The 210,091-nt window shown below is 39.0% G+C and overlaps 2 protein-coding genes, 1 long non-coding RNA gene and 1 pseudogene across 8 annotated transcripts; all 4 read right to left on the reverse strand.

Annotated features, from left to right (window-relative positions):
• Nucleotides 1-20,676: 20,676 nt before the first annotated feature.
• LOC128623003 (NLR family CARD domain-containing protein 3) lies at nucleotides 20,677-93,969 on the reverse strand. Of its 3 annotated transcripts, XM_053649831.1 has the most exons (12): nucleotides 93,566-93,969; nucleotides 83,543-83,677; nucleotides 82,324-82,440; nucleotides 42,707-42,823; nucleotides 36,272-36,325; nucleotides 34,341-36,125; nucleotides 31,531-31,725; nucleotides 30,739-30,912; nucleotides 27,553-27,726; nucleotides 25,887-26,060; nucleotides 25,295-25,468; nucleotides 20,677-24,398 (listed from the first exon to the last, which is right to left on the reverse strand). In XM_053649831.1, exons 2-12 carry the CDS (start codon nucleotides 83,593-83,595, stop codon nucleotides 24,392-24,394), a joined length of 3,024 nt encoding a protein of 1,007 aa, XP_053505806.1. In that variant the 5' UTR covers nucleotides 83,596-83,677; nucleotides 93,566-93,969; the 3' UTR covers nucleotides 20,677-24,391. The 3 variants fall into 3 exon arrangements, with proteins under 3 accessions (XP_053505806.1, XP_053505808.1, XP_053505807.1); XM_053649833.1 differs by lacking the exons at nucleotides 82,324-82,440; nucleotides 83,543-83,677 and adding an exon at nucleotides 43,958-44,092; XM_053649832.1 differs by lacking the exons at nucleotides 82,324-82,440; nucleotides 83,543-83,677; nucleotides 93,566-93,969 and adding exons at nucleotides 43,958-44,092; nucleotides 48,528-49,638.
• On the reverse strand, nucleotides 58,705-131,527 carry LOC128623010 (NLR family CARD domain-containing protein 3-like). 4 transcript variants are annotated; one of them, XM_053649847.1, is made up of 10 exons: nucleotides 130,443-131,527; nucleotides 125,883-126,020; nucleotides 124,636-124,752; nucleotides 81,624-81,677; nucleotides 79,696-81,477; nucleotides 77,610-77,804; nucleotides 75,435-75,608; nucleotides 73,106-73,279; nucleotides 72,428-72,601; nucleotides 62,539-67,439 (listed from the first exon to the last, which is right to left on the reverse strand). In XM_053649847.1, exons 2-10 carry the CDS (start codon nucleotides 125,936-125,938, stop codon nucleotides 67,433-67,435), a joined length of 2,733 nt encoding a protein of 910 aa, XP_053505822.1. In that variant the 5' UTR covers nucleotides 125,939-126,020; nucleotides 130,443-131,527; the 3' UTR covers nucleotides 62,539-67,432. The 4 variants fall into 4 exon arrangements, with proteins under 4 accessions (XP_053505824.1, XP_053505822.1, XP_053505823.1 ...); XM_053649846.1 differs by lacking the exon at nucleotides 62,539-67,439 and adding an exon at nucleotides 71,919-72,199; XM_053649848.1 differs by lacking the exons at nucleotides 72,428-72,601; nucleotides 73,106-73,279; nucleotides 75,435-75,608; ... (3 more) ...; nucleotides 125,883-126,020; nucleotides 130,443-131,527 and adding exons at nucleotides 67,927-68,100; nucleotides 113,715-113,888; nucleotides 116,093-116,266; nucleotides 119,689-119,883; nucleotides 121,741-123,707 and having other exon boundaries at nucleotides 62,541-67,439; nucleotides 124,636-125,077.
• LOC128623017 (uncharacterized) lies at nucleotides 96,964-110,360 on the reverse strand. Its single transcript, XR_008388492.1, has 3 exons — nucleotides 110,330-110,360; nucleotides 99,333-99,347; nucleotides 96,964-99,076 (listed from the first exon to the last, which is right to left on the reverse strand). It is a non-coding gene; the product is annotated as an uncharacterized LOC128623017 (long non-coding RNA).
• LOC128622998 (NACHT, LRR and PYD domains-containing protein 12-like) lies at nucleotides 111,272-199,569 on the reverse strand (annotated as a pseudogene).
• Nucleotides 199,570-210,091: the final 10,522 nt, after the last annotated feature.

The following is a 210,091-nucleotide window of genomic DNA, read 5'->3' on the forward strand; positions in this document are numbered from 1 at the left end:
GGCGTGTGCGGTGTGGAGCAGGCCCAGGGGGGTCAAGTGGTACGATAACACGGGTCTTTCCATCAAGCCGGACAGGGGCGCAGCACCCTTGCCATTCAGTAGGTAGCATTTGGCGGGCCCGGTCCCCACCACAATACCAAAACACATCTGCCACTGCCCTGGTGCCATACACCAAGTCCGGAACAGAGATGTCTTCATAGGCCGGCGCTGTACTAGAGTTGTCCAGCGTGGAGTTATACGACAGAAGCACAGGGATACGCAAGTCTTCTGAGGGGAGCGTAAGGTTGCATCGGGCCGACAGGTTACCAACGTCATAGGTACCAAATGGGGAACATATGCACAGGGGAAAGAAGGGGGGTAATTCCTGGTGGACCGACACCACAGCAGTATCCTGAGTCTGCAGTGGCTTAAAAAGACATGAAGAGCTGGCGTTCCGCATCCAGTCAGGGCCATAGTCTATAGACAGGGATCCCAACAGACAGACTGTGGGGCACAGGAACTGCTCCATGTATGGGGTGGAGAGGCATTCAGCGAGGTCACCCAGGGGGAACATGAAATGAGGCGTGGATACACGGTCGTGACAAACCAGCGACTGATTGAATTGGCACCACCAACTGGCCGGGGCCCCTGTAATCTGGAGGTGGCCTATGGTGAGGTACAGGGAATCTTGTCCGGCCTCATAGAGGGCTACATGCGGGCTACCGCGAAGTAAGGCCGCCTGATAGGCGAGGGTGATCAAAGACAGAGCACAAAACATTTCTCGGGAGTGGACAGTCGATAGGGAGGCTACATACAAGAGAGGGGTCTCCACCACAGGTGGACGGGGACTGCCCGGCCGACCTGCCCCGTCAGGTCGGCCCCCACGGCGACGCGTCCCGAGACTGTCCATCTTGTGGCCAAACGCAGAGGATGAGAACACTTTTTCCTTTAGGCGGTTTGCCAGGCGGTCCGCCAGGTCATCATCACCGTTGAGGAAGCCTAGTGAGAAACGAGCGCCTAGCATGTCTCTCTTACGTCGCCGGGGCGGCCTGAGTGAGTCAGAAGGGGAAATGGGGGTTGTCACAGGTATCTCGGTTCCAGGTGACATGGCATTTGTCAGGGCACAATCATGTGTGGGGGTAGAAACATGGGTGTCATCAGGCTTTTTTGGAAAGGGTGCATACACTAATAAAAGAGCCATAGTCAGTCCAGCCACCAGAACCACGGCCCACAACACAATGATGGCCTTATCATTACTCATGAGTCTATATGGAGGAGCAGCCCCCCTGGAGTTCGGCATCGTTTCGGACAGGGGAAGATTCCACTGCGTCTTCCGGAAGTACGGCAGGGGGGCTCAATCCGCCTAAATCCGCTAACTCTATAGTCTCGTACGGTATATGGGACTGAACAGGTGGGTCATCCAGGCCATGCACTATAGAGGCCAAATCGGCTGAGATGAAATTGAGGTCTTCGACCTCCGTGGGGAGGGGCGCCAGCAGTTCCCAGCTCCACGAAGCAATGGTCCCTTGCCAAAGCCTCCCCAGCTGCAGTGGTTCAGATGATACCAATGGGGTCGTCCCGCTACTTTTACTGCTGTCGGTGTGGCAGCCACCACCTCAAACGGTCCTTCCCTTCGTGGTTCTAGAGAGTTCTTTCTCTTGAAGACTCAGATCCACACGTGATCTCCCGGATCAACTTGCCTCACCCGGGGCACCTCCTTGCCGTGGACCGCCTCTTGGACCTGTGAATACAAATGTCTGTGGATCTGTGTGAGGGTGCGTATATAGGTTTTCATTTCACCCTCCAACTGTTCTAATGAGGGGCCGGTATATGGGGCACGTGTGAATGCCATAGGCATTGGGCACCCTGTCAACATCTCATGGGGCATGAGGTGTGTCACGCGGCTGGTCTGGGAGCGCATTTTTAGCAGGGCCAGGGGTAAGGCCTGTACCCAGGTCAGTCGTGAGCTGTCACAAATTTTTGCCAACTTACTTTTTAATATGCCGTTAGCCCGTTCCACCATACCTTGGGACTAGGGATGATACACACAACCCAATTTGTGTTCAATCCCCAGTGCCTTGGTTATCAATTCAATGGTCTGATTAACGAAATGCGCTCCGTTGTCAGAGCTCAGATAGTCCGGGATACCAAATCGGGGAATGACTTCACGGCAGAGAAACTTGGCAGCGGATTTAGCGTCTTCTCTAGAGGTGGCCGTGGCTTCTACCCATCTACTAAACCGGTCCTCCACCACAAATATGTAGCGCTTTGATTCCTTCCTATTCTCGGCCCCCATGTCGACATAGTCCATCATTAGATGCCTGAACGGGCCCGTTGGTGGCGGAATGTGCCCCAGGGGTGCGGTAAAACTCTTTCACACATTGTTTCTTATGCATGTCTCACAGTTATTGAGCGCCTGGTCCACCACGCTTGCCAAATACGGTGACCACCACTCCTGTCTTATTTTCTGAATTGTCTCCGCCCTGTTAGTAGGGTCATGGCCATCGATGCTACGCCAAAGGCCAGTCCCTCTATCCTTTTTTGCCCCCCGTTTTATCCATGTAGAAAGTTCTGCTTCACCGGCTGTGTTCTGTACTTCCACTATCTGCGCTACGTTGTCCTCCATTGGGTGACGGACCGAGACTTCTTCTGGTTGCATGAGCGCCATCATCTGGGCTGGTCCCACCGCGGCTTTCTTGGCGGCTTCGTCTGCTGCTGCGTTCCCTTTGGTGATAAAAGAGCCGTCCGTTTTGTGTGCTTTACATTTAATAATAGCTACTGCTGATGGCAAGGTCATCGCATACAATAAGTCAGAGATCGCTTCTCCATGTGTCACAGTAGACCCTTCAGCTCGTTGGAATCCCCTTTGTGCCCATATCGGACCGAAAACATGGCATACCCTATGAGCATAAGCGGAGTCTGTGTATACATTACAACGTCGGCCGCTGCCCAGTTTACAAGCAGCTGTCAAGGCCTTTATTTCCGCCAGCTGGGCCGAACACGGTTGTGGAAGGGGAACACTCAACACTACCCTAAAATCCAAAGGAGCTTTGTGCGCCTCTATCACGGCATACCCTGCCCGATTTCCGTCATTGGTACGGAAGCAGGATCTGTCCACGAAGAAGGTGCGTTCTGCATCCTGTAAGGCATCATTTTCTAAGTCGGGTCGTGCCTTCAGGAATTTTTCTGACTCACTGACGCACTCATGCGGTTCTCCATCCAGGGTGTCATCATCTTCTCAGCCGGATTAACCGTAGTACACCTTTCAATAGTTAATTCCGGGGTGGAGAGTATGGAGTCATACCCTGTACGTCGCAAATTAGTTATCACAAAATTCTGACTGGTTAAAAGGGCATGAAGAGCATGAGTTGTGTACAGGGTGACTGAATGCCCCATCGTAATTGAAGATGCTTTCTGGTAGACGAATGCTGCCACCGCTAACGACCGATAACATGGTGGCTTGCCTCTTTCCACATTGTCAAGGGCCATACTGTAGTAGGCTATAGCCTGTTTCCCCTTCCCTTGTTGTTGCTGAGTCAGTACGGCGGTCGCATACCCCTTTCTTTCTGAAACGTACACATGAAACGGTTTTCTGTAATCTGGATTGGCTAGGGCCGGTGCCGTAGCCAATGCTGCTTTTATATCTATAAAAGCTGCGTCTCCTTCAGGTGTCCATTCTAACTTGGCATTTGGTTGTGCATGGTTTGCTGCTTTAATCATGTCCCGTAGGGGTTGGACCCTCAGAGCAAACTCACATATCCACGGTCGACTAAATCCTGCCATACCCAAAAAGGCCAACATCTGCCTTACCGTTTGTGGCCTGGGGGCCCTGCTGATGGATTCCACATGCCTGGGAGCTATTGTACGGCTTTCTCCTTCTAATACCCGACCCAGATACTCCACTTTGGTTTTGCAAAACTGCAGTTTCTCCCGACTGACTTTGTGGCCGTTGTCTGCCAGCAACCATAATACTTTTAGTGAATCCCGTTGACAGTCCTCCTGCGAAGGACTGCATATCAAGAGATCATCAACATATTGCAGGACCGTGCTTCGGCAGTCCAGCGTGGCTAAATCCTGGGCCAGCACCTGATCGAATATTGACGGGCTTTCACAATATTCTTGTGGTAGCCTTGTATAGGTGTACTGTTTCCCCTCATACGTAAAGGCAAACAGGTGCCGCGAATCAGGGTGCAAGGGTACACTGAAAATAGCTGAACATAAATCTATGACCGTGTACCACTTTGTCCCCTCTGGGATATTTGTCAGCAACGTGTGGGGATCCGGCACTATTGGCGTCTCTGGTGATCTGGTGATCTGATTGACGGCGCGTAGGTCGTGAACCAGTCTCCATTTGTCCGTGCCTGGCTTTTTGACCGGAAAAATGGGTGTATTACAGGGGCTGTAGGTGGGAATGAGGACCCCGGCTTCCAGTAGTCCCTGTATGGTTGGCCTTATCCCCTCCCTGGCTTGCTCCGAGAGTGGATATTGTCGCTGATAGGGTAACTTTGCATCTTCCCTGGTTTTTATCCTTGCCAGCCCCGCTGATTTTACTAATCCTACGTCCGTTGCGTGCTTGGTCCATAATTGTTCCGGGATGTCCTGTAACAGCTCCTGTGCAGTGTCTTTGCCTGACTCCATTACAGTCATCTGCTTATTTTGTCCCTTCGTCTTGTGGTGTATTTCCATACTTCCTGCAACTACCGTGTCAATGGCTGCTATTGAGATGCGGGTGTATTCCCCATTTGGTGAAGTATGTAGATATCGGTTCTGGGTAGGTTTCCATTCCTGTACCTCCTTTGCTTGTTTCACCATGGGCCCGAGGCCTTTTGGCTCAAAACAGTGTGCCACCATAAGGGTGACATGGGGAGCAGCTTCTTTTTCCTGATACCAATTCATTATTCTGTCTGGGAGTTTAATCACTGCCGCCACCCCTTGGGGCCCACAGACCACATCCAGCGTTTTAATGTCCATCTTCTGTCCTTGTTCCATTTCTTCCCACAGTTGTGCGTAGTCCTGATCTTGCCCACCTTTGTCGTATTTAATGGTGTAGCGGGGTGTTCGCTTCCCGGTACTCTGGTCGCATATATTGGACCCATGGCTGCCATTCTTGATACTTTTTCCATAATTCGGACCGATGTAAGTCTGGGATTTCCAACCAGTACACCTTGTCTACTTCTTGTGTTACAGTCTCTCCCTCAGGCACAATGAGGCATTGCATAGCTCCAGTTTTTGGAAACGTTATCCATATTCCAGTCGCTTCACACCGTATTCACACCGTGTGCCCCTAATTTACACAAAGTGTCTCTTCCCAACAGGTTGACAGGTGCGTCCGGGGCATACAGAAGTGGGGCCTGAATTGTTACCCCATCCAATGTCAGTTCCTGAGGCTCTGTGAATCGTAAGGTTTGTGTTTTCCCTGAGAAGCCCATCGTTTGTATTGCCTTACGTGAAAGGGGGAGCTTGGAGCCTTCTTTCCCGATACTCGAATAGGTGGCCCCTGTACCGATCATGAAAGATGTGCTAAACATATTTCCTATTTTTACCGTTATTGTGGGTTCCTGTTCGGGGTGCAGTGTGGTGGCATACTGCATCAGTTCCCCCATTGACTTCTCTGGGCATCTTCAACTTTGGTGTGGTCCCTGACCTCCACTGAGACCGTACATGTGACCTCCCGGAGGTGCTGGAGCCTGGGGTTGCCAGGGTGGCTGTGTTCTATCAACTTCAGGCATAGGCTGGGGAGCCCTAGGTCCCAACACCTGTCCTCGCCTTTCAGCCCTGTCCACCCTTTCCCCCCATGTTGGTCTGTGGAGATGTGGGCAATTTCGTCGCAGATGGCTAGGGTCCCCACACTCCCAGCATCCTTCAGTCTGGTTGCTTCCTCGGGGCATGAACCTACCCGTGCCGTATCCCCTCCCCTTATTCCAATATGGCTGTCCGAAATACATGGGGGGACCCATTTGATACGTCTGGTCATAGGGGGTTGGGTGCATCATCACAGGCCCTTGCGTCACTTGTGCTTGGGGATACCCCTGGGTGTCTACCCCCTTTGCTTCTACTGCTGTTCCAGCAAGGCCTGAGGGCGGTGCAGGCACCATCATAGCCGCTTGCTTAGCACTCTCTTTTCTTTTTTCTTTCTCCTCCTGTTTGGTCCTGGCTATTTCTCCAAGTTGTGCCTTGTATAATTGAGTCAGCAGGGTTTCTGCAGCATCCTTAGCCTCCTTTTTCATTTTTCTATGCTGTTCTACGTGGTGCATTATATGTGCCATGAATGTGTTCCATTCCATTGAACTTAACCCTACTACTTCTTCCAGCTTCTTCTGCACCTCATCTGGCAGGGCTTTCTTTAACAGCATCTTGAACAGCCCTACGCTCACTACCGAGGAATCCCATTTTGCCCCCGTCTCATCTCTCCATTTGTCCTGGAAACTCTGGACAAAGGCTAAAACGTTTTCGTCTTCTTTTAGCTTAATCACTTCTAGTCTCCCCGGGTCCATTTTGGCCGGATATATTGCTCGAATAGCGTCCCAGATCTTTGTCCGCAATCCGCCGAAAGGTACAGGATCTATTGCTGGGTCATCCAGGGAGTCGTCTATACCGGCTGTTTTCAGGATTTCTTCTGTGCGTCCTTTCCCCACTATTTGACACAGAATAGCTTTAATGTCCCCCACAGCCAGGTGTTGCCCAGCTGTTTTTTCCTCAAACTATGTGATCCATTTCTGACCTCCTTCACACATGCTGGGTAACCTCTGTATTAGTCCAGTCAGATCCATGAAGTTCCATGGAGTATACTGTAAGGTTTTTCCTTTAACCATCAAGGGATATTGCGTTATTGATGTCTCCCCTGGTCTGTTGCTCATGTATTCCCCTTCGGTAGGATACCTGTGGTATTTGAGTGGAGGTTTCAGGCTTTTTCGGTCTCTCAGTTGCCTCCCTTTTTTATCCTCCTCTTCCTCTGATGTTTCTCCCTGGGTCCCTTCATACTCGTCTTCATCTCTCTTGCTGTCTTTTGCCATACTTTCTCGTACAACATTCCTCCTGTTTTCCACATCCAATTCTGCCACTGGCTGAAATCGGTCCCTTCCTTCACTTCCCCCCACCGTCACCTCCAGGCTTTCCTTTTGCTGGGCCATAGATCGGCTCAGCACCTGCTCTATTTCCTGTAACTTCTTGAATTCTTCTTCCTGCTGGGCCCTTAGCCCTGCGACCACCTCCGCCACTTGCTTAGACTGGTTGGCCAGTTCTTCCATTCTTGTTTCTTCATCATATAAGATTACTTCTTCCATTCTGCTCATTCGATCTTCCATTTCCTCGTCATCTGATCCCATGTAGGGATTTATCATAACATCTCCCTCCAGCCTCACCTTTCTTCCTTTTCCTTTCATCCATCTTTTCTCTATCGCTCTGTCCCATGCTCCATCCACAAAGTCCTGTCGCCCCTCACATCTTCTGACTACTTTTCCTCCTTTATCCTCTTGTCCTTCTTGTCCCTTTTCCCCTCTTTTATCCTGACCACTAAGCTTCGGAGTGCTAGTGGGCCCTCCTCCATAGCTCGTTCCTGGCCTAGGGGTATCCTCATTTTTTACTTCTTTCAGGTACCATTCCACCTTTTTCTTTTGTGCTTGTTCGTGTTGCTTCGCCTCCCGTAAATACTGCTCACACCTGTCCTTTTGTTCTTGTTCCCTTGCCTTCCTTGTTGGCTCTTGACGTAATCTTCCACCATTTTCTGCCTCTCTCTATCCTCAAAGTCTGGTATGCTAAGGTCCATCCTCCACTCCTCTACACAAGTGGCTCCGTGTATGTTTCTTTTGCTTTCTACCTTTTCAGCCACCACTCGTTCTCCTTGGGTTGACGTAGTTCTCTTTTGTAATCCTTTGAAAATTCCCTGCATTTCTACTTCTGCTTCTTCCCATTCCCCTCTTCCCGTAATCCTGTTTCCAACAGTGGGTATATTCTCGTTGGCGGGTTCTTTTTCCTAGGTTTTATCTAAGGTTTGAATTGTGGGTTGTATGGGGGCGGGGGTCCTCGCTCTCCCTGTTTTTCGGCTTGGGGTACCACATCCCCTTTTTTGCTTTCTTCTTCCTTTTTAATTTTGGATCTTTCTTTTTCCATCGTCTCCTGCACCTTCCTTGCTATTCTTTGTCCATTCTTTCTCTTCTCTTCTTTACATCCGCCTTCCTCTTTCTCCTTCCATGCCTTTTCTCGTCCCTCCTTTCTCTTCCTTCTCGGTAAAACCAGTCTGCTATCTTTTCCTGTTTGACTTGCTTCTCTTTCGCTTTTTTGTCCCTTCTTTTGTTCTCCCCAAATGACAAGTCAGTCCTTCATCTTTTGACACTCTTTCTCTTCAAACGTACCTGTCTTAGGCCATCTCCAAAGTCCACATGTCTTCTCATTCCATTTTTTGCAATAAATGTCTAATGTCTTTTTTCATCTGCCTTATGTTTTTCCACAATAATATCCAGCGCTGTCCTTCCCTTTCCTGTTTCAGCAGCCATGCTTGGCAACCAAAATGTGTTTTCCCTTATCTGGTTGCTCCCGTTCCACCCTCCTTTTTTATGCGTCCTTTTTCCCCTTTTCCCCCTTCCTCTTCGTCTTTTCGGCCCAGCTTTTTGTTTTCTCTTGACTATATACTACAATTGGCTCACACATTATACATTTTATACATAACACATTTCACCTTTCACCGTTTACACTATCACGTAAGGCTTCTACCTTCTTAAGGCTGGGTTTTAGCTTCTCCTTTGGTCAGTCTATCTAGCACCTGATCCAGTAGGTCAAAGTGCTCTTCCTCAGTTTGAGTATATTAACAGGACGTCATCTATGTACACTGTTACTGGCAATCCTGCCAGTATTTCTAACATACATCCCTGGAACACATTCGGTGAGTTACAAAATCCTTTAGGAAAGTACTGTGTACTCATATTGACTTTGTTTGTGAGTGAAAGCTGTCTTCCCCTGACTTTCTTTATCTAGCGGTATTGACCAAACCCATTCGCTAGGTCTATTTTCGTCAGATATTTCGCCCTTTTGAGTGCTATCAATCGCAATCTGAGGCATTTATCAGATATCTAGTACTTGGTTTGTGACCTTATTTAGAGCTTTATAATTCGTGACTAACCTCAACGTTCCATCTGGTTTGCTACTGCTTGTATTGGGGGTTAGTAGGTGCTACGACTCATTTCTGTCGAGCCTTCTTAGGATTCCTAATTCTGTTAGTTCATCTATAGTTTGATCAATCTCTTCTGCGGCCTGGGGTTTAAAGGGATATTGTCTCTGTGGACGATGAGTCCCTCCTTCAATTTTATGATTAAATTTTGGATCTACTTTTCCACAGTCATTTTTGAATCCTGCATATGAAGTTTTTGTATTTCCTCAAAATTTCTTCTAATTTTCCTTTATTCTTTCCTGTAGATTCTCTTAATATGCTCTGTATTTCAGCTCCTGATCTTCCTCTTTGTTCCAGCATACTTTTCTGACATCTTTCCTACTAACAAGATTTCTGTGCCTTATTATACATTCTAACTCTCCCTTTTCATGTAACTGTTTAGTAGTCATGATTCCATCATATCCTTGGACTATTAACCTTTTTTCTCTAAGGGATTTCCAGCTCGCTTGGTTTAACTACTGTAATGTCCGCCCCGTGTCTACTTTGAAATTTGTCCCTTCATATTCTACATATAAGTTATTCTCCTTTTCTCTGATTTTTTCTGAGGTCAGCAGGTTTTTCAGCGAGGCCGCAGATTCCTATTGTTGATATACATAGTCTGGTTTTCTCCTGTTATTTTCAGGTGGGACTGATCGTATTGGAGTTCTGGGTATGTGGCTGCGATGGTTAGCTGGGGTTTCTTGCTTAACCATTCCTACTCTTTTGAATCTGACTATTTTGAGGTTTTCCACTGCCTTTCTTTCCGTTGCATTCTTTGCTCGGGTGTAAGCTTTTCCCCACTCTTCTTTGGAAATCCAGTTGGAGGGCTTACTTTGGGGTTGTTTTCTGCCCTGTCCTCCTCCTGTCTGTTTAGGTGTTGTTAGCGTTTGTTGTGATTGTTGTTGATATTATAGGTCTTTTTGAATCCCTTTACACCATCTATCTTCTGGTTTCCCTTTACGCCTTTGGTTAAAGGACCTATGACCCTTCTCTTCCCAACCCTGGGCATGGTTATTGTTGGCCTTCCACTGGTTTTATATATTTATGTTGTGCAGCTGCCCTTTGTTGGGGCCTTCCTTTCCTTTGTTGGGGAGGTGTTGGGCTTGATCACCACTTCTGTTTTGCCTTTTCTTTTAATAAATCAGTATTCTTGTCGTACCACATGCAATGATCTGATAAAACCTTATCATGACATTCTTTTCCTAACAGGAGAAATTCCCTTCCTCCAGGTATGTATCCCTGTCTAACAGCCTTTTTGCAGCGGCTTTTAAGAATACCCCAGGTATTTTCCCCTTTCTCTGCTATCCATTTGGCTGTCATGAAACATTCCTAGGGTTTTTACCGAGTGACTAACTCTTTCTGCTCTTTTTCTTCCTCAGCTTCAGGTATTATGGCTTTATGGATCTCTAACATGTCCCTGGGTGAATCTGCAGTTTATTCTAATTGGATAAACTGTTCTATTACTATTCTGGGATTTTTGCATGTTTTCCATCTTTGAATATTTTTCTAGCCTGCCTCTAAGAGAGAGTGCTTTCGGATCAAACTTAGCTGTTTCATTCCTTCATCAGCTCTAGATCCTCGGTCATCAATTTCCACCAGGCCTCTAGCTCCTTCCGTCTTCTGCTATATCCACTCCCTGGACTCTCCCTGCATCCTTATTGCCTGGTCTCGCGACTGTCTGCCTAGCGCTTTATTGGAGTTGGTTTTGGACTTTTTAGTGCTGAACTCTCAGTCCTACCTGCCTGTTCTTAGCTGCCTGATCTATAACCTCATCTGTATCAGGTGTGTGGCATAGATGAGATCCCTGTCATATATATTCTTCCCTCCTCATCAAAATCTGGTTGTGGTATGGGAGTGTGAGGCTAGAAGCATTCTTGGGGGCCTTTGGGCAAATCTGGGATCTCTCCAAGTTCCTGTCTTGGGTTCGGCCCTGGGCCCATTATCACCAATCTGCTCTAGCATTTGGTTCATTATAGTCATACTTGATAGTGGTCTGGTGCACCACCTGCTGGGCCAATGTGGCTACAAGCATTTTGTCAGCTTTGGCTGCCTCATCCTATATTGTACGTTACCGATCTCAGCCATAGGATAAATCAGGGTAGCTTATATGTAGGGAAGGGCTTTTGTGGCTGAATTATATTCTCCCCTTTCTCATTATTTGTTTCTGTTTGGGCCAATTTATCATTCCTGGCTCTTCCAGTTGCCATGGTTTGAATGTTACCTGAGGTACTTTGGGGTATGGATTTTTATGGGTATGGCAGTCTAAGGCATAGGGCCATAGGGTCCCTTCTCTAAGGAACATAGCACTTCCTTTCCGGTAAGTGCTCTTATTAACTCTGGCCATGGCCATTGTCTGCCCTCTACATTTATTTGCCAGTGATTTCACCTAGGTATTGTAATCTGCCATTTATCTGCCTCTACTCTATCAGGGTAGGGCCATGTAATGCCTACATGGATTACTTTGTGAGTATAGTCTTGCCCTGTTTCAGGCATACTCTTGCAGGTTTTTTAATACTGGGATTATCAGGTCTTATTTAGATCTTCTCTGAGTCTAAGCGCCCATGCCTGTCCCGTTATTGGTGTAATAGCTATGGAAATACCCGTTATGTCCGAGGTGTGTTTCTTCTATATTCTGGCTCGTATTGTAATTTAATCCCTTTGTCTGTGTTCTTTACTTTACTCGAGCCCCACGTTGGAGCGCCATGTAGTTTTTTCCCTGGAATTCCTTATCCCAGTGTTCTGTGTTTTACCCGCTACTCTTATCATGCAACTGATAGAGCTTATAGAGTTACTTCGTCTTACCTCCTTAGGAAGTGAAGCTTTCGTGCATCTGGGCTCGAGAACCTTTTGAAGTCCTTTCTCTTCTCTGAAGACTTTGATAACAAAAGAAGTCGTACTCTTGCAGTGAGATATACAAATCATCCTTTATATGGACTTCGGTTTATTAAAGAAGAAAAGGATTACAATTATCTTTAACTCAGAATACAAAGAAAGAAACAAAGAAAAAACTAAAAAAAACCTTAGACCACGCAGGATCTGAGTAGTGGTTTTCTTTTACAAGAGCTTAAAATGACAAGACCTTCCCCCGAGAAGTGGCAACTCTATGCTGGCTTCTTCAAATTATTTATACTTTTTTCTATTGCGGTTTCAGGCTCTAGGGTCTAAGCTGATGGTCAAAATATCATGCTGCTACGTGTGCCAGCTCACTTTCTTAGAGATTACAGAATGTGGTTTAATGTGCTAGCTCGCTTGCTGAAGAGAAAAATAGAATATAGCAGTCATTCACAGAAAACATACAGATCAGATTATTATTACAGAGCACTGGTTTCAAAGCTGTGTGTGTGTGTTGAAAGAAACAGGATGCATGTTTTTTTTTTCATGTTTCACTGGCGTGTTTTAGTTTTATATCGATTTGTTTTATCAATCTTTCCAATGTATCCAGCTGTGTGGTAAAAGCAGAGGGTTTTGGCTTCTCAACACGGATATGTGCTTCTTTTTTTCATTTTCTCAGTGTATTTTTGCCCATATCTCGGATTTAGTCGCCTAATGTTTTCAGCATGTCTATATTTAGCTCGATCTCTTAACTCTGCAGCTTCAGCCCCCTTTTGATTCAAGACACACAGCATACTATCACATTTTTTCACTAAATGATTACTTTCCAATATTAGTTCTTCAGTTCTCTTCACATCCAGCGTGTCGAGTTGTAAATCTCGCAGGTCTCGCTGGAGGAGTACAACATCAGGATCAGCTTTCTTAGAGAAAGATTTTCCAATTCGTCTTCCTCCATATCGCTGGGTACCTCAGGGCTGGCTTGTTCCCTTTTTTCTTCTTGGACCTCTTTTTCTCCTGACACGATTGTATTTCCCCGAGCTGTCAAGGTTGAGGGTCTTTACATAGTTTAGTCATAACACATATTTCAATGCAGTTATAACATAAAGTATTAACTTGACATATTATATCAGCTTGTATTAAGCAAGAAATAAGACACAATAACTGCAGGGCTGAGACTACAAATTTCTGAGATCCAAATCTCCTAGAACAACAGTGATTTTAGAACAGCCAAGGGGCATTGTTAGGCACTACATGGAGCGCCTAAAACCCCATACTTTCTAGTATCACTGTAAATCATGGCCTATTGAGGCTTATTGCGTTTATAAGGCTGTTACTACATATACCAGGCAAGGTTTCATAAAGTAAACACACAGCAACAAAATGCACTAATTTATTGATAACAAATAATCATTCTCCTCCCAAGCAATGTAGTTCTTCAGCAACATTTAGCATAATGGATGCCAAGCAGCACACAGACGCAGCAACACACTTGCTGTGTCTGAAACCACTCCCTATCTCCTATATAGTGCACTATATCAGGTGTTGGACATTTTGTAGTGGTGTCCAAATTCTGAGTGAACGACTTCATTCCCTACATTCGTTCACTTGTTTATACCCACAGTGCACTCGCCATCGCACTATTTCCCATACTCCAATGTGAGATGGCTATAAAACGCAAAAGAAAAATAAACATGCGCACAGCAACTTTCACAAATTTATGTGTAACTTTTTATTAATTAATAAAAAAAATAATCTGTATCAATATATTTCTAAATGAAATGATACAGATTACTGATTGATTGGCACCGTATTTATTTTTAGCCACTTACTATTTTGCAATGTAACTTTTGAATGATCTGATATGAAAAATATCATATAAATAATTAAATAAATGATAATTTGGTGGATTGTACACATATATTAGTTAACACATGTATGTACAGTATTGACATACATATTAGAAAATAATGTATTGATGATTTTTAAATTAATTTAGGGATAGATGGGGGGAATATTAGTTACTTTTAGTTGCATTTTTGTTTCTTACAGGAGTTGGAAGGATCAAGTCTTCAGTTATTTAGTTAACAGCTGGATGTGTTTTGTCTAATGTTTTCTTCCTGATAGATGGCATCTTTGAGCTAACAAAGCATGCCTTAAAGTTGTTACTCTTTCTGAAATACACCTTTTTTTCTTCTCCTCAGGAAAAAGAAGTTTCGGCAAAACCAAAACTAGCAAGACCGAGTACATTTTACACCAGGTTTACCTCAGGAGTCAGCTTGAGGACACTGACAAGAAACCCTGTGAAAATTAAACCCCACAAAAATTAAACCCTGTGAAAATATTTTTTTTTCTACTTTAATAAAATAAACAAATAAAATAAATGTGACAGACAGTACTGTTTTATTGTATATTTTTTAAATACAGTAAATTTATTCATAGTAAGTATAGTAAATTTTATTCCTCTTAGAGGAGGAGCTGTAGTGGTCCACCCTGATTGGAAAACCATGCGAAGAATGTGGAAACAAGCGTTAAAAAAAAATGTCAGAAAATGTCAGAGAGCGCGAGTCATAAAACCAAGGAATTTGTGTGCGATTTAGAGAACTTTGAATTCATGTTTCAGTTTTGTGCAATATAATTGTAAATGCATTTTTACATTTTTGATTCACACTTACTATTTTTCGATCCATGACCACGTTGTTTGCTATTCTGATAGCTTTGCATTTATTTTTCAAGTTTTGTACAATATACTCTTACATGTGTTTTTAAATGTTTGAGTCACACTTATTATTTTTGATCCATGACCGCAATACTTTTGATGGAAAATTAATCCCATACTCGGGTTCTATAGTTAATTTTCTTGAAAAGCAAACCAAAAAATATACAACAGTTATTGTGAGTGGGCTGTTGAGAAGTTTTGTTAAATTGATTGTTATGTAATATAATATTTACATAATGGGGAGGAGCACGTTTACAATTCACGTCACGAAATCTCAACACTATTTTTTTTTTTGCCAAGAATGCCAACATATCTTCTAGAATCTCTGAGAGTGCATTTTGGATTTTAACTTGATATCGAGACTGATCAACGCATCTTGAAACAAGTTTTGACAAATGTATTTTTCTGTTTTAGCAACCTATCAATGTTATTGCTGTACCTCCAAGCCAAAAATAACACTATTCTCACTCATGATTAGTGTATATTAAATGTAAAACTGTGATGTGATGTGAGACCATTTGGCAATGAGTCGAATCTTTGAACCAAATCTTTTGGTGAACGTTGGGAGCTGACTTGCAAATCTATAGCAGTGATCAGCAGCAATGTGCTCTATGTTTGTAGGTCCAGGGGTGCATCATGGTGCAAGGGCCCTCCTCTTTTTGACCACAGGATGATGCACAAAGATGGTGCGAATAACATCTGGTCTCAGCCTAATCTTAACCTTTTTGTTCCTGACAAACTGGTCTGCCTCAAAATGTGCCTGCAGAGTGACTTGAGTTTATTTCCCACACACAAGATCAGCCGAGATGCAAATTTGCTTATACTATACTCTGTATGTGCAATACACATTTTCCAGGTCTTAACTGGAATCATGTTTTTTGTACAGTCCATATTCAAATAAACTTATAAATAAAATAGAAACAACTAAGAACATGAGACAACGGCAGGAGTCTCGGCTTGCTGTTCCTTTTTTAAATAAACCTAACACTTTCCCATGGCGTGGTCTTTGTGAAAAAGTGCAAGTATATTTAAGTATTATTAACTCACAAATGTTTTGGTGTTGTAATGTTTTGTTATATTTCGATTGCTCCTGCTGATTTGAGCCAACTGTTTTTTCTCCTCTCCGTGTCAGTGGGGAAACCATAATTCATACTACTTTCTCTGAGCAATTGGAGCATCCCCATGTAGCACAGCAAACCATGATGGACACTTTACAAGGACAACATGCAGGAAAGGACAGACAAAATGCTTGACATGCTTTTCAGTTTATTAGAAATGTGTTTATAAATCCATTGCTGTAAATAAGTGCATAGCAAAAGTCAAAATTCATCAAATATATATGATTGTGTAGGAAAATGTGTTTTAAGTTGTTTTTAATGTTTAAAGTTTTTTTAATTTTTTTAATGGATAAGTGCCAGGGTGCATAAGAATTGTAAACATTAAGATTAATATAATTTCACTTAATTAAATTTTACATTTCTATTATTTGCAATGGATTTTCTAAGACAACCCCATGCTTCTGCTGCTGCCAGTCCATTAACCCATTGTGCAGTGAGTTGATAGTCTCCTGTCTCTTGTCCTATCTGAATGTCATAAAGATGGCATTAGTGATTGCCCTTGACTAACTTACAAGTTTAAGAACATAAAAATATTCATTAAAAACAACAGCAACACGGTATTTAACCCTTAAAGACCAAGACTGATTTTTTGGAAATCTGACTCTCCTGTATTTTGTTTTTCTAACCTATTCTAGCAGTCAGAATTGAGCGCCAAATCATTTTAAACTGGAGCACATTAATTTTCAATCTACCTCATTTAAAGTCCCAATTTTATTTTTTTGTCTGAGAATGGATGATTTATCCAAAATTTTTAGAAACACTCCAGGAACAATTTGGTGTTTTTTACTGTGAACTCAAACAAAACTCTTTAGAAAGTTATACCTGGATGTTTTAGACTACCAAATGAAATTTTTTCTTCATCTAACATTCCCTTAGCAAGTTATAGTAATTTATTACAATATTATTCTAGGAGTTTTTCAATGAAAATTCAATTCTGCAGAAAATTATAGCATAACCATGACATATCTGCATTCACTAATGAGCATCCGAGCAGCCAACTGAGACAAATGTGATATCCAGATGCATAATAATATTAGGTGTGCATGTGGTTTTATTGTTATGGCTGATTTCAAAAAGTAAATAAACTTTATTGAAACAATAAAGTGAGACAGTCTGCAGAAAGTCTAAAAAATGCAAATACACACAGCCCTTTTTATACCTTTCTCCACAGCGTACTCATCTTAGGCGTGGTTTTGCCTTTTATCATTAAAAACAGATGAATCTTCTTTGCCACAATTAAATATTCATGTCTATATGTTATGTTAAATTTGTGGAGTATGTGCAGTTAGTTGTTTTTCTTGAAAAGGTTTTATGAGGACAATATTTATTATTTTTTAAAAAAGCTTTCACTCAGACAGAGTCCTTGTTTTGTTTCGTTTTTTCCCTGACCTTGATCAACACTCACTTTTAATGTCTCATTGACCGTCTGTCTGTTTCTATCTGCTGTCCTAGCTGATATCTACCTCCCTTCCTGAGGCCCTCTCCTAACTCCTTTATTGGTATCTGGCCTCAAGGTTATTTACTTACAAAAGCGAATATCTAATGTGAATTTATTGCTCTGCAGAAAGGTGCCAGCTGATACAGATGAACAATTATTGTACAGTAAGACACAGAATTAATCTAACTCAATACACACTTAGAATATACCTTGATCAAAAAGTGTTCTATGGATTTAGATTATGCCACTGAATATTGATTGTACATATAGATTATACTTAAGTAATAAATCTAAATGTTCATCATACATATTGATTGCACTTTATTAGCATATCCAAAAGTTAGTTACACATATTGATTACACTTCATAGATATTTTGCTATATAATTTCCCCCTCTGGGAGTTACTAAATCCCACCGAGCTCGAGAGAGTAATCTCACAATCCAGTCCCTTCATTTACACTAACTACTGATCAATGCAAGATCACGTCAGCCATCTATCAATGACCCAAATCCTGAAACCACTCTCCCGTAGAGAACAGAAACAAACATCTCCTCTCCATTTGGCTAGAAAAGAGTCTCCCTTTCAATAACCACAAAAATCAAGACACATTTAAATTTTGTTCACTTTCTGTAAATATATCTAGTTAGGAGTAATGCATATGTGTATTTAACTTAGTCTAACATAAAATTTATCATCTATGAGCTTTGTTTCAATTTAACACAAATTCGTTTCCTTTGGTGAGCGCCATTTGTGAAAGGCATAAAAATTTCCCCTTATAAATGTATCCATTTCATTTAAACTGTATTTGATCATTAGTTGGTGTTAAGTCTACTCATGTCACAAACTACATTTCCCATCCTGCACTGTGGCCTACAAACATGGCCGCCATAGACTGCAATTCCTAGATCATGCACACCTGCATCCAATTCACAACACAATCACAGCTACAGTATGAAGGGACTTTCAATTGCTTCACAAATTGCACAGTATTCCTCGTGTTTGTGACCATTGCACTATCATTTAAATATTGCGACTTGTGTTCCGTATACATTTTATTACATATCCATAGCACACGGTATATAATATATATTTGTATATTCACACAACTACTTTATTCTATTCTATTCAACAGTCCACAGTTCAGAAAAGAAACAAGACACTCAAACTACACTGTTGCAAAGAGAGTGTAATTGAACTAAACTAACAAACGTCACTGTAATGAGAACCACATCAGCACAACATGTCACATCAACAGTAAAAGAAACCACCATGTGACATGCAACGCTGCCCGATCCAGACACATGTACTCCACGCAAAATCCTAATTCAATATTAACTATTCACCATCTTATTATAATGTGAAGGACTCAGATAACACATCTGTAATAGAAATAAAATACTTTACAAAACGTTTGAAAATTAGTGCAGACTAATATTACCATCAAATCTTGCTAATTATTCATCATTGGAAATAGGCAGTGTTTAAAAAGAAATATGTAGCAAATTATTCATCATTCAGCCAACTTTAGCAATATTTAGACCTGTGATTAGTACATGTGTACATATGTCACTTAAATTGTTCAGTATAGGCTAATTATACTAACCTTTAATTGTACAAAATTTTGAATTATGTTTAGCATAAAAACCTTAAATAATGTAAAAAAATCAAACATTATTACCCATGTGTGTTGAACATTTTATTTAGCTTGATCTATCCAAAACTCAAACCATTACAAGCAAATCCCACTCACTGCACTGCTGAACTACAGGTCTAATATGGCTGTGAAGATTGTCAGTACACTCTAAAAACAAATGTTCAACAAAACATTAACACAGCAGTTTGCATCAATCATTCTGAGTTATGACAACTTCTAATGAAATTATTTTCAACCAACGAACTACACCAAGTTAGAGATATTACCTTTTCCATCCATCTTCTATACCGCTTATCCTTCTTCAGGGTCACAGGGAATCTGGAGCCTATTCCAGGGAGCATCGGGCACAAGGTGGGGTACACCCTGGACAGGGTAATGACCTTTTCCTCTATAATCAAATGTATTTTCAATTAAAACTTAATTAATAATTTGTATAATAAACACAAGTTTTTAAGTTGATTACTCTTAAAAATTAAGTTGTTCCAACTAGTTTTTTCCACATTATTTAAAAGGAATGTAAGTGTTATTTACTTAATTACCATAATTATGAACACAAGTTGCTAAGTTGACAATCATTTTAAAAATTAAGTTGCTCCAATTAGATTTTCTCCAGTAGAACGCAGCCTTTTAAACCAGGAAAAATTACTAACTTTAAGTTGTATAACAGTAGTAACTAAAATCCAGTGTAATTTACAATACAAATCTCATACCTAACATCTCTGCAGGTTTTATAGACATAAAAGCACTGAATGAAGTGAGCAATATAGACAAAAACGAAACACTCTGCGTCTACTACTTTTATCCCTCTCATAGAACTATCCACAGTCCAAAGGCTGCTAATTTTGGTCAAACAGCAAACTGACCACAATGGCTGACCAGAAGGCTATATGTGTGAATGAGAAGAGATTTTTTTTTAAAAAATGTGTCAATACATGAAATTAGTTTACACAGTGTAGTTGATGTTTACATAAAAAAGTACAAATTTAATCATGCTTTTTTTTCCTATATCACAAATGAAAAGTCCTCTCTAGATGAGCAGATTTGTCAAAAGAAACTTTATCATTCTTATCCACTGCCATGGTAAACAAAGAGTAGATATTCAAATTACACTGCTAAATATGACTAGCATTAGCTATGGGTAGTAGTACAAAATAGTCCATCAACTGTATTAGCAGGTGTAGCCTAACCTATACACGAGTCCACTGTTGGTCATATCACAATTGAGAATATGTCCCAAATTCATTGCTTTAGTAGAATTTATTTGCAAGTGAATGATACTCACATTGAAATGTCCTTTGTATAGTATTTGTCCAGTCTACAGCTCCTCTAACACAGTCTTAACTGTCTGAATTTGTCCAGGCATGTTAAATGTGTAGGGGAGGGGAAATTAGTGACTTGAAGTTATCAAGCCAATTTCATTAAGTTACTACAACTTACATTTTGTTTTAAATCAATTAAGGCAGAAATTTCAGTTTAAATTACACAGAATATTAAGTTGATATAATTATCAACATTATTATGTCAACACAACTCATCAAAATAATGTTTACAACTTTAAATATTTAATTAAATCAAAAAATTTGTTTTTTTATCTTGCAACCACACTTTTAATTAAGTTGTGGTAATAGTTCCCCTGAATAACTTTTAAGAGTGTAGAGCCTGCTCCATATGATATTTTTTACCTTACAGATTCTACATTTTGCCTTTATTTTTTTCTGTTATTAAAATATATGTATTAAATGTATTAAAATTGAGAATCTTATCACACGTGATTTGTCACACGCACATATACTTCAACACAACATTCAGTTAGTGCACAAAGTGCACGTGACCGTGAAGTGTGGCTAAAAGATCATCCTATTATTCTGTCTTGTATTAATTCACAAAAATAACTAACACGAGAGAGGACTCATAGAGCTGACTCATTCACAAACGACACATCACTAACACAAACTGGCCATGTATTCTATAATCTGGGCTAAGACCTCCTTGTAGGACTATAGAAAAATATTAATCAGAGATGTTAACTTGAGTTGATCTAGGTTTTTGTTTCTTTTTATCTCTCTGCTTACGAAGCATAAAAGGAGAAACCCTTTATTATCACTTAATTTATGGGATATAAATGAAAGGTCCAAATGGACTCTCTCCTCCACATTCTGAGCGTCTGACTCATTCATTTCTCAACAAAGGCTTATATGAGATGATCCCAATAAGAATTCTGTAACAGATTGTACAATAACATGTCCTTTATGTCAGATTAAATGAAGATAATTACTATGTTCTGCGATACGGGCTCAGTGACGCAGCACAGGTTTGTAGCTCTTCAACTGGAAAACTTCACATCGTGCTTCACATCATCCTACTGGTAAACTATATGATCATCGTTTATGTTCTATAAATTTCTATATAAATATTCTATATGTCTATATGAATATCGTTTGTGTGCTAATTAGCTATCTACTCACCTGTAAACTGTCATTAATCCTCTATTTCTTTCCAGGTCATGTCACTTTTTGTCCTGTTATGATATAAGTATGATGAGACATGTTATAGAGACACGCTGTCTGTTGCCACAATTCAACAAACTGCTTTTCTTTTAAACCTAATATCTTTTGTTTACGTTTCGCCATTTGTACTACCATGTTTGTATCTGTCCCTGAGTTTTGTATAATCATATGCCATCCTCCGCTCAGTGGCTTAGTGGTTAGCACGTTCACCTCACACCTCCAGGGTCGGGGGTTTGATTCCCACCGTGGCCCTGTGTGTGTGGAGTTTGCATGTTCTCCCGTGTTGCGAAGGTTTCCTCCAGGTACTCCAGTTTCCTCCCCCAGTCCAAAGACATGCATGGTAGGCTGATTGGCATGTCCAAGGTGTCCATAGTGTATGAATGGGTGTGTTAGTGTGTATGTGATTGTGCCCTGCAATGGATTGGCACCCTGTCCAGGGTGTACCCCGCCTTGTGCCTGTTGCTTCCTGGGGTAGGCTCCAGGATTCCCTGTGACACTGAAAAGGATTAAGCGGTATAGAAGATGGATTGATGGATGCATGGATATACCATCCTCCTATGGGTAGATATTAGACTAATGTGGACGCCAGTGACTGTCACATTATAGGTTCTAAGACCACCGATCTAAACACATGACCAAATGTTATCCTTCCTGATGTATGTTTGTGTCTGCAACAGCAAAATTGGGCTGAATATCATCCAGTGTAAAACCAGCAATAAACCAGTTAACAGTGTTATTAACAGCGTTAAACCAGTTGTGCACAACAAATCTGCTCAGTTCTACAATGTCTGCTCTGTAGAGCAAAATATTTAAAATGATGGATTGGAACATAAGGAGCTCCATAGCAGCGCCCGAGGTCTCGGTTTAGACAGAATTAGAGGTCGGCTAAAATGCCCAAACTCTACAGCCTCATGTGTTAAGTGACTTTAATTTATTGCAATACATTTATCTTAAAGCATTTCATATTGCTTATTATTTAGTTGATCCAAAAACGTTAAAATTGAACAGACAAGTAAAATATCATGTACAGGTGCATCTAAAAAATATTTTAATATTCTGGAAAAGTTTGTTTTTTTAGAACTTTCATATATTCATATATTCTAGATTCATTATACATAAAGTGATATATTTCAAGCCTTTTTTTTTGTTTGTTTTAATGCTGATGATTATGGCTTACAACTCAAAGGAAAAAAAAAAATCCAGTATCTCAAAATATTAGAATAGCAAATGATTGTATCCCACTCAGCACATAAAATAAGGTAACACGTGCAGAGTAACACAGGCTGTACTGTATATTCGCACCGAGCTGAAACAAGCTGTACATAAGATACCAGCTGACTAGTAATGAGTAATGTTCACTAACTAGAAAGAGAACATACAATCCATCTTCATGGGAATGTCTAAAACACAAAATATTGCATCAGGGAAATAATATTTTAGTTCATCTAAAGTGAAAGTACAAACAAATCTGTCAGAAGTTCCAAAAACTGCCTCACAGTAACAGCTGATGGGGAGAAAGAGAGAAGTGTGCTATGGAGTATTGTCCAGACCAGAATAGGTAATATGATAATATCACAATGACCACTGAGTGTCTAGTTAGTGAAAAAAAAGAATATTAATTGAATGTAAAAGGTGAAAAGGTTAGGATGGAGGAGGCATTTTATTTAAGTACGCTCTCAATTAGTCAAAAGCCAGTCTACAATGTACACACGAAAAAAGATTCCACTACTGACCTGCCAAATAGATGAGAGAGGGAAACATGTAAAAAAAAAATAATAATAAAAAATAAAAAAAACAGATTGATACACAACAGAAAGGTGTTTGTGCTCATATACACTCATTCTCAGTTGAGTCTCCTCAAAAAGGTGCACTCTAAAATTGCTGAGTTAAACAGAACCCAGAAACAGAAATTTATTTTTGAAGAACTGTTGAAAAATTATTTTGCTACAAAATTCCTGTTAAATTCTGAAGTTAATTTTAAACAACAAAAATAATAGCATTGTACAGTTATGTATTTTATTTCTCAAAATGTATTTGATTCATACAATTAGGCAATACATTTGAAGTGTTTAATACAATATAATTTTAATTATGTATCCAGCTTTACTATGAATGTGTAAAGATATTAAAACATATTACAATATTAAACAAATATTAATCACATAAACACAGAAGAATCCCATAAACCATTAAAACTATATAATGAAAAATTAAATTATTATGATTTTTATTTATTTAATTAAACATTCACGTAAAATCACATTAAAAATATATTATACAACAGTTAGTTCTGGTCCATTAATTATAATGTACAAGCAGCTTTCCAAGAGTGCTGATATTTAGTACAACAGCACTGCTACATTAATTAACCAAAGGACAAAGTGAGAAATGTGATTATAGTGAGTCTCCTAGAGGCTTCCTCACATAAACTCCTCAGATAAACTCCACAGATAAACTCCACAGATAAACTCCACAGATAAACTCCACAGATAAACTCCACAGATAAACTCCTCAGATAAACTCCTCAGATAAACTCCTCAGATAAACTCCTCAGATAAACTCCTCAGATAAACTCCTCAGATAAACTCCTCAGATAAACTCCTCAGATAAACTCCTCAGATAAACTGCTCACATGCCAATCCTGTCAGGTCAGAATTCCACCAATGTCTTGAAACTGTTCCTGTCCATTTTAACTCTCTCTTCCACTGTCTGGGTTCAGCTTGTGTTCGTGTGCTTTTTCACCTGCTGTTCCTAATAATCCCTCAGGTGTTTTATGAGATTGAGGTCTGAGGAATTTTATCCAGGGGTCAGAGGTCGTTATACAATCAGTGTAGAATCGTGTGCAGGCTGATTCACTGTGCATGATGAACACACACTTCTCACGTCTCTGAGTCTGTTTAATGTGCTATAATTAAATGAGTGATGTGTTTATAAATGTGTTCTCTATTCCCCAACAGTGAAATGCAGGAACACCAGAGTCTTCATCACACACACAGATGTTCATCACACCCTGAATATAAAAGAAAAACACGTGAATTAATAACCACAAACTGGACTGTGGTACTTCATGATCAACATGTAATCATCTCTGCTCCAAGAGAAACATCATCATCTCCTGTTTATAATTAATCATTCTACATTTCTTCATTCTTACTAACATCTGTGTTATAACATTTAGCGAGAACAAATGAGAACTTCCACAAGTTCTAACAGGAAAATGAGCAGATATTTACCCATCACATCACTGCTCTTATCCAATCACAGGCTTTGGAGTTTTTTAAATAATGAACACTACTGTGTCATTTAGCTCTTGTTCTACGTTTATATTTAAGTGCAGACTTTAAGAAGAAGCCGAGGTGAATGTTACAGGAAAGACAGAAGACACGGTGTGGAGGTAGGGTGCTGGAAGAAGTGTCAGAGGGAGTAAAGTGGCTGCTTAAATAAAATATTTGTGGCATAAAAGATGACCATTTTAATTAGCTTTAATGAGAGTTGAGAAGAAAGTGTGCTGCTTATCAGAAACAGGGAAAAGCAGAGATCATCTTGTTCAGACAAAAGCAGCAGTATGAAGTCAGAGATAGCAGACTGTCACAAGGAGACCAGGTGTTCATTTACAATCACTCTCATGCACTCATTTGTGATATTTTGTAGACTCTGTCTGACTCCCTGTCTTCTACCTTCACATGAATTTTAAATCAACACACTTTACTGAACACAAAACAGCATTAAAGACAATTGTTAGAAAAAAATCTGATTAAATAGAATATAGTGAAATTTTGTAAAACTGGTTTTATTTCCTAACCTGGTAATCTGATATTTATTGGAACTAAAGAGAAATGTGCAAACTAATGATAATCAGGTCTTTTATTTTTCCCTAACATTTACCTAAAAAAGGTCATTACTCACTTCAGTGTCTGTAGTTTATAATGTTCATCATCCTTAAGAGCAGAGAGCAGCTTCACTCCTGAGTCTCTTACATTATTAAGGGACAGATCCAGATCTCTCAGGTGTGAGGGGTTTGATCTCAGAGCAGAAGTCAGAGCAGCACAGCCTTCATCTGATACACCACAATCACACAACCTGTACAGAGACACAATGACACTCTTCACTCTCTCGATCTCAGGCAGAGGAACAACAGCACTGACTTTCCTCTGGTTGTAGACAGTTTCTCTCATTGTGGACTGAGTAACACACGCTAGATCTTTAGAAATGTTTTTTTCTAACTTTTTCCCGGCTTTACACATCTCAACATAATCTCTTTTTTAATCAGCGTTCACATGAACAGGTTTTCTTGAGAAGATCAGACTGTCTGTAATCAGACCTAAAACAGGTTCAGACTCTAAAAAACTTTTGGAGAAGTTGTTAGCTCACTGGTTCATGAACTTTTTTAAAGCCAGACTGTGAATGTGTAAATAGTTTATTCAGCATTGTCTATTATTATGACTTGGATGAAGATTACAACATGTTTTATTATTAATGATTTAAAATATTTACTTACCACAGTATTTCCAGTTTACAGTGAGGATTCTCCAGTACAGCAGAGAGACTCTTCACTCCTGAGTCTATTACATTATTATAGGACAGATTCAGTTCTCTCAGGTGTGAGGGGTTCGATCTCAGAGCTGAAGTCAGAGCAGCACAGCCTTCATCTGAGACACCACACTTACACAACCTGTAGAGAGACACAATGACACACTCTTCATCAACAGATTTTTATCTTGGTTTAAGAATTACTTTAAAGATGATGTGTTTGTAAAAAGATTTTATTATTCAGAATGACATGAGGATTTAATATAGGATTTAATATCTCTCTCTATATTTATATTACTAAAGAAGGAAGGAAGTAAAAGTCTGAATCATCATGAAAAACAAACACTGTCATGAATTAAAATATATAATGTATATAAAGTATAAATATATAATGTATATAAAATATAAAGTATTCATTTTAAAGAAAATTAACATTCATGTTTTCTCTAAAGCAGATTACTGCTGATAATTTGTTAAATAAAATATTACTGGATTATAAAGCTAATGCAGAGTAAAAATGTCTGCACATTGGATTCATCAGGTTCTACGGGTTTAGGATGTGAAATTCACAGTAAATGAAATTTCTACAGAAGAATAACATGAAGACAGAGGGACAGATGTACTGAGATTTTTGTGCATTTGAGGAAAAATCACAAAAAAAAGTGTAGAAACGTTGGAAGTGTAGCTGTTACATATTCTGCTCAATTTAATAAAGATTGTGAGATTAGCAGTCGTCAGTTTTACACGTTATTTTGTCCTCCTCTTGAAACCTGGTGTAAAAAAACCATGTGTGTTGTTGGAGCGGTTGCCAGGTCCCCAGTTTTAATGAGGAATTGAGCTACTTTTGACTGACCAGCGTGGATTGATTTCTTTGGCTGTGGATTGGAGTTTGGACATTTTTACGTACATTATTTTAATGATATCTGTATATTAAAACATACAGTAGTGAGCATGCACTGTGATCTCCTCTCATACACACACCTATTGATCCTGTTCTCAACTTCAGCTCTGTGTTACTATATGAATGTATTTGAGTCAGTGGGTTTCATCATATAAACTGTTTATTTATTATAAAATGTGGAATAATACGAGACCATTGTGGGACCTTAATGAAGAAACAATTGAGTAAAACTGCATGGTTTTAATACTGCTAATGTCACTGTTGCTCTACTTCTTTTGTTGTTTTCCTGGTTTTTTTTTAACATCTATTTTTATTTATTTTATTTTTTTTCCTTCATCAGTCCTATGGCATTAACTTCTAATTTTAATATCCAAACACTATTTTTTGAGATAATTACCATTTAACTGCTGCTTTTAAACTCTGCAGTTCACACACAGTGCATTTAGTTTGTGTCCCAGGTGCAGTTTGTGTGATTAGTTACAATGTTTTAATAAATTTCACAGTAATTTTAGACACATTGCAGTCGCATCAAGTCACGTTTTGTGCAGCAGTTTCTCACATATGTACATCTGACCCAAAGACTCTGTGACAAATCATCAGTGTGCAGTGAAAATAAACAATCTTCCTCCTGAGGACATTGATGATGAACCTAAAACTTCTGCTTCAGTCTCACTATTAGAGAATGTGTCTTACTGAGGAGCAGGTCATGTGACTCTCAGAGAGTTAATCTTACCTCAGGCTCTCCAGTTTACAGAGAGGATTCTCCAGTACAGCAGAGAGACTCTTCACTCCTGAGTCTCCTACATTATTACAGGACAGAGTCAGGTCTCTCAGGTGTGAGGGGTTTGATCTCAGAGCTGAAGTCAGAGCAGCACAGCCTTCATCTGAGACACCACAACCATGCAACCTGTAGAGAGACACAATGATACACTCTTCATCAACAGATTTTTATCTTGGTTTACTTGCTATGATGATGATGTGTCTTTCATTTTGGACTTTCTGCTCTCTCTTGACCAATCACAAGATATAATTATCACTGACCAAAACATTATCACTGTTCAGTGGCTCCCTTAAAAAACTCTACAGGAATCCTGCAGGATTTTCATTTTTCTGCAGGATGTTTGCTGGAATCCTGGAATGATGAAATCCTGCAGCACACATTGACAAACTGTGCAGGATTTTCCTATAGGGTTTAGGATGGAGCAGTACAACACTCTTAGTAGATATGTAGGAACGCTCATTTTAGTATAATAAGATGTGTTTTAACAAATCAGTTGAGTAAATGATTCAATGAGTCACAACACACAGAAAGACACTCATTTTTCACACGTACTGGTGTAATGATGTACTTTACAGAAAGTGCCAGTAAATGAACATTTTTTGAGAAAAGATGTGATTCACTGAGATGACGTCACTCTTTGGCACCGCATTCACACTGGTATTCAAATTCACAAATTCATTGTCACCAACCGTCGTGTGTCTGTAGAGGTATAGTCCCACTTTTATCAAATAATTTATTTACAGTTTTTTACGAGTGCTATGACAATTTTGTCAATACTTTTAACAATTTTTCTGAACTCTTAACGCACCAACACACACAACTGGCAAAACGGCTAATTTCATGCTCAAAATGACACATTGTAAACTAAACAAAATAGTGTTGCACTGCCTTTCAACATTTTAACATTAGTCTACATAGACTACAACAGGTGAGGAAATGTGCAGATTCACCCTATGAAGTGTCGAAGTTACATAAGCAGACACAGACCAAGAGGTTTAAGGTGTTTAACTGGTAACATTTACAGGTCTAACAGTTCAAACATTTTTTTATTCGAACAAAAAAGTTCAAACTTACCAATTTTTATTCAAACATAACTTTTCTTATAGACTATAAATCATGAACATCTAACCAATGATATTAGGACAAAATATTGTTTCAGAAGAAAACAATAAATCACACGAACTGTTTCAGCTAAGATTTCTTTTAAATCTATTAGGAGAACCATTATAACTGTCGGATTATTATTTGGTTGTGGTGATATTTAAAATCATTTTATTCAACTGATGATTTTAACAGAAGAAATAGTCAGAATAGACCACTGCCCCATCAGATTTTTATTAAATAAATTCATTCAGAAAGTCTTCAGATTTTGAGTGAAAAAAGGAAACCAGGCCTACTCTAATTCCTGTGATTAAAGATGACGTGTACAGACACAGACATCATTTTGTTTTTATCACAGTTAAAATGACTTTGTTTTGGCGTTGCCCCATGCACTCCTCAACCAACTGCAGTTCTGTTCTTCATCTCTCAGATGAGTCCAATCTCCACTCTGACAGCGCGCTCCAGTGTTAACACAAACTGAAACACATTTCATCTTATTATATCCTCTGATTACAGTGTACGAGAGTCAGGGGGAAAAGACACGGTGTGGAGTCTGTTTCAGAGAAGGTAAACTCTTTATTGAACTAGTCTGTTACACGGATACACACCACGCAGAAATGTTACTGAGCAACGTCACTCAATGCAGCTTCTTAAAGCAGCAGCTCCTAGAGAGTGAGAACTGATTTCAAAAAACATTCATTCTGAGGAGAATTAACACTCATGTCTTCTCTAAACAAGATTACTGCTGACAATTTATTGTTAAATAAAATATTCCTGGATTATAAAGCTAATGCAGAGTAATAATGTCTGCACATTGGGTTCATCAGGTTCTACGGGTTTAGGATGTGAAATTCACAGTGAATAAAATTTCTACAGAAGAAAAACATGAAGCCAGAGGGACAGATGTGCTGAGATTTTTGTGCATTTGAGGAAAAATCACAAAAAAAAGTGTAGAAATATTGGGTGTAACAGATTAGCAGTCGTCAGTTTTACACGTTATTTTGTCCTCCTCTTGAAACCTGGTGTAAATTAGCACCATGTGTGTTGTTGGAGTGGTTGCCAGGTCCCCGGTTCTAATGAGGAATTGAGCTACTTTTGACTCACCAGCGTGGATTGATTTCTTTGGCTGTGGATTGGAGTTTGAACATTTTGTCGTACATTATTTTAATGATATCTGTATATTAAAACATACAGTAGTGAGCATGCACTGTGATCTCCTCTCATACACACACCTATTGATCCTGTTCTCAACTTCAGCTCTGTGTTACTATATGAATGTATTTGAGTCAGTGGGTTTAGTCCTAGACATTCTTTTTTTATCATAAAATGTGGAATAATACGAGACCATTGTAGGATCTTAGTGAAAGAACAAGTGAGGAAAACTGCATGGTTTTAATACTGCTTGTCTATTGAGCTGCTTCTGTAACACAGATCTGGCAACCCTGTTCATAGCAGCTAGACAGAGACATACTGAACGAACATTCACTGACAGAATAAACACTATTTCAGCTTTAAGAACAATAATTTTTTTTTTTAAATCAACAAAAGGATTGTTGCTGTAGCTTGAAATTTTTATAAGTGCCTTTACCTCACTTTTTTGTTTTTATTTAAAAATCTAATTTGATTTATTTAACTGTTCACCCTTTCAGTCCTATGGCATTAACTTCTGATTTTAGTTTCCAAACACTATTTTTGTGAATTTCCATTCCACTGCTGCTTTTAAACCCTGCAGCTCACACAGTGGATTTAGTTTGTATCCCAGGTGCAGTTTGTGTGATTAGTTACAATGTTTTAGTAAATTTCTCAGTAATTTCAGACACATTGCAGTCGCATCAAGTCACATTTTGTGCTGTAGCTTCTCACATACGTACATCTGACCCAAAGACTCTGTGACAAATCATCAGTGTGCAGTGAAATTAAACAATCTTCCTCCTCAGGACATTGATGATGAACCTAAAACTTCTGCTTCAGTCTCACTATTAGAGAATGTGTCTTACTGAGGAGCAGGTCATGTGACTCTCAGAGAGATGATCTTACCTCAGTATCTCCAGTTTACAGTGAGGATTCTCCAGTACAGCAGAGAGACTCTTCACTCCTGAGTCTCCTACATTATTATAGGACAGATTCAGTTCTCTCAGGTGTGAGGGGTTTGATTTCAGAGCTGAAGTCAGAGCAGCACAGCCTTCATCTGAGACACCACAATTATACAACCTGTAGAGAGACACAATGACACACTCTTCATCAACAGATTGTTATCTTGGTTTACTTGATATGATGATGACGTGTCTTTCAGGTTGGACTTTCTGCCCTCTCTTGACCAATCACAACACAGAAAACACAGAGACTGGCAGACAAATCTGTATCATGAGACAATAGCGTGGTCAAAATAACAGGCAAAGGGTCAGGCGATTGGCAAAAACTAGGCATAAACTAGGCAAGAATCATCAACGAGGAACAAGAAACAAGATCAATGAACATAAAACAAAAAGAGGAAAGGGTCCCCAAAAAAGTCTCTTATAGTGTGGAGTGAGTGTGAGATTGACAACAGGTGTGTGTGATTAGAATTCTGGAGAATGTGTGTGTGTGTGTGTGTGTGTGTGTGTGTGTGTGTGTGTGTGTGTGTGGGAAGTGTAGTCCATGGCAGCCATGTTTGTAGGCTGCAGTGCAGGATGGGAAATGTAGTCACTGCATTCACACAGGTATTCAAATTCACAAATTCAACTGTCACCAACCATCGTGTGTCTGTAGAGGTATAGTCCCACTTTTATAACACTGTATACAACTGCTGCTTTTAGTGAGTTATTGTGACTCTCAGAGAGATGATCTTACCTCAGTGTCTCCACTTTACAGTGAGGATTCTCCAGTACAGCACAGAGACTCTTCACTCCTGAGTCTCCTAGTTCATTCCCAGTCAGATTCAGTGTTTTCACAGTCAGATGCAGTTCTCTCAGATTGGAGGTTTCTGAGCTGAGTGCTGAGACCAGAGCTGACCAACTTCTCACTCCAAGTGAATCACACCTGATACTGAAGGAAATAAAATAATACGTAATGAACTAACACCAGTGCAAATTATCAAACAAGTCCTCAAAGCTCTCACTGAACCTTCTCATTTTCATAAATGCTAAAAGTACAAACAGCAGTTAGACAATATGCTTAAAGGGAAACTCCAGCCAACATCTAAAGACTCCGGTGTTTCGTTGCCTGGTGGTCGCGGTGTTCATTGTGTAACGTTATCCTTTTTCAGGTAAAGTTAACCGAAGTCGGTAAATTAGCCTTCACAAGAATAGTATTTACAAAAGAAAAAGGCTAAAATGTGCCAATAAATAAAGTATAAGTTAGTGCGTGAGTAAAAAGACAAATAAAAGTATATAAAATATAAAAAAGGTTAACAACTAAGAAAGGGGAGAAGTAGCTGCTGTGTCGTGTTGCCACTCTCTGCGGCGCAGGAAGCGGAAGCTTGGATGCACTGTGGGAAGAAAGCAAGCAGGTGAAGGCAGTGTGATACTCTGGGCAATGTTCTCCTGAAAAACCTTGGGTCCCGGCATTCATGTGGATGTTATTTTGACACGTACAACCTACCTAAACATTGTTGTGAGAAAGCAATTCGTCCAGGGTCTGAAATTAACTTTGTCGTCCATCTGACGGAGTGGCTGGTAATTCTCACCAGTGTGTAATTAGTCAAAGTCTCTTTGTGTTTTCAGTTGCCGCCCATAAAAAATGAGATTGAGTGAAGGTGCATTCACACATATAGTGATTTTTTGCTGCTAGTCGCCAGTCGCTGTACTATGATGTCGCCAGTAGACATTCCTACTACTGGTTGCCATAGCAACATATGTGGCGGAACTAGCATTCCACTTTTGACAACAAACCAGTTTCCTTGCCACTAAAATAAAGCATTCTGTAGGGAGAGTGTGTCTATATAAATTCCAGCAGTGTATATATGCATCATATCCTATAAGATGAAGAAGAAGCAGTGTGTGCTCTTTGCCATTGCTGCCACCTATCTGTGGCAAAAGCGCAAGCGGCAGTTAACTTAGTTCAGTTTATGGCCTTAGCGCATTTAAAGTAAAATAATAATGAAATACTATGCCGACAATTCACCCTCATTTGGCGGGGGGGGGGGGGCAGGGGGGGTGATAATTTCACACCCTGAATTCTACCAAACATACCAACGAACCATCCTATATAACAATGCATGATGGGAACTACGTTAGATAAAAAGCATTTGTTTTGCTAATGGCTCACAATGTGAATCTTTAAATTGGACCAAAGAGGATGTGAATCTTTAACTTGGACCAAAGACGATCTTTAACTTGGACCAATGAACGAGGATGTGTTGATTTAGTGTTACATAGTGACCATAGTTACATTGTGATACATGTTCGAGACAGAATATACAGAAGAAGAACTGCACCAGAGAGAAGAACAACAGGAGGCAGAGAGCAGCTGTAGATCTTTCACAATTATACAGAGATGAATAACTGAAGTTAGCAACAACACAAACAGCGACCATAATGTTAGCTAGCAATGTTACATGATTATTTACTTTTGCATTAGTGACCTTACTAGCCATCTTACTAGTAGTTACATGGGTAAGTCAAGTAGGGTTAGCACACTTGCTGACAGATATTAACAAGTTCTCCTATTTCAGTTACTTTCCTTTTGTTCTGACCATGGAGCTTCTCTGCTCTCTGTTTTTTACTAAATACAGACAGAATCTCTGTTTTCTTTATCATCTTCTCCAGTGGAAGACCCAGAAACTCACTTTCAAATCTCTTTTATAATCCTCTGATTTTAAGTGCTGCTGCACATGTGTAAATATATATAATATTGGTTGATCACAGTAGGGATTGCCAATGGTTGAATTACGTATTGGTGTACTGCATTCTGGGTATTGTAGTGTTCGGGTGAAAAATGGAAAATGACACCAAAACATGAATTCTGCTAAAATATATAGAGTAACTGATACAGTCCTGTATAACAGAACACTACTGTGGCAGTGGGGGCGTGGTTGATCGTCGGATGCGGACAGAGAGGGGGCGGGGAAACTGGCAGTTAACGCGTGATGATTCTCACCTGTGCCTTGTTACCGGTAGGCTACTTATGTGTATTTCTCTGTAAATTTGAATTACAGCAATAAACATAGTTTTATATACCATGTGTCTGTGTAATTCCACTTCATGTATAACAGAAATTTTGTAGAAAAATGTGAAGAAAAAAATCTTCAAACTACAAAGATAAAATTAAAGATTCTAGATGTGAGTGTGATATAGCTAAGGTTTATGTAAATAAAAACACAAGATTTCCAAATATCCAACATAAAACCAGCATTACTGTGGTAATAATAAATCATAATATCAAGAACATTTTTTAATTATTTCAAGATACTAAGTCATAACATCAAGACTTCAGTGTTTTTCCTCAAATGAAATTAGCTGACTTCCACATATTTAATACCTGCTCTTCAGTCTTATTCATTTATTTATGCATTTTTATTCTCTAATTTATCTATTTGCATAAACTCCACCCTGTATCACCTTAAATTCAAAACATCCCAAAGTAGATATTTGTCAAAGTGTTTTCAGTTTTTCTCTTTCTAACACTGTAACAGTAGAACAGTTATATTCAGCTTTACTTACATTGCTTTTCTGGACGCTGCAATCACAGGCATCATCTTCAGAAGAACAGTTTCTGTTATCTTATGTGTACTGGTATATTTACTCAGGTCAAATTCTTCCAGCTCCTGTGCTGATGTCAGTAACACAAACACCAGAGCAGACCACTGTGAAGAAGAGAATTCACTTTGTTTTCCAGATTTCAGGTAGTGTTGGATTTCCTCCACTAGAGAATTATCACCCAGTTCATTCAGACAGTGGAACAGATTGATGGATTTCTCTGTAGGAAGATCTTCACTGATCTTCTCCTTAATGTACTGAACTGTTTCCTCTTTGCTCTGGGAGCTACTTCCTGTCTGTGTTACTAAGGCATGTAAGAGTTTCTGATTGGACTTCAGTGAGAGACCCAGAAGAAAGCGAAGGAAAAGATCCAGATGTCCCGTCTGACTTTCTAAAGCCTGATCTATAGCACTCTCATGTACATCTGAGATTGTCATTTTTTCCATCCACCATTTAGAGACCTGATTATGATTAAGAACATTTCTCTTTTCCATCATGAATGTCAGGTGCACATACAGAGCTGCGAGGTGCTCCTGAATGCTCAGATGAACAAAGCAGTACACTTTACTCTGGTGAAGCCCAAACTCCTCTCTGAAGATCTGCGTACACACACCTGAGTACACTGCTGCTTCTCTCACATCAATTCCACACACTCTCAGGTCTTCCTCATAGAAGATCAGGTTCCCTTTCTTCAGCTGCTGAAAAGCCAGTTGTCCCAGTTTAAGAAGCATTTCTTCATCACTCTCCTGCTTCTTTGAGTACTTTTCTCCTATGATGTTTGTCTGAATGATGAGGAAGTGTGTGTACATTTGAGTCAGAGTCTTGGGGATCTCTCCACTCTCTGCTTCACCCAACATTCTCTCTAGAACAGTGGCTGAAATCCAGCAGAAGACTGGGATGTGGCACATGATGTAGAGGCTTCTTAATGACTTCAGGTGTGTGATGATGTTATTGGCCAAGCTCTGATCACTGATTCTCTTCCTGAAGTACTCCTCCTTCTGTGGGTCATTGAACCCTCGTACCTCTGTGACTCGATGGACACACTCAGAGGGGATTTGATCAGCTGCTGCTGGTCGAGAGGTGATCCAGATGAGAGCAGAGGGAAGCAGATTCCCTTTGATCAGGTTTATCAGCAGCACATGCACCGATGCTGATTCAGTTACATCACACACTCTCACTGTGTTCTGGAAATCTAGAGGAAAACGACACTCGTCCAATCCGTCAAAAATGAACAGAACCTTTTCCAAACTGGACATTTCTGTTTCTTTTGTTTCATTAAAGCAGACATGAAGGAGCTCCATCAGACTCAGTTTCTGGTCCTTCATCAAATTCAGCTCTCTGAAAGGAAGTGGAAATATGAGGTGGATGTCCTGATTTGCTTTCCCTTCAGCCCAGTCCAGAATGAACTTCTGCACAGAGACTGTTTTTCCGATGCCAGCGACCCCCTTTGTCAGCACAGTTCTGATGGGTTTGTCTTGTTCAGATAAGGGCTTAAAGATGTCGTTGCATTTGATTGGTGTTTCCTCTGTTGTTGTTCTCCTGGATGCTGCCTCGATCTGTCTCACCTCATGTTCTTTATTGACTTCTCCACTGTCTCCCTCTGTGATGTAGAGCTCTGTGTAGATCTCATTCAGGAGTGTTTGGTTTCCCAGGTTTATTATCACTCCATTCAAACACTCAAACTTCTTCATCAGGTTTAATTTGAACTTTTTCTGGAATTCATTCACAGCAGCAGATTCTGCGTCGTGCCTGTGAGATGGTGAAGTAGGAAGATGTGGTGAGACATGGGGTCCAAATATTTTCTATGATCTATTCACTCTGTAGTTAATAACAGCAGAGAGGTTTATAATACCAGTGTGTCAGTGTCACAGTCATGTTGTTGGTTCTGATCTTACCCTGTATCTGTGATGATGTTCTTTTCTATTCTGTCTCCTGCTCTCTGTGGAACACTGTGAACAAAAACTGTAGCTGTTAAAGAAGATAACTTCAATCACTTAAACACTATAGTCTAAACCTTTACTTTAATTTTGCTACAATAATTATTTTTGAGTGCATTAACATTCAGAAAACACACTGCTAATCTAGCCCTGTTTTAATTCTAGGTATTCTAGGTTATTTCCTGTAGGCTGTAAATAATCTACCAAATCAATTTGAATGAACAGGTAATGTTTTCTAAACAGAGATAAATACAGACACAATTTTGTATAAAAACTTATTTTGGAAGACGTTTTTCAGAACCACAGACTCCATAGCCAGGACAATGATGATGTTGACGTGCACAGTGTGTGTCTGTTATTCTCTGTCCCATATTCTGATTCTCTGCTATTTTTTATGAAACTGGTTTGATTTTATTCACTATTATTATTCTCACCACTGTGTAGACTTAGTGTATGTATGAAACGATGGGTATAAAAAAGCGTGACAAATCAGGTCACATATTAACTCAACAAAGGATGCAGCATTTCTCTTTTCAATACAGGACAATCCTGTTTATAAGGTGTGGATGGTTGCCAACCCTAGATAGACTGAATAGTTTACTCAAGTGAAAGATTTTACTCAATGAATGAAGTGTTTTTGAGAATGAAGTGAGTTTGAGTGTTTTTGAGTTGAGATCATTTCTGGTTTTGGTTGACAGGGTACGCTGGCACGTTTTGCTGCTGCTCCTGTTACTGTTTTGTTTGTTTTCGTTTGTTATTTTAAGTCATATTGTATTAAATAACTGTCAGTTTTTTTAAGTTATATTGTTTTTAGTGCCGTTAGGATTGCGATGTGGTGGTGCCATTTTATATATTTTGGACTATTGTTTTTATTTCTGTGCTCCACCTGGAATAACCTGCAGCGTGCAATGCGGAATCAACGCCTCGGTTCGGCTGCGTGTGTGGATTGTATGACTTTGTGCTCACGGTGCGCTACGGAATTTCAACGCCTTGGCCTTGTGAGTGTGCAGTCAATGACCATGGCCCTAAGGTACACTACACACCAGCTTTTAAATTTAAAACAGAGCTCTTATTGCCTAGCCAGAGACTCTTACAGAATCAGTCGAGACACTGGATTGCTACGTCCTAAACAATATATCCATCGTCTCATCCCCTCCTGAAGTCCCTACCTGTCGACGTAAGACCAACAAACTGCTCCATACTGGTGTTGATCACAGTAATTTAATATCGGTTCCCCATGTGGAGATTAGCCTCTTTTACCGGTAGCCAAAAAATGGCATTTTTGTCTGTTTTGGGGGTACCTGTGTTCAGCATTGATTTGTTTTGTGATATCACACACCACAGTAGTGGTTAATGGCTCATATGAAAGTAGACACTTCAGACTTTAAGAATTACCCGTTATTTCAAGTATTTCTTCTTTTACCTAGCCTACCTGGTCCAATATATTCAGAATTATTTTTTTTTAATTATACATTTTTTTTTTACTTTTAACACAAATGTTATATCTTCACAGCAAATGTTGATATCAACCCCATTCCTGGTCTCAAAGATGCCCCAAGTACTCCATGAACACCCAAAATATGAGGAAGTTATCTCTAACCACTAATATTGTGTGTACGGTTATCCAAACACAGTTAAAAACCTCTCCAAAACGGCACAAAATGTCTCCAAATGGCACCAAATGTCTCCAAATGACATAAAACCTCTCTAAATGGCACAAAGCTTATAAAATGGCACAAAGCCTTTAAAAATTGCAGACTTCTAGAAACAGCAAGCATTTTTTTTTAGAAAAGGCACAAAATAACCTCTCCAAAAGGCACCAAACCTCTCCAAAAGGCACCAAACGTCTCCAAATGGCACAAAATGAAAACAAATGGCAGTAGCATGAACTCTGTTACACAATGTGTAATTTCACACACACACAAAAAGTCCGAATAGTCCTGATAGTTTCTCTGCACAGCCCTGTAGTGCTGTGCTGATTGCCCTGTACCCGCTGACACACAACTCAAGACCAATGGATGCACGCGTAAAAGGTTTGGTTGTGCTGATTACGCGCTTGATTTTCTCAGCCTCTGAGTGGTCAATCATGTCGAGTTTGGTCTTGTTCGAAAGCTAGAAGTAAATCAAGTTAGACTGAAAATAACCTCTCCAAATGGCACCAAACGTCTCCAAATGGCACAAAATGAAAACAAATGGCAGTAGCATGAACTCTGTTACACAATGTATAATTTCACACACACACAAAAAGAGAGCACTTGCTCTCGAATGGCTCAAATGACAGACACACGAGTGACCCCTCTCCTCTGACTTCTTTGGGGGGTAGATAGAGCCCCCAACTCAATCCACATAGTCTTCCTCCAAAAAAAAAAAAAAAGAGTCACTCGGAAATAACTGCTCCAGAAGCTGTGATGAATTCAGGGTTTTTCGGGAGCACGCCGCCACTATAAGACGCCGATAAATCGCACGCTGAACGAAAACCAGTAGAAAACTAGTGATAAGAAAAAACTGCCAAACATGCAAAAACCTGCCATATAAAGTTCTGCAGGAAGACCGCTAGAGCGGAGCTGCCATTTCCTGATAGTTTCTCTGCACGGCCCTGTACCGCTGACACACAACTAGAGACGCACGCGTAAAAGGTTTAGTTGTGCTGATTACGCGTTTGATTTTCTCAGCCTCTGAGTGGTCAAGCATGTCGAGTTTGGGCTTGTTTGAAAGCTAGAAGTATCTACAATTGGTTCAATTCAATTCAATTCAATTTTATTTGTATAGCGCTTTTTAGAATAGACATTGTCTCAAAGCAGCTTTACAGAAATATCAACATGGTATACAGATATTAAAGGTGTGAATTTATCCCAACTGAGCAAGCCACGGAGTGGCGACGGTGGCAAGGAAAAACTCCCTAAGATGTTTTAAGAGGAAGAAACCTTGAGAGGAACCCGACTCAGAAGGGAACCCATCCTCATCTGGGTAACAACAGATAGTGTGAAAAAGTTCATTATGGATTTATATGAAGTCTGTATGGCCTTAGGAGCAGCCGTAGTCCCAGCAGTCTGGAATTAGAGAAGATTTGAGCTCCATCCAGAGGCAGAAAGGATCTGGATCTCTAGTATCTCCATAAATTCGTGTGGGGCTCGGCGAAAGGAGAGAGGGAGAAAAAAGATTATTATGACTGCGAAGTAGTAGAACAGAATCTAGTCAGGGTAGGCTTGAGTAAACAAATACGTTTTAAGCCTAGACTTAAACACTGAGACTGTGTCTGAGTCCCGAACACTAATAGGAAGACTGTTCATTAACAGTGGGGCTCTATAAGAGAAAGCTCTTCCCCCTGCTGTAGCCTTCACTATTCGAGGTACCGTCAAATAGCCTGCATCTTTTGATCTAAGTAGGCGTGGCGGATCATATAAAACCAAAAGGTCGCTTAGATATTGTGGCGCGAGACCATTTAGTGCTTTATAGGTTAATAAAAGTATTTTATAGTTAATGCGAGATTTTACTGGGAGCCAATGCAGTATTGATAATATCGGGGGTGATATGGTCGTATCTTCTAGTTCTAGTTAGGACTCTAGCAGCTGCATTCTGGACTAACTGGAGCTTATTTATATTCCTACTGGAACATCCAGACAGTAAGGCATTACAGTAATCTAATCTAGAGGTGACGAATGCATGAACTAGTATTTCCACATCATGTAGTGACAATATATTTCTTATCTTAGAAATATTTCTGAGATGAAAGAAAGCTATCCTAGTAATATTATCTACATGAGCATCAAATGATAGGCTGGAGTCAATAATCACTCCAAGGTCTTTAACTGCTGCACATGATGAAACAGAAAGACCATCCAGAGTAACCATGTGATCAGAAAGATTACTTCTAGCTACATGTGGGCCTAATAAAAGTATTTCTGTTTTATCAGAATTAAGTAAAAGGAAGTTAGTTAACGTCCAACGTCTAATGTCCTTTACACAATCCTCAACTTTACTAAGCTTCTGTCTGTCCTCTGGCTTCGCTGAAACATCCAACTGTGTATCATCAGCATAACAGTGTAACATTCCATGTTTATGAATAATTTGACCTAGGGGTAGCATATATAAAGTAAAGAGCAGTGGGCCTAAAACAGAACCCTGTGGAACTCCAAAAGTAACCTCAGTACGCATGGAGAAATCACCATTTACATCTACGAACTGATAACGATCGGTCAGATAAGACCTGAGCCAGGAGAGGACTGTTCCCTTAATACCAACAACATTTTCTAATCTATCAAGGAGAATAGTGTGATCTATAGTATCAAAAGCTGCACTAAGGTCGAGTAACAGCTCAGTTCAGTTTATGGCTAATTACTAATTTCCAGAGGAGTGGGATATCAAAACACTTAATGCATTTTGAAGAGGACATTTGTGACTAAATATGGAGCACTGCATTCGTTTTCTTCAATAAAGCTGATGGACTTTATACCGATGGAAATGTGCATGATTTATAAAACCGCGAGCGAACTGGATTTTCGTCTATGTAGGTAATGTAAGGTGGTAAACGTTTATACAAGTCCGATCTTGGGTTTAAATGTTATAATTTTATTGTGGAAGTTGTACACGGTGTTTTACTATCAAAAAAGCTTTAGTCCTGCTCTCTGATTTATCTCTGTCTCAATGTTTTCGTGGAGAGGTGTGAATTGTTTGCCCAGAGGGGAGCTCAAACTCCGCCCGTTTCCCATCCCCCTGCTCACTAGCAGTTAAGCACACAGACATAAAACCGTACACACAGAAAGCCACAAGTGTCCTGACTAATCTTGTACCAGAACTGCGGCGATAAAATAATTCATTTGTTTATATGAATTGAAAATGTCCGATAAGTCGTTTTCCATTCCGTAAACAATCAAAATAATCCCAGACACTTGTTCCAAACCATAAACAGACTGCTTCAAGTTAATGCTGTTACCACTTTGCCTGTTTCTCAGCAGCTATGTAATTCTTTTCTTCAGTTTTTTAATTCTAAGATTGATAATGTTCGCAAAGAAACTCCTGTCACACCTGACTCTGCCTCTTCACTCCTTCGTCCATCTGCATTCACTGGTGTTTCTTTCACTCATTTCTCCCTGCTTGAATCCGAGGCTCTCACAAGGGAGGAATCCAGCATGAAATCAACCACTTGCTTGCTGGATCCAATTCCCACAAACCTATTTAAACCGTGCTTCGATGTTTGGTGCCCTAATATCCTCAGCATTATAAATGAATCATTGGAGACTGGGGTCGTTCCAGCAGTACTAAAGACTGCTGCTGTTACACCTGTACCAAAGAAAGAATATGTTTCCGTGGATGATTTGAACAATTTTCATCCAATTTCAAATCTTCAGTTTTTGGCAAAAATACTTGAGCGAGTTGTTGCCTCTCAACTATGTAATCATCTTACAATTAATAACCTCTTTGAACCCCTTCAGTCAGGTTTTCGTAAACTTCACAGCACTGAAACGGCGTTGGTCAAAGTTACCAATCACTTGTTGATGGCCTCTGATTCTGGAGTACTTCCATTCTTATTCTTTTTGATCTTAGAGCTGCTTTCAATACTGTGGATCATGGTCTTTTACTTACCTGCCTTGAAAGTGTTTTGGTGTGTCTGGGACAGTTTTAAACGGGTTTAAATCTTATTTTACTGACCGTTCCCAGTTTATTTCTATGGGTGGCTACAGGTCTGGCACTCTGCCTCCATTATCACTTATGCTGATGATACCCAAATCTACATTCACTCAGAGTCTGGTGAAAACCTTGATGTTTGTTTCCTTTCTGACTGTATTTCTGAAATAAAAACATGGATGAACAGTAACTTTCTGCATCTGAACAGCGGGAAAACCGAAGTTGTGCTTATAGGCTCCCGTCATCAAATTCGCAAATCTGGTCCACTGTCTCTGTTAGTTGATGGCTCTGTTCTAGAGACCCAAAGTAAAATGAGGGACCTTGGAGTAATTTTCTATACCAGCCTCACATTTGATTCTTTTGTTCAGAGCAGTGTTAAAGCATCCTTTTTTCACCTCAGAAATATAGCTAGACTGTGACCAATGCTAAACTTCTTTAACGCCGTTTTAGCCGGAGTTTCTAAATCCATAATTAACAAATTGCAATATGTACAAAACTCTGCCACCAGGATCCTGAAGGGAACCAGGAAATGTGACCATATTACTCCTGTTAATAATAATAATAATAATAATAGTAATAATAAACTTTATTTTATAAAGCGCCTTTAAAAGCAGCTTCTCAAAGCGCTGTACATAAAATCACAGTCCACAGAAAAATAAAACAAATAAAAGTTACATGATTATTTACCTCTGTATCATTTTATTTTTTTATTGGAATTTCCCTTTAACTATGACTTTAGCAGTGACATTAACAGTGAGGAGATGTTACCTGTGTAGAAGTGAGGAGTCTCCATCTTTAAACTCCAGAGGAATATCCATAGACCAATCACTCTTCATGGAGATACAGCTGGGTGCTGGTGATTCTGATCTCTTTCCCTGGAGTTTACTGCACAACATTATAGACAGTCCTTTAGTCATTTATATACACTCTTTACAGTTTTAACTAACTTGTTAATTTAATGAGGACTTAATTTTACTTACAATGAACTGAATCAAACATTATTTCATACTAAGTGGAGACTGTTAGCTTTTCCTTAACAGTAAAACTTTGCTTAAGTTATTCCTTTCATATGTATTCAGTAAATAACTTAGGTAAGGGATAATCCATGGCTAGGTGTGCATTACATCATTTTAATGCATACCGTGGAGGCAAAGAACCACCTGACATGAAGTGGAGTGCATTAAATGATTAAAATTTCTAGCTCTGGATTTTCCTGCTTATACCATATATATATATATATATATATATATATATATATATATATATATATATATATATATATATTTATGTATATGTGTGTGTGTGTGTATATATATATATATATATATATATATATATATATATACCACACACACACACCCCAAGGCTGTAGTAGATGAGTTTTCCTGTTCGGGAAAACTTCGCGTTTTCCTGTTTCCATCTAAAGTGTGCATCAGTCTCTTAAATCCCACGTTGTATACAGCTTTGAACAGCACCATATTCTTAGATAGATAGGATGTGAAGCCTCAGACACCTCTTTCCATCATTTGCAGCTTTTATCGTATTTTTTCGACTGCTCTAATGCGTCGGTCAGTGCTAACTGCTTATGTTTCAGGATGAGTGGGGTTGTTGTACCGGCCTGAGTGAAACACTCGTGGCATGTTCCTTCAGATGCTTCCTCTTAAGGTGCTTGAAAAGATTTGTCGTATTACGGAAGTGCTGACCGTTGCCCGACAAACTTTACAGAAATATCTGACTGTGCATAGCCAAACCCTTGCCACATTACTGACGTCGAGTCATTTTTTTCACACCAGCTCCTCATTCACCTGCTGCTAGCTCATGTTGAACTGTTTTTCAAATACGTCTCACATGAAAGACGCATGAAAATATAATTTAGACAATCAAAAACCATCAGATTGCCCACCCCAAATTCAACAGTTTGAATGCACACCTTCCAGGCAATCAGAATCTAGTATTCAGAAAGACCATGGTATAAATATGAATATTTAATGACTAGAATACAATGACATGGTAGGTTACCTGGTTTTTGAGTGTGGGGAAACATTATCTGTGTCCAGATCAGGAGGCTCCATCTTTGAAAATTAGTAAAGTTTGCACAAACACACAGTTGAGTCCTGAAGAGTCTGATCTCTTCTGCTGGAATGGAGCACACTCCTAGAAAACACAAAAACAAATGTACAGTTAAACTTCACAACATTTTTCACTTTTTGTATAATTTTTAATACTGGTGAGCCTAAAAACTTTTTTGTCAGGTGCATTAAAAAAATCACAAGCTCCCCATTCATATATCTGAACCGTCTGGTTATATTACAGTGGTATACACATACAGTTACAATTATTGGCACCCTTTTAGTCAATACTTTTTGCTACCTCCCTTTGCCAAGATAACAGGTCTGAGTCTTCTCCTATAATGCCTGATGAGGTTGGAGAATACATGCTGGAAGATCCAACCACGGCCCATTTTAATCTTTCTGGCAGAGTCCATGATGCCATGTATCCTAACTAAATGTCCAGGTCCTCTGGCAGAAAAACAGCCCCAAAACATTAAAGAGCCACCTCCATATTTAACCGTGGACATGAGGTACTTTTCCATATGGCTACCTCTCTGTGTGCTTCAAAACAACCTCTGGTGTTTATTGCAAAAAAGCTCTATTTTGGTTTTATCTGACCACAGAACCCGATCCCATTTGAAGTTCCAGTAGTGTCTGACAAACTGAAGACACTTGAGTTTGTTTTTGGATGAGAGTAGAGGCTTTTTTCTTCAAACCCTTCCAAACAATTTGTGGTGATGTAGGTGACTTCGGATTGTAGTTTTGGAGATTTTCTGACCCCAAGACACAACTAACTCCTGCAATTCTCCAGCTGTGATCCTTGGAGATTTTTTGGCCACTTGAACCATCCTTCTCACAGTGCTCACACAAACCACTATCCTCAGAACTTTCATCACTAACTCAGCATTATATAAAAACACTTCCTTTGGAATCAGATTATATAACATGTAATATAATAGTGTTTATACAAATACTATGTTTTAAATGTCAAATATAATATAATGTGTAAATATACTATACTTTAAATCGCATCCTAGGGTTTATAAAATGGATATTACACAATACATTGTTGTATTCACTTGAGAGAATTTTCCCCACCATAAAGAAACTGCTGTAGATGATAAAACTCTCCCATCCACTCTGTACTAGTCACAAAACTAAAGATATCTTTCTTAAAACACTATTGTGCATCACAACTGAGTCTCTGAATGTAGAAAAGGTGCTTTAAACTATTTTGAAACCATTTACTTCGATGAGCAGAAAAAATTACCTACATATCCTCAGAGCTTCTACCTTCTACTTCAGAGGAACTGATGCATCACTATAAAATATGACTAATAAATGAACCCCGCCTCCATGAGCTCACAGGTGTGTTGTGATTGGCTAGGATTGAGTTCTATTAGAGCCTGGCTCCTTTCCTTTTTCTGAGCATTTCTGAGAGATGTTTTCTCTGAATCGCTCAGTGTTTATTATTATTTTTTTAGTCATTGAATTTGAAACTTCTTGAATGTCTGAGAGCTTGAATTTGCACGTTGTTCTCCAAGCATTACAAATTCAGGTTCTGCTGACTCTGATTTCACTCCATACAACACCTCTTTACAGGCTATAAACACACCACAGCTGCATCTGAAATCGTGTACTGTGACAGAGACACACTGCACAGCTGTTGAAACAGTACGTACTAATCAGTATGTGTGTGTATTATGACTACAATCCCGGACATACTACCTCCACCATGTTAGCACTGTCCTATGCAGTTGGTTCCTCTGAGCCAAACAGGAACAGCTGTTGCTGCTTAGTGGCGTAGCGGCAGGGGGTCACAAGGTGACACATAAAACCTCAGGACTGTCCCTACTGAATCCAGTTCTGGTTGTTATATTATGTAAATACTTCTCATATAGTTTGTGAAAATTATATGCACCAGTTCTTCATTTGCACCTAGTATATTTCTCAATTTGTATTTGTGAATATCATTTGCACTGTTTGTACTTTTGTTGCACAAGACAGTTTTCACTACTTGTTTCACTGTTTGCATTTGTTCATGTTCTTTTATGGACACATCTACATTTTCAGTAAATAAAATACCCTTTTTCATTGAAAAATTCATAGAATAATATTGTAATAAATGGCTATAACTTGCTAAGGGAATGTTAGATGAAGACAAAATTTCTTTTGGAAGTCTAAAACATCCAGGTATAACTTTATAAAGAAAAAAGGTGGTTTTGTTTGAGTCCACAGTAAAAAAAAAAAAAAAAAAAAAACAACACAAGTTGATTCTGGCATTTTTCTAAATATTATACTAGATAATTCAATCATTCTCAGAGATTTTTTTTTTTTTGGCACTTTAAATGACCTAGATTGATAAAAAAAAAAAAAGTATCCCGTTTAAAATGATATATGGCACTTGATGCTGACTGCTAGAATATGTTAGAAAAACAAAAAATACAGGAGTCAGATTTCCCAAAAATCGATCTAGGCCTTTTAAGGTTTAATACTTAAAAAGAGCCGGCATGCATTTTCCCAACACAATTTTTTTCTGAGCTTGTCCGCACCAGCCCGTTGCATTATGGGAATGTTTGATTCACGTAGTGTCCATCAGTTGAAATTCACTAAATTCCAGGGGTTTCAGTATCGCGACGTACAATTCCAAAAAAGTTGGGGTGCTGGGTAAAATTTAAATAAAAAGACAATGCAATGATTTGCAGATCTCTTGAACCCACATGTTATTCACAATAGAACATAGAAAACATATCAAATGTTTAAACTGAGTAAAAAGGAACAAAATAAGGTAATTCTGAATTTGTTCCAAAAAGTTGGGAAGGGGCAACAAAAGACTGGAAAAGTAAGTGTTACTTAAAAAGAAACAGCTGGAGGTTAGTTGGCAAGTGATCAATAACATGACTGAGTATAAAAAGAGCATCTTAGAGAGGCAGAGTCTCTCAAAAGTAAGGATGGGATGGAATCTGGATGGAAGCAGATGTTGCTCTAAAACCTGTATATACATTTCGGCAATGATGTCGCCTTTCCAGATGTGCAAGCTGCCCATTCCACAGGCACTAATGCACCTCCATACCTTCAGAGATGCACTGATAAAAAAAAGGATGGTCTCTCTCCTCTTTATTCCTCTTTACTTTAGAGGATGCTGCGTCCATGGTTTCCAAAAAGAATTTCAAGTTTAGATTCGTCTGACCACAGAACAGTTTTCCACTTTGCCTCAGTCCATTTTAAATGTGCTTTGGCCCAGAGAAGACAGCTGCATTTCTGGATCATGTTCACATATGGCTTCTTCTTTGCCTGATAGAGCTTTAACCAGCTTTGTGGATGGCACGGAGAACTGTGTTCACAGACAATGAGTTCTGGAGGTGATTCTGAGCCCATGCAGTGATTTCCATTACAGGATCATGCCTGTTTTTAATGCAGTGCCTCCTGAGGGCCCGAAGATCACGAGCATGCAATATGGATTTTCACCCTTGTCCCTTGCGCACAGAGATTTCTCCAGATTTTCTGAATCTTTTGATGATATTATGTACTGTAGATGATGAGATATTCATAGTCTTCGCAATTTTACATTGAGGAACATTATTCTGAAATTGTTCCACAAATTGTAGACACAGATTTTCACAGATTGGGGAACGTCTGCCCATCTTTACTCCTGAAAGACTCCGCCTCTCTAAGATACTCTTTTTATACCCAATCATATTACTGCCCTGTTCCCAATTAACCTCCAGCTGTTTCTTTTTACTAACACTTACTTTTCCAGCCTTGTGTTGCCCCGTCCCAACTTTTTTGAGACATGTTGCAGCCATCCAATTCAAAATTACCTTATTTGTTCTTGAAATGGTACATTTACTCAGTTTAAACATTTGATATGTTTTCCAGGTTCTATTGTGAATAACGTGGGTTTATGAGATTTGCAGATCATTGCATTGTGTTTTTATTTACATTTTACTCCACGTCCCAACTTTTTTGGAATTGGGGTTGTAAAATGGTCATTTCTGGAGGTGTGGTGAAGACGCCCCAATACAAAAAAAAAAAATTACAGGTCACCAAACATACACAAAATACGAGTTTTTCGATGTTTAACTATTCAAATGTTTAACTAATTTTTCGATTTTTTTTTTAAAGAAGAAGAAGTTAAATTAACTGGTTCTTCAAACTGTCAACTTTGCTGTTTGTGTGTAAATAAAGTTGAGAATGTAAACGTGGATATTTGTGAGTTTTTAATGTTTGTTTATTGTCTTTTCTCCTACTGTGTAGTTCACCATTTCCGACGCAACCCATAACTTCCGGTGTCGGAGCGCAACTGAGAGAAATGTGACGGAATATATTTTAAAACACATGATGTTTGTTCCACACTGATAAAATGGTATTCCCCAAACCTTCTGAATGTTTAATTCAGGAGAAACTGAAGAGAGGAAGTTGAAAGGCCTGAACCTCACGCGCTGCAGATTTCCTACGGCTGATTTTACACGAGTTTTATTTACAATATATCATCATTCTTCTTATATAAAGTCATTTATAATAAAGAAATCACTCACCTTTAGTCAACAGCCCTTGTTGTGTGACATTAATATCACCGTTTCTGCCTTAGTTTCTTTAAAAGTTTAAAATCGCTCCACAAAATGGAGTCTGAGGGAGAAACGCTTTCACTTTAGGAAGGAGGATTCATTGCAGGTGATGAGTCGTTCAGGAATGAGTCGACTCTTTGATCCGGATCTTTTGGTGAACGTTGGGAGCTGACTCGCGAATCTAAACTCTAATCTATCCTTTTGCTGAAACTTCATCAGTATTATGTGTTCATGATTCTCTAATGCATTTAATCACATACAATACAACATACTAGCAGCAATTTATCCTCTCTGTACTGCACTTACATAGGAAAGAGACTGCGGTAAAGTTAGTTTCACTTTCACATATTCACATTTCTGTCTTCAGTAGCCTTAGTAGCTCAAAAAGGATAACACATGTCAATTATTGTTATTCACAAACAAAATAATCAGCTACAAATTTGTTAGTAACTGATGTTTAAAATCCAGAGAATTGTTGTTTACTAATGTGTTGTTTACTAATGTTTACTAATTGTTTACTAATGTTAACTAATGAGTTGTTCACTAATGTGACATGATAAGTGATTTAACTATCCTATTGGCTCTGCTCGGGGTGTGGCTTCGGCAGACCAATAGGGTGGGAGCTACCCGATTATTTAAGGACCCTTATTTTGGTAGGCGTATAGGTAAGCTGACCTGGGGTCTGCATATTGATAAAATTAAAAACAAATGTAAAAAGATTAGTAATGTTCTGAGATGTCTGTCCGGGCGAGAGTGGGGAGCAAGTAGGGCATTGCTCATAAATATATATCAGGCTCTTAAGAGGGCCGCCTTTGATTATGGCTGCCTAGAATATATGTCAGCATCACAATCAAATCTTAAAAAGCTTGATGTAGAACAGGCACAAGCACTTCGGATCTGTACTAGAGCATTTAAACATCACCAGTGACTGCATTACAGGTTGAAACAGGAGAGATGCCATTGTGTATCAGGAGGGTTAAGATCATGCTGGCATATTGGGTAAATCTACAAGGGCATAGCAGGGCGAAACACATTCTGTTAGACTGCAAAAGATATGAGGACGAAAGAACTGAGCTAGAGATGCAGATTGGAAAACAAAACATGACACTAGAGAACATGCTGGGGGAAACATCTGGGGAAATGCACCGCCCCCTAATGAACTATTTTAAAAGTACTGGTATAAGTGAGAGAATTTAGTAATCTATAGTATGAATAACTAGTATATAGCTTTTTTATCTCTTTATTTACTTTTATTTATGCAGTATTGTTTTGGTGTTATTATTATTAGTGTTTTTTTCTATTTAATTTTAGTATTATTATTATTACTGTTATTATTATTATTATTATTATTATTTTTATTATTATTATTATTATTATTATTATTATTTATTTATTTATTTATTTATTTATTTATTTATTTATTTATTTAAATTATTTTCCCTGCCAATCTACTGCCCACACTCCAGTCCAGTAGGTGGCGGTAATGTACCTTTACTAGTTTGCCAACCGCCATTAAAAACAAAAAGAAGAAGCAAGAAGAAGGATTACTCAACGTCAGATCTAGACTAGAACAGGCTGAGACTGGTCAGAGAGTCACATTAAGAGAGCGCTGTGTTGTGTGTAAGGTTTATTGTACTCTCAGAGGTTTGAGCTGCACTTTGTGATTCTGTAAGTTAGTGTAGTGTTTTTCACTTTGATATCTACACTGTTTCTCTTGTTAGCTTTTTTGGTGTCACCCTCCGAGGCTCTGCACACTGGGCTAGAGGAGGGTGTTTTATTTTCTTTTCCCCCCACAATGAAAACACAAGGATTTGGTGCTGTGTGTAAAGATGTCTCTTGTGTTGAATGATGACAAAACTGCAGTTTGTAAACTCTGTAATCTCTGCACCCGCCCCGCGCTGAATTAAAGGGCCAGTACACCGTTGAAAGGTTTAAATGAAGATGACAAAAAAGTAGTATATATTGCACAGAAAATATATTTGTAGAGTAGTATATTTCACATGCAGTTAATGAGTTAATATCAAAAAAGGTTTATATTAGGCCTATAAATTACCAGTTTGATGATCAGTGATGAAGTAGAAATGGTTTTGTTAGTGGTGAGTGAATGTGAGACTAACAGGAGGTTTTTTAGAATTCAGTCAATGTTAATATGAATTAATAACATTCAATAAATTAATAATCTTACTTTAATCTTCAGAATATAGTTAGTGTGTTAATGTTAATGTGTGTAATGTGTTTTCTGTTTATGAGACCAGTTACCGTGAAACAACTTGTTGAAATGGAGAGAATAAAGTTTTTATTTGCATTTCTTTCAGAATTGTGGAATTAATCATTAATTTAAAAGAAGGTATAAAAGGCAGAATTATCGGTATTGGCTGATATCACTCTGAATAATTCGGTATCGGCTGAGAAATTTTATATCTGTATCTCTACTAAATACACTGCTGTCCTATTGTATGATGAGTTTGGGTATTCTTCACTAAATCTTTGTATGTAGCATATTATTTTTCTATTCACCCTTTTCTTTTTGTTTAGTTCTTGCCTATTACCTTGGTTGTCCTGTGGAAAGGCCCCCCTCTTAATCCTGTTGTATTATACACGTGTACAAAGAAGAAGAAAAATAGTAACCTTACTACCTTGGTCTCATTTTATGTCCTTCCTTTCGACCAATCATCATACAGCCTCTGCATGTTATTTCTCTTTACCCTTCAACAAAAAGCGGGCATGTAGTATGTGTTTATATATATATATATATATATATATAAAATTAAAAAAAAAATGTGCTTATCATTGCCATAGACAGGATGAGACCATGACTTCACCTTCTATAGAAAACAAACCAAATGTGGCAAAATAAACATCCTATACACATAGCTGGACTTTAACCACTGAGCTGCAAAATGAGATTTTACATAATGTTGTATTCACTTGAGATTTTTTTCCCACCCAAAAGAAACTGCTGTACATGATAAAACATTTCCATTCATTCAGTACTAGTCATTGAAGATATCTTTTTTAAAACACTCTTGTGTTTGAATGTACAAATCGCATACTGTGAATTGACCTACTGCTCAGCCATTGACACAGAAAGTACTGATCAGTATAAGTGGGAAGCATGAATAGAATATGAATCCATGTTAACCAGTGGTCACTTCCAAGCCGTTTACAAGCTGCTGCACTGCTGAAATCCTGACTTATAACCACAATGTCCTCTGACTATCATCACACACACAAAAATATATCTCATATCCTATATCATAACAAATAAAAAGAGTGCACACAAAAAAACAATGAGATTTCAGGCTAAAACTGAAATCTCCTCAGATGGTAAGTGTTCAAATCACTTACAGTAAAATGATTAGGGTTTTTTTGTTGTTTTTTTATTTTTTTATTTTTGTTTTTACATTTACAGTGATTTAATCGCTTTGGAGCTATTTTCATAGTAAGTACCAAGTAGATCATAGAATCCTGGCAGCTATGGTCTCTACCATCAGCCACAGCTCAGTATATACTGTATGTAAAAGTGTGTGTATGTTTCTCAGTATAAAAGCCCGACAAGACTGCAAGGGAAAATATCCAGAAAGAATCCTCATGACCTCATCTGTAAAAGGTCATTTTATTCATACTGTAAGAGCCGCTGGAAATTCTTTTTAATTAAGAAAACCAGTCTGGAGGACATGCAGAAGACAGCAGTGTACAGCAGGGGAAAATAATGACTTTTGAAGTATTAAGTCATGAAATGTTTTAACACAATTGGAACAGTACACATCATTAACTGCATACTCCATTCTACCTAATAAACAATAAAAAGAAAATAGACATATAACCTAGGGACAGTTTTCATCGACCCCACCTTCTGATTACACGCTGGATAGATATTACACACATTATGTATTGGTTAGATAATGTTAATTCTATTTATAATGTAACAACTGCACTTTACAGTTATTTTCAGTCAGCACATTGAAGAGCATTTTGAAACATTTTTTCTTGTTTTGTTATGATTGCTATTAAATTAACTGATTGCTAAAATCTATTAATAAACTGAAAGAAGAAGATTATTCTTTTTCTGTGATTAAACCAAAAGTTTTCATTGAGTTCTCACAATAATTGAACACAATAATAAAGCATAGTTCCAGGTTTTGAAGGAACAGCCAGCTATGTTACCAATGTTCAGTTTTGAGATTTTCAAAATTGTACTGAAGTGATTAATGAAAATGTAAACAAAATTCCAATTAAAAACCAAGCCAACCCATTGTTTGAAGAGCACAAATGTTAATTACAGTATTTTTTATACACACAACTTGTATTTTGGCGCTTTAATTCATCTTTCATAATTCTATAACTATGGACTTTAAATATGAATTCTGTTTGTGAACTGCCTTTTTATTTAAACATGCTAAAATGTTTTTGTTTCAGATGATGACAGAGTTCATTCTAATTAAGAAAAACAGGTGTCAAAACCTGTTCCAGCCAAATGTAAGTTGTTACATGATTCACACAGCCACTAATATTACATTTTATTTACTCACCAGCTTTATTTTTGTTTTCTTTATTATGCATAATCATAAAGGCCCTAAAATGCAATAGATCAGCCTTTGCCCAAAATATGTCCTCAAGACAAGGGCTAGTAGAATATAAATCTATATATTTTATCAATATACAATATATCATTCAAAATGGATTTAAAGCAATATATTTCTCTCTCTCTCCCTGACAGACCAATGAGAAATGCCAAGGTCTGTAGGTGGAGGTTGTTGTTGTTGTTTTTTTATAAACATTTTAAATGTTTATTTACCTCTGGGGTGAATCCTCAAATCACAACAACTCAATGATTGAGTGATGTGTATATTTATATTATGTATTTTTACTATATATATATATATATATATATATATATATATATATATATATATATATATATATATATAATTTTTATTGTATTTATATTATGTATTTTTATATTTATATGTGGAAATGGTTTTTTTTTTTTTTTTTTTTTTTTGTAATGTGAATTTCTAGGGAGACCTAAGTGTTTATGTGAAGTTCTAGGCAGAACTAAATGTTTAAGTATTGTGCCTGGGAAATTCTAAGCAGGTCACACAAGAGGCGTGTACAAGTGTGAAATATTTGGGGTGTACTTCTTGTGTTGTTAAATGTTATGTGTGGTAAATTATTTTTGTTGAGTGATTGATCCTAACTTGGGGGCTGTACGGTCGTTGTCGCCTTTTCTTGAGTGAGCTTCTGGTGGTTCTGGTCCATCCACGGCTCTCTGTGGGCGTGATCCGTATCAATCGTCACTGACCCAAGGTATTGTAAACTGCACACTGATCTGAGCAGGAGAACGCAACAAATCTGTTGAATCAGCATGCCTGATCTCTTCATTTTTGAGTGAAGTTCTCCTGTGGTAAGGTTCGTGGTCCTGTGGGGTTCGAAAACTACAGCGTTGCACGGTTGTTATACTCTCCCTAGTGAGTGCGTGGTGGAGGGAGTTGGGATTTTCCATGCCAAGCAAGATTCCACTTAGGTGAGGAACAGCGTTCCGGGAGCTTTACATTAGGAAGATATCACTCTGTTATTACATGCGACTGAACTAGAACTAGTATAAGGTGTGTATGTGAATGTGCTCCATAAATAAGGAGACAGGTGTGATTGATGAGCTCTGAAAATTAGTTTTGAAGACAGTGTGAATGTTGCATGAACCGGTGTGTGCTCTTGTCTGAGTGTGCATGCCTGCATTTGTGTGAAAGAGAAAGTGAGAGAAAAGACGAGGAAAAAAAAACACGCTGTGTGTGTGTGTGTGTGTGTGTGTGTGATCTTCAGATTGAGCTGGGTGACGCAGAACTTTGGGAGTTATTTCTGCTTTTGCATTGAGTGTTTGAGTCTTGTTTGCGTGATTACATCAGACTGTGAGGATGTGAGTCCAGTGGAACTGTTTGTATTATAATAATTGCTTTGGTATCAATATTAACTTAAATTAAAAAAAAAAAAAAGTGAAGCAGCCGGGAACTTGGCATTGTAAATATTTTGGACATCTGTCTGATTGCCCTGTGTATAGATCACTCAGAAGTTCTAACCCTGTAATATATAAAAAATATTTCCAGAAATTGGATGCACAGGTTTTTCGGTCACATACCCACATGTAGATTGTGTGATCAAGAGGGACGACACAGCCTTTGTTGAACAATTCATGATCTGTTGCATTTCTACTAATTGAGCTTGGGTGTCACTAATTTAGTGAACTGATGTGAGGCTGATGCAACGGAAATTAATATCAGGGAAGAAAATAAAGAAAGTAAGACATCAACATTTTTATCCCCTAATCTAAGTGCCTGTTATCCCTGGTTAGGTTTTAGGGCTGGAGTTGGGCAACAGTAATAGAGAAGGGGTTAATTTAATGTCCAGATACCAGCCGCATATATTATACTTTTCAGCTCTGCATTATTGGGATTATAATTCACTAATATCACTTGGCTTTAATCAATCCGATTAGTGTATGCCACGGCTAATCCCTGCGTACCAGAATGTTCTCCATTCACCACCCGGATATTAAGAAAAGCCATACAGAAAGGCGGAAAGATTAATATCTGCCATCTGAAGTTTAATTTTTGTGGGCATAAGGTCAGGGATCACTTTGGTGTGCTGAGTATTTATGACTATAAAAGAAAGAGTGCACATGAGAGTACATACTCATTCAACTACAGAAGCACATTAAATTAAGAATTAAAGTGTTGTATGGAAGCAGAGTTAATTACATTGCTCAAAGAAACACAGGGAGTCAGTAATCATTTCTGGAAGGAGCGATTTTATTTTGATATCAGAGGGTCAAGGCAGCCTTTAACAGAGCAAAGAAAAAACACATTTTTGGTGCAAATAACTAGCATATTAAATCTAACAGAAGTACAAGAAGAATTTCCCTATATTAACTGGTGGAGGCTGATAGAAAATAGCTGGACATTTAATAATTTGAGTCTGTCAACCTGAGTCTCTGTGGTATTTTGCCTGGGCATCCATAGCTCCCCAGGTTGAGCCATACCTCAGATTAAGGGAAGAAATAGGTTTTGAAAGAGGAAGAGGGGAACTCGACAGATTATAAGTGATCCAGTAATAGAGGCATCCCCAATACTGAGACAAGTTTATTGGGTAAAACAAACAGCAGAGGGTAGAATCAGATAAACACACAACTTTAGGGGGAATTGTGGTAAAAATTATATCAAACAGATACGAGCCTCATCTGTCACTCAGACTGGCTCAAGGAAGTGTTAAGATTTGGGGCAGATAAATTATAAGTTGGAGTTCCTGTGGCAGTAAAAAGGGTGATTGATTATCTAGGCTTAAGTACGTTTGTTATTTCGAAGTGTGACAAATGGTATCCACTCCTGTAGAATTGTTGGGGTCTAAGTTCTGTGTAAGGAGTACATTGCCAAAATCTCAGAAAAACCAGTGTTGCAGGAAGCTGTGTCCCTTGAGCTAACACTATCTTTTCCAAATTTCTATACTTTAAAAATATTATTTTTTTTACTTTTATAACATTTACAAATATCACAGATACCATTTTAGATAAAAACAATCATAACGTTGCGCTGTTGCTAAGATTTAATTGGATCTTACAAACATCCGTGACTAGCTCGTAGCCCGCTAGCATCACCTTACTGCTAGCCTTGTTTACATTTCACATTTCTCTCATTTACCGCTGTTTATAAAGGCAAATATGTCTGTTGTTTCTCCACCTTCGAATACAGTTGAGGACTCGCTCGAGCTGCATGTGGTGCTGTTGGAATTGGAGGCCATCTAGAAACAGATCCGCAGCCTACTCGACAAGCAGGCCCAGCTGCATGAGCGAAGAACTGCACTGGAAACATCTTGTGCTATCAACATCTTGTGCTATTCTTTTGGCTCCAACTCAAAAGAAAAATAATCAGAGAGAAAAAGCTAGCACCCTGGTATAACGATCAAACACGTACCTTAAAACAGACCACTCGGCAATGAGAACGTAAATGGTGTCAAACCAAATTGGTAATATTTCAAACAGCATGGAAGGAGAACCTCCTGAACTATAGAAAGTATCTTAGTGATGCTAGATCAGTCTCTCTCTCCACCTTAATAGAAGAAAACAAAAACAATTCTAGATTTCTATTCAACATGGTAGCAAAATTAACTAGGAATAAAACCACCACAGAAACAGGGACACAATCATTATATAGCAGCAAAGATTTCATGATTTTTTTCATTGATAAAGTTGAAAATATTAGATGTGAAATTCAGGCTATTAAATTAAATTAAATTACCAGAGAGTTTTATAACTAACCCTGTAGAAGATAATATAGCAATATCTGTAGTTTGTACTGAGTTAGATGAATTCTGTGTCTTACTGTATAATAATTGTTTTTCTGTATCAGCCTGCACTTTTCTGCACAGCAATAAACTGGCATTAAATATTCACTGAAACTGCTTTTGTAAGTAAATAACCTGGAGGCTGGACACCAATTAATGAGTTAGGAGAGGGCCTCAGGAAGGGAGGTAGATATCAGCTAGGACAGCAGATAAAAACAGACAGAAACTCATTGAGACATAAGAAGGGAGTGTTGGTCAGAGAGAGAAAAACAAAAAAACAAAGACTCTCTCTGACTGAAGCCTTTTTAAAAAAAGAAAACTTGTCCTCATAAAACCTTTTCAAGAAAAATAACTAACTGCGCATGCTACACAAATTTAAGATAACATATAGACATGAATAATAATAATAAGATGAGTACACTGTGGAGAAACTTTGATTACTTTTTGACATCTACTAACTCTCTGTCTCTGAAGTTATTTGATTTAGGCTGGAAAGATTGTTTGCCACGTCAATGTGTAAAGATATTAAAACATATTACAATTAGTAAGCAAATATTATTCACATAAACACAGAAAAATCACATAAACCATTAAAAAGATATCATACAACAGTTAGTTCTGGTCCATTAATTTGATTAGATAAGCAGTGTTCCAAGAGTGTTGATATTTAGTAAAACAGCACTGCTACATTAATTAACCAAAGGACAAAGTGATAAATATAACTTGTAGTGAGTGTCCTAGAGGCTTCCACAGATAAACTCCTCAGATAAACTCCTCAGATGCCAATCCTGTCAGGTAAAAATTCCATCAATGTCTTGAAACTGTTCCTGTCCATTTTCTGGACATTTGGACATTTCCTGTCCAATGTTCCTATCCACAGATGTTCATCAAATCCTGAATATAAAAGAAAAACATGTGAATTAATAACCACAAACTGGACTGTGGTACTTCATGATCAACATGTAATCATCTCTGCTCCAAGAGAAACATCATCATCTCCTGTTTATAATTAATCATTCTACATTTCTTCATTATTACTAACATCTGTGTTATAACATTTAGCGAGAACAAATGAGAACTTCCACAAGTTCTAACAGGAAAATGAGCAGATATTTACCCATCACATCACTGCTCTTATCCAATCACAGGCTTTGGAGTTTTTTAAATAATGAACACTACTGTGTCATTTAGCTCTTGTTCTACATTTATATTTAAGTGCAGACTTTAAGAAGAAGCCGAGGTGAATGTTACAGGAAAGACAGAAGACACGGTGTGGAGGTAGGGTGCTGGAAGAAGTGTCAGAGTGAGTAAAGTGGCTGCTTAAATCAAATATCTGTGGCATAAAAGGTAATCATTTTTATTAGCTTTAATGAGAGTTGAGAAGAAAGTGTGCTGCTTATCAGAAACAGGGAAAAGCAGAGATCATCTTGTTCAGACAAAAGCAGCAGTATGAAGTCAGAGATAGCAGGCTGTCACAAGGAGACCAGGTGTTCATTTACAATCACTCTCATGCACTCATTTGTGATATTTTGTAGACTCTGTCTGACTCCCTGTCTTCTACCGTCACATGAATTTTAAATCAACACACTTTACTGAACACAAAACAGCATTAAAGACAATTGTTAGAAAAAATCTGATTAAATAGAATATAGTGACATTTCTAAAACTGGTTTTATTCCCTAACCTGGTAATCTGATATTTATTGGAACTAAAGAGAAATGTACAAACTAATGACAATCAGGTTCATTTATTAGTCTTTTTTTTTTCACAATTTATCTAAAAAGGTCATGACTCACCTCAGTGTCTGTAGTTTGTAAAGTGTATCATCCTTAAGAGGGTCCTACATTATTAAGGGACAGATTCAGTTCTCTCAGGATTGAGGGGTTTGATCTCAGAGCTGAAGTCAGAGCAGCACAGCCTTCATCTGAGACACCACAACACTCCAACCTGTACAGAGACACAATGACACACTCTTCATCAACAGATGTTTATCTTGGTTTACTTGCTTTGATGATGATGATGTGTCTTTCATGCTGGACTTTCTGATCTCTCTTGATCAATCACAAGATATAATTATCACTGACCAAAACATTATCACTGTTCAGTGGCTCCCTTAAAAAACTCTACAGGAATCCTGCAGGATTTTCATTTTTCTGCAGGATGTTTGCTGGAATCCTGGAATGATGAAATCCTGCAGGACACATTGACAAACTGTGCAGGATTTTCCTATAGGGTTTAGGATGGAGCAGTACAATAGAGACATGCAGGAATTTCCAGCACACTCGCTGCACAAGAGAAAACTCCTGCAGGATTTTATAATTCCTGAAGGACTGCTGTTCACAACTCTTGCAAAAATAAAATAAATTCACAACTATTTAATCTATCCTGCAGGACGACTTCTTATTTCATTTAAATGAAAAAAATTATGTGGGTCATGTAGTCAACATGTAGTCCCTGCTTTGAGCGGGAAAAACACACAGTTTAAACAGTGGTAGCTCAATGGTCGTGAATGACTCTGTGTTTTAACAAATCATTGCATAGGTTTGCCTCACACTGCCAGCATGGGGGTTCGATTTCCATGGCTCTGTGTGTGCAGAGTTTGCGTGTTCTCCCCGTGATGCGGGGGTTTCCTCCGGGTACTCTGGTTTCCTCCCCAGTCCAAAGACATGCATGGTAGGCTGATTGTAGTGTATGAATGGGTGTGTGAATGTGTGCCCTGCGAAGGACTGGCACCCTGTCCAGGGTGTACCCTGCCTTGTGCCTGATGTTCCCTGGGATAGGCTCCCGCAACCCTGAAAAGGAGTAAGCGGTTGAAGATGGATGGATGAATAGGTTTGTTCACACACAGTTTTCCCTTGTGCAGTTGAGTAAATGATTCAATGAGTCACAACACACAAAAAGATGCTCACTTTTCACACGCACTGGTGTAACGATGTAATTTAGAGAAAGATAAAAGATTCGATTCACTGAGATAACATCAATCACGAAATGCACGTAAAGAAGGTTAGGACGGATGCAGATGAGAGTTATTTAGCGAGAGACTGGCAGACAAATCTAAATCACGAGACAATAGTGTGGTCAAAATAACAGGCAAAGGGTCAGGCAATTGGAAAACAGGCATAAACTATTCAAAGCAAAATCAACAACAATGAACAAGAAGCAAGATCAATGAACATAAAACAAAACAAGGAAAGGGTACAGAAAAAAGTATCTCATATAGTGTGGAGTGAGTGTGAGATTGGCAACAGGTGTGTGTGTGATTAGAATTCCAGAGAAGGTGTGTGTGGGGGGGGTGTAGTCCATGGTTGGCCATGTTTGTAGGCCGCAGTGCAGGATGGGAAATGTAGTCACTGGATTTCTGTGATATGACACTTTGGCACTGCATTCACACAGGTATTCAAATTGACAAATTCAACTGTCACCAAAGGTCATGTGTGTGTAGAGGTATAGTCCCACTTTTATTAAATCATATCTTTAATCATTATGGTGTAATAAATTATTGTTCTTAATTATTATCTGTTGTGTATTTACACACAGCGGTTAGCATAAGATTAGCTCACTTACTATCAAACATGGCTAATTATATTATTTACAAAAAATTTCTTAAATTTCTGACCAAAACATTACCACTGTTCAGTGGCGAGGCCATAAACTGAACAGAGGGTGGGCCTGGGTAAAACAGGGTGGGCACAGCTTTGAAAATAAAACTCAAAAGTCAGCAGTCGCTCAAAAGAACTTACATGACTGCAAAAAAGTGGCCAAAGGGCTGAAAGTCTTTCACTCAATAGGTTTGTTCATTTGCCACTTGTTTATGTAGCGGACACACACACACACAGATTTTGAGTGAAAAAAAGGAAAAAAGGTCTACACTAATTTCTGTGATTAAAGATAACGTGTACGAGAGTCAGGGGGAAAAGACACGGTGTGGAGTCTGTTTCAGAGAAGGTAAACTCTTTATTGAACTAGTCTGTTACACGGATACACACCACACAGAAATGTTACTGAGCAACGTCACTCAATGCAGCTTCTCAAAGTATTGCTGGCTTTAAAAGTAATGAGTCAGGTTTTGTAGAAGGATCTCTGTTTATCTCTATTTTTAATGCACATGTATCTAACTGTAAGTACATTTATTTAAAGCACAAATTATTCTGTTACTGTTTGTCTTAACAGATGATTTAAGCAGCCTGTACATTTATTGTGGGATGCAGAACCAGGATAAAGCACACTGGGTCATTTCTTCATACTGCAAAATGTAAAAAAATAAAAAAATAAAAAATAAAATGAAAAGCATATTTTTAGGGTTGCCATGGTAATCACAACAATTTTCTGCATCATCAGCATCAATTTGATGCAGCATCAATTTGATGGTTAATATTGTGCTCATTTTGGGTCGACATGTACAGTAAGATTACTTAATTTCCACTGTACACCATATTCCAAGTGTAATCAGTACACTGTCACGAGTCGAGGTCGAGCCAGAAGCAGGTGCAGATAATGACTTTTATTGAAGCAACGAACTGAGAAACAAAGACACTAAGACAACTTGACTAAACACTGTGGCATGAAACCAAACACTGAGTCATAAACAACACGAATCTAGGACTACTTGGCATACTACTGTGGCAACACTAAACATAAACTAACAAGATCACGAAACATGGAACGCAGCGGTCTAAGACAACGAAAGACAAGCTAATGGTGCAGACAAGGACTATATATACACATGAGTGCTCATTAACCAAAACATGAATCAGGTGCAGGTGGTCATGTGACAACTAGAGCAGTGCAGTGGCTGATGGGAAGTGGAGTCCAGAGTTTCCCGATACGTGACAGAACCCTCCCCCAAGGGCGCTACTCCCGGAGTGCCCAAAATTATACGTCCTCCATCTGGTGGTCCTGGCCCCCTGGAGAAAATGTCCCCCGCAAAACCAGGAGGCCGGGCGGCTTCTACAATGGCACAGGGGGGCTGAGATATTTCCTCGGCAGAGCATGAAAGCGGGGCGACGTCCTCGGCAGAGCATGAAAACGGAGCGACGTCCCCAGTAGAACTGGAAGACCGAGCGACGTCCCCAGCTGAACTGGAAGGCAGAGCGAAGTCCCCTGTGCGGCCAGGGAGAGGAGCGTGGGTCTCCTCGAAGCAGACGGGGGGAACGCTAGTTGCCATGGAGCAGGGGGGCTGAGCGACGACCTCAGCTGAACAGGCGGGCTGAGCGACGACCTCAGCTGAACGGGGAGGCTGAGCGACGTCCACGGCGGAGCACGAAGGCAGGGCGACGTCCTCGGCGGAGCACGAAGGCAGAGCGACATCCTTGGCTGAACAGGCGGGCTGTGGCGCGGGCGGAGCTTGGCTGGCCGTGTCAGTGGGTTGAACTGGGGCGACCGGGTCGGTAAACTTCCATGTGACAACACTGAAGAAATGACACTTTGCTACAATGTAAAGTAGTGAGTGTACAGCTTGTGTAACAGTGTAAATTTGCTGTCCCCTCAAAATAACTCAACACACAGCCATTACTGTCTAAACCGCTGGCAACAAAAGTGAGTACACCCCTAAGGGAAATGTGTAGTACATTATAGAGTAGTGCATATTTCTTTCAAATAAAAATCATTTTTAAAGTCAGTAACTGTTTAACTTAGTAAAAAATCTCTGAATTTCATTGCTGTAATTAGAAATGTCATTGATGTTTCAAAACAAATTCTGGACAGAAATCTACAAGTTATTTGAGAGTTTGGAGAGGAGAATCATGCTGAAACTAGAACAAATCCAGGACAACATCACAGCAGCGGTCGGAACAATGCAGCAGTCAATGAGCCAGCCAAGCACATCTGTCTCTGATCTTATAGAGGTGCTAGAGGTGCCTTGTAAGACTGTGGAGGAATTAAAAGAGCTGTGTGATAAGCTGAAAGATGCTGACTTTCGAAAGAAGATGGTATGTGCCACAACACAAGCAACATTACTAGTCACTGTTAACCTGAAATCATTTAAAAACAATTTACTCTTGTGATTAATTGCTGATTGTTGTTTGTAGATTCGTTATCTGTGTCTTCAGAGTGGAGGCAGCTTGGGAGATGGAATTAGGAGGATGCTGAAAAAATTGGAGATAACTCCTTATGGAAACATTACAGTTACAAAGGGAGAAAGGGAAAACGTAAATTTCACTGATTTCCTAATCAATGATGCCATAATATGTACGTTTCAAAACTTCTCACTGATGACTAATAATGTGTCTGTGCCAATCCCCAAGATTCAAAAATTATTTGGAATGCAGAAAGGTTGTGTTAGATTTCCACTCATCTCAGGAATCTCGGCTTTATGTCTCCAGATCTCCGTCATGCTTTCTTTAGCCTATTCTACAATTCTACAATTATTTACTTCTATTAACTTTTACTTCTGTGCTGCTATGAGCTAGAAAGTGTGGCTTTCAGATATCTGGGGAGCCTAAGTGAACACACACTGACACATGCATGCTCACAGTGACGTCCGATTTATTCATTCACAACAGGAGTATTATACATATTGATAAGAAGCAGTGCGTGGACGGTTTCTACTGGTCCAAGTGTCGGACAGATTTAACCAAAACACACAGCACATAGTCATGATACAGAATGAGTCCTGTGTCGTGTTGAAATGAAAATACATGTGTATTTCCAGGATTACAATTCTTATTCAAAGAGGTAATTAAATGAATACAAGGTAATTAAATGAATACATTCATCATAGGTATTTGATAGCAGTTCGTAATATAAGAGAGTACATGATATAAGAGAATTTCCTTTCAGGTTATAAATAAGAATGTACATTGTAAATGTAAAAGTTGTTAGTTCTCAGTACATAAATATTCATACCATGGTCTATTATGAAAACAAGAGTAATATTGATGCTTTTTGAATAGAACTTTAGTCTGAGTTCTAGTTTAAATAACTGTGATCTCTGTATTGACTCAAGGTGCCTGCAGTAAGTCATACCCACACCAAAATCCCAGAGTGTGGAGGAAATGATTGCTGTGACCCTAAAACATGCCCCATATCATGCAAAAACAGCAAAGCAGGCAAGTGCATTATTCTAGCAGTTATAAACAATCAGCAAAAACAAAAACATTTATTATTCTCACACTGACGGATGGACGAACAGAGTTAGACAGACAGATAGATGGATAGACAGACAGATAGATGGATAGACAGACAGATAGATATAAGGACAGACAGAGAGATAGACAGATAGATAGATATACAACAGATTATAATTTGTACCTGTCTGTCAGCATTATAGCTTTGGGTCACACACTTTGATCCGGATGATCAAACGCATAATGGAGTTCCAAATATCGAGCGTAATAAACAAAAAGCTTCTTTAGCTTTACGCTTTATGTAACAACTCTCCAAATTTATGCTGCGGGCAATAATATCAGAACAATATCAAAGTACATAAAATAACAATATAATTCACTTTACATACTTGATGTCACAATAAAACATGAATAGAGGGCATTTTTATGATCTCTGATCTGTGACTGAGATGCCCGTGTGACGATCCTGGAAACGACACTAGATTATGAGCTCATACTCGAGTCATTTTTATTTTTTAAGCTTACGTGGCTTCGTCTCTAAAGAGATCGAGCAATAGCTATATTTTAGTGTTTGCGTTTACACTACACACACTGTTAAGTGGGTGACACCATTGTTTTAACTTAAAACATGTAGCTAGCAGAACATTTTACATATATAGTCTATAAATTTGGTTGGTGAGGGAGAAAGGGTCAAGTGAACTGATTTGGAACAATCATCACCTACCTAACCAGTTGATCCGGATGAAAAGCGTAAATGCGCGCGCAATCAGGTGCCAAAAGTCACGCATAATTAACAAAGAGTTTTGATTTAAGCTGCAGACAATATCACAATAATATCAAAGATCCTAATAAAAACAATCAATATATGTCATGAGATAACTTACATTACTTGACGTCACAGTAAAACAAGAATAGAGGGTATTTTTTCCTGCTGTGAGTACATGATCTCTAAGCTGTGCCTGAGATGTGTGTGTGACAAAGTCGCCATGCAAACAAAGTTCTTTATGAGTTACATTATGAGCTCATGTGTAGAGATCGAGCAGTATGATGTTTGCATTTACACATATGCACAATGAGTAACAACTATCCAAATTCACCCACTTTAACGTTTGAGTAAAAGTTCACACCAATAACGATGACATAAACAGGTACAAATGAAAATATTAGGTTCAAAAGAGACTTGGGTGAATGCCTTTCAGTTTTAACAGAATTTTGTCTCCCTCACCTGTAAAGAGATTGCTATGCAACATTTTAGACATATCAAATCATAACACTACTGAATGTGTTCATTTCGTTGTTTTAGGTTAGAAGCCACGAGAAGAATTGCCATCAGAATAACCCTGGCCACAGCTGACAACCAGCATGGGCGTAACCACGCAATCTTTGGGTTGGGGGTCGTGACCCTCCCAATGTTGAGTAAATACCAATCTGTCTCCCCAATATACAGTACAAAATATTTTCTATATGTCCCCCTTTAATGAACCCTGAAAATGGATCTGTCTTTTCTTCATCTATTCTATTTATTTATTTCAGTTCCTTTTTAATATATTTCCGTTTGTTAAGGAAATAGGTGTGTGCCCTACCTACAATTGTACGCTTGATTGCGCCTAAACTCAACACAAGTTTGTTGATATATTTTAGCAGCTCAGTCTGTAAGAAATGGAGACAGCAGCCAAGCGTAGAAAAGTGTAGCAGAGCATACGAGCTTTTTTTCAGACAGTAAGTAACTAGATACCTACGTAGTAGGTAACCTTAGCTTAGTATAGAAGGCATCATACCATGGCTTGGTTTGTTCTTAAGAACGTAAATTAACTTTTGATATTCGCACACCCACGAAGTAGGCTAGGCTAACGTCAGTTCCAGTTTTTGATAATTAACGTTACATTCACTTGCGTATCCTCCCACCGAGTTCGTTGTGAACCCTCACGTTGTGACAGACTGTTATAAATGCGAGTGAAAGTGAGGAAAGTTGCATTTCGTTCCTTTACACTACATTTGGGCGAAGGACAACTAAGTGATTTTACAAATATAAGGCTCAGCATAATGCTGAGATGTGCTAGCTTGGCAACGAGTGATATGGAACTAACGTCTGAGTTGTGGCCATATTGTAGTTATCCATTCAGAACTAATTATGGCAGTTTGTCTTTAGACATTGGCCCCTGGACCCATAGCCATAATGCCCATTGGATAATCTGTCCCAGCACTGATCTGAAACAAACTGTGCATAAGACACCAGCTGACTAGTAATGAGTAATGTTAACTAACTAGAAAGAGAACATGCAATCCATCTTCATGGGAATGTATAAAACACAAAATACTGCATCAGCGAAACATTTCAGTTCATCCAAAGTGAAAGTGCCGCACAAATCTGTCAGTAATTCCAAAAACTGCCTCACAGTAATAGCTGATGGGGAGAAAGAGAGAAGTGTGCTATGGAGTATTGTGCAGACCAGAACAGGAAATATAATTAAATCACAATGACCACTGAGTGTTTAGTTAGTGAATTTTTTTTAAATTAAATGTAAAAGGTGAAAAGGTTAGGATGTACAAGGCATTTTATTTAAGTACGCTATTAATTAGTCAAAAAACAGTCTACAATGTACACATGAAAAAAGATTCCACTACTGACCTGCCTAAAAAAGATGAGAAAGGGAAACATGTAAAAAACCAACTGATACACAACAGAAAGAAGGTGTTTGTGCTCATATACATACAAGAGAAGATCATCTCTTGTATGTATGTATGTATGATGAGAAAGGGAAGCATGTAAAAAGATAACAGAAAGAAGGTGTTTGTGCTCATATACACTCATTCCCAGTTGAGTCTCCTCAAAAAGGTCCACACTAAAATTGCTGAGTTACACAGAACCCAGTTTGGGTCGATTCTGAAATCCAGCGCTGGGTACAATGTGGACCGACTCAGTCTGGGCTGTTTTATCTCATCAAGGTTGGGTTATGATGTTGACTCAGCATGTTGGGGTGATTTATATTTTTACTTTTCTCTACAAAAATACACAATGTAACAATATATTTGGTTGTTACATAAATTTGTGTTCAAAATTATTTTGTTATAAAATTCCTGTTAAATACTCATTAAAACTCCTCAGATGCCAATCATGCCAAGTGAGAATTCCACCAATGTCTTGAAACTGTTGCTGTCCATTTTAGCTCTCTCTTCCACTGACTGGGTTCAGCTCGAGGTCATGTGCTTTTTCACCTGCTGTTCCTAATAATCCCTCAGGTGTTTTATGAGAATGAGATCTGGGGAATTTTATCCAGGGGTCAGAGGTCGTTCTACACTCAGTGTAGAATTGTGTGCAGTCTGATTCACTGTGCATGATGAACACACACTTCTCACGTCTCTGAGTCTGTTTAATGTGTTATAATTAAATGAGTGATGTGTTTATAAATGTGTTCTCTATTCCCCAACAGTGAAATGCAGGAACACCGGAGTCTTCATCACACACACAGATGTTCATCACACACTGAATACAAACGGGGAAAAATGTGAATCAATAACCAAAAACTGGACTGTGGTACTTCATGATCAACATGTAATCATCTCTGCTCCAAGAGAAACATCATCATCTCCTGTTTATAATTAATCGTCTTGTTCAGACAAAAGCAGCAGTATGAAGTCAGAGATAGCAGGCTGTCACAAGGAGACCAGGTGTTCATTTACAATCACTCTCATGCACTCATTTGTGATATTTTGTAGACTCTGTCTGACTCCCTGTCTTCTACCTTCACATGAATTTTAAATCAACACACTTTACTGAACACAAAACAGCATTAAAGCCAATTGTTAGAAAAAATTCAGATTAAATAGAATATAGTGACATTTCTAAAACTGGTTTTATTTCTTAACCTGGTAATCTGATATTTATTGGAACTAAAGAGAAATGTACAAACTAATGATAATCAGGTCTTTTATTTTTCCCTAACATTTACCTAAAAAAGGTCATTACTCACTTCAGTGTCTGTAGTTTATAATGTTCATCATCCTTAAGAGCAGAGAGCAGCTTCACTCCTGAGTTTCTTACATTATTAAGGGACAGATTCAGTTCTCTCAGGTGTGAGGGGTTTGATCTCAGAGCTGAAGTCAGAGCAGCACAGCCTTCATCTGAGACACCACACTTACACAACCTGTAGAGAGACACAATGACACTCTTCACTATCTTGATCTTAGACAGAGGAGCAACAGCACTGACTTTCCTCTGGTTGTAAACAGTTTCTCTCATTGTGGACTGAGTAACACACACTAGATCTTTAGAAATGTTTTTTTCTAACTTTTTCCTGGCTTTACACATCTCAACATAATCTCTTTTTTAATCAGCGTTCACATGAACAGGTTTTCTTGAGAAGATCAGACTGTCCGTAATCAGACCTAAAACAGGGTGAGACTCTAAAAAACTTTTGGAGAAGTTGTTAGCTCACTGATTCATGAACTTTTTTAAAGCCAGACTGTGAATGTGTAAATAGTTTATTCAGTATTGTCTATTATTATGACTTGGATGAAGATTACAACATGTTTTATTATTAATGATTTAAAATATTTACTTACCACAGTATTTCCAGTTTACAGTGAGGATTCTCCAGTACAGCAGAGAGACTCTTCACTCCTGAGTCTCCTATTTTATTATCAGACAGATGCAGTTGTCTCAGGTGTGAGGGGTTTGATCTCAGAGCATCAATATCAATATCATAATCAATATATATCATAATATCAATATAATAATATCATAATATCAATATCAAGCTGCCCAAAGTTTTCCAATAAAGCAGTCTTTGCTTGGAATAATTCATCGATTTGTTGGAAATAGCGTTGTAGTTCGTGCCAGCTGGTTCGTTCATACCTCACTTCGCAGATCTCTTTGTGATCGGGTGTGTCATCACCGGTTAATACCGAAACACGGTGCAGTGAAACCTGGTTCTTGCAGAAATTTGCTGCTCTGATGCGGTATTTGCATTGCAGAGATGTACTGCTCCATTTACGCCTGTACGCATCCGGGGAAAAGAAGTCCATTCTAATAATGTAGTCAAAATCCTTGCACCATTTTCTGAACTTTTTCCAGTCACACTCGTTAAAAGTTATGCTCTCAGTAGCGCAGCTCCAGTGGATGTGACCCGGGACCGAGAACTTGAAAAGCGCAACGGTTCCTTTTTCTGCATTGAAAAAAAATCCGGCTGTACATCCGTTTGACATTACCCAATATTGAATCTTTTCATGCTCTAAATTTTTTTGTAATCGTCCCAAAAAGAGTGAGTTTTTTTCGGTGCATCAGGACAAGCAGCAGACATGATGTAAGCTCTCACACGATTTTTGAAGTACAGAGGGTGGGTGAGGCCGTCTTCTTCTATAAACTTATGGTGCTTATAACGTCACCTACCGGATGGATCGATTTTATTTTCTTTTGTTCTGATTGGACAGGTTATGTATGTATGTATGTATGTGTGTGTGTGTGTGTGTGTGCACGTCATATTTTTGGTAGGATGTGTATGGAAATTCATTATTAATCATTTACTTATTTTTCATCATCCTTATGTATGTGTTTGTATGTGTGTGCGTGTGGTGTGTGTGTGTGTGTGTCTGTGGAACTGCTTCGGAGCTATAGGAAAAGCTATAGGAATGAACATGCATCAATAATTATCATTGACCTTTTTGACCTAGGCCTAACTCATGAGCATATCACAATCTATGGGAAGGGAAATGTTGTGGATAAAAAATGTCATAAAATAAACATAAGGGAGACCTAGCATCCAGCAAAGGGGAGAAGAAGAAAAGACGGGCACCAAGACACACAGAAGCAGTGTGAGGCGGATATGGACTGATATTGAATATTGAATTGGATTCACACTTTAAAGATCTTAGATCTTTAAAAGTAATTCACTATGGTTTATTAGTCAAAAAGTAAAAAATGAAGTATACGAGCTGAGGAGTGCTAACACACACACACACACACACACACACACACACACACACACACACACACACACACACACACACACACACACAGAGACACACACTCTCTCGTACAGTGGGCTGACAGGCCTAATTGAGAAAAATAGGGACGTGTAGATCCAATCAAGTAGTTAGTTACTGTAGTGACCACTCATATGTACGGCAGTAGTAGTAGTAATGAATGATTAGGGGAACTCAATTAATCACACTTATAATCGATGTAGGCAAACAAACGTATAATCAAGGTAGTTAGATTCGAAATAGGATATATATAGTTGAAAGGAGAAGTAAATTAAGGGTTAAGAGTTATGGCTAGGTACATCTACACATGTCCGGCGCAAAGTGGATGTAGGGGGGTCCTAAGGCCCATTCTCCAGCTGCCAATCTACTATGAGACCCCGGGGCGCACAATGCTAGCACGTCTCCTACCAGGTCTACAAAACCTCCTCAGCTCCTATTCGGATCAGTGTTGCGTAGAAGTGGTTAATGTAAGGGACCCATTTGAGTACGGGGACGGGCGCAGGGATTATGGCTTCGTTAGAGTAATCCTCCGACAGCTAGCGGGGGACGGCCATGGGGTGCGGCAGAACCAGTTCCTCCACAGATACCCGCTTAATTAAGGTAGTGTATGAGGCTGTATAGCCTCAGAGGGGGGAAATGTTGTGGATAAAAAATGTCATAAAATAAACATAAGGGAGACCTAGCATCCAGCAAAGGGGAGAGGAAGAAAAGACGGGCACCAAGACACACAGAAGCAGTGTGAGGCGGATATGGACTGATATTGAATATTGAATTGGATTCACACTTTAAAGATCTTAGATCTTTAAAAGTAATACACTATAGTTTATTAGTCAAAAAGTCAAAAAGAATTATACGAGCTGAGGAGTGCTAACACACACACACACACACACTCTCGTACAGTCAAGGGCGGGCATGTAGACATAACACACACACCAACTGGGCTCAGAGGTAGATGTGAGTATTGGCTTCTATGTTGAATTTATGTTGAGCTTACATTTATCTCATTTATACAACTGAGCAGTTGAGGGTTAAAGGTCTTGCTCAAGGGCCCAACAGTGGTGGCTTGTCAGTGCTGGAGTTTGAACTCATGACCTTCTGATCAGTAGCCCAATGTCTTAACTACTGAGCAACCGCTCAGTATATAGACAATCAGTAACAGCAAGTGAGGAACCTGAGCTCAGGATCGAGCTGGGAGTCATTGAGTCGAGGAGGTAGATGAAGTCTTTTTTAACCCTATTGGTAGTGAAATCATAGTCTTCTTGAAACATATGGGTTATTTACTGAGTAAGTACAGTATAAATACTGGAGCTTAAGCTCAGGGTATCAGATCACTTCTGAGAATTCTCATCGGTGTGGATCTCGTGTGGTGGAACGGAACAATAAAGCTGGACCCTTGCTTCTTCTCACTCACGGCTGGTGTTTTTTGTCTATCTCCAACTGGGCTCAGAGGTAGATGTGAGTATTGGCTTCTATGTTGAATTTTAAGTGTTTTTGGGTAATGGGCTAAATTTGAGCCAACAGAAACAACTTGTGTATGTGTGTGTCTGGAATACATCTGGAACACATCGGAACCGGATTTAACGTAATTATAAGTGATTATGATGATCTTTTGACCTGTCATTATATTTAATTATAATGATTATGACCTTTGACCTATACCTGTCACATCCAATTAGTGATTTTCTATGGCTTACATAATATACAAACTATATTATATATCTCTACACAGACAGACCCTCAACCTGTCCCTTCCTCCAGCTATCAGACTGATGGTGACACGGCCTTCTCTGACCCAGGCTCTGATCACTCTCCCTCTTTTTCACCTGCCAGTCCTGAATACTCTCCCCCGTACACCTCAGCTGGCTATCCCACGTCCCCTGGTCGCATCCCATTTTATCACCCATTTTCACCCTACCGCTCTCCCCGGGAGTTCAGTCCCACCAGCCCAGTGAATTCTCAATAAAATTACATACTATTCATACTTGGTCCCCCTCGTGTTTATTACACATCTGGTTTATATCCAACACTACATTAATTAACCAAAGGACAAAGTCATAAATGTGACTTGTAGTGAGTCTCCTAGAGGCTTCCTCAGATAAACTCCTCAGATAAACTCCACTGATAAACTCCACAGATAAACTCCACAGATGCCAATCCTGTCAGGTCAGAATTCCACCAATGTATTGAAACTGTTCCTGTCCATTTTCTGGACATTTGGACATTTCCTGTTCACTGTTCCTATCCACAGATGATCATCAAATCCTGAATATAAAAGAAAAACATGTGAACCAAAATCTGGACTGTGGTACTTCATAATCAACATGTAAATGTTGAATGTAAATGTACATTTCTAAAACTGGTTTTATTCCCTAACCTGGTAATCTGATAATTATTGGAACTAAAGAGAAATGTACAAATTAATTTATTAATCTTAATTAATTTATTAGTCTTTTATTTTTACACAATTTATCTAAAAAGGTCATGACTCACCTCAGTGTCTGTAGTTTGTAATGTTTATCATCCTTAAGTGCAGAGAGAGTCTTCACTCCTGAGTCTCCTATTTTATTATAGGACAGATTCAGTTCTCTCAGGTGTGAGGGGTTTGATCTCAGGGCTGAAGTCAGAGCAGCACAGCCTTCATCTGAGACACCACAATCAAGTAACCTGTAGAGACACAACGACAAAATCTTCATCAACAGATTTTCATCTTGGTTTAAGACTTACTTTAAAGATGTGTTTGTAAAATTATTTTATTATTCATGACATGAGGATTTAATATCACCTGTTTATTATAATTAACAGTGTAATTAAAATGATCATGCTGAGTGTTATATTAAGTTTCTCTCATCTAATATCTCTCTATATATTTATATTACTATAGAATGTAGGAAGTAAAAGTCTGAATCATCATGAAAAACAAACACTGTCATGAATTAAAAGATACAATGGATAAATTATAAAAGTATAAAACATTAATTCTGAAGAGGATTAACACTCATGTCTTTTCAAAACCAGATTACTCGCTGATAATTTATTGTTAAATAAAAATAAACAATCTTCCTCCTCAGGTCATTGATGATGAACCTAAAACTTCTGCTTCAGTCTCACTATTAGAGAATGTGTCTTACTGAGGAGCAGGTCATGTGACTCTCAGAGAGATGATCTTACCACAGTGTCTCCAGTTTACAGTGAGGATTCTCCAGTACAGCAGAGAGACTCTTCACTCCTGACTCTCCTACATTATTACAGGACAGATCCAGTTGTCTCAGGTGTGAGGGGTTTGATCTCAGAGCTGAAGTCAGAGCAGCACAGCCTTCATCTGAAACACCACACTTACACAACCTGTAGAGAGACACAATGACACACTCTTCATCAACAGATTTTTATCTTGGTTTACTTGCTATGATGATTATATGTCTTTCATGTTGGATTTTCTGCTCTCTCTTGACCAATCACAAGATATAATTATTACTGACCAAAACATTATCACTGTTCAGTGGCTCCCTTAAAAACAACTCTACAGGAATCCTGCAGGATTTTCATTTTTCTACAGGATGTTTGCTGGAATCCTGGAATGATGAAATCCTGCAGGACACATTGACAAACTGTGCAGGATTTTCCTATAGGGTTTAGGATGGAGCAGTACAATAGAAACATGCAGGAATTTCCAGCACACTCGCTACACAAGGGAAAACTCCTGCAGGATTTTATAATTCCTGAAGGACTGCTGCTCACCTCCTGCAGAAATAAAATAAAGTTCCCAAGTACTTAATCTATCCTGCAGGAGGACTTCTTATTTCATTTAAGTGATATTTTGTCGAATAAATATTCTGCAGCTTATGTATTCGACAAAATTAATTAAATGGTAGATGTGCTCTGAGCGGGAAATACACGCTGCTTAAACAGTGGTAGCTCAATGGTTAAGATGCTGGACAAAATATTGTTTCAGAAGAAACCGATAAATCACACAAACTGTTTCAGCTAAGATTTCTTTTAAATCTATTAGGAAAACCGTTATAACTGTCGGATTATTATTTAGTTGTGGTGATATTTAAAATTATTTTATTCCACTGATGATTTTAACAGAAGAAATAGTCAGAACGGACCACTGCCCCATCAGATTTTTATTAAATAAATTCATTCAGAAAGTCTTCAGATTTTGAGTGAAAAAAGGAAACCAGGCCTACTCTAATTCCTGTGATTAAAGATGACGTGTACAGACACAGACATCATTTTGTTTTTATCACAGTTAAAATGACTTTGTTTTGGCGTTGCCCCATGCACTCCTCAACCAACTGCAGTTCTGTTCTTCATCTCTCAGATGAGTCCAATCTCCACTCTGACAGCGTGCTCCAGTGTTAACACAAACTGAAACACATCTCATCTTATTATATCCTCTGATTACAGTGTACGAGAGTCAGGGGGAAAGACACGGTGTGGAGTCTGTTTCAGAGAAGGTAAACTCTTTATTGAACTAGTCTGTTACACGGATACACACCACGCAGAAATGTTACTGAGCAACGTCACTCAATGCAGCTTCTTAAAGCAGCAGCTCCTAGAGAGTGAGAACTGATTTTATAAAACATTCATTCTGAGGAGAATTAACACTCATGTCTTCTCTAAACAAGATTACTGCTGATAATTTATTGTTAAATAAAATATTCCTGGATTTTAAAGCTAATGGAGAGTAAAAATGTCTGCACATTGTGTTCATCAGGTTCTACGGGTTTAGGATGTGAAATTCACAGTGAATAAAATTTCTACAGAAGAATAACATGAAGACAGAGGGACAGATGTGCTGAGATTTTTGTGCATTTGAGGAAAAATTTCCAAAAAAAGTGTAGAAACGTTGGAAGTGTAACTGTTACATATTCTGCTCAATTTAATAAAGATTGTGAGATTAGCAGTCGTCAGTTTTACACGTTATTTTGTTTGTGTGATGTTGGAGCAGTTGCCAGGTCCCCGGCTTTAATGAGGAATTGAGCTACTTTTGACTCACCAGCGTGGATTCATTTCTTTGGCTGTGGATTGGAGTTTGGACATTTTTACATTCATTATTTTAATCATATCTGTTTATTAAAACATACAGTAGTGAGCATGCACTGTGATTTCTGCTCATACACACACCTATTGATCCTGTTCTCAACTTCAACTCTGTGTTACTATATGAATGTATTTGAGTCAGTGGGTTTCCTCATAGACATTCTTTATTTATCACAAAATGTGGAGTAATACGAGTCCATTGTAGGACCTTAATCAAAGAACAATTGAGGAAAACTGCATGGTTTTAATACTGCTCATCTATTGAGTTGCTTCTGTAACACAGATCTGGCAACACTGTTCATAGCAGCTAGACAGAGACGTACCGAATGAACATTCACTCACAGAATAAACACTATTTCAGCTTTAAGAACAATAACTTTAAGAACAGTCTCACTATTAGAGAATGTGTCTTACTGAGGAGCAGGTCATGTGACTCTCAGAGAGATGATCTTACCTCAGTATCTCCAGTTTACAGTGAGGATTCTCCAGTATAGCAGAGAGACTCTTCACCCCTGAGTCTCCTACATTATTACAGGACAGAGACAGTTCTCTCAGGTGTGAGGGGTTTGATCTCAGTGCTGAAGTCAGAGCAGCACAGCCTTCATCTGACACACCACAACCACGCAACCTGTAGAGACAATGACACACTCTTCATCAACAGATTTTTATCTTGGTTTACTTGATATGATGATGATGTGTCTTTCACGTTGGACTTTCTGCCCTTTCTTGACCAATCACAAGGTATAATCACAACACAGAAAACACAGAGACTGGCAGACAAATCTGAATCACGAGACAATAGCATGGTCAAAATAACAGGCAAAGGGTCAGGTGATTGGCAAACAGGCATAAACTAGGCAAGGCAAGAATCATCAACGAGGAACAAGAAACAAGATCAATGAACATAAAACAAAAAGAGGAAAGGGTACAAAAAAAAAAAAAGTCTCATATAGTGTGGAGTGAGTGTGAGATTGACAACAGATGTGTGTGATTAGAATTCCGGAGAAAGTGTGTGTGTGTGTGTGTGTGTGTGTGTGTGTATATGTGTCTGTGTGGGAAGTGTAGTCCATGGCGGCCATGTTTGTAGACTGCAATGCAGGATGGGAAATGTAGTCACTGCATTCACACAGGCATTCAAATTCACAAATTCAACTGTCACCAACCGTCGTGTGTCTGTAGAGGTATAGTGCCACTTTTATTAAATCATTTCTTTAATCATTATGGTGTACTAAATTACTGTTCTGTTGTGTATTTACATAATTACGTATTACGTTGTGTATTTACATAATTACGTATTACATATTACGTAATTATATTATTTACACACAGCAGTTAGCGTAACGTTAGCTCACTTACTATCAAACACGGCTAATTATATTATTTAAAAAAATTTCTTACATTTCTGACCAAAACATTACCACTGTTCAGTGGCAAGGCCAGAAATTGAACAGAGGGTGGGCCTGGGTAAAACAGGGTGGGCACAGGTTTGAAAATAGAATTCAATAATAAAAATAAAAGCCAAAAAAAGAGCTCAAAAAAGAGCTTCAAAAAAGACTGCAAAAAGTGGCCAATGTGCTGAAAGTCTTTCACTCAAGAGATTTGTTCATTTGCCACTTGTTTATGTAGCATACACAGACAGACACACACACACACACACCCCCCTAACAGAAAGTCACAAAATTAAACAGGTTGCAGAAAACATGCTGATAAAATGAGATGTTTGTACTGCTGTGTTTTACAGGAGATTTTCTGATTAAAAACAACTAGAAATCAATTTCAATGAAACACCAGCTACAATGAGCCAAAATGTTACAGCAGCCTATGTGAAATTAAATCACACATCTTGGGCAGCTTTCTTAATCAATAACGACACAAACATAAACAAAATAGTGTTGCACTGCCTTTCAACATTTAACATTAGTCTACATAGACTACAACAGGAAGTGAGGAAATGTGCAGATCCACCCTGTGAAGTGTCGTAGTTACATAAGCAGACAGAGACCAAGAGGTTTATTGTGTTTAACTGGTAACATGTATAGGCCTAGCAGTTCAAACTTAGCTTAAAAAAAAAATTAAATGTAACATTTCTTATATGATTTTAAATCATGAGGGAATATCTAACCACTGAAATTAGGACAAAATATTGTTTTAGAAGAAACCAATAAAATACACGAATTGTTTTAGCTAAGATTTCTTTTAAATCTATTAGGAGAACCATTATAACTGTCAGATTATTATTTGGTTGTGGTGACACACACACACACACACAGACACACACACTCACACACACACACACAGATTTTGAGTGAAAAAAGGAAACCAGGCCTACACTAATTCCTGTGATTAATGATGACGTGCATAAGAGTCAGGGGGAAAAGACACGGTGTGGAGTCTGTTTCAGAGTGTACATGTACACGGATTTTAAATGTATCTAACTGTAAGTAAATTTATTTATTTATTTATTTTTTTAAAGCATGAATTATTCTGGAGATAAATCGTTATCACTTAACTTGTCTAATCTATTTGTTCTGCATGTTGTACTGTTACAGCAAATTTCAGGTGAAAAACAACACTGTATACAACTGCTGCTTTTAGTGAGTTATTGTGAGTCTCAGAGAGATGATCTTACCTCAGTGTCTCCACTTTACAGTGAGGATTCTCCAGTACAGCACAGAGACTCTTCACTCCTGAGTCTCCTAGTTTACCCCCACACAGATCCAGTGTTTTCACAGTCAGATGCAGTTCTCTCAGATTGGAGGTTTCTGAGCTGAGTGCTGTGACCAGAGCTGACCAACTTCTCACTCCAAGTGAATCATACCTGATACTGAAGGAAATAAAATAATACATAATGAACTAACACCAGTGCAAATTATCAAACAAGTCCTCAAAGCTTTCACTGAACCTTCTCATTTTCATAAATGCTAAAAGTACAAACACCAGTTAGACAATATGCTTAAAGGGACACTCCAGCAAACATCTAAAGACTCCAGTGTTTCGTTGTCTGGTGGTCGCGGTGTTCATTGTGTAACGTTATCCTTTTTCAGCTAAAGTGTCTATATAAAATCCAGCAGTGTATATTTGCATCATATCCTATAAAATGTCGAAGAAGCAGTGTGTGCTCTTTGCCATTGCTGTGGCAAAAGTGCAAGCGGCAATTAGCTTAGTTCAGTTTATGACCTTAGCGCGTTTAAAGTAAAATAATAATGAAATACTCTGCCGATAATTCACCCTCATTTGGCAGGTAGGGGGTGATAATTTCATACCCTGAATTCTACCAAACAAACCAACGAACCATCCTATATAACAGTGCATGATGGGAACTACGTTAGATAAAAAGCGTTTGTTTTGCTAATGGCTCACAGTGTGAATCTTTAACTTGGACCAAAGACTAGGTAAAATACCTCAGCGAATGGTTTACTGAAGAGAGAGAAATGACTCAATGAACGAGGATGTTTTGATTTAGTGTTACCTAGTGACAATAGTTACATTGTGATACATGTTTGAGACAGAATATACAGAAGAACTGCACCAGAGAGAAGAACAACAGGAGGCAGAGAGCAGCTGTAGATCTTTCACAATTACACTGAGACAAATAACTGAAGGTAGCAACAACACAAACAGCGACCATAATGTTAGCTAGTAATGTTACATGATTATTTACCTTTGCATTGGTGACCTTTCTAGCCATATTACTAGAAGTAATGCTAACAGATATTAACAAGTTCTCCTATTTCAGTTAATTTACTTTTGTACTGACCATGGAGCTTCTCTGCTCTCTGTTTTTTTTACTAAATACAGACAGAATCTCTCTTTTCTTTAGCATCTTCTCCAGTGGAAGACCCAGAAACTTACTTTCAAATCTCTTTTATAATTCTCTGATTTGAAGTGCTGCTGCACAGGTGTAAATATATATAATATCGGTTGATCACAGTAGGGATTCCCAATGGTTGAATTACATATTGGTGTACTGCATTCTGGGTATTGTAGTGTTCGGGTGAAAAATGGAAAATTAAACTTAAACATGAATTCTGGTAAAATATGTAGAGTAAGTGATACAGTCCTGTACAGAATACTACTGTGGCAGTGGGGGCGTGGTTGAGCATCGGATGCGGACAGAGAGGAGGCGGGGAAACTGGCAGTTAATGCGTGATTATTCTCACCTGTGCCTTGTTACCGGTAGGCTACTTATGTGTGTTTCTCTGTAATTTTGTATTACAGCAATAAAGATAGTTTTATATACCATGTGTCTGTGTAATTCCACTTCATGTATAACAGAAATTTTGTAGAAAAATGTGAAGAAAAAAATCTTCAAACTACAAAGTTAAAATTAAAGATTCTAGATGTGAGTGTGATATTGCTAAGGTTTATGTAAATAAAAAGATTTCCAAATATCCAACATAAAACCAGCATTACTGTGGTAATAATAAATCATAATATCAAGAACCTTTTTAATTATTTCAAGATACCAAGTCATAACTTTAAGACTTCAGTGTTTTTCCTCAAATGAAATCAGCTGACTTCCACATATTTAATACCTGCTCTTCAGTCTTATTCATATATTTATGCATTTTTATTCTCTAATTTATCTATTTGCATTAACTCCATCCTGTATCACCTTAAATTCAAAACATCCCAAAGTAGAGATTTGTCAAAGTGTGTTCAGTTTCTCGTTCTAACACTGTAACAGTAGAACAGTTATATTCAGCTTTACTTACATTGCTTTTCTGGATGCTGCAATCACAGGCATCAGCTTCAGAAGAACAGTTTCTGGTATTTTATCTGTACTGGTATATTTACTCAGGTCAAATTCTTCCAGATCCTGTGCTGATGTCAGTAACACAAACACCAGAGCAGACCACTGTGAAGAAGAGAATTCACTTTGTTTTCCAGATTTCAGGTAGTGTTGGATTTCCTCCACTAGAGAATTATCACCCAGTTCATTCAGACAGTGGAACAGATTGATGGATTTCTCTGTAGGAAGATCTTCACTGATCTTCTCCTTAATGTATTGAACTCTTTCTTCTATGCTCTGGGAGCTACTTCCTGCCTGTGTTACTAACGCATGTAAGAGATTCTGATTGGACTTCACTGAGAGACCCAGAAGAAAGCGAAGGAAAAGATCCAGATGTCCAGTCTGACTTTCTAAAGCCTGATCTACAGCACTCTTGTGTACCTCTGAGATTGTCATTTTTTCCATCCACCATTTAGAGACCTGATTCTGATTAAGAACATTTCTCTTTTTCATCATGAATGTCAGGTGCACATACAGAGCTGCGAGGTGCTCCTGAATGCTCAGATGAACAAAGCAGTACACTTTACTCTGGTGAAGCCCAAACTCCTCTCTGAAGATCTGCGTACACACACCTGAGTACACTGCTGCTTCTCTCACATCAATGCCACACTTTCTCACGTCTTCCTCATAGAAGATCAGGTTCCCTTTCTTCAGCTGCTGAAAAGCCAGTTGTCCCAGTTTAAGAAGCATTTTATCACTCTTCTGCTTCTTTGAGTATTTTTCTCCTATGATGTTTGTCTGAATGATGAGGAAGTGTGTGTACATTTGAGTCAGAGTCTTGGGGATCTCTCCACTCTCTGCTTCACCCAACATTCTCTCTAGAACAGTGGCTGAAATCCAGCAGAAGACTGGGATGTGGCACATGATGTAGAGGCTTCTTAATGACTTCAGGTGTGTGATGATGTTATTGGCCAGGCTCTGATCACTGATTCTCTTCCTGAAGTACTCCTCCTTCTGTGGGTCATTGAACCCTCGTACCTCTGTGACTCGATGGACACACTCAGAGGGGATTTGATCAGCTGCTGCTGGTCGAGAGGTGATCCAGATGAGAGCAGAGGGAAGCAGATTCCCTTTGATCAGGTTTATCAGCAGCACATGTACTGATGCTGATTCAGTTACATCACACACTCTCACTGTGTTCTGGAAATCTAGAGAAAAACGACACTCGTCCAATCCATCAAAAATGAACAGAACCTTTTCCAAACTGGACATTTCTGTTTCTTTTGTTTCATTAAAACAGACATGAAGGAGCTCCATCAGACTCAGTTTCTGGTCCTTCATCAGATTCAGCTCTCTGAAAGGAAGTGGAAATATGAGGTGGATGTCCTGATTTGCTTTCCCTTCAGCCCAGTCCAGAATGAACTTCTGCACAGAGACTGTTTTTCCGATGCCAGCGACTCCCTTTGTCAGCACAGTTCTGATGGGTTTGTCTTGTTCAGATGAGGGCTTAAAGATGTCATTGCATTTGATTGGTGTTTCCTCTGTTGTTGTTCTCCTGGATGCTGCCTCGATCTGTCTCACCTCATGTTCTTTATTGACTTCTCCACTGTCTCCCTCTGTGATGTAGAGCTCTGTGTAGATCTCATTCAGGAGTGTTTGGTTTCCCAGGTTTATTATCACTCCATTCAAACACTTAAACTTCTTCATCAGGTTTAATTTAAACTTTTTCAGGAATTCATTCACAGCAGCAGATTCTGGGTCGTGCCTGTGAGATGGTGAAGTAGGAAGATGTGGTGAGACATGGGGTCGAACTATCATCTATACTCTAATCCCGCTGTAGTTAATAATAGCAGAGAGGTTTATAATACCAGTGTGTCAGTGTCACAGTCATGTTGTTGATTTTGATCTTACCCTGTATCTGCACTGATTTTCTTTTCTATTCTGTCTACTGCTCTCTGTAGAACACTGTGAAGAAAAACTGAAGCTGTTACAGAAGAAAACTTCCATCACTTAAACACTGTAGTCTAAACTTTTACCTTAATTTTGATACAATAATTCTTTTTGAGTGCATCTCTGTTCGCTGATTTAGATTCTGATTGTCTGCTATTTTTTATGAAACTGGTTTGATTTTATTCACTATTGTTATTCTCACCACTGTGTATACTTAGTGTATGTATGAAACGATGGGTATAAGAAAGAGTACAACAAAGGATGCAGCATTTTACTTTTAAATACAGGACAATCCTGTTTATAAGGTACGGATGGTTGACAACCCTACATAGAGTGAATGGTTTACTCAAGTGACAGAAATTACTCAATGAATGAGGAGTTTTTGAGTTACTGTTACACAGTGGCATCCAACATGTTCGAGCCAGAGTATAGAGAAGAAGAACTGCACCAGTGAGAAGAGCAACAGGAGGCAGAGAGCAACTGTAGATCTTTCACAATTACACTGAGCCAAATAACTGAAGTTAGTAACAGCACAAATAACTACCACAATGTTAGCTAGCATTGTTGCATGATTATTTACCATTGCATTATTTTATTTTTTTATTGGAATTTCCCTTTAACTGTGACTTTAGCAGTGACATTAACAGTGAGGAGATGTTACCTGTGTAGAAGTGAGGAGTCTCCATCTTTAAACACCAGAGGAATATTCATAGACCAATCACTCTTCATGGAGATACAGCTGGGTGCTGGTGATTCTGATCTCTTTCCCTGGAGTTTACTGCACAACATTATAGACAGTCTTTTAGTCATTTATATACACTCTTTACAGTTCTTAACTAACTTGTTCATTTAATGAGGACTTAATTTTACTTACAATGAACTGAATCAAACATTATTTCATACTGAGTGGTGACTGTTAGCTTTTCCTTAACAGTAAAACTTTGCTTAAGTTATTCCTTTCATATGTATTCAGTAAATAACTTAGGTAAGGGATAATCCATGGCTAGGTGTGCATTACATCATTTTAATGCATACCGTGGAGGCAAAGAACCACCTGACACGAAGCGGCGTGCATTAAACGATTTAAATTTCTAGCTCTGGATTTTCCTGCTTATACCATATATATATATATATATATATATATATATATATATATATATATATATATATATATATATATATATATATATATATATATATCACACACACACACGCACACCCCCCCAAGGCTGTAGTAGATGAGTTTTCCTGTTCGGGAAAACTTCGCGTTTTCCTGTCTCCATCTAAAGTGTGCATCAGTCGCTTAAATCCCACGCTGTCCACAGCTTTGAACGTCACCATATTCTTAGATAGATAGAATGTGAAGCCTCAGACACCTCTTTCCATCATTTGCAGCTTTTATCGTATTTTTTCGACTGCTCTAATGCGTCGGTCAGTGCTAACTGTTTATGTTTCGGGATGAGTGGGGTTGTTGTACCGGCCTGAGTGAAACACTCGTGGCATGTTCCTTCAGATGCTTCCTCTTAAGATGGTTGAAAAGATTTGTCGTATTACGGAAGTGCTGACCATTGCCCGACAAACTTTACAGAAATATCTGACTGTGCATAGCCAAACCATTACCACATTACTGACGTCGAGTCATTTTTTTCACACCAGCTCCTCATTCACCTGCTGCTAGCTCATGTTGAACTGTTTTTCAAATACGTCTCACATGAAAGACGCATGAAAATATAATTTAGACAATCAAAAACCATCAGATTGCCCACCAAATTCAACAGTTTGAATGCACACCTTCCAGGCAATCAGAATCTAGTATTCAGACAGACCATGGTATAAATATGAATATTTAATGACTAGAATACAATGACATGGTAGGTTACCTCGTTTTTGAGTGTGGGGAAACATTATCTGTGTCCAGATCAGGAGGCTCCATCTTTGAAAATTAGTAAAGTTTGCCCAAACACACAGTTGAGTCCTGAAGAGTCTGATCTCTTCTGCTGGAATGGAGCACACTCCTATAAAACACAAAAACAAATGTACAGTTAAACTTCACAACATTTTTCACTTTTTGTATAATTTTTAATTCTGGTGAGCCTAAAACCTTTTTTGACAGGTGCATTAAAAAAAATCACAAGCTCCCCATTCATATATCTGAACTGTCTGGTTATATTACAGTGGTATACACATACAGTTACAATTATTGGCACCCTTTTAGTCAATACTTTTTGCTACCTCCCTTTGCCAAGATAACAGCTCTGAGTCTTCTCCTATAATGCCTGATGAGGTTGGAGAATACATGCTGGAAGATCCAACCAGGGCCCATTTTAATCTTTGTGGCAGAGTCCATGATGCCATGTATCCTAACTAAATGTCCAGGTCCTCTGGCAGAAAAAACAGCCCCAAAACATTAAAGAGTCACCACCATATGTAACCGTGGGCATGAGGTACTTTTCCATATGGCTACCTCTCTGTGTTCTCCAAAACCACCTCTGGTGTTTATTACCAAAAAGCTCTATTTTGGTTTCATCTGACCATAGAACCCGATCCCATTTGAAGTTCCAGAAGTGTCTGCACACTGAAGACGCTCGAGTTTGTTTTTGGATGAGAGTAGAGGCTTTTTTCTTCAAACCCTTCCAAACAATTTGTGGTGATGTAGGTGACTTCGGATTGTAGTTTTGGTGACTTTCTGACCCCAAGACACAACTAACTCCTGCAGTCCTCCAGCTGTGATCCTTGGAGATTTTTTGGCCACTTGAACCATCCTTCTCACAGTGCTCACACAAACCACTATCCTCAGAACTTTCATCACTAACTCAGCATTATATAAAAACACTTCCTTTGGAATCAGATTATATAACATGTAATATAATAGTGTTTATACAAATACTATGTTTTAAATGTCAAATATAATATAATGTGTAAATATACTACAGTATAAATCACATCCTTGGGTTTATAAAATGGGATTTTACACAATACATTGTTGTATTCACTTGAGAGAATTTTCCCCACCATAAAGAAACTGCTGTAGATGATAAAACTCTCCCATCCACTCTGTACTAGTCACAAAACTAAAGATATCTTTCTTAAAACACTATTGTGCATCACAACTGAGTCTCTGAATGTAGAAAAGGTGCTTTAAACTATTTTGAAACCATTTACTTCGATGAGCAGAAAAAATTACCTACCTATACCCAGAGCTTCTACCTTCTACTTCAGGGGAACTGATGCATCACTATAAAATATGACTAATAAATGAACCCCGCCTCCATGAGCTCACAGGTGTGTTGTGATTGGCTAGGATTGAGTTCTATTAGAGCCTGGCTCATTTGCTTTTTCTGAGCATTTCTGAGAGATGTTTTCTCTGAATCGCTCAGTGTTTATTATTATTTTTTAGTCATTGAATTTGAAACTTCTTGAATGTCTGAGAGCTTGAATTTGCACGTTGTTCCCCAAGCATTACAAATTCAGGTTCTGCTGACTCTGATTTCACTCCATACAACACCTCTTTACAGCCTATAAACACACCACAGCTGCATCTGAAATCGTGTACTGTGACAGAGACACACTGCACAGTTGTTGAAACAGTACGTACTAATCAGTATGTGTGTGTATTATGACTACAATCCCGGAAATACTACATCCGCCATGTTAGCATTGTCATGTGACCTTTGATGTCATCATGAACACAAAAATCAAGGAGCCACCAGATTAAATCAACCGCACTAACGGCAAAACACATATCAGGAAAGTTAACTGAATTAGTCATGTAATGTGGGCAGTGTTAACAGGCTGAGGTGAATTCGTTGCCGTTAGCTTGGCCAGCTAAGGCATGATGGAGGTCACACAAAAGTTTTAAAATGCGGTGACAACTGTTTTCTTGTTTAAACCATCAACAATTTATTTGTGTACTGTTAAACACGTCTTGTTTAACCAAGGTTTAACCCTCAAAGACTGAAACCGCGGCCCACGGATAAAAATAACTTGTTCAAAAATGTTTAATAACTTTTGAACTGCTGATCCAATCTGTATGCTTTAAAAGGTACCATAAAGTGTAAATACTCAGCTTTTCAGGGATATTACACTTGCCTCAGCTGAACATTCATCGTGGTTATGCTATCACATTCTAACCAACCTATGCAGTTGGTTCCTCTGAGCCAAAAAAGAACAGCTGTTGGTGCTTAGTGGCGTAGCGGCAGGGGGTCACAAGGTGACACATAAAACCTGAGGACTGTCCCTACTGAATCCAGTTCTGGTTGTTATATTATGTAAATACTTCTTATATAGTTTGTGAAAATTATATGCACCAGTTGTTCATTTGCACCTAGTATATTTCTCAATTTGTATTTGTGAATATCATTTGCACTGTTTGTATTTTTGCTGCACAAGACAGTTTTCACTACTTGTTATACCGTTTGCATTTGTTCATGTTCTTTTATGGACACATCTACATTTTCAGTCAATAAAATACCCTTTTTCATTGAAAAATGCATAGAATAATATTGTAATAAATTGCTATAACTTGCTAAGGGAATGTTAGATGAAGACAAAATTTCATTTGGAAGTCTAAAACATCCAGGTATAACTTTATAAAGAAAAAAGAAGGTTTTGTTTGTGTCCACAGTAAAAAAAAAACACCAAGTTGTTTCTGGCATTTTTCTAAATATTATACTGGATAATTCAATCATTCTCAGAGATTTTTTTTTTATTATTGGCACTTTAAATGAGCTAGATTGATTAAAAAAAAAATGTATCCTGTTTAAAATGATGTATGGCACTTGATGCTGACTGCTAGAATATGTTAGAAAAACAAAAAAATACAGGAGTCAGATTTCCCAAAAATCGATCTAGGTCTTTTAAGGTTTAATACTTAAAAAGAGCCGGCATGCATTTTCCCAACACAAATTTTTTTCTGAGCTTGTCTGCACCAGCCTGTTGCATTATGGGAATGTTTGATTCACGTAGTGTCCATCAGTTGCACGGCATTCACTAAATTCCAGGGGTTTCAGTATCGCGACATACAATTCCAATAAAGTTGGGGTGCTGGGTAAAATTTAAATAAAAAGACAATGCAATGATTTGCAGATCTCTTGAACCCACATGTTATTCACAATAGAACATAGAAAACATATCAAATGTTTAAACTGAGTAACTTGAGTTTGTTTTTGGATGAAAGTAGAGCCTGTTTTCTTGAAACTCTTCCAAACAACTTGTGGTGATGTAGGTGACTTCGGACTGTAGTTTTGGAGACTTTCTGACCCTAAAATGCAACTGACTTCTGCAATTCTCCAGCTGTGATCCTTGGACATTTTTTGGCCACTCAAACCATCATCTTTACAGTGCGTTGAGATGATAGAGACACACGTCTAATTCCAGTCAGCAAAATATTCTCAATCATTTGTGCTTCGTTTTTGCTGGTTTGTGCCGTAAAAATTTTTGTTTGTGCTGCTTCGGTTCAGGAGATATTAAAAGAATATTTATAGGTCATTCTGGGGTCACCCCCAAATTAACCCCAAATAGTCTCAATCGTTTGTGCTTCGTTTTGCTTTTTGGTGCCTTGTCGCTGCCAAGCCTGGGTCTGGAGAGGTGGTTAGTTTTAAAACCCTTATTGTGCTTCATGGGAAAGCGATTTTATATTTAAGTTTTAAATGATTAGGTGTCATAATAAAATTCAATTTTTATATTCATACTCGTGTCTCACTCATGTTCCTTGCCCTGATTGATGAAACTTCTGTGTGCCTTTTATTTGGAAGTATTTCCCTGGTTCTCCCCCAGGGTGGCGTAGTTGGATTTACTGAATTTGGGATGAACGGTCTCCTCCACTTGGGAATTGCCACACAAACAATTTATAACCAAGTTGCTGTAGCAGTCAAAAATAGTTAGCTACTGTAAGTTATCAAACCAAACAAGACAACTTTACTGCACTGTAAGTTAAAATGAAGCTATGTAGGCTAGTGAAGTTGGTCTATCTTTTCTTAATTCAGTTAAAAGCATAGAAAGGACTGAAAGTGTTCAGCTAAATGTCACAATTTCATGTGATTTCTGCCCCAAGTGTTAGCGTAAGGTGTATAGCCTAATGCCCCCTCTAATCTACTTTTACCAATTTTCCTGTCCTCAGCCTGACCTTCCATCCCTCCCCCACCTTAACAAGTTAGCTAGCACGCATGTACACATGTAGGAACATTTGCTCTCAGAGGTGAGTAATTACGAGTTAGATTTAGACCTACTGCATTTCGTTTTCTCAAGTAAATTGTATTCGGGAAACGTTTTTACTCCAGTAGCCTAACATGCTGTTAAAAGCAGTAGGCTACTTCTCAGCTTTCGTACGTTTTGGGAGAAAGGTCAATATGTTTCGTGTCTTTTTAGATTTTGAAACAAAATGTGCTATTTTCTCTTGTGCCTCTTTTATTTATTTATTTATTTATTTTTTATTTGGCTTTATTTTTGTTGGCAGTCTGTTTTTGTGTTTTGTGTGGTGCTGTGCTAACGTTAACCCCAGCTTCACCGAGGGTCTCCCAACCCCGTAGCCTACATTTCATGTCTCCATTCACGGTACAATGAGAGTGAGAGATTCACAGTGAGAGATTCAGACGGCATAACCACCCTTTTTCAGTTTTTCTTTGTCGTCTTGTAGGAATATGCTTTCAAACAGTGGCTGCAGCTCATACTGACGGACTGCCAGAGAAAGGCTTCATTAGTACGTCTGTTTGAGACTACCGTCACACGTTTACACTGTAGTCTACATATGTTATTGGAATAAAGTTGGTTTGACGTTGGATGTTAGATATTCGCAGATATGTGAAAATTAAGGGACCGTCTCTAAAGTTACGTTGTTATACACGTTTCTAACTTCAATAGCATTTGAAGGAAATGACTTACAGTCAGATAACCAACTGTAAAGTGTTCATCTTGGTGTCAGCTATAACACACACCTTTTGAAATTTTTGATATTTAACCAAATAAACTATTAAGTCATAAATATTGCCATGTATTTTATTACTGCATGGGATCATACACAAAATAGCCATAATTTAAAGCTCAATAGCATTTGAAGGAAATGACTTACAGTCATATAACCAACTGTAAATTGTTCGACTAGGTGTCAGGTATGACGCACACCTTTTAGATTTTTGATGTTTAACCCTACAACGCATGAACCAAAAAAACCTCCATGAATGCATAAAGGGGGTCAAAATGACCCAAACTGGATTGAATGGTTTTCTTCAAAAAATAGATGTCCTATTAAATAATTAAAAGGACTGATGATCCACGAATGTTTTAATATTTCAAATATTATTTTTATTTGTAATCCTCGTCCCTCCTTTCTTCTGTACCATTCTGCTTATTGTGCCCTGAACATGCGTCATCATTATTAGCATTCTCATCTTCATTTCAACAGTTGTCAGGAGTTCAAGATATTAAAATGATTTTTAATACTGTTATGTGTGTATATATATATATATATATAGTTAATCACCCATTTAGAGAACAGTATTAAAAATAGTTATATATAAGTTATATTCAACATATTAAAATGATTTTTAATACTGTATGTGTACATGTATATAATATATATATATATATATATATATATATATATATATATATATATATATATATATATATATATATATATACACACACACACACACACACACACACACACACACACACACACACAAACACACACTCTTATTGCTACTACCAAAACACCAAGCATTATTCCTGTGGAAATATTCTAAGTTTGGAGGCCCGGTTTAGAAAATGCAGTTAGGTATTGACCCAAACTTTTTTTTAATTCAAAGATAGGGAAAATGTTGAGAAAGATGAGGAAATTGATGAGGTGAGTGAGGGGCACAATAAACTCAATGAAACAAAGGAAAGAAGAGATTAAGACTATCCTTGTGACAGGGAAGATGACGGGAGCAGCACTGGTGATAAAGATGAAGATGATAATGTTAATAATGATGACGCATGTTCAGGGCACAATAAGCAGAATGGTACAGAGGAAAGAAAGGACCAGGATTATTCTTGTGAAGTTGAGGGCTCAAAAGGTTGACTGGAAGTGCTGCCTATGTAAATAATTTTGAATTCCTTTGGCTCCCATCCACAATCCAAACGTGTACATAAATAAATTAAAAGAAAGCAAATAAAAATGTTTGAAATATGAAAACATTTGTGTATCATCAGTTCTTTTAATTATTTCATTAATAGGACATCTATTTTATTTTTATAAAACCATGCAATCCAGTACGGGTCATTTTTTCCCCCTTTATGCATTCATGAAGCAGTTATTAGTAGTTTACTTATTCTCTTTCTCCCAAGAAATGCACTACTAACAGCTGTATTTAATATGTCTTTAAGTTAGGAACTTTTATGGTCAAATTTGAGTTTCTTCCTAATAGCTATTCACAAAGTAGCTGAGAGACACTTTTACAGAGATTGAGGTAACTTCTAAAATAGGCGAAGGAGCAGAGTTGATCCAGTTGCTGTGGATTTAGGAATGAGCTTACAGTGCCATTTAGAGATAGAGAAACTAATTTATATAGCAATGGATTGATTTCATTTCAAAAATTTCATTTACAAAAATTTATAGCTGAGACTCAGTTCAGACTCAGTTCATCTGTGGTGTCACTGAATTGTTTTGATTTGTTAGTGAGCTGATTGCATCCTTTTTCACATGCCTGCCATGAAAATATGCTTTTACAAGTAAATGATCTCTTTCTAAATCTCTGACGTAAATGGGGTACATTACAGGCAATAGCTATGTCAGCCCCAGGTCTTCTTGTCCGAAGGGTTGGAAGCAATTTGAGAGATGTTTAATTAGGACCTTATCCTTTGTATGTACAGTCTGAAATATACAATGTTCTTGCTATTTCAGGATGCTGATGAAGACAGTGTGTCGCAGGACCTTGCTGTACAAAGGATCTAAATCTACAACATCAAGAGTAATACGTCGGAGGATCCTGATGACGGTATCGTGGTAGAGGGCATGAAAGTTCTGACTGCTCTTGGTAACTTTCCAAGGACTTGCTCCATGCTCCTTGGGTTGACATATGCAGTGAATCTTGCCTATCCCAAGGAGCTCAGGTATACGTTTGAAGTCTTCCAGAAACTCCTCCTTGAGCTGGATTGTTCAAAGCTGTCCCAAAAACTGAACAGCTTCAAGAATAAGCTACTCACTTAAGAAAATGAACCTTTGCAGGATGAAAGGGAATTGTTGCAGCACTGTCAACTGTCACATGGTTACCTTCAAGGCTTTGTTAAATGATTGCGTTTCAGTGCTGCAGGTGGTTGTTCAGATTTGAGGGGAGTGGCATCATGTTTTTGACTTAATATTGTCACAGCCAACTATTTTTGTACCTTGTGAGTCCACTGTGTACACCAGGGATGCAGAGATTATTTGACATGTTTTAATTGAGGCATTTGAATTCGCACAAATACATAATGTAATTGTTCAAGTGAATCCCATTTTAGCAAGTGAAGAAGCAAGGAAAATGGAAGTACTTCTGTCTGTTTTCTTAAAAGACCAAATGCATTTTATTCTTGTACTGTTATTTTATTGTTTTATGTTGGCATTTTGCACTTGAAAAATGTTGGGTAAACATGTTGAGACAAAGTTGCACAAATAATTGTTCACCTTCTGTTATTTTTATGTATGGTGATCTGTTGACCCAACTTAAGTAAACTTTGGCACCAAGAAGGCGAGCTATTGGTTGGATTAGAAATAAAAAAAATGAAAGTGACATTAAATATATTTAAAGTCACGTGATACTAATTAAGACTTTAAACAATGAATTAAGGTACAGATAAATAAGAATAGCACTCTAAATGTGTTGAATTAAGCAACAATGTGCTCAAATATGAGTTATATATATATATATATATATATATATATATATATATATATATATATATATATATATATATATATAAAATTTAGTGAACTGAAATCATTTTCAACCAAATAATTAGGGAATATAAATCAATTTCCATAAGATATTCAGTAAATATAAATCAGTTTCCCCCAGATACTTAGTATATTTAGATTACTTTTGTTCAGATACTTAGTAAATATAACTCAGTTTTCCTTGTGAAATTAATTTGGATTTACTTAATATTTTTGGGCTATATAACTCATCATTTGGCATGCTATTACTAAAGCCAACACATTTTAATTGTTGCTTTTATTAACATAGACTTTTTTTTTTTAATTTAGTTCATTTATTCAAGACTTTTTAATCAAAGTTGTAGTACTTAAAATCTATTCAATTATATTACGTGTCACTTTGTTGCCATCATTTTTTTAAGTAACCATTGGTCACATTTTTTACATCCATCCATCCATCCATCCATCTTCTATACCGCTTTATTCTTTTCAGGGTCACAGGGAAACGTGGAGCCTATCCCAGGGAGCATGGTGCACAAGGCGGGGTACACCCTGGACAGGGTGGCAATCCATCGCAGGGCACAATCACTTACACGTTCACACACCCATTCATACACTACAGACACTTTGAACATGCCAATCAGCCTACCATGCATGTCTTCATCATCAAAGAGCTAATTTGACTACTTTAACTACTTTACTAACTTCAATTTAACCACATATTCTTATCACTCTGGTTGACATTGTAAACAGATTGTGTGTGGTCACAATAATGAGAATGACACTACTGATATAAACTAATGATGTTTTATTTTTAAATTTATAGGAACAATTACAACAAAAATGCAACTTTTATCAGAGAGATGAATCCAAATAATCATTAAAAGAAAATTTTGAAATGTATAACCATCTACAGATGTAGTGACACACCAACTGTATGTCACTTACTGTAATGTCAGTAAAACAATTAATTTCACAAATAAATTTACATTTGGCAGCAGAACTTTGATTTCCATGAAACTGCAGCACTGCTTGCTGAACTGGATTTTTGAGAGATCTTGAATTTAAACGGCAGATGCCGCTGTTTATGGATGATCCTGCTGCATTTAGTAAATGACACCCTCATGGTGACACTTACTTAATGAGATAGGAACTACACCACGATCTTGTTCAATTGCATTATTATTATTATTATTATTATTATTATTTTGCTTTAAAAGCACTAAGACCATAAGCGAAGCTAAGCTAATGTGTGCTTGTGGTTTTATAGATAGCTGAGCACACACTGTTTCTCCTTCATCTCGTAGGATATAATGCATATATCCACTGGTATATTTCATATAAGATTGCTCTCCCTCCAGAATGTTTCATTTTAGCAGCAAGAAAACTGGTTTGTTGTCAAAAGTGGAATGTTAGTTGCACCACCCATATTACTATGGCAACCAGTGGTATAGGAATGTTCACTGGTGACTTGCAGAGATAAAATCTGTGCATGTGTGAATGTAGCTTTAAGTGTTTGAATGTCCTCCTTTACTTTTTCTGAGTATCCTGTTTTGTTTGAATCGCTCGCTGTTAGTTTTTTTTCTCTTTCAGTCATTGAATTTGAAACTGCTTGAATTATTTTAATCTGAATTTTTGACAGCTTGAATTTGCATGTTTCCCTCCAAGCATTAGACTACAGATTCAGATTCAGGTTCTGCCTATTGACACATGACTTCTGCTTCCAGACAGCAGAAATGTGACGAAATATACTTTTAAACATTTTTTTTTTGTTCCACCCTGATAAAATTATATTCCCCAAACATTCTGGATGTTTAATTCTTGAGAAACTGAAGAGAGTAAGTTGAACGGTCTGTATAGTACATACGCCATAAAAGGACCTGTTTTACAGGTAAGGTTACACCTGCACCTCACGTGCTGCAGATTTCCTACAGCTGATTTAAACACAAGTTTTATTTACAATATATCCTCATTCTTCTTATATAAAGTCATTTATATTAAAGAAATCACTCACCTTTAGTCAACAGTCCTTGTTGTGTGACATATCACCATTTCTGCCTTTATCCAACCGCTCCACAAAACATAGCCGAGTCTGAGAGAGAAACGCTTTCACTTTAGGAAGGAGGATTCATTACAGGTGATGAGTCGTTCAGGAATGAGTCGACTCTTTGAGCCGGATCTTCTGATGAACGTTGCGAGCTGACTTGCAAATCTAAACTCTGTAATCTATCCTTCTGCTGAAACTTAGTATTCAGTATTATAATCAGTATTATGTTCTCATGATTAGTGACTGTACTGTCTGTACTGTGTTTTTCATATTTTGTGTTTGTCCATGATTGTTTGTTGTTTATGTAGGATATTATTGTATTGCTATTGTAAAGTGTCCTTGAGCTCTGAAAAGGTGTTAGGCTATATACATGAAACATTATTATTATTATTATTATTATTATTATTATTATTATTATTATTATCTAATGCATTTAATCACATACAGTGCACCATACTAGCAGTAATTTATCCTCTTTGTAAAGAGACTGCTGTAAAGTTAGTGTCACTTACACATATTCAGATTTATGTCTTCAGTAGCTTCAGAACAGTAGCTCAAAAAGGATAAAACGTCAATTACTGTTCAGCTGAACCAAAACAATCAGTTATAACTTACTTATTTTTCAAGTAATTGATGCTGTTTAAAAATCCAGAGTGAATATATATTCTACTTCTCTAGAATGTACACTAGCACCTAGGTGGTTCTGGCACCACCTAGGTGCCAGAACATAATAGAGTCTTCATGCATGTCTTCTTTGTACCCTGAGAGATGGTGGGACCAGTCAAGCAGTACTAGAGGATAGGAGGGAGTGTAGTGCAGTGTGGGGTGTGATAAGTGCTTTGAATTAAGTGCGGGCTAAAGTCAGCTACATGAAGCCAATGGAGGGAGCAAGCAATGGGGTGGTGTGGGAGAACTTAGGAAGGTTGAAAACAAGTCATGTAGCGGCATTCTGGATCAGTTGCAGAGGTCGAAAGGCCATATTTACTGTCTGACATTGCATGTGGAGTGATCGCATTGTAAACAGGAAACCATACAGCATCAAGATCTCCTTCACAGCAGTGAGTCCTCACACCTTCATTACACGCTAAAAAATACTGGGTTTCTAACCAAACACTGGGTTGAGTCTTTTAGGTCATTTAATTGGGTTATTTTCTCAGTCTTGGGGTAGTTTTGTGTCACCCCCCGCTGGGTTAGTGGCTGGGTCATTTTCACTGACAACTGAATCAATGCACCCCTCCCCCACCCCGACGCATGAGCATGGCTCCTTGGGTAAAATCAACGCAGTTTGAATTCGCCTCAGGTGGAGGTAGCGGTTTTCACACAAACAGACTGTTAGATTTATTTGGAAAAACACATTCAGAAAGGATGTGTTAATATCCTACACACTTTTTTGTGTTATTACTATTTAAACACATGTTGTGTTAAATTATCCAATAAATGTGTTAAAAAAAGAAAAAAAAAATACACAATTGATCAACACAACATGTGTTAAATTATTGTCCAATCATGTTGCGGACTGCGCTGCTGACATCATCATCCAACTCTGAACTCGCCTCAAAGTGAAGGTCGTTGCTTTGAGCTTTTGATTTTGACAGCAGAGTCCGAGTCCTGAGGCGAGGAAACCAAATGACTACAGGTAAGTTAGTGTTCATCACTACTTAGCGTTAATGCTGCTGAAAATGCCTGGCCAAGTTTGTGATATTGAAGTAGGGAGCTCTCAAAAATGTATTCACTGGAAAACTGTGACAGCTTCAACAGTGAGTATCATGTACTGCTTCCTCAGTGTTGGCGTTACACTACTAGTGTCATTTGTGTATGTTGGCTCTGAAATATGGATTGATGATATTATATAATCCTCTGGGTCTGAATCATATCTCAATAGGATATGAGTGATGCTAACCTAGACACTCCCCTGAGTTGATAACATTACTTTAGCATAGAGCTCACGATAATGTTAGATATTCATTACCTTTTTGAAAGTTAACAATAACTTAGCATTACAACTATTCACCATGATGTAATACAGAGAGTGGGTTAATGTTATTTACATTTAGCAGGTGTTTTAGACAAGGCAAGCTGTAGTAATTAGCATTAGGAGGATGGGTTAGGGCCATGTTTCTTCATGTATTCGGTGAATGTTAATGCTGGGTAACAGGTGCAGACAGTCAGTGGCTAACGGAACTTAGCTAGTTCAGTAACGTTGAGGTCAAAAGCATTTCACAAGGCTGACGTGTCAAAAAGAGAGGTTGGAGTTTGGGTTGTAATGCTTTCCACTATCTCTGTAATGTTGGTTGATGTAATTAGATTGTCCAAAATAATTGGTGGTGAGGTGCTAAAGGCTGGAAAATGAATATTCACAAGTTAGCTAGATTTTCCTGGTGAGTCTCAGCACCATGTTGTTCACTAGGAGAGTGGAGGTCACATTTCCAAACTTACACAATTTGTGATTCTGTAACGCAATTTCTCAGTTGAAGCCCAAAGGCATTTGTCCATATTTTATAGCTAACAACTAAACAACGCTCTTTTACAGTTTTTCAAATGGAAGTGAGTGGGCCTCCTGTCTTCCCAGATGGCAGGGAGATTTGTGAGAAGATCCATTAACTCCAGTTCTTACATCTGTCAAATGTTTAATGATTTTATTAAATGTCATCGGAATGTCATGCAACTGTTTATTTTGTGAGCATTTTAGTATTTTAGCATACAAACAAATCCATTTTGGACCCCAGCCATAATTTCTGGTATAAACTGTATATCATACTTGTAAATGTTGAGGCTTGGCATGTTTGTCATGTTGCTGTTTTTGACTCTGCTGTTTCACTTCAACACTGCTTGTAAGATCAGGGTGTAACTTGTTTAGTGTACACCTCAACTTCAGCAGGAGACAGTCCTGTTGATGAATGTGGTATTATGCGATAAATGAACCATGCTCTATGCAGCTTGGTCTCTAGTATGAAACCTGAACTTTTTCTCAAGATTTTCTTTAATGTCTCCACTGCTTATTCTGCCAGCTGATTAAAATATGGGTGATAAGGTGTTATTGTAACATGTTATTCCATTCTTGGTCATAAACTCTAAGCTGGCATCACTTACAAAACACTGAGCATTATCAGACACAATCATCTCAGGAATGCCATGAATGCTTACACTGTTCCTGAGGCACCCTGGAATAGCAGAAGTTGTTGCAGAACTCACTGGATATGTTATGAGCAGAGTGCACTGAAAAAGCACTGAGACGCCACCAAGCTCTGGCTCATGCACGGGGTCTCTGGCTGATTAAAGGGCCGGACTTATCATTTCATGAAGGCGAGGGATATATATATATATATATATATATATATATATATATATATATATATATATATATAGTTAATCACCCATTTAGGGCTTCAAAAGCCTCCTGTGCATCAGCTGTCCACTTGAACTTGCCTTGGTCTTTCTTGGCCAGGAAGCACAATGGGGCAGCCAAACTTATTCACAAGTCATCCACAGAAGTAAATCCCACACACCACTGGACCCCCAGACCGAGGTCGGCAGAGACCACTCCTTAACCACTTTTAACTTAGTGGGATACATATTCAGCTCCTCATGAGATACAACAAAGCCCAAGAAGGAACTGGTGGTGACATGGAACTGTGACTTTGTGAGCTTGCCATATAGGTGGTTCTGCAGGAGGAGCTGAAGAACCCGGCAGACATGAACCACATCCTCTTCTAGCGAGTTGCTAAAGATCAGAACATCGTCTAGGTAGACGAAATCATAGTAATTCAATGTTTCATGGAGGGTCTCATTTATAAAATGCTGGAAGGCCATTTGGTGTTTTTTTACTTCTTGAAGCTGTCATTACAAACAAAGGCTTCTCCACTAAGTATTATATAAATTTCAGTTAGAGTGTTCACTGCTTTTTTCCTGTGTCATTCCTCTATATTACATATAACTTCATTTATGGACTTTAATCTTTGGATTCATTTATATGTGGATTGGAAATATTGGAAATATATTTTCTGAACAAAAATGTTGATGCATTCAATACATATTTCCCCCATGTGATATATATATATATATATAGATACATAGATACATGTGTGTGCATTGTTTGTACCTGTAAGATGGTATGATCTAGAAGGGTCAGAGCTGAAGTTTTTAAAAGGGGGACCCAAGCCATTAGACATGGATGTGAAGTCAAAACGAGTGCAGTAGTGGTGCAGAATGTGGAGTGTGGAAGACTATTGTAGAAAGTTTTGGTGTGTGGAATTGTGTATATTTATTTTTTTTCAGTTGTTTTTTTCCATTGTCCTTTTTCCTCTGTTTTTTTGTTTTGTCACTAGGCACCATAAAAAAAATACACCTTGCACCAAGCGTGCCATTTTTTGGGTGGAACGACCACCATCACACCTTAGACAACCCTGCCTTTCACAGTTGGTGCAGAAATGGGATGGCTACTTACAAGACAGTGTCTAGGGGCAGATGTACCGTGGAGGGCTGCGCTCCCATACCAAGGCTATAGAGAAGAAGGATTATAAGACCTGGGATACAGTGGAGTTGACAGAGGAGGCCATCTATCAATGACCCAAATCCTGAAACCACTCTCCCCTAAAGAACAGAAACAAACATCTCCTCTCCATTTGGCTAGAAAGGAGTAAAATATTCTGTCTCCCTTTCCCTAACCACAAAAATCAAGACAGTGTTTGTAAGCGTGCGCATGCATTTGGTTCGGCACTTGCCCGTGGTTGTCACGGTTATGTAAAATACACAGTTGATTAAGCACATATACCTGATACAGGTATAGACTGATAAACATGAATACAAAACAATTTTCTCAGTTTGATTACAATGATAAATCAGACAGTGATCACCCTGTCTCTAAACACACTTGATTATATTTTAATAGAAAATGTAAAAATTTAAAAAAGTAGAAAGAATAGAAAAATGGAAAAAGCAAAAATAAAAAAAATCCATCAAATCCTTTCTCAGGGGATGTCTTAGCAATGTTTGTCTTCAACCCAGATACTTTGTGTATTGCAGGGGGTCATCCTTGGGGAGAGGTTTAGGCTAGCACTTACAACCAGAATATAGTTCATCAAGCCTCTTCTTCGTCCTCACTTGAGGAACTGGAGTCTGTTCCATCCTGTTGCAGCTGATCAGAGATCCACTCTGGCTCACTGATTGTCTCATTCAGCTCTAGTTCAGTACTGTTCTGGAGACCAGTCAAGGGATCGTCCCCTTCGATTACCTGATCCTCCTGTCTCCTAGGTCTCAAACTAGGTGCTCTAGTACAGTGATTTAGATGATACAAAGTGGTGCTTCCTCCTACCTGTATTGCTGTTGGAGTTGCTCTTACCACTTTGTATGGCTCCTCCCTTCTTGGCTTATTCCACTTCCTCTTGAACACTCGTAGATACACCTGTTCTCCAGGAGCCATTGGACAAGGAACCACCATTTCTTCTCTCAGGCCCCTGCTTTGTTTCTGTAAATAGATAGCTGTATGTATAGCAGTTAGTTGTTGCATATAAGCTTTCAGTTCCATTTGCAATTGCTCTAGTGGTGGTCCTTCATAAGGACCTCTCAAATATGGTACAGGCATGGGCCGGCCCATAAGCATTTCATGCGGTGTTAGATGCATATTTCTGTTAGTCTGCATGTGATAGTTCATTTGTGCAAGAGGTAGAGCATCTACCCAAATGAGATTAGTGTCAGCACAAATTTTGTTAAGCTTAGCCATTAAGGTACCACTTACCTTTTCCACTATTCCCTGTGATTGAGAGTGATAAACATATCAAAATCTCTACTTTATTCAGTTACTGTAACACTGTTTTTTAAACAAATGCTGAGCCATTGTCAGAGCTAATCTGAGATGGTTTGTCAAATCTAGGATTTACTTCTCTGGTCAAAAATTTAATCACAGTTCCTGCAGTTTGGTCTGCAGATGGCATTACCCCCCTCCATCTGCTAAACCTGTCTATCACCAAGTGCTTAAACGGCCCTTCTGGCATTGATATGTGCGCTGTTGGTGCTGATGTTCCCTTTTTGACATTGTTTTGAGCACAAATTTCACACTCAGATAAAAAAAAATATCCCCCATTGCTTTTAAGTACAGAGACCAGTACTCTTGCTGTTTTATCTTTCCCATAATTTCCCATAATTTCCCCTTTCATGCAGTGATCAAACCCATACGCATCTGAAATTCGTACAGTAAGAAGTGCAGTAGGTACAATCAGCAATCAATTAAACTATTTGTTTGGTATGTTAATGTGGCCTTCCAACACTTATTCTAAAACCTTTTTACTTTCAAACAGCTCCTAACAGAACACATAATCCATGGGCATAAGCAGAGTCAGTATCTATATATTAGCTATTCTACACTTAACCAGTTCACACTCTGTAGTGATAGCTTTTAATTCAGCCAGTTGGGCAGAGCAGGGGTGCTCATATTGTTTGTGATATTTCAGACACAAAATCTTTCAGATGGAAAGTCTAAAATGTTCAAACCTAGGCTCGAGGAAATATGAATTTCGGCTAGGCAATCGTGAGTGTTCTCAGGGACAGGGTCAACAGAATTAATTAGGCAATACAACACTACAGTTGGTGTGTTAGGCACACTAGTAGGTTTAATAGTTAAACTTTGGGTGGCACAAAGAATAACCTCATATGCTGTTCTCTGTTGTACTGTCATGTGTTGCATGCAGATGTAATTCAAAATAGAAGTGACCTGGTGTGATGAGTGTAAGATCAATGTGTGAGAAAACCATTCTCCCAGTGATCTGCACTAAGAGAGCAGCTCCAGCCATGGATCCAGCAATCCTTTTGCCACCTAATCTAATCTAAGCATCCCCACACTCCTGATCCGGGACCCCCACGGCGGCGCCCCTTCTCTCGGTCACATATAAGTGAAAGTCTTTTTTGTAGTTGCCAGCCATAGTACAGGTGCAGAGCATAAGTCCAATCAATCTCAGATTTTTCCTTAGAACAATTAATGCAGAAATTTCAGTTTAAATTACACAGAATATTAAGTTGATGTAATTATCAACATTATTATGTCAACACAACTAATCAAAATAATGTTTACAACTTTAAATATTTAATTAAAACAGTAAATTAGAATTTTTATCTTGCAACCACACATTTAATTAAACTGTGGTAATAGGTCCCTGAATTATTTTTTCGAGTGTAGAGCTTGCTCCATATGATATTTTTTACCTTACAGATTCTACATTTCGCCTTTATTTTGTCTATGTTATTAAAATATATGTATTAAATGTATTAAAATGGAGAATGTTATCACAGGTGATTTGTCACACGCACATATACGTCAACACAACATTCAGTTAGTGCACGAAGTGCGCCTGGCCATGAAGTGTGGCGAAAAGATCATCCTATTATTCTGTCTTGTATTAATTCACAAAAATAACTAACACGGGAGACGACTCATAGAGCCGACTCATTAGCAAACGACACATCACTAACACAAATTGGCCATGAATTCTATAATCTGGGCTAAGACCTCCTTGTAGGCCTATAGAAAAATATTAAACAGAGATGTTAACTTTAGTTGATCTACATTTAACAAACAATCTACATTGAATCCAGTGAATGCATGCACGAACAGATGAGAATATTAAAACAACAGCTGCATAAAGCTCTTGATCAAATGTTTCTGCCTACACCATGTTGAACAAGCCAGAGATATGTTATATGATATAAGAAGAAAAAGAAACATACACTCTGTACTTAAGGATACTATTCAGGCTCTGAATAACATGACTGTTGAATAAGTGACTTAGCTCTCATACACATATTAGGAGATTACTTCCTGTTTAAACGGCTCTCTGATTGCTTCATGTGTGAACGCTTGCATCCTGTACAAAATGAGCAGTTTTGCACAGATGAGAGAGTATTAAAGCCGAATGGAAGTTGTGAGATTTATGCCATGGTTTTGCTCTTGTGCCACTCAAGCTCTACGGGGCTGTAAACCTGTCATGTCTGTCTGTCTGTCTTTACATGTGCCTAATATTATGCATTTATCATCCTTGTGATGAGTCCGCTACCGTCTGTCTCTGTCTGTCTTTACCTAACTTATGCATCCATCATCCTTGTGATGAGACGCTCATGTCTTTATGTCTTCATGTGAGCTTAACTTATGCATTTATCATCCCGTTATGAGATGCTTCTGTAAAACTGTCTGTATGATCCTATATACTATATACTTATGTAAACATATTTACTCTCAATTATCATCCAAATGATGAGACTCTTATGTACACATCATCATCCGAGTGATGAGACGCCTATGTTAAATATTGTTAATTTGGATCAATAAACTGAAGCCTCATCGTGGGCGATTCGAATACATTTCAAATAACTAGTAATGACTCCTGATTGAATCATAGGTGAAAAATCTGCAGGTTATGTAGTCAATAAAATTAATTTAAAAAACAGTAGATCTGCTCTGAGCGGGAAAAACACGCTGCTTAAACACTCATTTTAGGATAGTAGAACATGTTTTAGTTGTAAATGACTCAGTGTTTTAACACAAGTTGAGTAAATGATTCAGTGAGTCACAACACAAAAAGACAGTCACTTTTCACACGTACTGGTGTAACGATGTATTTTACAGAAAGAGTCAGTAAATGAATGTTTTTCGAGAAAAGATTTGATTCACTGAGATGACGTCACTCTTTGGCACCGCATTCACACAGGTATTCAAATTCACAAATTCAACTGTCACCAACCGTCGTGTGTCTGTACATGTGCTGTAGAAAATTCCAGGTTTAATCAGAACACAACATTTATGTTCCAAAAATTGAAGGAATAGTAATAATATTAGTAGTCAACTAATTTAGAGATCACCTATATTTAGGGATACCCTATAATGCAAAACCTATGTACCACTACACGTCCCTGTTTCCTCAGGTCTGCTGTGACGGCAGTCAGAGGTGGTACCACCATGAATGTGTACGGATACCTCCAGGGGATTAGGAGTACTTGTCCCCTATATGCATGTAATGGTGTCCCTTGTTGTAACATTTTATTTATTACCTCCGCCAATTAGGTTATATTTTCACCCACTTCTCTTTGTTGGTTTGTTTGTTTGTCTGTCAGCAGGATCCAGAAAAAGGGGCGCATCCTGGAATATATATTTTTTTGCATTTCAAACAATGCGAGACAGGGCCTTGGTGGAGGTGTGGGCTCTAGTTTTGACAGTATTTAATTTATTATTTACTCATTGTTTATTTTGTGAGTTATATTTTTATATTATTGATAGAATATTCCTTTTATTACCGATATATTTATTTTATTTATGTTTTTTTTTTTCTCAAAAGTCACTGCATTTTAAAAAATTGTGTTGTTTCTTGTGATGGTGTTCCGTATTTAATTACAATAAATTCTGTATATGTTCACAATGAGTTTTTGTGTATGCATTTCCCAAAAGAACAGTTGGGGTGAATATGTTTAACCACTAGGCCTAAAGGTTTCATTCATATTATAGGTGGAATAAGTTTTATGGATGTGACACTTTCATAGTGGGAGATAGCAGGGGGTTCACTTCTTAGCAGACTGGCTTGCCATGAAATGCATTTTACATATACACACACACACAAATATATAAATATAAATATAATTGTATAATGTTATATGCTACTGATACATTATTATTACAGTATATCAACATGCCATTTTACAAACTTCTATTGTAGTCTGATCTAATCCAGATAAACAGTAATATTTAATACGCTGAGGAGTCTAGTGGACTTAAACAGCACTGCGTCTCTGCCCACTGTGTCTGGAAGAATTTCACCAACTTGTTCTCAGCCAGCTTGCCCAGTCCTCACCCTCCTGCTAAACTATTGGTAAACAATACTCTAACACAGTGTGTGGATTATACATTGACTTTCAGAGGGTCAGCATTTTCAGTTTGCCCAGATTGACTAGTTCGTGTAATGCAGTTCAGTGAATCACTGTGCTGTATCCTTAAAACAGCACATGAACACAACACTTTAAATGCTGTAATTCATACAATGCTGTTCAGCTTTATGTGACGAATAGTGGCATGAATGCCTTAATAAAAGTAATAAGTACTTTCTGAACTACTTCTCAACTTACTTGTCTTTTCTTGCCAGTAAAAAACTGCATTAAGTCTGTTCCTTTCTATTACTCATGACATCACCAGTGTTAAATTAAATGTGAGTGCAAAAAAGGCCTCTGTTATTTATATTTGAAAAGGTCACTGCATTAAGTTTCAATTTATTACTAAAGATGCACCAATGTATCGGCCGATAAAAGGCTATTTTTCCCCGCTATGGGCTATCAGCCAATAGTTTAAAAACATCCGATGATCAGGACTGATTATATGCTGTCAATCAAAAGAGGGCGGGAAAACACAACGATTTCATGCTGAGATTAAAGATGTTGTCTCTTGTGTGGAATGATGACAAAACTGCAGTTGGTAATCTCTGCACCGTTAAAATTATATGCTGTCAATCAAAAGAGGGCGGGAAAACACAACGATTTCTTTCTGAGATTAAAGATGATGTCTCTTGTGTGGAATGATGACAAAACTGCAGTTGGTAATCTCTGCACCGTTAAAAAACCAGAAGTGATCAGCAGTGAAGCGGCATCGAGTCTAATCCCCCCCCCCCCCCCGTTACTCGTGCGCTGCTCGTTCTACATTAAAGCAGCAGCACAAGGTAAAAAATTTTAATGAAGATAACTTGACAAAAAAGTAGTATATATATTGCACAGAAAAATATATTTGTAGCGTAATATGTTTCATATGCAGTTAATGTTAATATTAGTTAAGATCATCAAAAATAAGTTTATATTAGGCCTATATATTACCAGTTTGATGATCAGTGATGAAGTAGAAATGCTTTTGTTTGTGGAGAGTGAATGTGAGACTAACAGGAGGTTGTTTTTTTTTTTTTTAGAATTCAGTCAATGTTAATATGAATTAATAACATTCAATAAATTAATAATCTTACTTTAATCTTCAGAGTTTAGTTCATGTGTTAATGTTAATTAGAGTAATGTGTTTTCTGTTTATGAGACCAGTTACTGTGAAACAACTTGTTGAAATGGAGAGAATAAAGTTTTTATTTGTGTAGTGCCCCATTGGTGTAAGACCTTTTACTTAAGGGGGCTACCCTGAATTATTTTCTATTTATCAAGAGAAATACTAAATACTCACTCTTCGGTGTTTTATGTTACTCAGCTAATGCCTTGGGTTCCCCATGCTTTCCATAATTATCCAATTAGTAAATATACTCTTTATGAAATGCTCACTATATCCCCTCATACAATGACAATATTTCTTATCACTGATTAACTATCTATGTGTCACAGCTCAGTCAGATCAGAACTCAATTTCCCAAGATGCAACACTCACTTCTCATGCACGCATGCGCTCACCATCCCCGGAGTTCTGATCAGACACACCTGGCACCAATCACACACACACACACACACACACTCTCACCACTAGTACTTAGGGATGTCATTCACCTAGAGTCAATGCAAAGTATATGTTCAGTCAACTCGTTTCTCTGCGTTACCAAGCCGATCTAGTTAGTTTGTCTTCTCGTTATCCTCGACCCTTGTTTCTGGTTTCGACTACGCTCTCTGCCTGACCCCGTTTGTGTTGTTCGTCCGTTCGCTTGACCATTGCCTGTCTTACGACTACGTTTCTTGAACTTCCCGATACCACGCTCTACACCTGCTGCCCGCTTCTGCTTCCGTGCCGATTCGAGGTTCGTGACACTATGATCTTAGGAAAATAGACTACCTGAAAGTGTAGACACTTATGTTTAACTTTTAAGTCAGTAATCAAACCAATGTTTAAACCTTTAACCTTTTTACTAATATAGACACAAAGTATTTGACATGAAAGTCAGGCATTAGACATTCAGCTTCAATTTTACATCATGTACAGTTCTCCAAATGCCTTAAGAAGTTTCAAATGTCAGTCACAACAACAGAAAAAAGATACACAACACTCAAAAGATATAGGCTATTCACCCAGATTAACCAACAAAAGCCGGCATTACCCCATAAAACAAACAAAATAAGAGTACCAAGTTCCCCATTGCAGGCCTGAATGTAGCTGGCGTACATAGAAGCCTCAAACAAAATGGCTGCTTCACCATGAGGGCAAAAACAAATAAACGGTACCTTGATCAAGAATGGGGTCACAGTCACACAGGGTCGTTGCAAGATAGAAGAAAAGGAGATTCACACACACGTAGTCATCCGCGAAGTCCACAGCTCCTTTCTCTGTGACAAACACAGTCTCTGCACCTCCAGTTGGCTGTTCGCTAACTTCTTAGCAAAATACACATGTGCACTAGTATTCAAATCTTAACAGCTAGCTTTTAGCTATGATATTCTTTCCGCGGTGATATCTCTCCGAGGTTATACTCTCCACAGATAGCTTATTCCACCACTAAAGTCACATATAGTACGGAGCCCCTAAAGGGACATGGTGGTGGAAAAAAATTGGGATGGGAGAAATTTTTTTTTTTTAAGCTTTTGCGTTTTCTCGCAAAACTTTTGCGTTCCCCCGAGAAACTGTCTCGGGAGAATGCAAAAGTTTTGCGAGAGAACACAAAAGCTTTGAATTTTTTTTAGTCCCATCCCAAATTTTTTCCACCACCATGTCCCTTTAGGGGCTCCGCACATATAGTGCTCTGGTCGAACACTTAACTCACTGTGATGGCACTTGAGAAAAACCGCAGCTAGCGAATCCACACTCCTTAAACACGCATTTCTCTCTTCTCTCTACCTCTCTCGCTGATTGGTCCATTAACACAAATAATTTAAACTTACACCTTTACATCCCCCTTTTTTTCCCTCTGTACACACGTCAAAGTATTATTATAGTATGAAACTCCTTATGAATGTAATTTTTCCCAAACAAACTATATTTAACATGTAAATAATATAATCATAAAGTTACCTATGTAATTACATCTACTACACAAAATACATATGTAAGATAGCATCACACACAATATTTTTAACCCTTTAAATCTATTTAAGAACTTATTCTAGAACTGAATCAACTTAAATAATGACGTGTTAAAAACTTATTTGGTTCAGATGGTGTCAAGCGTGTGTGGCGGCAACCAGGTGAGAGTACAAAGACAAGTGTGTCTTGCCTACAGTCAAGCATGGTGGTGGGAGTGTCATGGTCTGGGGCTGCATGAGTGCTGCCGGCACTGGGGAGCTACAGTTCATTGAGGGAACCATGAATGCCAACATGTACTGTGACATACTGAAGCAGTTCATGATCAGTATGCAGTATTCCAGCATGATAACGACCCCAAACAAACCTCCAAGACGACCACTGCCTTGCTAAAGAAGGTGAGGGTGAAGGTGATGGACTAAACCCTATTGAGCATCTGTGGGGCATCCTCAAACGGAAGGTGGAGGAGCACAAGGTCTCTAACATCCACCAGCTCCATGATGTCGTCATGGAGGAGTGGAAGAGGACTCCAGTGGCAACCTGTGAAGCTCTGGTGAACTCCATGCACAAGAGGGTTAAGGCAGTGCTGGAAAATAATGGTGGCCACACAAAATATTGACACTTTGGGCCCAATTTGGACATTTTCACTTTGGGGTGTACTCATTTTTGTGAGATAATGTGTGTGTGTGTGTGTGTGTATGTATATATATATATATATATATATGACAGAGAGAGAGATGTTTCACTTGAGAAGCCGACAAGGCCAAAATAATAAATAAATTCCCTCTAACTATACACAAAGAAAACTAACTAATGTACAAGAAATGAAAACAAAAATACCCTTTCTTCCCTCACTCCCTAGCTAACCCAAAACCAGGAGAAAAGAAGAATCAACATAAGTGGCGCAGACTTCCTACTAACCACTATTAACAGTGCACTGTTTACAAAGGTAACTATTATGGTGTTAGTTAACAAAATAATATGTACATATATACACACAAGTTGTATATATATATACACACACACACACACACACACACACACACACACACACACAAGTTGGTTTATTGTACTGAACAATAAACCTGTCATAGAGAATTCATGGATTCTGTGAAAAACTGTCTTCTGTCTGATACCCAGTAAGTTAACTATGAACAGGATTGACAGTTGGATGTCTAGCAATGACTTCAGCGTTTCTTACAGCATTCCATCACTCCTGCAGCTACTTCTAACTCAATACGTGATGTTTCAGTTTCCATCTGTTCTCACACCAATGTGCGGAGCTGCCAAAGAGCATTTAGTGTAACATCTGGCAGAGAAATTTGCTCTGTTAATGCATCAATGAGAAGCAATTAATGTGTGAAATGGAAGTTTAGGTTATCGAGGTCAAAGCCAGAGGCAGAATCGATGATATCATTCTCCAGTCTATTCAAAAACTATTCCAAAACAGCACTTCTAAACAAGACCTACAATAGAAAATGAGATTCAAGGACACTAATCTACACAGGTGTTAAATATTACATATAAATGACATTTATACATTTGAACCTTTTACTGAAATAAAATTTTAATGTACAACAGTAAACAGGTGCTTTATCCCAGCCAGTAAATAAAGTATGCTAACACAGAGAGTAACACAGGCTGTGCTGTATATTCGCCCTGAACCAGGCCCGGCTTAAGAATTCAGAGGCCCCTGGGCACAATGTCTTGTATAAATAGCGATATATTCTATTAACACTAAGTGAATATAAATAGAGATATATCCTATTGACACTATATAAAAGTAGCAGTCCTTTGCAATGAGTGCAAATAGTTGTTAGATGCTATTTATAAGTATAAATAGTGGCAGATACTATTTGCACCTCAGTATTGTTGTACAGGATGCAGTAATAACAGAAGCTGCGTTTACATGGACAACAATAATCCACCCTTAATCCGATTAAGACCATACTCTAAGAAACTACCATGTAAACAGCAAGTTGTACTTACCTTGATCTAATTAAGGTCATAATTGAAGTAAGCAATAATCTAATTAAGACAGGTGGAGTACTCCTGTTTTAGTTGCATTATGGACGTGTATTACAGACATGTAAACACCTTAATCACATTATTAACGTCATGTGAGAGTTTTCACCGCATTTGGCGACAGGACACAATCACACACGGCAGTTTTACATTTTACGGCGAACAAGAGCGTTCGGCCGCGTCCCAAATCGCATACTTACCTACTATAGGCCTGTAGTGGGGAACAAATACATGTATCTCGGCTACTATATAGACGGTATCTACGTGATTTGGGACACACCCACGGCTTCAAGCAGTTGTCTATTAGCACGTACAGCATGACAAATAATTAACTGCACTTAAAGCGTTCATAAAAAATGTAATAAAAACACCCAAGACTGTATACGGTCCCATAACGAAGATGAACTGTATGTCAATACGTGAAATTCTGGAGGGACGTCGGACAGCGTTGCATGGTGATGTAATGACGTGGGCTGTTAATCTAATTATGTTCTAAAACATGTAAAACGGGAACATGACAAGAGTATTCTAAAGGCGACTCATGTAAACACCTTAATCACATTATTATCTTACTCAGATTAAGGTCAATAATTAGATTAACTCTGCCCATGTAAACGTAGTCACTGTGTAAATGAAGATATTTATTAAAATTATTGGGACAATAAAGCCCTCCCCACACCTACCCCTAACCAATAAACACATTACTATTAAACAGTCATTAGGCACTTTATTTCTACTTTTTTATTGAAAATAAATGCCTTTCCAATCTGATGTGATGGGAAAAGGGAGAAGAGCGAATTCGGCAAAAGGCGGATTGCAACTCGCGTCGAATGCGTCAGAAACTACATTCAAGCACCACACTCCCTACAGCCTTCTCCACTGTAGACGTTAAGTGGGGTTTGTCTTTTTTAATCTTCTGTGGCCCAACCAGACATTGCTCTCTATTTTCAGCATTGTAAAAAAAAAAAAGGAAAAGAAAACAAAAGAAAAGGCCCTCGCTTGGGCCCTGTCATGATATTTAAGTAATGGAGGTTAGGACGGCCGCAAGTGCGGTTAACGTGGTTTCTTATAGAGAGAGACCGGCAGACAAATCCAAAACGGTAATCAAAAGGCGTGGTCAAATAACATGCAAAAGCTCAGGCGATCCGCAGACGGACATAAACATGGCAAGGCAAAACACGAAATGATAAACCAGAAACAAGGTCAACAAACATGAATGGAGAACTAGGAACAAATACTTGGTAATGAGATAAACTCAATACTACGTGATGTGAGACACGAGGGGTTTAAATGACAAACGTAATCAGGGGTGAAACACAGGACAGCTGAAAACAATGATGACATGTTGTTCCCCCCATCTATATAGAGGAGAAGTACGTCACAAACATGACAGTCGGTGTTACTTCCACGAGAGCTTTACTCGAAACAATTACAAAAATACAACAATATACACATACCAAACATTTGTACAAAACAGTAAACTTAAAGTGCATTAAACATTATTTAAATAAAAGTACACATAAAAATACACCTTTCATATCCACATGTTTAAACCACAGCTAAGCACAAGCTAGCGCCGCTCTGGCCTCAAGCACAAGGCGGAGACTCGCACACACAGACGTGCGCGCGCACACACACGACAAAACTTACTTATCTCTACTCAAAACTATCAGAAACAAAATACAAGTACGTCTCTAAATGTCAGCAAGTTAACACAGATAAAACATTTGAGTAAAACATGCACAACATACCTATATAGAGGAGAAATAAGTCACACACATGACGGTCGGTGTCACTTCCACGAGAGCTTTACTCGAATGGGGGAAAAAAAAAAACGCATTTTCCTCCAGGTATGTGGGCGGAGGCTAAAGTAATCGATCCCAGAGTGCAGGGATCAGATCATCCCAATGGATGACTGATCAGCGTTATACTTGCTTGAATCAATGCATCAATGTTTTAACACATTAAAATGGAACAACAGCAAAAAACAAATATTCTTAACTCTCTTTTTTTTTTAACTCACTATTTTTTTCATTACTGATCATGAATTTGAATCTGCTATACCTTGTTACAGCATAGAGCATATCACATTTCAACTTGTCACAGACACACCTATGGGAAACAACATATGACAAGACGGGGCAGAGACAGGACAAAATCCATAATAAAGGCACATATCCATAGTAAACAAAGTCAATGTCACTGAAGACCCAAAAGCATGAGCTCGCTAAAAGGTCTCCAAGCACGCTGCAATACTGCAGCACTGGCTCGAGGGGAAATCGTAATAGGCCTCAAGTGCACATTGGCCCCAGGGCCTGTGCCCATAATGCCCATTGGATAACCTGTCCCAGGCCTGATCTGAAACAAACTGTGCATAAGATACCAGCTGACTAGTAATGAGCAAAGTTAACTAATTAGACAGAGAAAATGCAATCCATCTTCATGGGAATGTATAAAACACAAAATATTGCATTAGGGAAATAATATTTAGTTCATCTAAAGTGAAAGTGCCACACAAATCTGTCAGTATTTCCAAAAATCTGCCTCACAGTAACAGCTGATAGGGAGAAGTGTGCTATGGAGTGCTATGGAGTATTGTGCAGACCAGAATAGGAAATATGATTATATCACAATGACCACTGAGTGTTTAGTTAGTGAAAAAATTTATTAATTAAATGTAAAAGTTGAAAAGGTTAGGATGTACAAGGCATTTTATTTAAATATGCTCTCAATTAGTCAAAAAACAGTCTACAATGTACACATGAAAAAAGATTCCACTACTGACCTGCTTGAAATAGATGAGAGAGGGAAACATGTAAAAATACCAACTGATACACAACAGAAAGAAGGTCTTTGTGCTCATATACATACATTGCCAGTTGAGTCGGCTCAAAAAGGTGCACTCTAAAATTGCTGAGTTACACAGAACCCAGTTTGGGTCGATTCTGAAATCCAGCGCTGGGTACAATGTGGACCGACTCAGTCTGGACTGTTTTATCTCATCAAGGTTGGGTTATGATGTTGACTCAGCATGTTGGGGTGATTTATATTTTTACTTTCTCTACAAAAACACCCAGTGGAACAATATATCTGGTTGTTACATAAATTTATGTTGAAAATTATTTTCCTATAAAATTCCTGTTAAATACTCATTAAACTCCTCAGATGTCAATCCTGTCAGGTGAGAATTCCAACAATGTCTTGAAACTGTTCCTGTCCATTTTAGCTCTCTCTTCCACTGACTGGGTTCAGCTTGAGGTCATGTGCTTTTTCACCTGCTGTTCCTAATAATCCCTCAGGTGTTTTATGAGATTGAGGTCTGAGGAATTTTATCCAGGGGTCAGAGGTCGTTATACACTCAGTGTAGAATCGTGTGCAGTCTGATTCACTGTGCATGATGAACACACACTTCTCACGTCTCTGAGTCTGTTTAATGTGTTATAATTAAATGAGTGATGTGTTTATAAATGTGTTCTCTATTCCCCAACAGTGAAATGCAGGAACACCGGAGTCTTCATCACACACACAGATGTTCATCACACCCTGAATATAAAAGAAAAACATGTGAATTAATAACCACAAACTGGACTGTGGTACTTCATGATCAACATGTAATCATCTCTGCTCCAAGAGAAACATCATCATCTCCTGTTTATAATTAATCATTCTACATTTCTTCATTCTTACTAACATCTGTGTTATAACATTTAGCGAGAACAAATGAGAACTTCCACAAGTTCTAACAGGAAAATGAGCAGATATTTACCCATCACATCACTGCTCTTATCCAATCACAGGCTTTGGAGTTTTTAAATAATGAACACTACTGTGTCATTTAGCTCTTGTTCTACATTTATATTTAAGTGCAGACTTTAAGAAGAAGCCGAGGTGAATGTTACAGGAAAGACAGAAGACACGGTGTGGAGGTAGGGTGCTGGAAGAAGTGTCAGAGTGAGTAAAGTGGCTGCTTAAATCAAATATCTGTGGCATAAAAGGTAATAATTTTTATTAGCTTTAATGAGAGTTGGGAAGAAAGTGTGCTGCTTATCAGAAACAGGGAAAAGCAGAGATCATCTTGTTCAGACAAAAGCAGCAGTATGAAGTCAGAGATAGCAGGCTGTCACAAGGAGACCAGGTGTTCATTTACAATCACTCTCATGCACTCATTTGTGATATTTTGTAGACTCTGTCTGACTCCCTGTCTTCTACCTTCACATGAATTTTAAATCAACACACTTTACTGAACAAAAAACAGCATTAAAGACAATTGTTAGAAAAAATCTGATTAAATAGAATATAGTGACATTTCTAAAACTGGTTTTATTTCCTAACCTGGTGATCTGATATTTATTGGAACTAAAGAGAAATGTGCAAACTAATGACAATCAGGTTCATTTATTAGTCTTTTATTTTTTTACACAATGTATCTAAAAAGGTCATGACTCACCTCAGTGTCTGCAGTTTGTAATGTTTATCATCCTTAAGAGCAGAGAGCAGCTTCTTTCCTGAGTCTCCTGCATTATTAAAGGACAGATCCAGATCTCTCAGGAGTGAGGGGTTTGATTTCAGAGCTGAAGTCAGAGGACCACAGCCTTCATCTGAGACACCACAATCACGCAACCTGTAGAGAGACACAATGACACACTCTTCATCAACAGATTTTTTTTATCTTGGTTTAAAAATTACTTTAAAGATGATGTGTTTGTAAAAATATTTTATTATTCAGAATGACATGAGGATTTAATATCACCGGTTTATTATAATTAACAGTGTAATTAAAATGATCATACTGAGTGTTATTAGATGAGAGAAACTTAATATATCTCTGTATATATTTATATTATTACAGAATGAAGGAAGTAAAAGTCTGAATCATCATGAAAAACAAACACTGTCATGAATTAAAAGATACAATGGAAAAATTATAAAAGTATAAAACATTAATTCTGAAGAGGATTAACACTCATGTCTTTTCAAAACCAGATTACTCGCTGATAATTTATTGTTAAATAAAAAGAAACAATCTTCCTCCTCAGGACATTGATGATGAACCTAAAACTTCTGCTTCAGTCTCACTATTAGAGAATGTGTCTTACTGAGGAGCAGGTCATGTGACTCTCAGAGAGATGATCTTACCTCAGTGTCTCCAGTTTACAGAGAGGATTCTCCAGTACAGCAGAGAGACTCTTCACTCCTGAGTCTCCTACATTATTATAGGACAGATCCAGTTCTCTCAGGTGTGAGGGGTTTGATCTCAGAGCTGAAGTCAGAGCAGCACAGCCTTCATCTGAGACACCACAACACTCCAACCTGTACAGAGACACAATGACACACTCTTCATCAACAGATTTTTATCTTGGTTTACTTGCTATGATGATGACGTGTCTCTCATGTTGGACTTTCTGCTCTCTCTTGACCAATCACAAGATATAATTATCACTGACCAAAACATTATCACTGTTCAGTGGCTCCCTTAAAAAAAACTCTACAGGAATCCTGCAGGATTTTCATTTTTCTGTAGGATGTTTGCTGGAATCCTGGAATGATGAAATCCTGCAGGACACATTGACAAACTGTGCAGGATTTTCCTATAGGGTTTAGGATGGAGCAGTACAATAGAAACATGCAGGAATTTCCAGCACACTCGCTGCACAAGGGAAAACTCCTGCAGGACTTTATAATTCCTGAAGGACTGCTGCTCACCTCCTGCAGAAATAAAATAAAGTTCCCAAGTACTTAATCTATCCTGCAGGACGACTTCTTATTTCATTTAAATTAATTTTGTTTTATCACAGTTAAAATGACTCTGTTTTGGCGTTGCCCCATGCACTCCTCAACCAACTGCAGTTCTGTTCTTCATCTCTCAGATGAGTCCAATCTCCACTCTGACAGCGTGCTCCAGTGTTAACACAAACTGAAACACATTTCATCTTATTATATCCTCTGATTACAGTGTACGAGAGTCAGGGGGAAAAGACACGGTGTGGAGTCTGTTTCAGAGAAGGTAAACTCTTTATTGAACTAGTCTGTTACACGGATACACACCACGCAGAAATGTTACTGAGCAACGTCACTCAATGCAGCTTCTTAAAGCAGCAGCTCCTAGAGAGTGAGAACTGATTTTATAAAACATTCATTCTGAGGAGAATTAACACTCATGTCTTCTCTAAACAAGATTACTGCTGATAATTTATTGTTAAATTAAATATTCCTGGATTATAAAACTAATGCAGTGTAAAAATGTCTGCACATTGTGTTCATCAGGTTCTACGGGTTTAGGATGTGAAATTCACAGTAAATAAAATTTCTACAGAAGAATAACATGAAGGCAGAGGGACAGATGTGCTGAGATTTTTGTGCATTTGAGGAAAAATCACCAAAAAAAAGTGTAGAAACGTTGGAAGTGTAACTGTTACATATTCTGCTCAATTTAATAAAGATTGTGAGATTAGCAGTCGTCAGTTTTACACGTTATTTTGTCCTTCTCTCGAAACCAGGTGTAAATTAGCACCATGTGTGTTGTTGGAGCGGTTGCCAGGTCCCAGGTTTTAATGAGGAATTGAGCTACTTTTGACTCACCAGCGTGGATTGATTTCTTTGCCTGTGGATTGGAGTTTGGACATTTTTACGTAAATTATTTTAATGATATCTGTATATTAAAACATACAGTAGTGAGCATGCACTGTGATTTCCTCTCATACACACACCTATTGATCCTGTTCTCAACTTCAGCTCTGTGTTACTATATGAATGTATCTGAGTCAGTGGGTTTCCACAGACATTCTTTATTTATCACAAAATGTGGAGAAATACGAGACCATTGTAGGATCTTAATGAAAGAACTATTGAGGAAAAGTGCATGGTTTTAATACTGCTTGTCTATTGAGCTGCTTCTGTAACACAGATCTGGAAACCCTGTTCATAGCAGCTAGACGGAGACGTACTGAACGAACATTCACTCACAGAATAAACACTATTTCAGCTTTAAGAACAATAATAATAAAAAAAAAATCAACAAAAGGATTGTTGCTGTAGCTTGAAATTTTTGGAAGTGCCTTTACCTACCTTTTTTGTTTTTATTTAAAAATCTAATTTGATTTATTTAACTGTTCACTTTTTCAGTCCTATGGCATTAACTTCTGATTTTAGTTTCCAAACACTATTTTTGAGATAATTTCTATTTCACTGCTGCTTTTAAACCGTGCAGTTCACACACAGTGCATTTAGTTTGTGTCCCAGGTGCAGTTTGTGTGATTAGTTACAACGTTTTAGTAAATTTCACAGTAATTTCAGACACATTGCAGTCGCATCAAGTCACGTTTTGTGCTGCAGCTTCTCACATACATACATCTGACCCAAAGACTCTGTGATAAATCATCAGTGTGCAGTGAAAATAAACAATCTTCCTCCTCAGGTCATTGATGATGAACCTAAAACTTCTGCTTCAGTCTCACTATTAGAGAATGTGTCTTACTGAGGAGCAGGTCATGTGACTCTCAGAGAGATGATCTTACCTCAGTGTCTCCAGATTACAGTGAGGATTCTCCAGTACAGCAGAGAGACTCTTCACTCCTGAGTCTCCTACATTATTATAGGACAGATTCAGGTCTCTCAAGTGTGAGGGGTTTGATCTCAGAGCTGAAGTCAGAGCAGCACAGCCTTCATCTGAGACATAACAACCACTCAACCTGTAGAGACACAATGACACACTCTTCATCAACAGATTTTTATCTTGGTTTACTTGCTACGATGACGACGTGTCTCATGTTGGACTTTCTGCCCTCTCTTGACCAATCACAAGAGACAATAAAACAAAGTTACCAAGTACTTAATCTATCATGCAGGACGACTTCTTATTTCCTGTAAATTCATTTTTCAGGAAATGAATGACTCTTTATTGATCACAAAATGTGGAATAATACGAGACCACTGTAGGACCTTAAAGAAAGAACAATTGAGGAAATCTACATGGTTTTAATACTGCTTGTCTATTGAACTGCTTCTGTAACACAGATCTGGCAACCCTGTTCATAGCAGCTACTGAGGAGCAGGTCATGTGACTATCATCTGAGACACCACCCTCATACAACCTGTACCGAGACACAATGACACTCTTCCAGGGCTCCAGATGGCGACTAAAATGGTCGCCAATGCGACTAACTTTTTAATTTTGCGACCATGTTTTTTTCTGCCAGTCACCAGTGGCCACCGTTACCCACAAACACAATTTAAAAACAAATTAAATAGAAATGACCATATGTCTTTTTGTGTTAGGCTACTGAACTCTCAACTCCCCTTGCACCTGCGTCTACCTGCCCTATCTCGTGCACTCCTGATTGGTTTCCAATAAAGAAACTCTGCACTCTTGTCCTGCAGTGGTTGAAGCGTCGGCTGTATAGATGAACAGAAACAGGTTTAACGTCACGTTTATCGGGTTAAAAAGTTGGAAGTGTTAACTTTATTAAAGGTGTTTAATTTAGTTTGATGTGGTTTAGTTCGTTGGAATTTGAATTTATACGTTATATGAAGGCTACCTAACTACGTAGTTAGCTAACGTTAGCCAGCTGACAAGAAAACCAAATGCACAAACGAAAAATTTGTACAGACTTTCTCATTCCCTGCCCGTCCAAACCCTGCCTCCTCTACATCAGATGCCGACGATGTTGAGACCAACTCGACCAATGAAAGTTCTCAAGAGACATTTGAGTCGTCCCAGCCCGTTTCAATCGGTGTGTGATCTTTTACAGATGATTACAGCCAAGCGCAGTGAGTTGAGTCTTCTTCTCCCGTCCCTGCGGCTCTCATCCCGACAAGAACGTTTAAATCAGCTTGGCTACAAGAGTTCGCCTGGTTACGTTATGACAATGGGAAAATGTACTGCACCTTTTGTGTTAAAGCAGGACAAGATATTGCTGGTAAAAAGAGTTCATTACCGGTTCGAGTCATTTTAAAACCATGAAGAAGCATGGTGAAAGTAAAAAACATAAGAAAGCCAGGGATTGTGTCATTGCTAGGTCTGCCCCTCGTGCCACCCCAATCGTGAAAGCAGTGCAACGTGCTAGTGATAAAGTCGCAGAAAAAGAGATGAGGGAATTGAAAATAAAATTCAATGCAGCCTACATGACTCTGAGCCTGAATAAGCAGGAAACAACTAATTGTACATAGCTGAATAAAAAAAGTGGGAAAAAAATAAATAAACAAATGACTGGACATTTAAGTATTTACGGTAATATGATTCACTAATGGGGCAGTGGTGGCTTGGTGGTTAAGGCTCTGGGTTACTGATCGAAAGGTTGGGCCGCAGCCACTGTTGGGCCCTTGAGCAAGGCCCTTAACCCTCTCTGCTCCAGGGGTCATGGCTGACCCTGCACTCTGACCCCAACTTCCTAACAACCTGGGATATGCAAAGAAAAGAATTTCACTGTGCTGTAATGTACATGTGATCAATAAAGACTCATTATTATAATATGATATACTGAATATTGCACATATTGTGTATGTAAAAAATACACTGTGTAAACTATGGGAGGCAGAGTAAACAAAGGCAGACAGTACAGAAGGGAAAGAAAAGGCAGTGTGAGGTAGCCGTTTAACAATGATATCATCATATGATATCACAACACTATATTTTGGCTCCTGAAAATTTGATTTGGTGCCTAAATATTTTGGGTTTAGGAGCCAATGGCTCCTAGATTTATTTTCTCTGCCTGGAGCCCTGCTCTTCACACTTTTCATCAACAAATTTTTATCTTGGTTTACTTGCTATGATGATGATGTGTCTTTCAGGTTGGACTTTCTGATCTTTCTTGACCAATCACAAGATATAATAATCACTGACCAAAACATTACCAGAAATAAAATAAAGTTCCTATAAAGTTCTTATTTCATATAAATGGAAAAATATTCTGCAGGTTATGTAGTCGACAAAATTAGTTTAAAAAACAGTAGATCTGCTCTGAGCGGGAAAAACACGCTGCTTAAACACTCTTTTTAGGATAGTAGAACATGTTTTAATTGTAAATGACTCAGTGTTTTAACACAAGTTGAGTAAATGATTCAGTGAGTCAAAACACACAAAAAGACAGTCACTTTTCACACGTACTGGTGTAACGATGTAATTTACAGAAAAGGCCAGTAAATGAATGTTTTTCGAGAAAAGATTTGATTCACTGAGATGACGTCACTCTTTGGCACCGCATTCACACAGGTATTCAAATTCACAAATTCACTGTCACCAACCGTCGTGTGTCTGTAGAGGTATAGTCCCACTTTTATTAAATCATTTCTTTAATCGTTATGGCGTAATAAATTATTGTTCTGTTATGTATTTACACACAGCGGTTAGTGTAACGTTAACTCACTTACTATCAAACACGCTAATTATATTATTTACAAAAAATGTCTTACTTTTCTGACCAAAAATGGCAAGGCCAGAAATTGAACAGAGGGTGGGCCTGGGTAAAACAGGGTGGGCACAGGTTTGAAAATAAAACTCAAAAGCCAGCAGTCGCTCAAAAGAACTTACGTGACTGCAAAAAGTGGCCAAAGTGCTGAAAGTCTTTCACTCAGTAGGTTTGTTCATTTGCCACTAGTTTATGTAGCGTACACACACACACACACACACACACACACACCTAACAGAAAATCACAACATGAAACTGGTTGCATAAAATAGGCTGATAAAATGAGAGATGTTTGCTGAGGGAATATCTAACCACTGATATTAGGACAAAATATTGTTTCAGAAGAAACCGATAAATCACAAGAATTGTTTTAGCTAAACATTCTTTTAAATCTATTAGGAGAACCATTATAACTGTCGGATTATTATTTGGTTGTGGTGACATTTAAAATAATTTTATTCAACTGATGATTTTAACAGAAGAAATAGTCAGAATGGACCACTGCCCCATCAGATTTTTTCTTTTATCAAATACATTTATTTATTTATTTAAAACATTTAAATTATTCTGGAGAGAAATCATTATCACTTAATGACTAATCTATTTGTTCTGCATGTTGTACTGTAACAGAAAATTTCAGGTGAAAAACACTGTATACAACTGCTGCTTTTAGTGAGTTATTGTGAGTCTCAGAGAGATGATCTTACCCCAGTGTCTCCACTTTACAGTGAGGATTCTCCAGTCCAGCACAGAGACTCTTCACTCCTGAGTCTCCTAGTTCATTCCCAGTCAGATCCAGTGTTTTCACAGTCAGATGCAGTTCTCTCAGATTGGAGGTTATTGAGCTGAGTGCTGAGACCAGAGCTGACCAACGTCTCACTCCAAGTGAATCACACCTGATACTGAAGGAAATAAAATAATACGTAATGAACTAAAACCAGTGCAAATTATCAAACAAGTCCTCAAAGCTTTCACTGAACCTTCTCATTTTCATAAATGCTAAAAGTACAAACACCAGTTAGACAATATGCTTAAAGGGAAAGTCCAGCCAACATCTAAATTTGAACCATAGATACATCTGCTGCAAACATCACCAGGGCCGTTTCTTCCTATACGCTAGGTACTAAATTAGGCAAATACACACAAAAAAAGAAGAAACAGACCCAAAACCAGTAAAAAAAAAATAAAAATAATTAATTAGTGCTAGTCAATTTGTCCCATTTTCTTGCTTCCACTTGTTGATGTAATTAAAATGGATAAAGTTAATAGATAACTACAGCTAACTAGCTAGTATCTAGAGTAGGGTTTACATTCATCCTGCATAATATGGAGTTGTCCTGTATTGAAAAATAAAATTACTGAGTTAATACAGGATGTGATTTGTCCCGTATTCTCGTACACATCGTTTCATACATACACTAAGTCTCCACAGTGGAGAGAAACATAATAGTGAATAAAATGAAACCAATTTCACAAGAAATAGCAGGAAGAGAATATACATGTACAGTGTGAGCTTGCATGTAAACATCATTGTTGCCCTGGTTACGGAAACTCAGTCACGCAGTTCTAAGAAAATGTCTTCAACACAAATTCCCAGTGAAACACAAGAGTCTGTGGAGGTACAGGTGTGAGACGGGATACAGTCCTGTCCCTGACAATGAATACAACTCAAACGGTCTGTGCGGCAAAAAAGATAAAGAGCAGAGTGAAATCACTTAGTTACTTTTACCTCAGACTTCCCCTGAGGAGGATATGACATGTTGCTCTTATTTAATAAATTTGTATCTTATGTACTGAGTTTTCCTGAATACAATAAACTGAAAAAATCACCATAAAAGAAAGGCTCTTAGTCTAACTAGTAACAGGGGCACTCTCAATGCTGAGTTAGTAATCAGGTGAACGTGATCTGGGAAGTGGGTCATGTGACTGATCATGTGGTGCAGTTTGTAGTTCGTTGTGCTGCTGGGAAATGGAGTTCAGTGCAGGTGTTTGGTTGTGGTGTGGAATTCTGGGAGTTGTTATGAAAGCAGGTGACATTAGAAATCATTTTCAGGTGCTGTTTGCCATTGCTGCCACCTACCTGCAGCAAAAGCACAAGTGACAATTAGCTTAGTTCAGCCTTACAGCCTTAGCGCGTTTAAAGTAAAATAATAATTAAATACTCTGCCAACAATTCACCCTCATTTGGCAGGTGCTAATTTCATACCCTGAATTCGACCAAACAAACCAACGAACCATCCTATATAACAATGCATGATTTGAACTATGTTATGTAAAAAGCGTTTGTTTTCCTAATGGCTCGCAGTCTGAATCTTTAACTTGGACCAAAGACGAGGTAAATGTCTCAATTAAATTTGGTCTAACAAACATATTTCTGAACAACTTTCAAAAAACTCATAAAACCCCAGAGGTTTACAAGGTGTTTAGTGAGAGTCTCAAGGAGATGGGCTTTAATCACTCAACTGATAGATTATAATAACTACAGCTAAAAAGAAAGCCACAATAAGCTTGCGGAGCTGGCATCTTGATGGAATGATTTTTCCTCAAATAAAATCAGCTGACTTCCACATATTTAATACCTGCTCTTCAGTCTTATTCATTTGTTTATGCATTTAGATTCTCTAATTTATCTATTTGCATAAACTCCACCCTGTATCACCTTAAATTCAAAACATCCCAAAGTAGATATTTGTCAAAGTGTGTTCAGTTTCTCGTTCTAACACTGTAACAGTAGAACAGTTATATTCAGCTTTACTTACGTTGCTTTTCTGGAGGCTGCAATCACAGGCATCAGCCTCAGAAGAACAGTTTCTGTTATCTTATCTGTACTGATATATTTATTCAGGTCAAATTCTTCCAGATCCTGTGCTGATGTCAGTAACACAAACACCAGAGCAGACCACTGTGTAGAAGAGAGTTCACTTTGTTTTCCAGATTTCAGGTAGTGTTGGATTTCCTCCACTAGAGAATTATCACCCAGTTCATTCAGACAGTGGAACAGATTGATGGATTTCTCTGGAGGAAGATATCCACTGATCTTCTTCTTAATGTACTGAACTGTTTTCTCTATGCTCTGGGAGCTACTTCCTGTCTGTGTTACTAAGTCCTGTAAGAGTTTCTGATTGGACTTCAGTGAGAGACCCAGAAGAAAGCGAAGGAAAAGATCCAGATGTCCAGTCTGACTTTTTAAGGCCTGAACTACAGCACTCTTGTGTAAATGTGAGATACACCATTTAGAGACCTGATGCTGTATAAGAACATTTTTCTTTTCCATCATGAATGTCAGGTGCACATACAGAGCTGCGAGGTGCTCCTGAATGCTCAGATGTACAAAGCAGTACACTTTACTCTGGTGAAGCCCAAACTCCTCTCTGAAGATCTGCGTACACACACCTGAGTACACTGCTGCTTCTCTCACATCAATGCCACACTCTCTCAGGTCTTCCTCATAGAAGATCAGGTTCCCTTTCTTCAGCTGATGAAAAGCCAGTTTTCCCAGTTTAAGAAGCATTTCATCACTCTCCTGCTTCTTTGAGTACTTTACTCCTATGATGTTTGTCTGAATGATGAGGAAGTGTGTGTACATTTGAGTCAGAGTCTTGGGGATCTCTCCACTCTCTGCTTCACCCAACATTCTCTCTAGAACAGTGGCTGAAATCCAGCAGAAGACTGGGATGTGGCACATGATGTAGAGGCTTCTTAATGACTTCAGGTGTGTGATGATGTTATTGGCCAGGCTCTGATCACTGATCCTCTTCCTGAAGTACTCCTCCTTCTGTGGGTCATTGAACCCTCGTACCTCTGTGACTCGATGGACACACTCAGAGGGGATTTGATCAGCTGCTGCTGGTCGGGAGGTGATCCAGATGAGAGCAGAGGGAAGCAGATTCCCTTTGATCAGGTTTATCAGCAGCACATGCACTGATGCTGATTCAGTTACATCACACACTCTCTCTGTGTTCTGGAAATCTAGAGGAAAACGACACTCGTCCAATCCGTCAAAAATGAACAGAACCTTTTCCAAACTGGACATTTCTGTTTCTTTTGTTTCATTAAAACAGACATGAAGGAGCTCCATCAGACTCAGTTTCTGGTCCTTCATCAGATTCAGCTCTCTGAAAGGAAGTGGAAATATGAGGTGGATGTCCTGATTTGCTTTCCCTTCAGCCCAGTCCAGAATGAACTTCTGCACAGAGACTGTTTTTCCGATGCCAGCGACTCCCTTTGTCAGCACAGTTCTGATGGATTCGTCTTGTTCAGATAAGGGCTTAAAGATGTCGTTGCATTTGATTGGTGTTTCCTCTGTTGTTGTTCTCCTGGATGCTGCCTCGATCTGTCTCACCTCATGTTCTTTATTGACTTCTCCACTGTCTCCCTCTGTGATGTAGAGCTCTGTGTAGATCTCGTTCAGGAGTGTTTGGTTTCCCAGGTTTATTATCACTCCATTCAAACACTCAAACTTCTTCATCAGGTTTAATTTGAACTTTTTCTGGAATTCATTCACAGCAGCAGGTTCTGGGTCGTGCCTGTGAGATGGTGAAGTAGGAAGATGAGGTGAGATATGGGGTCGAACTATTATCTATAATTTAATCCCTCTGTAGTTAATAACAGCAGAGAGGTTTATAATACCAGTGTGTCAGTGTCACAGTCATGTTGCTGGTTCTGATCTTACCCTGTATCTGTGATGATGTTCTTTTCTATTCTGTCTCTTGCTCTCTGTAGAACACTGAAAAAAAATGTACTTGTTAAAGAAGATAACTTCCATCACTTAAACACTATAGTCTAAACCTTTACCTTAATTTTGCTACAATAATTCTTTTTGAGTGCATTAACACGGTTTTAATTCTAGGTATTCTAGGTTATTTCCTGTAGGCTGTTAATGATGTAACAAATCAATTTGAATGAACAGGTAATGTTTTCTAAACAGAGATAAATACAGGCACAACATTGTATAAAAACTTATTTTGGAAGACGTTTTTCAGAACCACAGACTCCATAGCCAGGACAATGATGATGTTGATGTGCACAGTGTGTGTCTGTTATTGTTATTATACTGTTGACCTGCCTGTTATTCTCTGTCCTATATCACTGATTTTGAGATTCTCTGCTATTTTATGTGAAACTGGTTTGATTTTATTCACTATTATATTATTCTCACCACTGTGTAGACTTAGTGCATATATTAAGCGATGTGTATAGGAATGTGGGAAGAATCACGTCATGTATTAACTCAATGAAGGATGCAGCATTTTACTTTTCAATACAGGACAATCCTGTTTATAATGTTTATAAGGTTTATATGGATGGTTATCAGCCCTAGATAGAGTGAATGGTTTACTCAAGTGACAGAAATTATTCAATGAATGAGGAGTTTTTGAGTTAATGTTACACAGTGGTATCCAACATGTTCAAGCAAGAATATAGAGAAGAAGAACTGCACCAGTGAGAAGAGCAACAGGACGCAGAGAGCAACTGTAGATCTTTCACAATTACACTGAGCCAAATAACTGAAGTTAATAACACCACAAGTAGCTACCATAATGTTAGCTAGCAATGTTACATGATTATTTACATTTGTGTTATTTTATTTTTTTTATTGGAATTTCCCTTTAACTGTGACTTTAGCAGTGACATTAACAGTGAGGAGATGTTACCTGTGTAGAAGTGACGAGTGTCCATCTTTAAACATCAGAGGAAGATGCATAGACTTATCACTCTTCATGGAGATACAGCTGGGTGCTGGTGATTCTGATCTCTTTCCCTGGAGTTTACTGCACAACATTATAGACAGTCCTTTAGTCATTTATATACACTCTTTACAGTCTTTAACTAACTTGTTAATTTAATGAGGACTTAATTTTACTTACAATGAACTGAATCAAACATTATTTCATACTAAGTGGTGACTGTTAGCTTTTCCTTAACAGTAAAACTTTGCTCAAGTTATTCCTTTCATATGTATTCAGTAAATAATTTAGGTAAGGGATAATCCATGGCTAGGTGTGCATTACATCATTTTAATGCATGCCGTGGAGGCAAAGAACCACCTGACACGAAGTGGAGTGCATTAAACGATTTAAATTTCTAGCTCTGGATTTTCCCGCTTATACCATATATATATGTATATGTATGTGTGTATGTGTGTATGTATGTATGTATGTGTGTATATATATATATATATATATATATATATATATATATATATATATATATATATATATATATATATACACACACACACACACACCCCAAGGCTGTAGTAGATGAGTTTTCCTGTTCGGGAAAACTTCCCGTTTTCCTGTTTCCATCTAAAGTGTGCATCAGTCTCTTAAATCCCACGCTGTCCACAGCTTTGAACGTCACCATATTCTTAGATAGATAGGATGTAAAGCCTCAGACACCTCGTTTCATTGTTTGTTGCTTTTATCGTATTTTTTCGACTGCTCTAATGCGTCGGTCAGTGCTAACTGTTTATGTTTCAGGATGAGTGGGGTTGTTGTACCGGCCTGAGTGAAACACTCGTGGCATGTTCCTACAGATGTTTCCTCTTAAGGTGATTGGAAAGATTTGTCGTATTACGGAAGTGCTGACCGTTGCCCGACAAACTTTACAGAAATCTCTGACTGTGCATAGCCAAACCCTTGCCACATTACTGACGTCGAGTCATTTTTTTCACACCAGCTCATTCACCTGCTGCTAGCTCATGTTGAACTGTTTTTCAAATACGTCTCACATGAAAGACGCATGAAAATATAATTTAGACAATCAAAAATCGTCAGATCGCCCACCAAATTCAACAGTTTGAATGCACACCTTCCAGGCAATCAGAATCTAGTATTCAGAAAGGCCATGGTATAAATATGAATATTTATGACTAGAATACAATGACATGGTAGGTTACCGTTTTTTTTCTGAAGGTGGGGAAACATTATCTGTGTCCAGATCAGGAGTCTCCATCTTTGAAAATTAGTAAAGTTTGCACAAACACACAGTTGAGTCCTGAAGAGTCTGATCTCTTCTGCTGGAATGGATCACACTCCTAAAAAAACACAAAAACAAATGTACAGTTAAACTTCACAACATTTTTCACTTTTTGTATAATTTTTAATTCTGGTGAGCCTAAAACCTTTTTTGACAAGTGCATTAAAAAAAATCACAAGCTCCCCATTCATATATCTGAACCGTCTGGTTATATTACAGTGGTATACACATACAGTTACAATTATTGGCACCCTTTCAGTCAATACTTTTTGCTACCTCCCTTTGCCAAGATAACAGCTCTGAGTCTTCTCCTATAATGCCTGATGAGGTTGGAGAATACATGCTGGAAGATCCAACCACGGCCCATTTTTATCTTTCTGGCAGAGTCCATGATGCCATGTATCCTAACTAAATGTCCAGGTCCTATGGCAGAAAAACAGCCCCAAAACATTAAAGAGTCCATATGTAACCGTGGGCATGAGGTACTTTTCCATATGGCTACCTCTCTGTGTGCTCCAAAACCACCTCTGGTATTTATTACCAAAAAGCTCTATTTTGGTTTCATCTGACCATAGAACCCGATCCCATTTGAAGTTCCAGTAGTGTCTGCACACTGAAGACGCTCGAGTTTGTTTTTGGATGAGAGTAGAGGTTTTTTTCTTCTAACCCTTCCAAACAACTTGTGGTGATGCAGGTGACTTCGGATTGTAGTTTCGGAGACTTTCTGACCCCAAGACACAACTAACTTCTGCAATTCTCCAGCTGTGATCCTTGGAGATTTTTTGGCCACTTGAACCATCCTTCTCACAGTGCTCCCACAAACCACTATCCTCAGAACTTTTATCACTAACTCAGCATTATATAAAAACACTTCCCTTGGAATCAGATTATATAACATGTAATATAATAGTGTTTATACAAATACTATGTTTTAAATGTCAAATATAATATAATGTGTAAATATACTATACTATAAATCACATCCTCGGGTTTATAAAATGGGATTTTACACAATACATTGTTGTATTCACTTGAGAGAATTTTCCCCACCATAAAGAAACTGCTGTAGATGATAAAACTCTCCCATCCACTCTGTACTAGTCACAAAACTAAAGATATCTTTCTTAAAACACTATTGTGCATCACAACTGAGTGTCTGAATGTAGAAAAGGTGCTTTAAACTATTTTGAAACCGATGAGCAGAAAAAATTACCTACCTATCCTCAGAGCTTCTACCTTCTACTTCAGGGGAACTGATGCATCACTATAAAATATGACTAATAAATGAACCCCGCCTCCATGAGCTCACAGGTGTGTTGTGATTGGCTAGGATTGAGTTCTATTAGAGCCTGGCTCCTTTCCTTTTTCTGAGCATTTCTGAGAGATGTTTTCTCTGAATCACTCAGTGTTTATTATTATTTTTTTAGTCATTGAATTTGAAACTTCTTGAATGTCTGAGAGCTTGAATTTGCACGTTGTTCTCCAAGCATTACAAATTCAGGTTCTGCTGACTCTGATTTCACTCCATACAACACCTCTTTACAGGCTATAAACACACCACAGCTGCATCTGAAATCGTGTACTGTGACAGAGACACACTGCACAGCTGTTGAAACAGTACGTACTAATCAGTATGTGTGTGTATTATGACTACAATCCCGGACATACTACATCCGCCATGTTAGCACTGTCCTATGCAGTTGGTTCCTCTGAGCCAAACAGGAACAGCTGTTGCTGCTTAGTGGCGTAGCGGCAGGGGGTCACAAGGTGACACATAAAACCTCAGGACTGTCCCTACTGAATCCAGTTCTGGTTGTTATATTATGTAAATACTTCTCATATAGTTTGTGAAAATTATATGCACCAGTTGTTCATTTGCACCTAGTATATTTCTCAATTTGTATTTGTGAATATCATTTGCACTGTTTGTACTTTTGTTGCACAAGACAGTTTTCACTACTTGTTTCACTGTTTGCATTTGTTCATGTTCTTTTATGGACACATCTACATTTTCAGTAAATAAAATACCCTTTTTCATTGAAAAATTCATAGAATAATATTGTAATAAATGGCTATAACTTGCTAAGGGAATGTTAGATGAAGACAAAATTTCATTTGGAAGTCTAAAACATCCAGGTATAACTTTATAAAGAAAAAAGGTGGTTTTGTTTGAGTCCACAGTAAAAAAAAAAAAAAAAAAAAAACAACACAAGTTGATTCTGGCATTTTTCTAAATATTATACTAGATAATTCAATCATTCTCAGAGATTTTTTTTTTTGGCACTTTAAATGACCTAGATTGATAAAAAAAAAAAAAAGTATCCCGTTTAAAATGATATATGGCACTTGATGCTGACTGCTAGAATATGTTAGAAAAACAAAAAATACAGGAGTCAGATTTCCCAAAAATCGATCTAGGCCTTTTAAGGTTTAATACTTAAAAAGAGCCGGCATGCATTTTCCCAACACAATTTTTTTCTGAGCTTGTCCGCACCAGCCCGTTGCATTATGGGAATGTTTGATTCACGTAGTGTCCATCAGTTGAAATTCACTAAATTCCAGGGGTTTCAGTATCGCGACGTACAATTCCAAAAAAGTTGGGGTGCTGGGTAAAATTTAAATAAAAAGACAATGCAGTGATTTGCAGATCTCTTGAACCCACATGTTATTCACAATAGAACATAGAAAACATATCAAATGTTTAAACTGAGTAAAAAGGAACAAAATAAGGTAATTCTGAATTTGTTCCAAAAAGTTGGGAAGGGGCAACAAAAGACTGGAAAAGTAAGTGTTACTTAAAAAGAAACAGCTGGAGGTTAGTTGGCAAGTGATCAATAACATGACAGGGTATAAAAAGAGTATCTTAGAGAGGCAGAGTCTCTCAAAAGTAAGGATGGGATGGAATCTGGATGGAAGCAGATGTTGCTCTAAAACCTGTATATACATTTCGGCAATGATGTCGCCTTTCCAGATGTGCAAGCTGCCCATTCCACAGGCACTAATGCACCTCCATACCTTCAGAGATGCACTGATAAAAAAAAGGATGGTCTCTCTCCTCTTTATTCCTCTTTACTTTAGAGGATGCTGCGTCCATGGTTTCCAAAAAGAATTTCAAGTTTAGATTCGTCTGACCACAGAACAGTTTTCCACTTTGCCTCAGTCCATTTTAAATGAGCTTTGGCCCAGAGAATACAGCTGCATTTCTGGATCATGTTCATACATGGCTTCTTCTTTGCCTGATAGAGCTTTAACCAGCTTTGTGGATGGCACGGAGAACTGTGTTCACAGACAATGAGTTCTGGAGGTGATTCTGAGCCCATGCAGTGATTTCCATTACAGGATCATGCCTGTTTTTAATGCAGTGCCTCCTGAGGGCCCGAAGATCACGAGCATGCAATATGGATTTTCACCCTTGTCCCTTGCGCACAGAGATTTCTCCAGATTTTCTGAATCTTTTGATGATATTATGTACTGTAGATGATGAGATATTCATAGTCTTCGCAATTTTACATTGAGGAACATTATTCTGAAATTGTTCCACAAATTGTAGACACAGATTTTCACAGATTGGGGAACCTCTGCCCATCTTTACTCCTGAAAGACTCCGCCTCTCTAAGATACTCTTTTTATACCCAATCATATTACTGCCCTGTTCCCAATTAACCTCCAGCTGTTTCTTTTTACTAACACTTACTTTTCCAGCCTTGTGTTGCCCCGTCCAAACTTTTTTGAGACATGTTGCAGCCATCCAATTCAAAATTACCTTATTTGTTCTTGAAATGGTACATTTACTCAGTTTAAACATTTGATATGTTTTCCAGGTTCTATTGTGAATAACGTGGGTTTATGAGATTTGCAGATCATTGCATTGTGTTTTTATTTACATTTTACTCCACGTCCCAACTTTTTTGGAATTGGGGTTGTAAAATGGTCATTTCTGGAGGTGTGGTGAAGACGCCCCAATACAAAAAAAAAAAATTACAGGTCACCAAACATACACAAAATACGAGTTTTTCGATGTTTAACTATTCAAATGTTTAACTAATTTTTCGATTTTTTTTTTAAAGAAGAAGAAGTTAAATTAACTGGTTCTTCAAACTGTCAACTTTGCTGTTTGTGTGTAAATAAAGTTGAGAATGTAAACGTGGATATTTGTGAGTTTTTAATGTTTGTTTATTGTCTTTTCTCCTACTGTGTAGTTCACCATTTCCGACGCAACCCATAACTTCCGGTGTCGGAGCGCAACTGAGAGAAATGTGACGGAATATATTTTAAAACACATGATGTTTATTCAACACTGATAAAATGATATTCCCCAAACCTTCTGAATGTTTAATTCAGGAGAAACTGAAGAGAGGAAGTTGAAAGGCCTGAACCTCACGCGCTGCAGATTTCCTACGGCTGATTTTACACGAGTTTTATTTACAATATATCATCATTCTTCTTATATAAAGTCATTTATAATAAAGAAATCACTCACCTTTAGTCAACAGCCCTTGTTGTGTGACATTAATATCACCGTTTCTGCCTTAGTTTCTTTAAAAGTTTAAAATCGCTCCACAAAATGGAGTCTGAGGGAGAAACGCTTTCACTTTAGGAAGGAGGATTCATTGCAGGTGATGAGTCGTTCAGGAATGAGTCGACTCTTTGATCCGGATCTTTTGGTGAACGTTGGGAGCTGACTCGCGAATCTAAACTCTAATCTATCCTTTTGCTGAAACTTCATCAGTATTATGTGTTCATGATTCTCTAATGCATTTAATCACATACAATACAACATACTAGCAGCAATTTATCCTCTCTGTACTGCACTTACATAGGAAAGAGACTGCGGTAAAGTTAGTTTCACTTTCACATATTCACATTTCTGTCTTCAGTAGCCTTAGTAGCTCAAAAAGGATAACACATGTCAATTATTGTTATTCACAAACAAAATAATCAGCTACAAATTTGTTAGTAACTGATGTTTAAAATCCAGAGAATTGTTGTTTACTAATGTGTTGTTTACTAATGTTTACTAATTGTTTACTAATGTTAACTAATGAGTTGTTCACTAATGTGACATGATAAGTGATTTAACTATCCTATTGGCTCTGCTCGGGGTGTGGCTTCGGCAGACCAATAGGGTGGGAGCTACCCGATTATTTAAGGACCCTTATTTTGGTAGGCGTATAGGTAAGCTGACCTGGGGTCTGCATATTGATAAAATTAAAAACAAATGTAAAAAGATTAGTAATGTTCTGAGATGTCTGTCCGGGCGAGAGTGGGGAGCAAGTAGGGCATTGCTCATAAATATATATCAGGCTCTTAAGAGGGCCGCCTTTGATTATGGCTGCCTAGAATATATGTCAGCATCACAATCAAATCTTAAAAAGCTTGATGTAGAACAGGCACAAGCACTTCGGATCTGTACTAGAGCATTTAAACATCACCAGTGACTGCATTACAGGTTGAAACAGGAGAGATGCCATTGTGTATCAGGAGGGTTAAGATCATGCTGGCATATTGGGTAAATCTACAAGGGCATAGCAGGGCGAAACACATTCTGTTAGACTGCAAAAGATATGAGGACGAAAGAACTGAGCTAGAGATGCAGATTGGAAAACAAAACATGACACTAGAGAACATGCTGGGGGAAACATCTGGGGAAATGCACCGCCCCCTAATGAACTATTTTAAAAGTACTGGTATAAGTGAGAGAATTTAGTAATCTATAGTATGAATAACTAGTATATAGCTTTTTTATCTCTTTATTTACTTTTATTTATGCAGTATTGTTTTGGTGTTATTATTATTAGTGTTTTTTTCTATTTAATTTTAGTATTATTATTATTACTGTTATTATTATTATTTATTTATTTATTTATTTATTTATTTATTTATTTATTTTAATTATTTTCCCTGCCAATCTACTGCCCACACTCCAGTCCAGTTGGTGGCGGTAATGTACCTTTACTAGTTTGCCAACCGCCATTAAAAACAAAAAGAAGAAGCAAGAAGAAGGATTACTCGACGTCAGATCTAGACTAGAACAGGCTGAGACTGGTCAGAGAGTCACATTAAGAGAGAACTGTGTTGTGTGTAAGGTTTATTGTACTCTCAGAGGTTTGAGCTGCACTTTGTGATTCTGTAAGTTAGTGTAGTGTTTTTCACTTTGATATCTACACTGTTTCTCTTGTTAGCTCTTTTGGTGTCACCCTCCGAGGCTCTGCACACTGGGCTAGAGGAGGGTGTTTTATTTTCTTTTCCCCCCACAATGAAAACACAAGGATTTGGTGCTGTGTGTAAAGATGTCTCTTGTGTTGAATGATGACAAAACTGCAGTTTGTAAACTCTGTAATCTCTGCACCCGCCCCGCGCTGAATTAAAGGGCCAGTACACCGTTGAAAGGTTTAAATGAAGATGACAAAAAAGTAGTATATATTGCACAGAAAATATATTTGTAGAGTAGTATATTTCACATGCAGTTAATGAGTTAATATCAAAAAAGGTTTATATTAGGCCTATAAATTACCAGTTTGATGATCAGTGATGAAGTAGAAATGGTTTTGTTAGTGGTGAGTGAATGTGAGACTAACAGGAGGTTTTTTAGAATTCAGTCAATTTTAATATGAATTAATAACATTCAATAAATTAATAATCTTACTTTAATCTTCAGAATATAGTTAGTGTGTTAATGTTAATGTGTGTAATGTGTTTTCTGTTTATGAGACCAGTTACCGTGAAACAACTTGTTGAAATGGAGAGAATAAAGTTTTTATTTGCATTTCCTTCAGAATTGTGGAATTAATCATTAATTTAAAAGAAGGTATAAAAGGCAGAATTATCGGTATTGGCTGATATCACTCTGAATAATTCGGTATCGGCTGAGAAATTTTATATCTGTGTATCTCTACTAAATACACTGCTGTCCTATTGTATGATGAGTTTGGGTATTCTTCACTAAATCTTTGTATGTAGCATATTATTTTTCTATTCACCCTTTTCTTTTTGTTTAGTTCTTGCCTATTACCTTGGTTGTCCTGTGGAAAGGCCCCCCTCTTAATCCTGTTGTATTATACACGTGTACAAAGAAGAAGAAAAATAGTAACCTTACTACCTTGGTCTCATTTTATGTCCTTCCTTTCGACCAATCATCATACAGCCTCTGCATGTTATTTCTCTTTACCCTTCAACAAAAAGCGGGCATGTAGTATGTGTTTATATATATATATATATATATATATATATATATATATATATATATATATATATATATATATATAAAATTAAAAAAAAAAATGTGCTTATCATTGCCATAGACAGGATGAGACCATGACTTCACCTTCTATAGAAAACAAACCAAATGTGGCAAAATAAACATCCTATACACATAGCTGGACTTTAACCACTGAGCTGCAAAATGAGATTTTACATAATGTTGTATTCACTTGAGATTTTTTTCCCACCCAAAAGAAACTGCTGTACATGATAAAACATTTCCATTCATTCAGTACTAGTCATTGAAGATATCTTTCTTAAAACACTCTTGTGTTTGAATGTACAAATCGCATACTGTGAATTGACCTACTGCTCAGCCATTGACACAGAAAGTACTGATCAGTATAAGTGGGAAGCATGAATAGAATCTGAATCCATGTTAACCAGTGGTCACTTCCAAGCTGTTTACAAGCTGCTGCACTGCTGAAATCCTGACTTATAACCACAATGTCCTCTGACTATCATCACACACACAAAAATATATCTCATATCCTATATCATAACAAATAAAAAGAGTGCACGCAAAAAAACAATGAGATTTCAGGCTAAAACTGAAATCTCCTCAGATGGTAAGTGTTCAAATCACTTACAGTAAAATGATTAGGGTTTTTTTGTTGTTTTTTTTTATTTTTTATTTTTGTTTTTACATTTACAGTGATTTAATCGCTTTGGAGCTATTTTCATAGTAAGTACCAAGTAGATCATAGAATCCTGGCAGCTATGGTCTCTACCATCAGCCACAGCTCAGTATATACTGTATGTAAAAGTGTGTGTATGTTTCTCAGTATAAAAGCCCGACAAGACTGCAAGGGAAAAAATCCAGAAAGAATCCTCATGATCTCATCTTAAAGGTCATTTTATTCATACTGTAAGAGCCGCTGGAAATTCTTTTTAATTAAGAAAACCAGTCTGGAGGACATGCAGAAGACAGCAGTGTACAGCAGGGGAAAATAATGACTTTTGAAGTATTAAGTCATGAAATGTTTTAACACAATTGGAACAGTACACATCATTAACTGCATACTCCATTCTACCTAATAAACAATAAAAAGAAAATAGACATATAACCTAGGGACAGTTTTCATCGACCCCACCTTCTGATTACACGCTGGATAGATATTACACACATTATGTATTGGTTAGATAATGTTAATTCTATTTATAATGTAACAACTGCACTTTACAGTTATTTTCAGTCAGCACATCGAAGAGCATTTTGAAACATTTTTTCTTGTTTTGTTATGATTGCTATTAAATTAACTGATTGCTAAAATCTATTAATAAACTGAAAGAAGAAGATTATTCTTTTTCTGTGATTAAACCAAAAGTTTTCATTGAGTTCTCACAATAATTGAACACAATAATAAAGCATAGTTCCCGGTTTTGAAGGAACAGCCAGCTATGTTACCAATGTTCAGTTTTGAGATTTTCAAAATTGTACTGAAGTGATTAATGAAAATGTAAACAAAATTCCAATTAAAAACCAAGCCAACCCATTGTGTGAAGAACACAAATGTTAATTACAGTATTTTTTATACACACAACTTGTATTTTGGCGCTTTAATTCATCTTTCATAATTCTATAACTATGGACTTTAAATATGAATTCTGTTTGTGAACTGCCTTTTTATTTAAACATGCTAAAATGTTTTTGTTTCAGATGATGACAGAGTTCATTCTAATTAAGAAAAACAGGTGTCAAAACCTGTTCCAGCCAAATGTAAGTTGTTACATGATTCACACAGCCACTAATATTACATTTTATTTACTCACCAGCTTTATTTTTGTTTTCTTTATTATGCATAATCATAAAGGCCCTAAAATGCAATAGATCAGCCTTTGCCCAAAATATGTCCTCAAGACAAGGGCTAGTAGAATATAAATCTATATATTTTATCAATATACATTATATCATTCAAAATGGATTTACAGCAATATATTTCTCTCTCTCTCCCTGACAGACCAATGAGAAATGCCAAGGTGGAGGTTGTTGTTGTTTTTTTTTTTTTTTTATAAACGTTTTAAATGTTTATTTACCTCTGGGGTGAATCCTCAAATCACAACGACTCAATGATTGAGTGATGTGTATATTTATATTATGTATTTTTACTATATATATATATATATATATATATATATATATATATATATATATATATATATATAATTTTTATTGTATTTATATTATGTATTTTTATATTTATATGTGGAAATTGTTTTTTTTTTTTTTTTTTTTTTTGTAATGTGAATTTCTAGGGAGACCTAAGTGTTTATGTGAAGTTCTAGGCAGAACTAAATTAAGTATTGTGCCTGGGAAATTCTAAGCAGGTCATGCGAGAGGCGTGTACAAGTGTGAAACATTTGGGGTGTACTTCTTGTGTTGTTAAATGTTATGTGTGGTAAATTATTTTTGTTGAGTGATTGATCCTAACTTGGGGGCTGTACGGTCATTGTCGCCTTTTCTTGAGTGAGCTTCTGGTGGTTCTGGTCCATCCACGGCTCTCTGTGGGCGTGATCCGTATCAATCGTCACTGACCCAAGGTATTGTAAACTGCACACTGATCTGAGCAGGAGAACGCAACAAATCTGTTGAATCAGCATGCCTGATCTCTTCATTTTTGAGTGAAGTTCTCCTGTGGTAAGGTTCGTGGTCCTGTGGGGTTCGAAAACTACAGCGTTGCACGGTTGTTATACTCTCCCTAGTGAGTGCGTGGTGGAGGGAGTTGGGATTTTCCATGCCAAGCAAGATTCCACTTAGGTGAGGAACAGCGTTCCGGGAGCTTTACATTAGGAAGATATCACTCTGTTATTACATGCGACTGAACTAGAACTAGTATAAGGTGTGTATGTGAATGTGCTCCATAAATAAGGAGACAGGTGTGATTGATGAGCTCTGAAAATTAGTTTTGGAGACAGAGTGAATGTTGCATGAACCGGTGTGTGCTCTTGTCTGAGTGTGCATGCCTGCATTTGTGTGAAAGAGAAAGTGAGAGAAAAGACGAGGAAAAAAAAACACGCTGTGTGTGTGTGTGTGTGTGTGTGTGTGTGTGTGTGTGATCTTCAGATTGAGCTGGGTGACGCAGAACTTTGGGAGTTATTTCTGCTTTTGCATTGAGTGTTTGAGTCTTGTTTGCGTGATTACATCAGACTGTGAGGATGTGAGTCCAGTGGAACTGTTTGTATTATAATAATTGCTTTGGTATCAATATTAACTTAAATTAAAAAAAAAAAAAAAAGTGAAGCAGCCGGGAACTTGGCATTGTAAATATTTTGGACATCTGTCTGATTGCCCTGTGTATAGATCACTCAGAAGTTCTAACCCTGTAATATATAAAAAATATTTCCAGAAATTGGATGCACAGGTTTTTCGGTCACATACCCACATGTAGATTGTGTGATCAAGAGGGACGACACAGCCTTTGTTGAACAATTCATGATCTGTTGCATTTCTACTAATTGAGCTTGGGTGTCACTAATTTAGTGAACTGATGTGAGGCTGATGCAAAGGAAATTAATATCAGGGAAGAAAATAAAGAAAGTAAGACATCAACATTTTTATCCCCTAATCTAAGTGCCTGTTATCCCTGGTTAGGTTTTAGGGCTGGAGTTGGGCAACAGTAATAGAGAAGGGGTTAATTTAATGTCCAGATACCAGCCGCATATATTATACTTTTCAGCTCTGCATTATTGGGATTATAATTCACTAATATAACTTGGCTTTAATCAATCCGATTAGTGTATGCCACGGCTAGTCCCCGCGTACCAGAATGTTCTCCATTCACCACCCGAATATTAAGAAAAGCCATACAGAAAGGCGGAAAGATTAATATCTGCCATCTGAGGTTTAATTTTTGTGGGCATAAGGTCAGGGATCACTTTGGTGTGCTGAGCATTTATGACTATAAAAGAAAGAGTGCACATGAGAGTACATACTCATTCAACTACAGAAGCACATTAAATTAAGAATTAAAGTGTTGTATGGAAGCAGAGTTAATTACATTGCTCAAAGAAACACAGGGAGTCAGTAATCATTTCTGGAAGGAGCGATTTTATTTGGATATCTGAGGGTCGAGGCAGCCTTTAACAGAGCAAAGAAAAAACACATTTTTGGTGCAAATAACTAGCATATTAAATCTAACAGAAGTACAAGAAGAATTTCCCTATATTAACTGGTGGAGGCTGATAGAAAATAGCTGGACATTTAATAATTTGAGTCTGTCAACCTGAGTCTCTGTGGTATTTTGCCTGGGCATCCATAGCTCCCCAGGTTGAGCCATACCTCAGATTAAGGGAAGAAATAGGTTTTGAAAGAGGAAGAGGGGAACCTGGACAGATTATAAGTGATCCAGTAATAGAGGCATCCCCAATACTGAGACAAGTTTATTGGGTAAAACAAACAGCAGAGGGTAGAATTGAGTCATCAGATAAACACACGACTTTAGGGGGAATTGTGGTAAAAATTATATCAAACAGATACGAGCCTCATCTGTCACTCAGACTGGCTCAAGGAAGTGTTAAGATTTGGGGCAGATAAATTATAAGTTGGAGTTCCTGTGGCAGTAAAAAGGGTGATTGATTATCTAGGCTTAAGTACGTTTGTTATTTCGAAGTGTGACAAATGGTATCCACTCCTGTAGAATTGTTGGGGTCTAAGTTCTGTGTAAGGAGTACATTGCCAAAATCTCAGAAAAACCAGTGTTGCAGGAAGCTGTGTCCCTCGAGCTAACACTATCTTTTCCAAATTTCTATACTTTAAAAATATTATTTTTTTTACTTTTATAACATTTACAAATATCACAGATACCATTTTAGATAAAAACAATCATAACGTTGCGCTGTTGCTAAGATTTAATTGGATCTTACAAACATCCGCGACTAGCTCGTAGCTCCTTGTTTACATTTCACATTTCTCTCATTTACCGCTGTTTATAAAGGCAAATATGTCTGTTGTTTCTCCACCTTCGAATACAGTTGAGGACTCGCTCGAGCTGCATGTGGTGCTGTTGGAATTGGAGGCCATCTAGAAACAGATCCGCAGCCTACTCGACAAGCAGGCCCAGCTGCATGAGCGAAGAACTGCACTGGAAACATCTTGTGCTATCAACATCTTGTGCTATTCTTTTGGCTCCAACTCAAAAGAAAAATAATCAGAGAGAAAAAGCTAGCACCCTGGTATAACGATCAAACACGTACCTTAAAACAGACCACTCGGCAATGAGAACGTAAATGGTGTCAAACCAAATTGGTAATATTTCAAACAGCATGGAAGGAGAGTCTCCTGAACTATAGAAAGTATCTTAGTGATGCTAGATCAGTCTCTCTCTCCACCTTAATAGAAGAAAACAAAAACAATTCTAGATTTCTATTCAACATGGTAGCAAAATTAACTAGGAATAAAACCACCACAGAAACAGGGACACAATCATTATATAGCAGCAAAGATTTCATGATTTTTTTCATTGATAAAGTTGAAAATATTAGATGTGAAATTCAGGCTATTAAATTAAATTAAATTACCAGAGAGTTTTATAACTAACCCTGTAGAAGATAATATAGCAATATCTGTAGTTTGTACTGAGTTAGATGAATTCTGTGTCTTACTGTATAATAATTGTTTTTCTGTATCAGCCTGCACTTTTCTGCACAGCAATAAACTGGCATTAAATATTCACTGAAACTGCTTTTGTAAGTAAATAACCTGGAGGCTGGACACCAATTAATGAGTTAGGATAGGGCCTCAGGAAGGGAGGTAGATATCAGCTAGGACAGCAGATAAAAACAGACAGAAACTCATTGAGACATAAGAAGGGAGTGTTGGTCAGAGAGAGAAAAACAAAAAAACAAAGACTCTCTCTGACTGAAGCCTTTTTAAAAAAAGAAAACTTGTCCTCATAAAACCTTTTCAAGAAAAATAACTAACTGCGCATACTCCACAAATTTAAGATAACATATAGACATGAATAGTAATAATAAGATGAGTACACTGTGGAGAAAGTTTGATTACTTTTTGACATCTACTAACTCTCTGTCTCTGAAGTTATTTGATTTAGGCTGGAAAGATTGTTTGCCACGTCAATGTGTAAAGATATTAAAACATATTACAATTAGTAAGCAAATATTATTCACATAAACACAGAAAAATCACATAAACCATTAAAAAGATATCATACAACAGTTAGTTCTGGTCCATTAATTTGATTAGATAAGCAGTGTTCCAAGAGTGTTGATATTTAGTAAAACAGCACTGCTACATTAATTAACCAAAGGACAAAGTGATGAATGTGACTTGTAGTGAGTCTCCTAGAGGCTTCATCAGATAAACTCCTCAGATAAACTCCTCAGATGCCAATCCTGTCAGGTAAAAATTCCATCAATGTCTTGAAACTGTTCCTGTCCATTTTCTGGACATTTGGACATTTCCTGTCCAATGTTCCTATCCACAGATGTTCATCAAATCCTGAATATAAAAGAAAAACATGTGAATTAATAACCACAAACTGGACTGTGGTACTTCATGATCAACATGTAATCATCTCTGCTCCAAGAGAAACATCATCATCTCCTGTTTATAATTAATCATTCTACATTTCTTCATTCTTACTAACATCTGTGTTATAACATTTAGCGAGAACAAATGAGAACTTCCACAAGTTCTAACAGGAAAATGAGCAGATATCTACCCATCACATCACTGCTCTTATCCAATCACAGGCTTTGGAGTTTTTTAAATAATGAACACTACTGTGTCATTTAGCTCTTGTTCTACATTTATATTTAAGTGCAGACTTTAAGAAGAAGCCGAGGTGAATGTTACAGGAAAGACAGAAGACACGGTGTGGAGGTAGGGTGCTGGAAGAAGTGTCAGAGTGAGTAAAGTGGCTGCGTAAATAAAATATCTGTGTCATAAAAGATAATCATTTTAATTTGGTAAATGGTAAATGGCGCACTTATATAGCACTTTTATCCAAAGCGCTTTACACACTGTGTCTCATTCACCCATAATTAGCTTTAATGAGAGTTGAGAAGAAAGTGTGCTGCTTATCAGAAACAGGGAAAAGCAGAGATCATCTTGTTCAGACAAAAGCAGCAGTATGAAGTCAGAGATAGCAGGCTGTCACAAGGAGACCAGGTGTTCATTTACAATCACTCTCATGCACTCATTTGTGATATTTTGTAGACTCTGTCTGACTCCCTGTCTTCTACCGTCACATGAATTTTAAATCAACACACTTTACTGAACACAAAACAGCATTAAAGACAATTGTTAGAAAAAATCTGATTAAATGGAATATAGTGACATTTCTAAAACTGGTTTTATTTCCTAACCTGGTAATCTGATATTTATTGGAACTAAAGAGAAATGTGCAAACTAATGACAATCAGGTTCATTTATTAGTCTTTTATTTTTTCACAATTTATCTAAAAAGGTCATTATTCACCACAGTGTCTGTAGTTTGTAAAGTGTATCATCCTTAAGAGGGTCCTACATTATTAAGGGACAGATTCAGTTCTCTCAGGATTGAGGGGTTTGATCTCAGAGCTGAAGTCAGAGCAGCACAGCCTTCATCTGAGACACCACAACACTCCAACCTGTAGAGAGACACAATGACACACTCTTCATCAACAGATGTTTATCTTGGTTTACTTGCTTTGATGATGATGATGTGTCTTTCATGCTGGACTTTCTGCTCTCTCTTGACCAATCACAAGATATAATTATCACTGACCAAAACATTATCACTGTTCAGTGGCTCCCTTAAAAAAACTCTACAGGAATCCTGCAGGATTTTCATTTTTCTGCAGGATGTTTGCTGGAATCCTGGAATGATGAAATCCTGCAGGACACATTGACAAACTGTGCAGGATTTTCCTATAGGGTTTAGGATGGAGCAGTACAATAGAGACATGCAGGAATTTCCAGCACACTCGCTGCACAAGAGAAAACTCCTGCAGGATTTTATAATTCCTGAAGGACTGCTGTTCACAACTCTTGCAAAAATAAAATAAATTCACAACTATTTAATCTATCCTGCAGGACGACTTCTTATTTCATTTAAATGAAAAAAATTATGTAGGTCATGTAGTCAACATGTAGTCCCTGCTTTGAGCGGGAAAAACACACAGTTTAAACAGTGGTAGCTCAATGGTCGTGAATGACTCTGTGTTTTAACAAGTCACTGAATAGGTTTGCCTCACACTGCCAGGGTTGGGGGTTCGATTTCCGTGGCTCTGTGTGTGCAGAGTTTGCATGTTCTCCCCGTGATGCGGGGGTTTCCTCCGGGTACTCTGGTTTCCTCCCCAGTCCAAAGACATGCATGGTAGGCTGATTGTAGTGTATGAATGGGTGTGTGAATGTGTGCCCTGCGAAGGACTGGCACCCTGTCCAGGGTGTACCCTGCCTTGTGCCTGATGTTCCCTGGGATAGGCTCCCGCAACCCTGAAAAGGAGTAAGCGGTTGAAGATGGATGGATGAATAGGTTTGTTCACACACAGTTTTCCCTTGTGCAGTTGAGTAAATGATTCAATGAGTCACAACACACAAAAAGATGCTCACTTTTCACACGCACTGGTGTAACGATGTAATTTAGAGAAAGATAAAAGATTCGATTCACTGAGATAACATCAATCACGAAATGCACGTAAAGAAGGTTAGGACGGATGCAGATGAGAGTTATTTAGCGAGAGACTGGCAGACAAATCTAAATCACGAGACAATAGTGTGGTCAAAATAACAGGCAAAGGGTCAGGCAATTGGAAAACAGGCATAAACTATTCAAAGCAAAATCAACAACAATGAACAAGAAGCAAGATCAATGAACATAAAACAAAACAAGGAAAGGGTACAGAAAAAAGTATCTCATATAGTGTGGAGTGAGTGTGAGATTGGCAACAGGTGTGTGTGTGATTAGAATTCCAGAGAAGGTGTGTGTGGGGGGGGGTGTAGTCCATGGTTGGCCATGTTTGTAGGCCGCAGTGCAGGATGGGAAATGTAGTCACTGGATTTCTGTGATATGACACTTTGGCACTGCATTCACACAGGTATTCAAATTCACAATTTCAACTGTCACCAACCGTCGTGTGTGTGTAGAGGTATAGTCCCACTTTTATTAAATCATATCTTTAATCATTATGGTGTAATAAATTATTGTTCTTAATTATTATCTGTTGTGTATTTACACACAGCGGTTAGCATAAGATTAGCTCACTTACTATCAAACATGGCTAATTATATTATTTACAAAAAATTTCTTAAATTTCTGACCAAAACATTACCACTGTTCAGTGGCGAGGCCATAAACTGAACAGAGGGTGGGCCTGGGTAAAACAGGGTGGGCACAGCTTTGAAAATAAAACTCAAAAGTCAGCAGTCGCTCAAAAGAACTTACGTGACTGCAAAAAAGTGGCCAAAGGGCTGAAAGTCTTTCACTCAATAGGTTTGTTCATTTGCCACTTGTTTATGTAGCGTACACACACACACACAGATTTTGAGTGAAAAAAAGGAAAAAAGGTCTACACTAATTTCTGTGATTAAAGATGACGTGTACGAGAGTCAGGGGGAAAGACACGGTGTGGAGTCCGTTTCAGAGAAGGTAAACTCTTTATTGAACTAGTCTGTTACACGGATACACACCACGCAGAAATGTTACTGAGCAACGTCACTCAATGCAGCTTCTCAAAGTATTGCTGGCTTTAAAAGTAATGAGTCAGGTTTTGTAGAAGGATCTCTGTTTATCTCTATTTTTAATGCACATGTATCTAACTGTAAGTACATTTATTTAAAGCACAAATTATTCTGTTACTGTTTGTCTTAACAGATGATTTAAGCAGCCTGTACATTTATTGTGGGATGCAGAACCAGGATAAAGCACACTGGGTCATTTCTTCATACTGCAAAATGTAAAAAAAAAAAAAATAAAATAAAATGAAAAGCATATTTTTAGGGTTGCCGTGGTAATCACAACAATTTTCTGCATCATCAGCATCAATTTGATGGTTAATATTGTGCTCATTTTGGGTCGACATGTACAGTAAGATTACTTAATTTCCACTGTACACCATATTCCAAGTTTAATCAGTACACTGTCACGAGTCGAGGTCGAGCCAGAAGCAGGTGCACATAATGACTTTTATTGAAGCAACGAACTGAGAAACAAAGACACTAAGACAACTTGACTAAACACTGTGGCATGAAACCAAACACTGAGTCATAAACAACACGAATCTAGGACTACTTGGCATACTACTGTGGCAACACTAAACATAAACTAACAAGATCACGAAACATGGAACGCAGCGGTCTAAGACAACGAAAGACAAGCTAATGGTGCAGACAAGGACTATATATACACATGAGTGCTCATTAACCAAAACATGAATCAGGTGCAGGTGGTCATGTGACAACTAGAGCAGTGCAGTGGCTGATGGGAAGTGGAGTCCAGAGTTTCCCGATACGTGACAGAACCCTCCCCCAAGGGCGCTACTCCCGGAGTGCCCAAAATTATACGTCCTCCATCTGGTGGTCCTGGCCCCCTGGAGAAAATGTCCCCCGCAAAACCAGGAGGCCGGGCGGCTTCTACAATGGCACAGGGGGGCTGAGATATTTCCTCGGCAGAGCATGAAAGCGGGGCGACGTCCTCGGCAGAGCATGAAAACGGAGCGACGTCCCCAGTAGAACTGGAAGACCGAGCGACGTCCCCAGCTGAACTGGAAGGCAGAGCGAAGTCCCCTGTGCGGCCAGGGAGAGGAGCGTGGGTCTCCTCGAAGCAGACGGGGGGAACGCTAGTTGCCATGGAGCAGGGGGGCTGAGCGACGACCTCAGCTGAACAGGCGGGCTGAGCGACGACCTCAGCTGAACGGGGAGGCTGAGCGACGTCCACGGCGGAGCACGAAGGCAGGGCGACGTCCTCGGCGGAGCACGAAGGCAGAGCGACATCCTCGGCTGAACAGGCGGGCTGTGGCGCGGGCGGAGCTTGGCTGGCCGTGTCGGCGGGCTGTGGCGCGGGCGGAGCTTGGCTGGCCGTGTCAGTGGGTTGAACTGGGGCGACCGGGTCGGTAAACTTCCATGTGACAACACTGAAGAAATGACACTTTGCTACAATGTAAAGTAGTGAGTGTACAGCTTGTGTAACAGTGTAAATTTGCTGTCCCCTCAAAATAACTCAACACACAGCCATTACTGTCTAAACCGCTGGCAACAAAAGTGAGTACACCCCTAAGTGAAAATGTGTAGTACATTATAGAGTAGTGCATATTTCTTTCAAATAAAAATCATTTTTAAAGTCAGTAACTGTTTAACTTAGTAAAAAATCTCTGGATTTCATTGCTGTAATTAGAAACGTCATTGATGTTTCAAAACAAATTCTGGACAGAAATCTACAAGTTATGAAATTTGAGAGTTTGGAGAGGAGAATCATGCTGAAACTAGACCAAATCCAGGACAACATCACAGCAGCGGTCGGAACAATGCAGCAGTCAATGAGCCAGCCAAGCACATCTGTCTCTGATCTTATAGAGGTGCTAGAGGTGCCTTGTAAGACTGTGGAGGAATTAAAAGAGCTGTGTGATAAGCTGAAAGATGCTGGTAAGAAGATGGTATGTGCCACAACACAAGCAACATTACTAGTCATTGTTAACCTGAAATCATTTAAAAACAATTTACTCTTGTGATTAATTGCTGATTGTTGTTTGTAGATTCGTTATCTGTGTCTTCAGAGTGGAGGCAGCTTGGGAGATGGAATTAAGAGGATGCTGAAAAAATTGGAGATAACTCCTTATGGAAACATTACAGTTACAAAGGGAGAAAGGGGAAACGTAAATTTCAATGATTTCCTAATCAATGATGCCATAATATGTACGTTTCAAAACTTCTCACTGATGACTAATAATGTGTCTGTGTCAATCCCCAAGATTCAAAAATTATTTGGAATGCAGAAAGGTTGTGTTAGATTTCCACTCATCTCAGGAATCTCGGCTTTATGTCTCCAGATCTCCGTCATGCTTTCTTTAGCCTATTCTACAATTCTACAATTATTTACTTCTATTAACTTTTACTTCTGTGCTGCTATGAGCTAGAAAGTGTGGCTTTCAGATATCTGGGGAGCCTAAGTGAACACACACTGACACATGCATGCTCACAGTGACGTCCGATTTATTCATTCACAACAGGAGTATTATACATATTGATAAGAAGCAGTGCGTGGACGGTTTCTACTGGTCCAAGTGTCGGACAGATTTAACCAAAACACACAGCACATAGTCATGATACAGAATGAGTCCTGTGTCGTGTTGAAATGAAAATACATGTGTATTTCCAGGATTACAATTCTTATTCAAAGAGGTAATTAAATGAATACAAGGTAATTAAATGAATACATTCATCATAGGTATTTGATAGCAGTTCATAATATAAGAGAGTACATGATATAAGAGAATTTCCTTTCAGGTTATAAATAAGAATGTACATTGTAAATGTAAAAGTTGTTAGTTCTCAGTATGTAAATATTCATACCATGGAATATTATGAAAACAAGAGTAATATTGATGCTTTTTGAATAGAACTTTAGTCTGAGTTCTAGTTTAAATAACTGTGATCTCTGTATTGACTCAAGGTGTCTGCAGTAAGTCATACCCACACCAAAATCCCAGAGTGTGGAGGAAATGATTTCTGTGACCCTAAAACATGCCCCATATCATGCAAAAACAGCAAAGCAGGCAAGTGCATTATTCTAGCAGTTATAAACAATCAGCAAAAACAAAAACATTTATTATTCTCACACTGATGGATGGACGAACAGAGTTAGACAGACAGATAGATGGATAGACAGACAGATAGATGGATAGACAGACAGATAGATATAAGGACAGACAGAGAGATAGACAGATAGATAGATATACAACAGATTATAATTTGTACCTGTCTGTCAGCATTATAGCTTTGGGTCACACACTTTGATCCGGATGATCAAACGCATAATGGAGTTCCAAATATCGAGCGTAATTAACAAAAAGCTTCTTTAGCTTTACGCTTTATGTAACAACTCTCCAAATTGATGCTGCGGGCAATAATATCAGAACAATATCAAAGTACATAAAATAACAATATAATTCAATTTACATACTTGATGTCACAGTAAAACATGAATAGAGGGCATTTTTATGATCTCTGATCTGTGACTGAGATGCCCGTGTGACGATCCTGGAAACGACACTAGATTATGAGCTCATACTCAAGTCATTTTTTATTTTTTAAGCTTACGTGGCTTCGTCTCTAAAGAGATCGAGCAATAGCTGTATTTTAGTGTTTGCTTTTACACTACACACACTGCATAAGTGGATGACACCATTGTTTTAACTTAAAACACGTAGCTAGCAGAACATTTTACATATATAGGCTATAAATTTGGTTGGTGAGGGAGAAAGGGTCAAGTGAACTGATTTGGAACAATCATCACCCACCTAACCAGTTGATCCGGATGAAAAGCGTAAATGCGCGCGCAATCGGGTGCCAAAAGTCACGCATAATTAACAAAGAGTTTTTTTAAGCTGCAGACAATATCACAACAACATCAAAGATCCTAATAAAAACAATCAATATATGTCATGAGATAACTTACATTACTTGATGTCACAGTAAAACAAGAATAGAGGGTATTTTTTCCTGCTGTGAGTACATGATCTCTAAGCTGTGCCTGAGATGTGTGTGTGACAAAGTCGCCATGCAAACGAAGTTCTTTATGAGTTACATTATGAGCTCATGTGTAGAGATCGAGCAGTATGATGTTTGCATTTACACATATGCACAATGAGTAACAACTATCCAAATTCACCCACTTTAACGTTTGAGTAAAAGTTCACACCAATAATGATGACATAAACAGGTACAAATGAAAATATTAGGTTCAAAAGAGACTTGGGTGAATGCCTTTCAGTTTTAACAGAATTTTGTCTCCCTCACCTGTAAAGAGATTGCTATGCAACATTTTAAACATATCAAATCATAACACTACTGAATGTGTTCATTTCGTTGTTTTAGGTTAGAAGCCACGAGAAGAATTGCTATCAGAATAACCCCGGCCACAGCTGACAACCAGACGCACACACACACACACACACACACACACACACACACACACACACACACACACACGCACACACACACACACACACGGAAAGAGCACAGCACCTTTACAATTGCTCAATTAAAATAAATGTACTTTGTTCATTTATTTATTTCACTGACTGGGTTCAGCTTGTGTTCATGTGTTTTTTCACCTGCTGTTCCTAATAATCCCTCAGGTGTTTTATGAGAATGAGATCTGGGGAATTTTATCCAGGGGTCAGAGGTCGTTATACACTCAGTGTAGAATCGTGTGCAGTCTGATTCACTGTGCATGATGAACACACACTTCTCATGTCTCTGAGTCTGTTTAATGTGTTATAATTAAATGAGTGATGTGTTTATAAATGTGTTCTCTATTCCCCAACAGTGAAATGCAGGAACACCGGAGTCTTCATCTCACACACAGATGTTCATCACACCCTGAATATAAAAGAAAAACACGTGAATTAATAACCACAAACTGGACTGTGGTGCTTCATGATCAACATGTAATCATCTCTGCTCCAAGAGAAACATCATCATCTCCTGTTTATAATTAATCATTCTACATTTTTTCATTCTTACTAACATCTGTGTTATAACATTTAGCGAGAACAAATGAGAACTTCCACAAGTTCTAACAGGAAAATGAGCAGATATTTACCCATCACATCCAATTATCCAATTTTGCTCTTATCCAATCGCAGGCTTTGGAGTTTTTTAAATAATGAACACTACCGTGTCATTTAGCTCTTGTTCTACATTTATATTTAAGTGCAGACTTTAAGAAGAAGCCGAGGTGAATGTTACAGGAAAGACAGAAGACACGGTGTGGAGGTAGGGTGCTGGAAGAAGCGTCAGAGTGAGTAAAGTGGCTGCTTAAAACAAATATCTGTGGCATAAAAGATGATCATTTTAATGAGCTTTAATGAGAGTTGAGAAGAAAGTGTGCTGCTTATCAGAAACAGGGAAAAGCAGAGATCATCTTGTTCAGACAAAAGCAGCAGTATGAAGTCAGAGATAGCAGGCTGTCACAAGGAGACCAGGTGTTCATTTACAATCACTCTCATGCACTCATTTGTGATATTTTGTAGACTCTGTCTGACTCCCTGTCTTCTACCTTCACATGAATTTTAAATCAACACACTTTACTGAACACAAAACAGCATTAAAGACAATTGTTAGAAAAAAAATGATTAAATAGAATATAGTGACATTTCTAAAACTGGTTTTATTTCCTAACCTGGTGATCTGATATTTATTGGAACTAAAGAGAAATGTACAAATGAGGTTAAATTATTATTATTACAAACTAATGATCATTTACTAGTCTTTTATTTTTTCACAATTTATATAAAAAGTTCATGACTCACCTCAGTGTCTGTAGTTTGTAATGTTTATCATCCTTAAGAGCAGAGAGCAGCTTCACTCCTGAGCCTCCTACATAATTATCAAACAGATCCAGTTGTCTCAGGTGTGAGGAGTTTGATCTCAGAGCTGAAGTCAGAGCAGCACAGCCTTCATCTGAGACACCACAACCAATCAACCTGTACAGAGACACAATGACACACTCTTCACTCTCTCGATCTCAGGCAGAGGAACAACAGCACTGACTTTCCTCTGGTTGTAGACAGTTTCTCTCATTGTGGACTGAGTAACACACACTAGATCTTTAGAAATGTTTTAGTAACTTTTCCCTTCACACATCTCAACAAAATCTCTTTTTTAATCAGCGTTCACATGAACAGAACTTTCTTGAGAAGATCAGACTGTCCATAATCAGAAGATTAGAACATGTTTTATTATTAATGATTTAAAATATGATCTTACCTCAGTGTCTCCAGGTTACAGAGAGGATTCTCCAGTACAGCAGAGAGACACTTCACTCCTGAGTCTCCTATTTTATTAGAGGACAGATTCAGTTCTCTCAGGTGTGAGGGGTTTGATCTCAGAGCTGAAGTCAGAGCAGCACAGCCTTCATCTGAGACACCACAATTATACAACCTGTAGAGAGACACAATGACACTCTCTTCATCAACAGATTTTTATCTTGGTTTAAAAAATTACTTTAAAGATGATGTGTTTGTAAAATGATTTTATTATTCAGAATGACATGAGGATTTAATATAACCTGTTTATTATAATTAACAGTGTAATTAAAATGATCATACTGAGTGTTATATTAAGATTCTCTCATCTAATATCTCTCTATATATTTATATTATTACAGAATGTAGGAAGTAAAAGTCTGAATCATCATGAAAAACAAACACTGTCATGAATTAAAAGATACAATGGATAAATTACAAAAGTATAAAACATTAATTCTTGAGAGGATTAACACTCATGTCTTTTCAAAACCAGATTACTCGCTGATAATTTACTGTTAAATAAAAAGAAACAATCTTCCTCCTCAGGACATTGATGATGAACCTAAAACTTCTGCTTCAGTCTCACTATTAGAGAATGTGTCTTACTGAGGAGCAGGTCATGTGACTCTCAGAGAGATGATCTTACTTCAGTTTCTCCAGTTTACAGTGAGGATTCTCCAGTACAGCAGAGAAACTCTTCACTCCTGAGTCTCCTACATTATTATAGGACAGAATCAGTTCTCTCAGGTGTGAGGGGTTTGATCTCAGAGCTGAAGTCAGAGCAGCACAGCCTTCATCTGAGACACCACAATTATACAACCTGTAGAGAGACACAATGACACACTCTTCATCAACAGAATTTTATCTTGGTTTACTTGCTATGATGATGATGTGTCTTTCATTTTGAACTTTCTGCTTTCTCTTGATCAATCACAACATATAATTATTACTGACCAAAACATTATCACTGTTCAGTGGCTCCCTTAAAAAAAAACTCTACAGGAATCCTGCAGGATTTTCATTTTTCTGCAGGATGTTTGCTGGAATCCTGGAATGATGAAATCCTGCAGGACACATTGACAAACTGCGCAGGATTTTCCTATAGGGTTTAGGATGGAGCAGTACAATATAAACATGCAGGAATTTCCAGCACAATCGCTGCACAAGGGAAAACTCCTGCAGGATTTTATAATTCCTGAAGGACTGCTGCTCACCTCCTGCAGAAATAAAATAAAGTCCCCAAGTACTTAATCTATCCTGCAGGATGACTTCTTATTTTCTTTAAATGAAAAAAATCTGCAGGTTATGTAGTCGACAAAATTAATTAAATGGTAGATCTGCTCTGAGTGGGAAAAACATGCTGCTTAAACAGTGGTAGATCAATGGTTAAGATGTTGGACAAAATATTGTTTCAGAAGAAACCGATAAATCACACGAATTGTTTCAGCTAAGTATTCTTTTTAATCTATTAGGAGAACCATTATAACTGTCGGATTATTATTTGGTTGTGGTGATATTTAAAATAATTTAATTCAACTGATGATTTTAACAGAAGAAATAGTCAGAATGGACCACTGCCCCATCAGATTTTTATTAAATAAATTCATTCAGAAAGTCTTCAGATTTTGAGTGAAAAAAGGAAACCAGGCCTACTCTAATTCCTGTGATTAAAGATGACGTGTACAGACACAGACATCATTTTGTTTTTATCACAGTTAAAATGACTTTGTTTTGGCGTTGCCCCATGCACTCCTCAACCAACTGCACTTCTGTTCTTCATCTCTCAGATGAGTCCAATCTCCACTCTGACAGCGTGCTCCAGTGTTAACACAAACTGAAATACACTTCATCTTATTATATCCTCTGATTACAGTGTACGAGAGTCAGGGGGAAAAGACACGGTGTGGAGTCTGTTTCAGAGAAGCTAAACTCTTTATTGAACTAGTCTGTTACACGGATACACACCACGCAGAAATGTTACTGAGCAACGTCACTCAATGCAGCTTCTTAAAGCAGCAGCTCCTAGAGAGTGAGAACTGATTTCATAAAACATTCATTCTGAGGAGAATTAACACTCATGTTATCTCTAAACAAGATTATTACTGATAATTTATTGTTAAATAAAATATTCCTGGATAATAAAGCTAATCTTTGACCTGGCTCAGGAATGTTAGACAGGGATATGCATGTATGTATGTGTGTGTGTGTGTGTGTGTGTGTGTGTGTGTGTGTGTGTTTGTGTGTGCTTGTGTGAAAGAACCCAGAGAACACAGAGTCTCAGGAAACTCGTTGTCAGAAATAATCACAGTGCTTTTGTCTAAAAAGTAATTCAGGGACCTATTACCACAACTTAATTAAATTTGTGATTGCAAGATAAAAATTCTAATTTACTGATTTGATTAAATATTTAAAGTTGTAAACATTGTTTTGATGAGACGTGTTGACATAATAATGTTGTTAATTACATCAACTTAATATTGTGTGTAATTTAAACTGAAATTTCTGCATTAATTGACTTAAAACAAAATTTAAGTTGTTGTACATTTACATTTATTCATTTAACAGATGCTTTTATCCAAAGCGACTTACAAATGAAAGAATACAAGCAAAGCAATCTATCAAGCAGAGAACAATTCAAGCAGTGCTACCACACAAAATCTATTAATTGAGTTCTAGAAGAAAGTAGTAGAGTAATGAAATTAAGTCTTGATAATTTCAAGTCACTAATGTCAAGTCCCCTCCCCTACCCATTTAACATGTCTGGACAAATTCAGACAGTTAAGACTGTGTTAGAGGAGCTGTAGACTGGACAAACACTATACAAAGGACATTTCAATGTGAGTATCATTTCACTTACAAATAAATTCTACTAAAGCAATGAATTTGGGACATATTCTCAATTGTGATATGACCAACAGTGGACTCGTGTATAGGTTAGGCTACACCTGCTAATACAGTTGATGGACTATTTTGCACAACTACACGTAGCTAATGCTAGTCATATTTAGCAGTGTAATTTGAATATCTACTCTTAGTTTACCATGGCAGTGGATAAGAATGATAAAGTTTAATTTGACAAATCTGCTCATCTACAGACGGCTTTTCATTTGTGCTATAGGAAAGATAAGCATGATTACATTTTTGCTTATTTGTGTAAACGTCAACTACATTGTTGTACATAATTTCATATATTGATACATTTTTTTTGTTTTAAATCTTTTGCATTCACACATATAGCCTTCTAGCTCCATTGTAGACAGTTTGCTCTTTGAGCAGAATTAGCAGCCTTTGGACTGTGGATAGTTCTATGAGAGGGATAAAAGTAGCAGACGCAGAGTGTTTCACTTTTGTCTATATTGCTCATTTCATTCAGTGCTTTTATGTCTATAAAACCTGCAGAGATGTTAGGTATGATATTTGTATTGTAAATCACACTGGATTTTAGTTACTATTGTTATACAACATAAAGGGAGTCATTTTTCCTGGTTTAAAAGACTGTATTCTACTGGAGAAAATCTAAATGGAGCAAAGTAATTTTAAAATGATTGTCTACTTCACAACTTGTGTTCATAATTATGGTAATTAAGTACATGACACTTAAATTCCTTTTAAATAATGTGAAAAGAAAGTGTGTTTGTCTGTGTGTCATATTTTTGGTTGGCTGTGTAAGGAAATTCATTATTAATCATTTGCTTATTTTTTCACCAGCCGTGTGTGTGAGTGTGTGTGAGTGTGTGTGAGTGTGTGTGTGAGTGTGTGTGTGTGTCATAATTTTGTTTGGATGTGTGTCTGTGTGTCATATTTTTGGTTGGAAGTGTGTGTGCTTTTATAGACAGGGTCGTATGCATGCGTGTGTCTCTGTGTCTGTGTGTGTGTGGAATACATCGGAACGGGGTTTTACGGGGTTGACCTTTGACCTAGGCATGACTTTCGGAGTGCTCGACTTTTGTATATTGGAATGTATGCATGTGTGCAACGTGTGTGGTGTCTGTGCATGCGCGTGTGTTTGTGTGTGGAATTGACCCATTCTATGTGAAAGTAAAGAACGTGTGTGTGTGTCTGTAATGCATGGGAACCGGATTTAACATAACTATTTTTTATGACGCCAACATAAATATATATTTATGATGAAGATCCTTTGAACTGTCAGGGTCATTAAATTTTATGATCTTGACCTTTGACCTAGACCTGTCAAAAATAAGGTTACAATATATACAAACTATTGCTCTCTCTTACATACATCTGACCCAAAGACTGAAAAATCATCAGTGTGCAGTGAAACGAAACAATATTCCTCCTCAGTACACTAATGATGAAACTAAAACTGCTTCAGTCTCACTATTAGAGAATGTGTCTTACTGAGGAGCAGGTCATGTGACTCTCAGAGAGATGATCTTACCTCAGTATCTGCAGATTACAGTGAGGATTCTCCAGTATAGCAGAGAGACTCTTCACTCCTGAGTCTCCTACATTATTATCAGACAGAGTCAGTTGTCTCAGGTGTGAGGGGTTTGATCTCAGAGCTGAAGTCAGAGCAGCACAGCCTTCATCTGAGACACCACACTTACACAACCTGTAGAGACACAATGACACACTCTTCATCAACAGATTTTTATCTTGGTTTACTTGCTATGATGATGAGGCGTCTTTCATTTTGGACTTTCTGATCTCTCTTGACCAATCACAAGATATAATTATCACTGACCAAAACATTACCACTGTTCAGTGGCTCCCTTAAAAAACTCTACAGGAATCCTGCAGGATTTTCATTTTTCTGCAGGATGTTTGCTGGAATCCTGGAATGATGAAATCCTGCAGGACACATTGACAAACTGTGCAGGATTTTCCTATAGGGTTTAGGATGGAGCAGTACAATAGAAACATGCAGGAATTTCCTGCACAAGGGAAAACTCCTGCAGGATTTTATAATTCCTGAAGGACTGCTGTTCACCTAGTGCAGAAATAAAATAAAGTTCCCAAGTACTTAATCTATCCTGCAGGATGACTTATTATTACATTTAAATAAATAAAAACTCTGCAGGTTATGTAGTCGACAAAATTAGTTTAAAAAACAGTAGATCTGCTCTGAGCGGGAAAAACACACTCTTAACTCTTAACGCACCAACACACCTACAACACACAACTGGCAAAACGGCTAATTTCATGCTCAAAATCACACACTGTAAACGAAACTCCAACACTAATTTTCAAAATAATACACTAACACAATAAACTATGTCTACCAAAACACTAACACATGTTCTCTTCCAGCAGGAACATTTAGTCAATCATAGCACAATGTCATAAAAACACTAACATCAGATGGAATTACAGAAACTGCATAATTTTATATGTGTCAGGTCTGCCCTTATACAATAGACATTATATTATATTGATCATAGATTGTGCTTTGCAACACAGTTTCTTTTGAAGCCTCTCTACATTTTTGATTTGTTGGGTTTAGTAAATGCATGCATTTTGTTTCTTTTGCTGCAGAAATTCAATACAAAAAATGAATCCCATCTCAGAGTAGCTGTATAGAATGTACAGTTTATGAAAAAAAGAAGACAGACAGAATTGCTGCAGTAATAACTCTATTTGCAACAGGACATTACTGCAAGATAACAAAAATATGCAATATAGCTGCTGTTTACTGTGTGAGAATACAACATATACAAACAGAAAAAGACACAGAAGAAAAGTAAACAAAAAGAAAGAAGTAATCTTCTAATCTGCCATACAGGCATACAGTCACTGTACAGTAATACATGGTAAAATTACTGTATTTACACTTTGCAGTGAGTGGAGCTCTTATACAATATCCTACCTGGTGGTTTCTTGAAAAATCCAGACAATGGATGCCACTGTGTCCCGGTTGAGATTCGGTTGTGCTCATTCACTAGCCTCTCTGTATGATAGCCCGTGGTTTATGACATGGTCTATGACAGTAGGTCTTATTTCATCGGGTACCCTAGCTCTGGCCCTTCTCTGAGCACCACCACGCATTCTAACTCCTCTCTCTCTATGTTGTTCTCACCCTTGCCCTTGTCCCACTCATCTCCCTGGTCCTGGTACTCATCTTCCTCTCCCTTGTGTAGGCATTTTTCTTACTTTTTTTTGTTGCTCTATATGGTCCCGTTTCCACACAAGATCAGCCAAAGAGGTCCTCTTTTACTGTATACCATATACCATATGGTCATGCGACTGAAAGAACCTCAACACCTGAGTGTGTTTCCTAGATGGAAATCAGCTGTGATTGATCTATTTATATAACTTCAATCAGCTGTTTCTCAGTAGCAATGGAATAAAATACAGGGGATATATGGGTTTCAATTCACAATATGAACAGCTGTTCACTTTGACTTTAGCCTATAAGTTAGGTTTAGAACATGATGTTATCTGTTCAGACACACAGTGTGAAAGCATTTGTAAATTTGGCAGTCGAAATCCATTGCTTTGGTCTTGGTTGAGCTTCTGTGTAAAAGAAGTTCAAGCATTTTAAATTTGTGTTAACTGTATGTATTTTGTGTCAAAGCAACAAGAAATGTGTTAATTTTATAACCTACACAGACGGATGTTGTGCTAACTGTGTTAAGAGTTTAGTAAAATTGTTAAAAGTAGTGAAAAAATTGTCACAGCAATTGTAAAAAAAACTGGAAAAAGAATATGGTGTACTAAATTATTGTTCTGTTATGTATTTACACAGTGGTTAGCGTAACGTCAGCACACTTACTATCAAACACGGCAAATTATATTATTTACACACAGCGGTTAGCGTAACGTCAGCACACTTACTATCAAACACGGCAAATTATATTATTTACACACAGCGGTTAGCGTAACGTCAGCACACTTACTATCAAACACGGCAAATTATATTATTTACACACAGCGGTTAGCGTAACGTCAGCACACTTACTATCAAACACGGCAAATTATATTATTTACACACAGCGGTTAGCGTAACGTCAGCACACTTACTATCAAACACGGCAAATTATATTATTTACACACAGCGGTTAGCGTAACGTCAGCACACTTACTATCAAACACGGCAAATTATATTATTTACACACAGCGGTTAGCGTAACGTCAGCACACTTACTATCAAACACGGCAAATTATATTATTTACACACAGCGGTTAGCGTAACGTCAGCACACTTACTATCAAACACGGCAAATTATATTATTTACACACAGCGGTTAGCGTAACGTTAGCTCACTTACTATCAAATGCGGCTAGTTTTATTATTTACAAAAAATTTCTTACATTTCTGACCAAAACATTACCACTGTTCAGTGGCGATTCCAGAAATTGAACAGAGGGTGGGCCTGGGTAAAACAGGGTGGGCACAGGTCTGAAAATAAAACTCAAAAGCCAGCAGTCACTCAAAAGAACTTATATGACTGCAAAAAGTGGCCAATGTGCTGAAAGTCTTTCACTCAAGAGGTTTGTTCACTTGCCACTTGTTTATGTAGCACACACACACACACACACACACACACACACACACACACACACATACACACACACACACATCTAACAGAAAGTCACAAAATGAAACAGGTTGCACAAAACAGGCTGATAAAATGAGAGATGTTTGTACTGCTGTGTTTTACAGGAATTTTTCTCATTAAAAACTAGAAATTATTTTCAATGAAACACCAGCTACAACGATCCAAAATGCTACAGCAGCCTATGTGAAATTAAATCACACACCTTGGGCAACTTTCCCAATTAATACAGACACAAACATAAACAAATTCGTGTTGCACTGCCTTTCAACATTTTAACATTAGTCTACATAGACTACAACAGGAAGTGAGGAAATGTGCAGATTCACCCTGTGAAGTGTCGTAGTTACATAAGTAGACAGAGACCAAGAGGTTTATGGTGTTTAACTGGTACCATTTACAGGCCTAGCAGTTCATACTTAGCATTTTTTTATTCAAACATAACTTTTCTTATAGACTCTGTTAAATCATGAGGTATATAAAATATTTAGAAAATATCTATGAAGTGTAATCAATATGTATAACTAACTTTTGGATAGCTTAATTAAGTGCAGTCAATATGTAACCTACATTTAGAATTACTACTTAAAGCATAATCGAATAATCTGTATGGGTTAAAAAGCATAATCTATATGTATAATCAATAGTTAGAAGCATAATCTAAATCCATAGAAGAATGTTTGATCAAGTTATATTCTGAGTGTGGATTGAGTTAGAAGAATTCTGTATCTAATCTAAAACTATAAAACACTTCCAACAGGTGGTATTCCAAGTGTGTAAATTAGGTGCTTTGTGTTTGTCTAAAGCAAATTCATTCTATGGTAGTAAATTAAGAACTTGTGTTTGTCTAAACGCAGCATCACTCTGTGGAAATAAATTAGACACATTCCAGAACTGGGTTTCTGAACTAAGCCCCCTAAGCTTGCAAATCAATGACAAAAGAAGAGATAAGAGTTCAAGGGAAAAAGTACCAAGATGAGGCTATAGGGTGAAATACGTGACATAGTAAAAAACCCAGGTCTGGTAAAACTTTTAAAGAACATACAACTGACTATGCATGCACCACAAAGATAAGGTATCATATGGATGGGAATAATTAGTTAAGGCAATGGTGTTTGCCTTAAAAAATCTGTTCTAGAAAGAAAAGATGAATGCCACACCTAGGGATAATTTTACTGCGTCAGGGAGGTATATAAAGACATGCTTGTTTATGTACAATTTGGACTCTCTGCAGACAGTCACACTTTGTTGGTTTTCAATAAAGTTTACTTACTTTTTGACATCTACTAAACTTTCTGTCTCTGAAGTTTTTTACTTAGGCTAAAAAGGTTGATTTTATTCACAACAAATTGGTGACCCCGACGTGATCGGTCTAGGAGCAAAGAGGGAGACTCTGCCGGCGAGGCTGACCCTGGAGAAGCCGTGCAAGTGTGGCCACTCAAAATAAGGTATGCAGTCTTATGCTTTTTTTCTGGATAAGTACTTGCGTAGGTTTCCTATGGGTCAGCATGAGACGGTGTTTTTCCCCTCACAAAAGCTCCTTTAAATTATGATCTAAATTTAGAAAAGAGGGTTTTTTTACATCTCAAAAAATCAAAACTGCATGCAGTATATATATATATATATATATATATATATATATTTTATGTGTGTGTGTGTGTGTGTGTGTGTGTGTGTCTGTTGTAGTGTTTTGTCTTGAGCAATGTGTCTGTAAGCCTGCAGTGTCTATGTGAAAAATGGAGTCAGATAGAATACTGAGGAATGAGGATTTGACACTCGAGGCCTAACAGTGATATACAGTGAGTTGGCTGAACTGCTGTACTAGTAGAAGGATCCTAGACAGAGTGACACAATTGACACTGTACACTGTGCCAAGGGGGTTAAGAGGTGTGTTATGTGTTGTGAAGTTTCTTAGAGAAGAAGTGCTGCAGCTGATGTGATGTTCTATGGAGAACGTAGTGTTTAAAAGTTCAAGGGAGAACGTGCTGATAAGACGTTCAAAAGACAGTGAACGCATTGGGCCCAATAAACCCCAGGTGGGGTCACGCGAGAGGCGTGCTGAAGTGGGATATGGGTGTAAGTCTTGTCTGTCTATGTTTAATTGTTCTGGGGTGTGAGTCTTGTATTGTCTAATATGTTCTATGTGCTGAATGCTGGTTATATTTGCTATGCTGTTTATCTGCGCTGAATGCTGGCTGTCTCTGCTATATGCTCATTATATCTGCTGAATGCTGGGTATGAGTGCTGAATGCTGTTTTCATAGGCTGATGGATGTTTGAGAGTTCTATAGGTGCTGAATGTTGGTTTAAGCATTTTTTTCTTTTTCCTTTTTTCTTTTTTGGAGTCGACTCTTGTCTTATTTCTATTATTTTTTTTCTACATTATTGTTTTATTTTTTTATTTTTATTCTTTTCCATTATTATTTTGTTGAGTGATTGCTCCTAGTTTGGAGGCTGTACGATCATTGTCTACTTCTCTTGAGTGAGTTTCTGGCTGGCTGGCCACGTGACTCAGATCCATCCGCGGCTCTCTGTGGGCGCGTCTGTATCAATTGACACTGAACCGTGGTATCGTAAAACTCCATATTGATCTGAGCAGGAAAACGCTTCAATTCTGTTGAGTCAGCGTGTCTGATTTCTTCATTTTTGAGTGACGTTCTCCTGTGGTAAGGATTGCGGTGTTGTGGGGTTCGATGCTGTGGCGGTGTACGATTGTTACTCTCCCCGGTGAGTGAGTGCTGGATAGGAGTTGAGGGTGTCCATGCCAAGCGAGATTCCACTTGGGTGAGGGGCAACCTCCCGGGACCTCCCGTGTATCTTCCTTACATTAGGAAGATATCACTCTGTTATTACTAGAATAAAGTGTGTAATTGAGCTCCATAATTAAGGAGACATGTGTGCTTGATGAGCTCTGAAAATTCGTTTTGGAGACAAGTGTGAATGTTGCACTGATCAGTGTATCTATATGAGCTCCATACATAAGGAGATAGGTGTGTTTGATAAGCTCTCAAAATTAGTTTTGGAGACAAGTGTGGGTGGAAGCCTCAGTGTGCATGTGTGTGTGTTCCTCTCTGCGCGTGGACACTGTGTGTGTGTGAGTGTGTGTGTGTGGTCCTCAGGTTGAGAGGGGTAACACAGAACTCTGCCTTTTCATTGAAAGTTTGATTCTGGTTTGAGTGACTGTATCATTCGTACCGACTGTGGGGTGTATCATAATTAGTTTTAAGAAGAAGAAGGAATCCTGGAACAGCCAAGAACTTGGCATTGTAAATATTTTGGACATCTGCCTGATTGCCCATTGTGTAAATCACTTGGAAACTCTAAGCCTGTAATATATAAAAAATATTCCTAGAAATTGGATGTGTAGGCTTTTTGGTCATTTACCCACATGCAGGTTGTGTGATCCAGCTGGGGAGACACAACCTTTTTTGAAAAAATGCATGATCTGCTGCATTTCTGCTAATTGAGCTTGGGTATTACATATTTGCCTAAACTCACATTTTGTTATTTAGGCTGAGTGATACATATCTAATTCATTCTTTTCATTTGTACCAGCTATAAAAGGCAGGCTTGAAGATGTGGTCAGCCTCTGCTCTAAATCACACAATGAGTTCTGTGACTATGTGGCTCATGCTGTCGAACAATATTGAAAAAGTGAGCAAAAACTGAAATCCCAGGAGAGAGAATTGCAGCGAAGACTGGCACAATTACAGCTTAATGGACTGACGACCAAAAACAAAAAAAAGCTACAGTTCCTGACAAAGAAGAGGCAGGACAATCAGCTGTGATGAATACATCTCCCCCACCTGCTGTTCAGTCAAATCCTCAGGCAGCTCCTCGTACACCGCAGCAGCAACCTGCTCCTGTCATTAATGTTTACCAGCATCCATACAACATGAACTGGCAGAGAAGGCCACCCACAAGATGACAGAGAGGAAGAGGCAGAACTACTGCCGGTCCTCCTGGAGTATGCTGGGGATGCGGCCAAAGTGGACACGCAAGACATCATTGCCCCACCAATCCACGGCCCCAGCCTCCCGGGGGTAGAGGGGAGGGGAGCCAGACTCAGACCACTCGGGAACCTCTATAGGCAAAATAGAGGCAAAAACAGCTAAGTGGGAGAGTACAGAGAATCTTTTGATTTTTCAATCTGCTGACAAAACATTCCTTAAAATTATTTGTGCTACTGTCATGGTAGGAACTCCGCAGGAGATAGTGATTGGTGACAACACCCAAATACAGATGTCAGAATCACAGGTGGTAAACTCTAAGACGGCTGAGTTGCTAAAAGACATGGAAGATCAGGTGCTAATTGAACTGTGGCCTCAGCATGATACTGATGTGGGCCTGGTGAAATCTACCAGCCCAGTTAAAATAGAATTAAAACCAGGTGCATGCTTGCCACGAAAAACTCAATATCCATTGTGCCCTGAGGCCGAACAAGGTATTAAAACAACCAGTGAAGGGTTAATCCAGGCGGGCGTGTTAATTGAAACATCCGGCTATTGTAACACCCCAATTTTACCCATTGCAAAGTCAGACAAGTCAAAATGGCGTCTAGTACATGATTTGCGAGCAGTCAATGAGGTAGTACGAGGCTGAGGTTCCTAATCCACACATGCTGCTGACAACTGTTCCTCCTGATGCCAAGTATTTCACAGTAATTGTACTTTGCCCTGCTTTCTTTAGTGTTCCACTGGCAGAGGAAAGCAGGCACTTGTTTGCCTTCACATATGCTGGTAAGCAGTACACATATACTAGAATGCCTCAAGGCTTTAAGCATTCACCACATGTGTTTAATCAAGTACTGAAAGCTGATCTCGATGATCTTTGTTTGGACAGTTGTCTCCTTATGTACGTTGATGATTTACTAGTTTGTTCCTCATCACTCGAACAATGCCACAGAGATTCTATCAAGGTATTGACTAAGTTGGCAAAGGGAGGACACAAAGCCTCCAAATCAAAATTACAGTATTGTCAATCACAGGTAGAGTACTTAGGACGATTGATTACATACAAGACTAAGGCTATATCCCCAACACAGATTGAAGGCATAAGTAGGGCACCACTGCCGCAGACTGTAGGACAAATGATGACTTTTTTGGGCATGACTTGGTTTAGCTCAGACTGGATAGCCGACTATGCGATAAAAACAGGTCCATTAAGGGCACTCATGAAACAAGCTGAGCATCAAAATTTGCGTGATCCATTACAATGGAACACTGATGCTCTAATAGCCTTTGAATCATTAAAATGGGAACTTCAGGTTGCACCCGCACCAAACCCTTTCATCTATACGTAGCTGATTGGGCTCAGGGATATGCCTCTGCAGTTCTGATGCAGGAAACATGTAGGGGTAGGAGAAAACAGCCCATTGCATATTACAGTACCAAGCTAGATAATGTAGCACAAGGTTATCCCCCATGTTATCAACAGGGACTTGCCGCTTTATACTATGCTTATGACAAGGCTTCCACTCTGATCATGGGTTACCCTGTGATCATTTACGCCCACCACAATGTGGCAGAGTTGTTAGACCAAGGGAGATTTGTTTTGACACAGGCTCGGTGCTTAGCATACTCCACGTTGTTGACTTGCCCTGACATCACTATTAAGCGTTGCACTACAGCCAATCCAGCTGACATGATTCCTTTAAAATATGAAGGGAAACCTCATGACTGTGTTGCAGAGTCGTTAGCCTTTACTCGCCTCAGACCTGACTTAGAGTCTTCGCCTATACTCGACGCTGATGTTTCTTATTTTGTTGATCGTTCCTGCTTTAGAGATCACACAGGCATGCATGCAGGGTACGCAGTTGTGAAGAAACAAGAGGAAGAATTCGTGCCAGAGAATTAACACTCATGTCTTCTCTAAACCAGATTACTGCTGATAATTTATTGTTAAATAAAATATTCCTGGATTATGAAGCTAATGGAGAGTAAAAATGTCTGCACATTGTGTTCATCAGGTTCTGCGGGTTTAGGATGTGAAATTCACAGTGAATAAAATTTCTAGAGAAGAATAACATGAAGGCAGAGGGACAGATGTGCTGAGTTTTTTGTGCATTTGAGCAAGAATCGCCCAAAAAAGTGTAGAAACATTGGAAGTGTAACAGTTACATATTCTGCTCAATTTAATAGATATTGTGAGATTAGCAGTCGTGAGTTTTACACGTTATTTTGTCCTCCTCTCGAAACCAGGTGTAAATTAGCACCATGTATGTTGTTGGAGCGGTTGCCAGGTCCCCGGTTTTATTGAGGATTTGAGCTATTTTGACTCACCAGCGTGGATTGATTTCTTTGGCTGTGGATTGGAGTTTGGACATTTTGATGATTATTTTAATGATATCTGTATATTAAAACATACAGTAGTGAGCATGCACTGTGATCTCCTCTCATACACACATATTGATCCTGCTCTCAACTTCACCTCTGTGTTACTATATGAATGTATTTGAGTCACTGGGTTTCCTCATAGACATTCTTTATTTATCACAAAATGTTTAATAATACGAGACCATTGTAGGATCTTAGTGAAAGAACTATTGAGGAAAACTGCATGGTTATCATACTGTTCATCTATTGAGCTGCTTCTGTAACACAGATCTGGCAACCCTGATCTAGCAGCTAGACAGAGACGTACTGAACGAACGTTCACTGACAGAATAAACACTATTTCAGCTTTAAGAACAATAAAAAAACAACAACAAAAGGATTGTTGATGTAGCTTGAAATTTTTGTAAGTGCCTTTACCTCACTTTTTCGTTTTTATTTAAAAATCTAATTTGATTTATTTAACTGTTCACCTTTTGAGTCCTATGGCATTAACTTCTGATTTTAGTTTCCAAACACTATTTCTGAGATAATTTCTATTTCACTGCTGCTTTTAAACCCTGCAGTTCACACACACTGCATTTAGTTTGTGTCCCAGGTGCAGTCTGTGTGATTAGTTACAATGTTTTAGTAAATTTCACAGTAATTTCAGACACATTGCAGTCGCATCAAGTCACGTTTTGTGCTGCAGCTTCTCACATACATACATCTGACCCAAAGACTCTGTGACAAATCATCAGTGTGCAGTGAAAATAAACAGTCTTCCTCTTCAGGACATTGATGATGAATCTAAAACTTCTGCTTCAGTCTCACTATTAGAGAATGTGTCTTACTGAGGAGCAGGTCCTGTGACTCTCAGAGAGATGATCTTACCTCAGTGTCTCCAGTTTACAGTGAGGATTCTCCAGTACAGCAGAGAGACTCTTCACTCCTGAGTCTCCTACATTATTATTCCAGGACAGATTCAGTTGTCTCAGGTGTGAGGAGTTTGATCTCAGAGTTGAAGTCAGAGCAGCACAGCCTTCATCTGAAACACCACAACACTCCAACCTGTAGAGAGACACAATGACACACTCTTCACTCTCTCGATCTCAGGCAGACAAACAACAGCACTGACTTTCTTCTGGTTGTAGACAGTTTCTCTCATTGTGGGCTGAGTAACACACACTAGATCTTTAGAAATGTTTTTAGTAACTTTTTCCTGCTTTTCACATCTCAACAAAATCTCTTTTTTAATCAGCGTTCACATGAACAGATCTTTCTTGAGAAGATCAGACTGTCTGTAATCAGAAGATTACAACATGTTTTATTATTAATGATTTAAAATATGATCTTACCTCAGTATCTCCAGTTTACAGAGAGGATTCTCCAGTACAGCAGAGAGACACTTCACTCCCGAGTCTCCTATTTTATTATAGGACAGATCCAGATCTCTCAGGTGTGAGGGGTTTGATCTCAGAGCTGAAGTCAGAGCAGCACAGCCTTCATCTGAGACACCACACTTACACAAACTGTACAGAGACACAATGACACACTCTTCACTCTCTCGATATTAAGCAGAAGAACAACAGCACTGACTTTCCTCTGGTTGTAGATAGTTTCTCTCATTGTGGACTGAGTAACACACACTAGATCTTTAGAAATGTTTTAGTAACTTTTTTTCGCTTCACACATCTCAACAAAATCTCTTTTTTAATCAGCGTTCACATGAACAGAACTTTCTTGAGAAGATCAGACTGTCCGTAATCAGAAGATTAGAACATGTTTTATTATAAATGATTTAAAATATGATCTTACTTCATTGTCTCCAGTTTACAGAGAGGATTCTCCAGTACAGCAGAGAGACTCTTCACTCCTGAGTCTCCTACATTATTACAGGATAGATTCAGTTCTCTCAGGAGTGAGGGGTTTGATCTCAGAGCTGAAGTCAGAGCAGCACAACCTTCATCTGAGACACCACAACCACACAACCTGTAGAGAGACACAATGACACACTCTTCATCAACAGACTTTTATCATGGTTTAAGAATTATGTTAAAGATGATGTGTTTGTAAAATGATTTTATTATTCAGAATGACATGAGGATTTAATATCACCTGTTTATTATAATTAACAGTGTAATTAAAATGATCATACTGAGTATTATATTAAGTTTCTCTCATCTAATATCTCTGTATATATTTATATTATTACAGAATAAAGGAAGTAAAAGTCTGAATCATCATGAAAAACAAACACTGTCATGAATTTAAAGATACAATGGATAAATTATAAAAGTATAAAACATTAATTCTGAAGAGGATTAACACTCATGTCTTTTCAAAACCAGATTACATGCTGATAATTTATTGTTAAATAAAAATAAATAATGTTCCTCCTCAGGACATTGATGATGAACCTAAAACTTCTGCTTCAGTCTCACTATTAGAGAATGTGACTTACTGAGGAGCAGGTCATGTGACTCTCAGTGAGATGATCTTACCTCAGTATCTCCAGTTTACAGTGAGGATTCTCCAGTACAGCAGAGAGACTCTTCACTCCTGAGTCTCCTACATTATTAAAGGACAGATCCAGTTGTCTCAGGTGTGAGGGGTTTGATCTCAGAGCTGAAAGAGCAGCACAGCCTTCATCTGAGACACCACAACACTCCAACCTGTACAGAGACACAATGACACACTCTTCATCAACAGATTTTCATCTTGGTTTACTTGTGATGATGATCACGTGTCTCTCACGTTGGACTTTCTGCTCTCTCTTGACCAATCACAAGATATAATTATCACTGACCAAAACATTACCACTGTTCAGTGGCTCCCTTAAAAAACTCTACAGGAATCCTGCAGGATTTTCATTTTTCTGCAGGATGTTTGCTGGAATCCTGGAATGATGAAATCCTGCAGCACACATTGACAAACTGTGCAGGATTTTCCTATAGGGTTTAGGATGGAGCAGTACAATAGAAACATGCAGGAATTTCCAGCACACTCGCTGCACAAGGGAAAACTCCTGCAGGATTTTATAATTCCTGAAGGACTGCTGCTCACCTCCTGCAGAAATAAAATAAAGTCCCCAAGAACTTAATCTATCCTGCAGGATGACTTCTTATTTCATTTAAATGAAAAAAAATCTGCAGGTTATGTAGTCGACAAAATTAATTTAAAAAACAGTAGATCTGCTCTGAGCAGGAAAAACACGCTGCTTAAACACTCTTTTAGTAGATATGTAGGTCTGATCATTTTAGGATAATAAGATGTGTTTTAGTCGTGAACAATTCAGTGTTTAAACATATCAGTTGAATAAATGATTCAATGAGTCACAACACACAAAAAGACGCTCTCTTTTCACACGTACTGGTGTAATGATGTAATTTACAGAAAGGGCCAGTAAATGAAGGTTATTCAAGAAAAGATTCGATTCACTGAGATGACGTCTCTCTTTTTCACGAAATCCACGTTAAGAAGGTTAGGATGGATGCAAATGCAGATAAGAGTTTATTTAGAGAGAGATAGGCAGACAAATCCGAATCACGAGACAATAGCGTGGTCAAAATAACAGGCAAAGGGTCAGGCGATTGGAAAACAGGCACAAACTAGGCAAGAATCATCAACGAGGAACAAGAAGCAAGATCAATGAACATGAAACAAAAAGAGGAAAGGGTCCAAAAAAAGTCTCTTATGTAGTGTGGAGTGAGTGTGAGATTGGCAACAGATGAATGTTTACTATTAGAGAAGGTCTCTTACTGAGGAGCAGGTCATGTGACTCTCAGAGAGATGATCTTACCTCAGTGTCTCCACTTTACAGTGAGGATTCTCCAGTACAGCACAGAGACTCTTCACTCCTGAGTCTCCTAGTTTATCCCCATACAGATCCAATGTTTTCACAGTCAGATGCAGTTCTCTCAGATTGGAGGTTTCTGAGCTGAGTGCTGAGACCAGAGCTGACCAACTTCTCACTCCAAGTGAATCACACCTGATACTGAAGGAAATAAAATAATACGTAATGAACTAACACCAGTGCAAATTATCAAACAAGTCCTCACAGCTCTCACTGAACCTTCTCATTTTCATAAATGCTAGAAGTATAAACACCAGTTAGACAATATGCTGAAAGGGAAACTCCAGCCAACATCTAAATTTTAACCATCGATACATCTGCTGTAAACATCACCAGGGCCGTTTCTTCCTATACGCTAGGTACTAAATTAGGTAAATACACACAAAAAAAAGAAGAAACAGACCCAAAACCAGTAAAAAAAAATACTATTAATTAATTAGTTTGTGTCAATTTGTACAATTTCTTGCTTCCACTTGTTGATGTAATTAAAATTTTATTATTGTGATGGAGCGAATGGTTTACTGAAGAGAGAGAAATGACTCAGTGACTGAGGATGTTTTGATTTAGTGTTACACAGTGACCTCCATTCACATATGTTCAAGACAGAATATACAGAAGAACTGCACCAGAGAGAACAACAGGAGGCAGAGAGAAACTGTAGATCTTTCACAATTACACTGAGCCATACAACTGAAGTTAACAATAACAACACAAACAGCTGCCATAATGTTAGCTAGCAGCGTTACATGATTATTTACCTTTGCGTTATTGACCTTACTAGCCATCTTACTAGAAGTTACATGGGTAAGTCAAGTAGGGTTAGCCTACTTGCTAACAGATATTAACAAGTTCTCCTATTTCAGTTCATTTCCTTTTGTTCTGGCCATGGAACTTCTCTGCTGTCTGTTTTTTAAGAAAAACAGACAGAATCTCTGTTTTCTTTATCATCTTCTCCAGTGGAAGACCCAGAAACTCACTTTCAAATCTCTTTTATAATCCTCTGATTTGAAGTGCTGCTGCACATGTGTAAATATATATAATATTGGTTGATCACAGTAGGGATTCCCAATGGTTGAATTACGTATTGGTGTACTGCATTCTGGGTATTGTAGTGTACAGATGAAAAATGGAAAATGACACCAAAACATGAATTCTGCTAAAATATATAGAGTAAGTGATACAGTCCTGTATAATAGAATACTACTGTGGCAGTGGGGGCGTGGTTGAGCGTCAGATGCGGACAGAGAGGAGGCGGGGAAACTGGCAATTAACGCATGATGCTTCTCACCTGTGCTTTGTTACCGGTAGGCTACTTATGTGTGTTTCTCTGTAATTTTGTATTACCGCAATAAACATAGTTATATATACCATGTGTCTGTGTAATTCCACTTCATGTATAACAGAAATTTTGTAGAAAAATGTGAAGAAAAAAATCTTCAAACTACAAAGTTAAAATTAAAGATTCTATATGTGAGTGTGATATAGGTAAGGTTTATATAAATAAAAACACAAGATTTCCAAATATCCAACATAAAACCAGCATTACTGTGGTAATAATAAATCATAATTTCAAGAACCTTTTTAATTATTTCAAGATACTAAGTCATACCTTCAAGACTTCAGTGTTTTTTCCTCAAATGAAATCAGCTGACTTCCACATATTTAATACCTGCTCTTCAGTCTTATTCATTTGTTTATGCATTTTTATTCTCTAATTTATCTATTTGCATTAACCCCACCCTGTATCACCTTAAATTCAAACATCCCAAAGTAGATATTTGTCAAAGTGTTTTCAGTTTGTTCAGTTTGTTTCAGTTTCGTTCTAACTCTGTAACAGTAAAACAGTTATATTCAGCTTTACTTACATTGCTTTTCTGGAGGCTGCAATCACAGGCATCAGCTTCAGAAGAACAGTTTCTGTTATCTTATCTGAACTGAAATATTTATTCAGGTCAAATTCTTCCAGATCCTGTGCTGATGTCAGTAACACAAACACCAGAGCAGACCACTGTGAAGAAGAGAATTCACTTTGTTTTCCAGATTTCAGGTAGTGTTGGATTTCCTCCACTAGAGAATTATCACCCAGTTCATTCAGACAGTGGAACAGATTGATGGATTTCTCTGTAGGAAGATCTTCATCACTAATCTTCATCTTAATGTACTGAACTGTTTTCTCTCTGCTCTGGGAGCTACTTCCTGTCTGTGTTACTAAGTCCTGTAAGAGTTTCTGATTGGACTTCAGTGAGAGACCCAGAAGAAAGCGAAGGAAAAGATCCAGATGTCCAGTCTGACTTTCTAAAGCCTGATCTACAGCACTCGTGTACCTCTGAGATTGTCATTTTTTCCATCCACCATTTAGAGACCTGTTTCTGATTAAGAACTTTTCTCTTTTCCATCCTGAATGTCAGGTGCACATACAAAGCTGCGAGGTGCTCCTGAATGCTCAGATGAACAAAGCAGTACACTTTACTCTGGTGAAGCCCAAACTCCTCTCTGAAGATCTGCGTACACACACCTGAGTACACTGCTGCTTCTCTCACATCAATGCCACACTCTCTCAAGTCTTCCTCATAGAAGATCAGGTTCCCTTTCTTCAGCTGCTGAAAAGCCAGTTGTCCCAGTTTAAGAAACATTTCTTCATCACTCTCCTGCTTCTTTGAGTACTTTTCTCCTATGATGTTTGTCTGAATGATGAGGAAGTGTGTGTACATTTGAGTCAGAGTCTTGGGGATCTCTCCACTCTCTGCTTCACCCAACATTCTCTCTAGAACAGTGGCTGAAATCCAGCAGAAGACTGGGATGTGGCACATGATGTAGAGGCTTCTTAATGACTTCAGGTGTGTGATGATGTTATTGGCCAGACTCTGATCACTGATCCTCTTCCTGAAGTACTCCTCCTTCTGTGGGTCATTGAACCCTCGTACCTCTGTGACTCGATGGACACACTCAGAGGGGATTTGATCAGCTGCTGCTGGTCGAGAGGTGATCCAGATGAGAGCAGAGGGAAGCAGATTCCCTTTGATCAGGTTTATCAGCAGCACATGCACTGATGCTGATTCAGTTACATCACACACTCTCACTGTGTTCTGGAAATCTAGAGGAAAACGACACTCGTCCAATCCATCAAAAATGAACAGAACCTTTTCCAAACTGGACATTTCTGTTTCTTTTGTTTCATTAAAACAGACATGAAGGAGCTCCATCAGACTCAGTTTCTGGTCCTTCATCAGATTCAGCTCTCTGAAAGGAAGTGGAAATATGAGGTGGATGTCCTGATTTGCTTTCCCTTCAGCCCAGTCCAGAATGAACTTCTGCACAGAGACTGTTTTTCCGATGCCAGCGACTCCCTTTGTCAGCACAGTTCTGATGGATTTGTCTTTTTTAGATAAGGGCTTTGTCAGCACAGTTCTGATGGGTTTGTCTTTTTTGGATAAGGGCTTTGTCAGCACAGTTCTGATGGGTTTGTCTTGTTCAGATAAGGGCTTAAAGATGTCGTTGCATTTGATTGGTGTGCCCTCTGTTGTTGTTCTCCTGGATGCTGTCTCGATCTGTCTCACCTCATGTTCTTTATTGACTTCTCCACTGCCTCCCTCTGTGATGTAGAGCTCTGTGTAGATCTCATTCAGGAGTGTTTGGTTTCCCAGGTTTATTATCACTCCATTCAAACACTCAAACTTCTTCATCAGATTTAATTTCAACTTTTTCTGGAATTCATTCACAGCAGCAGGTTCTGGGTCGTGCCTGTGAGATGGTGAAGTAGGAAGATGTGGTGAGACATGGGGTCGGACTATTATATATGATCTAATCACTCAGTAGTTAATAACAGCCGAGAGGTTTATAATACCAGTGTGTCTGTGTCACAGTCATGTTGTTGGTTCTGATCTTACCCTGTATCTGTGATGGTGATCTTTTCTATTCTGTCTCCTGCTCTCTGTAGAACACTGTGAACAAAAACTGTAGCTGTTAAAAACAAAAACTTCCATCACTTAAACACTATAGTCTAAACTTTTACCTTAATTTTGCTGCAATAATTCTTTTTGAGTGCATTAACATTCAGAAAACACAGTGCTCATCTGGCCCTATTTTAATTCTATGTATTTAGGTAATTTCCTTAATGGCCGTTAATGATGTAACAAATCAGTTTGAATGAACAGGTAATGTTTTCTAAACAGAGATAAATACAGACACAATTTTGTAACACAAAAAAAACTTATTTTGGAAGACGTTTTTCAGAACCACAGACTCCATAACCAGGACAATGATGATGTTGACGTGCACAGTGTGTGTCTGTTATTCTCTGTCCCATAGCACTGATTTTGAGATTCTCTGTTATTTTTTATGAAACTGGTGTGATTTTATTCACTATTATTATTCTCACCACTGTGTAGACTTAGTGTATGTATGAAACGATGGGTATAAGAAAGAGTATAACAAAGGATGCAGCACATTACTTTTGAATACAGGACAATCCTGTTTATAAGGTGTGGATGGTTGCCAACCCTAGACAGAGTGAATGGTTTACTCAAGTGACAGAAATTACTCAATGAATGAGGAGATTTGAGTTACTGTTACATAGTGGCATCCAACATGTTCGAGCCAGAGTATAGAGAAGAAGAACTACACCAGCGAGAAGAGCAACAGGACGCAGAGAGCAACTGTAGATCTTTCACAATTACACTGAGACAAATAACTGAAGTTAATAACAACACAAGTAGCTACCACAATGTTAGCTAGCAGCGTTGCATGATTATTTACCATTGCATTATTTTATTTATTTTTATTGGAATTTCCCTTTAACTGTGACTTTAGCAGTGACATTAACAGTGAGGAGATGTTACCTGTGTAGAAGTGAGGAGTCTCCATCCGTAAACTCCAGAGGCATGCCCATAGACCAATCACTCTTCATGGAGATACAGCTGGGTGCTGGTGATTCTGATCTCTTTCCCTGAAGTTTACTGCACAACAAGTCCTTTAGTCATTTTATACTTTTACAGTTTTTATCTAACTTGTTCATTTAATGAGAACTTAATTTTACTTACAATGAACTGAATCAAACATTATTTCATACTAAGTGGTGACTGTTAGTTTTCATTAAGAATAAAACTTTGCTTAAGCTATTCCTTTCATATGTACTCAGTAAATAATTTAGATTTTAATTTATTAAAAAGAATCGCGAGTATTACATGACTTCTATACAAAGATCCTTATGAGGTAAAAATGTTAAAGCGTTGGCTAAAGGAATCGCCGTATTGTTTAAGCTAGAAGATAAGTTTCCCGAGATGTCTTCCATTCGCTGGGTTAAAGCATTAATGACGTTAAACGAAACACCTCTCTCTCTCTCTCTCTTTCTCTAAACCCCGCCCATACATACGTGTTTCAGACACCTCTCTCTCTCTCTCTCTCTCTCTCTCTCTCTCACTCTCACTCTCTAAACCCCAAGCCATACACGTTTCACTGCTAGACAGCGCTTTCTGTCAAAATGTCAATCGAAGTAGTGTGCTAATTTATGATCTTTGTGTTTTTCCTGGCTAACGTTTCTGTAGGTACAAATAATTTATGGCCCTATGTGTTTTTCCTGACCAAGAGTTTTGTGGGGTAGACACTTATTTTATGACCAGGGGGGTCGTGGTGTAATCCTTTCAGTTTGTTTATGATAGTGAGTTAGTGTCTGGGGGTGTTAATGGCTTTTAAATAGCGTCTTAAGACATTACGGTTAAAACACAGAAGACAGTCTGTAACTAACTGATACAATGGCTACTCCGAGAACTCCTAATATCCCTAGAAGACTGTCCTGCATCACACCTGTAAGAGACTCTGATGAAAAGCGTGAGGAGTTAACTTTTGCTCCAAGAAAAAAACAACAATGTGTTAGTTTGTCAAAAATTCTTTGTGAGAATGATGTTGTAAAGGAACTGATGTTTAACCCTGAGCAGGGCGTTACCAACTCCGGAGAACCTCTCTTAAGACCGCCCTCATGCAGCGATGATTAAAACGGAGTGGCCTGTGTTACAGTGAACACGTATTACAAAGATTTCTCAAGATTCTGCATATGCCTGCTACAGCAACAACCCGGAGACAGCGCCGGCTCTGCCTGACGACAACGCGACAACGCTAGAATCCCCGCCGCAAACATGCGACAACAGGTGGCTAGATAATTTCTGCAAGGACTTCGGATATCACAACCTAAGTTTCCTCACAACTCCATACAGAATCAGCGGCTCTTTAACTGGCGCCTCTGCCTACATCGGTGTTGATGACACAGACGGTTGTATTCGATCTGACGCGTTCAAGATTATAAAAGCACAGTCGTGGTCCTTCTGGAACATCTTATCAACAAAAAGCTGAAAGAACTCTGTTTGGGTTGCGAAGTGGATCATCCGAGTCAGATTAGACACTCCTGTCTGTTCGAACCTGACGCGTATTTCTTTGACAAATACTTTGAGGAGCTATCGCGTGATCTGGTCAAATCCAGACTTAAACATTTCATCGCTCAAGCATTGAGTCGGTTTGGTTTGAGGGTTAATCCTCGGAGAATTCAAGGATCGGTGGACGCCGTTCTACAGGAGCTACGGGACGAAGTGTACATCGTGCAAAGGCTTCACGAGGTCAGAGAGAAACTTGTGGATGTCAGCAGAGAGCAGATCGTCTGTGACGCCGTGGACAGCTGGAAGGGGGTCGCAGCAGTCATTTGAGATGGGGAATGTGTGCAGCGCTACAGGATTAGCAAAGACTCTGCTTAAACGCCGTATTAGGTGCGAGATGTCCAGTCTATTGTAAAAAATGCCTTATGGACTGTGCTGTAAACAGATGCGATGTTGACCCGAGACGTCTAACAAATCTCGTGAATCAGATGCGTCTTGTCCGAGGTACGGTGTGTGATTGGACTGCTTTGCTACATAAGTGTATTAATGCATGCGATCCGATTTGGGCTTCTATCACAAAAATACTAGATCTTGTGACTGAATGTGGCAGATGTGTTAGAATTGTAGACATTTTATGTATGTGTACATATGTGCATGATTTATGTGTAATCCTTCTGTCGAGAAATGAGCAGACTGTTGTCTGTGAAATAATCGACACGTTTATCGCATATATGGTTGAGAAAAACACTGTGATGTGTATAAAATTTCTACACTTCCTCGATGATGATGTATGATAACGTTTGTGTTCTTTTAGTGAAATAAATACCATGACATTTAAGACCATCTGAGTTATTCTTTTGTGGAGGGTAAAGTGTCGATATGTCAGAAGAAATGAAAAATGTGTGTTACAAACCTTCAAATGCGGGGTCTTTTGGTGATAAAAAAAAAACTTTTAAAAGACGGTGTTTTAAAAGAAACGGGTTCGTTTAACAGATGAACAAGTTTCGGATTGGCTCGCCGGCGAGGATGCTTACACGCTACACAGAACTGCACCGCTAAAATACAAAAGAAATCGTGTTTTTGTTTATGGTACTGATATGCAGTTTCAGGCAGATCTGGTCGATATGTCTGCATACGCCAAGTTAAACGACAACGTTCATTTTCTGTTGACGTGCATAGACACGTTTAGTAAATATGCGTGGACTCGGGTTTTAAAAAATAAATCCGGTGTCGAGATGTCTAAAGCTTTCCAATCTATACTGGATGAGGGCAGGGTGCCCCGTAAACTACAGACAGATAATTTTTAAATAAACATTTTCAAAGCATGATAAAAAAGTACAACATACAACATTTTGCAACAGCCACCGATTTAAAAGCGTGCATCGTCGAACATTTTAATAGAACCTTAAAAGGGCGGATGTGGAGATATTTAACTGCTACAAACTCCAAACGCTATATCGATATTCTACAAGACATCACGGATGGATACAATGCCAGCTATCACAGGAGCATTAAGATGAGACCTATTGATGTGTCCAAAGAAAATGAATCTGCCGTGTATAAAAACCTATATGGATCTAAAGACGGCCCCGGTGTAACCCCTAAATTTAAATATAAAGCTGGCGACATTGTAAGAATTTCTAAAGTAAGAGGTCCATTCACAAAAGGTTATAGAGAAAACTATATGCACGAGTTTTTCACTATAACAGAATGCATATCATGTGAATATCTAATTTATATATTGTGTGATTATGATGGCGATGTTATCAATGGTGTTTTTCATGAAGAGGAATTACAAAAAATATTTGTGAACAAAAACAAAACATTTAAAGTGGAAAAAAATTTAGACAAGAGGAAACAAGGCCGAAAAACACTGGTTTTGGTTAGATGGCTCGGATGGCCCTCAAAATTCACAGACGAAACCTTGTAGATGGCACACATTCATGTAAAAACCAACCATGACTGAGGGTGGATTTATGTAACGCTTCCCTGTAATGCCTCAAGGACCGTTTATCCGGAAAATCGTATCTCGTGTTATACAACTCGATTATCGAAAACTATCAATCTAAAAGGAGAATGGCAAGTCGGGTTAATCGAATTTGAATATCCGCTGTCGTGGTACACATTTAATGAGGAAGATGCTACGTTCATTTTCAACTATGGTGAAACAACGAAGACTGAGAATCGGGTCACCGAATATAATATTGAAGGCAATATATCAAACGCATCTTACCGGTTAAAGACTGGATATTATGACGACGTCGTTTTTTTGATCAGGGAGATCAATGGATCCCTGACACAACGTGCGAGTCTCGGCTATGATCATGTTAAAAATAAGGTGTTTCTGAAAGGCCCTCCGAAGACATCGCTGACATTTTATGGAAAGGTGGCCAATATTTTAGGATTAAAACCGGGGTTGCTATTGAAACTACGGACCATGCTCTTGAAAGGTCTGGTATGACTTATGCGCCCTTTCAGGTTGACATTAATGCGGGGTTTTACAGTATGTATATTTATACTGATATCATAGAATACCAGACCGTGGGGGATTTCTACGTACCGCTGCCAAGATGTGTACATATAGAGGGGGAGAACCACAAGAATGTTAGTGTTAGATACGACACCCCACACTACGTATCGGTTAATAAATCGTCCGTCAGTGAGATAACCATACAAGTCAAAGACGATCAACCGGCGATTTGATTAAAAATGACAAGATGGTGTCAGCATTTATGAAAAAAACTAAAACTAAAAAAGGTCGCTGTAATGAAAATGTTTTCAAATGTATTCATTGTGTTCAGACAGGTGAAATGTTTGTCTAATACTACATTTTTTCAGTAAAAACAAAGTACTCACTTTTGTTGCCAGCGGTTTAGATATTAATGGCTGTGTGTTGAGTTATTTTGAGGGGACAGCAAATTTACACTGTTACACAAGCTGTACACTCACTACTTTACATTGTAGCAAAGTATCATTTCTTCATTGTTGTCACATGAAAAGATATCATCAAATATTTACAAAAATGTGAGGGGTGTACTCACTTTTGTGAGATACTGTATATAACACACACACACACACACACACACTCACACACACACCCCAAGGCTGTAGTAGATGAGTTTTCCTGATCGGTGTGATGTTTAATGTCCCCAACAACCTCTGTAGTCCCATTTAGCCACTTTTTTTAATCAGTTAACAAAGGTCAAATTTTACATATACTTACAAACATCAACAAAAAAATAAAGCCTTTTGTACAATGAGGGAGCTTAGCAAATTTCTATATAATACTATTAATACAAATTCTCAGAATTTTAATTGCCTTTTGTTTCATAGAAAATCAAACTGAGTCAATATAACATTGCATTTCTATTTTAAAAGGGCATAAAGCAGGGTGCCCTGCGATGGATTGGCACCCTGTCCAGGGTGTACCCCGCCTTGTGCCCGATGCTCCCTGGGAGAGGCTCCAGGTTCCCCCGTGACCCTGAAAAGGATAAAGCGGTATAGAAGATGGATGGATAAAGCAGGGTTTTTTTTTTCAGGAAAATTTACATTTGTGAATATGGAATTTTGCCACTAAAGAAATACGATTTATCATATAAACATTGTTTCATTGATACTCCAATAGACCAAACAACAACAAAAGAAACTCATCAGCAGTCTTCACAACAAATTTACAAACATTTTGCCAAAAAGGCCTACCAAATGGGCAATACCAAAACAAATGAACCACAGTTTAAGAACAACTGTCACAAAAGCAGCAACTTGCATCAATATCATCTTTAAAGTTTTACAAAATAATGTTTTGTAAAACTTATTTTTACAAAACATTATTTGTTTTGTGTACTTTTAAAAATCCTGTGTATTAGCTTGAATGATACGTCCTTAACTTCCAAACAATATTGTCAATATTGTAAAACAATTCCAATATGAATATACAAAAGGCAAAATATATATTATCTCTTTGAAATAAAACTCTTATGGATCTGTTATGGGAGTGAAAGGAGAAAAATATATTACCAATGTCATGTCTCAGCCCAGCCACGACTCGGTTTCCCGAGAAACACCGCTTACTTCAAACATGGCCGCTGAGGACTACACTTCCCACACACGTATGCGTACCTTCCCCGGAGTTCTTATCACACACACCTGCAGCCAATCACTACACACTCTCATCACAGCACATAAGAGACTTTGGATGCATGCAGACTTTGCGAAGTAAACGTTCATCTGACTTGTTCTCTGCTGTTATCCAAGCCTTATTTCTCGAGTTTTGAAAAAGTGACTTTGACCATTGTTTACGTCCCCGACCTCGAATTCTGCCTTGCCCTGTTTTGTTTTGTTTGCCTGATCACCTGACCCCTGCCTGTTTCTCGACCACGAACTTTTGTCTATTCCTTTGGATTATTCTGCCTGTGTCTGTCACCTGTATCTGCTTCCATATTCAGCCACGGTACGTGACAGATTACTTTGCCTTCCCTATGGAAGCAGCGGGTGATCCACTGTGGTGTCAAGCCGTTGAAGGCCACGGTAGGATGATTAGCGACCAGAAACAACAGCTAGCCAACCTGACTGAGCAGGTGGCTAGGCTAGCTCAATCCGCGCCGGTTGCTACACCGACGCCTGTGCATTTTCCTCCTATACCGGCGCTGGAGAAATATGCCGGGGATCCGGCAAGCTGTCGGGGTTTTCTCGTGACAACCAACATAAGTACTATTAAATAGTACTTATCACTTATAACTTACTAAATAAATTATTAGGGATGTCACGATACCAAAAATCGAGTAGTCAGTACCGATACCACCAAAAATACACAATACTCGATACCAAAGTCGATACCACGATGTGGTATAAAAATAAAATAAAATAAATTTAATTAAAAACTCTCCTGGAGGACATCCTCCTCTAGCTGATACTGGCAAAAAGAGAGAGAGATTTTAGTTATCAAACACTGTCTGACAATGAGTGGAGGCTACAGTGGAGGTGCAGCACTCCTAGATGTGCATGCGCGCACACACACACACACCTTATACTCTGAATGCAAGCATTAGTTTAAATTCACTGATGTGGTGGCAGGCCAAAAAGATTTATTAAAATTATGAACAATTAAGAATAATTATTAGTGACATTAGGCTACATTTAGCTGACAGGACACGGGCCGAATGGCGATGCATGGTGACCCATTAGGAGGTAGTTTATAACAATGCAATGCATTAGCGTCGTTAACAAATAACAGGCTATCGTTACATTACATGGAGCATAATGTTAGCTGGTGTCACGGCCACAATGCCAGCTGCCTCAAACAAACATAATATAGGACCGTCTTTCAGGTGCTTCGCCAAATTCCAGGTGTTTCCTCGCTTTGTTTGAAATGAACGATAGCATCGGTTGCACACCGGAAACCGATACTAGCTTTCCTCTCTTTTCCTCTCAATGAGTCGGGGCGGAGCTAAACTTGTTAAGCTGAGTTAATCTTCTGTAGTTTTTCCCGTGTGCTTGTACGCGTTCCTCTTCTTTACCACTTGTTGACCGACTAAAACGCTTGCGCGTATTTGCTGCCCCCTTCAGGTCCGTAAGAATTGCAACCTCGGTACCTCCATTAGAAATGGTTCCATTGCTATTCCAGAAAAACAAGTACCATCACGTTTTAAGAATGTTGGTACCGACTTGGTACCAAAGTATCGGTTCTCATGACATCCCTATAAATTATATTAGGCAGGGACCATTGTTGAATCTGACGTTTACACAGCTTTCACATTTCAATAGATATTTCATCAAAAAATGTTGCATAGTCCCCTGGTGTTACAGGGATATTGTAATGGGCCAAAGACTCATCATAAGTGAAAAAAATCCATTTAAATAAATAACTGATCCACCAATATAATGCCGGTCATGTAAAGTGAATGCAGACAGATGCAACTGCAGTCAAAGCTTCTAATGAGAGGCAGGTAGACAAATCCAAAACAATAGACAAAGGCAGAATTCTAAAACAGGCATGGGTCAGGTGATGTACATACAAACAACATAAACTGGGCTAAGCAAAGGTCAAAACAAGAAAATCTGAACGGATCAAAAACCGGGAACGCATACACAATAAACAAAGGCTTGGTACTGTATGTCTGGCAAATAAACACAGGACATTACTTCACACCGTACAAAGTTCCACAAAGGATTAAATACTCAAACTAATCAAAGCGGGAAACAAAAACAGCTGTGGACACACACACACGTGGTAACGTAAACAAAGCAAAAGTAAAAAATAGCGCTTATTTTTTGTTAGCTATTGTTATGGGTCATTAGATCTAGAATTTTGGCTGCTCTAAATCACACACAGAGATAAAGTAGTTCGGTAAGATTACAATTATTTGAATGAATTATAATAAAGTTATTAGAGAGAGAGAAAGAGAGAGAGAGATTGTATGTGCGTGAATTACCAGTTTAAGACATGTTTACAATAGCTGTCTCTATATGCAACTATAACTGCATGTAACTATGGTTACAATTGTTTATAGGCAGCGCATTAATTTAGAACGGTGATTAAACTGACTGGAACTATCTGTGCATTCGATGTAGGGGTGGGCGATCTTCCCAAAAAATCATATCACGATCATTACAACACACCGTCATGATCCACAACCTGAATTGCAATCTTCTTCCCAATTTTGAGATGTATTATGGAGAATAACCAGACCAGAACAAGCCTATGGACTTATCTATTTGCACAATTTAAAAAACCATATTGCATTCATCTTTAATTTTATTTTAAAAGTTCAACTTTAACTTTTATTGAGTTAAACTTCATTTAAATTATTAACATTATAATCAGTCAATAGATAACACGACCATTAAATAAAAAGATTTTTCTAGTACTCAGAATTCAACTAGAAAAAATTACAGTAGTAAAATGTAAACAACACAAAATGCACTTTTCAAATTACTAAACATTCAGTTTCAACTTCAAGTTGTAATCATTAAACATTTTTGCCGTGCTTTATTTGTGCAGCAATCGGCATTCGCTATACGTATGGGGAATGGTGGTATTAGAAAAATATTTGTGACTTGGCAGATCATACCGTGCATCTAAAGTGTGCATCAGTCTCTTAAATCCCACGTTGTCCACAGCTTTGAATGGCACCAAATTCTTAGATAGATAGAATATGACACCTCAGACACCTCTTTCCATCATTTGTTGCTTTTATCGTATTTTTTCGACTACTCTAACGCGTCGGTCAGTGGTAAATGTTTATGTATTGGGATGAGTGGGGTTGTTGAACCGACCTGAGTGAAACACTCGTGGCATGTTCCTTTGGATGCTTCCTCTTAAGGTTGTTGAAAAGATTTGTCGTATTACAGAAGTGCTGACCGTTGCCCGACAAAGTTTACCGATAACTTTGGTTTGAGATATCTCTGACTGTGCATAGCCAAACCATTGCCACATTACTGACGTCGAGTCCTTTTCTTCACACCAGCTGAATTGTTTTTCAAATACGTCTCACATGAAAGACGCATGATAGAGACACATGATATTATTTGGCCAATCAGCACAGCCATCTAGTAGGTGTTGTAGTTACAACATCATTCTGTTGTAGTTTTAACATTATAATGTGGACATAAAAGGTCACAATCTCTACAATTCACTTGAAAAGTAGATTGTGGACGTCTTCAAGATCGATCACGATACAAAATCATCAGATTGTCCACCCCAAATTCAACTGTTTGAATGCACACCTTCCAGGCAATCAGAATCGAGTATTCAGACAGACCATGGTATAAATATGAATATTTAATGACTAGAATACAATGACATGGTAGGTTACCTGGTTTTTGAGTGTGGGAAAACATTATCTGTGTCCAGATCAGGAGTCTCCATCTTTGAAAATTAGTAAAGTTTGCACAAACACACGGTTGAGTCCTGAAGAGTCTGATCTCTTCTGCTGGAATGGATCACACTCCTAAAAAAACACACAAACAAATATGCAGTTAACCTTCACAACAATTTTCACTTTTTGTATAATTTTTAATACTGGTGAGAGTAAAAACTTTTTTGACAGGTGCATTAAAAAAATAACAAGCTCCCCATTCATATATCTGAACTGTCTGGTTATGTTACGGTGGTATACATACAGTTACAGTTACAATTATTATCACCATTTTAGTCAATACTTTGTGCTACCTCCCTTTGCCAAGATAACAGCTCTGAGTCTTCTCCTATAATGCCTGTTGAGGTTGGAGAATACATGGCAATGGACCAGAGACCGTTCCTCCATACAGAATCTCTCCGGATCCTTCAAATTTCGAGGTCCATGCTGGTGAACTCTCCTCTTCAGTTCACCCCACAGGTTTTCTATGGGGTTCAGGTCAGGGGACTGGGATGGTCATGGCAGGACCTTGATTTTGTGGACAGTAAACCATTTTTGTGTTGATTTTGATATATGTTTTGGATCATTGTCCTGCTGGAAGATCCAACCACGGCCCATTTGAAGCTTTCTGGCAGAGGCAGTCAGGTTTTCATTTAATATCTGTTGATATTTGATAGAGTCCATGATGCCATGTATCCTAACAAAATGTCCAGGTCCTCTGGCATAAAAACAGCCCCAAAACATTAAAGAGCCTCCACCATATTTAACCATGGGCATGAGGTACTTTTCCATATGGTTACCTCTCTGTGTGCTCCAAAACCACCTCTGATCTTCATTACCAAAAAGCTCTATTTTGGTTTCATCTGACCATAGAACCCGATCCCATTTGAAGTTCCAGTTGTGTCTGGAAAACTGAAGACGCTCAAGTTTGTTTTTGGATGAGAGTAGAGGCTTTTTTCTTGAAACGCTTCCAAACAACTTGTGGTGATGTAGGTGACTTCAGATTGTAGTTTTGGAGACTTTCTGACCCCAACACACAACTAACTTCTGCAATTCTCCAGCTGTGATCCTTGGAGATTTTTTGGCCACTCGAACCATCCTCTTCACAGTGTGTTGAGACGATATAGACACACGTCTAACTTCCCATTTGTGCCGCTCAACAACCTTTTGCCGCACATCACAGCTATATTCCTTGGTCATACCCATTGTTATGAATGACTACGGGAATTTGGCCTATGTGTTACCTCATATTGATGCCCCTGTGAAACAGGAAGTCATGGTTGAAAAATTTCCTGTTCCTAGTTACCCAGGTGTACTAAAAAATTTTAAACTATCAATAGGAATATACTAATATACTAAATATATTTCTCATATGAATTCATAGGGGTGCCAATAATTGTTGCACACCTATATTTAACAAAGTTTTTTTTTTTGGATAAACCTGTGTTGTGTTTGCAATTATCTGATATCCATGAGAGCAGATTATATTTGTGAATTTTTTTAACAAAAGATCAAAAGATTAAATAATAACGACAAATTTTCACCCCTTCATATTTACCAAGGGTGCCAATATTAGTGGAGGACACTGTATATATATGTTTATCATTGAACACTCAGTGGCACTAAGGAACTTAGTTATAAACCAAACATTAACTTCTCTTTAACTGAGAGATAATCCAAAGAAGTAAATTTTGAAAGGATGGTTTAAATTAGATATTTCCCTTTTATCAATGGTCAATAAAACTTGGATGTAGCCTGTTCCAGGATAATGTCTTCCAGGATAATGTTCTAGGATAAGGACATCATCCTGGAACAGGCTACATCCAAATTCTATAAGGCCAAACCACATGCAATTCAGAATTGGACAGTTACTGTTAGTGTGGCATTCCCAAGTGGAGGGAGACGTTTATCCTACCAACTACATCAGAATGTGGCATTCCCAAGTGGATGGAAAACATTTATCTCAAATTCAGTAAATCCAACTATGCCACCCTGGGGGAGAGCCAGGGAAATACTCCCAAATAAAGGCACACAGATAAGTATCACCAATTGGGGCAAGGAACATGAGAGTGAGACATGAGTACGAATACAAAAATGATATTTTATTATGACACTTAAGCATCATTTAAAACTTGACATGTAAATATAAAATCGCTCTCCCATGAAGCCAAATTAGTATTTTAAAACTAAACACTTCTCAAGGCCCAGGCTTGGCAGGGACAAGGCAGGCCAGCTACAGCTCGGGAGGTCACCCAAACCCACTGCAAGTCACACCAAATCATCAAACACTACCTACACCATAAGGAAGTTGTTGTGTTGGCACACTGAGCACGCTGTGAAGCACACACCACCGAATAAATGCAGCTAGCCTCCCCTGTCCCACCAAGACTCACTGGCTCCTGGAGAGAAAGAAAACAGCAATTAACCACAAGTTACACAGACACTAAATGACAAACAAAGAAAAACAAATATTACAGACATTGTGGTGTGGTGGCTATAACACCCAGGCCCACTGACACAACCACACGAAATAGAGGCAGTTCATAGCACCTAAGCAGAACCTGAATTATGGTAAACAGTACAAATGACAATTATAGCCACTGTCGCATGGAGACAGTAAGGCTTAATATACACCCTCTCAGTAGTAAAGTGGTTATATGGAACAACAAACCTGAAATAGGTTTGAGGCTAGAAACACTAATTTTACCACTCTCAGACTACTCACTCTCTTACTATATGTGTTTACAAAACATAAACCAGACATACATCCAAAACTAAAATAAAACAAAACATTACATAAAACTATAAAGCAAAACAGCACATAAAGCAAAACAATCGTGTGAAACAAAACAGTAAGTAAAAGCAAAACAATAAATCAAACGAAGAAAATGACCATTAAACAAAAACCAGGTAAAGCAAAACAATTGTTGAAGCAAAACATCAGCGGCGTCACATGTAGCGTCTTCGGCTAGGGGTTTGTCTTAGAGAAGACTTAGCTCAACTCCCCACTCTCACCATTAGGTTGAACAAACACCAGACGCGAAGTTGTATGATTACTCACAGGTACCGCGGCCCGACATACATACACATATCATTTCAGCCACCGGCTAAGTGTTGCGATCACTGAACGCGATCTCCAGCGCCAATTCGCCACAATGCACACGCCACCAGCACCGCTCTAAGACTGAACGGAAGTGGGAACCGGAAATGCCAGGGGAGCGAGGAATTCGGAATCACCAAGACTCCTACCTACTTACCAAAATAAGGGTCCTTAAATAATCGGGTAGCTCCCACCCTATTGGTCTGCCGAAACCATATCCCAAGCAGAGCCAATAGGATAGCCAAGTCACTTACCCTGCCACATTAGCTTTGTCAGAAACCTTGTACATTAATGAATGCTGTGTTGGTGTGACTTTGGCTTAATTTGTTTTGTATCTGAAAATTAATTGTGTTTGGGTTATGTGTAGTTATTGTGTTGCTGTTGCTATTGGTTTTTCTCAATTATGGGAAACTATTAATGTTACAAGTACAAATGTTATTCAAAAAATAAAAGTTATTTATCTTATTACTTTAACAAGTGCACAATTAAATACTTGTACAAAAAAATATTTTTTATGCTAATTCTGAAATGAAACAGAATTTCATTGATGTTATTCAAATTCAGCCTTTAGGTTATGAGTTATGGACATCTACCAGTCCATACAGGATTTTGTGGATTTTTTTGTGATTGATTCAGCCAAAAAGCTTGATTTTTCTGTGACATTTTTCAAATTCTGTGGTGCAGTTTGTGATTTTTTTTTGTTTTTTATTTCAATTGGAATCGAAATTGCAATTCCACTTAATTGTTTTGCAAGGTTTTTCACAGTGATGTATGTAGGTAAATGAGACCTTTTAGCTGTACTCATGTTCGATGCACGTGAATCGAAGAGGGTTTTCACTGAACGCACATTGTGATGACATCACATGGCGCATCTTGGCCAAAAACTGCGGTAAATCTGTGCTAATTAAGAAAAAATGCAAGCTCCTCTGAATATTGCAGAGTTTCCTTGATTTAGCATTAATCTCTGTGATCACAAAATCCTGGAGGGACTGATCTACTGGCCGGTTGTTACACCACGGCGAACTCACAGCCACCGAGACGGCATGGACTACATTTCCCAGCCATGCCCGCGCTCAAGTTCGCCAGAATATTGAGTGCGAACACCTGTGTGCCACCCAAGGTTATTTAAGACCTTGTTAACATCAGCGCAGCACGAAGTAACGCTTAGCTTTCCCTAGACGCTAGCTAGTTACCAAGCTCCCTACTATGCTTCGGACTTACATGGTTAAGGACTCTAGCCTCGTTTTCTACTTACAATTCTCAGATCTCGTCTTGGATTATCCCTTTCGCTTCGGACTGAGTGCTTGGCGCTTCCCTCGCCTTCCTGTCACTGCTCGGCCCGCGCTTGCCTCCCATCTGGTAACGTAACAGTTTACTTCGCCACTCATGGAGGCAGCGGGTGACCCAGATTGGGCACGCGCTGGTCAGGAACAAAGTCATGTGATGAGCGCGCAGCGCGAGCAGATAGCACACCTCACTGAACTACTGGAGCATCTCCGCGTCGCCGTGGGGCAAACTGTGACCTCCCCCGCCGTGGCTCTTTTCCCTCCCGCGTCTGCTCAAGCTGCGCACGCAGCACTCGCACCAGCCCCGCCTACCCGCCCCTGCCGACACCAGCGCGCCATGCCGGCGAGCCCGAACGATGCAGGGGTTTCATACTTCAGTGCACTTTGCTTTTTGAGAACAACCCAGATATGCTGGAGGCGCGCCGGTTGGCACACTTCATAGAGCTACTCACCGGACGCACCCTGGAGTGGGCCACGGCAGAGTGGCCGTGAGGAGGCATGATCAGACCCTCGCTAACGGAGTTCTTCACCCGCTTCCAACGCGCATTCGATCATTCCCCAGATGGCTGGGAGACCGGTTAGGAGCTCCTTACGATCGCGCAGGGCCCCTGCAACGTGGTGGATTACGCCCTGGAGTTCCGTACTATTGCGGCAAGGAGTGGGTGGAATGAGCCAGCCCTGAAGACTGCTTTCCATCGGGGCCTCAACCCCGAGCTAGTTCGAGAGTTAGCGTGCCGGGGTGAACAGCTGACCCTCGATGAACTCATCGACCTGGCGGTATGGCTGGACCGCCTTTCCCGCGCCATGGAATCCCATACCCACCAAGCCGCTACCTTCAGCGGAACCCATGCAGCTCGGACGGGCCCGGATCTGCGAGGAGGAGAGGGAGAGACGACGCAGAGAGGAACTGTGGGGAGAGCACCCACATCGTTCGCCAGTGCCCGCAGAGAGGGCCACGATCGACCGAAGAGGGCACGACCAACGAGCCCCGTCGTTCTTGGGTGAGTGCATTCCAGTTACTCAAACCAAGTTATTTTGTGTTACCTGTGCTGCTCTATTGTTCAGAGAAATCTTTTGTGCTTTCAGTGCTCATCGACTCTGGGGCAGCTGAAAACATCATAGATGAGCAGACAGCGCGGACCCTCGGCATCCCCATCCAAGCTCTGCTCCAGCCACGCGAGGTGCACTCCATTGACGAGTCTCCAATAGGAGGCGGGGTCATCTCACATTGTATGGCCCCGATCACCATGCAGGCCAGTTCCCTCCATTATGAGACCATCGTCCTGTATGTCACGGTCTCTACTCGTCACCCCATCATTCTCGGCTTACCATGGCTCGAGCGCCATGACCCACAGATATCATGGAAGGCCAAGCAGGTAACCAGGTGGTCCCCTCACTGCCTACATCACTGTCTGACAGGCCCCATGTCTCCAGTAGCCGCCACCACAGTGGAGAGCCCCCTGTCCTCTGTCCCTGTCACCGTGCCATCCGAGTATCATGACCTCCGTGAGGTATTAAGTGAGGAACGAGCAAGTGGCCTGCCCCCACACAAGGCCTATGATTGCGCCATAGACCTCCTCCCCGGAGCCAGCCCACCACGGGGTCGGGTGTACCCGCTCTCCCAAGCAGAACAGCGGGCCATGAACGCATACATTCAAGAGGCACTCCAACAGGGGTACATTCGGCCGTCCACGTCACCCGCGTCCGCTGGGGTCTGCGACCGTGCATCGACTATAGGGGTCTCAACCAGGTGTGCGTTAAGTACCGTTACCCCCTGCCACTAGTGCCCGCAGCCCTTGAACAGCTGATGTCCGTGGCCTTCTTCACGAAGCCGGACTTACACATTGCGTACGATCTGATCCGCATCAGGGAGGGCGACGACTGGAAAACGGCCTTTAGCACCACTTCCGGGCACTATGAATATTTGGTCATGCCGTATGGACTCGCTAACGCTCCCTCAGTGTTCCAAAATCTGATCAACGATGTCCTGAGGGATCTATTGGGGCACTGCGTTGTCGCGTACATTGACGACATACTGATCTACTCAACGTCCCTGAAGGAACACATCAAGCAGTTCCGAGAGGTGCTGTTCCGCTTGATGGAACACCAGCTGTACGTGAAGGCCGAGAAGTGCGAATTTCACCAACGCACTATCACGTTTTTGGGGTATGTCATCAGTCCGGAGGGGGTCGCCATGGACCAAAGCAAGGTGAGGGCGGTGGTGGAGTGGCCCACGCCCCGAACCGTCAAGGAGCTGCAACGCTTCCTGGGCTTTGCGAACTTTTATCGGCGGTTCATCCGAGATTTTAGCAAGATCGCACAACCCCTGACGTCCCTCCTAAAGGGGAAACCTCGGCACCTCGCCTGGACCTCTCAGGCCCAGGGGGCCCTTGAGAGGCTTAAGCCCCATCCGCCGACACCCGGACCCCTCCAGACCGTTCGTCGTGGAGGTCGACACATCTGAGACGGTAGTAGGGGCCATCCTGTCTCAGAGGTTCGGGGACAGGCCCAAGCTGCACCCCGTGGCCTTCTTCTCACGAAAACTGTCTCCGGCAGAGCGTAATTATGATGTGGGGAACCGGGAGCTCCTGGCCGTCAAATTGGCCCTCGAGGAGTGGAGACACTGGTTGGAGGGCGCCGACCACACGTTCATGATCTACACTGATCACAAGAACCTCGAATACCTGAGGACGGCTAAGCGGCTCACACGCCGCCAAGCACGCTGGTCTTTGTTCTTCTCCCGGTTCCAATTCACCTTGTCATACAGGCCAGGGACTAAGAACATGAAGGCTGATGCTCTGTCCTGCATCCACTCTCCCAAGGGCCTGGCAGATCAGGAGAAGTACATTGTACCCCCCTCCTCCATTGTGGGCGCCATCGAGTGGGCCCTGGACCAAGCCCTAGCTCGCCTCCCCAGGTCACGAATCCCAGCAGCCTGTCCCCCAGGGAAGCAATTCGTGCCAGAACGTTACTGCATGGAGCTTGTCACCTGGGCTCAAACGACGCGAGCGACGGGACACCCGGGGCCCAACGCACTTACAAACTGCTAGCTGAAAAATATTGGTGGCCCCACATGCCCAGGGAGGTACAGCGTATCGTGTCCTCCTGCTCCACCTGTGCCTACTCAAAGACGCCCCGTGCCTTACCCGTCGGGAAATTGGTACCACTTCCATACCCGAACGTCCGTGGTCCCATCTGGCCCTGGACTTCCTAACGGACCTGCCGGAATCACAAGGCAACACGGCTATACTAGTGGTCATGGACCGATTTTCTAAGTCCCTGCGCCTGATTCCACTGCCGGCCCTTCCCTCTGCCTTCGCCACGGCTGACCTGTTGTTCCAGCATGTGTTCCGCTACTTCGGCATCCCAGAAGAAATCGTGAGTGACAGGGGCCCCCAGTTCACGTCTCAAGTCTGGGCCAGCTTCATGGAGAAGCTGGGGGTCTCCGTTAACCTCACCTCCGGCTACCACCCGCAAGCCAATGGACAGGCAGAGAGGGCCAATCAGGAGATCCTCTGGTTCCTCCGAACCTTCCGCGCCACCAGCCCGGAGGACTGGAGTCACTTTCTCCCGTGGGCAGAGTACGCCCAGAACACCCAGACATTCCGCCACCCAGCTAACCCCGTTCCAGTGCGTCTTGGGTTATCAGCCGTCGCTATTCCCCTGGAACGCCGCCACCACTGACTCCCCGGCAGTGGATGAGTGGTTTTCGCCGCAGCGAGCAGGTCTGGGAACGTGCCCATCGACAGCTGGTGCGGGCCTCCTGCACCGCCAAAAGAAAGGCGGACAGGCGCCGCGGGACTCACCCCGTTTATCAGCCCGGGGACAGGGTGTGGCTCTCAATGAGAAACCTCAACCCCTCTTGGGCGGCAAACTAGGACCTAAATATACCGGGCCTTTCCGGATCCGCATTGCCCCCTCATTTCATGTCTCCCTACTCAAGCCAGTGACATCGGGGCCCTTAGCCACGGCGGTTCCGGAGAATGCCCCGCCAGACCTGTTAGAGATCAAGGGCCACCCAGCTTACCGCATCCGGGAGATCGTGGACGCCAGACGCAGGAGAGGGGGGCTTGAGTATTTGGTGGACTGGGAGGGTTATGGCCCAGAGGATCAGTGTTGGATCCCATCCCGGGATATTCTGGACGCGAGCTTGCGCTACAACTTCCACGCGGCTCATCCAGAAAGACCAGCACCCCGGAGGAGAGGACGGCCTTGGAGGAGTTCAGCTCCCGGAGTGAGCCCTTTGGTGGGGGCTCTGTTACACCACGGCGAACTTGCGGCCACCGAGATGGCGTGGACTACATTTCCCAGCCACGCCCGCGCTCAAGTTCGCCGGAATATTGAGTGCCAACACCTGTGTGCCATCCAAGGTTATTTAAGACCTTGTTAATATCAGCGCGGTGCGAAGTAACGCTTAGCCTTCCCTAGATGCTAGCTAGTTACCAAGCTCCCTACTACGCTTCGGACTTACATGGTTAAGGACTCTAGCCTCGTTTTCTATTTACGATTCTCAGATCTCGTCTTGGATTATCCCTTTCGCTTCGGACTGAGTGCTTGGCGCTTCATGCCTCCCTCGCCTTCCTGTCACTGCTTGGCCCGCGCTTGCCTCCCATCTGGTAACGTAACACCGGTTGAGTTTCCCATTTAAGGTATCAACAGAAGCGCATATTAAGCACAATGGAGCAGTAGTATGGTTTTACTTTTGCATCTACAAGTATTTTTAGGTATTTAGTCTCTCACACCTCCATAGACAGGATGAGACCATGACTATCACCTTGTATAGAAAACAAACTAAATAAAAATATACTACATATCCTATACACATGGTTGAACTTTATTCTAAATATGTTCATCAAAGATTTCACAAAAGCTTAAATTGCTCAGTTTGTGATCTTGCCTAATTTGTTGCATTTAATTAAAATTGAAATGGGAAATAAACCCTGAGGACTGTGGTTCATGAGTGGGGGCTTCTCATTTATTGATTTATTTTGATGCATCTTCTTTTAGATAACTGTTGTAAAGTAATAAAGCAATAAGCCCCAAGAGGCTGTGGTTTACAGTGATTTTAGAACAGCTAAGGGACGTTGTTAGGCACTACACTGAGTGCCTAAAACCCCGTACCTTCTAGAATTACTGTAAATCACAGCTTATCGAGGCTTATTGCTTTTATAGCACTGTTACTACATATACCAGGCAAGGTTTCATAAAGTAAACACACAACAACAAAAATGCAATAATTTACTGATAACAAATAATCATTCTTCCACCAAGCAATGTAGTTCTTCAGCAACACACTTGCTCTGTCCGAAACCGCTCCCTATCTCCTATATAATGCATTATATCAGGTGTTGGACATCTTGTACTGGTGTCCAAATTCTGAGTGAACAACTTCATTCCCTACATTCGTTCACTTGCTTATACCCACAGTGCACTCTGATTTCGAGTGTACATCGGATGTACACTCACCATTGCACTATTTCCCATACTCCAATGCGAGATGGCCACAAAACGCAAAAGAAAAATAAACATGGCGAATAGCAACACCGGAGGCGGCAACTTTTGCAAATGTATGTGTAACTTTTTATTAATTAAAATACATCGGTATCAATATATTTCTAAGTGAAATGATACAGATTATTGATTGATTGGCACAGTATTTATTTTCAGCCACTTACTATTTTGCAGTGTAACTTTTGAATTAGCTGATATGATAAATATCATATCAATAAATAAATGATAATTTGGTGGATTGTACACATATATTAGTTAACACATGTATGTACAGTATTGACATACGTATTAGAAAATAATGTATTGATGATGTTTTAATTAATTTAGGGATAGATGGGGGGAATATTAGTTACTTTTAGTTGCATTTGTTTCTTACAGGAGTTGGAAGGATCAAGTCTTCAGTTATTTAGTTAACAGCTAGATGTGTTTTGTTTAATGTCTCCTTCCTGATAGAGGGCATCTTTGAGCTAACAAAGCATGCCTTAAAGTTGTTGCTCTTTGTGAAATACACCTTTTTCTTCTCCTCAGGAAAAAGAAGTTTCGGAAAAACCCAAACTAGCAAGACGGAGTACATTTTACACCAGGTTTACCTCAGGAGTCAGCTTGAGGACACTGACAGGACACCCCATGAAAATTAAACCCCACGAAAATATATATTTTTCTACTTTAATAAAATAAACAAATAAAATAAATGTGACAGACAGTAATGTTTTATTCTATTTTTAAAAAAATATAGTAAATAGATTCATTAAATATAATAAATAAGCATAATAGTAAATAAACATTACAAGCAGTTGTTTTTGTTCTCTTTATAAACTAATACAATAAACATGACAAATGAAGAGTGAGAAAATGAACTTTCTGTTTTATGATACAATCCATAATGTCCGTGATAGACTGCTCTCTGACACAGGTATTTACGTCAGCGTCCGAATTCGTGAGAGATTTCAGACACAGCTAAATCACAGCACACTGTAATTATACTCTTTAAAATCTGGTATACTACAGTCCAGTAGGTGGCATTAAAGCACCTTTCAGCTTGATGTTTTTTAGTTGTTTTTTTTTCAGCAACTGGTATTATTAGCATAAAAAATGCAAACAAAAACTGACATTTTGAAACGATTTATTTGGCACTGTAATACTGATGTAATGAGGTCACAGGTGTGTGTTTATAAAGTAATTTAAACGGCTTTGAACACAGCTCAGTCAATTGGAACAAAGGATCGGAAGTATCTGTTTCAAAATAAAAGATAAAAGTTATCTTGATTACGTGTGAAATTGTTCATAAATCCCCTCCTAATGTAAAAGTCCTGCTAATGTAGTGGACGTGTGTGAGTTGGCTTAACTGCACCTCCTACACTCCAAGACCCTTCTTTCCTAGAAGACCGTAAACACTCTGCCATATGGGATTTACTCTCTCTCTTTCTGTATATTCTCTCTCTTTCTGTATATATGAGAGTGGCAAATACACAGCACAGAATGAGTCTCTGTCTCTCTCGCACACAAACGCTATCCTCAGAACTTATCACTAACTCAGCATTATATAAAAACATCCTTTGGAATCAGATTATATAACATGTAATATAATAGTGTTTATACAAATACTATGTTTTAAATGTCAAAAATAAAATAATTTGCAAATATACTATACTATAAATCACATCCTTGTGTTTATAAAATGAGATTTTATACAATACATTGTTGTATTCACTTGAGAGAATTTTCCTCACTATAAAGAAACTGCTGTACACGATAAATCTCTCCCATCCACACTGTACTAGTCACAAAAATAAAGATATCTTTCTTAAACTACTATTGTGCATCACAACTGAGTGTCTGAATGTAGAAAAGGTGCTTTAAACAACTTTGAAACCATTTAATTTGAAGAGCACAGAAAATTACGTACATATTCCCAGAGCTTCTAACTGATGATTCACCATAAATATGACAAATAAATATAGCTCCGCCTCCATGTGCTCACAGGTGTGTTATGATTGGCCAGGACTGGGTTCTATTAGAGACTGGCTCCTTTACTTTTTCTGAGTATTAGTGATGGGAAGTTTGGATCATTTTACCAACTCGGATCTTTGAATCTCGTTCAGCAAAATGAACAAATCTTTTTCCGAGTCATTTTGTTCATATCAGCAGAATATAATTAAAATATTACACGTTAAATTCCCCAATACATCTAGTACCTACACAAACGTTGATCACATTTGGAATAAAAAATAAACTATAGGCTAATGCAGCCTGTTATGACACTTAGGCGGAGACAAACGCAGACTGGCGTTTGAGATGACGTGGGGTGGACGATAGACGGAACACAGAACGAGATCAGAGTCAGTATACACATTGTGAACTGCAGCCGTGAGTTCGCCGTGGCATAACAGAGCCCCCCCAAAAGGGCTCACTCCGGGAGCCGAATCCCTCCGAGGCATCTCTCCCCTCCGGGGACCCGGTTTGTCTGGATGAGCCGCAAGGAAGTCTCTACGCAGACTTGCGTCTACAATGTCTTGGGCTGGGACCCAGCACTGCTCCTATGGTCCATACCCCTCCCAGTCTACCAGATATTCGAGTCCTCCTCTCCTACATCTGGAGTTTAGAATGTCGTGGACGCGGTAGGCTGGGAGGCCTTCAATCTCCAGCGGTTCTGGTGGGGAGTCTTTCGGCACCACTGTGGCCAAGGGCCCCGGTATCACAGGTTTGAGGAGCAAGACATGGAAAGACGGAGCAATGCGACTGTGTTTTGGTAGGTCCAGACGATACGTGACCTCATTAATCTGCCTCAGAACTCGGAAGGGCCCGATATATTTAGGTTGAAGCATCGTGCCTGAGAGGGGTGACTTTAAATCTCTTGTGGAGAGCCACACCCTGTCCCCGGGTCAATAATTGTGGTGAACCCTCCGACGCCGGTCGACCTTTCGTTTGATGGTTTGGGACACCTGCACCAGCTGTTGATGGGTGCATTCCCAGACCTGTTTGCTCCGGCGGAACCACTCATTTATTGCTGGTGAGTCCATGTGAGATGCGTTCCAGGGGAACAATGGTGGCTGGTAACCAAAGACACACTGTAAGGGGGTGAGCTGGGTGGCGGAATGCCGTAGCGAGTTCTGAGCATATTCCGCCCACGGTAGGAAGTGGCTCCAGTCCCCTGGGTTGCTGGAACAAAAGGTCCGAAGGAACCGTATGACCTCTTGGTTGGCCCGTTCTGCCTGTCCATTGGCCTGGGGGTGGTACCCAGAAATGAGGTTAACGATGACCCCCATCTTCTTCATGAAACTGGCCCAAACGCGAGATGTGAACTGTGGACCCCTGTCAGTCACAATCTCCTCAGGAATGCAGAAGTATTGAAAGACATGTTGGAAAAGGAGTTCCGCCGTGGTCAAGGCGGATGGGATGGCCGGTAGAGGAATTAGGCACAGGGATTTCGAAAACCGAACTACGACCACCAGTATCACAGTATTTCCCTGCGACTTTGGCAAGTCTGTTATGAAATCTACGGCCAGGTGGGACCAAAGACGTTCAGGTATGGGTAGAGGCACCAACATGAGGATACGATGCGCTGATCCTCTCTGGGCATGTTGGGCCACCAGTACTTCTTGGCCAGCAGTTGGTACGTGCGGTGGGCCCCCGGGTGACCCATAGCCAAAGTGGTGTGGGCCCAGGTGATGAGTTTGAGACGATACCGTTCCGGTGCGAACTGTTTATTGGGAGGACATGCTGCCGGGATTGGTGACCTGGGGATAAGTTTTGCTCTAGGGTCCACTACAAGGTGCCCACTATGCAGGAGGGAATCACGATATAACTCTCCTGGTCCGCCAGCCGGTCTGGGGCGTGAATATGAGACAGTACATCAGCGTTTGTGTTCTTTGAGCCAGGCCTATAAGACGGGGTGAATTGGAACCTGGAAAATAATAGGGACCAGCGAACCTGGAGAGGTGTGAGGCATTTGGTGGTTCTCAGATACTCCAAGTTCTTATGGTCTGTAAAAATAACAAATGGGTGTACGGCTCCTTCCAGCCAGTGTCTCCACTCCTCTAGGGCCAGCCAGGAGTTCACGGGTCCCCACATCATAGTTGCGTTCCGCTGGCGACAACTTCCAGGAAAAGAACGCTACGCGGTGCAACTTGGGTTTCTCTCCAAATCTTTGCGACAGGATAGGCCTCACTCCCACTTCAGATGCATCTACTTCCACGACAAATGGCCTGGAGGGATCCAGGTGTCTGAGGATGGGGGCTGTGGTAAAGGCCCGTTTAAGCTTCTCCGGAGCCTCCTGGGCGATTGGGGTCCAAAAGAGTCGCCGGGGCTTACCTTCCAGGAGGTATTTCAGGGGCTGCGCCACCTTACTAAAGTCTTGAATGAATTGCCGGTAGAAGTTGGCGAAGCCAAGGAAATGCTGCGACTCCCTGATGGTTCGCGGAGTGGGCCATTCCACGACCGCTTGAATCTTGCGCTGGTCCATGGCGACTCCCCTTGGGCTAATGACATACCCTAGGAAGGAGATTGTATGCTGGTGGAACTCGCATTTCTCAGCCTTTACGTAAAGCTGGTATTGCAGCAGGTGATGCAATACTTACCGGACATGCTGGACATGCTCCTCCAAGGATGTCGAATATACCAGAATATTGTCGATGTAGGCGACGACATACCTCCCCAGCATGTCCCTCAGGGCATCATTGATCAGGTTCTGGAACACGGAGGGGGCGTTAGCAAGCCCATACGGCATAACCAAGTACTCATAGTGTCCTGAGGTAGTGGTGAAGGCCGTTTAACACTTTTCTCCCTCTCTAATGCGGATCAGGTTATAAGCGCTGCATAGGTCCAGCTTACTAAAGATGGTTGCAGACCGTAGCTGCTCCAAGGCCGTGGGGACAAGAGGCAGGGGATACCGGTACTTTACGGTCACTTGGTTGAGGCCCTGATAATCAATGCATGGCCGGAGCCCCCCCCCTTCTCTGCAAAGAAGAACCCGGCAGACGCAGGGGATGTGGAGGGTCGAATGTACCCCTGCCGGAGAGCTTCCTGGATGTACTCCTCCATGGCCCGCTGTTCCGCTTGGGAGAGCGGGTATACGCTGCCCCGAGGTGGGGTAGCCCCGGGTAGGAGATCAATGGCACAGTCATAGGGTCTATGAGGTGGTAGACAACTGGCTTTCTCCTTGCTGAACACCTCGTGGAGGTTGAGGTATTCTGGGGGGATCTTGATCGGGACATGAGACAGGGGACTCTCCACAGTCGTGGTGGCCAAAGGGACCCCTCAGACAATTTTGCAAACAATACGAGGACCATTGGGTGAGTTGTTTGCCCATCCAGGAGATTTGGGGATTGTACCGTTCTAGCCAGGGTAGTCTGAGTATGACTGGATGTCTGGTGGAGACCGTGATGTATAGGACCATAGTCTCATGGTGGAGGGCACTAACTTGAAGGTTGACTGTGTGTGTGTTGTGAGATATTATTATCATTATTATTTCATTATGACGAGCGCTGAAAGAACAAAAGACTGACCTGAATGTTCTATCACGACTGGTAAGGCAAATATGTGTGAAGCATGTGATTGGTTAAGACTCACCCGAGCGCGACGAGGCGGGCTGTCCGTACTTCTCTCAGTCCCTCGAGGCCTGCTGTGGGGGCACTGACGGACAATGTGGGTGCCCTCACCACAATAGACGCACTCATTACATCTTCTTTCCCTCTCCTCCTCGCGGGTCCGCACACTTCCAAGCTGCATGGGTGCGACCGGCTCTGGTGGTAATGGACTATGCAGTACAGGTTAGTACAGCGCAGATGATCCAGTCTTATGGTTAGATCAACGAGGTCATCAAAAGTTCTCCTCGACAGGCTAGCTGTTGCAATAACTCCGGATCTAGGCCACGACGGAACGCATTCTTAAGGGCTGGTTCATTCCATCCGCTCATTACCAAAAAAACAATAACTAACTAAAACTGTATTGTCTGTTTGCAAAACTAACTAAAATAAAATACAATTATAGAGTAAATGTCTTTAATTTACGTCTTTGTCAATGTCTTTCATAGGGCAAATATCTTCCAGAGTTGACATTTCCAACTGGGAACCCAGAAATTACGACATTCCATGTCAAATTGAACACAGCATAGTCCATGCTCCTCACCTGGCATCATGGCGGTACCGAAAGTCAGAAGAAAGCGGCAGAGTCCTATTTGGGATTACTCTGAATATGACTGTGTGTCAGATAAAAGCATGTGCCTTGCAGTGGAAGGTGGTAAAATATGTGGACAATTTATTAAAGGGAAAAATCCCACGAATTTGAAAATACATTTGAGAAGCACGCACAAGGAGGCTAACATAGCTTACCTTAATAAGGTAAAGTTGAACGCCAAGCCCCCCTCCCCCGAAACAGAAGCTAACCCCGGCACAGGGCTAGGCAGCATGACGGAGACAACCGTAGGACAGAGAACATTACAGCAGTGCTTTCACCGGCAAACCGATTGCTGCTGGTTAGTAAATACGCAGGAACACTACAAGCGGGAGGAAGCGCTGGTTAATATGTTTATTGATACTGGGATGTCTACAAACTGTGTGAGTCGATTGCCTTCAAAAAGTTCTCCACTTTACTCGAACCAAAGTTCAAAACACCTGGAGCTGCAAGAGTCAACAGCGTTATTGGGGCTAAGATGGATACGGCAAAGCAGAAATTAAAAGAGATCATTAGGGATGCGAGGAAGCTGACCCTATATGGTTGGAGCAAGAGAGGATTAACAGCATCTTTCATGGGTGTGTCAGCTTACTTGTGCCCATATGTAGCTACATTTTATGTACTGGTGTTATTGCTGAATACATATTTCTAAAATTGTATGATGTTTTTGTTGAGTTTTTATTACACAATACTTTTTCTGGCCTTGACAAATAACCCATATTACAAAAGACTAAAACTAACATTAAAACTATATAAAAATTAAACTAAAACTAAGCATTAAAAAAAAAAAAATAGAAACCAAACTAAACTAGGCCTAGCAAACCCGCTTTAAAAACTAATTAAAACTAAACTGAAGTTGAAAACAAAATAAAAATAAAAACTAATTAAAAATGCAAAACTATAATAACCTTGCCCCTGTGATTCTTGCCCCTGTGATCTCGTGATTCTTCGGCTTCAGGTCATTCGTTCATCACGTGACCGGCCCATAGGCTGAATGCAGTGGGGCTGTGAAGTGATGAATGAACGACTCGAAGACTGGAGAGGTGTACTAATCATTTCTCATTAACAGACCGCTAATGAGAGAAATGTGACGAAATATATTTTAAAACACATTATGTTTATTCCACCCTGATAAAACAATATTCCCCAAACATTCTGGATGTTTAATTCATGAGAAAATGAAGAAAGGAAGTTGAAAGGACTATATAGTACATACACCATAAAAACCTGTTTTACAGGTAAGGTTACACCTTACACAGAGGAACTTACCTACACAGAGGAAGTTGAAAGTCCTGCACCTCACGCGCTGCAGATTTCCTAAAGCTGATTTTACACGAGTTTTATTTACAATATACCATCATTCTTCTTATATATTAATATCACAGTTTTTGCCTTAAAGTAAAAAAAACAACAACAAAAAAAAAACACTTTTCCAACCGCTCCACAAAATTGAGTCGAGTCTGAGGGAGAAACGCTTTCACTTTAGGAAGGAGGATTCATTACAGGTGATGAGTCGATCAGGAATGAGTCGACTCTTTGAGCCGGATCTTTAGGTGAACGTTGGTAGCTGACTCGCAAATCTAAACTCCTGTAATCTATCCTTTTGCTGAGAATTCATCAGTATTATGTTTTCATGATTCTCTAATGCATTTAATCACATACTGTACAACATACTAGCAGTAATTTATCCTCTCTGTACTGCAGTTACATAGGAAAGAGACTGCGGTAAAGTTAGTTTCACTTTCACATATTCATATTTCTGTCTTCAGTAGCTTTAAAACAGAAGCTCAAAAAGGATAAAACATGTCAATTATTGTTATTCACAAACAAAACAATGAGCTACACCTTTTTTAGTAACTGATGCTGTTTAAAATCCAGAGATTTTTACTAAGTTAAACGGTTACTGACTTTTAAATCATTTTTATTTGTGGAAAATATGCACTACTCTATAATGTACTACACTCTTTGGCTACTTTAACTACGACAGATTTTTAATCTTTTTTTTTATTTGGAAAACTACAAAATTACAGTAAAATACTGGCAGCAGGTTTTCCAGCTTTGTACCACAATTTTTACAGTGTGTTGTGTGTTTTCTAAACAAGAGTTGTACCCAAATCTGACTCCCCTTCATCACACAGGTGATAGGCGGTGCAGTGAGTTAACATTCTTCTGTTTACCATAGCCACTCATCCATCAGTTTTTACACAGCTAGCACCAATAACATACATGGAAGCAGTGTCTAAACTTAAATTAATAAACAGAAATTAAATTAGTTTTGATAAAGGATACAAAATACATGGCAGATCCATTTAACGTGGAAACTGCTGATGCTTCGACAGCGTTAAGAATAAATCTACCAGCTGCCAAAGCAAAACACATGGAAATGAATGTGTTTCAAATAAAGTACTGTATTACTCTTCCCTTTGCACTTGCATATGAATGTCATTAAAATACTAACATTTAATCATGAAACATTTTTTTTTTATGAATGTAGACTTTATACAGCGTTCATCACACAAAAGATATTCCCATGCATTGTATACCTAATATACGAGGCAAATGTTTGCATATAAAAGTTAGATGTCAATGTTTCATTACATCTTAAATAAACAGAAACAAACCAAATTTTTAGTCACAATAAACTCCTCACTGTTTTCCAACACATTAGGGCCCAAAAACAGTGTCATGTTTTTCCTCTGATTTTATATATAAACTGAAAACAATGATATGAAGTCATTAGAAACAAATCGATTGACAAAATCATGAAACATTTGAATGATAGAGCAAGTCACCTGTGAGATATGACAAAAAGTACACCTCAGGGGTCTGCGGCAGGTACGTGCAGAAGGGGGTGACACAAACCCAAACACTCGAGAGGTGAACTAATCATTTCTGTTTCCTGTACAGAACCAATGGGGATGTTTCAGCATATGTGTGGTCAAAAATGAACGAATCACTCTCTGAGACAACTCGTTGTTCCCGAGTCATATTAAAGATCTGTTCAAAATGACCGAATCTTTCATGAACAACACATCACTACTGTGCACGAGAAAGAGCTTATCAGTAGCCTACTGCACCTTATTTAAATCCTCTGTGTAAACACACCTTTTCGGTGCAGTGTAAAGACGACTTAAGTTCATGTTCATGTTGTCTCAGAGAAGAGCACAGCTGTCGAACTTTACCAAGGTCATGGGTTTGATTCTCAGGGAACACCTGTGGTGTATTTGGTATGTGTCATTCATAAACGTTTCATTCATTTTGAACTAATCTTTAATTAAAGACCTTAAATCAGGCAAGATAATTCAGTAACACTACAACATCAATGCAGTTGATAATATTACAGTGAAACTGCCTCTGTCTAATACATAATGTCATCTTAGTGACAAGATTTCATAGGTGATCAATGCATATTTGACAGTGTTTGTGTGACTTCACATTTTGTAAATGTTGCAAATATGCATTTTTGAACTAACAGGGATTTTGTATTTTTTGTTCCAGTAGCACACAAAGTTATTGTATGAATTGTGAATGAGCAGCATCATTGGATGTTGATGGTGAGAACAAGAGCATTGCACAACTCTCGCTTCTTCAAGCTGTGTATCTTTAGTGATGTATACATTCCACATGATTAGGCATTTACTAATTAAATTTGGCCATGCATACATGTTCTCATTTATTATTAAGAAGGTCTACACGATACCCCACATTATAGACTTTCACTAATACCATTCTGCGTAATGTATTTTGTGTTTCCATGTCAACAATAAAAGGTTATGTACCCACATGAGAAAAGAACACTTTTCTTGGATCTATTTTTATGGGAAACTGACAGAAAGATTAAGATGTGCCTGGAGTCTACAAGTTACATTTATTCATTTAGCAGACACGTTTATCCAAAGCGACTTTCAAATGAGAAAATACAAGCAAAGCGATATATATCAAGCAGAGAAGAAAAGTAGTTAAAGGTAGTGCTACCATACAAGATCTATTAATTGAGTTCTTGAAGAAGCAAAGTGTGCAGAGTAGAGCTGTAAGTGCCAGCAGAGTAAGGTTTTTTTTTAGGGGTTGGTTACATGTTCACAGAAGAGGTGGGTCTTTAACTGTTTTTTGATGATAGTGACAGATTCTGTGGTCCGGATTGAGGTTGGAAGTTCATTCCAGTTGGACAGTTGGTGTGAAGGTTCTGGAAAGGGACCTTAAGCCACACTGAGTAGGTACTACTACGCGTCGGTCATTGATCGATTGCAGATTGTGTGAGGGAATGTAAGCCTTAAGGAGAGAGTTGAGGTAGGATGGTACTGTTCCAGACAAGGTCTTGTATGTGAGGATCAAGGCCTTGAATTTTATACGGGCGGCTACAGGAAGCCAGTGGAGCGGGATGAAGAGGGGTGTGACATGGGTTCTCTTGGGCTGGTTGAAGACGAGGCGTGCTGCTGCATTCTGAATCATCTGAAGGGGTTTGATGGAGCTGGCTGGGAGGCCCGAGAGTAGTGCGTTGCAGTAGTCCAGTTCCGATATGACAAGAGTCTGGACCTAGTAGCTGTGTAACCTGTTCGGTGAGATATGGTCTGATTTTGTTGATGTTGTCCAGAATGAACCTACAGGACCCTGCAGTTGTTGAAATGTGGTCTGTAAAGGTCAAGCTGTCATCAAGAATAACCCCAAGGTTCCTGGCTGTTCTGGTTGGCTTGAGTGTGGTTGAGCCACTTGTGTGTGGTTAAATTTGACTTTAAAATGTAGTTGTACTTGTGTCCTTTGAGTTGTTAAATGATGATGTGCAACAGCTTTCACATTTGTAGTATTCACATTCACAGGCAAAACTTATGTACCACTACAAGTCCCTGTTTCCTCAGGTCTGCTGTGACGGCTGTCAGAGGTGGTACCACCATGAACGTGTACAGAGACCTCCAGGGGATTAGGAGTATCTGTCCCCTATATGCATGTAATGGTGTCCCTTGTTGTAACATTTTATTTATTACCTCCATCAATTAGGTTATATTTTTACCCACTTCTCTTTGTTGGTTTGTTTATTTGTCTGTCAGCAGGATCCAGAAAAAGGGGCGCATCCTGGAATATTTTTTGTTGCATTTCAAACAATGTGAGACAGGGCCTTGGTGGAGGTGTGGGCTCTAGTTTTGACAGTATTTAATTTATTATTTACTCATTATTTATTTTATGAGTTATATTTTTATATTATTGATAGAATATTCCTTTTATTACGGATATATTTATTTTATTTACGTGATTTTCTCAAAAAAAGTTCACAATGAGTTTTTTTGTGCATGCATTTCCCAAAAGAAGAGTTGGGGTGAATATGTTTAACCACTAGGCCTAAAGGTTTCGTTAACATTATACTTTTGTTATACTTTATACTTATAATTTTGTCTCTGTTGGTCCCAGCATCAAATACTTTTGAGAGTATAATTATAAGTGGGATAAGTGATACGTGGAATAAGCTTCATGGATGTGACACTTTCATAGCAGGGGGTGCATTTCCTGGCAGTCTGGAACAAGAACAACATAATGACAACATGAGAGAAGTTTGTTTGAAATCTTTGCAAATTTATTAAAAATAAAAAACAAAAAAGCATATTTACATAAGTATGTATAAGTATAGTGAGCATCACATTATACTTTCTAAGGCCACTGATCTCAACTCATGACCAAATATTATCCGTTGTGATGTATGTTTGTGTCTGCGACAGTAATATCGGCCAAATATCATCCAGCATAAAACCAGCTTAAGACGGTATGAGTTTAGTTCTTACCACCTCAATGTGCACAATGAATCTGTTCAGTTCTACAACGTTTGATCTGTTGAAAGAAATATTAAAAATGATCGATTGAATAATTGATTGGAAGATGAGGATCTCCATAGCAGCACCTGAGGTGTTCGTTTAGACAGAATTAGAGCTCGGCTAAAATGCCCAAACTCCATGGCCTGACAAACACAGGCTTAATTATTTATAAGTGACGTTAATTTTAAAGCATTTAAAACTGCTTATTATTTATCTGAACCAAAAACATTAAAATTAAATAGACAAGCAAAATATTATCATGTACAATTTACAAAAAGTCAAGTTTTTTTTTTTTTCAATGTAGTTAGAAAAGGATAAAATGAATTCTTTTCTGTGGTTAGTTTCCATGTTCAGTAGAGAAAGTGGTGCCATTACACAGTAGCTTCTCCTTATCACACATCCCAACTGTATCATCCTGGTGAAAATCCCATCTGTTTCTACTCTGTGCATTGATGGCTTTAACCTGCTCCACTGTATTCTATACCCTAAAGACCTTAGTCTTCCCATGACTAACCTAAATAGCATGTATTAATAGCAGTATTGATGTACAGGTTGCAGTAGTAACAGAGTGTAAATGACTATATTAATAAAACTGATTTGGACAATAAAGCTCTCCCTACACCTACCCCTAACTGATAAACACATTACTATTAAACAGTCATTAGGCACTTTATTTCCACTTTTCATAGATTTTCTTAATTTGTATTGTACATAAATGCCTTTCCGATCTGATATGTGATGGGAAAAGGGAGAAGAGCGAGTTCGGCAAAAGGCGGATTCCAACTTGGGTCAAAAGCTACGTTCAGGGACCACACTCCCTACAGCCTTCTCCACTGTAGATGTTAAGTGGGGTTCGTCTTTTTTAATCTTGTGTGGCCCAACCAGACATTACCCTCTATTTTCAGCAATGTACCTTCCCCTTGCTTTGGCCCCAAGTGCACATTGGCCCCTGCGCCTGTGCCCATAATGCCCATTGGATAATCTGTCCCAGCGCTGATCTGAAACAAACCAGATACTGACCAAGATACCAGCTGACTAGTAATGAGCAAAGTTAACTAACTAGAAAGAGAACATGCAATCCATCTTCATGGGAATGTCTAAAACACAAAATACTGCATCAGGGAAATAATATTTCAGTTCATCTCAAGTGAAAGTGCCGCACAAATCTGTCAGTAGTTCCAAAAACTGCCTCACAGTAACAGCTGATGGGGAGAAAGAGAGAAGTGTGCTATGGAGTATTGTCCATATCAGAATAGGAAATATGATTATATCACAATGACCACTGAGTGTCTAGTTAGTGAAAAATTGTATTAATTAAATGTAAAGGGTGAAAAGGTTAGGATGGACAAGGCATTTTATTTAAGTACGCTCTCAATTAGTCAAAAAACAGTCTACAATGTACACATGAAAAAAGATTCCACTACTGACCTGCCTGAAAAGATGAGAGAGGGAAGCATGTAAAAAGATACACAACAGAAAGAAGGTGTTTGTGCTCATATACACTCATTCCCAGTTGAGTCTCCTCAAAAAGGTCCACTCTAAAATTGCTGAGTTACACAGAACCCAGTTTGGGTCGATTCTGAAATCCAGCGCTGGGTACAATGTGGACTGACTCAGTCTGGACTGTTTTATCTCAGCAAGGTTGGGTTATGATGTTGACTCAGCATGTTCGGGTGATTTATATTTTTACTTTTCTCTACAAAAACACCCAGTGGAACAATATATTTGGTTGTTACATACATTTTTGTTGAAAATTATTTTGCTATAAAATTCCTGTTAAATACTCATTAAACTCCTCAGATGCCAATCCTGTCAGGTGAGAAATCCACCAATGTCTTGAAACTGTTCCTGTCCATTTTAACTCTCTCTTCCACTGACTGGGTTCAGCTCGAGGTCATGTGCTTTTTCACCTGCTGTTCCTAATAATCCCTCAGATGTTTTATGAGATAGAGGTCCGGGGAATGTTATACAGGGGTCAGAGGTCATTATACACTCAATGTAGAATCGTGTGCAGTCTGATACACTGTGCATGATGAACACACACTTCTCACATCTCTGGGTCTGTTTAATGTGTTATAATTAAATGAGTGATGTGTTTATAAATGTGTTCTCTATTCCCCAACAGTGAAATGCAGGAACACCGGAGTCTTCATCACACACACAGATGTTCACCACACCCTGAATATAAAAGAAAAACATGTGAATTAATAACCACAAACTGGACTGTGGTACTTCATGATCAACATGTAATCATCTCTGCTCCAAGAGAAACATCATCATCTCCTGTTTATAATTAATCATTCTACATTTCTTCATTCTTACTAACATCTGTGTTATAACATTTAGCGAGAACAAATGAGAACTTCCACAAGTTCTAACAGGAAAATGAGCAGATATTTACCCATCACATCACTGCTCTTATCCAATCACAGGCTTTGGAGTTTTTTAAATAATGAACAGTACCGTGTCATTTAGCTCTTGTTCTACATTTATATTTAAGTGCAGACTTTAAGAAGAAGCCGAGGTGAATGTTACAGGAAAGACAGAAGACACGGTGTGGAGGTAGGGTGCTGGAAGAAGTGTCAGAGTGAGTAAAGTGGCTGCTTAAATCAAATATCTGTGGCATAAAATATAATCATTTTAATGAGCTTTAATGAGAGTTGAGAAGAAAGTGTGCTGCTTATCAGAAACAGGGAAAAGCAGAGATCATCTTGTTCAGACAAAAGCAGCAGTATGAAGTCAGAGATAGCAGGCTGTCACAAGGAGGATAAATTATTAGTCTTTTATTTTTTCACAGTTTATGTAAAAAGGTCATGAGTCACCTCAGTGTCTGTAGTTTGTAATGTTTATCATCCTTAAGTGCAGAGAGCAGCTTCTTTACTGAGTCTCCTACATTATTATCAGACAGATTCAGGTCTCTCAGGTGTGAGGGGTTTGATCTCAGAGCTGAAGTCAGAGCAGCACAGCCTTCATCTGAAACACCACAACACTCCAACCTGTAGAGAGACACAATGACACTCTTCACTCTCTCGATCTCAGGCAGAGGAACAACAGCACTGACTTTCCTCTGGTTGTAGACAGTTTCTCTCATTGTGGACTGAGTAAGACACACTAGATCTTTAGAAATGTTTTTAGTAACTTTTCCTCGTTTCACACATCTCAAAAAAATCTCTTTTTTAATCAGCGTTCACATGAACAGATCTTTCTTGAGAAGATCAGACTGTCCGTAATCAGAAGATTAGAACATGTTTATTATTAATGACTTAAAATATGATCTTACCTCAGTATCTCCAGTTTACAGAGAGGATTCTCCAGTACAGCAGAGAGACTCTTCACTCCTGAATCTCCTACATTATTATAGGATAGATTCAGGTCTCTCAGGTGTGAGGGGTTTGATCTCAGAGCTGAAGTCAGAGCAGCACAGCCTTCATCTGAGACACCACAATCACTCAACCTGTAGAGAGACACAATGACACTCTTCATCAACAGATTTTTATCTTGGTTTAAGAATTACTTTAAAGATGATGTGTTTGTAAAAATATTTTATTATTCAGAATGACATGAGGATTTAATATCACCTGTTTATTATAATTAACAGTGTAATTTAAATGATCATACTGAGTGTTATATTAAGTTTCTCTCATCTAATATCTCTCTATATATTTATATTATTACAGAATGAAGGAAGTAAAAGTCTGAATCATCATGAAAAACAAACACTGTCATGAATTAAAAGATACAATGGATAAATGATAAAAGTATAAAACATTAATTCTGAAGAGGATTAACACTCAGGTCTTTTCAAAATCAGATTACTCGGTGATAATTTATTATTAAATGAAAAGAGACAATCTTCCTCCTCAGGACATTGATGATGAACCTAAAACTTCTGTTTCAGTCTCACTATTAGAGAATGTATCTTACTGAGGAGCAGGTCACGTGACTCTCAGAGAGATGATCTTACCTCAGTGTCTCCAGTTTACAGAGAGGATTCTCCAGTACAGCAGAGAGACTCTTCACTCCTGAGTCTCCTAGTTTATTCTCAGAGAGATTCAGTTCTCTCAGATGTGAGGGGTTTGATCTAAGAGCTGAAGTCAGAGCAGCACAGCCTTCATCTGAGACACCACAGTACTGCAACCTGTAGAGAGACACAGTGACACACTCTTCATCAACAGATTTTTATCTTGGTTTAGTTGCTACGATGATGATGATGTCTCTCTCATGTAGGACTTTCTGCTCTCTCTTGACCAATCACAAGATATACAGTATACCACAAAAGTGAGTACACCCCTCACATTTTTGTAAATATTTGATGAAGAAATGACACTTTGCTACAATGTAAAGTAGTGAGTGTACAGTTTGTGTAACAGTGTAAATTTGCTGTCCCCTCAAAATAACTCAACACACAGCCATTAATGTCTAAACCACTGGCAACAAAAGTGAGTACACCCCTAAGTGAAAATGTCCAAATTGGGCCCAATTAGTCATTTTCCCTCCCCAGTGTCATGTGACTTGTTAGTGTTACAAGGTCTCAGGTGTGAATGGGGATCAGGTGTGTTAAAGTTGGTGTCATCGCTCTCACACGCCCTCATACTGGTCACTGCAAGTTCAACATGGCACCAAAAAAGAATTGTTGCTCTACATAAAGATGGCCTAGGCTATAAGAAGATTGCCAAGACCCTGACACTGAGCTGCAGCATGGTGGCAAAGACCATACAGCGGTTTAACAGGACAGGTTCCACTCAGAACAGGCCTCGCCATGGTCGACCAAAGAAGTTGGGTGCAGGTGCTCAGTGTCATGTCCAGAGGTTCTCTTTGGGAACTAGACGTATGAGTGCTGCCAGCATTGCTGCAGAGGTTGAAGGGGTGGGGGGTCAGCCTGTCAGTGCTCAGACCATACGCCACACACTGCATCAAATTGGTCTGCATAGCTGTCGTCCCAGAAGGAAGCCTCTTCTAAAGATGATGCACAAGAAAGTCCACAAACAGTTTGCTGAAGACAAGCAGACTAAGGACATGGATTACTGAAACCATGTCCTGTGGTCTGAGAAGTCCAAGATGAACTTATTTGGTTCAGATGGTGTCAAGCGTGTGGAGCCAGGTGAGGAGTACAAAGACAAGTGTGTCTTGCCTACAGTCAAGCATGGTGGTGGGGCTGGGGCTGCATGAGTGCTGCCGGCACTGGGGAGCTACAGTTCATTGAGGGAACCATGAATGCCAACATGTACTGTGACATACTGAAGCAGAGCATGATCTCCTCCCTTCGGAGACTGGGCCGTAGGGCAGTATTCCAGCATGATAACAACTTTTGCCTTGCTAAAGATGCTGAGGGTGAAGGTGATGGACTGACCAAGCATGTCTCCAGACCTAAACCTTATTGCGAATCTCTGGGGTGAACAATCTCTGAGGAGAACAAGGTCTCTAACATCCACCAGCTCCGTGATGTCGTCATGGAGGAGTAGAAGAGGACTCCAGTGGCAACCTGTGAAGCTCTGTTGAACTCCATGCCCAAGAGGGTTAAGGCAGTGATGGAAAATAATGGTGGCCACACAAAATATTGACACTTTGGGCCCAATTTGGACATTTTCACTTAGGGGTGTACTTACTTTTGTTGCCAACGGTTTAGACATTAATGGCTGTGTGTTGTTATTTTGAGGGGACAGCAAATTTACACTGTTACACAAGCTGTACACTCACTACTTTACATTGTAGCAAAGTGTCATTTCTTCAGCGTTGTCACATGAAAAGATATCATCAAATATTTACAAAAATGTGAGGGGTGTACTCACTTTTGTGAGAAACTGTAATTATTACTGACCAAATCATTACCACTGTTCAGTGGCTCCCTTAAAAAAAAACAAAAAAACTCTACAGGACTCCTGCAGGATTTTCATTTTTCTGCAGGATGTTTGCTGGTATCCTGGAATCATGAAATCCTGCAGGACACATTGACAAACTGTGCAGGATTTTCCTATAGGGTTTAGGATGGAGCAGTACAATAGAAACATGCAGGAATTTCCAGCACACTCGCTGCACAAGGGAAAACTCCTGCAGGACTTTATAATTCCTGAAGGACTGCTGCTCACCTCCTGCAGAAATAAAATAAAATTCCCAAATACTTAATCTATTCTTCAAGATGACTTCTTATTTCATTTAAGATGGAAAAAAAAAATCTGCAGGTTATGTACGCGACAAAATTAATTAAATGGTAGATCTGCTCTGAGCGGGAAAAACAAAAAAAGTGGTAGCTCAATGGTTAAATCAACAACACACGAGTTGTTCTAGCTAAGATTTATTTTAAATCTATTAGTAGAACCATTATAACCGCCGGATTATTATTTGGTTGTGGTGATATTTAAAATAATTTTATTCAACTGATGATTTTAACAGAAGAAATAGTCAGAATAGACCACTGCCCCATCAGATTTTTATTAAATAAATTCATTCAGAAAGTCTTCAGATTTTGAGTGAAAAAAGGAAACCAGGCCTACTCTAATTCCTGTGATTAAAGATGACGTGTACAGACACAGACATCATTTTGTTTTTATCACAGTTAAAATGACTCTGTTTTGGCGTTGCCCCATGCACTCCTCAACCAACTGCAGTTCTGTTCTTCATCTCTCAGATGAGTCCAATCTCCACTCTGACAGCGTGCTCCAGTGTTAACACAAACTGAAACACATTTCATCTTATTATATCCTCTGATTACAGTGTATGAGAGTCAGGGGGAAAAGACACGGTGTGGAGTCTGTTTCAGAGAAGGTAAACTCTTTATTGAACTAGTCTGTTACACGGATACACACCACGCAGAAATGTTACTGAGCAACGTCACTCAATGCAGCTTCTTAAAACAGCAGCTCCTAGAGAGTGAGAACTGATTTTATAAAACATTCATTCTGAGGAGAATTAACACTCATGTCTTCTCTAAACCAGATTACTGCTGATAATTTATTGTTAAATAAAATATTCCTGCATTATAAAACTAATGGAGAGTAAAAATGTCTGCACATTGTGTTCATCAGGTTCTATGGATTTAGGATGTGAAATTCACAGTAAATAAAAATTTTACAGAAGAATAACATGAAGGCAGAGGGACAGATGTGCTGAGATTTTTGTGCATTTGAGGAAAAATC

Source organism: Ictalurus furcatus, chromosome 19 (genome assembly GCF_023375685.1).
Source record: "Ictalurus furcatus strain D&B chromosome 19, Billie_1.0, whole genome shotgun sequence".
NCBI classification, from domain to species: Eukaryota; Metazoa; Chordata; class Actinopteri; order Siluriformes; family Ictaluridae; genus Ictalurus; species Ictalurus furcatus.

Bases quoted from the DNA above. Each gene is read 5' to 3' on its own strand.
- LOC128623010 (XM_053649847.1), bottom strand. From the start codon at position 125,938: ATGGAGACTCCTGATCTGGACACAGATAATGTTTCCCCACCTTCAGAA. The intron at 81,678-124,635 runs GTAACATCTCCT...TTTTCTTCACAG, and splicing joins CACTCGTCACTTCTACACAG to TGTTCTACAGAGAGCAGTAG. The intron at 75,609-77,609 runs GTAAGATCATCT...TTGTCTCTACAG, and splicing joins TGTAAAGTGGAGACACTGAG to GTTGCGTGGTTGTGGTGTGT.
- LOC128623003 (XM_053649831.1), bottom strand. From the start codon at position 83,595: ATGGAGCCTCCTGATCTGGACACAGATAATGTTTCCCCACACTCAAAA. The intron at 42,824-82,323 runs GTAACATCTCCT...AATGTTGTGCAG, and splicing joins GACTCCTCACTTCTACACAG to TAAACTCCAGGGAAAGAGAT. The intron at 25,469-25,886 runs GTAAGTAAATAT...GTCTCTGTACAG, and splicing joins TGTAAACTGGAAATACTGTG to GTTGTGTGATTGTGGTGTAT.